This window comes from Oryctolagus cuniculus, chromosome 15 (assembly GCF_964237555.1).
Source record: "Oryctolagus cuniculus chromosome 15, mOryCun1.1, whole genome shotgun sequence".
Taxonomy (NCBI): domain Eukaryota; kingdom Metazoa; phylum Chordata; class Mammalia; order Lagomorpha; family Leporidae; genus Oryctolagus; species Oryctolagus cuniculus.
Window position 1 is genome coordinate 794,341 of NC_091446.1, and position 278,083 is coordinate 1,072,423.

Sequence of the window (278,083 nt, forward strand, 5' to 3'; positions counted from 1 at the left end):
CGTCTCCTCGTGGCGCGGACCTGCCCGTGTCGGCCCCGCGCGTCTCCTCGTGGCGCGGACCTGCCCGTGTCGGCCTCGCGGGGTCCTTTGCCTTGGAGCGCCTCCGTGTGCCTTCCTGGCTGGGGGACTCTCCCTCCACACAGGGTCGGTTTCTCTCTGCGTGGGTTGAAGGCTGGGGCGTGGTTCATGTGTAGTTTGTGTGTGGTTCGTGTGTGGTTCCCATGTGGTTCATGCATGGTTCCCATGTGGTCCACGTGTGGTTTGCATGTGGTTCATTTGTGGTTCCCACATGGTTAGTGTGTGGTTCCCATGTGGTTAGTGTGTGGTCCACGTGTGGTTCCTGTGTGGTTCCTGTGTGGTTTGCATGTGGTTTGTGTGTGGTCCATGCATGGTTCCAGTGGAGTTCATGTGTGGTTCCCATGTGGTTCATACATGGTTCCCATGTGGTTCCTGTGTGGTTAGCATGTGGTTCATGTGTGGTTTGTGTGTGGTTCATGTGTGGTTTGTGTGTGGTTCATGCATGGTTCCCATGTGGTCCATGTGTGGTTTGCATGTGGTTAGTGTGTGGTTCCCGTGTGGTTAGTGTGTGGTTCCCATGTGGTGTGTGGTTCATGTGTGGTCCATGTGTGGTTCCCATGTGGTTCATGTGTGGTTTGCATGTGGTTTGTGTGTGGTCCATGCGTGGTTCCAGTGGGGTTCATGTGTGGTTCCCGTGTGGTTCCTACATGGTTCCCATGTGGTTCCCGTGTGGTTAGCGTGTGGTTCATGCATGGTTCCCGTGGGGTTAGCCTGTGGTCCCCCTGCCTTCAGCTCTCTTCTGATGAGAGCTGGTGCCGTTTTGCCGCTTCTCACGCCTGTTTTATTCCAGCTTTCCCTGTGTGTCCTTGATGACTTCCATCGCCTGAGTCTTCACCGATTCGCCCTCGTCCGGTGCTTCATGGGGGCCGTGTGTTCTTCCTGATGCCGTATTCTCCGTGCTGGCCTCTCCGTGCGGCTGGTTTTCAGTCTCTTTCTGCCCTGCGGTCGGCTCTCTCCACACGCTGCGACCCTCTTTTCCTGTGACTTTGGACACGTGCGGCACAGTTGAGGTCCTCCTCGCCCACCCACGTGGGCCGTCTGTGAGCCTGCTTCTATGGACGTTCCCCCTCCTTTAAAACAAGTATTTGTTCATTTGTTTAAAGGCAGAGAGGGAGAAACGGGGAGAGAAACAGGGACAGAGACCCTCCACTGGGCTCAATCTCCCAACACCCACTGCAGCCAGGGCTGGGCCAGGCCGGGGCTGGGAGCCCAGAACTCCCTCCAGTCTCCTGTGTGGGTGGCACTCGGGCCGTTTGCTGCTGTCTTCCCGGGTGCATCAGCAGGGAGCCGGGTGGGAAGCATCGTAGCCAGCTAGGACTGGCGCTGCGGCAGGGGTCGCAGGCTCGCATGTGGTGGCTTAAGCTGCCGTGTCTCAAGTCGGCCCCCGAGTGGTTGAAGAAGCTGAGCCACAGGGCTGGCACCGCTGTGGGGAAGGCCGGCCGCCCCGACGATTCTCCCCGGAGAAATCCTGTGCAGTGTGGTGGTGGACGTAAGGCTGGGTCAGTCGCCCACGTCAGGAGCCGTGTGCAGGTGCCGCAGCTCCTCCCGCTGGGCCGTGTTGGGAACTCGCCGGAAGCCGTTCGAGAAGCTGCAGCGGGACACGTGCACCTGCCGCAGGACTGGGTGGGAGCTGCTCCCTGGAGGACCTCGCCTGAGTCAGGAGTAAGTCTGGTCAGGGACGGCCAGTCCCGAGTCAGCAAAGCGAGAGAGAGGGAAGGGAGGCAGAGACAAGGCGATTCGCTGCCGTGCCGTGCTGGCCCAGGCTCCCAGCCACAGGGACTGGCCCGGCCGCGTAGGACGTCTCCAGGCGGGCATCTCCTTGCAGCTCCCTAGGGACGGAGGAGGCCAGGCGCTTCACCCACTGGCCAAGCTCATCGCACGGGTACTTAGGAGCCCCACCCAGGCGGCCGGAGCCTGTCCCCTGCAGCCGGTGGGCCCCGGTGACTTAGCCCACCCCCACCCCCACCCCCACCCCCACCCCCTCCTCTGCAAGTTCCTGCCTCGCTCTGTCCATTCGTCCAGTCTGGCCTTTCCTGCCTCCGGTTCTGTGAGAGCGTCACTCACCTCCACTCTCAGGCCGCATCCAGCTTGGAGCTGCAGGCCTGCCTCCCTGGCCGCCTCCGCCTGGCCGTCCCACCGTGCCCCACCCCGACGCCCACTGTGCCGGCCACCATTTGTTGGGTGTCGTCTTCCTCCCACCTCCCACAGCACAGTGCCCGCACACAGCAGGTGCTGTGTGGGCTCTGCCGTGTGGCCCGCGTGGCTGCTGCCCGACGCCCGGAGGCTCAGCAGCCAGTGTCCCCACTGCTAAGGTCAGGGAATGGCCTGAGGGTCAGCGCCCGGCCACCTGGCAGAGCTGGGCTGGGCTCCAGCAGGTGGCAGGAAGCGTCCACAGGCAGCACTGGTCCGGCTGCACCGTGGCACAGGTGGCTCTGTCACTGTGGGGCTCACGTTCAGGCCGCGCTGGAGCCAGCGCCACGATCCTCTCTCTGCTCCTCAGCCCCTGCTCCGGCCCGAGTCCTTGCCTTCGGCTCAGGCGTGCGTTGCCGTCGCTTCCTGGGGGAGGTGCTGCTCTGGCTGTAGTCTCGGGAGGGCCTTGCACACCTGTTGCCTTGACCTTCAGCTGCCCCGGTGGGGTCACTTTGCTCTTGCTCTGTGGAGGGCCAGGGGCCACGGTCTCATGTGTGGTGGAGGGCATCAGCAGCCAGAAACCCACGTGCCCAGATTGGGCCATTCAGGGCGTTTTATAAAATCAGGCAGAGGGCGGTATCCTGGGGGCAGCTCACAGGGGTGGGTGGGCAGGGGTGTGGGAGACCCTCCTTGCAGGGCCTTGCTGAGACCAGGGAACACCACAGGGCAGTGTGTGGTTCATGAGACCCACCTTGCGACCGCCTTGAGCCGTCACTCAACCTGCCAAAGCCCTGGCTGCCAGCGCTCCCGTGGCGGCGTGCTGGGTCTCTGGGAAAGACTGTCAGGATCTGACAGTCCCCGGTCCGGTCAGCGGGCGGATGGGGAGATCCATGGTGCACACCTGGGCTGCACGGCCAGGCTCTCATCACAAGGCAGCAGCAAGCTATGAACCAGCTCCAACCTCGGAACAGGGGAGGAGGCTGCCGGTCCTCGTGCCACAGGTAGCACTCTACAAGCACACCCATTGCCAAGCCCCTCTCTGGGCACCTGGGTTGCCACGGGTCCCCGTGGGGCAGCTCTGTCCTGAGCCTCTGGCGCTGGCCTTGTCACTGTCCGATGGCAACTGCACCTGAGCCCCCCCTGGGGGTCACTGTTCCCCTGAGGTCAGGGAGCCCAGGCCCCCTACAGACCCGCGGTCCTCTCCAGTCTGCAGGGGACAGAGGCCGTCCAGATGCTGGGGGAGCAGGGGTGGAGAGGGCGTCCATCCCCCACTTCTGTCTCCCTGAGCCTGTAGCCCCCTCCCCCTCTGGGGGTGCCTCTCAGCCACTGCTGAGTCCAGCCTTGCCGCTGCGCACCTGGCCGATGACCAGCCCCCGGCAGGTGCACCAAGCCCTGGTGTGGCCTGTGGGATCCCCTCCCGGGCCTGCTCCTTGCTTTGGAGAGGTGGGGTCTGCTACCTCTTTTTGCAGAGGCTCGCTCCCCCCATCTCCCGAGCTGCTTTTGTGCTCTGTGGCCAGCTGGTCATGGGACTCATCTGGGCCTGGAGGTGATGAGGGTGTCAGAGGTGGCCCTGGCTCGAGTCGCACCTGCCCAGGATGCCATCACGGAAGGCTTTTCTGCAAGGGCAGGCCCATCCCTGCGGGAGACCTGGGGTCCACCCGGACACCTCCCTCTGCGTCCCCCCGCACTGCTTCCTCACACGGTGGAGGTTGCAAGTGCCCAGGAGCTGTTGAATCAAACAGGAGTCTAGGTACAGATGTGCGGGCGTTTTGTGGATGTGGCTAAAGCTAGTCAGGTGCCCTGAAGTAGAGATGACCCTCGTGCAAACGGCCAGAAGGCCTGGAGGACAGGGGCTGTAGCAGCATGGGCCTGGACGGGCTTCTGGGGAGGGCTCAGGCGGAACTGAGTGCTGTTAGGACCGGGAGGGAAGGTCGCCACCCAGTGATGAGGAGCAGGAGACGCCTGGAGCCCTGCCGCGGTGAACAGCCGGCTGGAGCGCTGGCCGAGCCCCAGCTACAGGTGCATCTGTCCACCTGCCGGTGTGCTGCTCACGGCGGGAGGGCCGAGCCCCAGCTACAGGTGCATCTGTCCACCTGCCGGTGTGCTGCTCACGGCGGGAGGGCCGAGCCCCAGCTGCAGGTGCATCTGTCCACCTGCCGGTGTGCTGCTCACGGCGGGAGGGCCGAGCCCCAGCTGCAGGTGCATCTGTCCACCTGCCGGTGTGCTGCTCACGGCGGGAGGGCTGGCCGAGCCCCAGCTGCAGGTGCATCTGTCCACCTGCCGCTGTGCTGCTCACGGCGGGAGGGCCGAGCCCCAGCGGCAGGTGCATCTGTCCACCTGCCGCTGTGCTGCTCACGGCGGGAGCCAGAAGACTGCTACGCGAAGCGCCCATCCCTGCTGCAAAGGACACCCTGGCTCAGAAACCGCCGGAAAGCCGTTTCCAGAGGGGGTGCGGAGAGCCCAGGCGGGTGACTCACGTGGCCCCCTGGCCACGGCAGCAGCTGGCGGAAAAGGTCTCTGGCCACACGGACCCCTCTGCACACTGAGCAGCCCCAGGGCTCTGTGGGAACCCCTCAGCGGCCGCATTGCCGGCGTCGGCTGAGGGACAGAGATTCAGGATGGGGGGTGCTGGCAGACTTCCCAGATTCCACAGCAGCAAGGAACCCGGACGGGAGCACCGAGCTGCAAACCTGTGCTGCCCCGAGACAGGGTCAGCAGCCGGCAGCCTCCGTGGGCCCAGAGGGTGGGCACGGCGCCGGTGGGAATCCTGCTCAGACCCCGAACGCTAGCACACTTTTCCTGCTCGGCTGACTTCCGTCTGCCCCCCCCCCCCCCCCGCGTTCTCCCTTTGGGGATGGGAGCTTGCTGCAGTCTGGAAGCCAAGAACGTGTTTTGCAGTTTCACAGGTCCGGAGGCCAAGTCCCCCCGCCCAGGGACGCCCGGAACCAAGGGCAGTACAATCCCTGGGAGCAGTGCTGTGTTCATACACACGTGTGCACCCAGACACCTACGCCTGCACACACACACGCACAGCGAGCGCCTTCTCGTTGGCCAAGCACTTAGCAGGTGCCGGGGCTGTTGCAATCTGAGGTGTGACAGCAAAACCAGCGTGAGTTCCGTTTCCTTTCTCCAGTTTCTGATCGGTGCTCGCTGCAGGGCTCAGGACCCATGTTTTCCTCTCAGCACTAGGTCGGCGCTGCCTCCGCTTCCCACGGCAGCCCCCCTGGCCTCGCCCGGTGGCCAGCGTCCCTGCCCTCACCCACTGGGGCTGTTACCAAGTCGCAGGAGGGCACAGGGACACAGGGTCTGGGAGGCTGCGCAGCCGACCTGATAACCAAGACAGCAGGGCGTGGACACGGCGGGGACGTGCCAGATGAAGGGCCGGCTCGTGTCCCAGGTGGGATGGAGCCCATCTGTGAGCTTTCACCCTGCTTCTCGGACGGAACAATTCAGAATTCACACATGGGGGCGGGGGGGACACCCACGTCCCATAGTAGGGTGCCTGGGCTCCAGTCCCAGTTCTGTTTCCGATTCCAGCTTCCTGCTACTGTGGGCCCTGGGAGGCAGCAGGTGGCGGCTCCCATCCAAGTGGAAAATGAGTTGAGCTCCAGGCACCTGGCTTTGGCCTGGCCCAGCCCCAGCTGTTGCAGGCATTTGGGAAGGGAACTCGGGGATTGGAGACTTTGTCGCTGTCTCTCTGCTTTTCAAGTAAATAACATCTTAAACGTACGAATTGTTTCTGGAATTGTCCATTTATTTCTTTCAGACCTTGGCTGACGTAGGCCACTGAGACCCAGGGAAGGCACAGTGGGGCTACAGCAGGGTTCTGCACCTGACTCAGGTGAGACGGCACTTTGGGGATGCTGGGGTGTGGTGAGCAGGGGTTTCGGGGGGCCAGGACCCCGTCCACCAAGCTAGCAGACCTGGACCTGAGTGACCGTGTTTAGGAAAGGGGCTTTGCAGATGTGTGGCTCTTGCTTACTGTGGTCCCGCTCATGACAGGGGTGGGAAGCAGAGAGCGCACTGATGTGTGGCAGGTCAGGGACTGGGTGGACGCCCAGGGCCTGGGGACAGCCAGGACCGGAGAAGGCTGGGGCCGGATTCTCAGGAGCCAGCCCTGCCGCCAAAGCCCTGTGAGGCCAAACGCCTGCTGTTAGAAGCCACCACACTCGTGATTTGCCACAGCCGCTCTGGGAACCGGCGTGCAGCTCGGGCTCCCACCCCAGTCGTCAAACCCTGGGGCTCAGCCACCAGGCTCCCTGGAGCCTTGGCCGGCACACGCACACGCCTGCGTCCTCTGGGCGGCTCCGACGGCCCCACAGGCAGGGATGCCAGCTCCCCTTCCTGCAGGAGGCCAGGTGTGGGCAAGGTCAGCCTCACCTGTGTCTCGGCCTCTTCCTGAGACCCCTGGCCTCGTGTTTTGACCCCTTTCCTGCCACCTGTGGAGGCCGCCTGCTTGGGAGGACTCCCAGGCTCCAGCCGGCTGAGTCAGTGCCCTGGCTGCTCCTCCAAGGCGTTCGGCACATCAGGGGCTCTTACCTACTTCTGGGTAATGGCCGCCGGCAGGCGCTCGGTGCAGACGGCTGTGGGTGTTCATGGAGGGCTGCGAGCCCAGTGGGGGCGGGGAACCCACCACCATGTGGGTGCAATTCAGCCTGAGACACGAAAACAGGCCAGGCGGCGGGAGGCATGCACAGGTGGGCCTGGAGGGAGGGTTCCCGTGAGCCGCGGTCCCAGAAGCTCAACGCCGGGGCAAATTCCTCGCGTTCCCCCGGCCAAGCAGCTGGGCAGGGGCTTCCAGTCATTGCATCCCCCAGTGATGGGGAAGTTGGCCCCTAAGATGCCAACAGCCAGACTCGGGCTGCCAGGATGAGTTTCGAAGCTGTTGGGAAGGGCGGCGGGGGAGGGGAGGGCCTCCGGGCCAGCCAGGGACCAGCAAGGCAGGTGTGGGAACCCGCCTTGGCGGGGGAGGGGCGGCGGAAGACCCGCTCAGGGAACAAAGGGCCTGGCCGCGTGACAGCAGGGCCTGGGGAGGCCAAAACTGATTCCTCGGTGACAGCAGCGGATGCGGGAAGCTGCAGCTGCCAGGCGATCAGGGCGCAGGGGCAGGGGGTCAGGCCGCACCCCGCAGCTCCCAGTGCAAAGCCTTCTGTCGGATACTGGGAGGCCAGAGGACCCGGCCGACTTGCGCTCCCCACCTCAGCCGGGCCGCGGCCGCGGCCCTGCGCGGGAGCCTCCCTCGGGAACCGCGCTCGGCGCCGCCCGGGTCCGTGAGCGCGCGCCTGCGTGTGCGCGCGTTCGCGGCCTCGCCCCGCGCGGGCCGCAGCCGCAGGGCGGAACCGCGTCCTGAGCCAACCCCACGCCGCTGCCTTGGCGACCCCGGGCTGGCCTCGAGGAACGCAAGGCCCCGGACTCCCAATTCTGGGGGCAGAAGCCGCAGGCGGCTCTTCTCGGGGGCTAGGAAGACACAAAAGGACCCCCGAAGCCCCGCTGGCCACGTCGGCGAGGGGTCCCCAACGGTGCCGACCAGCGTCGCTCCCGCCTCCAAGACCCCTGTCTTTCGGGGCCCTCGAGATAGCCGAGAGGACTCTCACCTGTCTTCCTCGCTCCTGGGCGGCCGCGCGGTCCGAGCGCCCCAGGCCCCCAGCCCGCATCCGGGCGGCAAGCACCGGGCACCGGGCACCGGGCACCGGGCACCGAGCACCGAGCACCGAGCAACGCGCTGAGCTCCGCGCAAGGCTCCGCGCAGGCCCCGCCCCGACCCCGCCCCGGGCGCCCCCGCTTGCTCGCAGCTGCGGGGCGGGCTCGGCCGCCTGCGAGCCACGAGAACCCGGGCTGGGCGCACGGCGGCGCTGCCGGCCCCTCGGCTCCCGCGCCTGCCGGCCCCGGGGCCGGCCATGCTCCCGCCTGCGGCCGCGGCGCACACCCCGGGCCGGCCATGAGGAGCGGCGCCGAGCGCAGAGGCAGCAGCGCCGCGGCGCCCCCGGGCTCGCCGCCCCCTGGCCGCGCGCGAGCCCTGGGCCCCGACGCGCCCCAAGCCCAGCCGCTGCCCGCCGGCGGTCAGCCCCGGGCCCGGGACGCCGGCGATGCCCGCGCGCAGCCGCGCCCCCTGTTCTCGTGGAGCAAGTGGAGGAAGAGGATGGGGTCGTCCGTGTCGGCGGCCGCGGCGCGCAGGCCGGTGTTTGACGACAAGGAGGACGGTGAGCGCGGCGCGGGGGTCGGCTGGGGGTCCGCGGTTCGGGTTCCCCCGGGGGCCGCGCGCGGGAAGCGAGACGCCCGCCCACAGGTGGCGCGGGGCCGGCGGAGCTGGAGGGGCCTCGTCTGGGTGCGAGGCCCGCGGTTCTGGGAGCCGGTGTGGCTTGAGGTCCCGCATGGGTCTTGGAGGGTCCGGCTGGGACCCGCGCACGGCGGCCGGACAGTGCCCGCCGTGGCTGTGGTCACGGAGCCGCGGCCAGCGCGGAGCTCTTTCTCCGGAGCCACAGGGAGAATTGTCGATGGCACTGCGGTGACACACAGGATGGTCCTGGCGTTTCCTTCTAGTGGCTGAAATGTGCGGTTTGGCTTGCGGCGGGAGCGCTTTCGGGACTTCAGAGCGCGGCTCCTTGCCTCTGATCCGTCACTCAGCACCAAGGGGTTACGTCCTGGAACCTCGCCCGCACTCCTCGTGGGCGTGCGGGGGCGGGCCGGGTCGGGCCCGGCGCGGGGAGCGCTGCGTGAGTGCGGGCTTCCCGCGCAGAGGGACCGGGCTAACCCAGGACCGTCTGGGCTGTGCCAGCCGCAGGCTGAGATGCGATTCTGGCGCTGGCTGGTGCCCGCCCGGAGCTGGCAGCTGCCCCGTGTCCTGGTTTGGTCTCCAAGGCAGCGCCCTGTGCCTCCAGCTGGTGAAGATGGATTTTCCTGCATGCCACTGAGGTCCCAACATCCCAGCACCTTTTAAAGAGGCAGAGTCTGCCGGTGGTGGCCCTGTCCCTCGCGCCTGGGGTAGTCCTGGCTGGCTTTGGCTCAGAGGTGCTGGTGGAGGGAGGCGTGTCACCATGACAGGCACCGCCCCTGCTGGATGCACCCCAGGGACCCCCTGGGTGGCTTGAGGCTGGAGGCCAGCCGCATGGCCACCCTGCCCCAGGGCCCAGGGGCTGAGGCTGATGTTGGGGTGGGCAGTGGTGGCCAGGCCAGGGCTCGAGTCCCAGCGAGTGTGGAGGGTCTGCTGAGGGGTACCTGGGTGAAGACCCTAAGGTTCCCGGGAAGGGGGAGTCTTTGGGGAAGGGGCGTGGCCGCCCCCCACAGCACTAGTGCGAAGAGGTGGCTATGGCGCTGCTGACTCGCATTTACCGGCACTGCACAGTTGCTACGGCAACGGGAGACCTTCTGATGAATTTTTTAGATTAAAGCACCTAATTAATATTTCAAATTTGGTTTTCAGAGAAAGGATGAAAAGAAAATAAGAGGGCAGTTTAACAAAGTGCTCGGTAGATTTCAGCTCTGAGTACCGGCCTGCCTTGCGAGCCTGGGTGCCCCGGGACCCTCTCCTTGCTCAGCAGTGGTCTGGGGCACACACACCCCCCCCCCGCTGTCCCTGCAGGGGTCTGGGGCACACCCCCCTCCCGCTGCCCCTGCAGGGGTCTGGGGCACACCCCCTTTCTACTGTCCCTGCAGGGGTCTGGGGCACACCCCCCCATGGTCCCTGCAGGAGTCTGGGGCACCCCCCCCATGGTCCCTGCAGGGGTCTGGGGCACACCCCCCTCCCCACAACCCCTGCAGGAGTCTGGGGCACACCCCCCCCACAGTCCCTGCAGGAGTCTGGGGCACCCCCCCCATGGTCCCTGCAGGGGTCCGGGGCACACCCCCCACGGTCCCTGCAGGGGTCTGGGGCACACCCCCCTCCCCACAGCCCCTGCAGGGGTCTGGGGCACACGCCCCTCCCCACAGCCCCTGCAGGGGTCTGGGGCACACCCCCCTCCCCACAGCCCCTGCAGGGGTCTGGGGCACACCCCCTCTCTCCGCTGTCCCTGCAGGGGTCCGGGGCACACCCCCCCCCATGGTCCCTGCAGGGGTCTGGGGCACACCCCCCCCACAGCCCCTGCAGGGGTCTGGGGCACACCCCCCTCCCCACAGCCCCTGCAGGGGTCCGGGGCACACACCCCCCCCCCATGGCAGAGCCAAGGCTCGTTCTGTGAGAGATTCACCGTGAAGGTGGAACTTGGGAGGGGCTGCAGCGCTGCCTTGGTCCCTGGGGGATCGAGAGGCGTCCCCAGCACCTCGCACTGAGAACCAGCCTACCCCTCTCACCCCGTGTGGGGCTGGCATGCCAGGAAGGAACCCCCGTTGCTGAGAAGGTTTGGTTTTGGCGGGGGGGCCTTGCAGGAGTCACGGGTGGACTGGCACCAAGGCAGGGAGGGGCTCCCGGAGTCTCTAGTTACTGCTTTGAAATCTCAATGACCTGAGCTCCAGTTTCAACAGCATCGAGGTATAAATTCCAGAAAATGTCACACCTCAGTGGGAGGCCCCGGCAAGCATCCGCGCACCGTGTGCGTGTGCCCAGCCTTGCAGGAGCGGTCACCCGTGCAGCTGGGAGGCACCTTTGGTTGGCTCGGTGGCTGTGCTGGGTCCTCACCGCGGCGTGTGTAAGCTCCATGGACACGGCTGAGACAGAGCTGCCTGGGCTCGCGGGGAGGGGTGGGTTGTGTGGGGGATGGGCTCGGGCTCCTGTGTTTTAAGCCCCTGCTTGGCAGCCGTGCTCTGGGAGGGTGGACATTACTTCACTTCCCCTGCTGGACATCATGTTAAAGTTTTTCCATTTGTAAAAATCATTGAACATTCAGCTATGGACCGCATCGCGTACTCCGCTCTGCGCTGGGTGTTACCTCCTTAGGCCGAGTCTCAGGGCATGGTGTTGCCGACCCCAGGGTCTCCGTGCGAGATAAGCCACGCACTTAGTGGCTCACGGAGATAGGAGTGGGTCCCTCTGAGCCAGCGGCCAGCCTGCCGCCCTGGTTTTCCCAGACATGAGGGCATGGTGGCTGGCGCCAAGTGGGGAGCTCTGTGTCACACGGAGCGGCTGGGAAGGGAAGGTTCATCTCCCGGAGTCCTCACCAACTCCCCGAGCCACCTGCTTCTGCCAGTCTCACAGGTAAAACAATGGCCTAACACTGTTCCCGCCCTCCCCCCTCCCCCTCTCCCTCCCTCTCCCTCCCTCTCTCTCCCCCCTCCCCCTCTCCCCTCCCCCTCTCCCCTCCTTTCCTCTCTCTCCCTCTCCCCCCCTCCCCCTCTCCCCCTCTCCCCCTCTCCCTCTCTCTCTCTCTTTCCTCCCTCTCCATCCCTCTCCCTCCTCTCCCTTTCCCTCCCTCTCTGCCTTCTGTCCAGTTTCTTCCAATTCTTTATATATAAAGCGTAACCTTTCACAGCCTCCCACCCGTGTCATTTGTCCTGTAATGCCACCGTTATTTTTGGTGCGGATGTGGTTAATATCCGTGTGGTCAGCTTCACGCCGTCTGCCTCGGCGCCATCAGCCCCGGCTCGGCCGTGAGCGTGCGCCTGTGCTTTCTGTTCAGGTCTCTGTGGTTTCGCGTTCACCTCGAACCCTTCAAGCCGGCTCAGAAAGTTTCCCTCTGTGGGTCCTGCACTTCCTGAGCCGAACCCTGGGGGATATTTCTGAGTTTGAAGTCCTGGCGCTGGCTGCCCCCGACCGCGAGCTGGACTGCGTTTTCACAATGGCACACGCTGGCATGAGGGACATGACTAGGACTCTCGCTGGCTCACAGCTCCCGGTCACTTTTGGGGCTTTCTGGGTCTGTGGCATCACCTGTGTGCGATGAGTGGCCCCAGGTCTCCAGCCATGTACAAGGATGCATGGCCCCGGGTCTCCAGCCATGCATGATGCATGACGCCGGGTCCCCGGCCGTGTGCAGGGACGCGTGGCCCCAGGTCCCCGGCCGTGTGCAGGGACGCGTGGCCCCAGGTCCCCGGCCGTGTGCAGGGACGCGTGGCCCCAGGTCCCCGGCCGTGTGCAGGGACGCGTGGCCCCAGGTCCCCGGCCGTGTGCAGGGACGCGTGGCCCCAGGTCCCCGGCCGTGTGCAGGGGCGCGTGGCCCCAGGTCCCCGGCCGTGTGCAGGGGCGCGTGGCCCCAGGTCCCCGGCTGAGCTTCTGCTCTGCTCATTCCCTGTGTTACTACCTAGAGCACGGGGAGCAGAGTGGCAGCTCCTCCTTTCAGAGCCACGTGGGGGGTGGACTTGAGTTTCAGTCGATGCCTTTGTCCTTGTCTCCTGACCTGGAAGGGATGGGGCCAGTGGCTCACAGCCCTCCCTCACCACACAGGGACTTTGGTGGCCAAAAGGTGCTGGTTACAGATGACCAAGGCTCTGCCAGTGGGTGGAGGTGACACCCTCCCTCCTGTGTGGGCGTGGGAGTCTGGGGTCCACTTGGGCAGGGGGCGTGTGGCCCTAGCCCACCGCACAGCTTTCTTTGTGTGTTCCTTCAAGGCCGCCTGGATTCCAGGCCAGCACTGTGGGTGCCGGGCAGGCCTCTGCGCAGCCATGGCGCTGGACACATCGTCACCCCACCCCCACCCCCAGCCGCCAAGGCTGCTGCAGGACGGACTTGGGACCAACTGTGGGACTTTTTTATGTAACAAATGTCAGCTCCGCGTGTCTATCCATCTGGTTGTACATTTTACAGTGCTAAAAATAAGCTGGGTTTTCTTTTAAAAATTTAACCACCCAGCTTTCTGGTTGAGAAGTAAATGGGAAAAGGCATCGGAGGCAATTTTTATCCTCTGTGCGGATGAAGCCTGCAGGGACTCCGAGGCGGTCGGAGGGGCTGAGCTGCAGGAAGCCGGCGCTCGTGTCCTGGGCCAGTCCTGGCAGCCCCTCACTGCTGGCTCCCCGATCCCAGGGAGCCTGGAATATGCAGACGTGAAGGGGGAGGCCTGGGACTCTGCCTTTCCAGCTACAACGTCGGGGCCGCTGGTCCTCAGATGCATTAAGTGGACAGTGGTGCCCGTGGCTAAGTAAGGCCGAGAACCCCCCAGAGCCAGCGGCCCCGGGGCCGGGCCTGGTGCTGGGCACTGCCGGGAGGGGCAGCCATTCCTGGCTGTCGGAGGGACCTGGGGCTTGTTACAAAGTAGTAGCCGGGCGTGGCTCATCGAGCCGGGTGCTGCACCTGTGTACCTTTGCTCTGTTTTCTGGGTCGGGTGTGGCCAGCTTAGTGTCCTGCTGTCCCAGGCGCCGAGGCCTGAACCTGTCCTTAAAGCTGGCATCCTCTGACTCCCATCCAGGGCTCGGGCAGGGGCGTGGCTCACCTTCTGGGAGCTGCGTCCCTTGTCCCAGAGCCGCTGCTGGAGGGGCGAGGCTTCCCTGGCCCTGTTTGCTTCCTCCTTGGGAGGCACAGAGCTGAATGCAGGGTCACCTGGTGTCACTCGCCTGAGCGCGGTGGAGCTGAGTCACCACTGTTGCTCTGGTGACTGACACTGGCAAGTGGCGGGCCCTGGCGCTCCCAGCCCCTCCCCCTAGGGGGCTCACAGCCTGCCCTGCGCCTGCCTGCCTGGCGCCTGCCCCTGGAGCCCCCCATGGGTGCCCCCTTCCTGCCCTGGATGGGTGTGCCCCCAGCCACCCCTCCTCCCAAAACAGACGGAGCCCAGCGCACTGAGTGATTATGATGGTCAAAATCTGAGACAAATCGGGAGAATTATTGTAATTAATGAAATGACGGTTATTTTTGAAAAGCTGAGATGCCTGCTTCATCAGAAAACAACTTTCCCACGGACTTGGGGTCTGTTGTTCGCAGAGCAGAGCAGCTGCGGGGCGTGAGGCCTGCCGGGGCCACTCAGTCCCCTGAGCGCCGCCCCCCCACCCCGCCCATCTCCCATTTCCCCGGAGCCGAGACGGCCTCCTTCCCAGCTCTGCCGCGCTCCTGAAAACCCAGCTTGGTGTCGTTTAAGAAGCCAAGGAGATGGTGTAGGTGGGCGCTGGTGTCGCCCCCAGTTCATTAAAAATAGGAGCCGAGCACATTGCGTTTCTCACAGACCTGCCCCTTGGCTTGCGCTCGCCAGCGGGGAACCATGGCAACAGCTAGGTGTGCCCCTGGCCTGGGGGACCTTGTTCTGAGTTTGCTGGGGGCATGGGGATCTCTCAGCACCCTTGGAGGGTGACATGGGCTCCGTCCCACGCCGGGGACACTCTGGCAGCTGCGCCTCTCCTTGGTGCCTCCCCTGCTTGGGTGCCTGCGTGGTTTTGGGACCGGGCACCACCTTTCTGCCCAGGCCCTCTGTGTGCCCAGGGGTCCTGCAGTCCTGTCCCCTGTTGCTGGTGATACACCACGCCTAAGCTTAGCGACGGTCTGGTCTCCCACCGCATGGTCCCACCGTCGTGGGTCTCTGGGCACGTGGGGCCTCTGTGGCACCTGGTGGCTTTCTCGCCCACGCGCGGGGCTCAGAGGCTGGAGGCCAGGGCCTGGGTATCCAGCATCACGTGATGAGACGCTTGGAAGTTTGCAGCTCGCGGCCGTAACCGCAGTCTCGGCGTGTGCACCCTGACTCAGGCACGGCTGAGGGGGCTGCTCGCAGGGCTCCCGCTGCCAAGGGCTTCCTGGGGCCGAGAGCCCTGCGTGGTCAGCGCACCGGGCGGCTTCTCGCTGTAGGCCTCAGCCCCGCCGGTCCGGAGCCCCTGTCCAGCGGCTCAAGTGATGAGAAACCACAAGGTCAACTCCCACCAGGGCAGGGACGAGGCCCCCGCCTGGAGGGAGTGCCTCAGGCTCCGCGGCTGCCCGTGGCCTCTGTGGCCTCCGGGGTGGCCAGGACTCCCTGCAGGTGCCCGGACCTTGAGGAATGCAGATGTGGGAGGCGCCAGGCCCTCTCCCTGGCACACGGTCACCTCGTCACTCTCAGCCAAGAGCAAATTCAGATGGGCTGGGGGTGGGGCAGAGCTGATACCTGGGGATGAGAGGGCCTGTGCTGCCTGACCAGAAGCGCTGGACGAGCTGAGGTCTGACGCTGCCCCGAGGGCCTGCCCCATCCACTTACCCTTTGCTTACATTCCCCTGGGCCAGCTCGGACCCCGGGCCAGGCAGGACCCCAGTGTGGCTGAGTTGGCCCTGCTCCAGCCAGCACACTGGGCAGTCGGCTCCCGGCCCAGGAGCCCCAGGGAGATGGAGAGCAGTGGGTGGTGGGAAGGCGGCAGCCCGGGGGATGGGGGAGCAGGCGGCGTGAGGCGCTGCCACCGATGCCATGGTCAGGCCCTGGCCCCGCTGACCAGGGCTCGTCTGGGAAACTCTGCAGCTTCCTGGGCTGGGCCTTCCTGGGTTGTGGGTTTTGCCCCCAACTTTTTCCTTCTTTTTCTTCTGGAAGCCAAGGTCACCCACGAGTCTGAATTCTGGTTTTCTCTCTGTAGGCAGAAAAGTTACTTTGTAAATACATGGGGGGGGGGGTGGCGGGGGAAGCTAAGAAGATGCGGAGAGAAGCAGGTGGCAGGACCTGTGAGCTGAGTCGCTGGGCCCCGGAGCCTGTGCTGTGACCCTGCCTGGCTGGCTTGGCCCCCGGGGCCCAAGCAAGCCCGTCCAGCAGCAGTGGGCACTGGGCACACAGGGACAGTCCAGGGAAGGGGGTGCCAGGCGTGCCTCTCAGACGGTGCAGGCCTGCGCAGTGAGGACAGGCAGGAGGGGACGGGCTGGCTGGGTGGAGTCATCATGGAGGCAGCGTGGGGCACCCTGGGAGTTGCTTGTGAGGGGCATTAAGTGGCAGAGGGGGCGGCTGTGGGTGGAAGCCATGCCCAGGACTTGGTCTCACCTCTGCCTTCTGCCTCCAGCCGCCCCTCTGCCAGCCCCTGGCCCGCAGTCCTCTCCAGGGTCAGGGGTGCAGGTGGGAGCCCGCCAGTCCCCATCCTCGGTGGCCACCCAGGGCGCCGCTGACCTGGCATGGCTATTAATAGTGTCCCCTTTCGCTCACGCTGGTGTCCTGGTTGGATGATGGATTACTGGGGCCCCTCCAACGCCGGGCGCTGCTTCCAGAATGATCTTTCTCCCTTTTAGCGTTCTGTTATATAACGGAAGTGGCAAGGAGCGATGCTAAGACACCAGCTCATCCGTGTGTAGTTCCTCGGGCCACCTCCCGTTCTCTCTCGAACGCATCCAGGGTGTACACTTGGCTTCCAGTTTTTCGGGGGAAGCGGCTGAGGTCTGAGTGCCGGAGCAGTGAGGGTGGCGCCGAGCCCCTCAAGTGCATCCATCAGAACCGGGACCAGTGGCGGCGCCCCGTTGGGGTTTTCTGTCCCAGGCCCCACCCAGGCCGGCACCGAGCCTCAGGTCCCTGTGGGACCCTGGGCTTGGCTGTGTTCCCTTTTCTTTGGTTTTGCTGACCTGAGGACACAGCTCAGCCAGCTTCCTCTGACTGCCCAGAGACTCTGGGCTGACGCGTGGGGTGGCGTGTGCGTGTGCGTGTGCGTGTGCCGTGAGAAAGCCAGCCTGCTCCGCTGTTCCGGGGCACTGTGCCTCTGTGCCCGCAGCACCTCGGAACTTTGGGGCAGGTGTTGCCTGCACGTTGTGTCCCCCCCAAAAGCTGGGTGAGGGGAGAGGGTGGGGACCGGGCACTGGGGGCTCTTGGACAGCTCCAGATGCTGGGTGTGCTCAGTCTGATGTCCCTCCTGCCTCTCACGAGAAGGCTCCAGGACACAGCAGCCGACCTCAGCGGGGGACCACCAGGTCCTGCCCCCCAGGGGAGCGTGGGGTTCAGCTGAGTCAGACTCCAACCGGCGGCTCCCCCCTTCCTCCAGGGCTGCTTTCAACAGCTGGGAGGGGCCGGGGTCTTGAGCTGGACACAGGGCGGTCCCCTCCCTGGGCAGCAGGAGCCTGGGGCCCCTTGAGTGCTGCTGCCTGGGCCTGCAGACCCAGCCTCGCCTCCTCTGAGGGCCGTGTCTTCCGTTCCATGCTGTCGGGGCTGCACCGAGAGGAATCTACAGGCCGTGGCAGGGGGGCAGCTGGAGGGGTGGTGGTGCCGTGGGCTGGACGAGATGGGGGCGTCGCGGCAGCTGCAGACACTGCTGCCCAGGAGCCCTCTGCACAGGTGGCAGCTGCGTGTGGTCTGCTTAGGAAACCGACAGCAGACCCGACCTGAACGTCTGGCTCGGTGCACGGCGCCAGCGGCCTCTCTCTAGTGGTTCTGGCAGCTCCTGGGCTGTGCCTGGGGTGGCTCTGACTGCAGGGTCCCCGACTTCCACTGGCTGAGTCGGGGTAGAGCCTGGACAGAGGGGCCACCCCGGCTGCCTGGGCCCCATGCCGTCTCCGCCTGGGCCAGAGCTGGAGGCCCGAGTGGGGCCTCTCAGCTGTAGAGGAGCCTGCAGAGCCTGGCCAGGACAGCGACCAGGGCTCCTGGGGCCCAGGCTTCACGGCCGCGTGCTGCAGGCTGCCCTCGCCAGGCCGTGCCTTTGGGACACCTGGGCCGTCCCTGGGGATCTGCGGGCCCCCCTGTGTGTGCGGGAATGACCTGCAGGCATGCGTGCACGGATGTGTTTACATGCACCTGTGTTCTCGAGTGTCTGCTTGCGTCTGAGTGTGCATGGTGGGGACTGTGAGTGGGGGGACAGATGCAGACCCGGCCTCTGCGGCCCTGAGCCTCTGCCAGGGACTGTGTGTGGCTGATGGGCGTCTCTTTGGTGAGCACCCCACGCGGTGATGTCCGGATGTCTCCTCCCATGGCGGTGCCCGTGTGGCGCGGGGTGTCCAGGGCGGCAGCTGCTCTGTGTGTTACTAAGAAGTGGCTGCAGAGTTGGGGCCTGCAGCCCGGGGTGGAGGCCAGGCCTGCAAGGTGCCGCATCCGTGTGGGGCCTGTGGCCCCGGGGAGCCTTCTGGACTGGAGAGCCTGCTGCCGTGGAGGGGAGCAGGCTGGCACTCGGGGCACACGGGGCTCATGCTGCCCTCGGCCTTCCCTGTGTGTCTGAGATGGAGTGGGGGCCTCGCCAGGGCGGGTTAGCCGGCCGTTCACACACTGGTGCGCAGGTGGGGTCAGAGCCGGGGCCGAGGTGGGGAGCCCCCAGGAGCTCCTGCCGCAGTGGTGTGTTCGCCCTGCTGTTGGGAATGAGTCAGCCGGTCCCTGAGGCTGGATGTGCACCTGTCGCTCTGCCGGCCTGGGGCTGCCCGCACGAGGGACACCTGACCGGGTGGGAGTTGTGCTGCTCTGAGCAAAGCTCGTCCCTGGCGTCCACGTGGGAGGCAGGAGGTGCTCGGTGCAGTCGGATTCAGGCTAGCGGGGGCCTCAGGAGGCCCCAGGACTCCCCAGCAGCTGCTGGCTGGAGTCTCGGGGGCACAGCCCCCTCCTGCCCTGGTCACCCATCCTCAGGCACCTGCTGAGCCGTGGGCTTGGTTCAGTGCCACCTCCCAATGGTGACAAGAACGGCATCCTGTCTCATGGGCTCCTGGCCCCGCCCTCTCGCCAACACATGCCTTGAGGCCCCCCGGGCCAGAGCGTTGTGGCTGAGAGACCACAGGGACAATGGCCCCCAGAGCCAGGCAGGGCCGTCCTGGCTCGGGACCCACGTCCGTGTTCCCAGTGGGCCTCAGTGCAGAGGAATTTCATGAAACCTTTTCCCAAAATGAACTTGAGATGTTTTTAATTAAAAAAAAAATGTGCTGCCCCAGAGGACGTGAGCCGGCTCAGAGTGGAGTAATTGGAGCTTCTGCTAATTACACCTGCCATCCAGTGCACCTGCCGTCCAGTGGCGGCTTCTCTCGGCCGCCTCTCCTTGCAGTGTGGTGAGCGGCCTGGCCGAGGGAGTCTGTGTCAGACGGAGGAGACAGGAGCAGGCGTGCGGTGAGAGCAGGGGACGCGCAGCCTTTGTAGACCGCTCCTGCCCTGCTGTGCTGCTCCACTGGGGTCGCCCTGTGAAAGGTGGCAGAGCCGTGGACCCACGGGGCGGCAGTGTGCAGTATCGCAGGACACAGCTGCTGGACGTGCGTGTAGCCTTCGGCACCCTCCTGATGACTCCTGGGGTCTTTTGGTTCCTTGGTAGGCTCTGGGAAGCCATGGTCACAAATATCAAAACGGGCGGTCCAACCTTGAGATTCTGCCTTCTGTTTGGAGTTAATACTCTCACGTGCACACTCAAGTCATGTCCGTACTCACAGCCACGTACACACTCGTGTGTACATGCACACACACAGAGCCAAGTGCACACTCACATGTGTGCTTGCACAGAGCCATCTGCACACTCACAGCCATGTCCATACTCACAGCCACAGGCACACTCACATGTGTGTGCACGCACATATCCACATGCACACACAGAGCCAAGTGCACACTCACGTGTGTGCTTGCACAGAGCCACATGCATGCACAGCCACGTGTGTCCTCACAGTCACACAGCCATGTGCACACTTGCGTGTGCACACTCACAGCCACGTGCACACTCGTGTGCAATGCACACAGCCATCTGTGCCCTCACAGCCATGTGTACACTCATATGTGCATACACACAGCCAAGTGTACGCTCACAGTCACGCAGCCACGTGCACACTCGCATGTGCGCCCACTCAGCCTCGGGCACACCGTGGGCACACATCCACAGCAAGGACGACCTGGAGCAGGCACGGGTATGAAGCCCCGGGTGGGGGCAGGTCAGGCTCGCTTTGCTCCGGATCCCACACAGCCTTGCCCTGTGGGTTCGGGAGCTGCCTGTTGGGTCTCAGTGAGTGGGCAGATCCAGCGTGGACAGGGCCCACGAGGGCGGCCTGGGTCTCTCTTGTCTTTCCTCATATCAGTGACCCCACTTGACTCTTGGTTCTTGTAGCTTTGTAGTGAGACTTGAAGTCTTCATTTTCCAAAATTGTGTTGGCACTTGTAGGTCCTGTGTATTTCCCTCCAATTTTGAATCAGCTTGTCAATTTCTATTAAAAAAAAGCCTGGGTTTTTGGGGGTGGTTGTGTTCAGTCATTTTTGGGGGTCCTGGGTATTACACGGCCAGGGAGCCATCCCGTCAGAGCCCATGCATGGCTGTCCATTCACTGGGGTCAGCTGTCGGTCTCAGGCCTCAGGGTGCAGGCATTAAACATCGCGTTAAATCTGTCGCTGAGCGCTCTGCTTGTCCGATGCTGTAGTTAGGGCATAATGTTATAATTCTACTTAGAAGTTTTTGTTGCTGGTATGTAGAAACATCGGCTGTTCCAAAGATCAATGTAATACGGTTCACCCCGTTCGGGATGAGGCTCTGGGGTTGACAAACGCACTTCATCGGTAACCACCCCTGCCTCGGGCTCCCCTGGGAGCTGCTTGTGCCGGCACCGGTTCCGCCTGTGTGTGGCGCTCTCCACGGTCCTTCAGGGGAGAAGTTTGCCATCTCGGTGGCATTCAGGAGTTTCTGTCAGTTTATTCCCTCTGCTGCACTCTCTGAGACGTCTCTGCCCGACTTGGCGTCAGGAAGACCCCGCTGGGCTTTGCGCCAGTTCTGCAGCCATGAGATGCCACACAGGCTGCGTGGGCGCCCAGGGTGGGGTTCCTGTGAGTCCCTCCTTACTCCCTCGTCTCCTCCTCCTCCTCTTTGCAGGGTGGATGTTTGTTGAAATGTCAGATTACCAGATTCCCTTGGCACTGGAGTTGTGGCCTTGTCCCTGGACGTCATCCTGACCCCTGCTCTGTGTCTGTCCCCGCGCCGACCATGGCCTGTGGTTGTGGCCTTGTCCTTAGACATCATCCTGACCTCTACTCTGTATCTGTCCCCGCACCAACTGTAGCCCATGGTTGTGGCCTTGTCTCTGGACGTTGTCCTGACCCCTGCTCTGTGTCTGTCCCCGCGCTGACCGTGGCCTGTGGTTGTGGCCTTGTCTCTGGTCATCACCCTGATCCCTCTTGGGTCCTGTCCCCGCGCTGACCGTGGCAGCTCTACAAGTACCTACGGATGCTGTGGCCCTCCAGCCCTGCTCTCTGGGGATGGCTGGGCCGCGCCGCGTGCTCTCTGTTCGTGCTGGCTGCCGGTGTTGTGGGCAGTGGCCATCATGCACGGTGATCTAGGGGAGATGTTTGGGATTTTTGCGCCAGTCGTCTCTGGTTTTCCTCAGTGCTGTGTGCGTGTTGTCACATCTTCCCTACGTATTTTTGTCTAGAAAATCCCTCACTGTAGACCAACCCGGTGACCCACAGCCTCATGGACTCACTTCCCAGGGTGTCACTCACAGAGGTGCCATGGTCACCGCGCCGTGAGCCACGCCCTCCTTGGCTCTTCCTCAGTGACACCGGCTGCATCCCAGCGGCGGGCGCGTGGCGAGTGCGACGCCAGGTCGGCCCTCCCAGTGGCCGTGCGCTGCCCGCCTGGCACGGCTCCTGTCTCCTGAGCTGGCTGAGGCTTCTGTTTGCCACCGTCCGTGGATTTCCTGTGTCCGTGGAGGTGGCCGTAGCTTTTCCTCTGCTACTCTGGCCCTGCGGGGACTGCACTGATTGGTTTCGGGTGCGGCACCAGCCTGGCGTCTCTGGGTTGGTTTTGGGCGCTGCTGGGATCAGGCTGGATATGCCCCACTCGCAGTGTTTACCTCTGTGTTCACCGTGGCTCTGCACAGCGGGGCTTGTGTCACTTCGAGTTCATGTTAGAAATCTGTAGTTCAGGCGAGATGAAGAGGTCGGGCCTTTCACAGGGCACGCAGTCACGAGGGCCGGCCTTCCCAAAAATATTGATTCATTTATTTGAAAGGCAGAGTGACAGAGAGGGTGGGGTGGGGGTGGGGGCAGAGACAGACAGAGGTCTTCCATCTGCAGGCTCCGTTCCCAAATACCTGCAGCAGCCGCTCTGGGCCAGGCTGGAGCCAGGAGCCAGGAGCCAGGAGCTTCCTCTGTGTCTCCCACGTGGATGCAGGGACCCAAGCACGTGGGCCGTCCTCTGCTGCTTTCCCAGGCTGTGAGCAGGGAGCTGGATCGGAAGTGGAGCAGCCAGGACTTGACCTTGCACTCTGGCTTGGGGTGCCGGTGTCACGGGTGCGGTGAACCGCTTGCACCCCAGCGCCCCAGGGCCTGGCCTTTGCGCACGAGGCTGCACGCTCCGGTAGGCTCCTTGCTGCCCTCGCCAAACCTGCCTCTGCTGGTGCCGTGGCCTCAGGCCGCCTGCCTCAGTGGCTGTGGGAAGTTAACCTCTGGTCCTAACAGGTGACCCAGCTTCAGGCACTGGACTGGCACAAGCCGGAGACACAGGGTGCTGGTTTGCTTTTGCCACCTGCTGTGTTTTGGTGTCAGCTTGCCATGGTCCCTGGGGAGCTGGGGGTCCCCTGCTCTCTGGGAGGTTGGGGTCCTGTGCCTGCTGGGATTCGCCAGGAAGCCGTCCGGGCGGTTTTCTCTGTGGGAGGATGTCCCTGCACGTTCAGTTTAACAGACACGGATTATCCAGCTTTCCCGTTTCTGCCGTGTCAGCTTTGCTGATCCTCACCTTTCCAGGCATGGGGTTTGCCCGTTTCACCTGCGTTGCTGTTTGTTGGTGCAAAGTTGTTATTTGTGGCAGTGGTGCTGGGTTTCACTCCCCATAGCCGCGTGCGGCATCGTGTGGCACCCGTGCCTGCGGCTGTGGCTGCTTCTCGCCCTTTCTGCCCATCCCGGGAGCGTGTGCGTCTGGGATGGGAACTTCTCTGAGGCAGGGGAACCTCCCGTCAGGCGACTTCCGGGGCCCCGAGCCCACATGGTGCTTTCTCGCCTCGACCTGGGCAGCGCGGTTAGAATCGCCACCTGGCCGAGCCTTGTGCAGTGGGAAGGGGGCTCCCCCCTCGGCCGTGGTCACTGCTGCTCTTTCCTGTCCTCACTGGAACCCGAGGTCTCCTGTCAGCATGGGGCACTCTTGGGCAGTGATTCCTCCCTGGGCGCCACGCACCCCGGGGCGCCCGGCTCCCTGGGCGGCTTCCTCTCGCCAGACCTGGGTCTGCCTCCCCTCACCTTTCTGGGCTGTGCCAGGCCCCTGCGGGCCTTCCTGGTGTCAGCCTCGGAGCTGCGTGGCTCTGGGACTGTGACCGGGATACTTTGCCCGGAGCCTGGGCCCCGGGCTAGGGCTGCAGTGTGCAGCTGCGACCCTCAGTTAAACACGTCAGCCGTGAGTGGCTGAAGGCACGGCCACAGTGGGCGAGCTGGCTCCCAGGGCCACCCCTGCATCAGCCCCCCAGGGACAGCATGAGAGTGACACCAAGGAGCCGTACAGAGAGGCTGTGGGGCAGGTGCTGCGGTGCAGCGGGTGAGGCTGCCACTGGGCACCCACGACTCAGCACCAGGGTGCATGGCTGCTTCCGTCCCGGCTCCCTGCTGATGCACCTGCGAGGCAGCAATGATGGCCACGGGCTTGGGCCCCTGCTGCCCACGTGGGAGACCTGCGTGGAGGCTTGGGCCGGGGCCAGCCCCGGATGTTCTGGGGAGTGAACCAGCAGGTGGGAGATACTCGTTCTCCCCTCCCCCTCCCCTCCTCTCCCCCTTCCCCTCCCCCTCTGTATCCCCCTCCCCCTCTCCCTCCCCCCTCCCCCTCTCTCTCCCCTCTCCTTCTCCCCCTCCTTCCTTTCTCCCTTTCCCACCCCCTCCTCCTCCCTCTCCCCCTCCCCTCTCCCTCCCCCTCTCCCCCTCCCTCCCTTCTCCCTCTCCCTCCCTTCTCCCTCTCCCACCCCCCTCTCCCCTCTACCTCCCCTCTCCCTCCCCCTCCCCCTCCTCCTCTCCCTCTCTTCTCCCTCTCCTACTCCCTACCCCTTTCCCTCCCTTTCCTCCTCCCCCTCCCTCTCCCCCTCCCTCTCCCCCTCCCTCTTTCCCTCTCCCTCCTCCTCTCCTTTTCTCTCCCTTCCCCCTCCCCCTTTCCCTCTCTGTCCCTTTCAAACAAAAAGCATTTATTTTAAAGAGGACTTGGCTGGGCCTTGAGCTGGCCACTGCTGAGCCCTGGGAAGGGTGGTGGCCAGCACTGCCCTGCGACGACGCGGGCCACGGTGGGCTGGGCAGCGGCAGGTCCCCTCTGGCGGGCAGTGGGCAGTGAGCTCTGTGAAGTCCCAGCAGCACCAGCTCTCTGAGTCACGCAAGTCAGCTCTGCTCCCCCACTGGGCAGGCAGGCTGAACCTGAGTCCCCCAGGCTGGCTGCTCTGCAGTGTGACGGACGGGTGCTCCCTGACCCAGACGTCCTCATGTGGACTCTTGGAGGGACACTCTCAGCTGCCCCCACCCCACCCGCCTGCGCGAGGCTCAGGAAGCAGCCTGCACACCCACGAGAGCCTGCTGCACCGCAGCCTCGCCCCTGCCAGGGTGGGTCAGGGCCAAGCCATTTCCCTGCAGGCTGTTGTGCGGGGTCCCGGGTGGGCAGGTCATCCAGGCTCAGGGCTCAGTGACAGCCGTGGGGGTGTGGGGGTTGGGCCAGGCTGGCTCCCGAGGTCTCTCCACGAAGGACTGGGCCTGCTCAGATTGGCGGCACCAGTGCTGAGATGCAGGTCCAGGCCCTGGGGGGGGTCCAGGCCCAGGGGTGGGGGTCCAGGCACTGGGGTGGGGGTCCTGGCCCAGGGGTGGGGGTCCAGGCACTGGGGTGGGGGTCCTGGCCCAGGGGTGGGGGGTCCAGGCCCAGGGGTGGGGGTCCAGGCACTGGGGTGGGGGTCCAGGCCCAGGGGTGGGGGTCCAGGCCCAGGGGTGGGGGTCCAGGCACTGGGGTGGGGGGTCCAGGCACTGGGGTGGGGGTCCAGGCCCAGGGGTGGGGGTCCAGGCCCAGGGGTGGGGGTCCAGGCGCTGGGGTGGGGGTCCAGGCACCAGGCTGGGGGTCTGGGTCCTGGGGTGGGGGTCCGGGCACCAGGCTGGGGGTCTGGGCCCTGGGGTGGGGGTCTGGGCACCAGGGCGGGGGTCTGGGCCCTGGGGTGGGGGTCTGGGCACCAGGGCGGGGGTTCTGGGCCCTGGGGGTGGGGGGTCTGGGCACCAGGGCGGGGGTCTGGGCCCTGGGGTGGGCGTCTGGGCACCAGGGTGGGCGTCTGGGCACCAGGGCGGGGGTCTGGGCCCTGGGGCGGGGTCTGGGCACCAGGGCGGGATCGTCCAGCGGACAGGCTCATCCTGGGAACAGGAACTTGAGCTCGCACGGGAACACAGGCCCCCCCAGCTGTGCGGATCTTCTGCTTTGTGTCTGGAAACATAAAAGAGACGCCTGCCGCTCAGTCTGGAAAACTGTCCATTCAGATGCACAAAAATAGGTGCCTGCCGATTCCTGGGTGGCTGCTCCCTGCAGACCGGCCGGGCCTGGGTGGGGTGGCCCCTGGCTGCTCCCTGCAGACCAGGCGAGCCTGGGTGGGGTGGCCCCAGGCTGCTCCCTGCAGACCGGGCCGGGCCTGGGTGGGGGTGGCCCCTGGCTGCTCCCTGCAGTCAGGCGGGCCTGGGTGGGGGTGGCCCCAGGCTGCTCCCTGCAGACCGGGCCGGGCCTGGGTGGGCCAGGCCAGGCCTCATGTGTCGGGCGCCTGTGCTGGCTCTGCAGTGGGGTCCCCGAGGCTGGGCCTGCTCCCCCGGAAGGCTCCTGCTCTGCGTGTGCTCAGCGGAGACGGAGGCTCTGGGCAGATTCCTGGGTGTTCTTCCCGTGTTCCTACAGACGTGCAGGGCCCTGTTTGTTTAGTTTAAAAACTCATTTATTTATCTCATTTATCTGAAAGGAAGCGAGAGATCTTCTGAGCACTGCTTCATTTTCCAAATGCCCCTAAGAGCCAGGGCTGGGCCAGGATCAACCCAGGAGCCCAGAACTCCCTCTGGGTCTCCCGCATGAGTGGCAGGGACCTGCTGCCTCCCAGGGCTTGTATTGGGAGTGCAGCCTGGGCTGGAGCCCGGCGCTGAGATACAGGTGTGGGCGGCCCACGCAGCGTCGCCCCCTGTGCCAAGTCACGCATCGCAAGGCCTCGCGCCCAGCCCAGGGGTCCCGGCTTTGCAGGCTGGTGGAGCCTGCGGTGCCGGCTCCGCACACGGGCTGGTCCTGGCTGCGGCTCGCGGTCCCTCTGAGCCCCGGGGTTGCCCTGCTCCATGTCTGCGCCGTCTTCCAGCTGGGCCAGAGCTCCTGCTCCCCGCAGACTGGAAACTGGTCACCAAAAGGAGTGTTTGCAGGAGCTGTGTCCAGGCTCAGCCGGGGTGCGGGGGGAGGGCTCAGCTCAGCCTGGGGGCTCCTGGGGGCCTGGGCTCAGCTCAGCCTGGGGGCGCCTGGGGGCCTGGGCTCAGCTCAGCCTGGGGGCGCCTGGGGGCGGGGCTCAGCTCAGCCTGGGGGCGCCTGGGGGCTGGGCTCAGCTCAGCCTGGGGGTTCCTGGGGGGCTGGATTCAGCACCCACTGTCCTGACTTCAGCGTTACAAGCAGGCCACGGCGTCTCCACTCCCCACCCTAGAGCACAGGACCCGGCAGGCCAGGGTCTCCACTCGCTGGCTCCCTGCAGAGCTGGAGTGCTGCTGCTTCCCACAGCGGCGTTTGGTTGGGGCTGCTGATGCTCTGAGGCTGGGGGAGACGGCACCGAGCCCGAGGAGGCGGCGCGGACGCCTGGCAGCAGGGCGTCGTGTGATCTGCAGCCGCGTGCGGTGGGGGAAGAGCTAAAGTGGGCTCTCGTGTCAGGAGACACACACGGAAGTAGGGGCGGTGTTCCGTGCAGGTCCCAGGGTGCACGGCCTGCCTGGGTGCCACCTGTGTCCCGAGGCCAAGAAATGGTGGGGAGACAGCACTCGGGGTCCTCGGGCCAGGGCCTTCCCCAGACAGCTTTCCCGTGGGGAGTTTGCCTTGGTGACCTCAGAGCAGCAGGCATAGGTGTGAGAAGTCGCAGTGCACAGATGGAGGGGTCCCTGTGGGTATCTGCACCTCCACGCAGGGTGTAGGGGCAGCGGGGCCAGCCCAAGAGCCTGTGTCCAGCTGTCCGTGGGAGGGGCCACTGGGAGGTGGCTGTTGCCAGCAGGTGCCTGAGGGACCAGGGGTGGGGGCAGACGGGCCCTGCCCCCACCTAACAACAGCCTGCTCCTATCCAGAGTGGACGGCGGGGACAAAGGCTGGGGTCAGTAGGAGGAAGTCTGGGAGAGTGAGTGAGGAAGGTGGGGCTGCGTTGTGGTGTCTGCCGTGGGGGTGCCTCGCGCCAGAGCACTGGGGGAGCCCCGGCTGCTCCACTTCCCATCCAGCTCCCTGCCGATGCCCCCAGGAAAGCAGAAAAAGGGGCCCAAGTGCTCGGGCACTGCAGCCATGTGGGAGACCCACATGGATCTACTGGCTTCAGCCTGTCCCGGCCCTGGCTGTTGGGGGCATTTGAGGATAGAAAATTTCTCCCTCCCTCCCTCTCTCCTCTCCCTCCCTCCCTCTCTCCTCTCCCTCCCTCCCTCCCTCCCTCCCTCTCTCCTCTCCCTCCCTCTCTCCCTCTCCCCCTCTCCCCTCTTCCTCTCTCCCCCTCTCCTTCTCTCCCTCTCCCTGTCTCCCTCTCTCCCTCCCTCTCCCCCTCTCCCCCTCTCTCCCCCTCTCCCTCTCTCCTCTCCCCCTCTCCCTCCCTCCCTCTCTCTCCCTCCCTCTCTCCCTCTCTCCCCTCTTCCTCTCTCCCCCTCTCCTTCTCTCCTTCTCTCCCTCTCCCTGTCTCCCTGTCTCCCTCCCTCCCTCCCTCCCTCTCCTTCTCTCCTTCTCTCCCTCTCCCTGTCTCCCTCTCCCCCTCTCCCCCTCTCTCCCCCTCCCCCTCTCCCCCTCTCTCCCCCTTTCTCCCCCTCTCTCCCTCTCTCTCCTGTTCCCTCTTTCTTTCACTCTCTGGAAACAAGAAAGAAAAAAATTGACTTCACTGATTTGGAGTAAAATCACGGGACACCGTGGGCTTTCCCGTTGCTCAGATTCCAAGAAAGGGGCCTGATGTCCACAGCTCTGACTCTGGGCAGACAGAGCGAGTTCACCAGCCCCTCCCTGCCCCACGGGCCCTTCTGCATCCTTGGCTCCTGGCCCAGCCTTGTTGCTGCTTCACCCCCTGCTCCTGGGGCAGTCTCGGCCCTGCCACCCTGTGGGATTGTGTGGTGGGTGTGGGTGTGGGTGGAGGCCGACGTCATCCAGACACCACGCAGCCTGTGGACTTGGACCAGCCACCATCACGGCCAGAGCCGTCAGCACCAGGGACAGCTCCCAAGCTCCTGGCTCACTCCAGGCTTCTGGGGGGAGTGTCCGTGTCCTTCGCTCCTCTCAGCAGATCCACTCCTGGGGTGGGGCTGGGGGGCGCCTGCTGCACACACCGAGGCCCTGTTGGTCGTGGCTCTGGGTCCTCGGGGGTGGGGCCCTGTCTTGGCTCCCACCCTCCACGTTGTCTCCTCTGGCACGGGAATGTCCCCAAGGGAGCCTCTCACTCCTGGGGATGACTCCGTCCCAGCCAGTGTCCCTGGGGAGGAAGTGGCCACCTGTGCTGAACCCATGCTGCAGATGACCAGGCTTCCAGGGCCCTGCTGCACTCTGCAGGTACCCCAGGCCCGTCCAGCCTGCGGCCCGGGAACCTTGGTTTGCACTGGCCAGGCTCACTCTGCAGTCAGACCTGCACGTGTGGGGTTGAGGCAGGTGGAGGGCTCGGCCTTGGCTCCTGCCCAAAGGCGCTGTCCACACACATTTCCCACAAAAAAACAGCTGCATAGTTTGCTAATCTTCAAATATCGGCGTTTCATCAAAAGTCTATGCAAATTTCTTTGCAAAGAAACAGTCAGAAATAAAACCATGCACTTACTGGAATTTAAAATAGCAGCTCTGCCTTAACCGTGCTGGCTTGCTTCTATTTATCCCCTTTTGGCGTGGGTGTAGTGCTGGGCTGAGGCGCCACGTGGCTCTCGCCTGAGCCCTGTCTCGGCACTGGGCTGTCAGCCACTCCCCAGGCAGGCAGACGCCCCCTGCCAGGCGGGCTGGCCCTTGCCTGGGGTCCTGGGAGGACCAAACCTCCCTCTCCGTGAGTCCCTGTGTGGCTGAACCCAGGAACCGGCTGGCAGCTGCTCTGAGATGTGGGAGTCCCTGTCCGCCACACCTCTGCCCGTGGGTCCTGAAGCCACGCAGGAGGGGACTGTCCTTGTCCTGTGTGGTGACCCCTGGGTGTCTGCAGGCCAGTCGCTGACTACGGCCCCGGTTTCCAGCCTGAACACTCTGACGTCTTCAGCATGTGTGGTGCTGCGTGATGTCAGCATCACACAGGAGTGTGTCGCTGTGTGATGTCAGCATACTGTGGAGCTTAATAAATCCATGAGCAAGACTTTGCGTCCTGGACGTGGGGATTGGGCCAGGAGTAAGGGGCCTAGGTGGCAGCACAGGCCTGGTCAGCTGGGGCTGGGTCAACACTTGCCACTCACTCGCCATCTGCTGGGCAGGGCCTGTGTCGGGAGAGCAGGCGTCTTGCTGAGCCTCCTGGACTGCACCTTCAGTCCCCCAGCCTGGCCCTGGCGGGATTTGGAGCCAACATTGCCCCCCGGGTGGGTCTTTAATGAACACAGCCGCCTGCAAAGGCGGCACCCACCGCAGGGCCATCAGTGGCCATCTTGGAGACGGTGGGGACTGTGGGATGCCCGAGCAGAGGCCTGGCCTGCGGCTGCCATCACACACTGCCACTCTCTCCACATCAGCCTCCGGGGTCTCGGGGTGGGTGGTGTCAGCGGGACCTGCTGCCTCCACATGGTTGGGAGAGGACCCGTTCCTTGCCGCCCAGCGTTCCCCCTGGCCCTGGATCCCCCACCCTCAGAGTCCCCTCACAGCCCCCTCGGCTTCGGCTTCTGTCTCCACGGCGCAGTCCTGGGCGGTGCCTTCCAGCAGGACCACAGTCACTGCATGTAGGGCCCACCTGGGTAACCAGGGACACTCCCCTCCCCACGATCCTCCACTCAGTCACACCTGTGAGACCTCTTGCCTGTGCACACCCTTGGGTGTTGTCCTCCTGACCCTGGGCTGAGGGAGGCCCTTCCTGGTGGCACGGTTGCCTCAGTTCCCTGCTGGGTCACTGAGGTCAGTTTAAACCTACTTGGCTGCCTGGTGACTGTGGGAACAAACAGGCAGGCGTTGGTGGCCTGGCTCAGAGGACAGCTGGTCCCAGGAGGAAGAGGCAGCCCTCGGGCATCAGCTGGCTTGGACTTGACCGGCTAGACTCTCACTCGACCTCCCCTTCCCAGCACCCACCCCCAGAGGCTTGGGAAAGCCTCCTGCCTGCAGCTGGAGCCATGCTCCAACGGGTGCCAGGGCCACCCCACCTCTGCAAGGGGGGGCGGCATTCCAAATGCCCCCAGGGGTGTGTGAGTGAAACAGCTGGGGTCTGACTGCAGGAGCAGCCTGGGGCTGTGGGGATAGGTGAGCTCGCTGAGGCCCAGGGAGGCGGTGGCAGCTCTTAGCAGTGCCGTGCTGGTGATAATCGGCTGCAGAGCCCGTTCCTGCCTGAACTGGCTTTTCCCAAGCACCCCCCAAGGCAACTCATAGCATAGGAGGAGCCCCGAGTGCTCCAGGGAAGGGTGGCTCAGCCGACAGGGTCTCCCCCACCTCAGCGGAGTGCCGGGCCCAGCAGGATGTGTGAGATGGGGCCAGGTGTGCGGTGGACACGCCCTGAGAGACCCTGTGCAGGACCTGTGTGCCTCTGTACCACGTAAGCACACACACATGCAGGCACACGCGTGCACACAGTGACTGAGCTACACCTGCACACACCCACATGCGCACACTCAGGTACATGTGTGCATACACAGACACCTGCACAGGCACGGAGCTGCACACACTTGCACACACACTTGCCTGTGCACTGAGCTGTGCCCACAGGTCCCCACATGCACACACGTGTGCGTGCACAAACACCTGCACAGGCACAGAGCTGCACACGTACTTGCATGTGCACTGAGCTGTGCCCACAGGTCCCCACATGCACACACGTGTGTGCACAGACACCTGCACAGGCACAGAGCTGCACACACATGCACACACACTTGCCTGTGCACTGAGCTGTGCCCACAGGTCCCCACATGCACACACGTGTGTGCACAGACACCTGCACAGGCACAGAGCTGCACACACATGCACACACACTTGCCTGTGCACTGAGCTGTGCCCACAGGTCCCCACATGCACACACGTGTGCGTGCACAGACACCTGCACAGGCACAGAGCTGCACACACATGCACACACACTTGCGTGTGCACTGAGCTGTGCCCACAGGTCCCCACATGCACACACGTGTGTGTGCACAGACACCTGCACAGGCACAGAGCTGCACACACATGCACACGTACTTGCATGTGCACTGAGCTGTGCCCACAGGTCCCCACATGCACACACGTGTGCGTGCACAGACACCTGCAGAGGCACAGAGCTGCACACACATGCACACACACTTGCATGTGCACTGAGCTGTGCCCACAGGTACCCACATGCACACACGTGTGCATGCACAGATACCTGCAGAGGCACAGAGCTGTCCCTGGGCAGACGCACAGGTGTGATCTGAGGTGCACCAGAGGCTTCCAAATGAAAGTGCCTGCTTGTCCCCCAGGGAGGTCGGTGCCCCGTGCTGAGCACCCTCTCACCAGGGTCCCTGTGCAGCCGGGTCACTCTGCACAGACTGACCAGGGCTGAGACGCCGGGGCAGAGCAGACACGTGGGTGGGGGCTGGGGGAGCCTGGGATGGGCTCTCAGGGCAAGTGTCCCCTGCAGCTCCACAAAGTGCCCACCATGTGTGCTGAGTGTGCTGTCAGGGCACCAGACGGAGGGGTTTGACAAGCACGCACCATTCCGAAGGTTCCGTCCTACTGCGTTCCAGGCACCCCCTCTGCACCCCAAAAGGGAGAACAGGTGCTGACTCTGTCGCCGATTCTCGAGCTTACGCAGGTGGAATCGCACGGCGTCTACCCTGTGAACTCTGCTGCTTCGGGGGGCCTGACGCCCTTGAGGTTCCTCCTCGGGGCCACGCGTCAGTCACGTCCTCCATGTCCATTGTGGGTTTGTGTGTTGAAGTCTTGTTGAGTCTGAGTCTGACCCATGTCCTGTGTCTGGCTGTGGTGAGCAGGGTTGCAGAGGGCACGCCTGATCAGTCTGTCCGGCGTCCCCGGGGTATCTGGGACGGGCTGCAGGTTGCACGGGAGTCCATGTCCTACTGTCTGGGCACTGCCCGGGAGTGTCCCGAGGTGACCAGGCCCTGTTCTGGCTTCGCGCTCCTGGGTCCCACAAGGGGGCGTCTGTTGGGTTTTCGCTGCATTTCCTTGCTGACCGCGAAGGCTAAGCATCTTCCTGTGGCCTTTACAGCCTCTGGTGGGCCCCTGTGAAGTGTCTGGTCAGGCTGTTGCCTGCTGTCATGCTGGCGTAGATTCCAGCTGACTGTGACCAAGGCCTCACTCAGATGACCCTCAATGGGGTCAGTGGGAGTGGGAGTGTGGAACGGGTCAGCCCGGGGGCTGCGATGGCCATGAGAGTGGGGGTGCGGAACGGGTCAGCCCGGGGGCTGCGATGGCCATGAGAGTGGGGGTGCGGAACAGGTCAGCCCGGGGGCTGCGATGGCCATGAGAGTGGGGGTGTGGAACGGTCACCCCGGAGCTGGTGGACGCTGAGCTGTCTCAGCACTACCTCCCTCTGCCGGCTTCAGGCTCCGGCCTCTCCCGGGTGCAGTGATGACGCCTTGGCCTCCTGCAGGACCGTGGCTGGCCCTCATGGGGCACTTGTGGCTGTGGTTTGGTCGTGGTTTGTTCTGTCTGAAGCCGGGGCTGGTGTAGATCCGGCTGAGTTGTGAAGAGGTGTGGCCTTTGGGGGAATTAGGATTTGCCGAGGTCACCAGGCAGAGCCCCGATGCGGTGTGGTGGTTCGGTGAGAACAGGGAGCGAGACCAGAGGCGGGGATGCGCACGTGCCATGCACACCCTGAGCTGCCCCGGGACTCTGCCGGCCAGAATGCTGTGACCCCCGGCCCCAGACCTCAGGGCCCTGAGCCAGCAATAGCCGTCTCTTCGTGACTCACTCGCTCACTCTGCGGTGTCGGCTGTGAGCAACAGGAAACAGACGAGACCGCGTGACACCCAAGGGCTGGGTCCCTGGAGAGGAGGGAAGGAGTGCAAGAGGCCCAGGACATGCGTGCTGGACCGGTCACTGCAGGGCTGTGGGCCTGGGCACATGGGGGTCGCTCCCTCGACAGAGCCTGGCCTCTCCCTGCCGCCCCTCCCCGAAGGCCCTGACGGTCATGTCGGCTCCAGACACCGTCTCTGCCTCTGTCTGCGAGGGCCAGGGGATGCGGCGCTGCCCTGGACCGGCGTTAGACCGAGGCTGAGCGTGAGCGCAGGCCTGGCCGCTGGCTGTGCGTCCTCCGTGAACCGTGAGCCCAGCACAGAGGTGGCCGACCTCCTCAGCGCGAGGACTGACAGTGCCTTCCTCGCCTCCCTTCTCGTGCGTGCCTTGGGGCTGGTTATGTGGCCGCGCACTGTGTGGGGTGCCCTGGGCGCCGGGTGGAGCCGTGGCCTCTGGGTTTCTGGTGGCGCCTGCCGTGTGGACGGCTGCGTTTCTGGTGGCGCCTGCCGTGTGGACGGCTGCGAGCTGATCCTGCGCTCCAGGCGAGGGCTGAGGGCCGGGTGGCCAGGTGGTCGGGCCTGGGCCGCGGTGGGTGGGAGCCGTGGCCTCCTGAGAGGGCCCCGTGTGTCTGTGGGAGGGGGTGGGGGTGCTTGGTCCCCTGCACACCAGAGGTGACAGCAGACGTGGCCCTGGCTTGGCTGTGGGCATGGACGGTGCCGCCTGACCCTCCTCACGGGCACCCTCAGTGATGCCACGTCCTGTCCTGTCTCCCGAGCCGGCCTGCAAGGAGTCACCGCCGTCCTGCGCTGCGGCTGGGTTCTGTGGGTGGGACCTGGGTGCGTCCCCTGGGTGGGCGGTGGCCGAGCTGCCCAGCGGGAGGGAGGGCGTGGCCTCCACCGAGGACACTTCTGGAGTGGCTTTGATGAAAGTCCCGAACCCGTGACCCTGTCCACAGCAGCACGCGGTGGCTGGACGCTGTTAGCCTGTGTGTGTGCGACATGTGTGTGACATGTGCTTGTGTGTGTGATGTGTACCGTATGTGACAGCTGTGTATGATGTGTGCAGGGTGGCATGTGCTGTGTGACCTGTGCTATGTGTGACATGTGTGTCATGTGTGCTGTGTGTGATGTGTTCTATGTGATATGTGTTGTGTATGTGATGTGTGCTATGTGTGACACATGCTGTGACATGTCTGTGTGACGTGTGCTGTGTGTGACATGTGCTGTTATGTGTGTGCTATGTGTGACATATACTGTGTGGCATGTGCTGTGTGTGATGTGTGGCGTGTGCTGTGTGTGTCACATGCTGTGACATGTCTTGTGTGTGCTGTGTGTGACGTGTGCTTGCATGACTATTCTGTGTATGACACGTGCTGGGTGGCATGGGCTGTGTGACCTGTACTATGTGTGCTGTGTGTGTGATGTGTGCTGTGTGTGTGATATGTGCTATGTGTGACACATGTGACGTGTCTGCTGTGTGTGACATGTGCTATGCGTGTGATGTGTGTGATGTGTGACATGTACTGTGTGCTGTGTGCTGTGTGTGATGTGTGCTTACATGACTGTTCTGTGTCTGATGTGTGCTGTGTGTGATGTGTGCTGTGTGTGACACATGTGACGTGTCTCTGTGCTGTGTGACATGTGCTGTGTGTGTGGCATGTGCTGTGTGTGTGACATGTGCTGTGTGTGGCATGTGCTGTGTGTGTGGCATGTGCTGTGTGTGCTGTGTGCTTACATGACTGTTCTGTGTATGATTGTGCTGTGTGCTGTGTATGTGTGTTCGTGTGGGTGTCGTGCAGGAGGTCTGAGCGTGGGGTGAGTGTGTGGACACTGCTACACCACTCTGGGTGTGTACAGACACCATTGCCTGGGGCTGTGGGGGCCCTACCAGGTCACTGCTGTGAGACCCTGGGAGGAGCCATGGAGTGGGGGGGCTGGCATCCAAGATTCGGGACCGCACAGGGCCCCATATGTCAGGGTCTCTGGGCAGGCGCTGACCTCGATGAGCTGGGGTCAGTGAGTGGAGGAGTGGCCTTGGTCAGGTGGGCCTGGCAGCCCTTCTGGGCCTGTGCCTCCCAGCATCTGGGGATCCTGCTGGGGGTCTCTTTTCCTCTGAGCTGTTTCCTCTCTGTCCAAGGCTGCCCCCAGCACCCCTCCCCCAAAAAGGCAGCGCACAATTCTCTTAGGACTTTGGTCAGCTGAGGCCCAGGGCTCATCCCGGCCAGCAGCAGTGTCCAGGCCGTCCCTGGGGCTCATCCCGGCCAGCAGCAGTGTTCAGGTGGTCCCTGGGGCTCATCCCGGCCAGCAGCAGTGTCCAGGCAGCCCCCATGGGCCTGGCCGAGCACAGCAGCTGCTCAGAGCCCAGGCGAGCTGGGCTGGGCCGGCTGGGTCCTGAGCCGGGCTCCTGCCCACTGACTGGCTAGTCTGCCCAGGCTGTGGGTGGACACTCCTGTCCTGTCTTCAGGGTGGACAGTCCAGCGGGGCTGTGGGGGTCAGCCCTGGGGAGGAAGCCTACAGGATGCCCGCGGGGGAGGGGTGGGGGTAGCTTTGCTGAGGCCGTAACCTGCCCTCTCCCAGGAGCCCCACGGGGCAGAGGCCGACAGCTGCCTGGGAGACCCTGCCCCAGCGATGGGTCTGGCCCTGGGTCTCTGTATTCAGGCCAAGCCAGCTCGGGGGCATGAAGGTGGGGCAGGTGCCCCGCGCCCCAGGGGGCTTCCCGCGGGCTCCTGCTGCTGTGGCGTGGAGTAGAGGCTTGGAGCTCACACTTGCACTGTTCACTGTGGCCTGTGGCAGGCAGGCATGGGCTGCCACGTCCTGGTGCTGTGGGGCCTGGGACGAGGCTGTGGGGTCCTTGCTGGCCCCTGCGTCCCTCCTGAGTGGGAAGGGCAGAGAGAGACTGGGGCCCCCAGGCCCCTTTCCGGGGACAGCTCGGACGCCAGAGCATAGGCTGCGTGGACCGCGGCCAGCACAGGGGCCTGAGGAGGGACGGGGGCTGTGCCTGTCCCCTGGCCTGTGGCAGCGAAGGAGGCTGCGGTCTGCATGGGGCCACGGGCTGGGCCTGCTGTGTGGCCAACATGGCCTTCCCAGGTGGCTGCATGAGGTGCACGGTGGGAGCCTGGGAGGCCTGGGAGCCCAGCCTGCAGGGGCAGAGGAGACCCCCGCCCAGTCCTGCGATGTGGCCTCGAGGGCATCCCAGGGGGCCTGAGGGCTCCGGGGAGTGGGGCTTGGCTGTGGCCCCCCGTGGGGAACGGAGGGGCCCGGCTGGGGGCACGGGGCTCAGGCCTGCTGCTCGTGGCTCTCAGTGTTGTGAAGGTACAGAGGGGTGAAGTTGGTCTGTGCCAGGACCCCACACTCCTGTCCTGGCTGCCTCATCGGTTCCCAGGGGGCCTGGGGTGGGGTGTTTCCCAGTAGGCACGCTGGCCCGAGGGGGTAGTGGCTACCTGTACTCCCCCTGCCCAGTGGCCTGGCTCCTGTGGGTCCTGTCCGGCTGCAGACCCAGGCCCCACTTCCTGCCAGTTCTGCTGCTGAGGCAGCTGCTTCCTGGGAGGGAGACCCTCTGCCTTGCTCTGCAGGACACAGTTCCAGGGCCTTGGTGGGCCCAGCCATGGGCCTGGACGCACTGACCCCTGGGCTTCTCAGGGAGTGTCCTCCCACCCCGGCCACCAGGCCCTGCATGCTGTGGGTGCTGGGCGGTGCAGGTGCAGCTGGCCTGTCCTCGCCCCAGCCTGCCCTTCTCACTGGCAGCCTGCCGTGGTGCTGAGGACGGCCTTGGTGTGGTCCACAGTGCAGGGGCCTCCCCAGCACCTGCAGGGTAGGGGCATCGCTGGTGGGGGGGTCTGGGAGGCCTTGGCCGGTGAGCAGAGGGAGGGTCCTTCCTCTTCTCGGGATGGCCCTGGACTCTGCCAGGCAGCTGGGCACTCCCACCGCTTTGGCTGGTGCCCAGCCTGGAAATGCCCACTTGAAATCCGTCCTTCTGGCTTGGGGGTCTCAGTGCTAGACAGCCTGGGACAGCACCTCAGACGGCTGGTGAGGCCTGGGGGGCGTGGGGACTTGGCCAAGGACAGTGGGGGACCGGCAGGCATGGGCAGCTGGAGGCCTACATCCAGGGGGGACCAGTGCTAGCACAGGCCAGGCCAGGCACCGTGGGGACCCTCTGTCCTGGGACGTGGCACCAGGGTCTCTCTCCTGGGGGAGGGGCTGTGTCACAAGAGGCAGGCGCCCCAGACCCCACCTTTCGTCCATTAGTGCTGCCACCCCTCCCCCAGCCCCTGCCCCGTGTCCTGGGTCTGCACAGCTGGGCTGGGAGCCCTCAGGGGAGGTGGGGGCCGAGCGACCTTTGGGTCCCCAATCTGTCCCTGGTGGCACATGGCGCGGCTGCTCGGTCCGTGGGGGAGGCACTGCCCCCACAGCTCCGGGAAGAGCCGGAGCCCTGGCCGCTGCCCGCCCCCCACCGGCCCAAGGAGCAGGTGGCGGCGGCAGAGGCTGCATTGATCTGGCTTCTGCCTCATCAGTGATCCGTGGAAGCTTCCGGTGCTGCCTGAGGATGGCCTTAGGAAGCGCCAGCACCCAGTGCCAGATGGTTCCGGGCGAGGCAGGAGAGGGTCACAGTGGCCACTCAGCAAAGCTGGGGGAGGGGACAGAGGACGCTGCCGGGACCCCTGGCTCTGGGTGTGAGGAGCCAGGACCATTCTGGAGATCAGGGGCCCTGGCGGCCCTGGCTCTGGCCCGAGCCACAGCCTGGTTTTGGGAAGAGCCCACTGTCGCTGGGAGGGGCTGCCCACAGGGCTGCGGGGAGCCGGGCAGGGCGCTGAGTGCTCCCGAGGTGGCCGTAGCGTCATGTGGGGCTGTCCTGCGTAGGAAGCAGCTGTGGGGCCGGTTCCCGAGCCCCCAGCACTCTCATGGGTTCCACGCTCGCCGAGTGGCAGGCACACCGGGGCAGGGTGGGGACATTCCTCATGCCAAGTGCTGTCTGGGTCGTGGGTCGTGTGAAGAGCTGAACCCATCTTTGTAAGAATTCCAGCGCCTGGTGGTGCTGGGTTCATCTGAAAGCTTCCCGGGAACTCCCACGCCGGTGTGGACGAGGGCAGGCCTGTCCCGCGTCAGCTGTGGGCAGCTGTCTCTGCAGGCTGCTCCCTGGGCAGAGCGGGCAGAGCTGCTCGGCGGAGGGCGGTGGTGGGCATTGTCTCCGTAACAATGGATGTGACTCACAGCTGGGTCACGGCTCTATTTCTACCCTCCCAGGGCAGATCCGCTTGCCCTGCGGGGTGTGCGTGCACATGTGTGCACGTATGTATGTATACTTGCGTGCACATGCGTGCACATGTGTGCACGCATGTGCACATACTCGAGTGTATGCATGTACACATGTGTGCAGTATGTGTGTATTCTTGCGTGCACACGTGTACACATGTGTGCATGCATGTGCACATACTTGAGTGTATGCGCGTGCACATGTGTGCACGTATGTGTGTATACTTGCGTGCACACACGCACACATGTGTGTGCATATGCGTGTGCACACGTGTGCATGCATGTGCACATACTTGAGTGTGTGTACACATGTGTGTGCTCATGTGCACATACTCGAGTGTATGTGTGCACACGGGTGTGCCCATGTGCACATGTGTGCATTCATGCACATGTTCACACACGTGTGTGCACGTATGTGTGTTGCTCATGTGTTATGCACGTGTGTGCATTCATGGACGTGTGTGCGCATGTGTGCGTGTGCATGTGTTTGCATGGGTGCCAGGTGGCCACAGAAGGAAGATCTTTGTTCTCAGGGCAGGAAGTGTTCAGCGCCCGTCGTCACCTGACGTTTCTGCTTGGGTTTTGTGGTAGCCGCGTTGCCGTCTCACTCCATGCTGTTAACCAAGGCACGGTCTTTGGAGGGACCCCTGCCCTACACTGCCCCTCCCTTTCTCCTGTAGCGGGTGCAGCCGTTTGCCAGCCAAGTGTGCTGAGGGCTCCGACTTCACAACACACCTGTTCTTGGCACAAGTAACCAGAAGTGTAACCGGGGAGCAGGGCTGGCGCTGTGGCGTAGCAGGTAAAGCCACCGCTGCAGCACTGGCATCCCATGTCGGCGCTGGTTCCATCCAGATCCCTGCTGTGGCCTGGGAAAGCGGTGGGTGCTTGGGCCCTGCACCCACATGGGAGACCAGAAGAAGCTCCTGGCTCCAGCCTGGCCCAGTCCTGGCCTTTGTGGCCATTTGGAGGGTGAACCAGCAAGTGGAGGCCCTCTCTGTCTCTCTTTTCTCTCTGTTTCCCTGCCTTAAATATAAATAAATAAATATTTTTAAGAAAAGGAGGAGGAGGGGTCACCAGGCAGCAGAATGGTGGGCGTGAGGCAGGGGAGGCGTGGCCACTCCCTGGAGTCCTGTCCCTCCTCCTCTGCTCCGCCTGTGCCACTGGGGAGACGGGATTGGGTGTGACGCTCACTGAGAACAGGGTCAGATGCCACACTGGGCAGGACGGGTGTCCAGGCCCTCATCACCAGGGCCTCCGACATGCACGCCGGGTCTCAGGGAAGTCGGGGGCGGGGGGGGAGATGTGCAGAGGGCGGGACTGAGGCCTGGGATGGGGAGGCCTTGGTGGGGGAGGCAGCCAGGAGGGGGTACTGGGCAGAGGGGCGCTGGGGCCCTGAGCCCCTCCCGGGAGGGGGGGGGGCAGGGCTCCCTGGAGCCGCTGGGTTTGTGTGCGTGACAGGGTGGGCTGGGCCTGGCTGCCCCATTACTGGGGCGGGGCGAGGTCAGAGGCCATTTTGTTTTCCACACAAGGAGGCCTCTGTGTGGTCACTGGGCAGATGCTGTCCTGGCAGGGTCTCCTGGAGTGGAGCACACCGACCGCAGCCCTGGGGGTGCCCGCCAAGTCGGGGTGCTCCTCTGTCACGTGCTGCCCGCCCCGGGCTGCCCTGCACCTGCTGCCTCCAGTGCTGAGCCCCTGCCCCTGCGGCCACCTCACCGCACGGCTCCCTCCTGCAGACGGGGAAACTGAGGCGTGTGGCGCTGGCCTGTGGGTGGCAGTCCCAGGGTCCCACACTCAAGGGTTTGTTTCCCACGCTCTGGGAGGGGCCTCCCTCCAGCTCAGAGCCCTCCCTCCTCGGGACCTGCCCGTGAGGGCCTAGGACTGTGGCCCCCAGGCACCCCCATCCTCGCCTCCACACCCACTGCCCCCAGTCCTGTCTGCCGCCCCTCCTGAGCACAGCCCGGCCCCTTGGGGACGTCAGACCACCGGCCAGGCGGGGCCCTGCTGCAGGCCAGCTGCGTGGTGCAGCCTGGCCGGCCACCCCCACTCCACACAAACTCTGCCCTCCCCGAGCTGTTTCTACCCCGGCCAAGCCTGCTCCCGTGTGCGTGGCTAGTCTTCTGCCTGGAGCCCCTGGCAGGCCCAGGTGGATGCCGCTTCGTCCAGGAAGCCCCGACTGCCCTCCCGGTCAGCCGCCCCAAGGGAGAACCACCCTTGCCTTTGTGCTCGCCGCCTGGCCCCGCCCCCGCTGGGTCGGTGCGTGCTTCTGAGGGGGGAGGTGGCCTCAGCCGTGGACGTGGTGCTCTGACTTGTGTGCCCGGGGCCCTCCTCTGTGCAGAGGCCCTGGCGCTCCTGAGGCCCCGTGTTTGGGGCCGCCCCGGGCCAGGGTGGACTGCACAGGCACGGCCGCCTGGCTCTGGTCCCGGGTGTCACGTGCATTGAGGCCCCTGGGACCAGTCCCTGCTGGTGCACTCTTCCCTCACTGCTCGGCTGCCGAAAATGGGGCCTCTGGCAGGGAGGGTGGCTGTAGGAGGCCCCGGCGCCCAGGGTGTGGCCTGGAGGCCCTCATGGAGCGGGGCAGGGCAGGGCTGGGTCTGCAGCTCTGCCCGCCCTGGCCTGGGCCTAGTCAGAGGCCTGCAGGTGGCATCAGGACGAGTGTTCTGGGGTCAGACGGGAGCCTTGGCATCAGGCTGGGGCCACGACTCCTTGCACCGGGGTTGTTCGGGACACAGCTGTCACCCTGCAGCCGCTCTCTGGTGGCTTCTAGGGCCCCAGTGCCCCGTGAGGTCGGCCAGACCCAGGCCACCGAGAGGATTGGACTGTGCAGGTCTCCCCGTGCCTGGCACTCCCAACTGTGTCCCCAAGCAGCTTCCCCGTGGCCGTGCCAGGGGCCACTGTCGGCTGCCCAACCACGAGGCTGCCTGCCCTGCTTAGTGAAGGAAGCTGGGTGGCAGTGCTCAAAGCCACAGGGACCACTCGCGAAGCCAAGGCCAGCGCGAGCCGCAGCCGGGGGTCCCGGCCAGCCGCACTCCCGGCCTTGCTGCCCCTGGCTCGGCGCCCCAGCAGACGGTGGAGGGGCCCTTTCACCCCGAGGACCGGGTGAAGGCACCTGCTTTACGCCGTGGGGAGGGAGTTGGTGGGGGGCCCCCACGTTTCTGACCTGGCTTTTACCGTCTCTTACTTCCTGCCTCTGCCTCTTGGCAGCTCTTGGCCCTGGGGGCCCCACCTGGAGTGACATCCAAGTCCCGCCCTCAGGGTGGAGGCTCCCCAGGGTCATGGGGTGCACTGCACGGGGAGGGTGGGGTGGCTCTCCAGGAGGGGCTCAGGAGAAAGCAGGGATGGGGTCTTCAGTTTCCCACAGGCCCGTGGGCTGCTCCGAGGCCGCACGTGGTCACTGCATGGCTGCCATGGTCCCGGGCCTCATACCCTTGTGAACCTCGGGGCCGACTGCAGGGCCCCCAGGCTTGTCCAGCACGTGCCCGGCTTCCCCCTAGGCTCTGGCCACCTGTGGAGGCTCTTCGGGGCTGTGGTGGCTCTCAGTGGGGGCTCGTTGGACACCAGGGCTGAGGCCGTGTGTCCGGCGCTCTGGGTGCCCTGTTTGCTGCTGCACCCTTTGTCCCTCGGTGGGCCTGGTGCAGTGACCCGACTGGAGATGCCGTGGCCCCAGCTGTCTGCCAGGGCTCAGCCCGGCCTGCTGTACCACGTGTCAGCCCTGCGCCACCCCCTACGGGCCCACTCCCAGGGAGAAGGGGGGCCCACAGGGAGAGGTCTGCTCATGGCGGCCAAGCCCGGCCCTGGGCCTCCCCGCCACCTCACCTGGCGTCTCTTTCTTTCCGCAGTGAACTTCGACCACTTCCAGATCCTGCGTGCCATCGGGAAGGGCAGCTTTGGCAAGGTAAGGCCGGGCCCAGGGAAGGCGGGAGGGCGCTGGAGTGGCCCTCAGCCACCTGCTGCCTTTGCCTCCGCGGATGCCGGCACACCCGGCGGCAGGCTCAGTCTGGGTGGAGGTGCGGGCAGGCTGGCCGCACGGGGACCCTGAGCTTTCGGCGGAGCCCCGACCGCCTTTCGGCTGGGGTCTCGAAGGGTCTCGCAGCTCAGTGGGGAGCTGAGGCTGATGATGGTGCAGCTGCTGTATCACACGGGGGCCGCGGGGCGTGACCCCTGCCCTCTTAGCTCCGAGGCCGAGTGTGGCCGGAGCCTGGGGATGGCCTTAGAGCAAAGCCCAGTGTCCGGGACCTGCTCGTTGCGACGGCAGCGGCGACTGCCCGGGAGCACCGAGGCCAGGCTGTGCCCGCACCTCTTCCTCCACGGGCAGCGTCTGTCCCCGCCCTGGCCTGGTCCAGCGCAGCAGAGCCCCGGGGTGCCCCAGGCTTCGTTCTCTGCTTCCCTGTCGTCCCCTCTTGGCCACACCTGACGTCCTGCTGTGTGGCCCCTCAGGTCTGGTGATCGTGAGGCCTCGAGTGCACTCTGGGAGGTTGGAATTGGCCCGGCTGGGCGGTGCTGGTGGCGAGTGGGCGGCTCCTGAATGGCGGCTCTCTCCAGCCACCTGGCACGGCGTTGGGGCTCCACGAGCCCCTCTGAAGGGGCTGCTCTGCCACTCGTCCTGTCACACGGGGCCTCCCTCCGAGCTCGGGGCATTTAGGAACACGCGAGCCCCTCTGCAGGGATTTGCTGGGACGCTCTGGGGACCCTGGGGGACCCTGCTTAGAAATCTCCGGGCGTCAGGAGGAGCTGCAGGACCTCTGCTGTCTGTTGACCCTGGGGGAGGCCGGCTGGGACAGCCTCCGCCTGCTGCTCCTGGGGTCACCCCCACGGGCAGCAGAGGACAGCCATGTGGACGGGACGCAGAGATCCCAGGATCACCAGGAATTCACAAATCAGGCTGGCGCGTGCCAAGCTGGGGAGCTCTGAGGGGCGCAGGTGCTGTCTCTGGGGCCTGCCCCACCCTGTACCCAGCCCCACTGCCTTCCCTGCCTCCACGGCTCTTGCCCCCCTCCTGGCTCTGCAGAGCCTTGGAGCGCCGGCCCCTCTGCCTGGCTCTGCAGACCTGGCTGGCGGGGTGGTGGGCTGTGCTGGCAGGTGCTGAGGAGCCGGGGGTGGGGGGGTTGTTTTCACACACGTTAGCGGTGCAGCTGAGGGATCCTTCCTGCTGCCCCCTTAGCCCCCGGGGTCTCCCGGCTCCCAGCTGCTTCTGCTGCCCAGTAGCAGTGCCCACACCACGGGAGGCAGGATGGGGGAAGGCAGCTCCAACACTGGCCAAGCCGGGCCACCTCTGCTTGCTTGTGGCCATAGCCCAGGGTCCCAGCGCTGACCCCGCCCCCTGCAGAGTGCACGGCCTGGCTGCCTGGGCACCTCCAGAACCCCCGGGACGCTGCTCTCCACCCACGCAGCCACTGGTGTCTGAGGGGTCTGTGGGACCCGTGGCTGCTCCGGCTTTTGGGGCGGACACGGATCTGCGCTCAGGCATCTTCCCGTGAGTGGTGGCGGCGTCAGCTCTGTGCACGGTGCCGTGCAGCCGTCCCCAGGGGCTCTTCATGTGTCAGAACTGAAACTCGGCCCCCTTAACGCGCCCCCTCGCCCCTGCCCGCAGCCTGGTGACCACCGTTCTGCTTCCTGTCTGTGCGTTTCTCGTCCTCGTGAGCCCAGCTGCTGTGACAGGCACACTGCAGACCGCGGGGCTCGGACAGGAAACGGCTTCTCCCAGTTCCCGGGAGCCCGAGGCCAGATGGCGTCGGGGCCTGGAGGGGCCTGGTCCTCGAGTGGCAGGGACAGGGCGGGAGGGCGCTGAGGACATTAGTGGGTCCTAACCCCCACCTGACCCCAGGACTGGGACGCATCCCCCAGAGGGAAGGGTCAGTGCCCTCCCTTCATACGGGGCTCATCCTGTGAGCCTGGCTCATTCACGCGGGGCTCGTCCTGTGTGCCTGGCTCAGTTCACGCGGGGCTCGTCCTGTGTGCCTGGCTCAGTTCACGCGGGGCTCGTCCTATGAGCCTGGCTCAGTTCACGCGGGGCTCGTCCTGTGTGCCTGGCTCAGTTCACGCGGGGCTCGTCCTATGAGCCTGGCTCAGTTCACGCGGGGCTCGTCCTGTGTGCCTGGCTCAGTTCACGCGGGGCTCGTCCTGTGTGCCTGGCGTGGCTCACAGAGCCCAGCGTCCCCAGAGTTTGTTCTCCAGCGTGTTGAGCTGTCTCCCTCCCTCCCCTTCCTTGGAGAGAGACAGAGGGAGAACAGGTTGGTTCCCCAGGGGCCCTCAGTGGCCTCAGCCAGAAGCCGTGCGCTCAGCCCAGGGCTCCCGAGTGAGCCGTCACCTGCTGCTCCAGGCAGGCTCGGCAGGAAGCTGGAATCGGAAGCCAGGACAGGTGCTGAGCCCAGAGCTCTGGTGTGGGATGCGGGTGTCCTGGCTGGCGGCTCAGCTGCCCGGCCAGACGCCCTCCTTCTTGAGGTGGAACGAGGTTTTGACGTTAGTAGACAACGCTTTGCTTAGACGTTGTCCTCCCGTGGACACCTGGGCTGCCCCCACCCTCTGGCTGCCATGAACAAGGTGTGCACCTGTCTCTCGGAGGCCCCATTTCAGTCCCCCCCCCCGGGCTGTGGGGTTGCTGCTCCTGACGGTGACGCCAGCTTGGCTCCCAGGCAGCCCCTGCCGTCGTCCTCAATGGCTGCGCTGTTCACACCAGAGCGGCACTCGGGGCTTCTGCTTCCTCCCGTTCTCGCCGGTGCTCGTGCTGGGTTTTCCCTGGACGGCAGCCCCAGAGCAGGGAGGTGGCATCTCATGTGGCCTGTGTCTCCCTGCTGGTTATGAAGTTGGTCTCGGCCCCCTAGGTGGGCTCCGCATAGCTAGAGAGGAGCCACGTGGGTGCAGGGCTCGTGCCCAGCAAGGGGCAGGGTCCGGGGGGCTCCTCGGGGCTGACTGAGAAGCTGGGTTCGCCGAGAACAGAAGCAGAGGGCCGAGTCCTCAGTGAGGAAGAGCGTTCAGGCCGCGGCGCGGGAGCTCAGACCCGGTCGGAGATGCAGAATCGGGACGGTGAGCAGGAGGCGACCAGCGGGAGGGTGAGGGTGGAAGCCAGAAACTCCTGCGGGGCAAAGCCCCAGCCCAGGTCCAGCTCGGACGCCCTCAGCGCTGACCGGCGCCGGAGGCTCCCTCAGAGCCTGGCTTTTCCAGCTGGTCTCGGCGAGCAGGGGCTGGGACGTGGCGCCTGGCCGTCCTCGCCAACCACGGCTCCGGCCGCAGCCCCACGGGAAGCTGTCATCTGCTGGCGGAGGCGATGGGTGGCCGTGCAGAACGCGGAGAGGACGGCTCCCGGGCAGGGGAGCTGCTGGTGGGCCGTGTTTGGAGTCGTGAGAATACAGTCTCCCCACCCGGCTGGGACAGAGCAGGACTTTGCCCCGGGTCTTCTGGGATGGCGTGGTTCTCTGTCCGTGCTGGGAGGCGGCCAGGAGAGCGTGGTGCTGCCACATCCCACCCTGTCTGCAGCCTGGGCCTGGTGCCAGCCCTGCCCTGAGCCTGGGCAGTGTGAGCCCTCACGGGCCTCCCTCAAACTGGAGGCCGCCGTCAGGATCAGCCGCGGGCCTGGGAACCGTGCGCACCTGCTTCCAGATTGGGGGGCGGGGGGGTCCTCCCAGGCAGGACACAGGGCTTTGTTCTCTGTCCTGTCCGGCTGACATCGGAGGAGTGACGCGGCCAGTCAGTCAGTTCTAGGTGGGAGTGACGAAGCTTGGAGAAGATCCATCCGCTTCTCTCCGTGTGATGTCGTCCATCCTGGATCTCTCCCCTCGCCCTCCGCCCTCCCTGGTTGAACTTGGAGCCCTCCCGCTGCAGCCAAGCGGTGACTGTCATGGGGCTGTGGGCGGGAGGGGCCAGCCCCTCCCTGCTCCAGGAGAGACATAGCAGGAGTGAGGTGTGCAGATCTGTGAGTGTTTAGTGCTGCCTGCGCAGGAGGGGGAGGGGCGACAGGAGAGATGAGTGTGCCCTCAGGGGGCGTGAGTGGAGACGCCACAAATGCCCTGGGTGGAGGGTCTGGCTTAGGCAGGTGAGGGGCAGCTCCTCCAGGTGGCATCAGGACTGTGAAGCTGTAGGCGCCTCTCACACCGCACCCCACCCCGCCCCGCCCATTCCCTCCACCTGCTGTCCCCCCTCCTGGGGTCCAGTCCCCAGCGGCTCCTGCACAGGCTGCCCCCAGCACTCAGCTCCAAGGCTCCCCTGGGAGGCAGTGACAAGGTCACAGCTGGACATGCCTAAGCCCACCACGTGCAGCCTGTGTCCCGTGAGCATCACGTGTATGCAGTTGCCCCAGACAGCAGCCCACTCCCCTCCTCCCTTCCCCTCCCCTCCCCTCCCCTCTGCTCCCTTCCCCTTCTCTCCCCTCCGCTCCCCTCCCCTCCCCCCGCCTGTCTGCTGTTCTCATTTGTGTCTCCAATTGAGCTCTTGAGTAAATCTGGTCGAGACCACAAATCAACCCTCAGAAGCTGGGCGGGTTCGCCCTCGCAGGCAGCTGGCGTGCTCACGGGGAGCTGGCACCGGCGCCGAGTGTATTATGTGTTGTCCCTGCAGCTACTGTGTGGTGTTATGGGAAACCCCTGCCGCCGTGCACACGGGCGCTCTGCCCTTCCAGTTTTAGAACCGAATGGCTTTGTGCGTGAACCAGGCTGCCCCTCCCCTGCCTCCCATCCCTGGAGCCCCCCATGGCCGTGTCTGGGGCCCTGGGAGTACCCCCACCCCTGCTGTGGCCCCTCCGTGCGACTGGCTGCGGCCAGATGATCCTGGCTGGGAGCGGCAAGACCCGCTCTGGGCTTCAGCAGGGCCACCGTGCGGCCCGGCAGGTGGCACACTGACCCCGTTCAGTCTCCCACTGGTGCCCGGGGGTCCTGCAGATGCCCTGGACACAGAGCCCCCGCCGACAGCCATGGGAGCACAAGACACACACGTGGGGGCTGGGCCCAGCCTGTGGAGGCAGAGCGTGGCCTCCGCATGGCCCTGGCCCTGCTGCGTCAGATGTGGTTTGGAGCCCGAGCAGCGGTGCCCAGCCAGCCCGCTCCGCGCTGCAGACCTGGCTCCTTCCCCTACTGCTCTCTAGCGCCCTCCCCTGGCCGGCCTCCTGCTGCTCCAGTGTCCCCGGAACCTGCTCCACAGGGAGCCCAGCCCCACGGGCCCTGAGGGCACCCTCAGCAGCCGGTTTGGGGTGCGGTGTGCATGGCCACTTCCTGCCTTCCCCAGCCCGGCTGTCAGCAGCTGGGGGGCTTCTCCAGCTAGGCCGGCCCCTTGGTGTGGGGATCCCGCAGGAGAGTCCGCTGGCCGGTGTGGGGGCGGGGGACAGCAGGGCAAGTCCTCGGGTCTGCAGGCTCTGCAGTGGGCGGGGGAGGAACTGAGATCACAGATGCTGTGGACACTGCGTCCTCCGCTGGACCCGGGTGCGACAAAAGCGTCCACAGTGACCAGGCCCAGTCCCGGGCTCTCTTGCTGGGTGCTGCCCCCAGGAACGCCCCACACCCCCTCCCCCGCACTGCCCTCGGGCAGCAGACAGCACTTGTGGTTGCCATGGCAACGCTCCGTGTGGCTGTGCTGCGTGGGCTGGGCCTGGGCCTCCTCGTGAGCCGCAGTGGGAGAGCAGCTGTGGCCCCCAGGAGCTCGGGGCTCTGGGTGCTGGTGTGGCCTAGCCTGGGGCCGTGGGCTGCCGGACACAGCTCTGCCTGTTGCCTTTGCTACCGGTCAGGGTGCCCTGTGGGTCCCGGTGCCCCCACAGGTGCCGGGGTCAGCAGCTCCGTTGGAAGGCAGCCTGGGCAGTTCAGGTGGGCAGCTGGGTCAGTTTGTCCTCACTTGCGGCCCGCAGGGCGCAGGCTGCATGTGCCAGCAGCTGTCTGGGTGACACCCGTGGCCAGTGCTGTGGCTGCCCTGTCATCTCATCCAGCCACTTCTCCGGAGGCACCCAGCCCTGGATCCTGGGTGGTGCCTATGTGCTGAGTGTGGGGACTGTGGCTCGAGGTCCTGTCACACCTGGCCACCTCGGACAGAGTGGGCGCCTTGCTGAGGTGTGGCTGAGAGCAAACCACGAGGCCACCAGGGCTCGGGCTGTGCAGCGGCATCTGTAGAGGCTCCGTGGACCACCCCTGGTGCCCGCCTGCCCGGGGCCTGGGCTGCTGCTGGCCATGCGGGCGCCTCACCCGGTTCTGCCCAGGATGTGGTCCCCTGGCTCTGCACATCACATGCTCCGGCCTCAGCTCCGACCCTGTCCTACTCATGGCCACCCAGCTGCCCGCCTCAGCCGCCCAGGCCAGGGCGAGTCCTCGGGTGCGGCTGCCATGTGGCGGGAATGGCCCTGGTGCCTCTGGGCAGTGGTGCCCTTGACCCCCTTAGCTGGGGCCGGGGTGGTTGGGTGGGGACTGCTGTCTGGGTTTTGCTGATCTTGTGTGTGCATGTGTACATGTGTGTGTGTGCATGTGTTTGGATATGCAAGCACAGGTGTACACCTGAGTGGAGTGTGTGGGTATTACGTGATCTGTGTGCGTGTGTCGGTGTGCACATGCATGTGTATTGTGATTATGTGTGTGCACTGTGGGTGTTTGCATGTGTGTGGGTGGAGGGGTGTGTGTGTGCGTGTGTGTGGATATGTGTATGGGTGTGTGTGCATGTGTGTGCATGGATGTGTGGGTGCCTTCTTGTGTACTCGTGTGTGTTGGCATCTCTGCATGTGTGCATGTGTGTGCATGTGGATGACTGCATGTGTCTGGACATGTGTGGATATGTGCATGGATGTGTGGGTGTGCGTGTGGATATATGCATTGTGTGTGCATGTGTGTGTGTGGATATGTGCATGTGTGTGCACATGTTGATGTGTGTGGATATGTGCATGTGCGTTTGCATGTGGATGTGTGTGAGGATATGTGCACATGTATGTGGATGTGTGGATATGTGCACACGTGTACATGTGGATATATGCGTGTGTTTGCATGCAGATATGTGTGCGCATGTGTGTAGATATATGCATGTGTGTGTGTGGATGTGTGCACCTGTGTGTGCGTGTATGTATGTGTGTGTGTGTGTGTGGAGATGTACACACACAGGTGTGCCCCTCCTGCAGGACCAGGTGCTGGCACTGGGCTGAGCTGAGCCCTGCCCCATGGGGGCTGCAGGAGCTCATTGCTGATCCGGGACCCCAGGGAGAGGCATGGGTCCCCTGTAGGCTGGGGCTGGGGTCTCAGGATGCCCAGGGAGAGACCCAGCCCCAGGGGCTCCATGGCTCCTTCCTGACCCAGAGCTCCGCCCCTAGACCCAGTCTGATGCTATTAAAACTCCGAGAGGAAATCCGGGTCTTTCCTGGCTGGGACTGTGATGGGCAGAGTTTGGTCTCTGGGTGCTCGGCCACCCCTGCTACCCCAGGAGTCTGCGTCCACCCGGGGCTGCTGGCCACTCCAGTCCCTGTCCACTCAGCCCCTGCACAGGGGCCCCCTCCATGGCCTTTGCTCCAGGGACGTTTGGGAAGCAGGGAAGTGCTGGGCCTCCCAGAGGAATCTCAGGGGCAGAGGGTGGGGTGAAGGCGGCCACCGAGAGCCCGGAAGCCCAGCAGTGGGCAGGCGCAGCAGGAGGACTCCTGAGGGGGCAGCGGGTCAGACCCCGGCAGGAAGGGCCTGGCCCTGGGCGGCAGGACCCTCTCCCAGCTGCCCCCGCTCAGCCCGCCTGCCCACTCTGCTCTGCAGTCGTCTGCTGCCACTGTAGGAGCAGAGAGCTGGGCCAGTGGCCTCGCCAGGGCCGCGCTGTCCAAGCCGCCTCCAGGCGCTCCTGAACGGCTGAGGCTCCGCGGGAGCACGCAGCCCGCTCTCTGGGTCACCGGGGCTGCCCATCCGGCCTGACGATAGCCGCTTCCCTCGTGACTGCCCTTGCACGGGAGCCTCGAGGGGGCCGAGGCCAGGGCCAGTGTCCACAGGGGGCCCACCTGGCCTCCACTCGGGGCTTCTGCTGCCCCTTGCAGGAGCCGTGTATCCCCTTACGAAGGCCATGGGCAGTCAGCCCTCAGCTCCCCCAGAAGGTGAGGTCCGGGCCTCCCTGTGGGGTCCAGAGCCCCGGTGCCAGTGCTGGCCAGCACCCCTCGGCTGACCCCCACCCGCTGACCAGCCACTCCCTCTCTGCCATGGGGGCAGCAGACAGAGGTCGTCCTGTGCCCCCGACCAAGGCCCAGACCTCAGGCTTTGGGGCCTCAGAGGTTCCCTTTTATAATTTTAAAAACGTGCGGCCTGTGCGTTGGCAGAGGGAGGCGTGCGCGGGACTGAACTCACTCACGGAGACCCCTCCCCCCCACTGAACTCCAGGCAGTGGCCAGCCCACGGGTCAGCGCTTCAGTCTGGACAGTTCTGCCTCTCACAGAGGTCCTTCTCAACAACCCGCACGCCTGCAGGGCCCCGGGCACAGGTGAGGCCCGGCAGCGGCTGCTGCCGTCCTGAGTGAGGCGCGGGGCCCAGCCGCTCGCTCTGTGCTTTTCCCTGTCACTGTGGGGTCCAGGCTGAGCCCTGCGCAGACGCCTTCCTGGAGGCGGGCACCTGGGCCGCAGGCCGGGCAGTGGACGATGCTGGATGTGGCAGTCCCCCCGCTGCCCGCCTGTGGCGCCGATGCCGGGGTTCCACCACCCGGCCCGCGCGTGTCTTAGGGAAGCGAGGCGGGCGTCCCTGTCGCTGGCCGGTTTCTCTCGGGCTCTTGGTCCCTTTGGTTGCCAGAGGCTCAGTCTGTCTGAACGCCGATGTCACCCTTTGGTCTCTGCCTTTTGTGTCTGTGTTTCCTGGGGAGGGCGCTCTCACTGCCGTGTGTCCAGGCCCCTCCCTCTCCCCCTCGGGAGCCTGTCCATCTAATCCACCACCTTACAGCCCAAGGCCCGGGGCTCGTCCAGCTATGGTGTTGCCGAGGGATCGGGTGTAACCTGGAGTTTGGATCCTCAACCGTGCCAGCACCGCTCACAGCAGGCCGCCCCCACCTCCACGGTGCCTGCGTGCGCTCGGCCAGCCGCACCCGTGCCGTGGGCTGGCCTGTGCCCGCTGTGTGCTGAGCGGTGCCACTTCCTGTGTCCCACGTGCCACGGCTGCCAGGACTCGGAGCTCCTTCTCATCGCTTCCAGGTTTTGTTTTGCTGGCTATTTTTGTTTGATTTTTAAAGATTTCCTTATTTTACTTGAAAGGCAGAATTAGAGGGTGATCTTCCATCTGCTGGTTCACTCCCCATATGGCCGCAATGACTGGGGCTGGGCCAGGCGAAAGCCAGGAGCCAGGGGCTGTGCCCAGGTCTCTGACACGGGTTCCGGAGCCCAAGCTCTTGGGCCGTCCTCCACTGCTTCCCCAGGCCATAGCAGGGAGCTGGACTGGAAGTGGACAGGCTGCACCTGCTACGCCACGGCACACGCCCTCACTTTGTGTCTGTTAAAGGTTTTCGCTCGGGCTGGCCTGGGCCAGGGTGGGGGTGCCGGGCCTCCTGCAGCAGCCTGTCAGGAGACCGGGGCTCAGAGGACGTGGGCTGCTTGGGGGTATTTGGCAAGTGGCCAGGTCGGCAGGTGCATGGCGAAGGCCCAGCAGGTGGCCTCAGGAAGCCGAAGGGGGGTTCAGTGTCTTCAATACCGGAGTTGTTCTCTCGCAGGCTGGGGCCAGAGCCCGGGTCCCAGCAGCGCTCCGCCTCCCAGCCGTCTCCGCGTCTGGTGGCTGTGGACGACCCTTAGCTTAGCTTCTTGGCAGTCCATTCCCCAGACAGGGAAGCAGAGGCCACAGCACAAGGCCCTCCCTGAGGGAGGCCCCTGTGTGGCTGCTCAGTGGCCGGGGGGGTGGGGTGGGGTGGGGTATCTGCAGTCAGAGGTCCCAGGGCTGAGCGCGTCCTTGCCGGTGTACACGGCTCCAGGCTGCCTGGGGTTCTGGCCCCTGCTTGAGAGAGCTGTGGCCCAGGGGAGAGTGACAGCAGGTGACAGTGCGTCTGCCAGTGCCTTGCCTGGCACAAATGTGCTGTCGTCCCCTGCCCCAAGGGCTGGCGGCTGGGGCGGGGTGGGCAAGCCCGGAGTGCCTCCCCCTGCACCTAGGGGGAGGGGCGGCGTCTGTTCCCCAGAGACCCCCGGTAACAGTGGGCCAGAGGGAGTGGGTCAGGTAGGTGGCACAGCAGGGACAGAAATAGCCCAGGCCCAGGGCAGGGCCTCAGACCCTGCAGGCGGCTACAGCACAGCCCGCCGGGGCCTGCCGCCCTGCCTGCCAGCACGGGGAGCTCCTCGTGCCCTCTCCCCGGGACCTGGCCAGCAAGAATGCACCTTCCGGAACCTTCTGTGCCAGCTGCCGTGCCCAGGGTGGGCTATGCCTCCTGTGACCAGGGTGGGGGTCACCTCTGCAGCTGAGGTCGGATTTCTGCCTCCAAGTGCTCGGGTGTTTGTGGCGACAGGCGCCGGGCCCCCAGCTTTGCTGCCGATGGACAGGCCGGGCGAGGCGTGGTGACCAGGGACGGCCTGAGCTGAGCCACGCGTGCCGGGGCCCCGCTTGTTTCCCCGCTGCCGTCTTCCAGGTCGCACCTCAAAAACGCTGCGGGAGAAGCAGGCGGCTCAGGACGTGTCGGGGTGGCCAAGGGCCCCGTGGACTTGGGCCGGGGGCCGTGGCCTTCTCCACGCTGGCTCCCTCTCCGTGGCTCCCGGTGTCTCTGTGGCCTGCGGGCTGGGTCTGGCTGTCCCCCTCCCGGCAGGGCGCCAGCTCTGTGGAGAGGCCACACTGGGAGCCCGTGGTCCAGACCACCCACCTTGTCCTCTGCCGGGGACGCAGGCTGTCCCTTAAGCCCGTCAAACACTTCCTGTCAGGCCAGCCCCTGGGTTAGGTGCTCGTCCCGCCTCCGTGTCCCCTGCGGGCGTCGGCCCCTGGACCAAGCAGGTGCTCCTGGGCCCCAGGCTCAGCCGCGGCTGCCGAGGGCTGCTTGGGGCGAGGCTCTCTCACAGCAGAGAGGCCCCGGCTGCCAACCAGCCAGTCAGGGTGTGGCGAGAGCCTGGGTCCTTGCCGACTGAGCGGGGGCCAGGGCGGGTGGAGGTAAAGACCCCAGAAGGGGCCTTGGAATGCGGGTGTCTCTGGGGGTGGGAGGGGCCGGGAAGGGACCTCACAGCCTCCAGCAGGAACCAGGCTCGGTTTTGCCTGCGCCCGCATCGGCCTCTGCACGTGGACCCGTCTGCTCTCTCTCACTTTAATTCAGGACCCTGAGGGGAGCTTCGGGGGGGGCGCTGATTTCAGCTCACGGTGCAGAGGTTACAGGTCAAGGTCGGGCAGCCCTGTGGTCTGGCATCTGTCAGGGCGGGGCAGTCATAGTGGGGAGCCACATCGGCCTCGGGGGGTCGGGGAGCCGAGCCCTGCTCCGCCCCAGAGCGTGGCCGTCCACAGCGTGTGCCACACAGCCTGGAGCCCGGGCTTGCCCGGAGCCGTGTCTGTGCCGCGGGGCCGGGCCGGGGCCCTGCTGAGGCGCCGCCGCCGGCAGGTGTGCATCGTGCAGAAGCGGGACTCGGAGAAGATGTACGCCATGAAGTACATGAGCAAGCAGCAGTGCATCGAACGCGACGAGGTCCGCAACGTCTTCCGGGAGCTGCAGATCCTGCAGGGGCTGGAGCACGTCTTCCTGGTCAACCTCTGGTGAGGCCTCGGCCGCCGCGGGGAGGGCGGGCGGCGCGCCAGACCCCGCGTGGCCCCTGCAGGCGGCGGGAGGCTGGCCTCTTCCTCTCCAGGGTCCTCCGGCCTCTGGCGGTGGGCTCTGCTCTGGGTGCACGCACGGCGGGTGTTCCCGAGGGGCCCCGGCCAGCGGCTCCTGGGCCCTGCCAGCCACCTGGGCACACCCGGCAGGAAGGGGCTTCCCGGTGCACGGTGGCCACATCCGGAAGCCGCACACGGCTCTTGAACGCTGCCAGTGGCTCCCTCCGTGGCGACAGGGCCCTCACCCTTCCTGGGCTCCATGTGGACATGGGGGTGCTGGAGCACACGGAGCAGGCAGCAGCCCTGCCCCCCCGCGCGACCTCATCCTGTCCCTCCCTCGCGGCCCCCTAGTCCCCAGGGGACAGCATGCATCTCAGTGGGCAGTGGTTCCACAGGTAGGGGTGCTCCCTTCAACCTGTCCCACCGCTGGGCGGCCAGGAGGGCAGGGCTGGCCCACAGCCTCCCTGCAGTCGCCGGGCTGGGGTGGCGCGGGCACGGCGCCCTCCGTGACGGACGCTCGCTTCCTGCACGGAAGGAGGACCAGACTTCCTCTCCGGGGCCTCAGAGCAGCCCCGGCCCTGCCGGCCTCACTAGGAGGCAAGGCGACCTTGCAGGCAGACGCAAGGGCTTCTGGGTGGACCTGTCCTCGCTGTCCCCAGGCCTCTGCTCTGAGGGTGGACCTGTCCTCACTGTCCCCAGGCCCCTGCTCCGAGGGTGGACCTGTCCTCGCTGTCCCCAGGCCCCTGCTCCGAGGGTGGATCCTAGAACCACTTGCGTCAGGGTGTGTCTGTGGTCTGTGGGCCAAGCACCCGCACAGGCAGACGTGGGCTGTTGTGGCTCACCGCTGTCCCTCTCTGCTGTAGCCGGCACCCCACCCCCACCCCCACGCCAGCCTGCTGGGGATGTCGGCTGCCATCCCAGGTCCACGCAGGACAGGGCCACCCCAGCCCACCTGCAGTGTGGGGGCCACCGCCCTGTCCACTGCTCACGCGGAGCCCAGCACCCTGGCTCCCTTTGCTCCACGGCTCTGATCTCCACCTTCCCCCCCTCCACTGAGGACGAGGACGGTGGCTCCTGTAGGCAGGCCAGGGGATGTCCTTTGTAGCTTTACTCTCAGAAGGACCAGCTGATTGACAATTAGAGTTTCTCCACGAGCTAAAAGAGCACTTGCAGGGTAGATGACTTTAAGATGTTTGCTGTCACCACCACCATCATCTTCAGTGACATTATCATGACCCTCACCATCGTCACCATCATCATGGTCACCATCAGTAACACTAGAATCTTCACCACCACCATCACCATTGTCACCATCACCATTGTCACCATCACCACCACCATTGTCACCATCACCACCACCATTGTCACCACCACCATCACCACCACCATTGTCACCACCACCATTGTCACCACCACCATTGTCACCACCACCATTGTCACCATCACCATTGTCACCATCACCATTGTCACCACCACCATCACCATTGTCACCATCACCATTGTCACCACCACCATCACCATTGTCACCATCACCATTGTCACCACCACCATCACCAGCATCAATGATCTTCATTGCCGTCACCAACACCACTGCCATGGCACAGCACCATGGCTGCTTGCTCTGGGCAGCCCCCGCCCGGCACCGTGGCTGCTGCTTGCTCCGGGCAGCCCCCGCCCGCGCTGTGCCAGGCGTCTGCCGTGCCGTCTCCTCGCTGACAGCCCTCCGAGGCGGCGGCTCCTGTGCCTGTTCTACTGAAGCCAGGGCAGCCGGGAGCAAGCGGAGGCAGGCGCTGCGTCTGCTCTCCGGGTGTCCCTTGCGAGCGGCTCCGGCCCCTGCCGGGCCACCTCCAGGACAGACTGCTCCATCGTCTCCCAGGTCGTGGCCCAGAGCAGCTCTGAGCGGGGGTAGAATCCGTGCTGGGGACAGGACCTGCTCCTGGGACTCCCCGTGGGGGCGGGGCTCCGCCGGTGGGGGTGTGGCAGGTGCACACCAGGTGCTGCCTTGGCGCCCACAGGTACTCCTTCCAGGACGAGGAGGACATGTTCATGGTGGTGGACCTGCTTCTGGGCGGGGACCTGCGCTACCACCTGCAGCAGAACGTGCAGTTCTCCGAGGACACCGTGAGGCTGTACATCTGCGAGATGGCGCTGGCCCTCGACTACCTGCGGAGCCAGCACATCATCCACAGGTGTGCGCCCGCCCGCCCGCCCGCCCGCCTGCCCGCCCACCTGCCGGTGCGCCCGCCCACCCGCCTGCCGGGGCGCCTGCCCGCCCGCCCGCCCGCCTGCCCAACCTGCCCGCCTGCCCGCCCGCCTGCCTGCTCGCCTGCCCGCCCGCCTGCCCAGCCCGGGCCGGCCCTCCCTGCAGCCCTGCACAGGTCGATGCTGGGCGCCACAGTTGCATCCCTGGTGTCCGCCTAGGGGCAGGCCCTGTCCAGAGGCTGAGGCTGGGCCCTGGCTGCTGGCTGGCATGGGCAGACCACAGACCCGGCTGCTCCGGGGGTCAGAAGGTGGGGGTGCTGGTGATGACCCACCTGGGCAGAGAGGCTCGGACCCCACACGAGGGTGTTAGGTCCCAGCATCCGCACAGGCTGAGCCGCGGGGGCGGGGGGGGGGGGGCCGCGTCCTGGGGAAAGTCCAGCACGGCTCCAGGAGCTGCCTTGCCCTCCACGCAGGGACGTCAAACCCGACAACATTCTGCTGGACGAGCAAGGTGAGCCGGGTGGGGGTGCCGGGCAGGGGCGCCGGGCGGAGGCGGGCCGGCGGGGAGGGGCTGTCCCTGTGCCTGGGTCCCCGCCTCACAGGACACGCCCACCTGACCGACTTCAACATCGCCACCATCGTGAAGGACGGGGAGAGGGCGACGGCGCTGGCTGGCACCAAGCCCTACATGGGTAAGCCCACGGCTGCTCAGCCGGCGCCGCCCCCGTCCCGGCCCCCCGCCCTCGGCTGTCTGGGTCCCCCACGCGGAGCCTGGCCCCGAATGATAGGAGCTCTGGGGCTGTGCTGGACGCGTGCAGAGGGGTCGGGGCGTCCCGGAAGCCGGGCCGAGGGCCTGGCCACGGAGCCGGCAGTCTGGTTCTCGCCCAGGCCCCTGCCGTGGGTGCTGCAGGAGGGAGGGTCCCCGGGTGGGGCCGGAGCCCGGTTTGTAGGGCCCGGGTCGGGGTGCCGGCACCCAAGAGCCCCGCCGTCCTCTCTGCAAAGCCCCAGAGATCTTCACCTCCTTCGCCAGCGGGGGGACCGGCTACTCGTTCGAGGTGGACTGGTGGTCGGTGGGGGTGATGGCCTACGAGCTGCTGCGAGGATGGGTAAGGCGCCTGGGGGCCGTGGCGTGGTCCCCCCGGCTGGCTGCTTCCCAGGGTGCGGCGGGGACCCGAGCCGGGGAGGCAGGTGCTGCCCTCAGCCCGAGGGCTGCCCCTTTAAGGGTGTGTGGGCCGACGGCCGAGTGAGCAGGGAGGGGGACGGCTCCCGGGGGTGCCCAGCAGAGGGAGGCCCGGGCACTGGTGTCACCGCCCCCACCTCCCGCCCTGGGGGCTCCTTGCCGGGGTGGGGTGTCTCCCCGGCACCATCCTGGGCGCCGTGGGGTCGGAGTGCCCGGCACAGCGCCCGCCTGCCCGCAGAGGCCCTACGACATCCACTCGAGCAACGCCGTGGAGTCCCTGGTGCAGCTGTTCGGCACCGTGAGCGTGCAGTACGCGCCCTCCTGGTCCAAGGAGATGGTGGCCCTGCTGCGAAAGGTGAGCCCCGCCCCCGGCTTCCTCCTGAGCTCCTGCCACTCGGGGAGGGCGGGGCGGCTCTAGCTCTGCCCGTGAGCAGCCTGCCTGACCCCGAACCCAGTCCCTGGCTCTGTCATCTGATGTCCCCCGGCGACGGGCGCCAGTCACCGGCCCACCTCACACGTCCTGATGCCCCTCAGGGTGGGGTGCTGGCCAGGTGCAGGCGCAGGCGGTGCCCTGGGCTCCTCTGGCCTTGTTCCGTCCCTTGGAGGAAGGCAGCCCTGCCCACTGCCAGTGCCTGGGGCACCCGGCTCAGGGGACAGGCAGAAAAGAGGCTGGACCCGAGCGCCTCCAGGGGCCCATGGACGCCGCCTGCAGGGACCCCGTGTGGCCCTCAGCAGCTGAGGTCAGGTCTGGGCTGGGGATGGCTCCCTGATGGCCGGCACACTTCACCACATGGGTGGCTGCATCCCAAAGTGGGGGGTGGGGGGAGGTCCTAGAGCCCGGGGTCTCCTGTGCACGGGAGGCCGGGTCAGGCTCCGTGAGGGCCTCCTGACTCCACGAGGGGGTCCCCAGTGGGAGTTTGGCTCCAGAGGCCCTGAGTGGACAGAGGGGACAACCCAGACAAGCCCCACGCTCGGCACCTCACGCAGGGCCTGCGGCGTTCTGGCCGCCATGAGCCTGGCAGGCGGCGCTGGCGGCTGGGACGCTGCTGCCCACGGTCCTGGGGTTCCGCCCTGTGCTGGAAGTGGCTTCACCTTCGTGACCCCCTGCTGCCCCCAGTGTCCAGGGAAGGAGCCATCAGACAGGCCTCCACTGCCACCTGCTGGTGGGCCCGGCAGAGCCCCCGGCCGACCCTGGCTGTGGGGCCTGTCCCTCACCGCGTGGCTGAGCTGACCGCATTGCTCTGCCTGAAGTCGGTGCCTCCTCCCTTTCTGTGCCCCGAGAGAGCCTGCACTTCCTCCCCTGGCCTCGCGGTGGCCGGCCCTGCCCAGCGGCCTGTCTCCGCAGCTCCTCACCGTGAACCCTGAGCACCGGTGCTCCAGCCTCCAGGACGTGCAGGCGGCACCCGCCCTGGCCGACGTGCCGTGGGCTGCCCTGAGCGAGAAGAAGGTGGAGCCAGGCTTCGTGCCCAACGTAAGCTGTGGCGGTGCCCGGGCGGGGCCCTGGGCCAGGCGGGCGGCCCCTGCAGCCGGCTCAGCACCCGGCGCCTCCACAGAAAGGCCGCCTGCACTGCGACCCCACCTTCGAGCTGGAGGAGATGATCCTGGAGTCGAGGCCCCTGCACAAGAAGAAGAAGCGGCTGGCCAAGAACAAGTCGCGGGACAACAGCAGGGACGGCTCCCAGTCGGTGAGTGCGGGCTCCTGCCCCCTCCTGTGCGGGGCGGCTCCTGGGGCGTGCGGGCTCCTGTCCCTCCTGGGACGGCTCCTGGGGCGTGCGGGCTCCTGTCCCTCCTGGGACGGCTCCTGGGGCGTGCGGGCTCCTGCCCCCTCCTGGGACGGCTCCTGGGGCGTGCGGGCTCCTGTCCCCCGCTCAGGGTGTGCTGAGGTCTCCTGCGGTGTCCTACGTGGCCGCGGCGAGCAGCCGCTTTCCCTGAAGTCCTGAGAAAGCCCACACCCCTGCCCTCACACAGCCTCTCCGAGCCCCTTGCCCACTGGGAGCGCAGGCTGTGAGCGCGCACAGGAATCGCGTATGGGAAGACCTCAGCATCCAGGTGTGCTAACGGCTACGAGCGTTAGTGCCTGGGTGTGCCCCTCCAGGTGCACTAGGTGTGCTAGGTGTGACTTCCCAGGTGCACGTGCGTCCTGGGGCTGCTCTAAGAAGTCGCCGAGGGTGGCTGCGGCAGCAGACGTGCGCTCTGGAGAGTCCAGCTTGAGGTACTGGCACAGCCGAGCCCCTCCGAGGGCTTCCGGCTTCTGACGGTGGCTGGCCGAGGCGTCGCTCCATCCCATCTCTGCCGCTGGGGCCCAGAGGCCACTGGCCACTGCTGTCATGGGAATGACTGGCGCTAGACTCGAGCTCCCTCGACGGTTCCTTGCAGGGCAGATGTCCCAGGAGTGAAGCCCCTCCATGTTTGTGTTCCGGGAGCGTGTCCCCTCCGCGCTGGCGGGAGCTCTGGACGTGGGCCCCGGCTGGTGGCCTTCCCCCGCCTGCGCTGTCCTGGCACCACCCCTGGTGTTCTGCAAGAGGGCCTTTCTCCCTCCTGAGATTTCCTGTCCCGGGCTCTCGGCCACCTGATGGGCTGTGGCTGGGCGTGGCCTCTGAGCCTCCCGGGTCTGTGGACTGGAAACTCGCGCCCTCTCCTCGCCCTCCCGCTGGTGTGTGTCCCCACTGTGCGGCGTGTGACTGGGGAGACAGGTGGGAGGTAGACAGATCTTCCATCCGCTGGCCCACTCACCAATGCCTGCGACAGCCAGCACGGGCCAGGCCAGGCCAGGCGCCCATCCAGGGCCCCCACCTGGGTGGCGGGGACCCCAGCTCTTGAGCCGTCACCGCGGCCTCGCAGGTGCAGTGCAAGGAAGTGTCCCGGGGGCAGGGCGGCTCCACCCGGGGCACCGGCGAGCGGTGCAGGCGCCCCACGCCTCGGCTCGGCTCTCAGCACGACACCCACCCCCAGCGCTTCTCTGCGCCCGCTCTGGGGGCTTCTGAGGCCGTCTCCGTGCTGCCCCCCCCCCCCCAGCCATCAAGGGCAGCCGCAGCGCCACTGCTCGCTCCCTCCTGTTCTGTCTCGGGGTCCCCGTCGCTCCGCCCCGTGGTGCTGCCTTGTGGCCGCGGCCCCCTCCGGCTCGGGGCGCAGGTGACCCCGCCCCCAGGTGACAGCTGCTCGCTCTGTGCCGCACGCGGGTCTCACGGCGCCACGTGCTCTCCGTCCGCCCACCGTTCCTCCTCCCTCTTGCTGGGCCCCCTGACTTCTGTTGTGAGCTGCGTGGGCGGCCTGGGCCTCTGTGCTGCGTCCACTGTCGCTGAGGGCGTGGAGGCTCTGCGTCCCTCCGGGCCCTCGTTTCTGCCCCCTCAGCCGCGTCCCCACCTTTACGCTGGGGTGGGGGTGGGTGCAATAGACTGTGAGGCCCTCCCAGCCTCCCCCAGGGCCCTGGCTCAGTGGCCAAAGGAGGGCTGGAGGGGGGCAGAGCCAGACAAGCACCTTCCCCCCATGGGGGGGTGGTCCCCTGGAGAGCAGATTCTCCACTGGGTAGGGAGCGGGTGGGGGTGGGGGCTGCCCCTGGTGGCTCAGCACCCCCTTCCAGAGTCACGGGGTGCCCGCAGACGCCGGCCTGGGCAGGGAGCTGGCCGTGGGGGGCAGTGTTCCTCCAGGGCCACAGGCACAGACCCCAGGACCACTGGCTGGGCGCGCCTCCTCCGCAGCCCCCAGCGGCTGACCCCAGTGCCCGGGAGCAGGGCCTGGCTGCCCGCTGTGGGCTCAGCGGTGCCACTCTGCCCGCAGGAGAACGACTACCTGCAGGACTGCCTGGACGCGATCCAGCAAGACTTCGTGATCTTCAACAGGGAAAGGTGAGTGGGGGGCCCGGGCGGCCCTGGGCAGGGGGCCTTGCTCAGGTCAGGACTGACAGCCTCCTGGGACCCCCACCCCTCAGCTGCTCACTCAGTACCCGTCCTGTGTCAGAAGGGGCCAAGGTGGGCCACACGCAGTGCACACCTGCTGCCCTGGGGGTCTGGGAGGGCTTCCTGGAGGAGGAAGGATGTGCAGGGCGGGGTAGGGACCCCATCCCTTGTTGCTGACACAGAGCCTGCAGGAGTCCAGGGCTCCTCCCTGCCGGACGTGGGCTGTGCCCTGCCCCCTCCACCCCAGCCTCCCCACGGTGCCTGGGTCCGCGTGGGCCCCAAGGAGGCGAGCACAGGCCCCACCCCATTTCTCTCTCCCAGGCTGAAGAGGAGCCAGGACCTCATGAACGAGCCGCCCCCCATCCCCGAGCCCGGGGCCGCGGTGGAGCCTGGGGCCGATGGCGAGGTGGAGCCCTCCGCCCTGCCCATGTGTGGCTCTCTCTGCCCCTCGGCCGGGAGCAGCTAGGCCAGAGGCGGCGCCATGGGGGCAGCTGACTCGGACACTATGGAGGCTCGGACCAGCCGTGGGAGGCGCAGCCCCAGATGCCTGCAAGGAGCCCAGGCCACGTCTCGCACCCACAGTGCAGGGCGACACTGGCTCTGGGGGGGGCGTGGGTGCCTGCGCAGTGCCACCTGGGCCCCAGCCCCTCGCGGTGTGCAGGGAGCCACCTTGCCCCAGCTGCCCTCCGCCCGCGGCCTGGCGGGCCGGGAGCCCTGGGCCCTGAGACTCAGCGGGACGCTGCCCCGCCACCCGCACGTTCACTGGCCGGGGCCGGGGCCGAGGGAGGGAAGGGAAGGACGTTTTCTACTGAAGCCGAGTGCCGGGCGTCTGTAGTTCCCGCCGCAGACATTACAGCGTGAGAACCATCAGGTCGGCGCCGCGTGTTCTGTGTCAGGACTGGGCAGCCCCGCCACGCTCCAGGCCGTGGGCGCCCGGCCCCGCAGGTGACAGCTGCCAAGGCGAGGGGAGAAGTCAGGGCTCCGCACGCACAGCGGCCTCGGAACAGATGCCTTTAATGCCCCCCTGGCCCCAAACAGAGCTGCCCCAGGCTTCCTCCCCCCAGGGGCCAGCGGGTTCCCTGCAGACTGGGGCTGGGAGGGCGTGGTCCCGGGAAACGCTAAGTTCCTGGTGGATCCCTGACGTCACGCAGCGCCCAGGGCAGGCAGGAGGGCTGGGCCGTTCCTCCCGCGGGGGCAGCGCCTCGGCTGGGACAGGCGGGAGCAGCAGGGCTCCCGCGGGCAGTGATGAATGCAGGGAGGCCTCCGGGCTGAGGCCCCCTCCTCACCTGCCTCCCTGCAGGTCGAAAAGCACCTGGTGGGCCGGGGCCCGGGGCCGCCTCGCCTTGGCAGTGAAATCCGGCCCCCAGACCCCAGGACCAGACCAGGGTCCCCCAGGGCAGCGCCTGTGGGGGCAGGGTGGGCGGTGGAGCACCCTTCAAGGTAATTCTCAGAGGGAAGAGCTAGCTGGCGGGCGGCACCCACCCAGGGCCCCTCTGAGTCCTGAGGTCTACGAGAGGGAGGTGATGTTGGAGCGGCCACCAGGGGGCGCCATGATCTTCTGTGCTGTGCGCCTGGCAATGTGGTCGTCGGCCTGGGACCCTGGAGAGAGAGCAGGGTGGGTGTGGGAAGGGGTGGGCGGCAGGGGCTGCTTCTGTGCGCCCAGGAGGGCAGCACCTCCGCCACGCCACACGCCACACGCCACGCCACGCCACGCCACACGCCACGCGCGGGTTCGCTCCCCGAGGCTGTGCTGCACAGCCCAGCACCCGTGAGGCCCTAAGATCTGTGGGGACTGCAGGGTGACCCAGCAGGAAGCCTCCCCTGGAGGGAGGGCCAGGTCCTTCCTGTGGGCCGCGTTCCGGGCCCACGTGCCGGGGGCCGGCAGAGACCACCCTCACCTCCGAGGCAGGACAGCGGGCGAGGTCAGCTGGGGTTTGCTGGGGGCCCAGTCCTGCCAGCGTCCCCGAGTTCGTCTGTGTGCAGCCCAGGTCCCACCCCCGGATGCTCCACGGAGCCCAGGGCCCCTCCCCTGCTCGACTCACCAGAGAGGCTGAATCCCGACTGGTGCAGGTTGCGCACGGGCGGCACAGAGATCTTGCCAGGGCAGGATGCCCGGGCCTGGGCGCCGCCCCCCGGCTTGGCGGGCACCGTCGCCTCGTGCACTGGCCCATCATAGAGGCCTCGGGGCACGCCGTGGATCTCGGCCAGCTGCAGCCAAGGGGGCTGGTGTGAGGGCTGGGCCGGCCCGCCCCCTCGAGCCCCCCACCCCGTGTGCACACACCGGCCATACGTGTGCGTGAAGCCTTCCTCCAGGCTCCCCGCGCCCCGTCTGCACAGGGGCTCCTTTGGGAGATGGGACCCAGCGCCCATGGCCAGCTCGCCCCACCTGACCCTGGCAGGGCCCGACACGCAGTCCTGGGCCCTCACGGCCCCAGAAACGGCCGCAAGGGCTGCGGCACTTCCCAGGAACCCCTGCAGCCTCCACAGCGGACAACCGTGGACCCCCGCCGGGTGTGCAGGTGCCACCAGCCGGCCCCTCCCCCGGGACTCCCGGTCACGGTCACTGGCGGGGGGGAATGAGTCAGGAACACCAGGCCCCAAGGACTCTGCTGGCTCCGCCACCTCCGACTCTGCTCATGTGGACCCGGGCTGCGCCTCACTGAGCTGCAGGCTCCCATCTTGAGTGCCACATCCTCGCCCCCACCCCACCCTCCACATCCCTGGGGAGGAGGGGTGGTGCTCCAGGGTGAGAGCCCCGCTCAGCTCCAAACACCCACCCTCCCTGCTCAGCACATGCATGTGCAGTGTGGGCGTGTGCACGCGTGCTCATGTGTGTGTGCACTGAGCCGTGAGTGCATGTGCTCACTTGTTTCTGTGCCTGTGCTGTGGTGCACGTGTGGTAACTGTGTGGGAGAGTCCACATTTGTGCTCCTGTGTGCATGTCCCATGTGCAGTAACCATGCAGGTGAGTGAGCTTACATGTGTTTGGAGTGTGTTCTTGTGTGCATGTGGCCCTGTGTTGTATGTACCAACGAGTGTGCATACATACTGTGCCTGCATGTGGCTGTGGGCGCGGGAGCACCTGTCGGGTATGGCTGGTGACCCCAGGAGCCAGGGAAGGCTGTGGACAGTGCCCACAACCCCCAAGCTCACTGTGAAGACACCCGCGTCCAAGCTGTGCTCAGCGTGTCTCTTGGGAGAAACCCCTGGGGTCTACACTGGGGCTCAGGGGCTTCCTCCCAGAGGTGCCCACAGTGAGCTATTTCCATCCCGATTTCCCGGAACAGCCCTGGTTACTCGGTGACCAAAACAACAAAAAGACCCCCGGGCAGCACTCACCACGCAGGGGGCGCGATCCCGCACGCACGCATGCGCGCATGCGCACACCCCCGGGCCTCACCCTGTTGCGGGCTTTTATCCGCTTGTAGACGAAGTCGGGGAAGCTCTTCCGGGGGATGAAGCGGCCGGTGCCGGGGCTGACGGTCACGCTCCCGCCCTCCAGCACCACGCGGCCCTGGCTCACGACCACCACGGGGGCGCCTCGGCACTCCAGCCCCTCAAACACGTTGTACTCCACATTCTGGGGGGACAGGCATGCGCCCGGCACCCTCAACCCCTGCTTCCAGACAACCTGGGCCGGCCAGCGGGATGGGGTCTCGGACGTGCCTGGTGCCCGCGCGACTGCAGGGTCTTTGAAGGGCAAAGGGACCACCAGGGAGCGGGCACTAAGCTTGCTCTTCCCCGGCCGCGGCAGACACACAGCACAGCTCTGCCTCAGTCTCCCCGCCTGTGCGAGGGGGGTACCCGCCCCCCAGGGTCAGCAGCAGAGGAGGTGGGCGGGCCCGGGACCCTCCCGGGAAAGCTGCCTGGGGCTCCCCGTACCAGACGGTGGCTCTTGGCAGAGATGACCTGGGTGGCCTTGGGGTTCCAGACAACCAGGTCGGCGTCGGAGCCCACGGCCACGCGCCCTTTCCGGGGGTAGAGGTTGAAGATTTTGGCAGCGTTTGTACTGGTCACGGCCACGAACTCGTTCTCATCCATTTTCCCTGTGGCCTGCAAGGCAGGGGCCAGAGCTGAGGCGTGGTCCCCGGCACCCGGGGCAGTCCCTGGGGCCCAGGCAGCCCGGCCCCGGGGGAAGGGGCGCTGCTGTCTCAGACCCACCCCAGGATGAAGGAGCCTGATTTCCGGGCGCAGCTGGGGGTCAAGGGTGTGGCTTCCTCCACGTCATGTCCCCTGAGGACCCGAGGAGGCTGGAGGTGGCGAGGGGACAGGCGGCTGGGGTCGGGTCTCACTCACAGGGGCCCTGCACGGCAGGGCTGTGGGGGTGGGGGCCCAGCCCGGGGACAGCCACCAGCTGCTCCCTTTCCAAGGGACTGAGACCCCCGCCGGGCGGCACTCACCACGCAGGTCTCCCAGACAACGGCCAGGCGCTCCTCCACGCCGTTGGTGCCCTCGGGGATCAGGGTGAAGTTGTCTTTGCCCACAGCCTTCTGGGCGGTGGTGAAGGTGCAGTGGGCGCTGCCCGTCACCTGGAGGTCCCCACTGTGGACGGGGCAGGGTCAGGAGAGCCGAGGGCCCAGCCCCCCGAAAGGCCAGGGCCGGAGTGACCTCCGGATGAGGGGTCCTCGGAGCAGGGATGGGCGTGAGGGGCCTCCCAGGGCTCCAGCTCCGCCCCGTGCCTGCGTGCAGGGGTGCAGCCAAGGCCCGGCAGGTGCTCACCTGGACAGCAAGGAGGCCAGGTGGCCTGCGGTGGTGGGGTCCGGGCTGATGGGGGGTGAGGTGACGAAGGCCGCAGCCTTTGCCCAGTTCTTGCTCCAGTAGTGAGAGCCATCGGTGCCCAGGCTGGCCGTGATGGGCTCCCCGAACACAACCACTCCTGCAGTGGGCGGGGCCGGGCACACGGGCCTGGCACTGCCGCCCCGACACCCCCACCGGTGCCTCCTTTTCCTGGCCTCAGTAGCCGGCCCCCATCTGGGCAGACACTTCAGTCCTGAGTGGACATGGGTGGCCCCGGGGGTCCCTTGGGGGGGCCTGCAGCAGCTGACAGAGGGTCTTCTCCATGCCCAAGCCCCCCAGTGGCTGCGGTACACAACCCTGCAGGTCCCCGATGGTCCTCACCGTGGGCCCCGCCAGAGGGCAGCACGGCAGGGGAGGGGCCCCAGCAGGGCCCCACGGATGCCCCCCCAGGCCACCAGGCAGGTCCCGTCTGACCCTCGGTGCACCCCTCCCGCCAAGGCTGAGTGAGGGCGATGCCCCTGGATGCACAGGCTCAGCACAGCTCTGCCCGGGTACCCGGGCTTGGGGTGACAGGGGCTCTGGGGCCCCTAGGGGGCAGCAGCTGCTCCAAGGCTATAGGGACCTGGGTCCAGCCCCTCCCTGCCGGTACTCAGGCACCTGCGTCTCCACTGGGCCGCACTCCCGGGCACAGCCTGCGCAGCAGCGCCCCCACACAGAGGCCAGGCAGGGCCAAGGCCGCCTTCCCCCTCAGCACTGCGGCCGGCAAGGGCCGGGCACTGACCTCTGCGCTTGGCCTGGGCGATCACGTCGGCCGCACCCTTGCTCATGACCTTGGTGACGTACAGGGGGCAGTTGGCCTGCTTGGCGATGGTGATGGCCCGGAACACAGCCTCGGTCTCCACCTGGGGACGGAGGAGGAGTCAGGCCCTGGAGAGCGTGGCGGGGGCCCAGGGCCTGTGGGGACCCTCCTGCTGGGGTGAGGCCTCAGCCTGGGGCTGTACCCAGGGCCCGAGGCAAAGGCGGCAGAGCGCCCAGGGGCCCGGGGGCCTGCGCCCGGCAGGGGAAAGGCTGCCAGTTCACCAAGCTTCGCCCGGGGAGGGGGCGGCTGGGGGACGCTGGGCAGGAGGGTGCTCACCTCCTCTGGGTGGCTGAGCACGTGGCCCTCGGGGCCGGTGATGCCGAGATCCAGTAGCCGCTTCTGCTCCTGCACAAACCAGAGCCGCCCAGAACTGTCCACCACGGGACCAGGGACAAGGCCCACGGCTCCCCAGGTCACCCCAGGGACAGCTGGCTCAGGGCTCCTGACTGATGGGCGACTCAGCCACCAGCCCCACCAGTGAAGGTGCGTCCCCACGGGGTAAACAGGGCCAGAGCCCAGGGTGACCACGGCTCCACCAGCCGGGCTCCTGCTCCCACACTGTATGCGGCGCTGGGGTGAGCAGCGCCAGGGAGACCCCCACAGCCAGGCTCGGGCACCGGGGCCTCCAGCCGAGCTGCACCCCCTGCCCGGGTGCTGTGCTCAGCTTGACCTTGATGTCCTTGTGAGCACTGCAGGGTGGGCGCAGCACCCTGCTGGCCCGCAGCTGACCGGCAGACAAGGACCCCACGGAGCTCGGGCATGGGGGCCTGGCCTGCCCGGGACTTGTCTTTGGGTCTGGGGTGTGGGGAGGTGACCCCCACCCCCACTGCAGTCCTAGGGGCCGCCCTGCCCGGAGTCTGAGGGCATGGGTGGTGCTGGCCCCTTCCGGGTGCCATCTGATGTGCTGGGCGGGTGCAGTCGGGTGAGACGCCCCAGGGGGGCTGTGACCCTCGGGGCTGAGGCTGGCTTCCAGTCAATCCCAGCCCTTCGGGGACATTTTAAGGCTGGGGGTATTCTTGATACCGGGGCGGGGTGATCCCAGGAAAAGCTGTATCACGACGTCGCAGGCCCCCAAGCTCCCTAACTCGCCCTAACCCTGTTTGACCTCTGACCCAGGGCAAGCTACCTAAGGAGCACACTTAGCGTTCCCTCCCCCTCAGCCTCCGTGGGACCAGGCGCTCGCTCTGGGCGTCACCGAGGTCACCCTCTGCCCCCAGCCCTCGGCACCTCCTCCACGATGTCCCCGTTCTCGGCGTGCACTTGGGCCAAGGCGCCCAGGTCCCTGACGATGCTGAAGATCTCGTACATCTGGGGGGCGGGGGGCAATCAGTGTCCACCCAGCGGCGCCCCAGGACTTCCTCCCACCCCTCTCCCTGCACCTGCCCTCACCTGGCCGTCCGTGCACTGGCACCTGTCCTTGTACGCCATGAAGACCAGAAAGGAGTTCACGCCTGCAGGGGGGCGTCAGACAGGTCGGACACCCAGGGAGGCCCCTGCTCCTCACGTCCGGAGGGCCCCAGGCCGGGAGGCCTCGCACGGTGCCGGCTGGCCTGGCGGGTCCTGAGGCCTAACCGCCCGCCACACACAGCAACAGCAGGAGCCGAGCGGCCTGCTCCTCCTGGGTCCAGGGCGAGGGTCGCCGAGAGCCCCCCACTGACAGAGCCCCTGCACCTGGGCCTGCATCCTCCATCCCACCTGCTCTCTGCAGAAGCAGGGTTGGGGCCCGGCACGCGGGGGCCTCCCTTTGCCACAGGGTAGGGCCTGCAGGGCACAGAGGCGCCCACGGAGCGGACACGAGCTCTCTCAAGTCTTTCAAGAGCTCGGGCGAGCGAGACCCCCCGAGGGCGGCGCCGGCGTGAGGGCTGTGTCGGGGACCACAGCAAGTGGCCGTCACGAACCCCCGGCAGGGCCGCGGCCCCTCCGCGGGTGCCAGAGCCCTGCGGCCTCCCTGGCCCGGCCGGCGCAGCACTGGCCTGACCTCGCCACAGCCCCATGCCAGGCCGCGGCTGCAGATGACCCCGGAGCCCAGCGGCGAGAACCCAACGCTGCCCAGGCTGCCCGGGCAGTGGCAGAGAACCAGAGCTCTCGGCTCCTAAGGGGTCCGGGACCCCGGGAGGCAGGGCTGCCTTTCCTGGGAGAGCGATGGGGCGGGTGTCTCGTAGATGGGGCGGGGGCCTGTCCAGATCTCTCAGCAGCAGAGGAAACCATCTTCGAGTGACTCCTACACGACTCTGCTCCCCCCTCGGCCACCTGCCCTTGGGTCAGGAGCGCCCAGCAGGAGCGGGTCTGCGAGGCCCCTCCCCCTCCGCCCCAGGGTCGCGGCGGCCGCTCACCCTTGTCCCTGACCAGGGCCTCCAGCTCCTCCTTGATGCTCTCGTGCCAGCGAGGGACGTCCACGTGCAGGGAGTAGTCGCAGCAGGCCGAGCTGTCCGCCCGCTCCCGCCACTGCTCGTAGGCCGCCAGCAGGCTCACCCCCACATCGGGGAACACGTGGTCCACTGTGGGGGCAGCCGTTCAGCCAGGGCCCCCCACTGCCTGCCAGGGCCCCCCACTCCCAGGGCCCCCCACTGCCTCCCAGGGCCCCCTACTGCCTCCCAGGGCACAGGAACGCGTGTTGGAGGGAGAGAGGCCAGCGGGAGCCTTCTCCTTCCACTGTACACGCCAGCTCCCCCAAAGCCCGAGTTCAAGCCACCCCACTCCCAAGGGACCCGCCGCCCCAGGAGAGTGGCAGCAGGGGCCACGCCCGCTGCAGCCTGGTGAGGAGCTGGGTGCTGTCCGTGGTGCTGGCGCCCCAGAACAGCCCAGGTCGCCGCGCGCAGAGGACCCTCCCTCCCCACCCCGCCACACCCACACCCTGTCCAGTGGGCACCTGCTCCGCCTCACAGGGACCCCTGGGCTCCGGCCGGAGGCAGGTGACAGGCAGTGCGGGAGCCTGGACAGCGGGGACCGGAGACGGCCGCCCGCTCCACGGAGCGACAAGGAGCTCCCCGCCCAGCACGGGCTCTTCTTCAGGCCCCAGCTGAGCCGGGCTGACCAGGCAGTGACCAGGCGGTGCCTGCCACCCCAGAGCCGCCCCACTCACGGATCATGGTGGTGCCTCCCGCGAGGGCCGCCTTGGTGCCCTGACAGAAGTCGTCGGCCGGGGCCATGCCCAGGGCGGGCGCCTGCAGCCTCGTGTGGACGTCGACGCCACCCGGCAGCACCAGGAGGCCGCGGGCGTCCACGGTCCTCACGCCCTCTGGGACGGTGAGGTTCTCTCCAATCTGCCTGAGGGCGGCAAGGAGCGAGGTCACCGGGACGGACAGCTCGGGCTGTGCGGGGGAGGGGCTGCCGGGGGGGGGGCAGCCAGTCGGCAAGGCCCCACCGCCCCCCTCAGGGCCCCGGGGGCGGTGAGAGCAGAGTCTCCCACGGCCCAGGACACGGAACACGGAGCTGTGCTGACGTCTGTCACCCTCAGCTCCCCGGGGGCTCCCACGCGCTGCTGGTTGAGTGACAGCAGCAGAGGGGCGGCGACTTTGTGCCACCGCTGGGAGTGACAGCCGCTGCTCTGTCTTCCAAGGCCTCAGGACGGCTCACTGGACGCAGCTGCTCCCCTGAGGACCCGGCCCCCCAGCAGCCCCGCCCACCACTTCCGGGGAGCAGCGTTCTGGAAGGGCTGCCCACACGCACCCAGATTTCGCCCAGAAGCCACGGGCTGCAGAGCGCGAGCCCGGCGCTCCGGGCGGGGACTCACTTTATCAAGCCGTCCTCGGCGTACACGTCGGCGTAGAAGGACTGGTCATCGTTCACGACCCTGCCGCCTCGGATCAGCAGGCCGTCACTCTGGCAGAGGCAAAGCGCCGGCCATTTTCCAAACCGAGTTTCTCAAGAACGCCGCCTGCGCCCCCTGCCTCTGGGAGGTGCCCGGGACCCGGGCCCAGCACAGGAGACCACAACTCCCACTACAGCCCACACGGGCAGATGTCGGCCAGAGGTGACCCGAGCGGCCCCCAGGCCAGGCAGCCTGGGCTCAGGGACGACCCGGGGCGCCGGCAGTGGTGGAAGTGCAGCCGCATGGCAGACCACAACCACATCTCCAAACTGACCATCCATCCGGCCCGTCGCGCCTGAGCCCTGTGGGCCTGTGGCAGCGCCGGAGGCTGGGGGACAGAGCAGCGCCCCAGCAGGCACGGTCCCCACCCCAGGAGGCAGATCACGCTGTGACGGCTGCTGTGACAGGGAGGGGCCAGGCCACCTCAGAGGGGACGGGCAGCAGCCCATGCAAAGGCCCAGAGGCAGGAAGACCTGGAGAGGCGGCTGGGGGCTGGAAGCCTGGGGGGGGGGGCGGGGGCAGGGGGGCGCTCTGGGCCCAGGTTGTCTAGACAGGGGTTTGGAGGGGTCTGATTGATGGGCATCAGCTGGCTTTGATTACGGTTTGACTGACATTTGACAGAGATCGCCTGGGCTGCTGGGTGGGGTGGGAGTGGGGTAGCTCATCCAGGTGAGATGAATGGTTGGGGGCCACAGGTGTAGGGCGATGAGGGGCTGGGCAGACAGTGGCCACTGCCGTGGGGTGAGCAGAGGCTGGGGGGCCAGGCCAGTGCCTCCTGGGTGCGTGGCATCAGGCAGGGGCAACGCCAGGGCTTGACAGACGCAAGACCAAGTCCAACAACCCCACCAGTGCGGGAGGCAGGAAGTGGGTGTCCCCAGGGCCCCTCTGCAGGCCCCGAGACCAGCGGAGAGAAACACAGAGGGCAGAGCAGCAGGGCCGCCCCACCCTCCTGGGACCTGGCCGGGCTAGCCCAGGCCTCCGGGCTCTTCCCACACAGCCAGCCTCATGACACCTGTCACTGGGGCTGACGCGCAGCTGTGGGGCCTGCACCTTGCGAATCTGCGACGGCACCCGCCTGCACTCTGCAGAAAGGGGCAGAGCACCCACAGCCCCGGCCCCCCCACAGCCCCTGCCCCCAAAGGCCCCACCCCCCCACAGGCCCCGCGGCCGCCCCCAGAGCCAAGAGTATTTCCAGGCCAGTGAAAAGCGTCCGAATTTCACACTCTGGGACTCACAGATAAACAGCCTCGGCCAAGCAGCCCAGGCCCGTGTGCCCAGCAGGGCCGAGCAGCGCGGTGAGGGAAACCTGCTGACCCCAGGACCACCTCGCCCCACGGCGCCCCACCTGCCCACTGCCACTCCCAGCTCGGCACCGGCCGGCACCGGCCCACGCTCGGCCTGGCTTCTGCAGCCAGGGTGGAGGCCAAGGCCACCAGACCCAGCCCCTCCCCTGGAGCAGCTCCTTCCCAAACCCAGCCCGGGAGGGGCTGGGGGCCCCAGGTGGAGCCCCGCTCACCTCTGGGGGTGGGGGTGGGGAGGATTCCAGCACCCAAGTTCTGGGGACTTTCTGGGGTTCAGAGCTAGAGGGCCATGCACTGTGCTGTGTGGGCTCAACCCGCCGCTGTTCTCCCAGGTCCACCTGGAGCCCGGCGCTGGCCCAGCCAGCTGGGCAGGAGGCCCTTGCGTGGGCAGGGGAGGGCTCAGGAAGCAGCCCCCAGGCTCCACTGCCGGGGCCAGGTCAAGCTCCCTCCACCTCCCCCTCCTTTCTGCTCCTGGCCGCCTCTGTGGAGAGAGGGGCTTGTTTCCATGCAGGCCCAGGTCAGCCTGACCACTCGGTGCCTCCGACCGGGCCTTCCTTCCCTGGAGCTGCCAGGTGGGCGACCAGCAGGTGCTCGCCTCTCCTCTCTCAGGGTCTCGGAACCCCAGCTTCGCGGTGGGGTCGGGGTCCCGTGGGTCTGGGCCCAGCGGCCATGGCTAAATGGCTTTGTCTTGGACAAAGAGCTCCAGCGGAGGCCGCGGCTGCGCGTCCAGGGGGCGGGCGGCCCCCCAGGCTGCTCCAGGAACCGCACCTCCGGGCGCCGGGCACAGGCTGGGCTGCCCAATCAGGGCCGCGTCCGGTCACGCCGCGGGCAGGGACCCGAAACCCGTCCGCCGCGAGGAAGGCGCCCTGCACCACGGAGCCGGCGCTCGCGGTCCAGGCCCCCGAGCGCAGAGGCCCCCACAGCCGGCCGGCACGGGGCCGCGCTTCCCGCTCCGCGACCCAGCCGGCGCTCGCGGGGACGCGGGGATTCCCGGCACAAGGCACACTGAGGCGCCAGCACCCTACGAGACCTAAAGGCAGCGGCCAGAAGGGTCCACCCGGGGCCCCGGCCCCGCTCTGGGGTGGGGGCAGGGAGGCCACACCAAGCGGGGCTGGGACCGGGCCCGCGCTCACCGTGGTCCGGGGGACGCTCTTCCTGCCCTGGAAGGACATCCTGCTCCGGGACCCGCTCCGAGCGGCGTCGGCGGCGGACTCAGGCGGGCGACGCGCGGAGCCGAGCGCGCGCGTGGGTCGCGGGGCGTGCGAGTGCGAGCGCGCGAGGCGCAAGGCTCCGGGGCCCCGCCCGCCCCGCCGGGCCCCGCCCCGCCCCCGGCGAGGCCCCGCCCCGGCCCTGTCCACGCCCCCAGACTCCGCAGCCCAGCGCCCCCGGCGGCCCCAGGCTGCGGTCGCTGCTCGCGAAGGGTGGCGGGTGCTGGGGGAGGGGGCTGCGCCGGTCTCGCGCTCGGCGCCCCGCCGAGCCCGGGGAAAGGGGTGGGCGGGCACAGTCCGGCCAGCCCCGCCTGCCTGGTCTCGGGCCTAAACAGGCCGCGCCCTCCCGGCGGTGCGGACGCCTCTCCGCGAAGCTAAGGCAGGAGACAGAGACCGCGCGGGGGCGGTGATGGAGCGTGGGGCTGGGGGTTGGGTGGGTGGCAAAGCCCAGGCCAGTGGGCAGGGAGGCCTGACCGGAGTCCTGAGCCAGCGGCCTGGGTCTTGCGACCACAATCCGCTCAGGCCATACGACGTTCCAGGCCGGGCGCGCCCAGCGGCAGCGTCTTGTTCCCCGCCGAGCCTGGGCCGAGACGGGGGTCTCGCGGGCTCCCAGCCTCCTGCAGGAGGGTCGGAGGAGGGAGGGCTGCGGACGGGGGGCCTCGCTCTGTCCCTGTTCCCAGCCGGGTCGCGGAGGGAACTGTCCACGCGGCGGGTGCTGAACATGGCCGTCTCCCTCGCGCACGCATGGGCTCCACAAGCGCAGGGCGCACTGGAGACACCGCAGGGACGGGACCCACACACGCCGGCCGCTCCCGGAGAGTCGAGCCAAGGCAGGGGCTTGTGCGCCCACGGGCGACGCTGCCATGGTGGCGCAGCCGCGTCTCCGAGCCCAGGCTCCTACTGGCCGGCACAGGCCACGCACCCACCCGCCCCGCCCCGCCCGGATCTGTGTGGGCAGCCCGGCGCCCCCGCGCCCCCACACCGAGGCCCTGCTGACGCGGCTGCTCCTCCCCGCCTGACTCGCTGGCATTCCTTCCAGGGTCACGGCTGAGGAACAGCCACGGGGGCCGCCCGGCCCGCTGCCCTCCGCGTGGCTGAGCCCCTCCCCCGCGGGCAGAAGCTCCAGGCTCCCTGCTGGCGTCCGCGGGTTCAGGCCAGGCTAGAACCCTGGGGTGAAGGTTGATCTCGGATTGAAAACGATTTTTATTAAAACTGTACAGTAATTTACAAACGTGTAAAAATTCTCTGGTATATATCATAGGAATCAGAATACAAAAATAGGTGTAAAATCTGTGGTTGGTCACCATACAAACCTATCCCAGGCCGGGGCGCCGGAGTCTGGAGCGTGGGTGTTCAAGGGGCTGCCCCAGGAACGCAGACGCTGCCGGCACCTCACTGAGCAACGAGCCCTGGCCGTGTTCGCATAAATTTACAATAAAGCTTTTTAAAAACATACAGGTACCAAATATAGAAGTGATACACATATTCACAAGGAGGTTTTCCTGAGCCTAACCTGAAGTCCCTGGCTGGGTGGCAACACACAGCCCTCCCTGGCTTCCACGCCCACACCCCCTCTCCGCGCACCCCTCCCCGCCGGCGCTGGTGCTCGGGAGCCGTGTAAGGCACTCGGGGATCCTGAGGCGCAGGTTCCGGGCACAGAGGCGTCCCGCACTCCGGACAGTGGAGACGGGCGCACAGCACGCCGTGTTGGCTGGAGTCTTCGTGGATTCTCGGTTCAGACAAACGGAAACACTTACGCTGCTGCTGTCGCGCCCAGGTTACGTCCCGGCTGCACGCAGACGCTTCCGGCAACAGCTCCGGTCATTCCTCTTGCTTCGGGGGGTGACGGCCTCCCCTGTGTGAAGAGCAGCAGAAGCAAGGGGCCCAGACACACAGAAGAAATCCAGTCCAGCGCACCAGCTCGGGAAACAGAAAGGCATGGTCTGGGATTGAGGAAATGCACCTTGTTTTAACCTTGAACCCCTCAGGTGCTCTGGGCCGGCAGGAACCAGGCACTGTGCTCGCCCTGGCCTCTCCCTAAGCGCGGTTCTGAAAGGCTGGATCTGCACCAGCAGAGGAGGTGCCTGGGACACACGGATGACGGCGACGGCATCGGATGGGGAAGCTGGGTGCCAGCTCTGTGTGCTTCCAGGAGTAGGCGGGTGTGACGTGGACACTCACGGGGCCACGGGGTCCTCCCTGCTAACACTGTATGAACAGCAGCCCCACAGGCACTGGGCCCTGGTCACATGTCCCTTCCTGCAGCTCGCCTTTTCAAAGATCATTGTTCAGAACCGTGTCTGAGAGGCTGCAATGGGGAGCAGGTACTTCGTCAGGTGCCCCAGACACGGACACGACATGCAAGCCCCCCACAGGCCAAACCACCACGGCGCTGTGGATCCGGGCGTGTTCCTAACGCCTGTCTCCAGATCCCTGGTGGCTGCTATTCCCACGCAAGGTACAGGCTGGGGCCACCCCGAGATCGCCGGGTGACCAGGCAGCTGCGTGAGCCACGTCCCTGGCTGCCTGCATAACACAGCCCAGGGCAGCTCACGTGCCAAGAGGATGCTGTCATTAAAACGAGACGAATGCGCACAGGAGAGCAGAGACCCGGATCCCAGACGTGAGAGAGACCCTGGCATTGGGCCTAGCAGCCGGGGCCTTAGGGAAGCGCATCTTGGCAGAAATCCTGCACCCCCCAGGCAGACCGACAGACAAGCCTGCCTGTCCGGGCCCGTGGTGTCCGCCGGGGGACTGTGCCTGGTCCCTGCCCCAGCGCTTCCAGCTTGGCCACCTTCCCTCCCTCAGCTGCTGGCTTGTCTTTCAAACAAGGATCCGGCCTGCACCCCTCACCACCCACTGTGCCCACTTCTCGGTGCCTCAAGAGCTGAGGTTCATGCGCTGTCTCTGGCTGAGCAAGCACACACATGAACACATGTGTTCACAGCACCATGAGTGACTTTACACCACCAAGGGCGTGACGTCAGCGGAAGGGCCATCTCCAACCACTGGGCCAGACTGTCACCACACTGGGACCTTCCCAGGTCATGGCTTGGACCACTCGGCAGCAGTGAAATCCCTGGAAGCTGTCATTGTCCATGCACTGTGCTCTCTCTGGAAAAGAAGGAGACGACACCCGTTAGCCTATGGGAGACACTTGGGGGATGCGTGCTCTGCGGGGCGACACCGTGGGCGGGGAATGAGCAGCACACAGGCCAGGGCTCTGGCCAGCGCCCACTCACAGGACAGCTGCCTTCCTGGGCCCAGCCCCAGCCACCGAGCCATGCCTCGAGCTGCACAGGTCTTCCGGGGACAGCACCCTCCCCCTGGGGATGGCACTCAGCCCCAGGGGAGGTGTTCATCCCCCGGGGACAGCACCCTCCCCCTGGGGATGGCACTCAGCCCAGAGGTGGTGTTTATCCCCCAGGGACAGCACCCTCACCCCCCCAGGATGGTGCTCACCCTCAGAGACAGCACTTGCCCCCTGGGGACAGCACCCTCCCCCTGGGGATGGCACTCAGCCCAGAGGTGGTGTTCATCCCTCGGGGACAGCACCCTCACCCCCCCAGGATGGTGCTCACCCTGAGACAGCACTCGCCCCCTGGGGACAGCACCCTCCCCCTGGGGATGGCACTCAGCCCCAGGGGTGGTGTTCATCCCCCGGGGACAGCACCCTCCCCCTGGGGATGGCACTCAGCCCAGAGGTGGTGTTCATCCCTCGGGGACAGCACCCTCACCCCCCCAGGATGGTGCTCACCCTGAGACAGCACTCTCCCCCTGGGAACAGCACCCTCACCCCCTGGGACAGTGCTCAGCCCTGCGAGCGGTGCGCACCAGGCCGTGTGCTGCCTGCAGCAGTTCCCAGGGCCCTTTGTGACCCGGTTCTCACTCCTCACTGCTTCCACAGTGGCCTCGGCTCGGGTTCCTTCCTTTATTCTTTTTGTTTCTGAACAAGTTCTAAAGGACCTGCTAGGTTCCCTCTTAACAAAGGGGGCGGGCCTTGCATCAGCCCGAGGCTGCAGCAGCCTCCTGGGGCCACGCATGGCAGGACCCCCCCTTATTATTCTGAGGGAGGCGGGGGAGTTTTTAGTCTTTTTTTTTAAACCTAACTTCTAAGTAGGGCATTCTTACTCTCAGAATAACAAATCAACATTGTCACAGGTAAGCTTGTTTTTATCAAGTTACCATCTCAGCCATTCAAGTTCTTTATCTGTCTTCACTTCATGTGACAGAGACAGAGCCCTCCTCCATGGCTCACTCCCTGAATGCCCCCGACAGCAGGGCTGGGCCAGGCCAAGCCCAGGAGCTCCTGCAGATCCCACGTGTGGGCTCCCAGGCCCTTGGGCCACTGCCTGCTGCCTCCCAGAGCGCACATCCGCAGGAAGCTGGAATCAGCAGTCGGAACTTGAACCCAGGCCCTGCAGTACGTGAAGCCAGGGTCCCTAGCAGCACCCTAACTGACACTGGCCCCACAGGCTGGCTTCTTCCACGCGAGCGCCACGTACTGCAGAGAGCTCGGCAGCACTTAGAACGCCACAGCTCCTGGTGCCTGGAATCCGATGCGTCTCTAATAGGCTGCTGTCACACCACCCGATGACAGAACATTAACATGAGGGGGCCCCCGCCCATCCCTCTCATGTTGCACATGGAAAAGCTGAAGCCCCAAGAGAAAAAGGGCTTTCCAAGGGGACAGGCTGACCAGACCCCGGAGGTCCTGACCACCTGCCCCGAGCCCTCCCTCCCACCACTGCCTCTCTAAGCTCTGTGGTCATGGCCAGGCATGAACTACACCCAGCAAACGCAGAGCAGGAATCTCATCCAGGACAACTTGCAGAATTCTAAGTCACTGCCCAAACTAACCAGACAAGACAAGGGCACCTGGTGACCTGGGGCCGCCTTTTCCTGCCCTCGGCCACGACGGCAACACACACAGACATGCAGGCACTGCACGTGCACACCCACACAGAACATGCATGCACGTGTACACCCCTGCAACACATACACAGCCACATGTGCAAACCACACTGCACACTCACTTCACATGCACTGTGCACACACCCACATTGCATGTGTGTGCCCACCACACCCTGCACACACATATACACACTACACATGCACACACACATATGCATGCATTGCACATACCTACACACGTGTGCCCACGCAACACACACTGTACATGCACTTATATACACGGCGCATGCACACTGCTCACACACTGTACATACACATGTATACTGTGCACACATGAATACATGCACTGCACACGTGTGCCCACTGAAACATACACATGGCACACACATATACACTGCAGACTGCACATGCACACTGCATGTACATGCACCACACCCACCGCCACACACATACTGCACACACCTGTACACACCTGTACACATGTGCACACTGTAACACACACACTGCACATGCATGTCCCACAGTTGCTGTGCACTGTGTGGTAGGAAATGCAGGCTGTGTAAAGTGCCGGTGGCACAGTGAGGCTGGAAGTAAGGACGTGTCCTGGCACACGTGTGATGTCTCGGCCAGTGCGAGCACCAGCCACAGCCTTTGTTCCAGACAGGGAGAGTCTGGCTGAGTGCCGACTGTGTGCCAGTGAGCTGGGGTTCAGTCGGAGTCCTCTGCTGAGTCTCAGCCTGGTGTTCTCCACAACACCAAGATGAACGGAGCAGGCACAGAGGACAACGGGGGTCCCTGACCAGCTGACGGGACAGAGACGCTGCACCCTGCCTGGAAGCTGCCGACACAGCACTCCCAAAGACCCCGGGGGCTGGACACACAGACCAGGAACCACATCCCTGCCTTCCATGTCCTGCTAGAAATTTCCACGGGGAAATGTAAAGCTGAGACAAGCCCCTTCCTGGGCACCCAAGGGCCCCACCCGGATCAGAACCAACCGCAGACAGGAGTCCAATCAGCAAGCTGCAGGCCTACCACGTTTCCAGAGGGTGCACAAGGCAAGCAAACCCAGGCTCCCCGTGGGGCGCGGCTGCTGGCAGGGGGAGACCCTGTGCCCAGTCCCCCCAAAAGTAACCCACACAAATCTAGATTGCCAGCTCACAGAGCCCAAAACAGGCTTTTCCCCATAAGCTCTGTTTATCCAGGTAACTTGAGCCAAACATTCCCAAACCCAGTGGAAACCATCGTGGCCACAAAACCTGTTTGGAGCCACAGCCTTTTATCATCACAGCTGGTCTGGGGGGAATACCAAGAAGTGGATGGCTTTGCCCAGCCCAGGCTCAGCTCCCCCACCCCCATCACCACCTTGCCCTCTGCCAGTCTCCCTGTCAACCCCCAGTCACACACCAGGGCCAGCTCTGCATTGTCTGGCCACGGTCCCTGCAGGCCAGGTGCCGCTCAGCACACGGACTGCAGACGGCACGAGGGGCAAACGAAGCAGAGATAACTTTCAGGGAGCACACGGCCTGGCGCTCCTCGGGGACAGTGGGACTGGGCCACAAGCACCTAGACACTTGGCCAACATTATTCAGGTGTGTCTGGACGAGTGGCTGCCATTGGGAGATGGGCCACCTGGAAGTCCCCTCTGGGCCACTGACCAGAACAAGGGCCGGGTGAGGGGCGCTGCCCCATGCTGGGACACTGGTGTCCTCCAGAACTCAGAGCTGCACCATCGGCTCCCCGCCCGCGGATTCTGGGCCGTGTCTGCGAGCTCCTTACGGTAAATCAGTCAGTCCTCTCTCTACAACACACACACACACACACACACACACACACACACACACACAGAATGAGGCAGCCTTCTAAAAGTTCTGGAAACTATGTGTTATGAAACAGGTGCACAGGTTTCATTTCTGCACCAAAATAGATTTTTAGGGTTCTATTTTCCATGAACTCTTGGGACCTCCTATGTGTGTGTGTATGTATGTGTGTGCGTATGTGTGTGCCCACATCTGATTGGTTCTCAGCCCTGACAATGATGGAGGCGGTTCCTCCTTTGAGCAGAGACTACACAGGTGGCACCAGGCCACAGGGCTGGGAGGGAGGATACAGGACCTGGCCCCAGTCTGCGGGGCTCTCAGCACCTCCGGCTCTCCACACACAGCGCCGCCGCCGCCACCACCACGGGGAGAACACATCGCAGAAGCAGCTGCTGCCTGGGGCGTTAAACCTACGACAGCTGTGGCTGCAGAGCCTGCAGACTTCTCTCCGGTCACAGCGGCTGACGCGGTGCTGACGTTGCACCGGGCACCACAGGCTGCCTAGGAATGATGACAGTACACGGAGGCTGCCAGCACCAGGCCACCGCGCGCGAGGGACTGAGCACCGGGGATGTTGGTATCCGAGGGGTCCTGGGACGAATCCCCGTGGGTGCCGGGGGCAGCCGAGCTCTCAGGCCACAAGCTTCCCCAACAGCCACAGACACACAAGGCCACACACGGAGCTCTGCCGGGACTACAACACGGCTGCAGAGTGGCTTTGAGGGGGTTAAAGTCCCACACTGAATCGAATACGACTTACAGAGTTCCAACAGAGAAATAAACCCCGTGTTTTAGCCAGCATCAAAAGGGGTCTCCTCTCAAACCCCAAGCCCAGGAGAGAAGTCCCTCCCACTAGGGGCCCTCAGCTCTCCGAGTGGGGTCCCAGGGGGACCGTTCCACAGAGGCAGCCCCCAGGTGAGACTGGCGTCTGGGAGCTCAGCAGCTCACACCACAGGGAGGTCCCCAGGGGCAGGCCGGAGGGAGGCGGGTGGGCAGGGTCCTGGGAGGATGTTTTGGAGCCCACCTGGGGTGCCTGGGACTTGGGGAGCAGACTCCCCGGGAGGGGCTGTCTGTAGCCCCCCAGCGAGCGGGGCCCTGAGGCCTGAGACGCCAGGAGCCCTGCCCTCCTTTTCTCCTAGAGAGGGCTGGTGAGTGTGGCTGGGTCTCTCCCAGCTCAGATGCAGGGCTCAGGGGTCAGAGGCCACTCCCTCGCAGTGCGGCCATGAGCAGGGATGCTCCGTGGGAGAGCGCGTCTTCACTCTGATGACCAGGCTCCTGGGCTGGGCTGCTGTCCCTGTGCCCCCCCCCCCTGCCACTTCTCCTGTCCTGCTCCTCTGCCTCAGCGCCCCTCGGTGGCTCCTCCTTTACAATGCCCTAACCGCCTCTGTGGGAGGAGGGGCTCGGGCCCCTCCCCGCTGCCAGGGCTGAGCGCAATCTGCTCAGGCCCCAGCCCTGCTCGGCTGGTCAGCTGCAGGGGGCAGGGTGGGCTCTCCTCTGGTCCCGACCTGGGTGGAGGCGGGGGCCTGGGAGGCGGGTCAGGGAGTCTGTTTGCAGGGTGGACTTGCTGGGCGGGGGTTCCCAGAGAAAAGCTCCAAATCCCTCCATCTGTGCTGTGGCGTCCACCCAACCACAGCCCCACCCCAACATGAGAAAGGAACGACGGGCAGTCAAGCTTGCTGCAGAGCCCCAAGGAAGCTCTGCTGGGCTGCCACAGGGCCAGGGAGGAGGCCAGGACACCTGTGGGCCAAGGCCCCACATGCAACAGAGGTGACACATGGGTGCACTCACCCACATGTACGTGTGACCATGTGTGGGTGCCCTCTCACACATGTACATGTGACCACACAGGCACACATGTATACTGCATGTGACCACATGGGTACACGTATGTACACATGTGATCATGGCTGTACACACCATGTATGCTGCAAGTCACTACAAGGTACACATGGGCACACACATGCGCACATGTGAGCACACAGGTGCACCCACACATGTGTATGTTGCATGTGGTCACATGTGTGAGCACACAGGTGCACCCACACGTGTGTATGTTGCATGTGGTCACATGTGTGAGCACACAGGTGCACCCACACGTGTGTATGTTGCATGTGGTCACGTGTGTTCACACATGTGCACTGAAACACGGCTACATGGGTGTGCTCGTGTGTAATGTGGCCACACAGCTAGTCACACACATGCACACTGCACATGTGCACATGTACAGTGCACATGACCAAATGCAGATACGCACACACAACATACATGTGGTCCAAGGCCCAGTGCACAGGTGTAGACACACACATGTACACCTGCGCCCACACCCCAGCACTGTAGAGGCCCTGGTGCACACACCGTGTGCCTGCCTCCCATCTGGGTCACAGCAGCTGCTCAGCCTGGGCGGGGGTGCCGGGCTGTCTTCTGCCGCTGACTTCTTTGAAAATGACATCTTATTAATGGCTTCACAGACAGGCTAGTAAAAGAACCCATTCTTGCTTCACCGAGATGGTTCCCGAGACAGCTGGCCCCCAGGCCGTTAAGCCGGGATGAAAAGAATACATTAGAGAGGGGCAGTAAATGGGGAGGGGAGGCCCTGGAGCCCAGCTAGCGACTCAGTCCCTGGGTGATCAAGCGGCTGTGCCACGGCAAACAGGAAGCCCTCAACAGGACAAGCCAACAGCTCTGCAGCCAGAGTGGCCGTGCCTCTAACGCGGACGCTGGCGCTGGGGCACCAGGAGCAGCTCCTGCCCCGCCAGTGCCTTGGGAGACCTAGGATGCTCAGGAAGCACCACTCATGAAAGCCAGCCCCTGGTGGACCCGGCGTCCCCCAGCGAGTCCCAGGTCGCAGCGGTGGACAAGTGGACGAGCGTCCAGTGCACCTCAGCACGGTGACGGCAAGCACAGAAAGCTCGTCCCATAGCTTGTTTTTAACACACACTGCCAGCCAGCAGAAGCCACTCCTCTCGGAACACCCGTGTCTCCCCAGACACCTTCCCCCTGTGGGAGCTGCGTCCGTGGACGTCACAGGGCAAAGGGACGAAATGACAGAGGGGGACGTCTGCAGGCCACGGGCCAGCGGGAGGCAGCCCCTCCCCAGGATAAAGGTAACTGTGCTTCCATAAAGCCATACGGGACCTGGGCGGGGGGAGCACCAGCATGGGCCCCCAGGCCAGCGACGACAGCTGCACACGACAGACAGGTGCAGCTCCTCTTCCCCATCAGACGAACGTGTGCTGTCTGTGGGCTCGGCCCCTCCCTGAGCCCAGACTGACGCCGTGGCCCCGGCTGGACTGGCAGTCCAGGGACAGCTCCGTGGGGAGCGCCTAGGAGACCCTAGGAGACCCCCACCATCTCAGCAAGCTCCTTGACCAGACATCCAGATGACAGGTGGCCCATGTGTGCCCCCCAGGAGGCCCCGGGGGGAGACTTCATGAGCTCAGACACAGCCCCAAGTGGGGGGCACGGTTTCCAAACGGCTCCCATTTCGATGCCTTCCAAACACACACAGATACAGTACAGAGAACTGTGCTTCGGTTCCGATGCAGAGGTCCCTGCTGGTTCTGCCCTGTGCTCGCCAAGTGGGGTGCACGCTGAGCGAGGGCAGCACAGCCCTGGCCCCAAAACCACCGCGCAGCCGCGCTGTCTGGGCTGCCGCACAGTGGATGTCGTCTGTGACCAAGCCCGGGGCAGTGCAGCTCATTGGCATTCAGACGCCCGCTCTGCGATGGGCCGTAAATCCAAGTGTGCTGACAGCTAATTTAACACTTCTCACGCGTCCAGAACCCAGCTGGAAGAGGCAACGTCCCTGGAGACCTAGCCTGCCCCTCCCCCAGGCTCAGATGGGGACCGGCAGTGCCTGGCTCACTGCTGGAGGCGGCCGGCAGCAGGGGCAGGGGGCAGGGGCCCAGCCATGTCAGCCAGAGCGAGCTGGCCTCCAAGCTGGCGCTGGGTTCACCAGCAGAAGGGGTTCTGATCAGCAGGGGCAGGGGATGGGGACAGGCGCCCACAAGCACCGCAACCCACGCTGTGCCCACGGCAGAAACGACCTCGAGATGCGGCATCAGCGCTTTAGGTGAAAGACAAAAGCCAAAAACTTCTAGGGAGACGGGGAGGAGCGTCTGTGACGCGAGTCGTGTCGTATTTCCTTTGTTCTAATACCGACAAGCACAGCCATTAAAAAATCAAAACAGGCTTCACTGGACTGAAGAATTCCTGCTCCCAGGAGACGTTCTTAAAATAGCAGAAAGATGAATGAGGCTGGAGAAAGCCCCTTTGTGCCATGCACCTGACGAACGCGTGTCTGCACTGAGGAGGAAGCCTCAGAACACAAGGACAAAGGCCCCAGTCAGAGGGGCGGGGGCTCCGATCAGCCTCCACCAGAGAAGGACTCGCAGCCCCATGTCACCGGGGCCGTCAGAAAGGCACAAGGTCAAAGCCACAGCAGACACCACCGCACCCCTGCAGGCAGGGGTCAAACCCTACAAACCAGCACCAAGACCGGCAGCACAGGAACTCCAGGCTGCCGACGGGAATGCAACACACAGTGGCTGGATCCACTTACCCTGGATCCAGCAGCCCTTGTTCTACCCACGAGGTGAAAATTCACACTCATGGGACATTCGCAGCACTCCTGCTCCCAACTGCCAGTCCCAGGAAACCACGCCAGTGTCCTCCCACCCGGGGACGCGGCTGCTTGACTGGTGCTGCGGCTGTGGAAGGGAACCAAGCTCCCAGCACAGGCCAGGGAACAGCACAAACAGAGACAGCTGCACACACACTGCCCTCACGGCACACACTCCGCACATACATGCACACAAACTACACACGCTGCACCACACGGCACACACTGCACACAACCACACACACACGCACACAGCTGCAGACTACACACAGCTGTATCACACACTGCACCACAGCACACACACTGTATGCACACTACATACACACAGCACACCCACTGCACAACACCCACAGCAGAGAAACCTGGGGCCAACAGCTCTAACAAAGGAACTTAACTGATGACAAACAAATGACATAAACACCCTGAGGAGGGGAAGAGACAGTAACTAAGCTCAGTTATTCTGGAAAACAGCATGTGCTCATCTAGATGCTGTAAGTACAGGCCAACACTGCACTCTGGGGAGGGTGCTTGTTCCCTGCAGGCGTGGGTTAGCAGTGCCGCAACAACAGTGCGTGTCCTAACAAGGTGGGCAAATATGCACATAGACTGTGACAGCCACGTGATCCCCTGCCAGAGAGAAAAGTGGAGGCGGGACGGAGCCCGGCATCCTTAACGACTGGGGCAACAGGAACTCATGGTCTGTGATGGGGTGGGGAGAGGAGAGGGAGAGAGGGCAGGTGACGGGCGGATGGTTAGACGGACAGATGACGGCAGACAGGCGGGTGGACGGATGGAAGCAGTGTTGCAGAGGCTTTGCACGCGCGTGCACTTGGGAGCGTCCTCTCGGGGTCAGACGCAAACACGCCAGCACTGCTGAACACACGGAGATGCAGACACCAGCCTCCAAGAGCAACGGCTGGCTCCAGAGCCGGAGCGGGACAACACACAGGAGCCTGGGACACCTTGTGGTGACACAGTAAAAGCAGGGGGAGTTCAACCGCCACCTGCAGCAGCCAACTTGGGCCCCTTGTCCGGCTGCTCCACCTCCGATCCAGCTCCCTGCTGTGGCCTGGGACGGCAGCAGAGGACGGCCAAGTGCTTGCGCCCCTGCACCCACCTGGAGACCTGAAGAAGTTCCTGGCTCCGGCCTGGCCCAGCCCTGGCCATTCTGGCCATCTGGGGACTGAATCAGTGGATGGAAGATCTCTCCTTCTGAGTAACTCTGCCTTTCAAATAAATAAATAAATCTCTTTAAAAAAAAACAAGTAGATACACTGAATGAACACAGAGGCCAGCCCACTCAACGGCTTCAGCTGGAGCCACTGAGCGAGAAAATAACGGCTGACGCTTCTGGATTAGGAGCTAACAGCTACGAGCCCATGTGGACAGGACGAACTGGATAAAGGGACGGAGGAGAGACCGTCTTTACAGACAGTATCTCACTAAGGGCGCAGGAAGAGCAGGAGCGGCACGGCAGCAGCTGCAGGGAGGCCTGGGGAGGGAGGTGGCGCAGGCGGCAGCAGTGAGCAGAAACAGGACACCTGAGCAGCCCAGGTACTGCCCCTCGTCCACAGGCATTAGAGGCTACCTCCTAGTGGGAGCAGACAGGCACCACCCCCAAATGGCCAAGACTGAGATCACAGCAGTAAAACAGGGTGCCTGGGGACCCGGCTGTGACACATACAAGGTCCCACAGGCATTTCCCACAGCCTCAGTGGGACCCCAGAGCCGGGCGGGCAGCTCAACCTGGGAGGCAAAAGCCTCGGCCAGTTCTGGCCACGCGCCCAAGTCAAGAATTGAAGAGGGGCCGGTGCTGTGGCGTAGCGGGTAAAGCCGCCACTGCAGTGTTGGCATCCCATACGGGCGCTGGTTCGAGTCCTGGCTGCTCCTCTTCCAATCCAGCTCTCTGCTATGGCCTGGGAAAGCAATGGAAGATGGCCCAAGTGCTTGGGCCCCTGCACCCACAAGGGAGACCCAGAAGAAGCTCCTGGCTTTGGATTGGCCCAGCTTCTGCCATTGTGGCCAACTGGGGAGTGAACCAGTGGAAGGAAAACCTCTCTCTCTCTCCCTGCCTCTCTTTCTCTCTCTGTGTAACACTGACTTTCAAGTAAATAAATAAATCTTTAAAAAAAAAAAAGAAAGGATGAAGAAGGACAAAGGCCCCAGCACCAGCACCAGCAGGGACTCAGACGTGAGACGGAACAGGCCCTGGGGCCTGGGCGCAGGGAGGGGCCTGTGCCAGGAGGGGGAGGGGAGCGCCAGATGCAGCAGGGAGCTGGGGGAGGGGCGCACGAGAAGGCCTGTACTATCTTTGCAACTAAATGGATTCAGAAATAAAGATCTTAAGAAGCTAATTTGGGAGGAAGGAGATGCTTGCTGAGACATGGCAGCGGGCTGCCAGCCCCTCCCAGAGGGGCCACTCACAATGGGGGTGGGGATTCCGGCACAAGATCCCCCGTGCTCCGTGCTGACCTCCTTCGCACCCACGCTGGGGGAGAGCACAGAATGTCGGGGAGACCCCCCAGGTCAGATCACAGCTGCTGTCCTTGTGGCCACAGCCCGGGCGCCCAGCAGGTGTCACATCCTCCTCTCTCTCAACTGAGCACACACCAAGGGGTACCACCACCACACAGCCGGAGCCTGGGCTCACCACCACCACACAGCCAGAGCCTGGGCTCACCACCACCACACAGCCAGAGCCTGGGCTCCTGGGGCTGCCAGGGACAGGCCTCCACCCGCGGCCCTTCCACCGCCCCGCTGGAGGTCAGCACTGGCCACAGTAACGACCCCCTCTGGCCGTCCACCTGGTGGAGGAGGTCGGCCTTGCACAGTTCTTCCTGCTGCTCTGGTGTCTGGAGTTCTCCCTCGATCCTGAGGCGCTGGGGCTGCTCAGGGGACAACGAGCTTGTCCCGTGACTGAGCGCGTCCGACCCGGCCCTGGGCTGCCCTGTGTTGTGCCCACCCCATCCCCTGCGGCTGTGGGCACGAAGCACAGCTGGGCCCCTCTGGGACCCTTGCTCTGATGTCAGTGTGGCCACCCAGGGGAGCACTGAGGGGGAGGGCACCGTGCAAGCCACCACTGGGTCCAGGACTCACGGAATCTCCACCCAGGAGGTCGTCCATCACGCCCAGGTCCTCATGGCTGCCACGGTCCAGGCCCTTCCCTGTGTCCCCAGTCCTCTGACCTGGCCCTGGCTCCCTTCCACGTGTGGGACTTGCCCAGGGCCCAGGTATGGAGTGGCCTTCCACACCCTGGGCAGTCTCCCCACCTGCACTCGGGGAGGGAGCCCCTGGCCACTAGGGGCTGAGGGACGCAGTGGATGAGGCAGGGCCACCCTGCTGTCCTAGCACCCAGCCCCCCAGAAGCAGGGGTCACCGCGCTGCACAGGGCTAACCCGCAGCTCAAGCATCCGGGCTGTGACTGCCCCCCCCTCCGCGCCAGGCAATCAGAGAGCTCCCGCAGCCCCTGCACACGGAGCACAGCTCAGTCACGGAGCTCAAGGACCAGTGCCTCGGCAAGGCAGCCCTGAAGGCCGGGGTGACAGGACGCCACATCCGGAAGGGCCTGCTGGGTGGCTGCACCCTCTTGTGGCCGTCTCTGTGCACGTCCAGGACGGTGCCCTTACACTGGGGTTCGCACCCCCTGTAGCGACAGCATCATTATGCAAGACAGAGCCCTGAGAAGGGGCACCCAGACCACGACAAGGTGGTGGAGGACGCGGCCCGTGGCCCCTTCTGAGCAGGCAGGAGCGGCGGGCTCCCTCCTTTCCCATTGCTACAGAGGCCATCCTGGAGCCCCAGAGCCTTGTGGGGGGAGGAGCTCACTGAGCACCCCTGGGGTGCCCACCCCTGCCCCCCTACAGGGTAGGCCCACCCTCCATGGGGCAAACCACATGTCTCCAGACCCCTCACTCAGGACATCCCACTTGTAAAGCGAATTCAGCAACAGAACACTTGCTCCTGTCCTCAGCCTCATTCCCTGCTGAGGGTCCCACCAGAGCAAGACATGGAGCAGACGATACACGGAACAGACACAGAACACGCACACACACAGGGCAGACAGACACAGAACACTCACACACACGGGGCAGACACACACAGAACACTCACACACACGGGGTAGACAGACACAGAACACTCACACACACGGGGTAGACAGACACAGAACACTCACACATACAGGGCAGACAGACACAGAACACACACACATATGGGGAAGACAGACACAGAACACACACACACACGGGGCAGACAGACACGGAACACTCACACACACGGGGCAGACACACACAGAACACTCACACACACGGGGCAGACACACACAGAACACTCACACACACGGGGCAGACACACAGAACACTCACACATATGGGGAAGACAGACACAGAACACTCACACATATGGGGAAGACAGACACAGAACACGCACACACATGGGGCAGACAGACACAGAACACTCACATATGGGGAAGACAGACACAGAACACACACACATACAAGACAGACACAGAACACGCACACACATGGGGCAGACAGACACAGAACACGCACACACATGGGGTAGACAGACACAGAACACACACACGGGGCAGACAGACACAGAACACTCACACACATACAGGACAGACAGACACAGAACACTCACACACACAGGACAGACTGACACAGAACACACATACAGGACAGACACAGAACACGCACACACATGGGGCAGAGAGACACAGAACACTCACACACGGAGCAGACAGACACAGAACACACACACACACGGGGCAGACAGACACAGAACACTCACACATACAGGACAGACACAGAACACACACACATACAGGACAGACAGACACAGAACACTCACATACAGGACAGACAGACACAGAACACTCACACATACAGGACAGACACAGAACACACACACATACAGGACAGACACAGAACACACACACACATGGGGCAGACACACACAGAACGCACACACATACAGGACACAGAACACGCACACACACGGGGCAGACACAGAACACGCACACACATGGGGCAGAGAGACAAAACACACACGTAGCATACACAGGACATGCACACACACGGAGCAGACACACACAGAACACACAGGGCAGACAACACACAGGAACAGCGGACACACAGATCAGATACACTCAAGAGCAGACACAGAACACGCACACACCCGTGGGGCAGGCAGACACAGTGCAGCTGGACATGGGCAGTGGGCACCACAGGCACCAGGCCAGCCGCGTGCCAAGAGCCTTCGCAGGAACAAGGCCTGACCAGTCTTACTGGCTCAGAAGGGGTCTCTCCTTTTCCGCAGGTGGGGGACACTCATCTGTGACACTGAGGGGGCTGTTCCGTGTCCCCGCAGTGCTGGTGCACCCAGCTCCTACCCCCACATGCTGTGCACCCCCACCCCCCAGCAGGGGTTCCTCCCACACCCACAGGACGCCCCCAGGCTGTGGCCGTGCAGAGGCAGGAGAGGGCCTCACAGGGCAGCCTGCTGCCCCGCCATGGAGGTCCCTCTTCCACTCTGGGGCTCCTGGGACCTCTATGCTGACCCTTCTGCACCTGTACCCCTGAAGAGGGCAGCTCAGACGACCTCCCCCCCTAGGTGGGGTGAGTGGGCCTGGAGAGCTGACCCGGCAGTGTTCTGCAGAGGGGCACATGTCAACCAGATGCTCCACCCCTCAGACAGAACTGACAGAGGCCTCAGGGGGTCTTCAAGAAGTCTCTCGTCTCCTCCTCTCCCCATGAGGCCCCTGGCCCGGGCCAGGTCTCTCTCCTGAGCCCAGGACCCCTGAGCCACCCCGTTACGAGCACCTGCCCTGACTTCACACGCCAGCTGTGCTGCGGGGGAAACGGCTGGTTTTGTGCTAACTGTAGCTGAGGGCCCCTGACCCTGGGGAAGCCCCTACTACCTGGGGGGCTCAGAACCACAGGACACCACGGGAGGTTCTGGGCGGAGAGGGAAGGGGCCAGAACCATGCACATGGAAGCTGCTGGAAGTGGCCGGTCCTGGAGGAGAGACAAGCTCAGGACAGTTCCCCGAAGGACACTCACAGGTGCTCAGGGTCTGAGCTGAGGCTCAGTGCGGGTCGGCAGGCGGAGCCGCAGGTGTGCAGCCCCTCCAGCTGCTCTGAGCAGGCACCCAGGGCTCCCCGGCCCGCATCAGGGCAGCACCGGACTGCAGGATCAGCAGGCCTGGAGGAGGTGTCCCAGCCCCGGGGCCACCCAACAAGGAGGAAGGTGAACGGACGCCACCCTCCCTTACCCACAGCTGCGTGGACCCGGCTCCTTCTCACGGCCGCACAAGTGCAGGGGCATCTGTGCCTCTCAGCTGGGTGCTGCTCCTCGCGTGCAGAGGCTCGGGACGGGCAGCGGGGGCACTCTGCTGTCCCCGCCCGAGCGCTTCCGGGGCCTCCGTGGCTTCTGGGGCTGCCCTGTTGTGCCCAGGCTCTGGGGGGCCTCTCCCCCCGGCGCTGGCCTGCCTCACCCCGTCATGCTTGTGCCGCTTCATCCTGCAGGCCCACAAGCTCCTGGCCAGTGTCCGGGGCAGGGTTTCTGCCCTCCTGTCTCGGGTGGGGTTGGGTGGGGTGAGGAAACGGAAGCGGCTGTGGCGCTCCCTGCCCCAGTGGTGGCAACAATATAGCAGAACAAGGGCGGGCGCGGCTCTGCCCGCCGGTCGGTGCCCAGGACTCCAGCGTGCGAGTCACGGCATCACCCGGTGATCCACGGTGCCACAGGGAACCCTCCTCGCCCCGAGCGGGGTCCTCTCTGGGGCACAGCCCTCGTCTCGTCCCCGAGGAGGAGCCGGTGTAGCTCCCGCACCTCCCTGCAGACACGTGGCAGTTGCTGTGGGGACCAAGAGGGCCAGCCCGGCCCTGGGCTTAGGCTCCTGCTGAGGCGGCGCTTACCCCTGCTCGGCAGGGAGCGCTGCACCGGGAAGGGGGCTGCTGGCGGGGAGGAGGCCCCCAGGGTCGAGCAGCCAGGGCCAGGCCTCTCCCACAGAGGCTCCTGGTGGCAGAACTAGTCCTGATTCCGGCTCGTCCCAGGGGGCAGCAGCCCTGACTCAGGGGCACTCGGACCACTCAGGGCCACCCCAGATGCCTCTTCCCCCTCGTCCTCCATAGCACAGGTGCGCAGGGACCAAGTCCTCGTGAGTCTTCGAGGGTGAGAGGCGACATCGCACCCGGTTCTGGTCCCGCTGGGGCAAAGGGGCCTGGCTCCCCGGAAAGCTGCAAGTACAGACCCAGAGAACAGAAGTCAGGGGGCCGCGCCGGCTCGGCCGCGGGACGAGGTGCTGCAGGGACGGTGACCGGTGCCTACAGGAAGCGCTCCCTTGGGCATCTGCAGGCTCCATCCTGGGCCCGCTCGTCCCGCGTGCCCTGGTCTGCAGGTAGGGCTGCGGCCCTCCAGGCCAGCGCAGTCACTGTTGGCAGCGCCAGGCCCTCCCGACCATAGGAAAGCCATGATACAAACTTGCCCAGCACTGCTGGCCACGGAGCCACCGAGGCGGAGAGAGAAGCCCTCGACTCTGGCTCACGGCATGTTTCTCGTGCCCAGTGCTACCTGGGGGCCCCTTCTGCTTCTTCCCCGTGGGGCAGCTGCACCTGTGGCCCTCAGGGGGAGACTGATCTGACTCCAGGGCGGGACTTGTGGCTTTGGAAGGGCACCCCTGGGGTGGCCCCCGCTTCTCCAGCAGAGAGCAGACCCTCCCCGGAAGGCTCTGCCAGTGACATACTCACCGCCTCGGGGTGCCGAGATGAACTATGACCAGAGAATGAACGCTAGGGAGAAAAATAAGAACAAAAATAGAAACTGAAAGGGAGGGGAGGGTGGAGGAACGGAAGGAGAGAGAGAGAGAGAGAAGCGTTTGTCTTGTTTCTGACAAGAAACCCCGAGTGACGACAGACAGGACAGGCAGGGCTGGAGGCTTCGGGCAGCAGGTGTGGCTCAGGAGTCCGAGCGAATTCCCGAGAGACACATGGGAGCTGCGCTGTAAGCACTAGTCGGGGGCCCAGCCCCGTGAGGCGAGGCCTCAGGGCTCAGTTCCCCCCTGGGGCAGAACCACCCCCTCCTCCACCTGGCTTGGGATGGATGGCGAGAGACACTCCAGTACCCAGCGGCCACAAGCACTCAGAGACAGTACTTTGGTCTTGGTCTCATTATAAGGGATGAAGTACAACCAGGGCCCTGGACAAACAAGACGTGGGGCGTGGGGCGTGGGGCGTGGGGCGTGGGCTGGGCCAGCAGACATGCAGGAGAGAATCCAGCAGTGGTGCCACTGCTAGAGAACGATTCAAGGCACAATGGAAGGGTGGCTGTGAAAACACAATAAATGCCTCACTGAAGTTGTTCTCTTCGGAACAAAGGCCCTCATGTGAAGACGTAAAACGAGACCCTCGAGTCGGGGGAGATGTCGTGGAGGCTGAAGCCCAAGAAGCTGTGGCCCCTCCCCACTTGTCCAGTGCCCACAGGCAGACGGATCCGGCTGGGAATCCAACCGTGCCCAGCTCCTGGGCTCGTTCCTTGAGGCGATCTGAATAGATTTTCCCAGCAGAGGGCGCTAAAGAGGCTAGCGGGGGGGGGGGGTTAGGTCATGGCCACGGAGGATTGGGGCAGGGCCCGTGTGGGCATGGGGAGGGAGAGTGACCAGTTGTATGAGAATTGTCCAAGAGCCGTGGCTGGCTCCTCCCTAGGCCAAGGTCAAGGACACGTGCACCACAGAAGTGTCCTGCGCAAGCATCAGCTTCCTGTTCTCTCCACGAGAGACAAGACAGGGAGGGGGGTGGGGCCCGCCAGCCAGCTCACTCAGAGCTCCACGGGGGCCGGCCACGGTGCCGACACCTGTCACAGGACACTCACGAGAGCCAAGCAAGCAGTGACCCCAGAATCACTGAAGCAGGTGCAAAGCCTGAGAAGGGGTGGCCCTAAGGGAAGCCAGACCCCACAGGAGATCAGGATGCTGTCCGGTGACCCCTGCACCTGGACTGGGCAGCGCCACGTCTGTCAACGTGCTCAGAGGCAGCCAGACGGCCCTCCCCCGCCTTGGGCCTGTGGCCCCCACCCAGGGGTTCTGAACCTGCAGGTGACTGCCTTACGGAGCAGAACGGAGGGCAGCCCCCAGCGAGAAGGCCCGGTCTGGCTCTCGGGGACTGGACCAGCAGGGGTGGTGCACGCGGAGGTGTCAGGCACAGCAACACAGCTCAGGCGTCGGCACCGAGTGGGACTCCAGGCCCCAACGCCGCGGCCTGACGCCTGCTTCTGCTCGCTGCCCCGGTCGGCAGGTGCCGGCTGCCGTCCTGAGTGGAGATCAAACCTGACGTACTTTACCTTCTCCTCCAGTTCCTTTATCTGCCTCTTCTGAGTCTCTATTCTCTCTTCCAACTCTTTAATTCTCTGCAGTGTTAAAAGGAGGACACATTCAGTACTTTCAGAATATGTGAGGAACCAGTGGGAAAAAGTCTTCCCAATTCGCCCCCGTTGATGGGTGGCAGTCAGGGGGTGGGGAGGGGTCCGTCCCACCCTTCCGCTTCCTGAAGCTTCGCATCAGGAAATCCCGATGTGCAGGACAGTGAGGGCCTCCCCAAGTCACCAGGGCAAAGCGCGGCCAGAGGCTCCCGACGGCCACGCCTGCGCCTGGGCCTGGAAGCAGCTGAAAGGTGCTCATGGTTCATCTGAAGGGAGCACGGGGGCTGCCAGGAGCCGTCCCTACGGGGCAGCACTGGAGCACGCCCTCTGCCAGACACCAGCAGATGGGCCTGCTGCCTCCCAGTCCGCCTGAACCTTGTGCGTGAGGCGTGCTCTTGGAACACGTCCATAACCCATTTGCAAGCCAGCCAGGCACACGCACAGCAGGGCTGTCCTCGCCTCCCACTAGGATGCAACTGACCCAATGCTGAGGTCCCAGGGAAGACCAGGGGCTGCCACCTGCTGGCCAGCTGTGGGCCCCAGGCAATGCCCTTGGGCATGGCCCCTGGAAGCAAGGCCATCGGATGGCTCTGCCACAGGAAGCCAGCCTGGTTGGTCTTTCTGCCTCATTCTCGCTGCCCCCGAAGCCGCCAGCCCACGCACCTGCTGTGCCAGCTGCAGCAGCTCCATGCGCTCCCGCAGGATCTGCGCATCCCGCTCACGCAGCTCGCTCATGACCTGGCGCTTCCACTGCTCCACAGCCACCTTGAGCTTCTCGCGCTCCTCCTCCGTCAGCAGCGTGGCCACTTTGGCCCCCGCCTCCTGCTGCAGGGCGTCGTACAGCATGGCTTCCAGCTCCAGGATGTGCTGAGGGCCGAGCAGAGGCACGCTGGTCCTCCCTCCTCCCAGGATGCACCTGCCTCACCCAGGGCTGCTCAGCACGGCCACAGAGGAGAGCAACCGGAGGCCGGGACAGCCGCCACGGGAGAGGGCAAGGTGGAGTGTGCCACAGCTGGGAGCCACAGTGCTCCTGTGGATTTCTGGGGAAGGCCCTGGAACCCAGACGCTCCCATCTGCGAGAAGACCCTCACATAGAAGCCCCCCAGATCAGGGCCGATGCTGGATACAGAGGCTGGGAAAGACCAGCGCCTGTGCAGCCAGTGCGGGAGCCCGGGGGTGGGGCGACCAGGAAGGGTGGAGCAGGGGCGGCCCCTCCGCTGCACAACAAGCCCTGTGCGGGTGAGAAGGCACCACGCGGGTGAGGGCGATGCCCTTGCTAGGAGGCACACGGCAGTTACAAACCCCCGGAGGCTGCCCGTCCATCTGCAGAACCACAAACGCCATCTCTGGGGAACTGCAATCTTGGAGAGAGACAAATCCTGTTACAGAATTCCTTTCCCCCCATCAAAACTGTGGCATCTTCAGACGTGAACGCTTCCTTTTCCATGGGCAAAGTGACTCTGAAAATCCTGTTGCCAGCAGACATTCCACAAAATAAAAGCCCTTTTGGCCACACTTACATCTTATCATTCTTGACAGGCACACCACACACTGTCCCCAGCTGTCACAACCCTCCCACGCTCCCACGTCAGCTGTCACTTCCAGGAGCTGAAGAACTGGGTGCACCTAAGAGAGACCACGCTCTAACAATCACCAGCAGAGTCTGGACCAGGAATTAGCATCCCCAAAGAAGGCCACCTGGAGGAGGCCACTCTACGGTCTCGCCCGGCCTCTGCCCTGGCCGCCCGAGGAAGCAGCCTTTCTCCTTCAGCACCTCGGGTGCTCAGCTCAGAGCAGCCCGTGTAGGAAAACCCTGGGTGCCCCCAGACCACAGCGCACCTGTGGGCGCCGTGCACTAGGTCGTGTGGCCCTCAAAGCGGACAGAAGCTATAGTGCAGAAACAAACATGCAATGAGTTATGTAAGACTCAGGATAAAACACACAATGGTGGCACGGCAAATAGGGCAAGTTCTGTGTGGGAAGAACTACAGGAAGACCCCGGCCCACAGCACCCCACACGGAGAGCACAGCCAAGTCCCACACAGGGAGACCCCTCCACCCACACAGGCCGCACAGCAACACAGCAAAGACCCACAGCACTGCACAGGAAGACCCCACAGGATCACATAGGAAGACCCCTCAGAGTACCACCCAGAACCCGCCCCTCCACAGCAACACGCAAAACACTCCTGATAGCGCCACACAGGAAGGCACCCCCACCACACAGGAAGTGACCCCAGAGCACCACAGAGGTCAACACCCTCCAAGCATCACAGAGGAAGACCCAAGTGTCACACAGGAAGATCCCTCACAGCACCAAACAGGAAGTCCCCCCTAAGAACCACTTAGGAAATGCCTCTCACAGGGCCACCCAGGAAGTGTCCTCACAGCCCACACAGGAAGTGACCTCACTGCACTACACTGGAAGTGTCCCCACAGCCCACACAGGAAGTGACCTCACAGCCCACACAGGAAGTGTCCTCACAGCCCACACAGGAAGTGACCACACAGCCCACACAGGAAGTGACCTCACAGCCCACACAGGAAGTGTCCTCACAGCACACACAGGAAGTGACAACACAGTACACATAGGAAGTGACCTCACTGCCCCACACAGGAAGTGTCCTCACAGCCCACACAGGAAGTGTCCTCACAGCCCACACAGGAAGTGACCACACAGCCCACACGGGAAGTGACCTCACAGCACACACGGGAAGTGTCCTCACAACTCCACACAGGAAGTGTCCTCACAGCCCACACAGGAAGTGTCCTCACAACCCCATACAGGAAGTGACCTCACAGCCCACACAGGAAGTGTCCTCACAGCCCACACAGGAAGTGTCCTCACAGCCCACACAGGAAGTGACCACACAGCCCACACAGGAAGTGACCTCACAGCCCACACAGGAAGTGTCCTCACAGCACACACAGGAAGTGACAACACAGTACACATAGGAAGTGACCTCACTGCCCCACACAGGAAGTGTCCTCACAGCCCACACAGGAAGTGTCCTCACAGCCCACACAGGAAGTGACCACACAGCCCACACGGGAAGTGACCTCACAGCACACACGGGAAGTGTCCTCACAACTCCACACAGGAAGTGTCCTCACAGCCCACACAGGAAGTGTCCTCACAACCCCATACAGGAAGTGACCTCACAGCCCACACAGGAAGTGTCCTCACAGCCCACACAGGAAGTGTCCTCACAGCCCACACAGGAAGTGTCCTCATAGCACATGAAGACCTCACAGCCCACACAGGAAGTGTCCTCACAGCCCACACAGGAAGTGACCACACAGCCCACACAGGAAGTGACCTCACAGCCCACACAGGAAGTGTCCTCACAGCACACACAGGAAGTGTCCTCATAGCACATGAAGACCTCACAGCCCACACAGGAAGTGTCCTCACAGCCCACACAGGAAGTGACCACACAGCCCACACAGGAAGTGACCTCACAGCCCACACAGGAAGTGTCCTCACAGCACACACAGGAAGTGACAACACAGCACACATAGGAAGTGACCTCACTGCCCCACACAGGAAGTGTCCTCACAGCCCACACAGGAAGTGTCCTCACAGCCCACACAGGAAGTGACCACACAGCCCACACGGGAAGTGACCTCACAGCACACACGGGAAGTGTCCTCACAACTCCACACAGGAAGTGTCCTCACAGCCCACACAGGAAGTGTCCTCACAACCCCATACAGGAAGTGACCTCACAGCCCACACAGGAAGTGTCCTCACAGTCCACATAGAAGTGACCTCACAGCACACACGGGAAGTGACCTCACAGCCCACACAGGAAGTGACCTCACAGCCCCACACAGGAAGTATCCTCACAGCCCACACAGGAAGTGACCACACAGCCCACACAGGAAGTGACCTCACAGCCCACACAGGAAGTGACCTCACAGCACATGAAGACCTCATAGCCCACACAGGAAGTGTCCTCACAGCACACACAGGAAGTGGCCACACAGCCCACACAGGAAGTAACCTCACAGCCCACACAGGAAGTGTCCTCACAGCACATGAAGACCTCACAGCCCACACAGGAAGTGTCCTCACAGCACACACAGGAAGTGTCCTCATACACAGGAAGTGTCCTCATACACAGGAAGTGTCCTCACAGCCCACACAGGAAGTGACCTCACAGCACACACAGGAAGTGTCCTCACAGCCCACACAGGAAGTGACCTCACAGCACACACAGGAAGTGTCCTCACAGCCCACACAGGAAGTGACCTCACAGCCCACACAGGAAGTGTCCTCACAGCACATGAAGACCTCACAGCCCACACAGGAAGAGGCTTTTCTGAAAGCATCACACAGCATTTTGCATCCTATGGGCTACCTTGCTGCTCCACAGTGGCCTTTTTGGCAGGGCTGGGCCAACTGAGACACTGACCCTCTGCTGTGCTTGACAGCATAGGTGCGGCCTCCATGGTGGTGACACAGTTGTGCTCTGGGAATGCTGAGGTGGCTCTGATTGGACCTTCTGGAAGTTCTATGGATGCTGAATTTCCAGCCACGTGAGGTCCATGATCATTAGAACCCACGGGCAGTGGGCCAGCGTGTGCAGTTAGGGCCTACTCACCAATTCAGCTTGTGTTCCGTCATGCCACTCACAGGATAACCCTCCTACCTCCAGAGGGATTCTGCCTGTGACGCTGCCTGAGATGGAGTCTCTCTCCCAAGTGAGGGCTCTTAAGTGACATCAGAGCAGAAAGGGAGGGGGCTGAAGACATGCAGTCAGAGGCCGGCCATCATCTGGGAGCTGCGTGAAGCTCAAGTTCCTCTTACTATCTCATCCCACCTTCACCCCAGTAATGCAGACAGAAAGCATTGGAAATTTTTTGGTATAACCTTGGGAAGGAAATTTCCAAAACCATAAATCATGAAATCTAGAGGCCACCAATCTTGTAAATATTACGAAAATTCTGCTCAGCCCCCAAAACAGCAGTCAAACTCAAACTCTGGGAGAAATACCTGCAGTGGACAACAGGCTGTTTGCCTCAATGTACCAAGAGCTCTGACAGGCCTGTGAGAAGGCCGACTACACAACACGAAGCGGGCAAAGGGTGTGAGCTGAACGAAGGGTGAGAACAGACACGGCGCAGTCCAACCCAACGTACTCCACTCGACCTTCCTGGGAGACAACCCTCGGAGTCAGCTTTCAAAAACCCCCCACATCAGCCTTTGCTTACACTCAGCTTGCGGTACAACTGTGCCGAGTACACAGGGACCAAAGTGAGGCTTCCTACCGACGGCTTCCTGCTGACCTTTTGGCCAAGCCAAAGAACCTTTCCCACAGAGAGATGCTCGCACCTGCACACAAGACTGGGCACAAAGTATTGCGGCACTGTGGACGGCGAACACCGGGACACAACCCAACACCCACAGCCTGGGACGAAGGACCACGTGAGCTGTGCTCACATCAAGTTCCTGTTCTCACAGCTGGGGACTGCCCTCCCGTCGACGGTGGTGGGAAAAGCCACCGGGCATCTGTGGGTGCAGTCGCTGCTGCTCAGGTGTTAAGGACGCCTGTGGGAAAACACACGTCACGGGGACCCCAGCATCTCCTGGAAGACACCACGGGCTGCTGCGAGGTGTGCCCTGTCACTGGGGTCCCAGGGGAGTGGAGCAGGGGTGCAGGGAGGCATCCTCTTGCACGCCCCGAGCACTCGGTGGTGACTATTCTAAGGACTTCTAGAGAGCAGGCTGAGAGTAAGTGTAAGACGACCAGTCTTGGCAAGTGGTGAAAGCACACAGGTGCCTATTCTGAGGAGCCCTGAGAGAAGCGGAGAGAGCAGAATTCCAGTCTTCCTCTGGATGCTGGGCACGTAATGAACTTCTCCTCGTCCCTCTTACTTACTGGTTTGGTGTACTGTAGAGCAGTTCCATGTTTACGACCCCTTCCACTCAGAGAACCAACATGAAAGAACTGATGCCCTTCCTTCTCCTCCCTCTCCTGGCTTTCACAGTCCTCACCTTCCACACCTCAGTCTGCGCCTTTTCTCCTTCACCCACTCAGCACCGCTGTGCACCTGCTGCTCGCCAGGCATCATGCAGGCCTAGAAGACCAGCTGGTGGCAGTGGGCACGGCCCCTGCCTGCCTAGTCAGGGAGAGGCCATCCCATCTGCGTTTTGCTCAGGGCGTCCAGCTGAGGCTAGAGAAGGCTTCCTAGCAGCAGTGATGGGCTAAAACTGGAAGTCAGCAGGGATAGGCACGAAAAGGCGTTCCCGGGGGAAAGAGCAGGGACAGCGGCCGGGGCCCTGTCCCTTAGCCTCGCGTGGTGCCAGCCCTACAGCAGAAATGCCACTTGGATAAGGATCCCAGGTCCCAGCCCTCGAGACTCATGCAGGAATGTGGGCCTTGATGGCGGCAGAGCGCTGTTCTGGAGGGTTCTTTGCCATCCAGCAGAGGAGCCTGTCTGTGCCGGGGAGTCACACAGACAGAAGGTTATCACCACCACTATTAGCAAAAGCACCATTATCACCACCACCACCACCACCACCACCACCACGACCATGGTCACCATTCTGAGAGCTCCCAGCCTGAGCTGGGACCTGGGAATGAGCATTTTCAGTTCAGCCAGCCTCGCTGTGTCTAAGCAGCTCAAGCAGATCTTCTCGCAGGCGTAAGGGCCAGGGCCCTGACTACTGGGCTGGGTGCCCTGGTGAATGTCTTGGTGGTGACCCTTGTCCACCCATCATCACAAGCCTGAGCAGTCCCGGAGATACCTTCCTGCACGTGGGACACAGACATTGCTGTGTCACCAGAGCGCTGGGATGGTGACTATGGTGGGGGGTCAGGGGCACCTGCCAGCTCCCACCCAGAGAACCCTGTTCTCAAATCTGGTTTTCAAGCTGGAAACGCGCCCTGCTCATCCCTGGAGCTGCTGTTGTACCTGCCACACACGAAGCTGCTGCAGCCTGTGGATGGTCACTGCCACATCTTGTGTCACGTGGGCAAGGGAGGCACCAGTGACCACGGCTCCCCATTCCTGCCCTCGTCTCACTCGTCCCCGGGAGGTGCCCCCACCCCAGGCAGCAGAGCCTCTCTGGCCTCATGAGCCACAGCGGCACAGCAAGAACAGCAAGCTGCCAGCCTCCAAGCTGGGCAGCCACGGCCACCGCTGACTAAGCCACTGCGACCCACCATCCACACGACAATTATCCTCCTCACAACCCCAGAAGGTGGGAATCAGTATCTCCGTTAGGTCTCGTGGCCGGCGGCCAGCCAAGACCAGAGCATCGGGCAGCAGCCCACCTGCTCCCCACGGCTCCTCAGGCCAGCCTGAGCTGCTGGCAACATGGCCTGGCATCTGCCTTGAAGGCTCCAGCCTGCAGGCTGACGTTAACAAACGGCTGTGGCCGATGGCCAGAGAGGAAGCCCTTGGGGGCCTCCCAGCTGTCCGCGAGCTTCAGAGCTGGGATGCGAAGGCTCAAAGAGCACAAAGCTTCTTTTCGCGTTCACAAAGGGATCTCAGCGGGAGCTAAGGCGGCTGGCAGGAGCCAGTGCTGCTGCATCCTGCAGTGGTTCAGGTCCTGGAGTGGGCCCAGTGTGGTGGCGTGGAGGTGGAGCCCACGGGAGGCGCCTTGGTCACCAGAAGGGATGAACGCAGTTCTCACTGGACCACAGTTGGGCCTGAAGCGGGAGCCTGCGTCCCCTGGCTCCCTGTCTGGCAGGGAAAGCTGCTATCACAGAGGGAGCCTGCGTCCCCCGGCTCCCTGTCTGGCAGGGAAAGCTGCTATCACAGAGGGAGCCTGCGTCCCCCGGCTCCCGTCCAGCCACAGCCTGGTTGTGCGTCCTTGCTTCTTCACACCTCTTGCAGCTAGCACTGCGCATTCTGTCCCGGCCACAGGAAACAGACTAACACAAGCGTCCAGCGAGAATCCCAGAGACATTGGAGGAAGCACAAAGGCATGCGGTGGGAGCAATGGCCTCCCGAGGGGCAGGCAAGCGCGTGGCCCAGGTGAGACTTGCAGGGCTCCGCCTGCTATCACTTGGGAACTCCCGCCGTGCTCAGTCAGCTCACAGGAGCACAGTCTCCTACCCCTCAGCGTGCACACTCACGGGAGTTCTGCCTGGGCGCACACTCCTGAAGTTCAGCATTTACTGATGGGGCAGGAACGTGTCCCCCAGAATCCACCATGCAGGAGTGAGGGGTCTTCATGGAGAGAAGGCAGAGAGTGCCCCACACCGAGCCCGCGGCCTCCCAGCAGGACTCAGCCTCGGTGCACCCCGGCACACCCCGGCACCTGGACACTCCACTGGGCACTGAACAATTCACCTGTTTGTCCCACACCTGCCCGCTCTGGGGTTCCACAGCCTTCTCTCCCCTACCTTGTGGGCTTGGTCCAATGACTGCTTCCTGTAGTCCAGCTCCTCGTCCAGGTAGCCCTTCTGTTTGCTGAACAGCTCCTGAACACAAGAGGACCCGTGTCAGCCTCCGGCGCCTGACCGGACAGCATGCGCACACTCCAGGGCCACGGGGGAAGCCCACCCACCTTCTCCTGCTCCAGGTCCGCCATCTTCCGCTGCAGCGCCACCTCTGTCTCCTCGATCTGCTGCAGCCACTGGGCAAATAGAAGGCAGGTGCCACCAGGGGCCACACGCCCTCTGGCCCCCACGTGGGTTCTGATTCCACCCCCTCCCGGTTCCCTGGGCACAGCCTGGGGCAGGGGGAGGTCCTTGCTGAGGGTCAGGGCTGGCTGGCACCGTGAATGCAGCCTGAGCACTCACCCGTGTTTCCCTGGGCGAGGAGGGACCCTGGCGTAGGGAGCAGGGTTCTGCCAGGAAGGGCAGAGGTGTGGCCTGGTCCCCTAATTGCCAGGGCACTCCCCCTGGTGGCCGGGCAGGATCCCCAGGAGGGTCTTGTGGGTCAAGCAGAAAATGCTAATGGCTTCAGGCCCTTTCCCCCTCTGGGAGGAAATGGAGGCAGAGTTGGTGTCTTGACAAGATCTGGCCGAATCCTGGCAAGGATGCTCAGTACGCACCATTCGACCTGTCTGTGCCAGATCCCCTGAGGCAGCCAGGACTCAGTGTGTCCCCTCTGCCCTACAGCCCCCTCCTCCCAGAAAGGCGTCTTCTGAGCTGAGCCAGGGGACCCAAGGCACTCAGCCCTCTCCTGGGCGTCTGTGCAGCTGCTGTTACCTTCTCGGCCAAGGTCAGGACTGTCCTGGCTTGAATGACAACCACCTGCTCCTCGTTGGTCAGGTTCTACAGGGAGAAGCAGAGCAGGGGTGAGGTCAGAGGCTGCCCCAGGGCAGGGTGGGTGCTGAATGACAGATGCAGGTGAGTATGATGGGGAGGGGCTACAGCGCAAGATGCTTGGACTGAAACACCCTTCCCACACTCTCACGTGCTCTCTCTGGGGCTCCGTTCATTTCCTCTTCTTCAGGATGGTCCTTCACCAGCTGGGCCACCTAACATGTGGGGGCCACACCCAGTAACAAGTGCTTCCTGTCTCCCCCGCCCCAGCTCTGTTTGAAGCCAGGCCTCTGCAGACACAGCGCGGGGAGGAGAGGCAGCGCTCCTGCTGTGAAACGGCGCTGGTCCCTGGCAGTTTCTTTCTCTGCATGTTCATCCATGCTTCATCTCAAGGGCCCACGGGTGTCCTGCTTGGCAGGGTGTTCCTCTGGGACCCCACTGAGCACCCCTGGGCGATGCAGGCCCCTCCTATGCTGAGCCCTGGCTGCTACCTGCCCGGCACCAACTCACGGGACAGCCCGGAGCAGGAGAGGGCACGAGGAACAGAGGCTGGAGCAGGGAGGGGCCTGCCTGGAGCACTGCTGCACAGGAAGTCCCCACTGCCCCTAGAGCCTACCTGGGTCAGAACCGGGTCACTCAGAAAACCCTGCATGTCCGATTCTCTCCCCAGACAGCGGCTCCCTGAGAGTGGCCATGAGCCCTCAAAGTCAGCATGTGGTCTCCCACTCAGAGCTGATGACCAACGACTACACACACAGAGGCAGACTCTACCCACAGGGCAAGTGCACCCCCAAAGTGGATGGCATTGCATTTGAGCCCCATCCTGCTGGGGACGGCAACCACTGGGCTGGGAGGAGCCCTAAAGGAGGACTGAGCGGAGCTGGCCTCGCCCTGACTCTGCCACTGCGTTGGCTCTGTGGCCCAGGCAGGTGCCTTCTGGAATGTGTCTCTCAAGCTGTGAATCTGGGGGTTGCCCAATATGGTTCTCAAGAGCCTGTGATGGGACTATATCTAGGGCTGGCTGCTGCTTACGTCACCAACAGCATCCTTGCGGTGGGGGGGGCTTCTGCCACCTGTTGCCAGGAAGAAGCCACTAGGTGAGCGAGGGGCAGACAGAAGAGCCCCCTGCTGGAAGCCTTGCCCTGCTCTGCTCCTACAGACCCCCAGGTGATGAGCAGGCACGTGAAGAAGTGACTCCTGTCAACACAAGACCCTGTCTGAGGGCACAGAAGAGGTCGAGTGTGGGCAACTGGGTGGATGATGGACAGGTGGCTGCATGAAAGATGGATATACGGATGGATAACACATGAGTGGATGACAGATGAGGGTGGGTGGAGGACAGAGGAGGCATGATGGATGGATGCACAGATAGAGAGGTAGATGGATGGACACATAGATGGAGAGATGGATGGATGGATGCACAAATGGAGAGGTGGATGGATGGATGGATGGACGCATAGATAGATGGATGGATGGATGGATGGATGGATGGATGGATGGAAGGATGGATGGATGGATGGATGGATGGAGAGGTGGATGGATGGATGGATGGATGGATGGATGGATGGATGGAGAGGTGGATGGATGGATGGATGGATGGATGGAGAGGTGGATGGATGGATGGATGGATGGAGAGGTGGGTGGATGGATGGATGGATGGATGGATGGATGGAGAGGTGGATGGATGGATGGATGGATGGAGAGGTGGATGGATGGATGGATGGATGGATGGATGGAGAGGTGGATGGATGGATGGATGGATGGATGGATGGAGAGGTGGATGGATGGATGGATGGATGGAGAGGTGGATGGATGGATGGATGGAGAGGTGGATGGATGGATGGATGGATGGATGGAGAGGTAGATGGATGGGTGGAGAGGTGGATGGAGAGGTGGATGGATGGATGGATGGATGGAGAGGTGGATGGATGGATGGATGGAGAGGTGGATGGATGGATGGATGGATGGATGGAGAGGTGGATGGATGGATGGATGGGTGGAGAGGTGGGTGGATGGATGGAGAGGTGGATGGATGGATGGATGGATGGATGGATGGAGAGGTGGATGGATGGATGGATGGATGGATGGATGGAGAGGTGGATGGATGGATGGATGGATGGAGAGGTGGATGGATGGATGGATGGAGAGGTGGATGGATGGATGGATGGATGGATGGAGAGGTAGATGGATGGGTGGAGAGGTGGATGGAGAGGTGGATGGATGGATGGATGGATGGAGAGGTGGATGGATGGATGGAGAGGTGGATGGATGGATGGATGGATGGATGGAGAGGTGGATGGATGGATGGATGGGTGGAGAGGTGGGTGGATGGATGGATGGATGGATGGAGAGGTGGATGGATGGGTGGAGAGGTGGATGGATGGATGGATGGATGGAGAGGTGGATGGATGGATGGATGGAGAGGTGGATGGATGGATGGAGAGGTGGATGGATGGATGGATGGATGGATGGAGAGGTGGATGGATGGATGGATGGATGGAGAGGTGGATGGATGGATGGATGGATGGAGAGGTGGATGGATGGATGGATGGATGGAGAGGTGGATAGATGGATGGATGGATGGAGAGGTGGATGGATGGATGGATGGGTGGAGAGATGGGTGGATGGATGGATGGATGGATGGAGAGGTAGGTAGATAGATGGATGGATGGATGGATGGATGGATGGAGAGTTGGGTAAGTGGATGATGAATGCTAGAGGATGGGTGGAAGGATGGAGGGATGGGCAGAGGAAGGGAGGGTGGATGGATGGAAGATGACAATGACAGTTGCAGATGGAAAGACGGATGGACAGAGGACACATGGTGGATGCACGGCTGGATGGAGAACACATGGACAGGCTGGTGGATAGATGAGTGGAGGAATGGACAGAGGACACAGATGCACGATGGATGGAGAATGAGCAGCTGGGGGGATGGATATTTGGATGGGGGATGGATGGATGGGGGATAGCTGGATGGCAGAGACAGAGACAGAGAATGGAAGGATTTGGGAATGAAGGGATGTTATTTCACCCACTTGGCAATTAATTTTCTTTTGAGGCATTTTTCACAGAAATCGGAACTCTGATTCAGTGGTTGTCTGGGGACTCTGCTTCTTCCCCAAAACCAAGGGAGTGGGAGCCCTCAGGGAGCCATAAACAGCAGCCCCCTCCCCTCTGAGGTGCGGAGGAGCTGACAGACGGACAGGGATTCGGACAGGGAGCACGTGTCCAGGGAGTCGGAGGCTGGAGGGCCAGGTGGGCACTTGAGCAGCGAGACAGCAGCAGGTCCCTCCCAAACGTGGGGCCCACTCCAAGCAGACTGGGCCACGGGAGGGTCCTGTGGCGGCACTGCAGAGGGGCTCCCGGGGCGCCGGGCCCAGGGCTGGGGCAGGGGCGGCATGAGAGGCATGCACAAGTCAGGAGAGCAACATACACTTACGGCGTTATCCCCCAGGATGTCCAGCTTCTTCATCAGCTCCGGGACCACGATGTCCTAGGAGGCAGAGGCAACAGGCAGCAGTGAGCCACAGCGGGCAGGCGGGGCAGGGTGGGGGGCGGGGTGGGGCGGGGCTTTACCGTCACGCCTTCGGCCTCACAGTACACCTGCAGGGGGCTCTTCCCATCCACGAAGGGTGTATGGTGGAAGGTGATGGCCGGCGACTTCCTCTCCCTCTCCTAAGACAGAGCAAAGGCTGGGCACTGGACATTCCCTTCCCATCCCCCACCTCCGCAGAGCCATGCCAGGACCCAGGGCCACCAAGAGAGGGGTCAACAGGTGTAGTGGCAGAAACCTCACTGTCCCTAAAGACTGCCCCAGTGTGCTCACTGGCCCGGCTGGGCCATGTGACGTCCGGCTCCACAATGTCCCAGCCAAGTGGCACTGAGCAGGCCCAGCCCCACCGGGACCGGCAAACCCATCTGTGAACCCACGAGGCTTCGGAAGAGTCAGGGCAAGTGGTGCCCACGGCCCCCTGGTGACACCGGCTGCTGGTCCTGCCTGGCCCTCGCAGGAGCCCAGGAAGCCCGGTGGGAGTGGCTGCTCCCCTACCAGGAGGCCGACAGGAGGGCTCTGAGAGGTAGATCCATCTAGATCCGGAGTGTGCTTCACCCCGCTGCACGGAGGCAGAGGTGCTGGTGGGGAGGGGAGGGGTGGTGCTGACCAGCGGGGTGACACCTGCGTAGCCACTTCCTCTTGGCCTTGTGCTGCGCACGCTGCCCTAACACCATAGCACAGTGACACAGTGACACTCTACACAGTGACATAGCTGTGCACACCTGGCCTGTCCGTCACAGCAGCATGCTTATCCCCTGCCCTCCCTCTACAGGCTGTGGCCAGGGATGGAGAGCAGAGGCAGAATCGGTGTCTGCTGGGCCAACTCTGGGGGCACCGTCCTTGCCACTCACCGCCACTGCCACAGCTGCCACCCCTGCCCTCACCATTCCTGCCCCGGTCTGCGCTCAGCCTGTCCTCCAAAACCCACGCCAAGATCTTGCTGTGTAACAGCGTCTGGCACTGAGACACTGCCGCATCTGTCTGTCGGAGTGCCGGGGTGGTCTCGGCTCTGGCTCCTGACTCCACCTTCCTGTAATGTGGCCCCTGGGAAACAGCGGGTAATGGCTCAGGTGCTCGAGCCCCTGCCATTCCACAAGCAGGACCCGGACTGAGTTCCCAGGTCCTGGCTTTGACTTAGCCCAGCCCCATAAGCAGTCAAGCAGGTGGGGGCTTCCTCTGTCTGTTTCTTTCAAATAGAGATGAATGGAGGAATGAACGAGGCCTCTGATGGGGCCAGATGGCTCTGCCCTCGTGGTGGGCCTGGGGTTCTTCCTGCTTCCTGCCCCCTTGCCTCTGCCGTGGGGTGACGCAGCCTGGCGTGGTGCCGCACCTTGGTCCTGGCTCCCCAGCCTCGAGATGCGCTCTCTGTACACGACCCAGCCTGGGCGGCGCTAAGCCGCGGCCCCGCAGCGTTCCTTTCCCTCTCACGACACCAGGTCCCAGGGTACCCGGCCCGCCCGGGAGACGGCCGTTCTGCTCGGCTGGCCAGTCCTCGGTGGGCCTCTGGCACCTCATCCCTGTCCTTTGCAGCCTGGACTTTGGGCTATCTGTTCGAAGGCTCAGGCGACTCAGGAGGACCCAGGGCTCAGCCCTGAGGCAGTCCCTGAGCCTGGGGGTGACCACAGGGTGGGGCTGGGACCCACAGCCCCCACCTCAAGCTCCAGGACCCTGAACTCCAGCAGCTCGTTCTGGTCCTTGGCGTCCTGCACCTCGTGTTTCAGCCGAGCCTCTTCCGCCTCCATGTGCTTAATCTGTGAGAGAAGACGATGAGGTGAGACAGCCACGCTCTCTTGCTAGGTCAGTCCTGGCCGGCTGCCGGCTGCCGGCTGCCGGCTGCCCAGGCCTAGAGCGCTCAGCCGGCCAGCCGCGCTCCCTCAGCAGTCAGCCGCGGGGAGGCCGGGCAGGCCTCTGCTGTGGGCAGCCAGGGCCATGTGGTGGGCAGGGGCTCGAGCCCAGCCCGACCTTCGGAGCAGGGGTGGGGAAGGGGGCTGCCCAGGGCAAGGCAGCGCCTGCGGCTCCCTGGCACTACTGGAGACAGGCTGGCCCAGAACCGGAGGGTCACTGCTGCCCGATGACCACTGTCCCGGCCTGGCTAATTAAGGAGTGGCAAAACCCACCAGCAACAAGCGAGCTCGCGGCACGTGTCCCCAGCAGCAGGAGGAAGGGTGTCCACCAGGGGCAGAGTGGCATGCAGGCCCCAAAGCCGACTTCGGGAGCCCAGGGGACGGAACCCGGAGCACCAGCATCCTTTGACTGAGCTGGCTCAGGCAAGCACCGGGCCTTCCACAGGGCCTGCGGCCCTACCAGGGCCTGCAGGGCCAAGAACCTGACCCTGGGTCGCCACAGCCAGACGGCAGCCAGGCTTTGAGTGTGTGTGCCTTCAAGTGTGCATGGGCCATGACAGGGCCAGAGTGGGCTTTGAGCCTCCCACTCTGCACCCGCTCTCACAGGTCTGAGCCCTGTCCCCCATCTGGGATGGTCCCGAACTGCTCCGATCTCAGAGCCGTCTGCAGTCTAAGCCGAGTGCTGTGAACCCTGCGCTGAACACAGGCTGCAAGGTGGGGCTGACTCAAGGGGAGGGCATGACTCACGGGCAGGTGCGCTGCTCTGGCCCCTCCTGTCACCAGGCCCTGGGGAAGGCCCTGGGCACCAGCCAGAAGCCAAGGCCACTAAGGAGAGTACCGGCTGTAGACCACGTCTTCTGGTCCATTCTACACAAGGCAGCACCACTGGGGGGGGGGGTGGCGCAGAGGCCACAGCACTTCTGGAGCTTCTTGTCCAGAGGCCAACAGGACCCACACCCACGGCCACTGCCGGGCGAGGCCACATTGAGTCAGACACAACTACGACCGTCTGGGGTGGAATGCAGGCCTGGCCTGAGGACCACCAGCCTTTACGACAAACAGGGAGGTGCATCTCCTGGCTTCAAAAGGGCAATGCGTTCACAAAGCTTCCTGCACCGGCCCCTTCCAGGGAACCCAGCAGCACAGCAGGGCGCACGTGGACACACAGCTCAGACACAGGCTCTGCTGGCCCCAGGGGAACAGGGCCCAGCGCCCCCCACCTCCCCCAGGCAAACTCATCTCCAGGACCAGGGAGATGGCAGCAACCTGCCCAGGGCTCTGGCAGAGCCACAGTTCTTGGGATGGGGCCGACAGGGACCTACCCACCAGCCCTGGGGGCCTGCACCCCCCATGTGAGCACGTGGCAAGTTGCACCAGCTTGCGGGAGGGAGGGGAATGGTCGGGGAGGGGCTTGGGCCATACCTTTTCTACCAGTTCTTGATTTCTCCTATACAGTGCTTGCTTCTCTTCAATCCACTTCATATCCTTGAAAAGGAAATGGTAAAGCCAAAGAAAATCGTGAGCAGAGACTGCCCCCTCAGGGCGCGGCTCCCGGCTGTGGAGGTGAGTGTTCAGGTCCCACTGATTCAGAGACCATTTCCTTGGAGGATCCTGGATGAGGGAGATGGAGCAGCCCAGCCTCAGGAGTACCGCTTGGGGATGCTGCCCCTTGTGGACAGCACCCCAGGCTCAGTGAACAGGCCAGGTACTAAGGAGCACCTGGCTTGGTGTGGTGCCCCAGGTGCAGGGGACCCTGACCCAGGGCTCACTGGCAGAGGTCCCTCGGGGTGCAGTTCCTCTCACTCCATACTCAGGACCCAGGCTCTGTGCTGCTTCCAGCACAGGACGTGTAGAAGCCTCACTGAGCTCAGCTCAAGGCCCGGGCTGGGAGGACGCCTGCTGTCAGCACACTCACACCGGCCTTGGGGGCTGGAGCCCTGCTGGGGGAAGCCGGAGGGCACAGGCCCTGGACTTCACCTCAGGTTCCTTCTCTGCAAGGTGTGCACAGAGCCCTTGTCGAGTCCGAAGGGCTCACTTCTGCAAACAGAGGAAGTGGGCTTCTCCTCCTCCTTCCCCTCCCCTCCCCCTCCCGCCAAGGGTCACTTCCAACGGCACAGCCTGTGAAACACACTTGAGGGGCCTTGGGTGCCTCACTGTGACACGGGGCTGTCAGTCCACAGGTGCTGCCACACCCACAGGCCTGAGTGCACGCGGCCCTGGGCGTGGGCAGCACAGTTTGGTGTGTACAGGTGAACAGTCACAGGTGGTGCAGCACTGAATTCTGGGAGGCTGACAGTGCAGCACAGTGGAGCTCACATTGTCCCCTTGCCTGACCACACGGTCAAGGACCACGAGGGCCAGGCTAGGCGGCTGGGGCCAGGAAGCGTGTCCTTGCTCCCAGAGCAGCCACACACTTGCCCCCCCCCCCCCATCACAGACGTTCACCAGCCTCAGCCAGGCTCCAGCAGGGCAGAAGGAGCAGTGGGATGTGGCCGTGTGGTATCTGAAGAGCACAGAGGTGCTGGTACTTTAGGGATGGAGGGAAGTGACCGTCACGCTCCTGGACAAGCACCCACTGCCTCTGGTGCAAACTTTACCACCTGGAGGATGGGTTTCCAGGAGAAAATCAGACAGAGGTGGCCGCAGTACTTTCTTCTGGGGCTGGACAGGGGCCACAGGGTCTGAAGGCCTGGCCCTGACTCAGACAACTGAAAGGATCTTCCCAGGCCAAGCCAGGGGCCTGCCAAGGTCAAGGCCAGGAGAGGCCTGTCCTGCAGGCAGGCTTACTCCTGCCCGTCCAGGCAAGAGCTCCTCCCAGATTTGAGGACCCTGATGCTGTGTGATGTGTACAAGCCTGGCCCCTCCAGGCCACCTGCCCCTGGGGACGCTCACCTGCCCTTGCTCGGCCAGCGCCTTCTCCAGGTCCTCCACCTGCGCCTGGGCTCTCTGCACATCGGCCTGCAGCTGTTCCCGGGTCTGAAGAATGGGAGGAGTCCAGACATCAACTCTCACAGTTGGGGTGGACTGACCCACAGGTGGCGCTTACTGACCGACCCCCGGCCTCGGATTGATTGGACTAAGAAGCCACCGCCCCCTCCTCCAGAAAGGACACAAAAGGGAGGCTCTGAGGCTGCTTTGGAGTGAGGGGTCTCACATTACAAGGAGCATCTGTGGTTGACTGCAGGGATTTTTGGTGGAATCCCTGTTGACAACAAAAAGCAGCCATTGAGGCGGTAGCGTGCTGGCCAGAGGGCGGGCCTGAGCCTCCTTTGCTGACAACAGCCCCCACAGGGGCTTGGAAGCAGTCAGCCCCAAAGCCCAAGGACGCCCTCTGCTGTCCTGGCTCTGCACTGGGGCCACCTCCTCCCCGAGAGCTGCCCCTGGTTTGGAGGTGAACCCGTGCTTCAGGAGTCAGCCCCTGGCTTGCGAGGCCACAGCCCTCTCCCCAGGGCCACCTGCGCCTCCACCAGGCCCAGCCACTCTCCCAGGCGTGGACCACCCTGCTGTCTCCAGGGACAGTGGACAGGACCTTTGCGGACAGCCAGGCTCAGGGCCCGAGGCCCATCACCTGGGTGTGGGGTTGGGGGGCCTGCTCACCGAGCTCTGGGTCCCTTTCTGGTCACTTGAGCAGGTTCTGGCTCTCCTTCCCCGACTCTGACCCCTCCCCCACCCCACCCCCAACTTCTCTTCCTTAGAGGTCCCTGAGGGCAGACGGAATTCTGGCAAGTCCTGTGTCTCTAGAGGGAGGGACTCTATCGCAGGCCGCTGGCCACCCACACGCGTGCAGCCAGACAAGGGCAGCCCCTGTCCGCGTCTTCACAGGGGGCTCCCTCCATGGCCCTGCAGGGGGGAGGGCGGCACAGCCCAGGCCCACAGCGTGAGACCTTGTGGGGCCCAGGGCCGTCTGCCTCCTTCATCAAGCTTGTCTGTTGCCAGTTCTCTGCCTCACGTTTTCCTCCGAGTCCAAATGTCAGTCACCAGTCTCCAGACATGGGCTGGGCATTAGCACGAGGAGCCACAGCTCCTGAGCTTTGTGACCGCGGGGCGCACGGGCCCTGGGCATGGGGCAGGGAAGGGAAGCGCTCTCCAGCTCCCAGCACGCAGTGGGCCCAGCCGGCAGGTGTATGTCCAGTGCAGCCACCCTGCCCAGCCAGTCACGCCCCGGCTACCTTGGCCCTGGGTGTCAGGATCTGACCAGACTCGTGCACAGGTCAGTTCGAAAGGTCAAAGAGGGCAGGTTTCCCCTGTTGTGCAGATGAACTTTCCCCTTTCACCTCTGCTGCTCCGGCCAGAGAGAGGGAATCAGCCTCTGAGGGTGGACGGGTGGGACTCAGCCACCCTGCCCAGAGCGACTGTTGGGCACAGCGAGACAAGGCCTGTGCCAATGGATTTTTCACCCCGGGCAGTCAGGGTGATGAGGGGGAGGCCTGAGGCTCCCAGGGCAGCAGGGGGGAGCGCGGGGGAGGGTGCTCTGCTGTCCCCGTCCCCTCGTCTCCAGAGGCCGTCCTCGGCCCAGCCCCTGACCTGCAGTGCCTCTCGGGCTGTGGGGTGGTTGAGGCAGTGGGACCCAGAGAAGCCCCGGGCCCCACAGCTGCTTGCTCCCGACCTGCACAGGGAGGGAGGGTCGCCATCCAGTGCTCCAGCCATAGCTGCCACGTCAGCTGCCCCTGGGAAGTGGGGGTTCAGGCTGGGCCAGCAACCTCCCTGAAGCCTGGAGCCTGTGCCGTCTCCAGTGGCCAGCAGAGGAGGCCTGGCAGCCCCACGATGGGCAGGAGGCCGGCACGCTTGCCCAGCAGGGCAGGACACAGCAGGCAGCGTCCGCTCAGCCCTGGCAGGATGGGGGCAGCCTCAGCACCTTTGCAGAGCAGCTCCGTGCTGCCCCTCCCTGATCCGGGACTCAAGAGCCCCACGGCAGCAGCTTCAGCGGGAAGGTGGCCTCACCTTAGGGTCCCACAGGCCCCACGGCCACGCCACGGCCCCAGTGGGGAGAAACACATGCCCATCTGGGACACACCCAGCTGTGGCGAGTGTCACCCAGGACCAAGGGCAACTGCAGGAGGGCAGGGCCCAGCCCTGACGGTTTGCTGATGTGGACATCCCAGCCAGGGCCACAGGCAAGCAGGAAGGGACAGAATAGAAGCCTCTTAGACCTTAACTTCTCGCTCTGCGTCCAGCGTCCCTCCGACCTGCTCCTGTAGCAACGCATACGCTCGCTGCAGCGCCTGGTACTCCATGGTCAGCTGCCGGAACCGCAGCTCCGTCTCCTCCTTGGCCACGCCCTGGAGGGGCGCACCACATGCAGAAAGACCCAACGTCAGCACAGCCTACTGCCGGCCAGGGCCCCGGTTCTCCCCAGTGAAGACCCTTGGAGGGGTCCTGCTTGCAGCCCAAGGGAGCAGTGACCGCCTGGGGACCCCATGCTGTTTGGAAAGGTCGCCTAGAAGGCAAACCCTGAGCCCCTGTGGTAGACGGCTGGACCAGGGTGTGCCCTGTGGGCAGGTGGCTGGGCCGGGGCTCAGCTGGGGCTCCCACATGCTGGCCAGGCTCCCTGGACACAGTGGCCCCTCGGTTACTGATGGGGCTCACGCGTGGCCCCACTCTGAGCAATGTCCCAGAGGAGAGCTGGGCTCTGTGGAAGGGGCAAAGCCTCCAGGGACTCCTCCCCACAGGACCACCCTGGGCTCGGTCTTGTGGTCACCTGGATGTGACCTCTCTGCAGTGGCACCTGTGGCCTAGGGACAAGGCACAGGCAGCTGGGTCTGCTGCTGCCTTAGAGGGCCCCGTGGACCCCTAGGGCAGTGGGTGCCGTGTTTAGGAAACTCCAAGCCCAGCAACTGTGACCCGGCCCCACCCTCAGTGTCCCCCACTCACCTCCTCCAGGTCGTCATCTGGGGTGCACGGGGTCTGGTCTGTCCTGTCAGTTTGGTAAGAGATGGAGGAGCCGTCGGATTCCAGGGATGCTTCCTCATCGTATCCAAAGAAGGTCTCCACAACGACCGGCTTCGGGGCGAAGGCACTGTGTTAGCACACCCTGGCTGTGGGGACCAGGGCCGTGGGCCACCCTCGCTGCGTGGCCCCACCCCACACCCCCGTGTGTCACCACTCCCCCCGGGAGGGCACTCCTGACTGGGGACTGGGGAGCCAGCGGGGAGCGGGGAGCAGGGAGGGGCCGTGTGCAGGACGATGTCACACAGGACAGCGGGCACCGGCCCTGGGGTGTGGCCACTTTGCAGTCACACGTCTCTGGTATGTTTTAAAGTACTGATGCCTTCAGGAGGGAACAGAAGCAGGAGAGGGTCCTCGCTGGTGTGAGACCCTGCCTCCAGGGACCCCCAGCTCGCCTCACGCCTGTCCCCAGAGACCTTAGGGCTCCCTCCTCTGGGTTTTAGAAACAATGCAAGATCTAAGAGCTGACCCCTCCTCTCCGTCCCTCTCAGACCCCTTCTTCCCCCCACTGAGAACCGCCACTGGCCATGTGGCCCTCGGGGCAGTCTTCCTGGGAGCCTCCTCCCTGGACCACACAGCTGCCCCAGGCCCTGCTGCCGGCCACACTCCTGCAGGCCCCTCCTGGTCACCCCCAGTCTCCAGGCTCCTACTGCTCAGCTGAGCTCAGCTCCTCAGGGAAAAGCTCTCTCCCTAACCTCCCCACAGAAGCGTCCAGAAAACAGCCACTAGACGGCACCAGCATAAGGTTCTTCATTGAACAGCCAGCCCCTCTGGTCGCTGGTTGTCCAGAACCTCCCATACAGTGGCCCAACTCCCTGCAGTCACATGGGTCACCCAGGTCCAGTCTGTCCTAGGTACACCTAAGATGTGTCGTGCGCCTCCTGGAGCTGCCTCCAGACTGTGATTCACTCCTCCTGAAACATCGGCCCTGCAGCTCTGACCTGCTAACCCGGGGGTAAAATAGCAGTGGCCCCACAAACAGCCTCCTAACTGCCTTGCCAAACTAGGGTAAGAGTAGGGAAGGACAAAGGACGGGCTCAGCGCCTGCATGGGCAAATAAACTGTGACTTCCTCTGGAAGGCGCCGGGCCCTTTGGTTTCTGTCTTTGCCCCTAACACCCTGAACCCCACCTGTCACCCATCTCCACTCCTGTCCTTACCCCCACCTGTCACCTAGGGCCACTCCTGTCCTGACCCCCACCTGTCACCCAGGGCCACTGCTGTCCTGACCCCCACCTGTCACCCAAGGCCACTGCTGTCCTGACCCTCACCTGTCACCCATCTCCACTCCTGTCCTCACCCCACCTGTCCCCCATACCCACTCCTGTCCTGACCCCCACCTGTCACCCATCTCCACTCCTGTCCTCACCCCACCTGTCCCCCATATCCACTCCTGTCCTCTCCCCCACTTGTCTCCCATACCCATTCCTGTCCTGACCCCCACCTGTCCCCCAGGTTCACTCTTGTCCTGACCCCCAACTGTCCCCCAAGGCCACTCCCTGTCCTCCCCCCAACTTGTCTCCCATACTCACTCCTGACCTCACCCCCACCTGTCACCCATACCTACTCCTGTCCTCTCCCCCACTTGTCTCCCAGGTCCTCTCCTGTCCTCACCCCACCTGTCTCCCAGGTCATCTCCTGTCCTGACCCCCACCTGCCACCCATATCCACTCCTGTCCTGACCCCTACATGTCACCCATCTGTCCTTACCCGCGCCTGTCCCTCAGGTCCACTCTTGCCCTGACCCCTGCTCACTGGCCCTTCATGTTCTGGTCCGTGGGCCTTGCTGACCCCCAGGCTAGATTCCCCTGTGGCCCGGTGCTCTCCCTCTCTGTACCAGGGCCTTGAGTGAATCTGGCTCATGTGACTCCGCGGTCTCTGTCCCACTCGCTCGGCTTCCCCCACTCCCTCCTCAGCCCAGGGGAGCACTGGACACCTGGGGACTACGGGAAACCAGCGGCCTCCAGGTAAGTTCTGAACTGCAAAGATCCCGAGGAGAGAGAGGCCCTCGGTCAGCTCCTGCCCAAGGCCCTGAGGCTGAGGAACAGCCAGCGGCTGGTGGAGGCCCCACAGACGTGGGTTTCACATGAGGCAGGAGAGTCGGGTCTGGGGGTTTCTCCACAGCTCCCACCGTGGACATCACAGGTCCAGCTCAGGACTTCAAGTTCCCAGGGACACAGCTTGGCCGTGTAGGGCTGCAGCAGCGGCAAACACGGCTGGGACAAGGGTGCATGGCCCCCACCCAGTGAGGGTCAGGAATGCAGACAGCGACACCCAGGCTGCCGGCCAGTGTCCCACACAGGGAAGCAGGTGCCCCTTGCTGCCGTCACCGTGACTTCCTGGATCCCCTTGAGGATGCCAAAGGAGCAAGGCTGGTTTCTGAATTTAACGCTGTGACCTGTTTGGGTCATTTGGTAGGAACACGTGAGTGATGACGAAAGCACTGCTTTTCACATGCAGGGGGCGTGTCCCCCATACCTTGGGGAGTTTTGCCATCTTCTTCCTTTGCTTCCGCAACCTTAAGAGCTTATCGCGTTCCTGCAAAGCCCAGCGGAGAGACTTCCTAAGCAGCTGACCCTCTTCACACATGCAGCTCAGGATTTCTGTCCCCGCACACAAGTCGGCGTCCACTGTGCCGTGCACACCACCTGGCCCTGGCATCGCTCCCGTGCTCTCCAGGCCTGGCCAAGGGCCCACGGCGGGTGGGGGGTGGGGGCCTCTGAGCTCAGGCACCACCAGCTGTCCTTCAGGGACAGTGTAGGGGCAGGTGTCTCTGCAGAAACAGCGTCCACCCCTGTGTGGACACCGCCTCCCCAACCAGGAAACAACGCTGTACTTTCAGGGCCCCAGAGGGGACCAGCCAGGCCGAGACTGCCCATCGGTGCTGGCCAGGGAGAAACCCATGCAGCAGTGGGCTCCGGGCATCAGAGAGCAAGAAGGACAATTGTTGGAGCAGGTGCTGTCTCCCTGGGGCAGCAGTGCCCCCACCTCCCCCCAGCACTGACCCCCTCCCGTCCCAGGACAGAGCCTTCTTCCTGGCTCCTGTCTGACCTAAGCCCTGGTTCTTGGGAACCATGGCAAGGGCTGGGCAGTGGCTCAGCGAGTCCACCCCAAAGGCTGCAACGGCCACCTAGGAGCCTCAGCACAGAAGAGGCCCTGGGACACCTGGGCTGGGAAGGGGGTGTGGGGGACGGGGACTGGTACTCACTAACACGCTCTTCACGTAGCCAGCAGTCTCGAGGGTCTAGGAAAGAAAAGGCAGGGCATGGGCCCGCTGAGGACCCTGCTCCCAGTCCCTGCCCTCCTCTGCAAACCCAGAGCCCTCGAGACCACGCAGCCTCGGCCCTGAGCAGGCGGCTTCACCCCAAGTCCCCAGGGGCCCCAAGGGCCTCTGCCTTGCTGGTCAGCAGGGGAACCTGGAATGAGGAACACTGGTAACTGACCAGGATCTCATCCTTTTCTCTTGCAAATGTCCACAGTGGGTGTGAAATCAGATGGGGGAGGGACGGCTCCAGGTGGGCGGGGTTTCCCACCCCGAGGCGGCCCCATTCACTGACAAAGAGGCCACCACTTGCTGGCCACACTGCTCAGTGACGGAGGGGACACCGATGCCCTTCAGAGGTCACAGAATGAGGAAGTCTTCCAAAATGACCTCCCATGGAGGCTGCTGAACCCCAACAAGAAGCAGGAGGGGCCCAGGTCAGGGAAACTGGGAAAACTATGCTGGGGGAGGGCATAGAACAGGACAGTCACTGGCCTCACAGTGGCCCCCAAACTGACCAACTAACCCCTGAGGCCGTGAACATGATGGATTTGGAAATGGGTCTTTAGGAGGCCGAGACAAGATGGCTCTGGGTGAGGGTGGGGTCCTATACCCCATGTCAGGGCCCTGTAAGGAAAGAGGAGGGTCAGATGGAAGAGGGGGTAGTCAGGGGGAGACAGAGGTGCAGGTTGGGGTGAGGTGGTAGCAACCAAGGAGCCAAGAGGGGTTTCCTGGGGGAAGAAGAATGGCTAGAACTTCCCCAGAACATTTGGAGGGAGCGTGGTCCCACGGTCTCCTTCACTTTGGAGCTGTGGCATCCGAACTGGGAGAGACAGACGTGGCTGGGGCGTCGTGAGCCCAGAGTGGGGGACAGCAGACGTGGCTGGGGCATCATGAGCCCCGTGGGGGACAGCAGACGTGGCTGGGGCATCGTGAGCCCAGAGTGGGAGAGAACAGGTATGGTTAGGGCGTCGTGAGCCCAGAGTGGGGGACAGCAGACGTGGCTGGGGCGTCATGAGCCCAGAGTGGGAGAGAACAGGTATGGTTAGGGCGTCATGAGCCCCGGGGGGGACAGCAGACGTGGCTGGGGCGTCGTGAGCCCAGAGTGGGAGAGAACAGGTATGGTTAGGGCGTCGTGAGCCCCGGCGGGGACAGCAGACGTGGCTGGGGCGTCATGAGCCCAGAGTGGGAGAGAACAGGTATGGTTAGGGCGTCGTGAGCCCCGGGGGGGACAGCAGACGTGGCTGGGGCGTCATGAGCCCAGAGTGGGAGAGAACAGGTATGGTTAGGGCATCGTGAGCCCCGGGGGGGACAGCAGACGTGGCTGGGGCGTCGTGAGCCCAGAGTGGGAGAGAACAGGTATGGTTAGGGCGTCGTGAGCCCCGGGGGGGACAGCAGACGTGGCTGGGGCGTCGTGAGCCCAGAGTGGGAGAGAACAGGTATGGTTAGGGCGTCGTGAGCCCCGGAGGGGACAGCAGACGTGGCTGGGGCGTCGTGAGCCTCAAGTGCAGTAGTGTGTGGCAGGCCCCACAGGAACTGGCAGGCCACATGAGGAGATGCAGGGAGCAGAGGTGGGGTAGCCAGGACCACTTGGTCACAGGTGCTGCCCACCCTCTCCTGCCCCTCCCGCCGGGCACGCATGGGCAAAGCTCCCGGTGCTGAGCAAACCGTGGCTGCCTCACCTTGGAGAGCTCGTCGATGAGGCTCTGCTGCTCGGCAATCTGCACTTTCAAGAAGTCGACTTCTCTCTCGTCCTGGCTTTGGTCAAGGTCGTTTAAAGAGCTGGGTCTTCGTATGATGCCGGCTCGCTGTCTCTGAAAGCAGCAGATGGCACACGTGAGTGGGGAGGCAGCCCCCTGGCAGAGAGAGCTGGGGGACCCCTCACTCAGCCTGCAGGGGTCTGGGCAGCTCACAGCACCCCTAGAAAGCCTGGCCGTGACGGGGACCACGCCAGCCCCTGGGGGTGGGGGCTGCGGGGGCTCCTGCCCTACCCGGGGCTTGTGGTGGAGAGGGTGCCCCCACATCGCTGCACACTTGCTTCACGGCCTCTGGGGCCTCGGGGCCAGAAGCAGCACACAGGGCACTGGCCCCCACCCTGTGGTCTGGCTCAGGGGCCACGACAGGAGTAGAGCTTCCACCCCTGCCACGGTAGAGCTGTGGACGGACTGGGGCCGCCCCAGCCCCCGCAGGCCCTTACCATCTCAAGGTTCTCCTGGGTGATGAACTTCAACTTGTTCTCCATTCGCCGCAGAGCATGAGACAAGTCTTCATTTTTTCGGGTCAGGCGTTTGTTTTTGTCCAGCAGTGGCTTGTACTGACTCTCAGCTTCTCGTAAACGCTTTAGCTGAAAGACAAGGCTCATTACGCACGGCCTCTTTTTTAAGAAACAGAGACTCGGCAAGTGGACGGCTCAGCTCCTGACACAGGAAGGCAGAAAGCGCAGCTCACGCCCAGGTGGGCCCCAGCCGGCCGCTGCCCTCTACGCACGGGGGGGAACTGGCCCGAGTGCCATCCCATGCGCAGACAAGGAGCAAGTCAAAGGCCAGCAGCCTGGGCTCCACGCTCCATTTACCAAGAGGAACTGTGGGCAGAGAAATCGCCCAGCCCACCGACACTCAGCTGCCCACTGGCCCCTGCCTCGAATCCGGCTCCCTGGAAAGGCAAGGTCCCCACGCCTCCCGCATCAGGGCAGCTCTGAAGGTGCCTCCCCGAGACACGGAGCAGGGATCAGCCAAGCAGCGCCAGGGGGCCCGACCTACCCATCGCCAGTCTGTCACTAAAGTTCTACTGGTACACAACCCAAGGCCCCAGGCGCACGGCCGCTCCTGCACTGCACAGGAAGCCCGCTCGGCCGCGCTCACCAGCTCGTTCCTCTCCTCCGACAGCAAGGCGTTGCGGTCCTCCAGCTTGCGGATGATGGCGCTCAGCTCTGCGATTTTAAGCTGGAAGCGCCGGGCATCCTTTTCATCCAACTGCTGTTCCTAAAACAAAGACCAACTGCAAAGAACTGCTCCCGCGCACCACACGCCGACGCTCTGCCAATCCCAGCGTCACCAACACCGAGACACGCCCGCTCCGGCCCTGGCTTCCCCGTGGCTGCTGGGTGGTGAGGGTCCCTGGGGAGTGCCCTGCCTGGAGCGGCGTGCGTGGCACCCACACTCCAGGACGGGGTCAGCAGGAGCAGAATGTGCGGGGTATGCAGATGTGGAGGGCCGGGGTGTGCGAGTGTGGGGGCCGTCCGCCAGACACCTGGACCGGCTCTGCGCCCTCCTCTGCCACCGCTGGGCTGCACCTTCCAGGAAGGGTCTGGGTGTACGCGGAGCACAGGGAAGGACACTTGTCACAGACCACATGAGCTCAAGGGGCGTGCTCCCTCAGGAGTCTCTGAAGGTCACCGGGACTCCACCCGAGAAGCAGGGAACACAATTTCCATGCAGCTACATCTCGCTGTAGAGCGGGAGGGGCTGGGTTAGTCCAGCTAGGATGGTTACAGAATGTCATTCTCTGTTCTCCAAATGTCACTGGCCTAGGGCTGGCTCAGCTCAAACGCAGGTTTGTCCTCAAAGCAAACCAGCAGGTGTCTAGGAAGGCACTGGACACGGCTCGAGTTCCTCATTCAACAGGTGCAGGAGAGGCTAGCGACCCAAGACCCAGAGGGACCTGCACCGAGGGGATGATGAGCGTAGGTCCCCCGGATAGTCTAGAACCGCAGAGGAATGTGAATGAGGAGTGGTGATGAGGAGACAGGCAGCCGCCCCAGCCCGTGCCACTGCCGGCAAACCCCATGCTGTCATGCGCAGCCCGAGGAGGAGCAGAAGGGACGCGGTCTCACGCAAAGCAGGTGGGAGGTGACTGTGACACGGGTGCAGAGGGGAGCCAGCAGGCAGAGGCTGGTGCGTGTGGAGGTGGAGTCATGGGCGCTCATGCATGGGAGCAGGTGCATCACCCAGCAGCCCGGGGCCAAGGGCACTTAGCCTTCAGGGAGGCCACAGCAGAGGTGGTGCCGGTGAGGGAACAGGACCTGGGGTTCTTTAGCTATCTGGCCAGAGTGAGCCACACTGAGGGCCCCAGGGTCTGGCCGGAGGGTGACCCTGGGACGGGGGCTTGGGCTGCGCTTGGCTCTAGGGAGTCTCACAGCCTGGGACGGCCGGCCGAGGCCTGGGGGTGCTTACAGGGCTTCCCGGGTGGTCTGAGGCGTCTCCTGCACCGCTTGCATAAGGAAGTTCCCGTCTGGGGCTGCCCAGGTGCCGATCAGCCTCTCTGACCTGGGAGAGCCGCTCATCTAAAGCCTCCTTCTGCAGCTGCAGTCTCTGAGCGTGCCCGGCTTGCGCCCCTAACTCTCTCTCCAGCACGAAGACTGCTCTGTCCTTAAATCTTATCTCCTCCATCTACAAGGAGAACAGAACACAGTCACACACGCAAGCGAGGATGGACCTGCAGTTACCACAGAAATGGGAGAGGGCATGAGGCGGGGACGCCAGGAGGGAGCCCGGTCTGCACCTTGGGCATGGAGCTCCTCCCTGGTGGGCCGCAGGCTCTGGGTGTCCCTGCACAGCCAGCCTGTGCTGTCCAGTAGGATCCCACCCGCTTCCCCCGGCCCCCCGTCAGGACCCCCAGCGTCCATGGGGGCTGGTGGTGTCTGGATGGCTGAGAGGAGCATTGAACAGAGCAGCGGGACCCCGAGTGCCCACACCTGACACCTGTGGGCAGAACTGGTGGGTGGGCTGAGCATGGTGAAGGGGACCCCCACCCTGGGCCCTGCACCTGCCCCTGAGGTGACAGCTAGGCAGGTCAGGGCAGTGCAGGGGCCACCACACCCTCCTTCTGCCGCTCCCTGCTCCGAGGCCACAAAGCCAAATGCCCCACAGCTGTCTTCAAGTGAGGCTGCATTTCTCCATCACTCTCACTGGGAGCCAAGGTTTAGGGGTGGGGTCCCCTGGACCAGCAGGCCACAGAGGCAGAGATGGTGCCCTGTGCATCCACTCTGACCTGACCTCTCCACCCTCCCTGGAACGCACTGCCTTGTGCTGAGCCTGTGAACCGCAGGGAGGAGCTGCCATGCCCAGCTGCCACGCCCACACCACCCCAGACCCCCACGTGGCCGGGGGAGGCACTGTACATGGAAGGGAGGCAGAGAGGACCCAGCAAAAGGTGCCACACCTACAAGACCATGTCTTGAGGACAGTTTTAGGCAGATTTTTAATAAACAGGCCAGAGTGGGGTACTGTGCTGCTTCACTTGCTCATTAAAGTGAAAATAAGCTCAGGATGCCTAATCAGCCCAGATCGCAGAACCACGACCAAACTCAGACCTTTCACTGCTGAGTTCCCACTGGCCGGAGGACTCAGTAGTGCTGGAGGCAGCAGCCTGTTTTCAGAGAAAACAGACAGTGACAACCGAATCACAGGCAGCTGTGGCCAACAGCCTGGCGTCTCCAGCTCACATGCAGACACTCCAGCACACCCTGTTCCTTTTGCCAGGAAACCAGCAGGCAAGGCCTCACACACAGACCCCTCCCCGGGCTTGTCCAGCGGGTGGGGAGGCAGCGGACCTGCCCTGTGGGTGCTACCGCATAGGCCAAGGGAGCTCCCTTGGGAGTGGGGACCAGGATGTCTGTAGACCCCCGTCCCACCTGTCAGCCAGAGGCCCGTGGGGGAAGGAAGACTGAAACTCAGGACCCCGGGCACACCCAGGTCCAGAGGCGCCCTGTCCGGGGTGTGGCCTGTGCACCCCCACCCCTCTGGGGTCACTGGCAGCTGTGGCCACCCTGCCTGGGCTGACGAGGCCCCTGTCAGCTCACAGCAAGGGCCCTGACCCAGGCCTCCCAAGGAAGACGACACACAGAGGGACCTTCACCACCACTCTCGGGTGCACAGAACAGGAATCGGCGGGTTGGGCTTGTTAAAATTAAGACTGCGTTCATCAAAAGGCATCCTTGGGAGATGCCTGTGTGATGCAGAGGCGTGGAGAAGACAGGTGCAAAATGTGCATCTGACAAAAGCCTGCGTCAGGAATACAAAGAATTCAGAAAAGTCACTAAGGGAAGGACAAGGAACCCACTGTACAATTGGACAAGAGATGTGAACAGACACCATAGAAGACACGCAGACGGCCACCAGGAGGGCGAGGCTGCAAACAGGTGGCCGGCCTGTGACGTGAGGGGGACGAGGCTGCTGGGGCCGGGGTGGGTGGAATCATTCACTCAAGGACGCTGGCAGACAGGCTCAGCACCTGGCCTCCTGCCGGCCATTCTCGCAGACACGGGAACACCCAGGGAGAAATGGTGCACACAGCCACATGGAGACGTGACAGCAACGCTCACAGTGGGGGACAAACCCACCACGGCGGATGTGTGCACCGTGCCGCCTAACCACGCCCCCAGGGAGCATCGCCCAGGGAAGGGGTCAGCATCCGGACCACGGCAGTGAGCACGGGCTCTCCCTCAGACGTTACCACTTGGCTTTCCCAAAACTGTCAGAAACCCGGACGTGACGCATGCCTGAGCTTCAGTCTCCCGAACCCCAGCTTCGGGGCCTCAGTGCACGGGGTGTCTCAAAGCTCCCAGTTTTCCCAAGCAATACGGTCAGTGGTTGTCCAGCCCGGGAACTGGTGTAAGTTACTCCTGGAGGGCCAGGCCTCCAGCCATGAACAGTGCAGGGGGCACTTCCTCCTCCAACTCTACCCCTCCCCCACCTCACCAGTGCAGGGGGCACCTCCTGCCTCACCCCGCCCCCTCCCCCACCTCACCCATGCAGAGCCATCAGCTAAAGCAGCCAATGATTCGGCCTGGTCAGATGTGGGTGCCGTGAACTCATGTCACCCCTGGTGCCTGGGAACACTGCAGCACCCCTCTGGATCGGGCCAGGGCCCCTTGACAAAGTTTCTGCTGCCCAAGGGTGAAACGGAAGCCTGGCAGGGCTCTGCAGGTCCCCCGTGACAAACAGCCCTGCCTGTGGCCAGCCTCTCACCGGAGGCAAATCTGCCCTTAAAGCTGAAACGCTCAGAACATAAGGTCAGGCGCCACATGTGATTACTCTGTGTCTTGCATTCTGTTCTACTTCAGCCGCTGCCTACACACCTGGGGACGTGGGATCGCATCACACAGCACAGTAAGAGAGACGGGATACTGGCTTCTGTCTGCAATTCTCTGGCTTCACAGAATGTTTTAAATGGTCTTACATTTATATATTTGAAAGGCAGAGATAGAGAGACAGAGAATCTTCCGCCTGCTGGTTTGCTCCCCAAATGGCCACAACAGCTGGGGTTGGGCCAGGCCGAAGCCAGGCTCCTGGGACTCCGTTTGGGACTTCCTGGCGCCTTCTCTGCTGCCTTCCCAGGAGCCTTGGCAGGAGCTGGACTGGAAGTGGGGCACCAGGACGTGAGCCGGCGCCCACACAGGACGCCAGTGTCGCAGGCAGCAGATTCACCTGCAGTTTCTAGTGACAGCATGAGCTCTGAGCGTGTAGGGCTGCATCTCCATAGACCTCTCCTGGGTTGGTAGCAGGAAGCATCAGTGCGCCCACAGCTGCTCCTAGAGGCCAGGCACGGCCCTGATGTCACCATGGGTGCCCCTGGGCAGGCTGGTCAGGGGTAGGAGACGGGTCTCTGCATGAGCTCACAGAGGGTCATGTTGGGGGCAGCCCTTAGCAGTCTGCCGCATGGCTTCAAAGGGAGGGGAGACAGACCTGTCTGGACACAGCTCCCTGTCCTGCCACGTGATGTCCTGTGCCAGCATGAAGGCCATCGCCAGATGCGGCCCCAGGCCTTGCACCTCCAGGAACCACCTTCTTTCTTTATGAAGTTAGCCTGCCTCACGTAATTCAAATGTCAACGAAAAGCTGACACAGCAGTATGCAGAAACAGGACTGACAGCTATGTACTGATCTTGAATCCTGAGCTGACACAATCACATACAGAAATACAGCCACTGGCTAGGTATTGACCTTGCATCCTGGAGCTTTGCTGAGCTGACTGAACGTTCTGCTCCCTTTAAAGCTGATACCTTAGGAGGCTTTGCGTCCAGAGCCAGGCCGTCAGCGATAGCAGACAGAAGTTCCCACTCCTTTTCCTTCCAGAGCCTTCCATTTTTTCCTTCTGCCTTTTTCTACCAACTCCAATTCCTCTTTGGGGAAAGGTTAAAATAGAGAAAAAGGAGAAAAAGTCCCCAACCAGATGGCAGAGTTTCTGCCTATCTCCCCGCGCGTGGCGAGGCCTCTGCCCTCACAGAGCCCCTGGTTAGCGACCCCAGCTGGGGACATGCATGAGGAAAACCCTCCAACCCGACAAGAGAGCGGCCAGAGGGAGCTGGAGTGAGGGCGAGGAGGGAACAGGAACACCTTGCAGAAGCAGCACAGAGCGATGGCCACCTTCACGGGGGGAGCTGAGAGCGCGGGCACCAGAGGACTTGATTCAGACTCAGAACACACACTGCGGAGAGTCAGACATGAGCTGGCACAAAGAGAAACGTCCAACACAGAGGTTAAAAGAGGAAGCTGAAGATGCTGTCTATAAACAAGGACAACAGGGGCCGGTGCTGTGGCGTGGCGGGTAAAGCCTCTGCCTGCAACACCAGCGTCCCAAAGGGGCGCCAGCTCGAGACCCAGCTGCTCCACCTCCGGCCCAGCTCCTTGCTGATGGCCCGAGGAAGCAGTGAAGATGGCCCAAGTGCGTGGAGACCCGGAAGAAGCTCCTGACTCCTGGCTTCAGCATGGCACAGCCCTGGTCATTGTGGCCATTTGGGGGAGTGAACTAGTGGGATGGAGGATCTCTCTCTCCCTCCCTAACCCTGCCTTCAAGTAAATAATAAATAAAGGGAAGGAAGGACGGAAGGAAGGAGGACAAGAAGCTGAGGCTGGTGGGAAAACCGGCACCTTGGGGTCTGAGGTCCGAGGAACAGGCATACTGGGAGGAGAGGGGGAAGAAGTGCTGGTTGAGGGACAGGCCTTCGGGATGAACGGGCTCCCGGCCGCCACGCGAACAGAACAGGGGAACGAGGCTGCAGGCCCTGGGCTCCCGTGACCCTGGGCGTGGGGGGCGAGACCAGGAACGGGAAGGTCATGAAGCTAACGGCAGCTCTGAAGTCAGGAGACGGTGCAGCGACAGCTCCAGTGGCAGCCACGCAGCACCACACCCCAGGAGGTGTGCGTCTGGGAAAAACACCACACACACAGGCTCTCCCGGAGCTGCTCCCCAAAATGAGAGGCCACGCAACCAGACACAGAGGTGTGGAATGGAGGCCTCTGGGGCCCTGGGGGGCTGGTTTTGGGCTGCACAGTCAGGACAAGACAGGGTTCCCTGGGGCCAAACAGTTCCAAAACAGGAACTGTGACGGGCCTGTGGAGATTCGGGTGAACGCGACAGACGCTTAGGAACTAAAGTGCATGAGAAAGCTCCAGAGGAACCAGCAGGGTAGGAGGGCAGTAACGTCGCCACGGCCCGATGTGAGCCTCTGATGGCCACCCCCAGTCAAGCTCCGAGGGCTGCCTCAGTTTCTCTTTTTGGCCTCTCGACCTGCTCTCCGCCCTCCTCCCCAGGCACTGTGGCCCCAGGATCACACCCACACCTGCCACCCTCTGCCGCCACCTGCCGCCCAGCCTCTGCTGGGTTTGGCCGAGGGGAGGCAGATACTGGCCCACTCAGCTCCCAGGCTGCGCTGGAGTCGGTGGCAGCCGGGCTGCGCTGGAGTTGGTGGCGGCTGAGGCTGGCTCCTGGCAGCCGCGCTCCTGGCCCCATGGTTGCCCTTCTCCAGTCTCCCCCCAGGCCTCCTGCTGAGACAGGGGCCCCCCCCACACACAGCCCAGGGAAGGTGGGGAGGCCGACCTAGGGAGGGAGGGGCTGCCTGCCATGGCACAAACACTTGGTTGAGGCAGGGAAATCCACAAACAGAAGTTGAAGATTCAGGGGCCGGCGCTGTGGCATAGCAGGTAAAGTCACCGCCTGCAGTGCTGGCATCCCATATGGGTGCCAGTTTGAGACCGGCTTCTCCACTTCCACCCAGCTCTCTGCTGTGGCCTGGGAAAGCAGAAGATGGCCCAAGTGCTTGGGCCCCTGCACCCGTGAAGGAGACCAGGAAGAAGCTCCTGGCTCTGGCTTCAGCACAGCTCCAGCTGTTGCGGCCGACTGGGGAGTGAACCAGACAATGGAAGACCTCTCTCTCTGCCTCTCCTTCTCTGTGTAACTCTTTCAAATAAATACATAAATCTTAAAAAAAAAAAAAAAAAAAGTTGAAGATTTAAAAATCGGGAGTAAGTTCCGGAAGAACCAGCTAGTGGAGCAGCAGGTAAGTCGCCTCTGAGGCCCAGATAGGCGGTGAGAAGGGACAGCAGGGCCCATAGGGACGACGGGAGCGGCTCTGTCGCACGCGCTAGTGAAGAGACAAGGCCTCCGTCTAGAGGAAGGCCAAGTCCAACCATGGAGAGTGAAAGGCCACAGCGAGTGCTGCTGCCCTCTCCAGGGTGGTCTCACAGCAGGGGCAGTGGCCCACATCCTCAAGTCACGTCACACCTAAGACCAGGGGCAGATCTGGGGTTGCTGAAGGTGGCCCTGCACACGAGCTCTGGATAGACGGGGTGGGGAGGACGGGGCCGTCAGGGCGGGAAGATCTGGGGTCCCCGCGTGCAAAGGTGTTCGCCAAGGACTTCCCTGGTGGTGGCAGGGACAGACACTTGCTCTGGCAGAGCGGCTGGGCGGCAGACTTTGGACCCCAAGTGCAGGCATGCTGGCTGGAAAGATTGCTGCCCACCTGCACAGGGCGCCTCGGTGCCCAGGGGGCTCCAGGTGCTGGAGTGGGGCCGGCCTCGGAGGCAGAGCTGCGTCCCCACAGCAGGGGGAGAATCAGCTGTGGCCAACCCCCAGGACCCCCGCAGGTCCTCCGCTCCTAACACCGAGGCTCTGGGACAGTCAGGTTCGCCCAGCAAAGCTGCCATGGTCTGACCACACTGGCCCTGAAACTACCTCCTGGGGGCCCTGTCTAGGAGCAGCGCCCTCGCGGGTGGCAGCACTCGCGGCACTGTGGGTGCTGGACTGTGTGACCGTGCGGTCTCATGTTCCAGCGTGTGAGCGGGCGTGCCGAGCAGGGATGACCAGAGCCCGCCCGCGCCCCACGTACCAGCCTGCGGATCTCGCGCTCACACTCCTTCTTGATGCGGCTGATCTCCTCCTGGTGCAGGTGGTACACGCTCCGGATCTCCGCGGCCTTGATCTTGTCGGCCTGGATGACCAGCGTCAGCGCCTCCTCCACCTGCTTCTTGGCCCCCTTCAGCTCCGAGATCTCCTGCTGCATCCTGACCTTCTCCACCTCGAAGCCCTTCTTGGCCTCCTCCTTGGCTTCGCACAGCAGCACGGTCTTGACCTTGTCGGGCGCGCCGTCCCGCAGGGCGTGCAGCAGCGCCTGCAGCCGCTGGTTCTCGTTGTCCTTGATCTTGATGACCCTGAGCAGCTCGGCCTCGTGCTGCCGCAGCAGCGTCTCCCGCACGGCCTGCAGCTCCTTCATCTTGTCCTCGTGCAGCTTGGCCTTGAGCTCCGTGAGCAGGACCGCACTCTTGTGCTGCTCGTGCTCACGCGCCTGCCGCAGCTCCTGGTTCTTCTCCCGCTCCACCTTGCTCACCTGCAACAGACACCAGCACTCCCGAGACCCGCAGGCACGCTGGGCGGGGACTCGGCCGCTCGTCTCTGCAAACAACGAGTGTCACCCTTGGAAGTGTGCATGAAAATCCAACGTCAAACCTAATCGTGCACAAGCAGGGGTGCTCCGCGGGGAGCTCAGCTGGGGCCCGGGAAGCGAGGGGCGGACACATGCGTCCACCTGAGAACAGGACAGGCATGGAAGGCAAACCCAAGGCCCTGGACGACTGCCCTGGGAACAGGGGCAGCTTTCCCCTTGGACACAGCCCCAGGGCAGGGTGCACCCTGGCCGGGGACTCTCAGGCCAGCTTCGTCCCCTGCCTTCCGCCCCATCGTCCCCCAGCCTAATCTCAGCGGTGCTGTGCTCACAGCCACGAGGCTGGACGGAGGGTGGCTACTCTACAGGTGTCAGGGACACCAAGGTTTCACTTGACATTGTTTCCCTCAGCTGCTCAAGCCATTGGCTACATGATCACCCCATGATCCGCAGAATTACAGAGCAGCTGAAATCTAGATTCACCCTAGGAAATCAGGACAGTGCCCTGTGGTCACACGGAGGTCACCCTGGCTGCCTCTGCCACGTCAGGGCCCTGGCTCCAACTCCGAGTAGCTGGGCTCCCATGGCACCGTGGTCTTAGACGCATGGGGATCTCCTGCCCTCGGCAGCACAACAGACAGTGCTGACACCCTCCCCCACGCCCCCATGAGATGTCAGCCTCCTGTCCTGGACAGCTCCTCCCCCACTCACCTCTCTCTCAGGTGATGAGCGACGAGCACTGTCCAGGTGCTGACAGGACCCTGAGAAGGACGGCCACCCAGGGCCCTCTCTCATTCAGCCACAACTCCATGGCCTCCCACAGCTCCACGGCTGCACATCCCTGCTCCCTCTCCCAGGGCTATGAGATCTCTCACCTCACCTCCTGTTCACTGCCACCTCCCCTGCAGCCTACTCTACACAGGAGACCTCACCCCTCCCCATCCTCCTACCAAGTGCACTTTGTACAGGGGAGACCTCTCACCTCCCCTCACTCCCCCTGCAGACCACTCTGCACAAGAGAGACCTCTCACCTCCTCTCACTCCCCCTGCAGACCATTCTGCACAGGAAACCTCTACCTCCCCTCACTCCCCCTGCAATCCACTCTGCACAGGAGAGACCTCTCACCTCTCTTCACTGGTCCCCCCGCCATGGTCCACTCTGCACAGGAGACCTTTAGAAGCACAATGCCCATGGCTTGGGTCCCAGGCACCCCCCCACCCTGAGTGGCTCTGGCGCCTCTTACAACACAGCAGGGGCTCCCAGGGCACAGGGAAGTGGGTCTCAGCCCCTCCGGCTCCTGGTCCCGGCCCAGCAGTTCTGCTCCTGGCATCATGTTCTTCCCCTCAGCTGTCTAAGCTCTAATCCCACACAGCCTGGGCGCCCCCAGCCTCTGCAGACTCCCAGGGCCCCCTCAGTGGTCAGCCCGACCGGCTCTCCTGGGGCTGCACACCCTGGAGCGTGCTCACGGACTGCCTGGCTCGTTCCTCCACTGGGGCTGTTCTGTCCCCTCCCATGCTGGACACGTTCTCTCAGCAGCCTCACTTGCTGTGACTTCCCCATGACGACACTGGCCATCCTCTTCTCCTGGGGGTGAGCCCTCAGGCTGCCCCTCAGGAGTCTCCCAGCCATTTACTGCAGAGAAATTCCAGTCCCGGCGCCCCACAGTGCAGGAAACAGGGCCTCACTCACTGCTGGGGTGAGTGGACTCCGGCAGAGCGGGGCAGCTGCCCTCGCACTAAGGGCAGCCTTGTCCTCCAGGTAAAGCCGAGCTCCAAGAGGAAGACCCAGCCTCGTCCGTGTGTGTTTCTTGGCCATGGGGTGGCTCACAGAGTCCAGGGGAGGAGGAAGGGTCTGGGGGCAGCCGTCACACAGCTGGGCATGGCAGAGCCCATGAGACTGGCCTTACCAGGAGCCCCTGAGTCGGAGCCACCAGCGAGGGTGGGAGAACTGGGCAGGGTCAAGGGCCAGATCCCTGCCCCCTGGCCAGCGCTCAGGTCACAGCACACAGCATGGAGGGCCGGGCTGGGAACCAGCACCCCAGGGGCCTCCTTCCCTTCCGGCCGCCGGCCACCAGCAGCTGGGGGATACTCAGTGCAAGCCTTGCCTGCACTTCCTTGGGAGGTGCTGCTGCCAGTGTGGGCCAAGGAAGTGCCAGGACAGGGCTCTAGGAACCGCGATGCTCCGCCCATCAGTCATGGCTGAAGGATGGAGGCTCCGCCCACTGACTGTGGGGACTCAACGAGGGAGGGGGCCTCCACCCACTGGCCACAGGGACCGAGGGATGCAGGGAGGTAACCCGAATGAGGAAGAGGACGTGTCAGCAGAGAAAAGGCCGTGGAAGCCGTGGGTTCCTGTGTTCACGAGACAGAGCGCCCAATCGCTCGGACTGGGGGAGAGCGAGGCTACATGGTCGAATGGAGAGAACACACCGGGCAGGCCAGGCTGGCGGCTCGGCAGACAGCAAAGAGCTGAGTGCGCAGTCTTTCCTTGGACTCCCTGTTGTTTTTTTAAGATTTAGTTATTTGAAAGTCAGAGTTACAGAGAGAGAGGAGAGGCAGAGAGAAAGAGAGAGAGAGAGAGGTCTTCTACCCGCTGGTTCACTCCCCAGCTGGCCACAATGGCTGGAGCTGTGCCGAAGCCAGGAGCCAGGAGCCTCCAGGTCTCCCACGTGGGTGCAGGGCCCAAGCACTTGGGCCATCTTCCACTGCTTTCCCAGGCCACAGCAGAGAGCTGGAATGGAAGAGGAGCAGCCGGGTCTCAAACCGGCACCCACATGGGATGCTGGCACTGCAGGCGGCAACTTTACCCACTACACCACAGCGCTGGCCCCAGAATCCCTAGGTTTTTAAGGGAGTCTCTTTATCCCCTCCCCCTCTCCTCTAGGACAAAGGATGGGGAGTCCTAGGGAAGTTTGCTGGGTGAAAATAAGCATATCCCCCCGCCCAGATTTCCCTTAGGGCCTCTGTGGAGGTTGTATTGCCCCATGCTATCAGGTCAGGTAGTCCACTTGGTCCTGAGGAGAGAATTCTCCTGGGAGATTTCCACAGGGGAAGGGCTGGGACCACCTGGGAGGTTATCAGGGTCTGGGCAGGCTCTTCTCACACACACACAGGTTAATCCTGACTTCCTACCTAACAGACGTGGCCCCAGGGCCCCACTGCCAGCGCTGCTGTCAGAGCTTCCGGCACTGGACACCTGGGCGACGCCGGCAGCTGCCTGTCTGGGGCCTGCAGGCGCACGTGCGGATCTTGTCCATTCTCAGCCCTGAGGTGAAGCGCAGGCACCTGTCACCTCAGAAGAGCGACATGGTCTCGCCAGGGACACATGGGTTTATGGATGCCACTCACCCGACCGCACTCTGCTGCCTCTGCTCTCCGGGCTCCAGGACACGGCCAGGGTGGGCACAGGACCTTCTGCCCTCCTGCCTCTCCTTGTGTTGTTTGTCCTCGCGGCTATGGAGACAGGCTGGGAACCCCGAGGAGTGCCTGCCAGTGCCCCAAAAGTCCCCTTTAGGAGACACCTGATGTGGTGCATTGCAGGTTAAGCACTGCCTGGGGCCTGCATCCTAGGTTCGAGTGCCTGCTTAGAGGGCCAGCAACTCGTGTGTCAGATCCAGCTTCCAGCTACTGTGCCCGCCAGGATGGGGCCTGGCCCCTGCCACCACACGGGAGACCCTGATGAAGTTCCTGCCTCCTGGCTTCAGTCTGGCTCAAACCAGGCTATTGTGAGCACTTGAGGTGTGAACCAGTCAACGGGCGGAAGAACTCTCCCTCCCTTCTCACTCTTTCAAATAAATAAATCTTAAAAAAAAGATGCCCAAGACAGAGTCCCTCACACCCTAGGGTGAGCTCTCACCACACGCCTGGCACCGTCTGACCTCTCAAGCATCTAACATGGGGTGTGCATCAGGCTCGGCTGCCCAGCACTGCAGTCTCAGGTCCAGACAATGCACGAGGTGCCCCTGCCCCTTCTTTCACGGGGAGTCAGGGCAGGGGAGCCCCCAGCCCCCTGGGAGTCTGCTGAGGTCAGCAAGTGTCAGGAGGCCCCAGCACACCAGGACCAGGCTGGTCCCGGCCCAGCTGCCTCCCCTGTGACCGTGTGGCTCCTGAATCATCACCACCGCCACGGATGCCACCACACGCCGTGGCCGTCCTCCTCCTGCACCTGCCGGCCCCTCCCTGCACCGCAAAGTCCCCACTTGGGTCCTTTTCCACTGCAGCCTTGCGTCCCCCACAGCGCAGCTTCCTGGCGCTCCACTAGGCGCACCTGCTGCCCGCTGTGGACTCCGCTGTCAGACACTCTGTTTCCAATCTTTTCACTATGTTTCTTCTCCTTACAGATTTAAAAACTTTCTAAGTTTTTTTTTTTTTTTTTTTTTTGACAGGCAGAGTGGACAGTGAGAGAGAGAGACAGAGAGAAAGGTCTTCCTTTTGCCGTTGGTTCACCCTCCAATGGCCGCCGCGGCCGGCGCGCTGCGGCCGGCGCAGCGCGCTGATCCGATGGCAGGAGCCAGGAGCCAGGTGCTTTTCCTGGTCTCCCATGGGGTGCAGGGCCCAAGCACCTGGGCCATCCTCCACTGCACTCCCTGGCCACAGCAGAGGGCTGGCCTGGAAGAGGGGCAACCGGGACAGAATCCGGCGCCCCGACCGGGACTAGAACCCGGTGTGCCGGCGCCGCTAGGTGGAGGATTAGCCTAGTGAGCCGCGGCGCGGGCCCTAAAAACTTTCTAAGTAATCAAACCCCACCTCGTGGCTTTTACCAGGGGACTCCAGGGTCTGCGGGAATGGGATTAGCACGGCGTTTTCCTCGCACGTCTCTGAGCCTTCTGGAGACCCCTCACTAAGTTTTTGATCTACATGGAAACCACACTGGAGTCAGTCCTGAACAAATAAGCTTTGAATCAGAGATCCGCCAGGCGTCCCAGTTCCATTCACAGCACAACCCACCCTTCCTCTACTTCTCTGAAAACTACTTTTACTCACCAAGGTTCAGACAGAAAAACGTCACGACAGGGATTCCACACAGCCCATTTAAAATGCGGGACTAAAACCAAAGGCAGGACAGAGGCAGGGGCTGGGGCGCTGGACGCCACAGCCCACAATCAGCTGCTGACCCAGCTTTCTGCTGATGCACCTGGGAGCCCCTGCCCCCCATGGAAGACCAGGATGGAGCGCCTGGCTTTGCCGGACCCAGCCCCAGGTGTTGCCTCTGTTTGGAGAGTGGACCGGCAGATGGAAGACCGCTTCTCTGTCACTGTGTCTTCCCAGTAAAACTAGCTACCGAATACACCAATCTCCTAGAAAGGCAGAACCGAAGGAGCTGGCTGGGGAGGGGAGGGTCTTTCAAAGCCTGGTAGTGTAAGTGACCTCTGACCTGGAAATCTGAGCTGTTATGGGGAAGGCTGAGGAGATGGAGGGAGGGGATGCAGGCAGGGCCAGGGAGGCACTGCAGACACAGGGCAGACCCAGGCCCCAGGCCTTGCCCAAGCTCCTGCTGGGAAATGTTCTCCCTGCACAGCCCTCCAGCGGAAGGCAGGACTTCCCTCTTTAAAATTCCAGACCCGGGCTTGGCACTAAGGGCTGAAAAAGAACACAAGTGAGCACAATGAAGAGCCAGGGAAAAGGAACCTGCCCGAACGCCCACAACCTGGAAGACAGGCCGGTGGAGCCTTCCGGAAGCTGCTGCACTGTGGCTGCCCTGCTGGCCCTCCCTGGCCTTCTGGATAAATACCTAAATGCCCCACACGACACCTTGCACTCTCCCCTAGGTCACGTCCCCCGGTACTACCCCAGGACCCACATCCGAGGCGCAGTGCTCCCCGAGACACAGCAGACCCCTGCTCAGCCGCCCACTGGCGACCTCTGTTCAACCGCCCATGGTGGGTCTCTGGGGTGAGACCCTCACAGCACAGCCCCCTCATGAGGCTCCCCGCCCAGACCCCACTCAGTAAAGGCAGCCCCATCCGTCCACGTCAGGCCTCGGGTCCTCCCAGCACGACCCAGCATCTTGCCTGTGTCTGTCCGTGGCTGCCACCATTAGCCAGGCATGGGGACCTGAGAGATGCCCCAGCCACTCACTTTGCTTTCCCCTACCCTCCCCCTGCAGCCAAATGGTATATTTAACATCAGCATAGTTGAAATGACAATCAATAAATCTTTAAAAGGTGGGGGGACAGCACTATGGTATAGTGGGTAAAGCCGCTGTCTGCAATACCAGCATCCCATATGGGTGCCTGTTAAGTCCCGGCTGCTTCACTTCCAATCCAGCTCTCTGCTGTGGCCTGGGAGTGCAGTGGAAGATGGCCCAAGTGCTTGGGCCCCTCACCCACGTGGGAGACCCGGAAGAAGCTCCTGGCTCCTGGCTTCGGATCGGCGCAGCTGCAGCCGTTGAGGCCGACTGGAGAGTGAACCAGCGGGTGGAGGACCTCTGTCTGCCTCTCCTTCTCTCTCTGTAGCTCTTTCAAATAAATAAATATTTAAAAAAAAAAAAGACAAGCAGATTTTAAAGTACATGCTTATACCCTGGATCACATGTGGATACAAAGTGTGCGTTTATGCCCATCACAGAGAGAGACCCCACAGCTACACAGTGTAATTCACCTTACCTGTTAGAGCTGCAAGGTGTGCGTTTATGCCCATTCAGACAGCTAAGAACTGGACCTGGCCAGCGCCTGAGCCCCCCAGCCCTGGAGCAGGCCCAGCTGCCCCCTGCACCTCCAGGGCTGTGATGTCGAGCTCTGCTGTGCTGGGTCCCCCAGGGCCACCAGCACCCTCCCCACCCAGCAAGGATGCCGAGCTTCCTCTGGGGGCAGCAGCACCTGCTGAAAGACCCAGCAATTCTACCTGCGAGAACCTGTCCTGCACACATGTTCACACGGTGTGCACGCATGCGGGCCCAGACACACAAGGCTGCTGCATTCACTGAGAACAGGAAGCAGCCCGAATGCCATCAGCAGGCCAAGTCCCCCACAGCTTGGGAGAGAAGCGAGGCACCCTCCTGCCTCTCCATAGCTCACAAGAACCACGTCCATTACCCTCGTGCTGGTGAGGCCCAAGGCAGCTGTAGAGCCTGGCGAGGGGCCGCAGGTCACGTGTGCACATGCGTGTGCACACACACACAGAGCCCCGCCGTGAGGGGTCTGGGGACGCAGAGGTCAGAGGGGCTGTTCCTCAGCGGTCCTTCTGTCCCCTGAGAAGCTTGTGCCAACAATGCAGGCAGGTCACCACCTCCACGGACACCCATGGTGTCGCCGCCCAGAGGAGCAGCCACAGCCCCAGTAGCCGCGAGCCCTGGCCAGGCCCTGCCACAGACCTGGGCTCGGTGAGGAGTGCACCCTGGGGACACAGGGGACAGATGGGCATTGACAAAGCTGCTGCTGCAGTTGGACGCACACGGCAACTGCTCTACTTCCACCCAAACTGACGCTGGGTTTCATGGCCTCGTATGTCAACAAGCCGTCTCCTGTGGGGTGCGCACGCCGTGTGACCCCTCTGATCCCCTGACACAGCCCAGGCCTGGCCGCTAACCGTGCGCCCCATGGCCGCTAACCGTGTGCCCCAGCCAGGCAGCACATCGGGGCCTTTCGGTGCTGTCGTCTGCTGTTCTGTGGACGTGCAGCTCAGCTGGGATCTGGGCAAGCACCTGCTGACACAGGTCCTTCCAGCAGGCAGCCCCCACCGCCGGGCAGCACGCGTGCGTGTGTCGTCTCCACCCAGTCACTTTCCAGGAAGAGAGCAGAGGCTGTGCTGGCTGCAGCCATGGCCTGGAGCCTCGGAAGCACAGCCCCACGGCAAAGGCACGAGGTGGGTGCTGTCCTTGTCCGTTGTCAGGGAGAAGGGATCCCGGGCACGAGGTGGGGGCCCAGGGCAGGCCTCAAGCTTTCCTGCAGAGGGCTCCACAGACCGTGAAATGGGTGGGTGGGCGTCCCACAGAGCCTGATTTACAGAAAGATCCTCACGTGTCCCAAACTGGGTTCTTCTTCCCACGTAAGCAGGAGGGTGAGCAGCATGGGGCTGGGGGGCTTGGAAGTGAAGCAACCTGACCCCCTGCTCCTCCGGGCCACATGGCCTCCACCGGACACAGAGGCAGGGAGAGAATCGCAGCCAGAGCTGGGAAGACCCCCGCCTGACACCCCAGCTCCCTCCAAAGCCCCGACGGACACTGACCTCCAGACACCTCCTTCTCTGCCTCCCCTTCCCGGGGAACCATGCCCACCGCCCACTGGCTCCCCGGGTGGGACAAGAGGAGAGGGCAAAGGTCGTGCCCCAGATGGCAGGAGATCTGGTCAGCCTCTTCCCTGCTCCCCCAGAGGCCCACCCTCAGGCCCCAGCACAGCCCCACAGCCAGTGCATCTGGCTGGGGCCCCGGGCTCTTTGGGCGTGTCCCGGCATTGGGGATTTGGTCACAGTGCCGTCCCTCCACATCAGGAAGCTCCAAAAGTCTGACTTCCTGGGCTCACTGGTCCACTGGTCAGTTCCCGGGAGACCCTCAGTGGCAAAGCCCCCCAGGGTCCACACACACATCAGGAGTTCCTTTCTGCACACTCACTGTGGGGTGGGGGCCGCCATCATGGCTGCCACCCTGGGGCCCTCACGTCTCCCCTGCCGCCCACTGCCCCCTCCCCAGAGCCATCGTCCAGAGCTCCCAGGACTTGGGGGGGGGGGGGGGCTGTGCGACCTGGCCACGCCCTCCCATGCGCCCTGGGGGCAGGGGCTGGGCCCACCTTGCTCTTCTCCTGCTGTAGCTCGATCTGGATGTCCGTGAGCTTGGCTCGCAGCTCCTCATTGGCGGCCTGCAGCGCGGTAAGAGCTTCCCCCTTGTCCCCCTTGGCCCGGCTGCCCGCGCCCTTCTTGGACATGTTGAGGCTGATGGCCAGAGGGATGTCCCAGGCACGGTGCTGCGTCTGGGCCGGGTGTCCAGGCCAAGCTCTCGGCAGGTGTGGCTGTGGCTGCTACTCGGCTACATCTTCTCGCTCACCTGGAGGAAAGCACACCTGGTGAGCAGACTGTACCGGGCAACCAGCCCCCCATGCAAGGCAGGGGCTCCCGTGCCTGTGGCAGGCCCCTCACCCACGCCCACCCCAGCATGGAGGACACAGCCCACTGTGTGGAACTGCTTCAGGCCACAGTGTCATCTGCCTCCGCCGTGCAGCGCCCCCTAGTGGGGCGCAGGCCCAGCGCATCCATTCTCTTCCCTTCTCTGGCCCCGAATGGCCGCACAGGCACCCAACTTCCAGCCCAGAATCACACTCAGGCGTGAGGCAGCACAGCGGAACGGTGGCCGTGAGCCACGGACATCGGCGGGGAGCAGAAGGCCACGACCCCAGCTCCTCCCAGGACCCAGCAAACTCTACGCAACTGAGAGAGGCTCACCCTCAGCCCAGCTGGGGTCTCCGTGGGCTCTTCCCTCCCACCAAGGCCGTGCAGGCCCGAGGAGCCTCTGCTGGGAAAGCGTGTCCAGAGGAGGAGGACCTCCATGCTTCGCTCCCCTCCTATTCGCGTGTAAAGAGACACCGTGGGGACGCCTGCGCCCTGGCTGGGTCCCGGCTCTCAGATGCCGAGAGTGGCCTGCAGTGAGGACACCCTGGCCCCTCCCCGCCACCATTGTCACTCTGACCAACAGCTTCCCGGGATCCCAAGCTCCGCCCCAGCCCCCACCCCGGTCAAGGCAGCTCTGGGCATGAACGGTTCCAGGGTATATGGGATGGTCAGGCCATGCCCCACTTCCTGTAGCCTGTCCATCACCAGGAGACGGAGCCAGGCTGGAGGAGACGCACAGGCCATGGAGGGCGAGACCCAGCTGCTGCGTCGCCCAGAAACCCCTCCTCAGTTTGCTGGGCCCTCAGCCACGTGGGGACTTGGCCAGCCCACGCCAAGTGGCCAACCTCGTACTCGGTCCTGGGCTGAGGGCACACCTTGTCCTGCAGTTGCCCACGAGGAGGAAACAGCCCTGGGGCCAGCTGGGGGCTGTCCAGCTGCACAGAGAAGGACAAGGTTAGAGGTCACGGCGGGGGGCACCATTCCCACAGGGACCACAGTCCATACTGCTGGATCCTCACACACAGGCTCAGTCCCGAGGGGTGAGATGGAGTCACACACAGCAGGCAGCACCATGGACAGCGAGTGGGGGCTGAGGGGTGGCAGCCGGGGACGGCACCGATAGCGACTGTTTCAGTGCCCACACGTTGCACTGCTCACGCAGTCAGCATTGAGAATTTGCGGAGTTGAATCTACCACAGGAGAAGAGTCCAGAACCTTCTGGGAAGGCCCAGCTGTGTCCAGCTTGGGAGGGGTCTCCAGGCCTTTCCCAGTACTCACAGGGTGTGTCCTCCTAGGGGTGGCCCAAGCGGCAGCTTTTTTGTTTCTTTCTAAAAGATGTGTTCATTTATTTGTAAGTCAGAGTTACAGAGAGGGAGAGACACACAGAGAGATCTTGCATCTGCTGGTTCACTCCCTAGATGGCCACCTGGCCAGGACTGGGTCAGGCTGAAGCTAGGAGCCAGGAGCTTCCTCCAGGTCTCCCTCATGGGTGCAGGGGTCCAGGCACTTGGGCCATCTTCCACTGCTTTCCACAGGCCAATAGCAGGGAGCTGGATTGGAAGAGGAGCAGCCAGGACTGGAATCAGCACCCATGTGAGACGCTGGCATCACAGGCGGTGGCGTTACGTGCTATGCCACAGCGCTGACCCTGAGGGGCAGCTTCTGCCGCCAACGTGAGGACAGGCCTGCTTCTGGGTCCTGGCGCTGCAGGAGCCGCTGAGGTAACAGCACACACCTGGCAGGCGGCCCCCGAGGAGGCGTAAACCACACTGCACTTCCCCATCCTCTCCTGAAGCCCTCGGTGGAGGCGCTGGGGCTGGTCCCGTTGTGAAGGGTCGGTGTGCACGGGCCTCGGGGTGCCCATGTGTCCCCCTGGGTTGAGCACCCTGGCAAGAGGCCGCGGGTGCTCCTGACCACGGGGCCAGTGTGATGAGGGCAGTTGGCCTCCAGTGCGTGCCCAGCATCTGGATCTGATGCTGCCATCGCTGGAGGACACTGAGAGGCCAGAGGGACCCCTCGGCACCACGTGTACTTCCGAGTGACCCGCGGGGAGATCCAGTCCACCCGGATTGTGGACACGGCCTTCGGGCCTTCCTTGCCATCTATCTGCAGAGAAGGTGACGGCTTGGGATTCGTCTCCACAGGAATCCGAGGCACAGGTGGAGGGGTCTGGGGAGGGCCACAGACCCCTGTGCAGCCCCACAGGGAGTGGAGGGCATGGCCCATGCTCAGGGCTGTGCTCCCCCAACGGGTCACAATCTGACAAAGGCCCGGCAGTGTGGCTCTGCCAGGCAGAAAGGACAGAGACGCGCAGCGTGGGGTCAGGCGGTGCTGTGCTGTGTCAGTGAGAAACAGCCGTCGAGGGTGTCACTGCACACGACTGAGGGGGGCCGCTCCGTATCTGCCCTGCACACCCGACTGCACCGTGGGCCTGCTTCCGTCAGGGTCACATGGTCCCCGAGACGCCTCAGAAAGCTGCGGTCGGCTCAGCACCACGAGCCCCGGCGGGGCTGCCCGGTCCCTACCGCTTGCCCTGGGCCGTGTATGAAGTACAGAGGGTCGAGAAGAACAAAGGCCCTGGCGGCAGAGGACTGACGCTCCCCACGCCAGGACCTCCGCAGGGGAGGTCAGCATGATGGGGGCACGGGGACAAGCACAGCCCACCGTCCGAGGAATGCGCCAGAGCTCGAGAAGAGCCCAGCAGCTGTGCAGCCGCTGACCTGCGACTGAGCGAAGACGGCCTCTTCACCTGACGGCGCAGTCCAGGGCCCGGCCCCAGGAAGACATCCAGCCCCTACTACAGGCAGCAAAGCATTTCCAAGGGACTGCGTGACCGGTGCAGTGATAACCCTCAGACAGCCCTCAGCCGAGGCAAAGCTTCCCTGAGCAGCACACAGACGGCGCCAACTGTGCACCCCGGGCTGCAGCAGGAGAGCCCCACGGCCGCCAGGGCCACTCCCGGGTGTCCCCTCCCTGGGGCTCACAGCTCTGCACCGCTGACGCTGAATGCTGAGGGCAGTGGCTTCTCTGTGTTGTGTCAGCTCTCACACTACTTCGCAAGCTCAGCAGGTGCTCTGTGCAACCAGACACACATTCAGCACTGCAAACCTCTTTTTCATTCTGCAGTTCAAGTTTAATGATGAGAATTCTGTTGGAGACAGTGAGAAAAGATGTGTGTGTCCTTTTGAGAACTATGTTAGCTTAAAACACACGGGGTTGGTGCTGGCGCCATGGCGCAGTAGGTCAATCCTCCACCTGTGGCGCTGGCATCCCATGTGGGTGCCGGTTCCAGTCCTGGCTGCCCCTCTTCCAGGCCAGCTCTCTGCTGTGGCCCGGGAGGGCAGTGGAGGATGCCCAGGTGCTTGGGCCCTGCACCCGCGTGGGAGACCAGGAGGAGCATCTGCTCCTGGCTTCGGATGAGCACAGCTCTGGCTGTTGCGGCCAGTTGGGGAGTAAACCAGTGAGGGAAGACCTCTCTGTCTCTCCCTCGCACTGTCTGTAACTCTACTCTCAAATAAATAAAAACCTAAAAAAAAAAAAAAAAAAGAAGAAGAAGAAACACACACACACACACACACACACACACACACACAGGGTGGGCGAGCAGGGTGTTGGTGGAAAGTTGAAATGGAACAGGACGAGCAACCACAGCACAGGGGGTCAGGGTCTGAGGCCCAGGGGCTCCATGGGACACAGGGGCTGCCACTCTGTGGATGACGGCCTGGCGCAGGCAGACCGGGGCCGACGCCACCCAGGTCTAGGGCTTTACTCCTGGAGCAACTCTCTAGGGAAAAGGGATCTTTCCCAGGATGGCACTGCAAACAGATCTGGACAGAACGTCCCGGGAGCCAGTGTTCCACTTATAGGTGCTACGGCACACATCCTGCCCCACCCAGAAAGGCCGGCCGTGCCAGAGGCGGGGCCAGTAGCTCCCAAGCGCAATGACACAATGACATGGCTGCTGACCTCTTCAAATTCTACTCTTTAGTTCAAGCTGGATTCTGTCTCAGGCTAGCACATCCTGTGTAGCTGTCATACAAAAGGTGCTTAGAGCTCTAAAGCGCTTGTACAGAAAGCGCTTTTACAAAAAACGTTGCTGCTGAGTGTGGGCACCGAGTCCTGGGGTGAAGACACCTGTCCGGCCCCCACATCCCAGATGCCTGGGTTTGAGTCCCGGCTGAGCTCCGACTCCGGCTTCCTGCTGACACACACCCTGGAAAGCAGCAGCCACGGCTCAAGTCCTTGGGTTCCTGCCCATCTACTCCTACAGAGACACGGATTGAGCTTCTGGCTCCTGGCTTTGGCCCTAGTCCACCCTTGACTGTTGTGGGCATTTGGTGAATGAACCAGCAGATGGAAGCTCTCTGTCTGCCTTTCTCTCTCTCAAACAATAAATTATTTTTTAAAATCACAAACATTGTTATTGTAAATCTAAAATATTCAGTATCATACCATTTGATCCATGAAAACCTAGAGTATTTCAAAATCACAAGGTCTCTCAAGAACACAAGTGTGCTGATCCAGCAGCAGAGGCCGGTCACCTTAGGGAGAGGGTGCTCGTGCTCTGAGCACCCAGGGACGGCCGGGAAATGCTCTGGGAGAGTGGACGGAGGCTTCCCAGCATGCCGGTGGTGACCCTGGGACCAGGCCACGGACACCACAAAGGGACCCTGTGAGAGGGAGGAGCAGAGGGACCTGTGGCTGGGGGAGGGGCGGGGCTATCCTGGACGGTCAGGTGCCCAGTCCAACAGCAGGAGTCCTACAGAGAAGAGGACGTCTCCCTGCTGGGCCAGAGACACGCACCCGGAGGACCTGCTGCCCTGAGGATGGAAGGACGCGGTCCTGGACCAGAGTCTGACACCGGTGGATGCTGGGCACGGCCCCCGGCCAGCCAAGCGAGAAAACAGGGATTTCTTCAAAACTTGTCTCAAAGCTACAGCCAAACAGTCGGTGGACAGAAATCCCAGGAATAAACACACACTCATGGGCCCATGGGAGCAGTTGGGCTCGGGCACGGGTAAAAACCTGCCACCAGGGACCGGCACTGTGGCGTATTGGTTTGGGCCGCTGCCTGTAATGCCGGCATCCCATAAGGGAGCCTGTTTGAGACCTGCGTGCTCCACTTCTGATCCAGCTCTCTGCTGTGGCCTGGGAAGGCAGTGGAGGATGCCCAAGTCCTTGGGCCCCTGCACCCCCGTGGGAGACTTCAAGGAGACTCCAGGCTCCGGGCTTCCAATCAGTCAGCTCTGCCACTGTGGCCGTTGGGGAAGTGAACCAGCAGATGGACGATCCCCACCCCCCACCTCTGTAACTGCCTTCCAAATAAATAAATAAATCTTAAAAAAAAGAAAAGAAAAGAAAAAAGAAAAACACCCTGCCCCCACCACTCGGAGGGCAGCGCCGTCTGCTCAACCGCCCACACGCAGGGGAGCAGAGCTGCACCCTCACTCTCACCACTGACAAAAGGTAACTCGAAATGGGCGGGGTCCCAAGCCCACCGTAAAACTCTCAGAAGAAAATAAAGGCAAATACCCACGGCATCCTGTGGCTTGCTGACGACTCCATGGCTGTGTCACCAAGGCACCAGAAGCCACAGGAAGAGAAAAACTGACAGCAAAATGGACAGCGAAAGTCGCCAGAGCATCAAGTCAAACATCTGGCAAGGGTGATGCCCAGAACACGCAGGAGTCCCTATGACTCAAGTAACTCAAGTTAAAAATGGGCCAAGGGTTTGAGAGACGTCTCCAAGGAAGCCGTGCATGACCGGCGTCACCGATCATCAGGAAAACCCACACCGACAGAAGAAGCCGGGCACCACAAATGGTCGGGTGAGGAACGTCTATGCCATGTGTGTTACACAACTGAAATAAAATCCAAAGAGTGGCTGCACATGCATACTACACGCCACAGCCCACGGTACACACCACAACCCAAGCCACATGCCACAGTCCATGTACACGCCACAGCCTACACTACATGCCACAACGCATGCCACACACCACAGCCTGCGTACTGCCACAACCCATGCTACACCCTGCAACCTATGCCACATGCCACAGCCTGCACACACACCATTGTCTGTGTATACGCCACGTCCGTGTACATGCCACAGCCTGCATATATGCCTCAGCCCATGTGCACACCACAGCCCCTTCATCTTTTGTGGCTCAGTTTCCACTCTGGTCACAGTGCAGCCAATGGTGGTCCTGTGTGTTTGGATTAAAAACTGAAACTAAACATGAACTTCAGTCCTAGGACAGGGAGGAGGTGAATTCTAACTTCCCACACCTGCGAGAAACAGGAATGCAGCCGGCCAGCGCCGTGATGTCAGCCCCACCTCAGAACCCCAAGGCAGCGCACGGTCATGGCCAGCATTCTCTCCAGCTGGTCAGCATGACCGTGCGTGTGGGTAGCACAGGGAAGGGACACGGGCCTTAGTGCCAGAGGCGCAACTCCGAGTGCGAGGTGGGGCTGCGTGACTGCACGGGCACAGGGCCTGCAGGTGGCACTGGGTCTCCCTAAGGAGCACAGGTCTGGGCAGGAGGGAGGAGGCAGTGGAGCAGGGGCCAGGGCACAAGGCCTCTTCCTCTTCCACTGCCTTGTGCCTGTAGCGCTGCTCCCGCCCTGGGCGTGTCCAGCTTTATGGCCCAGCCCCAGTGGACGGCACAGACACATGGTGGCCACGGTTACTGTGGCCGATCCTTCAGTGTCCACTGAGCCCCTGCAGGGAGGCCTGCGCTGGGTGGGGGAGGGGAGAGGCTGTGAGGCCTGCGCTGGGTGGGGGAGGGGAGAGGCTGTGACAACGCAGCCTTGCTGAAGGAGCTCAAGAAGGCCGCCTGGCCGGAGACCACGTGGCCCAGAGCAGGCCCAGCCTGGCGTCTGAGAAGCGGGGGATGGGGAAGAACGTCACTCACCAGGACCGGGCCGGCTGGCTGCTAACTGCAAGAAAAATGAGCCCACGGAACATGGATTAAAGAGACTCGAGGTGGAAAAAATCAAAGCTTTAGAAGCCCTGGGAACAGTGAAGTGAGCTTTTAACACCTCTCTGCGGAGAATGGCTCCAGGCCTCAGAGACAGAGAACCCACGAGAGGACCGATCAGCCGGTCCCCCTCGGAGGCCCCGCATCCACGCAGATGTGTGCTGCCACAGGGCGCTGGCAGCCACCTGAAGTCCCGTTCCCGTCGGGGACACGACAGATACTGCGACCACACAAACGGAGACTGTAAAGGGGACGGTGAGAGCAGGTAAGCTGGCAGCTATCGGGTCATTTATGAAAAAGGAGAACAAAGGGGTTTTAAAGAACACGAGAAAATCCTCTCTGGCTCCAATGCAGACCACGAGGAAGGTGAGCCCCACCTGCCAGCGAGAGCGCCTGTGGGCAGGACCTGCCCTCTCCTGAGCCCTGGAGGGAGCCGAAGGCATCCGGGGCGGCAAACCCTGTGCAGGCCATGGAGGGCCCGGGTCTGCGTGGCTCGCAGTGGGGCAGCCCGAGCTCCTCCCCAGGAAGCCTGTGCTTGGGCCCCCAGCAAAGAGCTAGGGGACTTGACGGCCCCGCAGCACAGGAGCCAGAATGGCCGCGGCCCTGGGGTATCAGGCGCCCCTCACTTCCCAGAGTCCTTTTTTCAGACAAAGCAAAGTCTGAGTCCCAGGGAAGGGGGACAAATCCTCTCCTCCTAAGGATCCCGGGGAGAGGGAGAGAGCCTAGGAGCTGAGGATCGGGTCTTCTGGGGCAGGAGCAGAAACCAATGCACCTGCCCCAGGGGAGGGGCACCTGCGGGGCTCAGGACAGGCGAGGCCAGGCAGGGGCAGGAGACACTCCTGTGTGCCAGTGGGGATGGAAGCTGGTGCAGCTGCTCAGAAGACAGCCTGGGACCCCTCACAGACACAGGGAGTCACAAACCCATCCAGCCACACAGCTCGACATGGAAGTGTCACACCCATCCAATCTGAAATGGGTACAAGAATGTCCGCCACAGCTGAAACACGGGACAACCCAATGTCCACCAGGAGACACAGCCGTGTCCCTCAGCCCTGAAAAAAAACGGGAACCTGTGACAAAGCCCATGAGCCACAGAGGCTCATGTCCAGAACAGGCGGCCTGTGGGGGAGGGACACAGAGGCGTGGCCACCGGGGACCAGGGCGGGATCAGTGGGCAGTGACCGACACACAGTCTCTCTTGGGGTCTTGGAAATGTTCCATTTGTGGTGACAGCTGCAGCGCTCTGAGTGGGCCATGATCCCACTCCTTGTCACGTGAACTGGTGAGCTCTGGGGCAGGCACTTGGCACTGGGGTTGAGCTGCTGCTCCTAACGCCCACGTCCCACGGCAGGACACCTGGGTGCAGGTCCCAGCTCCACTTGTGATTCTTATGCTGTGTTCTACTCTGGTTCTTCTAGATATGCTGCAAACTCCACAACGACTGTTCCTAGTTTTGCCTTCAACGACCTGGTCTCTTTCAAAAGGATTAAAAAGAAGAAGGCTGGCGTGCAGCACAGCGGTGGAGACACTGCTTGGGACGCCCGCACCCCGTCATCAGAGTCCCTGGGTTGTCCCTGAACTGCTAATGCACCTGGAGCGGCGGCAGTGACGACTGCAGCACTTGGGCCCCTGCAGCCTGGGGGAGCCCCAAGGGAGCTCCTGGCTTCAGATCAGCCCGCCCCAGCAGCTGCAGCCCCTGGGGAGTGAACCAGCGATGGAAGATCGATCGCTCGCTCTCTGTAACTCTGCCTCTCAAATAAAATAAATAAATACCACTCTATAGTCAGGAGAAAGCTGAAGCAATTGTATTAATGGTGGCCAATGAGGATCTCAGAGCAAGGAACACTGCCAGGGATAAGAAGAGACACTGCTCAATGATAGGGAGTGAGGACATCAGGAGACACAGCAATGCCAATACACACGTCAACTGACAGAGCTCCAAAAACACAACAAAACCAACAGACACAGGAGGAGGAGTGGGAATATTCACAATTACAACCGGAGGCACAGGAAATTACAAAGAATATAAAATATCACAACAACATCATTGACTAACTTGACCTGACATCTGTAGCATGCACCACCCATGTTTTCAAATGCGCATAAAACATTCAAGACAGACTATATGCAGGAAATATTAAAAATCTCAACAATCTTTTAAAATTTTAAATTCTCCAGTCTAAAAGAAATTGAAGCAAAAATACAAAATAGAGACATCAAGAAAAAAATTGAATATCTGTAAATTTTAAAACATAATTAAATAACCCATCAATGAAAAAAGAAATTAGAAAAATATTTTGAGCTGAATTAAGATAGAAGCACAATATATCAAAATTTATGGGACACAGCTAAAGTGGTACAACAAGTGTAAATTATGGAAATAAATGTTTATACTGGAATATAATGATGTTTTCTAATTATAACTATTCCTAGGCTACAATTCCATTTTAAAATCACAGAAAAAAAGACAGTAAATGCAAGCTAAACAAAACAGAGATAAAGATATTAGCAAAAGTCAATACATTTTAAACAGAAAAATGGTGATCTAAAAATTAATAGAACCAGAAGATGCATCTTAAAGATGTCCGTGACACTGACAGAGGTCTGGAAAGGAGGCACAAGCGACAGGGACGGGAACACAAAGGAGCCACCCCCACAGGTCCTACAGACACTCCGGAGACAACAGAGATGCAGGGAAACACTCACCCCCGCACAGACCCACTCCCTGCTGAGCTCCACATTCAAGGATGGAATTAACTCCTCCAGAAAAACAGGAGATGCAAATACTTCCCAAACCATTTTATGAGACCAACACAGTAGGGATCAAAACTAGGCCAAGATGCTACAGGACGGGCGGATGCCGTGGCACCGTGGGCCGAGCCATTGCCTGGCACCCCCACATCCTACACTGGAGCGCCAGGTCAGAGCCCAGCTTCCTGCTCGTGGTCTGCGAAGCAGCAGATCATGGCTCAAGCACCACCCGTGCGGGAAGCCTGTCTGGAGCCCTGGGTCCTGGCTACAGCCTGGCCCAGCCCTGACCACCATGGCCATTTGGGGAGTGAACAATCAGATGTGTACGTCCCTCTGCCTTTCAAATACATCTTTAATGAAACAGTGCTAACCACCGCATGACAGTGAGAAACCTATGCTACCATTGCCAGTGAAAAATCTTCCAACATAGGAACATCTATTCTCACCACTTCTGCTCAACATTGTATTTAAAAAAAAAAAAACACTCAAAACTGAAAGGTACACCAAACATAAATGTGAAGTAAATAATTTTTATTCAAAAATTAAGATCTCAAAGAATCTACCCCATAACAAACAAGTGGATTTAGCAAATTAAAAGGATTATAAGTCAAAAAACTTCTAATATCAATTATTTTTCTGCATACTAGGAACAATTTCATTCCTTTTTTTTTTTTCCAAAGATTTATTTACTTATTTGAAAGGCAGAGTTAGAGAGGCAGAGAGAGACAGAGAAAGGTCTTCCATCCACTGGTTCACTCCCAAGACGGCCACAACGGCCGGAGCTGGGCTGATCCAAAGCCAGGAGCCAGGAGCTTCTTCCAGATCTCCCATGCAGGTGCAGGGGGCCAAGCACTTGGGCCATCTTCTACTGCTTTCCCAGGCCACAGCAGAGAGCTGGATCAGAAGAGGAGCAGCCAGGACTTGAACCAGCACCCATATGGGATGCCAGCACTGCAGGCGGTTTTATCAGCTACGCCACAGCGTCGGCCCCAACAATTTTCTTTCAGAAGGATACCATTTATAATATCACTAAGCTAATATGAAACAAATAAATCTGATAAAATGTTTGCAATATTTGCACACTTTTATGCCACACACATTCACAAGAGAAAATCACAAATGACTAAAATAAACAGGGAGGGGGGCCGGCGCTGTGGCACAACCAGTAAAGCCTCCATCTGCAGCACCGGCATCCCATATGGGCGCTGGTTCAAGTCCCAGCTGCTCCACTTCTAATCCAGCTCTCTGCTATGGCCTGGGAAAGCAGCGAAGGATAGGTGAAATCCTTTGGCCCCTGCACCCACATGGGAGACCCGGAAGAAGCTCCTGGCTCCTGGTTTCAGATTGGCCTAGGTCTGGCTGTTGTGGCCATTCGGGGAGTGAACCAGCAGACAGAAGAACTCTCTGTCTCTCTCTGCAACTCTACCTCTCGAATAAATAAATCTAAAAAAAAAAAAAAACTCCTGACACGTCCAATCACATGGACAAGTCTCAAAATAATTATGAGTGAAAGAAACCAGCCCTTAAAAATGCCTACGGTTGGCCAACGCCGTGGCCCACTTGGCTAATCCTCCACCTGCAGCGCCGGCACCCCGGGTTCTAGTCCCGGTTGGGGCACCGAGTACTAGTCCTGGTTGCTCCTCTTCCAGTCCAGCTCTCTGCTGTGGCCCGGGAAGGGCTGCGGAGGATGGCCCAAGTGCTTGGGCCCTGCACCCGCATGGGAGACCAGGAGGAAGTACCCAGCTCCTGGCTTCAGATCGGCGCAGCACCGGCCGTAGTGGCCATTAGGGGAGTGAACCAACAGAAGGAAGACCTTTCTCTCTGTCTCTCTCTCTCACTGTCTAACTCTGCCTGGCAAAAAATAAAAATAAAAAATGCCTACGGTACGATTCCATTTATAGCGATTCTAGAAAAGAGAACTCCATGGGGGCAGAAGCAGATGCATGTGCGCCTGGCGTGTTGCCAGGGAGGGCAGGAAGCAAGAGTCACAGAGGACTGGAAACACTTCGACCAAACCTGCAGTGTCATGGAAAGCCTGCAAACAACCTAAACAATTAAGTTTCTGCACAGTGAAGCATCGTGCAAAGTGATATCTAAGGCACATTTACTCTAAAAATCAAGGCTGGTGACACAAGGGGAAAAGGCAGAAAACAAAACTAACTGATAGAATGATCTTAACCATGCCAAAAACAAAGAAAAATAAAGAGGGAAATATTCCCAAATTTTAATAATTTATGGGTGCTGGAAGAATGTAATTCTTTTTCATCTCCTTTCCTCAATTTCTAAAATCTTCCATGAGAAAGTATGAGGGACTTCAAAAAGTACAGAGACACTGGAATTAAAAAATAAGTCCATTTTGGTGCAGAAAGTATCTGAATCCCTGCACAGCTTTTCACAACATGCATCTCCCAGGGAGTTTCTGAGGGTCCCTGACAGCCACGTGACAGGAAGGGGCGGGTGTTGTGGTGCAGCTCGCAGCCACTCGTGACCCCAGGACCCACGCTGGGGTGCCGGCTGCAGTCCGGCACACTCAGCCTCCAGGCCCCTCCTGCCGATATTCCCGGGAAGGTGGTGAATGGCCGAGTGCTTAGGTCTCTGCCTCCCATGTGGGAGACCCAGACAGAATCCCACATCCTGGTTTCGGCCTGGTCCAGCCCCAGCCATTGCAGCCGTCTGGGGAGTGAGCGAGCAGATGGGGCTACCTTTCCCTCTCAGATAAACAAATCGCTCTGTGGAAACAGAAAACACACCAGGGACCGCTGTCCCACCAGTACCTGCTGGGGAGTCTCAGAGAAGCAGGGGATCGAGTGTCTGTCTCCAAGCCCATCACCTGTGCACAGACACCGGCTCTTCTTTCTGGATTTGTCCAGAATCATTCCAACTGCCCCAGCACTGCAGCAGGGGTCCCTCGGGACAAGACGGTCAGCAGGCGCCTCAGGGGCTCTTTAAGAGCCAGGAGATCGGACTGCTCTTTAGTTAAATACGACAACACGGGAAGGCAGGTGCCAGGCTGCTCCAGAAACGCCCCCCCAGCCTGTGGACTCACAGGAACAAATACGCACACACACATACACACATGCAGGCACACACGTGTGTACAGACACATGTGTTTATACATGTGTGTGGACATGTGTGCATACTCACAGACATGTTCATGATGCGATGCATACTTGGTGCACACATACATGTGTGCATGCACACATGCAGAAAGAGAACATGGAAAGACCTAGAAACAATCTGGATCTGCTCCACATGGACGCCGCGTGGTAAGTCATAATTTGAAGACTTCAGAAGCGGCAGATTAAGAAGTGCTCTGAGGGGGATGACGGATGGACTGTCCAGAGGTGGACCTGAGTGGGTGCCTGGAGTGGGTGCTGAGACCCCACAGGGCACCAGCGTGGCGGACACTCGCCCCTGCGCTGTGCCCCCACGGCCCACTCGGGTGCAGGACACCCCAGGCAGGTTTGGCCGAGACTCAGGTACGTTCTTGGGCAGCCGATGCACTGACCGCCACTCCGGAGCTCAGCGAGCACTTGCTGACCACACCCGGCAGCCATGGGCTTGGAAAAGCACCCGGGCCACCAACCCCTCGGCCCAGCGCCACCACAGCCTCACTTTCTGGTCAGGGTGCATCTTCCTCTGCTCCGAGAGTGCACCCGGTGCAGGCCACGCAGGCTGCACAGGGGCAGACTGTGCTTTTTAACAAAGTTGAAATGGGTGCGCCAGCTGGCTGCAGCAGGGGGCCAGCCACGGACACCTGTGGACATGGGGATGAGGGCAGATTCACCCAGGGCGGTGCCCCGCATCCCGTGAGCTTCAGGGACAGTCTGAGTTCTAACTCCTCCCGATGAGAGCCCCCTAGATGGCCGGCAGGGGACCACACGCAGAGGGGAAGGCTCAAGGTCCTTCCTGCTTTTTTTAAGATTTATTTTATTTATTTGAAAGATAGTTACAAAGAGAGGTAGAGCCAGAGAGAGAGAGAGAAAAGTCTTCTATCCGCTGGTTCACTCCCCAAACGCAAAGGCCAGGGCTGAGCTGATACAACGCCAGGAGCCAGGAGCTTCTTCCAGGTCTCCCAAGTGGGTTCAGGGGCCCAAGCACTACTTTCCCAGGCCATAGCAGAGAGCTGGATCGGAAGAGGAGCAGCCAGCACTCGAACTGGCTCCTATATGGATGTGGGCACTGCAGGTCAGGGCTTTAACTCGCTGCGCCACAGCGCCAGCCCTTCCTTCCTGCTTTGACACCTCCCCACCATCAAGATCTTGCTGCATCTCAGCACCACCACCACCACCACCACCACCACCACCATCTCCACCACCACTATCACCACCACCACCATCACATCATCACATCACCACCATCTCCACCACCATCACCACCATCTCCACCACCACCACCAACACCACCACTACCACCACCACTATCACCACCAATATCTCCACCATCACCACCACCATCTCCACCACCACCTCCACCACCACCTGCACCACCAACATCACACCACCACCACATCACCACCATCTCCACCACCATCACCACCACCATCTCCACCACCACCACCACCACCACCACCACTACCACCACCACTACCACCATCTCCACCACCATCACCACCACCACCACCATCACCACCACCACCATCTCCACCATCACCACCACCACCATCTCCACCACCCTCACCACCACCACCACCACCATCACCACCATCACCACCACCACCACCATCTCCACCACCCTCACCACCACCATCTCCACCACCATCACCACCACCATCACCACCATCTCCACCACCATCACCACCACCACTACCACCATCTCCACCACCATCACCATCATCTCCACCACCATCTCCACCACACCATCACCACCATCTCCACCACCACCACCACTACCACCACCACCATCTCCACCACCACCACCACCACCACCATCTCCACCACCACCATCTCCACCACCACCACCACCACTACCACCACCATCTCCACCGTCTCCACCACCACCACCACCACTACCACCACCACTACCACCACCACCACCACCACCACCACCATCTCTCTACCACCACCCCAGCGTGGGCCTGGGAGACCTGGGTGTAGCAGGGACAAAAGGTTCCAGCCTCTAGACCTCTGACTCCACCTCCCAGGCAGCTTCCCCATGGCTGCCCACCCCCACCAGGACCCACACAGGGTTCTGCAGGCAGGAAGGCCCTGGGTCCTCAGTCAGAAGGGGACAGCTGCCCGCCAGGCGAGGCCGACCCAGGACGAGCAGCAGGGAGCCCCAGGCAGACAGCACGGCTGGGGTGGGGTTCCTGGCCCCGGGGAACTCCATGTCCCGCCCATCAGCTGGAGGCTCCAAGCTCCCCATCTTCCATACTCTCGGCATGGGGCTAACCAACCTGCAGAGGCCCTGGTCTTGGACTGTCACAACCCTCCAGAGTCAAATCCTAGACAGAACCATGGGACTCCTTTCACTGGGTTCAGAGCCTGAACAGGATTTGCCGGGGATCCATGCCTTGTGACACCACTGCCAGCTGAGCCCATCTGGGTGCCAGCCCCAGAAGTTTCTGAGGCACAGGTAAGCACTGGTTCCTTCCAGCACCTTCCAGCAGGATGCCACGGGGACACACACCTGGCCCCACCCTCTACAAGGCACCTGGTGCCGCGAGGTGGACAGGAGCAGGTGGTCTGCGCCCCAAGGGACACCTCACGCCACCCAGGGTGTGGGTGTTGGGTGGCGGACAACAGGGCCACGTCCGGGATAAGAACACGCCCAAGAGGTCATGCGGGAGGACCAGGAGCTGCCGTCTCTGTAGCTCCCTGGACTTCCCACCTGTGCTAACCAGGCCACCCCGGGAAAACACCATCGCCTGGAGCTCATCGCCTGGCATGTCCGGAAACCAGAGGGAAGGAAATGCCACCTGTCCAGAGGAGTCCCCCGTCCACACTGCCCATGGCCAAGATGACCTTCAAAGAACCGCCACGTGCCTGCTGTTCTTGCAGCCGCCAGCCCAGCCTGCCGTGAGCTCCCTGCTGTGGGGACGCCCAGCAGCTCAGAGGCTGTGGGGACTCCTGGGGGACCCAGCACGGCAACAGGAACTCAGGGCGCGCTGCCATGCCGCACCCCTCAGACAGATCAGAGACTACCACAAAAGGCACTCTCGCTGCAAACACGCACCCATGGGACAAACACGCACCCTCGCTACAAACACGCACCCGTGGGACAAACACGCACCTTCGCTTCAAACACGCACCCATGGGGCAAACACGCACCCTCGCTTCGAACACGCACCCTCGCTTCAAACACGCACCCATGGGGCAAACACGCACCCTCGCTACAAACACGCACCCTCAGTACAAACACGCACCCGTGGGGCAAACACGCACTCTCGCTACAAACACGCACCCTCGCTACAAACACGCACCCTCAGTACAAACACGCACCCGTGGGGCAAACACGCACCCTCGCTACAAACACGCACCCATGGGGCAAACACGCACCCTCGCTACAAACACACACCCATGGGGCAAACACGCACTCTCGCTACAAACACGCACCCGTGGGACAAACACGCACCCTCACTACAAACATGCACCCTCACTACAAACACGCATCCTCGCTACAAACACGCACCCATGGGGCAAACACGCACCCATGGGGCAAACACGCACCCTCACTACAAACACGCATCCTCGCTACAAACACGCACCCGTGGGGCCCTCAACCAGACCCTCCTCTACCTTCTGCCATCCCCACAGAGCACATCCAAGCGTGAACCTTTTCCTTGTCACACTGAGGTCCCTGCACAGCCTGGCCACTCCTCCACTGTGCTGTCCTCGGGAACCGGGGGTTGGTCCACTCCCAACGGCTCCAGGCCGGAGAGCTGAAGAAGGTGCTCTCTCCGTCCTGCTCTGGTCCAGGCTGGGAACCCGGAAAAGCTGCTTCTCCCAGGCTGTGATCCAGAACAAAACGCACGGCCACGGCCGGCACTCACAGCCTCGGCTTGCAGTTTCATAACCAACCTCAGCCACGCCTTGTTAAGGTCATCTCCTAACTACCTGAAACACTGCCCAGCACAGCCCCCAGCCCCAACTGGCAGGGGAGTCTCTGAACAAGAGGGGAAACCGAGGCACAGTCCCTGCACAGTAACTGCTGTCAGAGAGCAAGCTGGTTCGTGATGGGGTTCTGATGAGATGTCGCCATCCAATCAGAAGACAGGCAGGCGCCAAGCAGCCGGCCATACACGTGACCCACGTTCAAGAGGAAAACACACCCAAGCCACACCCCTCCCCAGGGCATCCGAGGCCTCCCAGGCTGGGCGCTGGCTCCATGATTCTCACCAGAGCCAGCCGGAGCAAAGTCACATCCTAGGGTCCCTCCAACACAAGGCTCCAGGAAATAAACACCCATGCTGTAAAAAACAGAACAGAACAAAACAAAACAAAACAAAACCCCTGCCTGCTGTGGCCTCTGCCAGGAGCTGCAGGGCACGGATGGGGCGAGGGCCACCGGGCGCCAGCCCCGCTGCTCTCTGCACACGAACGTGGCGTCTTCTCCACACTGTTACCTGCCTGGTGACACAGTCTGCTCACCAGACAGCCACGGGTGCAGCGACCTGGGCACACACAAGACAGAGCAGCCCCGCAGCGGGGAAGCCCGGCACTGCTCCCCAGCCCAGCTCCGCTCCTCACCGGCTCTCATCCTGACCGTGGGAATCTTCCCGGCTTGGATTCCGAGCGGCTTGCGCGTGTCCGCTCCCGGCTCTATGACTCAGCACACAGCGGCTGCTCTCTTCAGAGGGAGTTTACCAGGCTACGGCTGCACGCTGCACTGGGGGAGGAACCATCTCCCGAGCTGGGCGCTCCTTGGCAGGGCCTTCCTTCCGCCAGGATGGCCGTGTGCTCGGCCCAGCGCCTCTCCTGGGCTCGGACGCCCGTCACCACTGCTGCTGCTGGATTCCGACAGCTAATCCCGCCTCTGCCTGGGTCACCACGTCCACAGCAGGACGCAGCTCCTGGGGCTGCCTCCAGTCAGAGAAATGCACTCAGGGGTTCACAGGGCACTTCCAAAGCAGGCACCAGGCCCGCACCAGAGCAAACGCGTCTTCTGGCTCCACTCCCCGTGAGCTCTGCGTGCACGCGAGACGCAGCTGAGGCCAGGGACAGGCGCCCTTCCCCTCTCAGAGGCAGTTTTCACTCTAAGTGGTGTGGAGTTTCTACCCTTTAAATGCTGGGATGTGGCCGTGGAGATGACGGGGGAGGGGGGGTGTGCGGCCCACAGACTAGCACCCTTCTGCACAGGTGCTGAGAGCGGCTCATCTCCCCCCCACTGCCCCACCCCCGCAGGAAGCCCCCGCTGAGCTCGCTTAGCTGCCCAGTAGGACATGCAGGCCTTGAAGCTTCCAAGCAGGGCACTCAGAGTCCATCTCTGAGGCTGTTAAAGGACAACACCTGTGAGGCTGCATCTGCGCCCGGAGCCCAGGGTGGCTGTGGGTAGGTGGCCAGCAAGGATCCGACGACCCCACCCCACCCGGCCAGCTCTGCCCCTTCCAGTGGGATCCAAATGCCCTTTCACCCCAAATCTGAGACCCATGAAACCAAGAGGAGCCCACAGAGGAAACACCAATGACAGGATGTGAAATGACCACAGTGACGCAGGGAAATCAGCCGTCACTCACGTTACTGCTTCTTCAACAAACCAGAACAAATCACCAGGTCGTTCGCCCTTGCTGCACCTCTGACAAGATATCCTGGTGACAGTGACAACACTGGAATGACAAACACTGCTCTATCGTCCAAGCTCTACACCAACCTGTGTGACAGCCACTGGGCAGCCGCTGTCACTGCTGACCTGAGTTACGGCCACTGGACACCTGCTGTCACTGCTGACCTGTGTGGTGGCCACTGGGCAGCTGCTATCACTGCTGCCTCTGTTTCACAGGGGAGAAAACCCACTGTGCTATAATCGGGGCCACCCGCCCAGGGTCACACAACTGATAGGTGCCGGGGCCAAATTCAAATCCAGGGCCAGGTCTCCAGCCCCCTCTGAGACGCACCAGACAAGTTCCTGAAGCCTGGATGTCCACTGGGGTCAGCTGGGGCCCCCAGGCTCCACCTCGAGAGTGGGGGCTCTGTCAGTGGAAGCACCCACAGCCCCTGCTTCCAGAGCCCAAGAAATGACTCAGTAACAGCACGGGCGCCGATCCTCCTTCTGTGCCGAGTGCTGGAACCTACCCTGTGCCGGGTACGGATCTAAGAGCTTCAAACACAACTCATTTAAGGGTGGCACGGTAATGCTGAGAGCGAGAAGCATCTTAAACGCCCAGCAACAGAGCAGGGCTCCCACACGAGGACGTGGGCGGCTCACCGTCAGGTTCTGACGAGGTGGCTAAGACAGGTCCGTGGGGCGTGAGCACACAACACCTTGAAAACAAGCGTCTGTGTCGTGGTCACTGAAAAGCACAAAGTCTGCACGTGCAAACCCCAAACCCAAAGCAGCCACAGGGGCTCTGCGCACTACATGAGCACACACGCACGGCTCTGCACACTACACGAGCACACACACACGGCTCTGCACACTACACGGGCACACACGCACGGCCTCTGCACACTACACGGGCACACACGCACGGCTCTGCACACTACACGAGCACACACGGCCTCTGCACGCTACACGGGCACACACGCACGGCTCTGCACACTACACGGGCACACACGCACGGCTCTGCACACTACACGGGCACACACGCATGGCCTCTGCACACTACACGGGCACACACGCACGGCCTCTGCACGCTACACGGGCACACATGCATGGCTCTGCACCACACAGGCACGTGTGCACAGCTCTGTCTGCACGGCACGGGCACAGATGCACAGCTCTGTGTCTGCACCACACGGGCACGGATGCATGATCAAGCTGGTGCTCCCTGATTTTGAAAAGTAACAACCGGAGCCCTACTTCAGCATCCTTTTACAACTGTCACTCCACACGCACCCTGGTGGCTGCCCTGTTTCTGCATCGTGAACCTCCGGCCCCTCACTGCCCCTCACTGCCCCTCACTGCTCTGCATCCTGGCGCCAAGCCTCTGGCTGGTCCCGCTCAGCACTCACCTTGACCCTGGCCCTCAGGAGCTTTAGGGTCACTCACTACCCCACCTCTCCCCCGCGTCTGTCTCTTGTCCAGAACTCAGGTGTGCACAGACACTGATGGAGATTCTTCCTCAAGGCTTCACGGCTCTGCTCCCCCTCCTGGGTTCTTCTCATTGGAAAACCAAGCGTGCATTCTGCTCACAGGCCTGGGCCAGCCCTCTCCTGCATGGGGGACCCTGCAGTCCATCCCACCGTCTGCATCAGTCACAGTCCCCTCCTGCAACTGTGGAGCAGACCCCAGGGTCCAAGGCCACTGCCACCTCCTGCTCTTCCGACCTGGCTGCTCACCGTCAGCCGTCGAGTTCAGAGGCAGTGGAACCAAGCTGAGGTTCTCCTAACCGGAAGAGGAAGCCATCTGACACGGGGTCTCCCGCTCGGTTCTCCACTCACACAGGGCTCTGCTGTGCCTCCCAATGGAAAAGCCAGGCTTTCGTCTGTGAGGGTACAGCCCCCGGAGGGGCCGAGGTGGCCAAGTTTGAGTTCCCTGCAGCCAAGTTTCATTGCCTCTTCCAGGCCCGCAGTGGGCATGAAAACTCAGGCCTCTGAGGGGGGCCAGCACATAGCCCCGCCCACAGCAGCCGAGGCTGCGGCTCCTGGGTTCAGAGCCCCCTCCCTCGTTCCGCTGAGCTGCAGAAAACCACAGTCACGCTCCCGCCCACATCATGGGGAGCTGGTGCAGGACGGCGCTCAACTGGCCGCCTCCCCAGCAAACCAGCAGCTCCACCTGGACACACAAACACTTCAAGTCACCCCCCGACACCCCAGCGCTGCTCCATGGTGACATCAGCTCTGTTCCTGGAAATGTGAACCTGTGAACCCCCGGCCGTGGCTCCACGTCCTCCAAGCAGCAGCTCTGATACCACACCTGCCTGTCCTGCAGGTGGGAGGTGCCCGCGCCACAGCGGCCCCCAAGCCCTGCGGCTGCCATGTTCCTCCCAAGCAGCTCTGACACCTCTCTGGAGACCACATGGCCCCTGCGCAGCCTCGAGGCTGGGCTTGCAGGGGACTTGTCCCCAGCACCATCTGACACCGTGGAGGCGGAGGCCGGAGGGCCGGTGGCAGGGACAGGGCAGCAGGGCCCAGTCGGCTTTTCCTCCCACACAGGGCAAGCGGGCATCCCTGCTGTGGCCCTGGTTACCGTGTGAAATGCCGGTTACTTAGAACTAGATGAACACTGGCATTTCTGATCCCAACTCAGGCAAGCCCATCTCTTGCACCTTTGTCCTCCATTCACAGCAAACACCAATCACGTCAGAGAGGAGCACGCACACATGGCCAGGGCACAGGTGTATCCTGGTGGGCACAGAGTTGATGTCGCTAAGACATGTCACCATGATGCGCAGTGCCGGCCGTTCCTCCAAAAGCTGACCCTGCCTGGTGGGTGCCGACAGCCAACGGGAGCCCCCAAAGGAAGCTCCCCTGGGGAGACTAACTCCCCTTGCAGCCCACAGGCAAGATCATCTTACGCCAACAAAATCTCTGCAGCCCAAGGCCCTCGAGGGGGACCCTGCGTCCCCAGGCAGAGGCGAGGTGCTCCTGAGGAGCCTGGGCGGAGAGCAAGCACAGTGCCCAGGGACGCCTGCCCTAAGGGGTCCTCAGTGCTGGGAGTACATGACGCCCAGGCCCCTCACCCCACACCTGCAGCAGGCCTGCTCACCCGAGCTCCACGCCAAAGGCCACGAAGTGGCAGCATACGAGGCCATCTGCCCCATTTGCTTAAGAGTGCTGTCCATCAAGGGGACACTAGTGTGTCCATGAACCCAGCTGCCCCACTGCTCCATGTAAGCAACCCCACATGCGTGTGCACATGCACACCTGCACAAAGCCAGGGTCACTGCCAGACCCACCTGCTGTTTACCTGACCTCGCTGGGAGCCACCCCCACCCCGAGGGAGCCTGGGACCAGAAGCAGGCAGGCTGGCTCCACCCTGTAGTTCCCTGCCAGCCCCAGCGCACACACACCAAGCAAATCACAACGAATCTCATTAGAGCAAACATTTGCCCACGGACAGCAAGGGTTAGGTTTCGACAGAAACAAACTGAAAAAGGCTCCAGAAAGATTGGCCCTGCCTTCACAGATGTGTGACCACTGCACTTGCTCTGTGTTACGAAGACGTACAAACGCCCCAGACTGCGAGACCTCAGCGGCTTGGTCTCTCTACTGGCCCCTCCACTAGTCCGGAGTTTCTCTTTTTCTTACTTAAATAAAACTTTGCTGCTTCTCTCACTCTGGTGTCTGGGCTCGCCAGAACACGAGCCCGGACTCATCTCACCACTTTCCTGCAACTTCTCCTCCACTCCCTCCTGATGCTGCTCCCCTGCACACCTGTGCCTGACGCACCTGTGCCTGACGCACCTGTGCCTGATGCACCTGCAGCCTGGACGCACCTGTGCCTGACGCACCTGTGCCTGACGCACCTGCAGCCTGGACGCACCTGTGCCTGACGCACCTGTGCCTGACGCACCTGCAGCCTGGACGCACCTGTGCCTGACGCACCTGTGCCTGACGCACCTGTGCCTGACACACCTGTGCCTGACACACCTGCAGCCTGGATGCACCTGCAGCCTGACGCACCTGTGCCTGACGCACCTGTGCCTGACGCACCTGCAGCCTGGACGCACCTGTGCCTGACGCACCTGCAGCCTGGACGCACCTGTGCCTGACGCACCTGTGCCTGACGCACCTGTGCCTGACGCACCTGTGCCTGACACACCTGCAGCCTGGACGCACCTGTGCCTGACACACCTGTGCCTGCACTCTGGGGTTGGCACGGCCAGCAGCAGCTGCTGCTTCTAGGATCCCTGTTAACCACAGCTTCAGAAATCAACGGCTTCACCTGTTTTGTATTTCCATACACGGATGCTAAAAAAGCACTTTGCCAGGTGAAGGCCACCTTGTGCCAAAGGCATTGCCAACTCTGTGACAATAAACTAAGCCCCACGACCCTAATCTCTGACCCACACCACTGGCCTGGCTCCCACAGGGCCTAAGGGACACAGCCACCCATGCACGGAGGTTGCTGACCACCACTGCTGGGCAGCCCCAAGACAACTCTGGCTGGCCCTGCGTCAGCCAACAGAAGGACACGGGCCCTGGACAGGGCCCCAGCTGTGGGCACTCTTGTCTGACTCCCCCTCCACCCTCTCCCTGGCCTGTAGGCACCAGGCTGTGCTGGGCACGCAGCTCCATTATGTGCCTTGCTAATGAGCAAGCTGAATCCAAAGCCACGGCAAAGAATACACTGCATTCACGCCAGGCGGCGAGGGAGGCAGCCGCCCCGGTCTCAGCCCCTTTCATGGGCGGCACAGGCACAGCTGCCTTCTTGCCAGCCCACAAGTGCCCAGCCTTCCTGCCACACTCAGGGAAAAGTGGAGGACTGCACCTGAGAGGACACAAAGCCCAGGGTGAGGACAGTTACAGTGGCACCTGCCAGGTGACTGAAGAGTCCCTGCCCGGGCTCACTGCTCTGTCCCACCAGACCCAAAACAGCCCACAGGGCAGGCATGTCCTGCCAGGCGTCCCTGTGTCCCACATGTCCCTGTCTTGTCACACGTCCCCCTGTCCTGTCACAAGTCCCTCTGTTCTGCTGCATATCCCCATGTCCCGCCACGTGTCTGTCGGCCCAGTGCAGCCACAGCCAGCTCTCGAGGGGCCTGGCCTAGGCACCTGGCTGCACCTCCCACCTGCTCAGCACTCTCTCACTCACAGCCTGGACCTGCACAGGAGCCAATGCCCCGGGGATGCCTGGCAAGCAGGGAATGGGCCAGGACATACTGTCCCCTCCTCCCTTCTGAGGCCACCACCCAGTGACCCAAGACACACAGCCTCCTCCCCTCACTCCGCACTCAGCCTTCCAGTCCTCATTCCTGCTCCCTGGAGTCCCTTCCTGAAACATGCTCCCTGCACACAAGGCCTCATCTCGGTTTGCTGGGGGCAGGGTGAGCTCTGCTGGGACCTGGGCTGAGAGCAGCCCCCAGGTGGGATCCCAGAACCCCGGATGCTGTCGTGGATCAGCTGCCCTTGACAGGGCTGCTTGTGTGCGGCAGCGATGCCCTGGCCTTCCTGGCATCCCGGCAGTGGGTGGGGATGTGGAGCAGGCAGAGCTGGGAGCCGGGAGATCCACCTGACGCCCAGGGCCCATGTGGTTGTGGGGTCCACTTCAGTGGCTTGGCATAAAGAGAATGACAGGTTAGTTTGCCCAGCATCCAGCTCGGGCCACACTTCTAGAGTTCACAGCAGCAGATTAACACCCCGTGTCCCTCAGCCACTAGCCCCAGGTCCCAGAACCAACTGTGAAGGCAGAAGAGCCACAGGGGGGACACAGTTGATCTCTGGGGACAAAACACATAAACTGGAGACTCGGGTGGGGGCAGCCAGGTGGACGTCCTGGGCCAGGGGAGCATCTCCTGTTGCATGCCAGGGGCAGGCAGCCCTCATCTGAGATGCTGAACACAACGTGGTAGAGGCCATCCTGAGACATCAGCCCGCCCTTCTCAAAACTCACCCCTCATCCCCACCCCAGGCTGGGGACCACCGTGATCGCGGCAAACACGGGGACCACGGCAAGCACGGGGACCACGGCAAACACGGGGACCACGGCAAACATGGGGACCACGGCAAATACGGGGACCATGGCAAACACGGGGACCACGGCAATTACGGGGACCATGGCAAACACGGGGACCACGGCAAACATGGGGACCACGGCAAACACGGGACCACAGCAAACACGGGGACCACACAGCAAGCACGGGGACCACAGCAAACACGGGGACCACGGCAAACACGGGACCACGGCAAACACGGGGACCATAGCAAGCACGGGGACCACGGCAAACATGGGGACCATGGCAAACACAGGGACCACAGCAACAAAGTCCCTGCTATGGGAGGAGCCCACAGAGGCCAGGGGGCCCCACGATGAGGCAGGGGGGAGGAAAATGCAGGGGATACCTCAGGTTTCGACTGAGAGCAGAGAACTGGGCTACAGAGTAGACGCTTTACTGATGTGAAAGTGCCCCCCCCACCGGATATGAGGCTTAATTAAGGCCCTGGCAAGAAAGACCAGCTGGGGTCGCACCCACCCTGCCGCAGGGACAGCCTTGGGGAGCCCAGGTGTGCAGTGCAGAGCATGGGCCTGGAACAGCCCTGCTGCTGCTGCAGACCAGGTCCCGGGACGGGCACCCAGCACCTCCACATGACCACGCTCCCTGCAGGCCCTGGAGGACAGCCCCCCTGCAGGGAACCAGCTCCCAGCACCCAGGACAATGACAAGACTCCAGGGTGGCAGGGCTGGGCGCCCAGACTACAACTGACAACAGCCAACGACAAGAGTGGGGCCTGATGAGTGTGACCTGAGGACAGTGGATCAGATGCCTGGGGCCACCATGGGAGCCTCAGCGCCCCCACCCCATGACCACACCAAAGCCAAATCTCAGACCAGAGCCCTCAGGACAGGGGTGGTTGACCCCCTGAGGACCTACAGAACCACAGTACTGGTCACAAATGTTCCCCCAGTTCCTCCCAGGGCTACAGCCACATAGGTACCTCAGGAAGGAGATAAGCCCAGGTTTTTTGAGGTGGCGGGTCGTAGGGCCTGTGGCAGCCCCGACACCAAGGGGCCCAGTGAGCATGGAGGCAGAGGCAGCCCTGGCTCCCACTGGCAGAGCTGTGACCCTCTTAGCCGGCAGCACCCCTGCTCCCAGTCACAACAAGGAGCATTCAAACGGAGCCCCAGAAGCCACACCCGACACCCCACAGCCCAGCCAAGCTAGCAAATTAGAGGAAACACTTTCTACGCCCAGAAGAATCAGAAATCAGCACTCAACTGGGTTCACCTGAGTGGCCCCAGGAACGAACCAACCAATGAGAGCCGTGGATCAGGAGCGCCACACACAGCCGAGCACTGCCCCCACTGGCAGGTGCAGCGCTGAGTGCAGTGTCTCCACCGCCAACTTGCAAAGCTGGGTGCTCGGCCATGCCCTAGCAGCCTGGCCACTTCACGCAGACCCCATCACAAGGACGGCCATGCAGTCCACTCCATGTGGGAGCACAGCCATCACCCCACCTGGCCCTATGGCTCAGCACAGCGTGGACCACAGGGACCCCGGCCACCCTGGCAACCTGCAGACCAACTCGCTGGCCCAGCACTGGGAGGAGGACTCCAGTGGCGCTGTGGCTCTGTGAGCACACAGTGGGGCAGAAGGCTAGGTTCTCAGGCACCAGCACACAGCGCCTGAGGCCTGTTGGCAGCAATGGCTGCAGCTTCTCGCAATGACACACACCAGGCAGACCACAAACACAACAGAAGCCACAGCAGAAGAGGGGCACCCACATTTGTTACCTGACATCAAGACGCCCAGGAGACAGAAGGAGAACCCATGAAGAGCCCTCCGCGGGCAGCTGAGGGACGGCAGAGAAAACAGCCAGCACCCAGCAAGCCAACCCAGCTCCGCGCTCTGACCAATGACCCCATCACACGGCCTCAGGGCAGGGCTGCGGCTGTTGGACACAGGAGCTCATCGTGCAGAGGAACACGGTGCCGCCGAGCAGTCACTGCAACCCGGACACTGTGGAACCTGCATCCCCACTGGAGGGCTGCTCCAATTCCAGCTCCGGTTCTGATTCCAGCTTCCTGGAAGCATTTGGTTCCCTGACACCCACGTGGGAGAGCCAGATTGAGTTCCTGGCTCCTGGCTTCGACCTAGCCCAGCTCTGAACATTGCCGGCATGAGGACGTCAATCAGAAGAAAGCTCCCTGTTGGTCTCTCCCTGTGTCTGCCTTTTAAGCAAAGAAAGAAAAACAAAAACCTCATCTGTTGCCAAGCCTCCTATCGGAGAAAATCTCTGCCTCAGACTGCACTGAGGACACTGGATCGCCTTCACGCAAGGCTGGGGGGAAAGCGGGAGGTGGGGTGGGACAGACGGCTTTGCCCTGACCTGTCTGTGGACATCCCCGCCGCCACCCCCAGCGCTGTCCTTCTCGCTTGAGCCCTTGAGGGTCTCAAGCCCTCATCCACTTGCGTGCCCCTGGACTTCCTGAGGATGAAGCTTGGGTCGGACCCGCTTCTCAAACCGCCACCGGCCCGGCTAAGCACCAGATATGCTGCACAGCGTGGGCACCAGAGACCTGCAAACCCAGGACCTGCCAGGCCACCATGAAGTCCAGGGACTTGGTGGCTCCAGGGCAGCAGGCACCAGTGTCCACTCCAAGTTGCCTCCTAAAGCCCCCAACGTGCGGCCTCCGACAGTCCCTCACTGCCAGCAGGAAGCACACGAGCCCAGACACCACTCGCAGCCAAGAGCCGGCACCCTGCGGTGCTTTCCAGGCTTTCTGGAGGCTCACTCCACGGCCACACGGCGGCTTCCATGCAGCAACAGACAATGGAGGACAGGACAAGGGGGTGCTGGGAACAATGGCCCCAGGCCAGCGGCAGCCACGCTGGGAAGCCTCTCCTGAGAACAGAGTCCCAGTCAGACGGCGAGGCCTCCACTTTGGGTTCCAAAGGGTTTTCCTGGGAAAACAGAAGAGGAAGCATCGCAGCTATGGCTGGACGATGGCAATGGCAGGTGGGAGAGGAGAGAGGAGTGAGGAGTGAGGAGTGAGGAGTGAGGAGTGAGGAGTGAGGAGTGAGGAGTGAGCTGCTCGGCCCCGCATGCGCCAGCTGCTCCCTGACAGCCTCCCAGCTGCCCCGGCAGAAGTGGGGCCTCAGGGGTGAAAGGGGGTGCCCACAGCCTGTGCACTCAGCGGGAGCAAAGCCAGGCTGCACCAACAGCCTCTTCTAAGACCAGCTGGTGAGAACAGGCAGTGAGGGCGGAGCCTGGCCAGGAGAGCGGGAGTTGGCTGCACTTAGGAGAAAACTTCCAGGGGTGACACGTGTGCAGAGGTCAGGACACAGGTGGACATTCCTCCCCAGAACACTGGGACAAGATGTGAGCGGAGACGGGGACAGAGGCCCAGGGCCCCCACAGGGAGAAGGCTGCAGATGGATCCCCAGGCATCTGACAGCACAGGGACACAGGTCCTGCTGGGGAAGAGGAAGGAGGGTGTGGCCGAAACCAGGCACCCTAGGGCAGCTCATCAGGGTCCTGCTGACCAAGTTCCCAGGTTCAGGTAGAAAAATAGAGAAGAGATAGTGAGGCAAGAGCAGGCGTGGATGAAAGCCGAGGTGCTGGCTCAGCTCACCCCCAGGAGTGGCCGTGAGCTTGCAGAGGCCCCCTGCTGCCGGCTTCCCATCCACTCCCTTCCCCAGTGTGACCGCATCATGGGCTCCAGGCCTGCCCTGTGTCCATTTCCTTCCAAACATTCATGGAAAAGACCTGTGTCCTAATTCACGCATACCACTTGCTCTCGCCTGCTGTCCTCAGCACAGCTGCCCCTGTGTGCACCACAGGCCACCGTGCAACGTCTGTGTACCCTGCAGGCACTGTAGGGGACGCCTTCGTCACTGACACCCAGACCATCCATGGGACACCTGCCTCAGCTTTCCGGAAGAAAAGGGTCCGGGGTGCCTGAGGCCAGGATTTCCATCCCTGCCTGCCAGGGATGAGCCACACCCACTGAAAACAAGAATTCACTGTCGACCTTCTGCGAAGAGTCCAACCTTTGGAATTCCTGCTTTGGCTCCTGGAAAAACAACAGATCCCAGAAATCTGCCTACCCTGAGCCCAAGAAGCAGCGAACGCCTTCCTTATGCCAGAGGTTCCTCCAGCACACGTGGGCACACAGGACCCCCTTCTTCCCAAGCTCCCCGAGGCTGGGAGAGAGGAACTAGGACCAGGACTGGCCCAGGAGGGCTGCAGCTGCCCTGTCCCAGTCTCTGGGTGCTGTCCACGGTGCTGCCACTCGCAACTCCCCCCCCCCCCCCCCCCCGCCCTAGCACTGGCTTTCTCACTCTCATCTCCTCAGTCTCATGCGTCACCTGGCCTGTGGTGACCCCATCCTAATCAATGCCACCAGCTAATCCTGCTCTAGCCTTTGGCATCGCCCTTGCAGGGACTGAGCCACTGGTGGGCTGCCCATGGAGGCATTGGTCTGGGCTTGTACATGTGCTACAACTCCCCTGCCTGTCTCTGCCAGCCTAGCCCTGGCCTTGTCCAGGGTCTCCCAGTGCCCCTGCAGGTGGGAGGAGCAGAGGCATCAACCAGAAGCCAGTCCCTGAGCTTGTCCACACAGGGAGCTACTTGGCGGTTTTCACCCACATGCTTGCAACCATGCACCCACACAGGTGCACACACGTGCACATACACTTTCAATTCCTGGTAAACAGGAGTAACCAGGGGAGAAAAGGAAGCTCAGACCCTTCCAGTCTTGTCCCTCCCATCATTGGACACTTCCCCTAGATATAGTCCACGCAGGCCCTGGGACCCGAGGTCTCCCCACAGTCCACGCGGGCCTTGGGACCCAAGGTCTCCCCACACTCCACGTGGGCCCTGGGATCTGAAATCTCCCCACAGTTCATGTGGGCCCTGGGGTCTCTCCCCACAGTCCACGTGGGCCCTGGGATCCGAGGTCTCCCCATAGTTCACGTGGGCCCTGGGATCTGGGGTCTCCCCACAGTCCATGTGGGCCCTGGGATCTGGGGTCTCTCTCCACAGTTCACGTGGGTCCTGGGATCCAAGGTCTCCCCACAGTCCACGTGAGCCCTGGGTTCCAAGGTCTCCCCATAGTCCACATAGGCCCTGGGATCTGGGGTCTCCCCCCACAGTTCACGTGGGCCCTGGGATCTGAGGTCTCCCCATAGTTCATATGAGCCCTGGGATCTGGGGTCTCCCCCCACAGTTCACATGGGCCCTGGGATCTGAGGTCTCCCCATAGTTCATATGGGCACTGGGATCTGGGGTCTCTCCCCAGAGTTCACATGGACCCTGGGATCCGAGGTCTCCCCACAGTCCATGCAGGCCCTGGGATTCACGGTGATTGTGCCATGGACCTCATACTCCACCCTTGTCCAAGTCACAGAGGAAAGCTCCCCGGTCCACCTTGGGTCATTGCAGAAATGAATCTGAAATCGCGTGGCCTCCACCTTGAAGGCCTACATAAGTGTCTTTTTGCTCCCACCACTCCACCCTGGACAGAAACAAACATTTCTGAGTCCTCTTCTGTGGTGGAATGAGGTGAAAAGGTCATATCAAGATGGCCACTGAGGTGAAAAGGTCATGCCAAGATGGCCGTTGAGGTGAAAAGGTCATGCCAACATGGCCACTGACAACAGAAACTGCCTGGCAACAGGTCATGATTGGATGGCTTCGGAAACCACATGACAACAGAGGAAACTACATGACAACAGAGGAAATCACATGACAACAGAGCCTGACTGACGGCAGGCAGTGATTGGATGGTTTCAGAAACTGCCTGGCAACAAGAGCCTGACTGGCAACAGGCTGTGATTGGATGGCTTTGGAAACTGCCTAGCAACAGGCTGTGATTGGTTGGGGCATAGATCTCCCCTTGACCGGATTGGCTGGTCTTGGCTATATAAGCTGCTGTACCAACTGAAAAAAAAACGAGTCTGCGGGCTGCTCGCCTCAAGCTCGTTCTCACCCGACTCCCGGGGTCTGTGTGGTGACTCCGCACTCCTTGCCCCCACCACGCTCCTCCTCTCAGAAACGATTCCACTGCAACACTGTTGAGAAATCAACTGCAACACTCTTCATGACTCCATAGAAACAACAAGCAATGAAGAGCTGTCAGGTTCCGGTGAGCCCCAAGCTAAGCCACCTTCCATCCACGGCGCCGATGATGCCAGCACAGCCACGAGCACCACTGGAGAACCTAAGCGGCGTCTGCCTGAGAAGGCCGGGCGGTGCCCTGTGTGTGCTGGCTCAGGCAGGGGCCCACGTGATACCTGGCGCCCTGTGTGTGCTGGCTCAGGCAGGGTCCCACGTGATACCTGGCACCCTGTGTGTGCTGGCTCAGGCAGGGGCCCACGTGATACCTGGCACCCTGTGTGTGCTGGCTCAGGCAGGGGCCCACGTGATACCTGGTGCCCTGTGTGTGCTGCCTCAGGGGCCCACGTGATACCTGGTGCCCTGTGTGTGCTGGCTCAGGCAGGGGCCCACGTGATACCTGGTGCCCTGTGTGTGCTGGCTCAGGGGCCCACGTGATACCTGGCGCCCTGTGTGTGCTGCCTCAGGGTCCCACGTGATACCTGGCGCCCTGTGTGTGCTGCCTCAGGGGCCCACGTGATACCTGGTGCCCTGTGTGTGCTGGCTCAGGGGCCCACGTGATACCTGGCGCCCTGTGTGTGCTGGCTCAGGGGCCCACGTGATACCTGGCGCCCTGTGTGTGCTGCCTCAGGGTCCCACGTGATACCTGGCGCCCTGTGTGTGCTGCCTCAGGGGCCCACGTGATACCTGGCGCCCTGTGTGTGCTGCCTCAGGGGCCCACGTGATACCTGGTGCCCTGTGTGTGCTGGCTCAGGGGCCCACGTGATACCTGGCGCCCTGTGTGTGCTGGCTCAGGGTCCCACGTGATACCTGGCGCCCTGTGTGTGCTGGCTCAGGGTCCCACGTGATACCTGGCGCCCTGTGTGTGCTGGCTCAGGGTCCCACGTGATACCTGGCGCCCTCCATGTGGATCAGCGCCCCCTGTGTGTGGGGCTGGTGTCCCACACATGCTGGGTCAGCACTCCGTGCACGCACAGGCCTTTGCTCCACGGCCTCCTGAGGTGCAGGAGGCAGCAGCCCATGCTTGCAGTCGCTCCCACGTGGAGCTCCACAGGGTGCTCTCCCGGGGACCCAGAGCTACGTCACTCACACTAGGGCCCCCAGATCCTCAATGGGCAGCAGAACAAAGAGGAAAGAGAGGCAGGGAGCCCCCAGCTCCGAGGCACGGGCAGAACAGCCCGGCTTGCGGGTGACCTGAGCACACCCGGGACTCAGAGGGACAGCTGGGCTGGAAGTGGTTCCCAACTGAGTGCCTCCAGCTGCCCGCTGGGGGCAGACGTGACTCCCCATGGAGAAGGACACATTCGTCCTTGGTCTGAGAAAGCCCCAAGCAACGTTCAAGGGCAATGACTGCATGCAGCTGTGGCATCCTGGGAACCAGGCCAGACGGGCAGAGAAAGACCCACATGGGGCCAGCGCTGTGGCATAGCAGGTGAGACCATCACCTACTGTGCTAGCATCCCATATGGGTGCCAGTTCAAGTCCTGGCTGCTCCACTTCCAATCTACCTCTCTGCCGTGGCCTGCGAAAGCAGCAGAGGATGGCCCAAGTCCTTGAGCCTCTGCACCCACTGGGAGACCTGGAAGAAGCTCCTGGCTCCTGGCTTTGAATCTGCACAGCTCCGGCCATTGCAGCCATCTGGGGAGTGAAGCAGAGGATGGAAGACCTCTCTCTCTCTCTGCGTCTGCCTCTCTGTAGCTCTGCCTTTCAAATAAATAAACAAATCTTACAAAAAGAAAGAAAAAGGACCCACAGAAGTTTCTGACATTAGTCTCAACAAAGCTCAGTCACAAAACAACAATCTCTCCACTTGGAAATCCAGGTTTGTTTTTACAGCAGTTTTAGGTTCACAGCACAGCACAGCATGACCCAGAATTCCCATGTGCCTCCTGCCCCACAACCTCCACTAAAAAGAATTTTTTTTCCAAGTACAAGCATGAAAACATCCTCACAGAGCAGAAGCACAGGAAGCGACACAGAAAACTTGGATAAAAAGACAGCAAGACTGGAATTAAAAGCACAGTGGACACTTTTGCAGCAGATGGACAAGGAAAGAGAGAAGTGGTGTGGAGCAGAAGAGAATTCAGAAGAGAATTCAGAAGAACCACTCACAAAGAGACAAAGCAGTGGCCGACCACGCCTAAGGGAGTGACCCACAGGGAGGACAGCACGAGAAGAGGGAGGGGAGGGGACACTGGCAGAAGCAAAATCTGAAGCTCTAGTAACTGAAAATTCCTTAGAACTGATTTGGAGGCTGCAAACCTGAGACCCAACGTATATCAAATCCAGGCCTGCCGTAACGAGGCTTGGGGAGGTGGGGCAGGCAGGGGAAACCACGGAGACTAAACCAAACTACAAAGCCTGCCAGAGGGATCAGTGCTGTGGTGTAGCAGGTAAGGCCACCATCTGCGGTGCCGGCATCCCATATGGGCGCTGGTTCGAGTCCCAGCTGCTTCACTTCCAATCCAGCTCTCTGCTGTGGCCTGGGAAAGCAGCAGAAGATGGCTCAAGTCCTTGGGCCCCTGCACTCACATGGGAGACCCGGAAGAAGCTCCTGGCTTCGGATCAGCCCGGCTTTGGCCACTGCAGCCATTTGGGAAGTGAACCAGTGGTTGGAGGACCCATCTCTCTCTCTCTCTCTCTCTGCCTCGGCCTCTCTGTAACCCTGCCTTTCAAATAAATAAATCTGCCAGAGGAAAGCAGCCACGTTCAGAGGACAGTGAGGCCAACATCTGACTGCTGACAGGTGCCGGGAGGTCCGGAACACACATAATCACTGACAAGCAAGAATTCAATCCCCAGTAAGCCCGCATTCCACCTTCATTCTGGAAGGCACAATACACAAAACGAAAGAAAGCTGGCGGACTGTGACGCTGGTGCTTATTCAAGTTCCGTCCTGGGCAGGAGGCAGGCGACTCCCATGGAACATCTGACAGGCAGCAGGGAATCAGAGCGGCTGCGCTGCTGGACATCCGTGCAGCCTCTCAAGACCGGTGCCTGTGGAAGTGCCCAGAACCTGGAGCGGTTTATAGAAAACAAGACAGCAATGAAACGCCAAGTCAGCAGGCAGGTGAACTGCGGTGAGTGCTCCAGGCTTCCTGGATTATCTGGGAGAAGGATTCTGGTTAACTTTAGCCGGTCACAAGTGATTCTGCCTGCTGTTTTATGACACATGATAGAGAGGAATGTACAATGCTCAAGTAGGAAAGGGGGGGAGGCTCAGTTAATGCAAGAGAAAGCAGAAAAGGGGGAAAGCAGGTGCAACCAACAGAAAGCACAAAATAAAGGAGACTTAAAGCCAAACACATCAGTTGCACCATTAGACGGAAGTTACGAAACAGAGTTGCGCGTGCGGCAAAACAGCAATGGTTTCTAGTTTTTCTCTTCCCAAGTTTCCTCGACACACAGAACCACCCGCAGAGCCAAACAAGCAGACAGAACCTCCCCAGGCCCGCATGCCAGGGCACGGCCGCCGGCTGCCCCTCCACTCTCGTGCTGACCACCACCCTGACAGCAGCCGCTTCGTCCCACACCGGCCGGGCTGGCCAGGAGCTGGGGGCAGCTGGCGGGGGTGGGGGCGGGGAGCCCCGCTCTCAGTGCAGGCGCAGCAGAGGGAGCCGCCCTCTCGCATCCACACAGGGCCGGTCCCGCCACCATCGCCCTGTGGTGTAGGGAACAGCCAGAGGCGCCAGCCAGGGGAAAGGTGCGCCTCCGTGAGGGCTGCGGTGCAGAAGGCACCAGGCCCCGCGTCCAAGGGGCGAGGCGGGGGCGGGATGCGGGGACGCCGGCTCGGCCGGGAGCACAGCGCCCACTCCCGGTGGCCAGCGCGCGCGGGGTGCGGGCAGGGCCGGCGTCCCACACCGGGGACGAGACAGCACAGCCACAGGACAGGACCGCTGGGGCGAGAGGCCAAGCCCCTGGAGAGAAGCCCGCTACACCTGCCCGGATGCCCCAGCCCGGCACTCGTCCCAAAGCTTGACCGCGCCGTGGGGACCACGCCCCCGTCCACTGACAGGACACTGACAGGCGCACCGGCTGTGGGGGTGGACTCCGGCCACACGCGGCTCGGCCCTGCGGGGCCGCGGGCAGACCCCAGAGCGAGGCCCCGTGCTGACCGACTCGGGACTGAAATGTCCGCTCGCCGGAAGTGAGGCCGCGAGAGGGCTGACCGCTCAGAACTAAGATGGCCACTCACCGGAAGTGAGGCTGCGAGGAAGCTGACCGACTCGGGACTAAAATGTCCGCTCGCCGGAATTGAGGCCGTGAGGGGGCTGGCCGCTCAGAACCGCAGATGTCCACTCACCGGAAGTGAGGCTGCGAGGGGGCTGACCGACTCGGGACTAAAATGTCTGCTCGCCGGAAGTGAGGCCGCGAGGGGGCTGGCCGCTCAGAACCACGGATGTCCACTCACCGGAAGCGAGGCCGCCGGAAGCGAGGCCGCGAGGCCACACCCGGAACCCACCACAGACGGCGCCCCGCGCGAGGTGAGGGCCGCGGAGGAGCGGACTGAGGGCCGGCGAGCAGGGGCGCCGGAGCTTTCCTGGCGCGGCCATTGTAGGCGACCGCCGCGCTTTCGGATAAAACGCGCCTGCCTGAGGCCCCGCCGCCTCCGCCGGAACCACGGAAACGACCACCGGTCCCCTCGGGCCTCGGAGCTGCCCAGATGTCCCCTGGCGTCGCAGGGCCGCGAGGCCACAGCTGCAGTGGCCGGGGTAAAAAGGGCGGAGCAGAGGCCGGCCGGGAGCCGGGAGCCGGGGCGCCCTGGGCAGCGCGCAGGCCCGGCCGGCCCTGGCCGCATTGGAGCTGCGGGGCCTGGGGTCAGCCGCAGCGGGCAAGGGGCCGGGGGCCACCTGCATTCTGGTTTTTGTGGTTTGTTTTGTTTTTAAAAAAGATTTAAGCCGGCGCCGCGGCTCACTAGGCTAATCCTCCGCCTTGCGGCGCCGGCACCCCGGGTTCTAGTCCCGGTCGGGGCGCCGGATTCTGTCCCGGTTGCCCCTCTTCCAGGCCAGCTCTCTGCTGTGGCCAGGGAGTGCAGTGGAGGATGGCCCAAGTGCTTGGGCCCTGCACCCCATGGGAGACCAGGAAAAGCACCTGGCTCCTGGCTCCTGCCATCGGATCAGCGCGGTGCGCCGGCCGCGGCGGCCATTGGAGGGTGAACCAACGGCAAAGGAAGACCTTTCTCTCTGTCTCTCTCTCTCTCACTGTCCACTCTGCCTGTCAAAAAAAAAAAAAAAAAAAGATTTATTTATCTGAAAGGCAGTTACAGGGGGGTGGTCTTCTTCCACTGGTTCACTCCCCAAATGGCCGCAACGGCCGGAACTGGGCCGATCCGAAGCCAGGGGCCAGCTGCTTCCTCCGAGTCTCCCACGTGGGTGCAGGGGTCCGGGCACTGGGCCATCTCCTGCTGCCTTCCCAGGCCTCAGCACAGAGCTGGATCGCAAGTGGAGCCGCCGGGATTCAACCCGGCTCCGATACGGGATGCCGGCACTGCAGACTGGGGCGTTAACCCGGTGCACCACAGCACTGGCCCCTTGTTTGTTTGTTTGTTTGTTTAAAATTTTATTTATTTATTTATTTGAAAGGCAGAGCAGGGGAGAGAGGTCTTCCATCTACTGGTTCACTCCCCAGATGGCCTCAACAGCAGGGCTGGGCCAGGCGCCTGGAGCTCCTTCTGGATCTCTCACTGGGGTGCAGGGACCCACCCACTGGGCCACCTCCCGCTGCCTTGCCAGGCGCGTTCGCGGGAGGGGGCAGGACTCATCCCACGCTCTGCCGTGGATCCTTGCCCCACAGCGCCACAACGCCAGCCTTCGCCAGCCGAGTATTTAGAGACACAAACTCCACGTAAAGAGGCAGGAGTGGCAGAAAAGGACAGACGTCCTTTGAGAGGGCGGTCTTCAAACACAGAGCTTCACGGGGACCAGAGGTGGAAGGGGGAGCGGGAGAGGGAGGAGGAGGCAGGCAGGGCCCTGCGGGAGCACGCGCAAGCACCAGCGTCACGGCAACGTGCCCGCCCCCCGAGCAGCCTTGTGGACATCCCAGCATCACGAATCAGAACAGGGAGAAGCCCCCAGAAGGCTGCGGGGACGACGCGGGGACAGAGTTCACAGAGAACTGCTGGGATGTCTTCCCTTCTAAAAGCAGTCATGAAACAGAAGCCGGGCCCCCGGAGCCAGGCAGCTCCAGGCCTTGGAGGGGCGAAGCCCCAGAATCAGAGGTGCTGAGGAGGGTGGCGAGATGGGGGGGGCGGCGGTGCAGCAGCTCAGATGCCACTGGGACTTGGACATTCTCGTCCTGTGTCGGGTGCTGAGATCTGATCCCAGCTCTGCTTCTGCCTCCAGCTTCCTGCTAACGCAGGCCCTGGGAGGCAGCAGTGACGACTCAGTGCTTGGGTCCCTGACACACATGTGGGAGACCTGGAGGGAGCTCCTGGCTTCAGGGGCCTGGTCCCAGCTGATGTAAGCATTTGGGAGTGAACCAGCAGAAGGGAGATGCCTCTGTGTCTCTGTCTTTCAAACAGATGGAAAATGAACAAATAAAAATTTTAAATAATTGGCAAGGAGAAATCACAAAGAAAATAACATTACATAAAGGAATATTTTCCATAAGTTGAAAAAATCCTGAATCTACAAATTTCAAGGGTTCACCAGGTACCTAGAAAAAAATATTCAGGGGCTGGAGTGGGTAAAGCCATTGCCTGCAGCACCGCCATCACATATGGGCGCCAGCTCGAGTCCAGGCTGCTCCACGTCTGATCCAGCTCCCTGCTAGTGCACCTGGGAAAGCAGCAGAAGATGACCCAGGTGCTTGGGCCCTGCACCCGCAGGGGAGACCTGGAAGATCCTGGCTCCTGGTTTCGGATCAGCCCAGCTCCAGCCATCGCGGCCATCTGGGGAGTGAACCAGCAGATGGAAGACCTCTCTGTCTCTCTCTGCCTCTGCCTCTCTCTAACTCTGCCTTTCAAATAAATAAATCTTTAAAAAATAAAATTCAGTCTGATTAACTTTGAAACATATGTAAAACTACCAGGTTTCAAAGCTAAAGACAAAAGCCAGAAGACCTCCAGGTAAAAAGATCAATTAATGTGTAGAGTCAAAAGAATCAGACTAGCACCAGACTTTTAAAACAAACACAGAAACAAGAAAACAGTGGAGCGACACTTTCTTTAAAACTGTTGAGGGGCTGACGCGGTGGCATAGCGAGTAAGGCCGCCGCCTACAGCACTGGCATCCCAACTGGGCACCAGTTTGAGTCCTGGCTGCTCCACTTCCGATCCAGCTCTCTGCTGTGGCCTGGGAAAGCAGTAGAAGATGCCCAAGTGCTTGGGCCCCTGCACCCGTGTGGGAGACCTGGAAGAAGCTCCTGGTTCCTGGCTTCGGATTGGTACAGCTCTGGCCGTTGCAGCCAACTGGGGAGTGAACCAGCAAATGGAAAGCCTCTCTTAACTCTTTCAAATAAACAAATAAATCTTTAAAAAATAAATAAAACTTAGTGGAAGAAAGCATGACCAAGGGGTTTAGAGACAGAGGAGCTTTGAGCCCTTGGCGCTGCAGGAGAGAGCGTTCTGCCACAGTGAGGAACGCCTAAGCCCAGAGTCCAACGCAGTCATAATCGCTGCCTTCCAACCCACGAGCGAAATAGTGACCCATGTGTCGCTACTGATACAGACCAATAGCAGCATGATCCACACATCCCTGCCGATGTGAATCAACAGTCAGCCACCCACATGTCCCTGTTGATACAGATCAATAACCAGTTTTCCATATGTCCTTACTATATGAGTCAGTAATCAGTTATCCACATGTCCCTACAGATATGGATCAGTAATCAGTTATCCACATGTTCCTGACGCAAATCAGTAATCAGTTATCCATGCATGCTCAATGATAGGGATCAGCAGTCCGCATGTCCCTGCTGGTAGACATCAATGTCAGTGCGTCCCTACTGACACAGTTCAATATCACACGCGTGTTTACTGATGCAATCAGCCGTCCACATGTCCCTACTGATACAGCGTGGCCATCAATATCCATGTGTCCCTACTGACCCAGATCAATCAGTTATTCACATGTCCCTGTTGACAGGAGTCAATCCTCAATTATCCATGCATCCTGACTGATGCACACCAGCAGTCCCGGTGCCCCTGCTGCCACAGCCGTAACCACGTGAGCAAGCGGGGTGGAGCCGCAGCGCTGCCCGCCACCCGAGCGGCTCCCGTCACTGACAGGAAAGGCCTCCCTGGTGCACGGCATCGGAGGCGCAGGCTTGCCCCGCTCAGGGCTCCTGGCAGGGGCAGAGCAGGGCAGAGAAGGAGAGCCCTGGCCCCTGGCAGGTCCTCTCCACGGGGTCACCTCCCTGAGGCAGGTCCCCAGGGACCGAAGGACCCCACCTCCGAAACACCACAGGTGGACTGTGTCCCCGTGTTGCTGCTGCTGGCTGCTGGCTCTGGGGTCTCAGTCCTGCGTGAACCTGGGAGCCACAACCAGTCCCACCCAGAATTCCCCACTTCAGATGAACAGGACGGGGAATGGAAGCAGTAGCACCATGGGAATGACCGTCAACACCACGACACCAGTGCTAGTGGGGACAGGTGTGCGCCACCAGCATCTCCTAGATGGCTCCAAGTGGACAGGTGTGAACAGGTGTGCACCACTGGTGTCTGTCTCATAGCTGCAAGTGGACAGGTGTGAACAGGTGTGCACCACTGGTGTCCGTCTCATAGCTGCAAGTGGACAGGTGTGAACAGGTGTGCACCACTGGTGTCTGTCTCATAGCTGCAAGTGGACAGGTGTGAACAGGTGTGCACCACTGGTGTCCGTCTCATAGCTGCAAGTGGACAGGTGTGAACAGGTGTGCACCACCAGCATCTCCCAGATGGCTCCAAGTGGACAGAGGTGAACAGGTGTGCACCACTGGTGTCTCCCAGATCGCTCCAAGTGGACAGGTGTGAACAGGTGTGCACCACTGGTGTCTTCCAGATCGCTCCAAGTGGACAGGTGTGAACAGGTGTGCACCACTGGTGTCTCATAGCAGCAAGTGGACAGGTGTGAACAGGTGTGCACCACCAGCGTCTCCCAGATGGCTCCAAGAGGACAGAGGTGAACAGGTGCCTCACAGAGGAAGGCACTTCAAGGTGCAGGAGCCCAGCAGGCATGACCTTGACCACGTGGCCAGTACAGCACACTGCTGAGATATGTCGGCACCCAAGTTGCCACACACACGGACACCCCAGGGCGCCCACACAGGGACGCCTGAGCTGCCATACACAGCACCCAGGGCCACCGTCACTTTCTACCAGAAGTGCATAACCCATTGCAGCTGTGAGAAAATATCCGGCCGGCGCCGCGGCTCACTAGGCTAATCCTCTGCCTAGTGGCGCCGGCACACCGGGTTCTAGTCCCGGTTGGGGCGCCGGATTCTGTCCCGGTTGGCCCTCTTCCAGGCCAGCTCTCTGCTGTGGCCAGGGAGTGCAGTGGAGGATGGCCCAGGTGCTTGGGCCCTGCACCCCATGGGAGACCAGGAAAAGCACCTGGCTCCTGGCTCCTGCCATCGGATCAGCGCGGTGCGCCGGCTGCAGCGCGCTGGCCGCGGCGGCCATTGGAGGGTGAACCAACGGCAAAGGAAGACCTTTCTCTCTGTCTCTCTCTCTCACTGTCCACTCTGCCTCTCAAAAAAAAATAAATAAATAAATAAATAAATAAATAAAAAAGAAAATATCCTGGAAACTCAAACTGAGGAACATTTTACAAAATAACCAGCCAGCAGCATCCACAGGTGTGGAAGCCACACAAGGGGGGAGGGCGGCTGGGGGAGAGCTGAGCAGGGGGTGGGCGTGATGGGGACCGGGACGTGTGCACACGCTGACCCGCGTCTGAGAGCATTGCGGGCGTACGGGCCCTGCGGAGTTCTGGTGAAACATCAGCTTATTTGTTGCAAAAAAAAAAAAAAAGTTTAAATCCATGCAGCTTTTGCAAAATATGCTTTTCCTACTTTTTGAAGGCCCCTCACCCAGGACACAAACCTCAGAAGAACCTGGAGCAGGGGTACGTAGACTTCTACACTATTTCTGCAACTTTTCTCTAAGTGTAAAAATCAGTTCAAAGCATTTTGTACAAAAAGAAAATGCTCCTAACAGCTTAACAGCTTCACTTACGCGGCCTGGAACTAAGAACAGGGCGGGGCCTGGCCCGGCAGCGAGGGTGCCCACGGCCCTGCCGCAGATCCGGCTCCGTTCCCAGCCCTGGCTCCTGGCTCGTTTCCTGCCACAGCAGACCCTGGGGGCAGCTGTGACGGCTGAAGTCGCTGAGCCCTGCCACCACGTGGGGGACCTGCCTGGCTTCTGTCGCAGTAGGGGGTCGGGGCAGCAGCTGCTGCAAGCAACTGAGCAGAGAGCCAGCAGGTGGGGGCCCTCTCAGAAGCAGCCCCGATGTCCTCACAGGAGGCCCTGTGCTGGTCCACACGTGGAACGTGCTGGGTGGGGAGGGGTGAGAGGTGGCGTGAGCACGTGAGGGTCAGGACACCCCACTGAGTGGCAGCAGGGGATGCCAAGAGGCCCTCGCGCATGGGACTGGCTGGCCCATCCACCTGGACAGGGAGAGCAGTGCTGACCCCAGCACAGGGGGGGGCCAGGGAGAGCCTGAGGAAGGGACCCCAGGCAGGGCCACCCCAGGCACAGCTCTGTCCGGGTCGCCAGGCAGGCACTGACCACAGCACACATGTAACCTGCACTGCCTGGGAGCCCAGAGCACCCCAGGGAACTCTGCCCCCCCACCATGGACAGCAGGGCGGGCTGTCAATCTCGAGTTTACTTCCTGGCTCCGTTCCAGGGCTGTCCCCCTGAGTTTCATTCAGATGTTACACAAGACAACAGGAGATATTAACCCGGATCTGCTGGGCTCTGCTCCCGGGGCCAGAGCTGGAAGGACCCTCGTGCCGGCCCCCACTGCCCTCGCCCCGCTCCCTGGTAGGGGAGTCCAGGACGTTCCACCTGGAGCTCCTCACGTCTCAGAGACCACGCCCTGAGGACTCTCCGAGCCGAGCTTCGGGGACAGCCCCCAGCTGCGTGCGCACTGGACTGTCCCTGCGGTTTTGACCGAGGACCCGACCCAGGAGAGCCTGGATGAGAAGGTTCGGGTCAGCAGCGTCCCCTGAGGATTCTGGGTAAGACACGGCAAACGCACAGGAAAACCGCCAGAGCCTGCAGGAGCCATCCGCAGAGGGGAGCGGCCGTGGCCCCGAGGAGAATCCAGTGGTCCCACGGCTGCCCTGGGAGCAAAGACGGCACCCACCGAGCACCGCGGCAGAGGAAACACGGGAGCAGGGGCAGGGAGAGGCTGCCGCTCAGGGACCCTGGCTCAGGTTCCCCCACCCCTGCCACACCGGCCCTCTGTGGGCACTCCAGGCAGAATGGGGAGGGGCACAGCCTGGCCTCCCCACAGTGGACAGTGACAAGGGGGAGAGGGAGAGGGCTCAGCCTGGGCAGGGCCAGACCCAGCGCCCACAGAAGCTCATGGCACAGGCCCAACCCGGGTAAGCAGGGGCTGGCCAAGGGGGAGGAGGACTGGCCAGGGAGGGCTACACCCCAGCTGCTTCCACAGTCAGTCAACAGCCGGAGGAGCACCTGGCCAGTCTCCGGCACAGCTGGTCAGCGTCCACGTCCAGCCTCAGGTGCCCGACCGCCTGTCCTTGAGCTGGGACACCAGCTCCTGGAGCCCAGTCCTCCGCGTCTCCTCCCCCTGCCACACCTGGGTCCCACTGAGGCTTCCGGCACGGGGCAGGCCCTTGTCCCTGTCTCCACACAGCTCATCCTGCCCTCGTCCCCGCGCCGAGAGCCACAGACACTCCCTCCACAGCCATCCTGACCCCTGCCCATTCTGTGGCTCCCAGGCCGCTGAGCCACAGGGAAGCCCCTAAAGTTAAACGGGAACAGAAAGCCCATCGGGATGAAGAGACATGGTGCACTCTGTGGAGTACTATTCAGCCCTGAAAAGGAGGCAACTCTGCGCGTGGGCACGTGCAGCAGACCAGGCCCTGGTGTTGGGCATGATGGGTAACTCAGTGCGTGGCCCAACCACGGCCGCTCTGCTGGGGAAGGGGGTAGGAGCAGAGCCACAGGCCTGCAGTGGGGGCCTGGCCGAGGGGAGGGGACTGTCAGACTGCAGGGTCCTGCGCTAATTTTGGATGAGTGGAGGTGACACCTGCCTTTCCCCCTTGGGGGTGTGGCCTTGGAGGGGAGGGGAGGAGTCAGGTGAGGCCAGGCTGGGATGACAGACAGCCCTTGCAGGAGGAGCCGCCTGCCAGCAAGCAGGGCCCTCACCAGAACCCGGCCGGGCTGGTGCTGCCTGCAGGCTCACATCTTCTCCCTGGACGTCCGGAGCGACTTTGCCCCCTCCCCATAGTGATCAAGCCCTGAGGAGCCTCCTCCCTCAGCCCCTGCAGGTGGCACGGAGGGCCCTGGTGCCCTCCTTCCCTCCCCTACGGGCGCACCGTGCACCTCGGCAGGCACTGGGCTGAGCAGCCAGCTGCCGCCATGAAGGGAGACCCTGTGCTGGCCCTGGGGACTCACGGACCACACGGCCAGTCCTCACCGATTCCCCTCCAAGTCCGGCGGGAACGCTCGGGATCGTGTCCGTGTCACACTAATACAAGCAACGTCCTGAGGGCCCAGTTTGCACACTCACCCATCAGCTTCCCTGGAAGTCCTACCAGCCCAGTCGGGCCCCATTGGGGTCATCATTGCAGACAGGTGCTGATGGCAAGGACCCCACGCAGCAGGCGTCAGCGGTGTGCAGGACGGCTCTCCACGGCGAGAGCACCCGCCCCCCGCCAGGCAGCCCCGGGGAGTGGCCGCCCTGGGTCCGGGGCAGTAACGCCACCGAGGGAGCCACACCCACCAAGTCTTCCTCCTGAAAGCCCACAGGGTGCTGGGTGGCGTTGTGGACGCCTCCTGGGGCATCCTAAGCGGAGCTGCTCCTCCTCGCACCCGAGCCCACTAGGAGGAAAGCACACTCCTCGCCGGGCAGCTGTCAGGGCTGTGCCACCTCGGGGCCACAAGCCAGCTCCCGGAAGGGCAGCGCAGGGGCCGGGAGGTAGGGCGGTCTGTTAATCTCAGGCCTGCTCTTGTCCATCCCCAGGTGTGTGGGGAGGGGCCAGAAAGCCTCCGCCACATAGTTGAGTCACTACCACCCCCACCAGCCCCCCTGTCCGGCAGGTGCGCGCCCGCAGCCGGGTCACCACCCGTTTTCCCGTACGCAGCAATACGCAGCAAAGCGTCACAGCACGAAGCAAACACTGCGGCGAAACCAAGCACGCAGAGACCGCACCTGCTCCAGCCCCCCGGGCCAAGGTCGAACGCCGCGCAGGTGTTTCCAGGAGAACCGCGGCGGCGCCTGCTCAATGACGCCTGCCTCCGCGTCAAACCCTTCATCCCCTGGCTTCCCCCAGGGTCACACCCGACAGCTCGGCGACCGTCCCCGGAAACCGGAGCGCGTGAAATTCACACACTGCACGCCCTCAAAAATTAAATAAAATAAGCTGCGCGGGCCGCACCTTCCCGCAAGAGGCCCGGGCACCGGCACCTGCGCCTGCACCTGCGCGGCCGCGCCCGCGCGTCTCCGCCCGCCCCGGTCTGTACGCGGCGCCGCGCGGCCCGGGGATGGGGGATCGTGCGCTGGGGACGCGCCTGCGGGAGGTCGCCGGAGAGGCCCGGGGGCCCCGCCCAATGACCCCAATGTCCTCACGCACGCGAGCGCAGGGCCCCGGCCCCTGATGACCCGGCCCCGCGAGCCGAGAGCTAGGCCCGGCCCTGCTCACCGAGGCTCCGGCGGCTCCTGCGGCTGCCGGCGGCGCGTCCGACGGCCCCGCTGCGCCATGGCGGGGGGCGCGCGTCCCCGCACGCCCCTCCCGTGTTATCCCGGATGCTCGGCCTCTTCTTTTGGGAGGCCGCGCCCGCGCCCGCAGGCGGTGAGGACCACTCACCTTGCGCGCTGCGTGGGGGCGCCGGAGCCGCGGCGCGGCCGCACGTGGGCGCGCTCCCGTGCGCTGGGCGCCCGCCTCCCCGCGCCGCTTCCCACGCCACGCCCGGGGCGGGGCGGCGCCAGGAGCCGGGAGGGAGCCCAGCGGTGCCTGCTCGCACGTGCGGGCGCTGCCTGTCGGGCCCTCACCTGCAGGCGGGCGAGCTCCGTGGGTGAAGACCCCTGGGCGGGCGCTGTTTCACCCGAGCCGCGGATGTGCCCCTCCCCCACACCCCGCGATCGTGACTCAGCAGAGCCCGGAGTTCTGGGCCTGGATGGCAAATGTTTGCTCTAAAGATTTATTTATTTATTTAAAAGGCAGAGAGAGAGCGCGCGAGCGCCAGCCTCTGGCTCACTCCCCAATGGCTGCAGTGGTCAGGACTGGGCCAGGCCGATGCCAGGAGCCAGGAGCTCCATCAGGGTCTCCCAGTGGGTGGCAGGGGCTGAACACCTGCCTCCTCACTAGCTGCCGCCTGGGGGGGCATGAGCAGGGAGCTGGGCACTGCCGTGGGGCCAGGACTCCCCCTGGGCGCTCCAGCTGGGAAGTGGGCGTCCCCAGCACTCACCCAACCCCGGCTCCAGCGCGTCTCGTTTTAATGGTGAAAATTACATGTTGCGATGTGCTGCCCCCTCGCCTGGAGGACACTCTGGCTGCTCCCGGCCGCCAACCCCCAGAAACTACACCAGGTCTGCCGGCTGCTCAGGGTCCATGGCTGTTGTCCCCCACCCGCGGCATCCAGGATTGCTACAGCTTCCTGCTTGTCCGGGCCTAGGCGTTGGCATGGAAGGGCCCCTCTGGACGAAGCCGTGGCAGCCGGAGCTGCTGAGGGCGTGGGGTGGCTGCGACAGAGGAAGCGCACCAAGGAGCAGGAGCCTGGGGCAGACCCGGGTCCCAGAGGAGAGGCGGCCCAAGGTGGATCCAGGCCCCCACTCGGGGGCCTCGCCTTGTCCTGGTGAGGAAGCCCCCAGCCCCTGCTGTGGCTCCACGCCCAGGGCTTCCCACGCTGGTGTCAGAGCACAGAGCATGACCGACCAAGTACACTTTATCAAATCTGAAAGCTCCGAGGGTGGGGAGGAGGGGCCCGAGGCTGGCGGGGAGGTTCCCGAGTCTCATCACAGAGCCGGCCAGCAGGGGGTGGCTCCTCGGACAAAGTGGAGGAGCCGGGGCATCAAACAGCGCTGTCCCCACGGCCACACCCCCGCTGTTCCTGCGGAGCCCACGGCCGTGAGAGGTGACTCCCACCCGGGCCCAGAGCTCGCATCGTGCCCCACGGTGATTAGCGGGACGGAATGGCGGCTCCCTGGCCACAAGGGAGCCAGAGGAAATGGAAACACAGCCGGGAGCCCAGGGCGCGCCCAGCTCGCTGGAGAGGCCACACCCGGGAGAGGGCGCCTGTCTGCCCAGGAGACTCGGGGTGGGCTCTGGCCAGTCAGTGGAATTTTGTGAGACGGAGAAGGCAGAGTGATCTTGGACGGGGGACAACCTGAGCAAGGTCACTTATTACAAGGATTTCATTTGTGATTCCTTCAAAATACAAAGTTTTGAAGTTGTAAATATGCTCTGTTTTGTGACCTGACATTACATTACTTCAGTGTTTTTCGTGGCAAATAACAAAATAACAAAACAAAAACCTTCACATAAATGCAAACACACAAGCGAATGCCTAACAAGAAACCAGGGGCGGCACAGGCCGGGTGGGGATGAAGACTGCCAGCGCACGAAGGCCCCTCTCCACCCTGGCCTCATCCTGAGTCCGGGCAGCCACGCAGCACAACAAGGCTGCAGCAGCTCCACACAGTGCACCCAGCGGTGGCCGTGCCCAGAGGGAGGACCAGCAGCTTCCTCCTCAGCTCTCTCCCAGGATGCCAGGAGCAGACGTCCCCGCGGGTAGCCAGCCCCCTTCTGAGTCATCAACGAGAGAAGCAGAACCGGCCCAGTGGACTCAGTGGAACCGTGCAGGTAGACCGACCATTGGAAAGTCAGACATAGGAAACTGCACGGGCTGAGTTTAAAATGCAGAGCACAGGGCCCCGTGCTGTGGCGTAGCGGGTTCAGACCCCGGCTGCTCCACGTCCAGTCCAGCTCCCTGCTAATGCGCTGGGAAAGCAGCGAAGGTGGCGCACGTGCTTGGGCCCTGCACCCGCGTGGGGGACCTGGCTGGGGCTCCTGGCCTCGGCCTGGCCCAGCTCCAGCCATCACAGCCATTTGGTAGGGTGCACCAGTGGGTGGAGACCTCTCAGCTCTGGCTTTCGTGGGGCAGTCGCTGAGCTACAGTAGTTGGTGGGGCCGTTCTAGAAGCTTCTCACCACTGTCAGGTGTGGCTAAAGACGGCCACCTCTCCCGCCCGCGTGTGGCCGTGGACACGCATGTGGGTGGGGCAGCGGTGCTGAGCGAGCCCACGCGTGAGCCACGGCACTGCGGTCCTGGGCCCAGGAGGCTCAGAGCTTCCGTCCCTTTTTGCCTCTGGACTCGCGTGGCTCGTGTCACTCGGCCGGCTCTGCCGAGAGGTGGACACCAGGTCGCTGGTTCTGGCCTCAGTGCTGCTGTGGGCAGCCTCGCCCCTCCTCCGTCTCCCGCCCCAGACGGTGGGTCTGTGCGGGCTGAGGAGTTCCTAGCTGGCTCCGTTCCCAGGGGCGCCGCCGGCCGCCCCACGCCCTTCTCTCCGCCTCGCTTCTCCTCGCCGCTCGTGTGGGGGTCTCAGGGTGGAACCCAGTGGGAAGTGTGGCTCAAGGGGGGGGGGGCCGCGGTTCACTCTCTGCCTGAGGATGCCCCCACCCCAGCAGAGACCCCCAGCGGCTGCCACATTAAGCGCAGCACCCTCAGAGGAACCTGGTCTGCTTTTGGTGATGATCTGAGCCAGCCCCAAATGCCCTCATCAAGGTCATCAAAGGAGCCACACACCGCAGGACGAGGGGGCCCAGTGGGGAGGCCGCCGTGGGTGCGGGGCGTTTACCTGTCCTGGCTCACCTGGGCGAGGCTTCCGGCGGCCCAGGCTGGTGAGCTGTGCGAAAGGAAGCCCTCTCCCCTCCAAACGGGGGACCCCCCGGCCTGCCCTCAGGGGAAGGGGAGTCACATGGGTGCCAGCCCCACACTGGGGGGGTCAGGAGAGTCCCCCGGGGCGGGGGGACCCTTCCCCGGGTTGAAACAGCACCCACTGCGGTACGAGAAACCTTTCAGGGCGCTGCTGACTTCAGGGGGTCCCAGGGCACTGCCCGCCCAGGGGGCCGGGGGAGGCCACCGTTAGGGCTCATAACCGGCCCGTCACTGCAGGACAGCGACGCTCCCAGCAGGAGTTCCCAGGGTCACGCGGCAGAAGCTTGGTCCCCCGGGGTGGGGTGCGAGGTCTGGGGCCTGGTGGGAGTCGTCCTGCCGAGAGGACCGGGCTGTCAGGGGACCCCCGGGTTGGTGCTCACAAGAGGGCGGTCATAGAACACGCCTGACCGCCCCCCAGCCTCCGCTTCCGGCCTGCTGAGGACCCCCTCTCCCACAGGCTCCTGCTGCTGTGGCGCCGTCGCCACGAGGCCCTCACCTGAGCGGGTGCCATGGCCCTGAGCCCCAGAACTGTGCCCCGGTGAAGCTCTGAGAGTACCCAGCGCCGGGTCTCTCATCATAGTTGCAAAGCAGGCCGGGGCCGGTGTGGCTCAGCAAACGAGGGAGAGAAGGAAGGGCGTAGGGCGAAGGCCGCAGGACAGGTGTGCAAGGCCTCAGTGCTCCGCGCTCACACAGGTGTGGGAAGCACCACCGGGCCGGCGCTGTGGTGCAGCGGGTAAAGCCACCACCTGCAGTGCCGCCAGCACATACTGGCGCAGGTTCACAACCCAGCTGCCCCTCTTCTGATCCAGCTCTCTGCTAATGCAGACCCTGGGGGCAGCAGCAAGGGCCCAGGTGCTTGGCCCCTGCACCCACATGGGAGCGTGGGAGACCCAGAAGAAGCTCCTGGCCCCTGGCTTCGGATTGGCTCAGTGCCGGCCTTGGCAGCCATTTGGGGAGTGAACCAGCAGATGGAAGACCTCTCTCTCTCCCTCTCTCTCTCTCTCTCTCTCTCTGCCTCTGCCTCTCTGTAAGTCTGCCTTTCAAATAAAATATAAATCTTAAAAAAAAAAAAAAAAGAAGCACCGCGAGTGTCCTCTGAAGTTCAAGTTCTCACTCGCGGACGTTAGAGCGACCGTGCGACCCTCAGGCGGCCAAGGTCTCAGGAGCACAGAGAAGCACTGTGTGCGCCACCATGGGAACGAAAGTGAGGCGCACACGTCCCAGGTACAGACTTTACAGGACGTGTGAATGGGCTTGCATGGTCTGGAAGCGACCTGATGGAATTTCTGGAGATGGGAAAGATGAAATATTTAAATTAGAGTCCAGGGCTGGCTTTGTGGTACGTGGGTTAAGCCACGGCCTGTGAGGCCATCGTCTCAAATCAGAGCTCTGGATCAGTCCCGGCTGCCCCGCTCTGATCCAGCTCCCTGCCGACACTCCTGGGAAGGCAGCAGAAGACGCCCAAGTGCTTGGGTCCCTGCTCCCACTCGGGAGACACGGATAAGGTCCCAGCTCCCAGCTTCAGCCTGGCCCAGCCCTGGCTGTTTCAGCCATTTGAGGAGTGAACCAGCAGATGGGAGATTCTCTCTCTCTCTCTCTCTCTCTCTCTCTCTCTGTCTCTTCCTGTAACTCTGCCTTTCAAATAAATAATTGAATCTTTAAAGAAAAAAAGAATTTTAGGCCCAGCAAACATAGTTTTATAGAATAAAGTAAAAAATACATATGTTTATGGCTGGCGCCGCAGCTCACTAGGCTAATCCTCCGCCTGCAGCGCCGGCACACCGGGTTCTAGTCCCGGTCGGGGCGCCGGATTCTGTCCCGGTTGCCCCTCTTCCAGGCCAGCTCTCTGCTGTGGCCAGGGAGTGCAGTGGAGGATGGCCCAGGTGCTTGGGCCCTGCACCCCATGGGAGACCAGGAGAAGCACCTGGCTCCTGGCTTTGGATCAGTGTGGTGCACCGGCTGTGGCGGCCATTGGAGGGTGAACCAACAGCAAAGGAAGACCTTTCTCTCTGTCTGTCTCTCTCTCACTGTCCACTCTGCCTGTCAAAAAAATACATATGTTTATATGTTTAGACCACCAAAACTAGAGATTTCACCGCCACAGGCCCAAAGGAAATTCTTTCAGGGGACAATACAGTTATCGCAGAGAGAAGGTCTGAGAAATAAGGAAACACACAGGAAGGAGTGTACAGCTTGGTGAAGATAAACACAAAATGATTCTATCAGACAGCTACATGGCACCTTGTGAGGTCAACGCACGATGAAGACACACGGGGCCTTGTGTGCAGGCTGGGCGACTTCCTGGGTGCCCACGCCCGGCGCAGAGTGCCTGGGACGGGACAGCGAGCCCATGCCAGCAACTCCGCTTCCGATCCAGCTTCCTGTTAATGCATGAGGGGGGGGCAGTGAGGGCTCAAGTGCTTGGGCCCCTGCACCCACGTGGGAGACCCGGATGGAGCTCCTGGCTCCCACTTCAGCCTGGCCAAACCCAGCTACTGTGGTCATTTAAGGAATGAGCCAGCAATTAGGAGCCCCTGCCCCCCTCCCCGCCACCATCTCCTCCTCAAATAAATAACTAAATTCTTAAAGAAAGAATCCAACAAAATAGGGACATAAAGCACAATTTAAGATAGCAGACTTCTTGGGCTGGCACTGCGGCGTAGTAGGCTAAGCCTCTGATGCAGTGTCTGCATCCCGTATGGGCATTGGTTCAAGCCCTGGCTGCCCCTCTTGCAGTCCAGCTCTCTGCTATGGCCTGGGAAAGCAGTGGAAGATGGCCCAAGTCCTTGGGCCCCTGCACCCGCGTCGGAGACCTGGAAGAAGCTCCTGGCTTCAGATAGGCCCAGATCTGCCCACTGCAGCCATCTGGGGAGTGAACCAGCTGGAAGACCTTTCTCTCTCTAACTCTGCCTCTCGAATAAGTAAATAAAACCTTGCAAAGGGAAGAAGATGGCGGACTTCCTGCAGAGGAAGACGGTGACGGCAGCACCTCGCCTCCAGAGGAACAGGCCGGCAGCAGCCTGGGAGACGGAGGACAGGACGGCGGCTCAGCTCCAGGCCTTGCCACCCCCTGGGAGACCCCGACTGAGCTCCCAGCCCCCGCTGCAGCCTGCTCAGTCCTGGCTTTCAGGCATTTGGGAGTGAGCCGGTGATGGGGGACCTTCCACCTCGGTCCTCTGTCTCTCTGCCTTTCAAATAAAGTGAAAATAAATAAGCAAAATATTAGGGAAAACCTGTGCTCCAAATCCACTCGGAAGCGTCAGGTCCTGGCCGCCCACGTGGGAGGCCCGGCTTGAGGTCCAGATTCCTGGATTTGGCCCGGCCCAGCCCAGCTGCTGTGGGCCCATCCGGAGGGAGCCACTCAATGGAAGAACTATCTCCCTGTCTCCCCACCTTTCAAATAAAGCTTGCAGAAACCACAAAGGGCCGGGGGGGGCAGCTCCTGGGTGCCCGGGAACGAGCTGTCGGAACTCCGCCCTGAGAAAGTTCACTTTGAGAAGAAGGGAACACAACCCCCGAGGAGAAGCAGAGCTGACGGGGCCTTGACCGCGCTCTGATGAGAGCCGCCGCCAGGAAGCAGCCGGGCAGGCTCGCCCGGCCCCCGGCGTCACCGCGTCCCCCGTGTCGGCATCTGGCGGTCACCCCGGGGGCAGAACACGCGAGTAACTCAGAGGTCGCCATGCACGGGGCTCAGGTCACCCAGAGTCTTGGCGTGTGTGCCCATGATAACACACGCAAAATGCACGAAGCAGAACAGATGCGTGGGGAAAAATCTGAATCCCCCCACTCCTCGTGGGGGAACGACCGCCGCCTCAAGCGTGACGACGCCGACAGGCGGCTGGGCTGCAGGCATCGGAGGTGATGACCGGGGGCTCCGTCCGGCGCCCAGCAGAGAAGCCGCCGCTGCCACTCCCGGGCGTTCCGAGTGCACGCAGAGCCCTTACAAAGGCCACCGTATTGCAGGAGAGTCTCCAACAGCCCAAAGAATTAAAATCACAGAGCGCACGTGCCCCAGCCACAACGCGGTTGGGTTAGAACCAGCCACAGACAGGTTACCAGAGGTGGCCACGTGCGGGGAAAGTAACAAGCGCAGTTTTCAGCAGACGGACAAAGCAGGGCCACGGGAAGTGCTCTGCGTGAAGCCGAGACGAGGGCCGCGAACCCGACGCAGCGAAGCTCTCGCCTCCCGGTTCAGCCGGGCCGGGGCCCACGGACGGGCTGCGAATGCAGAGACGCTCGGCAGAGAAGCCGAGCCAGCAGGGCTTCCTCGAAGACAGCGTGCAATCCAATAAACGCTAAAACGGGTCAGACATTGAAAATGGAAGATTCTATGGACCTTGTGCCAAAAGTTGGCAAATTTAAGCTGACATGGATAAATTCCCAGAAACGTAGTGTAACAAAATGAAGTCAGGGAAAAAATGGGTTTTCAAAGACACTGAATCAGCAGTGAAAAATCTTCCCCCAAATCCTCTAAGCACAGACGGCAGCAAGGGCGGCTGCTGCCAAACGTTCAGGAGCAAGACCCTCAGCTCACGCACGCACTCAGCACACGTGGGCACACACGGTGCACACACACCACGTGCACACACACCATGCATACACACCACACACATATACACACACCATGTGCACACACCGCACACACAGCACACGTGTGCACAGGCACACACCACGTGCACACACACCATGCATACACACCACACACATATGCACACACCATGTGCACACACCGCACACACAGCACCACGTGCGCACACACCATGTGCACACACACCATGCATACACACCACACACCCATATACACACACCATGTGCACACACCACACACACAGCACACGTGTGCACAGGCACACACCACGTGCACACACACCATGCATACACACCACACACCCATATACACACACCATGTGCACACACCACACACACAGCACACGTGTGCACAGGCACACACCATGTGCACACACACCATGCATACACACCACACACATATACACACACCATGTGCACACACCGCACACACAGCACACGTGTGCACAGGCACACACCACGTGCACAAACACCATGCATACACACCACACACCCATATACACACACCATGTGCACACACAGCACACGTGTGCACAGGCACACACCACGTGCACACACACCATGCATACACACCACACACATATATACACACCATGTGCACACACAGCACACACAGCACCACGTGCGCACACACCACGTGCACACACACCATGCATACACACCACACACCCATATACACACACCATGTGCACACACCACACACACAGCACACGTGTGCACAGGCACACACCACGTGCACACACACCATGCATACACACCACACACCCATATACACACACCATGTGCACACACTGCACACACAGCACACGTGTGCACAGGCACACACCACGTGCACACACACCATGCATACACACCACACACCCATATACACACACCATGTGCACACACCGCACACACAGCACACGTGTGCACAGGCACACACCACGTGCACAAACACCATGCATACACACCACACACCCATATACACACACCATGTGCACACACAGCACACGTGTGCACACACACACACCATGTGCACATACCTCAGGCACACATACCACACAAACACACACCACACACACACATGCCACACGAACACACACCATACACACACACACATCCGGCTGACAGAGAGGGGATGCCACTCCCCGTGGCCGGCGTGAAGACAACCACCCAGACCCTCGGTTCGTGTGCACACACACACTCGTCCAGATGAGTGACCCCAGCCCCGGGGGAGGACAGTGGGAGAACGCAGGCTCCGACAGTCTTCCTCTTGCTCAGTGGGCAGGAAAGAAAACACGGGACAAATACTAGTTAAATTAAACGTTGAGATGTTGTGGTACGGCGGGTTAAGCCACTGCTCAGGAGGCCAGCAGCCCACATGGGGGCGCGGATTCCAGCCCTGGCTGCTCCCGTTCTGATCCAGCTCCCTGCTGCACCTGGGGAGGCAGTGGAGACGACCCAAGTACCCAGGCCCCCGCACCCAGTGGGAGACCAGGTGGAGCTCCTGGCTCCCGGATTCAGCCGGGCCCAGGCCTGGCGGCTGCGGCCCTGGGGGTGAACCTGAACCGGCAGGAGGGGAGCTCTTGCTCGGGGTTTCTCTCCCTCTCCCTCCAGCGCTCTGCCTCTCCCTCTCCCTCTCCCTCTCCCTCTCCCTCTCCCTCTCCCTCTGCCTCTCCCTCTCCCTCTCCCTCTCCCTCTCCCTCTCCCTCTCCCTCTCCCTCTCCCTCTCCCTCCAGCGCTCTGCCTCTCCCTCTCCCTCTCCCTCTCCCTCCAGCGCTCTGCCTCTCCCTCTCCCTCTCCCTCCAGCGCTCTGCCTCTCAAAGAAGCCAACAAAACTTGGAGAGAAGATTCAGCACTGGGGGGCGGGCATTCGGCCTGCTGGTTGAGAGGCCCACATCCCAGCTCCCAGAGCCTGTGCGAGTCCTCGGGCTCCTGGCTGGAGCTTCCCCCAGCGCGTACCCGGCGGGGGGGGGGGGGGGGGGAGCAGGGGGGGCTCGAGTGCTCGGGTCCCTGCTGCTCATGTGGGAGACCTGGTGGAGCTCCTGGCTCCTGGCTTCCGCCTGGCCCAGCCCTGGTGGCTGTGGGCATCTGGGGAGTGAGCCAGAGATGAGCGCTCCCGTCTGTCTCTCTCTCTGCCTCTCTGGATCTCTGTCACTTGGCCTCTCCAACAAATTAGTAAAAAAAATTTAAAGGCTTTTTTGTCTAAGTTTTGTGCTTATAAATCAGCTAACCTAGATTTCATACATTTTTTTAAAGAATTCAACATTGATTCATGATTTTAAAAACATTTGTTTTTTTTTTTTAAAGATTTATTTATTTATTTATTTGAAAGGTGGAGTTACAGAGAGGGAGAGAGAGAGGGACAGACAGAGAGAGATCTTCCATTCACTGGTTCACAGCCCAAACGGCTGGAGCTGAGCTGATCCGAAGCCAGGAGCCAGGAGCTTCTTCCAGGTCTCCCACAGGGGTGCAGGGGCCCAAGGACTGGGCCATCTCCCGCTGCTTTCCCAGGCCACAGCTGAGAGCTGGATCAGAGCTGGAGCAGCTGGGTCTGGAACTGGCACCATGTGGGATGCCAGTACTGCAGGCGGCAGCTTAACCTGCTACACCACAGCGCCGGCCCCTTTAAAAACATTCTAAGCAAACTTGGAGCAGAAAACCTCGCAATGGACGCCCCTGTGGGGCCGGATGGGAGCCGCCTTGGCTGGGCTTCTGCTCTGCGCGTGCTAAGGTTGCCGCAGAAAGGAAAAGCTGTGATTAAAGACAGATTAACTGTTCAGGAAGAACGTGGAACAGCCTTTACAGGTAAGCTGTGAGAGCTGAGGGGGCTTTAGAAATACCGCTGGATTAAAATCTGTCCACAGAAGTCATTTGGACGGGCGGGCATTTGGCCTGGAGGTTAAGACGCTGCCTGGGTGGCCCACACCCCACGGCCCGCATCGGAAGGCCTGGGTTTGAGTCCCTGCTCCACTGTCCACTCCGGCCCCCAGTCATACACACCCTGGGGGCAGCAGTGATGGCTCAGGGAGTTGGTTCCCTGGTACCCACGTGGGAGTCCCGGGTGTTGGCAAGTCGGCTGAGTGAGGGCAAGGGTGCGGAGAACGCTGGCTGTCTGGCAGCTCTGTGTGCACGCCAGGCACGTCTCAGCCACACGGTGTGAATTCCGCATGTGTCACCCCACTGTGGCCCTTCCACGGTGTCTCCTCGCCCTCGGTTTAGTCCATGATGCTTCCCACAGCCCGCGAGGCCCCCCACAGGCTGCCCCGCCCTGTCTCTGTGCCACCTGTTCTTGTCCACAAGGACCCATGGGCTGCCCCGCCCCGTCTCTGTGCCACCTGTTCTTGTCCCGTGGCCCACAGGCCCCACAGGCTGCCCATCCCAACTCTGCCACCTGTTCTGTTCACGCACTTGGCTCCACAAGTACCAGGTTCCTGGCCCGCGCCGCAGCTCACTAGGCTAATCCTCCACCTAGCGGCGCCGGCACACCGGGTTCTAGTCCTGGTCAGGGCGCCGGATTCTGTCACAGTTGCCCCTCTTCCAGGCCAGCTCTCTGCTGTGGCCAGGGAGTGCAGAAGAGGATGGCCCAGGTGCTTGGGCCCTGCACCCCATGGTATACCAGGATAGGTACCTGGCTCCTGCCATCGGATCAGCGCGGTGTGCTGGCCGCAGCGCGCCGGCCGCGCCGGCCATTGGGGGGTGAGCCAACAGCAAAGGAGGACCTTTCTCTCTGTCTCTCTCTCTCACTGTCCACTCTGCCTGTCAAAAAAAAAAAAAAAAAAAAAAAAAAAAAAAAAAAAAACAAGTACCAGGTTCCGTTTCCTTACATCCTTCGCCTCAGGCCTCAGGGCCTGTGCACACGTGGCTCAGGTGACAGGAACACTTCCCTGCTGCGTCTCCGACTCAGTGTCACCGCCCAGGCACCTGTGGATGGCCGGGGGTGGGGGCGGGAGAGAGATGGACGGGCAGCTGAACGAGAGAATGAAGCAGCACGCAGCCGTCCGGCTCCCTGGAAGACGCAGGCGCTGCCTGGACGAGGAGCACCACACACATATATACACACCATGTGCACACACTGGCAGACGCGCGGGGGAAGCCGGGCAGCCAGAAATGTCCTCACGGCCACGCCCACCTGAGTAGCGAGGGCCCACGAGCCTCACACCCCCTGTGGGTGCACTCAGCGGTCACTCCGGCGCAGAGCAGTGGGTGAGGGCGCTGGCCCGGGGGCCACCTTCCCAGGCACAAATCCCGCTTCCATTTCCAGATCCGGGACCCTCACCTGCAAAGCGGGGATTCTGAGGCCCTAGCGACTACTCAGGGAGGACCCGCGATGGAGACGGACGCTGGGGGCGCCTGCTTTCCCCGCAGGAGGCTTAGCAGGTCCTCCATGTCTCGGCAGCACCAAGCCTTCCTGGCGGAAGAGCGAGGCCTTTGAGAACCGAACCCCCTCTAGGCTCTCTTCCGCGTGCTGCCTCCTGCTCAAGTCCTTCTGCACACACCTGTGAGCTCTGGGCCGAGCCCACCTGGTGCCCCAAGCCCGACCACCCCACCCCCGGCTCAGAGGACACCCACTCAGCCACACCTGCACCCAAGCAACCTGCTGGCTGCTGTGGCACTGTGTACATGGGTGTGCACATGGTGTGTGCCCCGTGAACAGATCACACACAGGCACACACAGACCTGCACACCTGCCCATGGCACTGCCCTGTGAACAAGATCCCCCCCAGTGAGTCTCCCCTCCGTTGTACTGTGGTGTGAACACACCTCCCCCCGGGGACTCCCCCTGTGGTGTGGACATACCTTCCCTAGGGACTCCCCCTGTGTGTGAACACACCTCCCCCCAGGGACTCCTCCTGTGGTGTGAACATACCTCCCTCAGGGGCTCCCCCTGTGGTGTGAACACACCTCCCCCCAGGGACACCCCCTGTGGTGTGAACATACCTCCCCCCAGGGGCTCCCCCTGTGGTGTGAACACACCTCCCCCCAGGGACACCCCCTGTGGTGTGAACACACCTCCCCCCGGGGACTCCCCCTGTGGTGTGAACACACCTCTCCCCAGGGGCTCCCCCTGTGGTGTGAACATACCTCCCCCCAGGGACTCCTCCTGTGGTGTGAACACACCTCCCCCCAGGGGCTCCCCCTGTGGTGTGGACACAGCTACCCCAGGGGCTCCCCCTGTGGTGTGAACACACCTCCCCCCGGGGACTCCTCCGGTGGTGTGAGCACACCTCCCCCAGGGGCTCCCCCTGTGGTGTGGACACAGCTCCCCTGCCAGTGCACAGCTTCCCGGTGCCGTGTTTGAGACGTGCTTGTCCTCCCAGGCCCCAAGGCCAGGCCTCAGCTACATTAGGAGCCTAGAAGAAAGCGGGACCCTCCAAGAGTGTTGGGAGCCCATGGCTGAACCGCGGAGCCAGGAACGAACCAAAGAACCAAGCAGCCGGTGTCTCCAGACAAAAGCCAGTGGCACCTGGAAGGGTTCCCAGCGTCGGCAGTGCCCCAGAGCTCGGCGGATGCCAGACTCCCGACACCCACTGGCAGTCCTGGTGCCCTCACCTTTGTCCCAGCATGCTCGGCTCGTTCCACACACGCGGCCCCATCTGTGACATCACTGTAACCTCTGACACGGGTGACACAGGCTTGAAGCTTGTTCCACACACACCTCTGACACGGGTGACACACACACCTCTGACACGGGTGACACAGGACTGGAAGCTTGTTCCACACACACCTCTGACACGGGTGACACACACACCTCTGACACGGGTGACACACACCTCCGACATGGGTGACACAGGACTTGAAGCTTGTTCCACACACACTTCTGACACGGGTGACACACACACCTCTGACACGGGTGACACAGGACTGGAAGCTTGTTCCACACACACCTCTGACACGGGTGACACACACACCTCTGACACGGGTGACACACACCTCCGACATGGGTGACACAGGACTTGAAGCTTGTTCCACACACACTTCTGACACGGGTGACACAGGACTTGAAGCTTGTTCCACACACACCTCTGACACGGGTGACACACACACCTCTGACACGGGTGACACACACCTCTGACACGGGTGACACAGGACTGGAAGCTTGTTCCACACACACCTCTGACACGGGTGACACACACCTCTGACACGGGTGACACACACCTCCGACATGGGTGACACAGGCTTGAAGCTTGTTCCACACACACCTCTGACACGGGTGACACACACACCTCTGACACGGGTGACACAGGACTGGAAGCTTGTTCCACACACACCTCTGACACGGGTGACACACACACCTCTGACACGGGTGACACACACCTCCGACATGGGTGACACAGGACTTGAAGCTTGTTCCACACACACTTCTGACACGGGTGACACACACACCTCTGACACGGGTGACACAGGACTGGAAGCTTGTTCCACACACACCTCTGACACGGGTGACACACACACCTCTGACACGGGTGACACACACCTCCGACATGGGTGACACAGGACTTGAAGCTTGTTCCACACACACTTCTGACACGGGTGACACAGGACTTGAAGCTTGTTCCACACACACCTCTGACACGGGTGACACACACACCTCTGACACGGGTGACACACACCTCTGACACGGGTGACACAGGACTGGAAGCTTGTTCCACACACACCTCTGACACGGGTGACACACACCTCTGACACGGGTGACACACACCTCCGACATGGGTGACACAGGCTTGAAGCTTGTTCCACACACACCTCTGACACGGGTGACACACACACCTCCGACATGGGTGACACAGGACTTGAAGCTTGTTCCACACACACCTCTGACACGGGTGACACACACCTCCGACACGGGTGACACACACCTCCGACACGGGTGACACACACCTCTGACACGGGTGATACACACCTCCGACACGGGTGACACACACCTCCGACACGGGTGACACACACACCTCCGACACGGGTGACACACACCTCTGACACGGGTGACACACACACCTCCGACACGGGTGACACACACCTCCGACACGGGTGACATACACACCTCTGACACGGGTGACACACACCTCTGACACGGGTGACACACACCTCCGACACGGGTGACACACACCTCTGACACGGGTGACACACACCTCCGACACGGGTGACACACACCTCTGACACGGGTGACACACACACCTCCGACACGGGTGACACACACCTCCGACACGGGTGACACAGGACTGGACGCGTTCTGCAGCTGTCTTTGCTCTTTCCCTGACGTGATGCCATGAAAATTTCCCAACACCCGGGACGATGAAGACCTGCTCGTGGCCTGCGTGTGCCCGGCCTCTCACCGCCGAGACGCACCTGCTGCAGCCCTCACGTGACCGCGCTCCCCGCCACTGCCCGCCCCGGCCCAGCTGTCTTCCTGCTGCTTTTCTGAGTGAGTGGCAGACCTGAGCACCCGCCCCACCCCACCCAGAACACGACAACTTGCCGCGCGCTGGCTGGATTCGGTGTCTGCAGCTTCTCTCCGGAGGGAGCAGTGACATCATCCAGCAGGTGTCACGTGTCCCATCGGTGGGTCCCCAGCCCTGCGATCAGGACGAGGACGGAACAGCTCCCAGAGAGCTCCTGGAGGCAGCCAGGTTCAGATGGTTCTCCCCGCCCCAGCTTGGCCGGGAGCCTCGCGTGCACAGGGCGCGAGCGTGGCTGACACTCCTCTCCTGGCGAGCTCGCCGCGGTCTGTTCACCCATCCTCCCGATGGAGGGCCGGGCCAGCTGTGCAGTGAGGGTTTACGGGGAATACAATGGCTGGGAGGCAGATCTGCCTGTCCCGGGCAGCAGGGGGCGCGGGCGAGCCAGCGAGGGGACCTGGGTGAGGGCTTTTCTCAGGCAGGGGCTGGTGATCTTCTACCACACTCCACTGCCCCCTCTGCAGGAGCCCGCACACAGGCCCCAAGAGATTTAGTCAAATAGGACGGCAATTAGTCTACAGCGAGCTGCTCGGCCAGGGGGTCTTTCCCGGTGGCCAGGACTGAGGGCTTCCTGCCTGGCCAGGGAGGGCACACAGGCCAGGCCGTGACCCCGACACGGGGAGGTGGCGTGGGTGAGGCCCAGGCTGCACAGGCGCTGGCCCTAAGCCTCGGTGGTGCTCACAGATGGAACGTGACGAGGCTGTCACCTGCCTGGTCACACGGAGGATTCTTCCCAGTGTGCTGTGCGCCTGAAGTCCCTGGAGATTCGCTGCTGGGCCCTTCCACATCCCCACAGCCTCCACGTGTCCCTCACGGGCTCCACTGGAGCTCTGTGCCCCTGCCACTCGTGTGTGTGGTCCGCGGGAAGCTCCTGGGAGAAAGCTTCGTCTTCCGGAAAGAGCAGAGTGGGCTGGAGGGGAGGCGACCGTTCAGGCAGGTCTGATGGCCAGGGAGGAGCGGGTTCCTCACGTGTGCTTCCAGAATCATGGGAAACACTGGTCAGGACGCAGACTCCACGCGTCCCCCACCGTCAGCACCTCTGGGCCCCTGGAACGTGCTCCCCAGGCCCGGGGCTGTGCAGCCAGCGTTGGGAGGCCGCTGGTCTGGGCACCAGGAGGAGGCATCGGCCAGGACGCTGAGGTCTGGAGAGACCTACGGGCTGTGCCGGGCCACCAGGAACAGGCACTGCGCCGTGGGGGAGCCTTGAGCCCCGATCCCAGGGAGGCTGGTCAGGAGCGTCCTGGCCGGCTTTCCCCGAGGCTACCGACAGGACTGAGGCCGAGCGTCCCCCCAGAGCCAGGATCAGGGCTGCCTTTTGTCTTGGTCCCCCCTCCCATGTCCCGCCTACCTCCTGAAGACCAGCAGGGCTGTGCCGACACGGGAGCAGCCTGGTGACACCTGCCCTCGGCACTGCCTGCCCCCCTCCCCCAGCTCCATACCACCAGCAGCCCCGGCAGCTGCCACCCACAGTGCTGCCACGAGAGACGGCGTCCCATCATGCGGCGCTTTTGCGTCTTCAGTGCCGGCAGCAGCTCCCGAAAACACCAACGGCGCCTGCGGTCTTCATGCACGGCCCTGGAGACGGATTACCTGGGCGGTGGCTGCCCCGCAGTGACACGAGCCCTCGAGGGGCCGCAGCCCAGGGAGGTGGGAGACAAGAAGGGGAGAGGCCAGGGGCGCGAGCCTGGGCCGAGGGCCAGGACTGAGGCCAGAGGGGATGCAAGTGGGCAGGAGGGGCCCGTGTTGGGAGCGAGGCTGGAGGAAGAGGCTGGACTGGGAAAGCAGGCGAGGGCTGCATGATGGGCATTGACCCGAACGAAGGAGCTGAACGCTGGAGTCCACGCAAGAACCTGCACCCCGGGGCCAGCATCGTGCTGCGCGGTTACGCCATTGCCGGGGGCACCTGCACCCACACGGATGCTGGCCCAAGTCCCAGCTGCTCTGCTTCCGATGCCGCTCCCTGCTGGGGCACCTGGGGAGCAGTGAATGTGGCCCAAGTGCCGGAGCTCCTGCCGCCAACATGGGAGACCTGGATGGGGTTCTTGGCTCCGGGCTTCAGCCTGGCTCTGTCCAGGCTGCTGAGGCCACGTGAGGAGTGGACCACAAATGGAAGATCTTTGCGTCTTTCTTCACGTCACTCTGCATTTCAAATAAATAACTTAAGACATCGTTGGGGACCTGCATCCGATGCTTATAGCAGCTTGGGCGCACGCAAGGTGCCCTCAGCCGCCCACGCCCCCCATGGCGCTCCAGGCAGCCCCCAGGACGGCAGGCAGAGCTGGCCACCTGCTACCTCAGCTTCTTCCCAAGGTCACCTGTCACTGGCCAGCCCGATCCCACCCTGAGAACTGGAGAAGGCCCAGGATTTTGTTAAGGGGTCGTGGCAGGAAGCGTTGGGAGCGGAACCGGTCACTCCCCCAGGCTTTCGCCCCTTCCTTTTCTGGTGGCCACACCGGGGGAGGGGGAAGCTCAAGGCAGAAGAGGAGTGTGCGGCCGAGCCGGCCCTTCTCAGGCAGGTGGGCTTGGGGCGAGAGGGCCTGGAATCCTCATGCACTGCTCGGCAAAGGCTGTGGTCAGGGAGGGGAGCAGTGGTCTGGGGGCGATGACCCCAGAAAGCCCCGGACCCTCGCTGCCTTACCCCACTCAGGCCGGGGACCGCAGCCCCGGGAGGGCCGTGGCAGGAGGGAGGGGACAGGAGACCTGCCGCCCGTTCTCCTTTCAAGGCAGGGCAGGGAGTGGCTGAGAGCAGCTGTGTGGGGCTGGGGACACAAGTTCCTGCCGCCCCTCCCGGCTGCCCCCCACCGCCCGGGGGAGGGGTGCTAGCAGCCTGCAGAGGAAGGCCCACTCCCGACCGGGCTCCGCACAGCAGCGTCCCGAGTGCCCTGGATGGGACCCAGGTTGTCTGGCAGCTGGCCCTGTGGCCCCACGGTCAACCCCTCCCCAAGCAGGGCCACAGCTTGGGGCACCCCCAGGAAGGAAGCCCCAGCAAGACCGAGTCACCTTTTCTCCAGCTGATTGCCCAGTGACAGGGACAAAGGTCAAGTTCTTTGTGCAGGGCGCTTCCTGCAGCAGGAGCCCGGGATCTGGGATCCAAGATGGAGAAGCCTGGACAGACGGGAGGGGGGGAGAGTGTGGGCTGCAGGAGAGGGGGGCACAGAGAGGGCATGGAAACAAGGGGGCACCCTTTCCACACAGGGTGCGAGTCCTCCTGCGGCCTTTCAGGGATGGTGTGCGTGGACGGCCGTGACGGCAGACAGGGAGAGCAGGCACCTGCCCACCCTGGCGGGGAGGCTGTGGGGGCAGGGCGCTGGGTTGCACGTGGCTTCCTGCTGGACAGCAGACGGTGCGGCAGGAGGCAGGGGTGACAGCCTCAGCGTCCGGCTGGGTGCTGGCCGCTGACTCCTGGGGGCGGGGGAGCCAGCAGGGGACGCCCCGCAGCTCCGCCAGCGTGCCCAGCAGTTGCGCTGGCCCTGCCCCGCCCTGTCCCAGTGACCTGAGTCTGTCCAGCCTGACGCCCTCAGGCTCCAGGCCTCTGCTCTGTCCTCGGGCTGCAGCCCCTGCAGGCACGGATGCAGCCTCCACAGCCCAGCCGAGGCCCCCAGCCATCGCCTGGGCCCCTCCCTAACTGGCCACTGACCTGTTTTTGGTGAATTTCCCCTCTCAGGAACAGGGGTGCCCAGGCCTCCCTCCACGGCTGTTTCAGGGGCTGCAGGTGACCGCATAGAAATGTCACCACAGGCCACCCACGTGACCTGCCCTAGTTAACCCACAGCCCTGGACGGGCTGCTGCGGTCAGATGCACCCACGGGAGTGAAGTGGCCTTCGCAATCCGCACAGCTGGTGGGCGGCAGCCCCGGCCTCTCTCTGCGGCAGGGGGCCGTCCCCTCTCATGGCCACCAGGTGCCCACACATGTGGACTGTGCTCTGAGGGGGGCAGGGGCCATGTGCAATGGCCGCTGGGCTCGTGGGCCCCCTGCCAGCTGTGACTCTGCTCAGCCCCTGCTGCTGCTTCTGGGCTCGGGGCTGACAAGTGACCGCAGCTCCCAGCTCTGGCCTCTGTTGGGGTGGGGGCGCTGCTAGTCTCAGGGCCACTTCCTGTTCTGGGCATTTCTGCCCCACACGGTTCGAGCTTTCCTCCCCAAAGGACCCTGCTCTTCAGCCAACCGGGACACGGGTGGTTCGCTGTTTACAACCCTGAACACCTCATCTCGCCAGCTCCTAAAAATAGCCGGGCACAGTACAGGCCTCACTGGGAATTCGTAGAAAAGCCAGCACGTTCCTGGAGGACAGGGTGACCGCGTGGCAGAGCCTGTCCCCGGGACCCTTGCACAAGCACAGCCAAGCTCCCCGGGTGGGGGCCGCCTGCCCTTCATGCTCGGTGTCACGCTGTGTGTGACCCCCCGTGTGACCCCCCCATCTGACCCCCCGCGTGACCTCCTGCGTGTGACCCATCCACGTGACCCCCCTGCGTGTGACCCGCCCACGTGTGACCCCTGCATGTGACCCGCCCATGTGTGACCCCTGCGTGTGGCCCCATGTGTGACCCCCCCGCGTGTGACCCGCCCATGTGTGACCCCTGCGTGTGGCCCCATGTGTGACCCCCCCGCGTGTGACCCGCCCATGTGTGACCCCTGCGTGTGACCCCCACCCCGCGTGTGACCCGCCGGCATCGTGGGTGAATCCCCCCCCACCTGCACAGCTCTGCAGTTCTGAGGGAAGCAAATCTCTGCCTTCACCTGTCCCCAGGTGACAAGCACGCTGTCGGTGACTCTGCCGCTGGCAGGTCCCGGGAGACATCCTCCCTCACCGCCTGGGTCTCAGGGAGCGAGCGCCACGTCCTTGGCCAACATGTGCTGGATGGAAACCTCTGCCCTCCTCCAGCCTCTGCTCCTCACCTGCGCCACAGCTCTGGCCTCTGTGGCCTGGGGGCCTGGGAGGGTCTCTGCTGCCCGTGCAGTGCCCGGACTGGGCGTGATCTAAGCTGGCTCCTTGGGCTCTTGGGGGGCCCCTCTGCCTTCCGATGGAGACCCCCAGCTTCCAGGTCGCCCCTGTGGGCGGTGTCTGGACAGCCCAGGCCATCGGCTACCACACACAGTTCTGGACCACAGATTCAGGCATCTCGCCCGCTGGTGGTGCTGGTGCCGGTGGCTGGCGGCCAGCCCTGTCTCGGTAGCGCAAGGCAGGTGGCATGGCGGCGGTGGCCTTGGCTGCAGACGGGGCGGGGCCCCTGGGGTGTTCCCAGGCTTGAAGGCCGTGGGCAGGACTGAGACTTTTCTCTTTCCGGCTGGGGTTTGCCAGGTGGGCACCACGCAGGGACAGGGGACAGGGAGCTGTAGGGGCGTGCAGGGGACGGACGGCTGTGGATTAAGGAAGCAGTGAGGGCCGGGGGCTGCAGGGGGTGAGCAGAGTCCTGGGGCCAGGGAGGTGGAGCACCCCGCTGTGCCTGTGGGTCTGCGGTGAGGTGCCAGCTCCTTGTCCACCTGGGGAGAGGCCGGCCGGGCTCCTGCTGTCACTGGATTCCTGTGCGGGTGCTGCACGCCGCCCTGCTGCCTTGGCGGAGGTCACAGAGGGAACGCTCGGACAGGAGCAGACCCCGCCTGATGGGTGTGTGAGGGTTGAATGGGACCACTCAGCCCCCAGTGCTCAGAGCTGTGGGCCCAGGGAGGGGCGCCCAGGCGTGCGCCGTCCTTGGGGCTGCCCTGCTCCCAGTCTGCGCCTGGACAGCAGCTGTGTCCTCATGCTCATCAAAAGTGGCTTTTGGGGCCCACGTTGTGGCGAAACAGATTCAGGAGCTGCCTGCAATGCTGGCATCCATGTGGGCACGGGTTCGAGTCCCAGCTGCTCCACTTCCGATCCGGCTCCCTGCTAACGCACCTGGGAAAGCAGCGGAAGGTGCCCACGTGCTCCAGCCCTGCCACCCACATGGGAGACCCGGATGGAGCTCCTGGCTCCTGGCTTCGACCTGGCTTCGACCTGGCCATTGCAGTCATTTGGGGAGTGAGCCAGCGGATGGGAGACCTCTACCTCTCTCTTTCCCTCTCTCTTGAGTAACATTACCTTCCAAATAAGTAAAATAGATCTTTTTTTGAATGGTGGTTTTGTGTCTTCCTGTAAACCCTCGCCGTGTCCCGACATTCCCCACCGCCCCCGAGAGCTGCTGCTCGTTTTCACACTGGCCGTTGCGCGTGTACAGACAGCTGTGGGTTTCATCTAAAGATCCTGCTATTTATTTAAAAGGCAGAGCAGCAGTGGGAGATGCAGAGAGATGGAGAGAGAGAGAGAGAGAGAGAGAGAGAGAGAGAGAGAGAGAGAGATGGGGGGAGATCTTTCATTCGCTCACTCTTCAAATTCCTACAGCAGGTAGGGCTGGGCCAGGCCCAGTAAAATGGCTCCCCCACACGGCGGCAGGGACCCAGGGACCTGGGCCATCATCTGCTGCTGCCCAGGGACGTTAGCGGGAAGCCGGACTTGAACGGGCGTGGTAAGTGGTGGCTTCACCTGCTGCCGCCGCCGTCCGCGTGCTTGCCTCTGTCAGAGGACGAACTTCGATTTAGTTTAACCATCTTCGTTTTATTTCCCACTGCCAAACAGGGCAACGCCTCATCCCCGCCGATGGGCGCGCCCGTGGCCTGTGCGGGGTGGTGGGGTCTGTGGACGGGGAACGTGTACACAGATGGACCCTTCAGAGCCACTCTCCTTGGGAGGAGGGAGACAACAACAGGGGAGTGGCTGAGTACTAACACCAGGCCCCTCAGTCACGGCTCTTGGGTAAAGGTTAAAGTGGACGGCGCTCCGCCAGGCCGTCCCCCTCGTCTCCATTTCCCAGGTCAGGAGTCCAGCACCGCCTGGCTCCAGCTCGGTGACGCGGAGCCGCCGCGGGAGTGACTCCGCGTTTATTTTTAGCCTGGCCGGCTGGGCCCGCGGCCTCCTGTTCAACGCCTCGCAGAGCACACTCCACGGGCCCCTGTGGCAGCGTGGCAGCAGGCCGCCTGGCTTCCTAGCGAGCCATCCCATCCGACTGCCCTTCCTGGCGGCTGCACTCGCCGACCAGGCCCCCACCAGCGCCTGGTCCTCGGGGAACTCGGGGGGCGGGGGCGGGGCGGGGGCACGGCTTGTCCTTTCTTCCTGGGATAGAAGTGCACTTCTGCTTCCAGCCTCGGGCACGGCAAGACCTCCAGGAAGCAGCGCCGGGACAGGGACTTGGCTGCCGTCAGCGGACGGACGCGGCGGACGCCGCCCTGCCGCCCTGCGGGGGGCTTCCGGGGGAGCTCTGGCGACTGCCCTTGTTGGGAAGGCTTCTTAGCTGCCAGTGACAGGGCCGAGGTCCGGCTGACTGCTGAGGGGCGGCATCGCCGTGCAGTGGCTCGCGCGGCCGCCGGCTTCGCCAGCATTCCTCAGAGCAGGCTTTCAAGTCCCGGCAGCTCCACTTCCAATCCTGCTCCCGGACAACCCCACACGGGCCGGCATTGTGGCAGGCCTGCAGGGCCGCTATCCCAGATGGGCGCCGGTTCGTGTCCTGGCTGCTCCACTTCCCATCCAGCTCTCTGCTGTGGCCTGGGTCAGCAGTGGAAGATGCCCAAGTCCTTGGGCCCCTGCACCCGCGTGGGAGACCTGGAAGAAGCTCCTGGCTTTAGAGTGGCCCTGCTCCAGTCATTGCAGCCATTTGGGGAATGAACCAGTGGATGAAGACCTCTCTCTCTGCCTCTGCTTCTCTGTAACTCTGCCTTTCAAATAAATAAATAAATAAATAAATCTTAAGGAAAAAAAAAAAAGATGACCCAAGCGCTTGGGCCCTGCACCCGCGTGGGAGACCTGGATGGAGCTCCCAGCTCCTGCTCTGTCCCGGCTCCACCCCGTCCTTGTGACCGTGTGGGAGCGAGCCAGTGAGTGCAAGATCGCCATCTTTCTCTCTGTAACTCTTCCAAATAAATAAATATTGAAAAAAAAAAAAGACATTTGCAGAAAGAATGTGGGAGGGCTCGGAGAATGCTGGAAAGGAGGTGGAGCAAAGACGGCCACACAGCCAGGCAGCCGCCACCCCCACACAGGGTCACCCCGACACAGGGCCACCCCCACACAGGGTCACCCCGACACAGGGCCACCCCCACACAGGGTCACCCCGACACAGGGCCACCCCCACACAGGGCCACCCCGACACAGGGTCACCCCCACACAGGGTCACCCCGACACAGGGCCACCGTGACACAGGGCCACCCCCACACAGGGCCACCCCCACACAGGGCCACCTGGGACACAGGGTCACCCCGACACAGGGTCACCCCGACACAGGACCACCCCGACACAGGGCCACCCCCACACAGGGTCACCCCGACACAGGGCCACCCGGGACACAGGGTCACCCCGACACATGGCCACCTGGGACACAGGGTCCCCCTGACACAGGGTCACCCTGACACAGGGCCACCCGGGACACAGGGTCATCGGGACATAGGGTCACCAGGGACACAGGGTCACCCCGGACACAGGGTCACCCGGGACACAGGGTCACCCCAACACAGGGCCACCTGGGACACAGGGCCACCCTGACACAGGGCCACCCCGACACAGGGTCCCCCTGACACAGGGCCACCCGGGACACAGGGTCACCCCGACACAGGGCCACCCCGACACAGGGCCACCTGGGACACAGGGTCACCCCCACACAGGGCCACCCCCACACAGGGTCACCCCGACACAGGGCCACCCCCACACAGGGCCACCCCGGGCACAGGGTCACCCCCACACAGGCCACCCTGGGCACAGGGTCTGCCGCCGCCCTGTGGAGTCTGCCTGCGGTCCCCGGTGCTCCTGGTGGGAAGGGAAGCCGGCTGAGCTCCAGCCTGGCGGGTTGCTGCGCACGGAAGCAGAGGCCGCAGGGCCTGCGCAGGGTGTCAGGCACAGCACGGCCGCCCACAAGCGCCCTCCACACCCTGGTAACGAGCCTTTCCCCTCTCTCACTCACTAGGTGTGTTTTGGGGCTGTGTGTCTGCTCTACATTAAGAATGGTATTGCATTACTTTGGCTTCAAAAACGATGGTTAATCTTTGGTCTGTTGAGTATTTTTTTTTTCAATTTTTATTTGTGCATTTGAGAGGCTGAGACACAGAGACACAGGGACATTCAGAGGTTTCCCACCTGCTGGTTCACTCCTCAAACGTCCGCAACAGTGGAGCCTGCGGCCAGGAGCCAGCACGGCCCGTTCCCAGTTCAGTCTCCCTGTGGGAGCCAAGGGCTTGAGCCATTACCTGCTGCCTCCCGGGTGTCCAGTAGCAGGAAGCTGGAATCAGGAGCCGGAGCTGGGGTCCACCCTGGGCTCTTGGACGAGGGACACGGGCATCCTCGGTGCTGGGCCCAGCGTCTGCCTCTCTGGGCTTTTCCTAAGATGATGAACACATTTTTCTCCCCTCACCGTGTATGGAGTGGATATTACGCCATCCTTACCTCCCCAGGAGAAACTCTGCCTGCCTGTAATGTGTTCATCTTCTTTGGAATTTAATTTATTGGAATTTTGTTTCGTATTTTTACATGAACATTCCTAAGTGAACGTGGCTTAATATGCTATTCCTAAATACAGTGTCACCATCTGACTTTAGCTTCAGGGTTCGATCCACTGCGGAGAATGAAGCTGTAAAATCTCCCTGTTTGTGCCTGGAAATAGCAGAGAACTTGTCCCTCCTCTTGGACAGCTGGATTTCACAGCCTGGCTTTTCTAACTTTCCAATTTTTTCTTCCTCTTTGGAATTTTTACCCCCTCATGAGTTTTGGTAAAACATCTTGAGGGGCCGGAGCTGTGGCGCACTAGGTTGGTCCTCCGCCTGCGGTGCCGGCATCCCATATGGGCGCCGGGTTCTAGTCCCAGTTGGGGCGCCGGATTCTGTCCCGGCTGCTCCTCTTCCAGGCCAGCTCTCTGCTGTGGCCCAGGAGTGCAGGGGAGGATGGCCCAAGTCCTTGGGCCCTGCACCCCATGGGAGACCAGGAGAAGCACCTGGCTCCTGGCTTTGGGTCGGCGCAGCGCTGGCTGTTGCGGCCATTTGTGGAGTGAACCAATGGAGGGAGACCTTTCTCTTTGTCTCTCTCTCTCTCACTGTCTGTAACTCTACCTGTGAAATAAATAAATAAAAAATCTAAAAAAAGAAATGCATCTTGCTTACTTCTTATTAAAATAAAGGTACAGATGATGCTTGCATGATTTTAATATTTCTTTTGGATTTTTAATTATGCATTTCACCATTTAAAATGTCACTTACTGGGGCCGAAGTCGTGGTGCAGCCGGCAAAACCACCGCCTGAGATGCTGGCATCTCATATGGGTACCGGTTCAGGTTCCGGCTGCTCCACTTCCAATCCCTGTTAATGTGCTTGGGAAGGCAGTAGAAGATGGTCCAAGTGTTTGAGCCCTGAGCCCAAGTGGGAGACCTTGAAGAAGCTCTGGCCAGGCTCGGCTCTGGCCATTGAGGCCATCTGGAGAGTGAACCAGCGATAGAAGACCTCTCTCTCTCTGTCCCTCCCTCTCTCTAACTCAGCCTTACAAACAAATAAATCTTTAAAAAAGTCATTTATCAACAAAATAAAATTTGAATTCAATGAGGATAATTAATTTCTAATTTGTTTACTTTTCCTTGTTTTTAATAAAAATGTTAGTTTATTAATTTCTCTTTTAAAAATTTATTTATTTGAAGGGCAGAGTTACAGAGAGGGAGAGAGAATTTCCCTTCCACTGGTTCACTCCCCACAGGGCCACAGGGTTGGGCCAGGCAGAAGCCAGGGGCAGGAGCTCCACGCAGGCCTCCCACGTGGGTGCAGGGCCCAAGCACTGGGCATCTGCTGCTTTCCCAGGCCACAGCGGGGAGCTGGATCGGAAGTGGAGCAGCCGGGATGCACCCGTTGCAGGGGCAGCTGTACCTGCTACACGGCAATGCTAAACTTTAAAATCTAAACTTTAAAAACGTATTATGGAGCTGGGATTTGCTGGGACGCCTGCATCCCTACCTGAGCGCCCGAACCTACGTCCTGACTCAGCTTCCATCGCAGCTCCCTGGCAGTGTGGACCCGGGAGGCAGCAGGTGCCGGCTCAGATACCGGGCCCTGCCACCTGGTGGGGGCCTGCGTGGAGCTCCTGGGCCTGTGCCACTGTGGTGGGGGCCTGTGTCACCGCGGTGGGGGCCTGCGTGGAGCTCCTGGCTCCTCTGCCACCCCGGTGGGGGCCTGCGTGGAGCTCCTGGGCCTGTGCCACTGTGGTGGGGGCCTGTGTCACCGCGGTGGGGGCCTGCGTGGAGCTCCTGGGCCTGTGCCACTGTGGTGGGGGCCTGTGTCACCGCGGTGGGGGCCTGCGTGGAGCTCCTGGCTCCTCTGCCACCCCGGTGGGGGCCTGCGTGGAGCTCCTGGGCCTGTGCCACTGTGGTGGGGGCCTGTGCCACCGTGGTGGGGGCCTCTGCCACCGCGGTGGGGGCCTGCGTGGAGCTCCTGGGCCTGTGCCACTGTGGTGGGGGCCTGTGTCACCGCGGTGGGGGCCTGCGTGGAGCTCCTGGCTCCTCTGCCACCCCGGTGGGGGCCTGCGTGGAGCTCCTGGGCCTGTGCCACTGTGGTGGGGGCCTGTGCCACCGTGGTGGGGGCCTCTGCCACCGCGGTGGGGGCCTGCGTGGAGCTCCTGGGCCTGTGCCACTGTGGTGGGGGCCTGTGTCACCGCGGTGGGGGCCTGCGTGGAGCTCCTGGCTCCCGGCTTCGGCCCGGGGCCAGCTCTGGCTGCGCGGCATTTGGTGAGTGACCCAGCACAGATCTTTCTCCAGCTCTGTGCCTTGCAGATGAGTCGGAAATGGACAACCACATCACAAGAGCGAGTGTGGAGGTAGTGCGTCGAGCTACGTCCCTGCCCAGGCAGAGGCGGCCGCGGGCCTGCCCATCGCCCACGTCCTACAGGGAACTTCATGGGGCCCGGGTGAGGCTGCACCTCCTGGCCGCCGGTTCGAGTCCCGGCTGCTCCATTTCACGGAAGGATCCGCGGCACTCCTCACTTACTAGAGATTCGAGGGTCTCCCGACGGCAGGCAGGCCGCCCTGGGGCTCCCGACCGCGTCCACCCGGAGGCCGCCCTGCTCACGGCGGTCGCCCGGCCAAACCCAGGCCCTTAGGGCACGAACACGGGGCGCCACACGACCTTCCACGCCAGCCGGAGGGCTGCGTCCTGCCCGCCCGGGGCCCCGGCAGAGCCTACGCTCGGAGAGGGCGCGCGGACGCGGACCGGGGCCACCCCGCGCTGACGCAGCCCGCTGACCCGCGCGGGCCGCTCGGACAGCCCCGGGGGCGGAGCCCCGGCCCCGCCCCCGCCCGCGCCGCAGCCCCGCCCAGCGCCGTCCTGGGCCCGCCCCGCGCACGCGCCGCACGTGCCGCACGCGCCACGGGCCCCCGCGCACGCGCAGCGCAGGCCCCGCCCCGCGGCCCGGGGGCGCCGCCGCAGGGCCCGCCCAGTGCGTCTTGGCCGGCGGGGCGCCCGGGCCGCCTCACTCGCGCAGCCGCGGCTCGGCGCGCTGGCCTGGCCGTGCGGGCCCTCGGCGCTCCGGCCTCGACCGTCGGAACGCACCCACAGCCCGGCCGCGCTGCCGGCCCCGGCGCCATGGCTCAGAGCGGGGCCCCTGGGCTGCAGGAGGAGAACCTTCAGGGTGAGGCCTGGGGAGGCGGCGGGGGCGGCGCGGGGAGGCCCTCGCGGCGGGGCCGGGCGGGTCGGACGGGACGGAGAAGCCTGCGTTCCGCGGCGCGGGACCGCCTGGAGTCGCGCCCTGGACCCCCGGCCCCGGCTCGGCGGAGTGGGGTTTCGGGGTCTCTAACGTCCGTGCCCGGGAGGCTTTCCTGGGGGAGGGGCGCGGGTCCGCGGCGGCTCGCTTGGTGCCCACGGTGCAGGTCGTCCGTGCGCTACAGAGACCCCACGGTGCAGGTCGTCCGTGCGCTACAGAGACGCCCACGCGGGGAGGGCGGCGGCCTGCGCGTGGGTCCGCGGGGCGCGGGCCCGACCTCTGCGGCCTGCGAGGGGCGGCCGCCGCGCAGGGGGAGCGCGGGAGGAGCGCACGGAGGCGGATGCCGTCTGCTCGCCGCTCCGCCGCTGGAGAGCCGGGCGGCCGGGGTTGAGAGCGCTGGGGACGGGGCGATGGGCCCCGCAGCGCCCGGGTCTCCTGGTTCTCGAGCCCTGCTTTGGAACGGCCCCGTTTTGAGCGCCGTAACGCAGCGATTTCGAAAACTGCAGTGACTGACAGTGCCGCCGTGACGTAGCCCGGGGTTTCGGTGCAAAGCGAGACCCCAGGGGTGCGCCGTGGCCGCCCCGCCCTGGCCTCTGGCTCTCCCGTGCCCTGCGCACACCGGCCTGCTCGGTCCCGGCCAGCGTCCGATGGCGCTTTCTCAGTGTCCGAGAGAGGACGGCTGCACCGGGGCAAACTCACTGCGGATCCTGCGGGCCTGGGCGTACGTGCGGCCGGGCACTCGCTCGCTGCCCAGCCCAGCGCCGTCACGTGGGGCCTCGCAGCTGCCCAGGATATGTAATCCCTGCCTGCCTGCGAGGTTTGATCGCCTCTTGTTTACCTCTGGCCCGCGGGCAGGCCCAGCGCCGGCCCAGGCGGCCCTCCCTGGGCCCGGGCAGCAGGCTCGGGAGCCCTGGTCCCTGCTGCCCGCGCTCCGGGCGCCCGCCCTGCCTTTCCTGTGCTCTCGGTGTTCTGCGGGGCGGGGGGGGGGAGGAGGAAGTCGCATTTGTCCTGGGGGGGGGACGCGTCGGGTCCATTGCCCGGGGGTCTCAGGCAGCCGGGTTCTGGTCTCTACATCGCAGGAAGGTTCAGAGGTGAAGTGGGAAACAAGGCTGCACGGTGGGTGGGGGGACTCGGGAGCGCCGGCGGGGAGCTTGAGCCACGTGACCGGGGCGCTCGTAGAAGCCCGCAGCCTGAGTTCTTACGTCCAGTCGTGCCAATCCGGTCTCTTTCCTCTCCCCGCTAATGGGCTTTTGAATGGAAGAACAGGACTTCTGCAGCCCACCCTCGGGGAGAAGCACTGTGGGGCCTGGGGCTCCGGTCCCTTCCAGGCTCACCAGGCTCAGCAGCTCCCTTGCGTCAGGCTTCCCGGGGAAGTGCACACACACCCCCCCCCCCCATCCCTCTGCAGCCCCGTCTCCCGTCTCGGAGCCCCCGGCTGTGCACCGTCTCCGTGGGGCTTCTGGGTGTGCAGTGGGTGGCACAGGGATTCTGAACTCGGGGACAGGCCCTGGGGCGACTGTCCCATCCCAGACGCCACGTGAGGTTCGGGGGCTGGCTGTGGCCACGGAACCAGCACCGGGGGACGGGGGCCTACAGGGTTACCCCGGCTCTGACAGGGCAGTGGGGTGGAGGTCCGACGAAGCTTGCTATTTTAACAAAATGGAAGAATAAGTGGAACCTAAGAAGTGGCTTCAGAACTCTGAAGAGCTGGGTCGTATTGAGTCTGTGGTTGAGGGGGTTTACATCCGCCTGCTGTGTATCTTGTTAGCAAAGTCAACCAAAAACTAAAAAACAAACCTTGATTTATTTGAAAGGCGGACGACAGACGATCGCTTGCCAAACAGCAGCCTGGGGTGGCTGGCCGGAGCCAGGAGCTCCGTCGGTCTCACGCAGACACAGGGCTCGGGCCGGGCCGTCGGTTGCCGCCTGCCGGGGCAGGAAGCTTGGTTGGGAGCAGGGAGCCAGTACCAGACGTGGGTGCTGAAACCTGCGCCGGGGGGGGGGGGTGCTGCCAGCCCCAACCACGCAAGCCTGGCTAGAGACTTCTAGAATGAGGTCCCTGGGTCCTGCCTTTGCGGTGCTGGGAATACATTGTGGTTACAGTTACCAGGAGACACTGAACTGGATGGCACCAGTGCCCAGCTCCGGAAGCGAGGGGTTAGCGGCGGCCTCTCACTTGCAGGAAGCACCTTCTCAGGGAGTTGCTACAGGTTAATGATAAAACTCCTGTCCCTTAGTAAATCATTTCCTGAAATACAACTTTTGAACCCAAAGTTTTTGTTTTCTGAGTTTGTTTATTTTGAGATTTGGAGACGGAGCTTCCGCCTGCTGCTTCACTGCCCAAATGCTCACCACAGCCGTGGCTGGACCAGGACAAAGCAGGAGAGCGGACTCGTCCAGGTCTCCCTGCCGGGCGGAGGCACTCCCCTGCCTGCTGGGCTGTGGCCGCGGCCGGAAGCAGCCAAGACTCCACTCTGATGGATGGGGCGTCCAAGCAGCGCCGCAGCCGCGTGCTGCACGCCCGCGCGGGGTGACGGGAGAGTGCAGGGCCTCGGGTTGAACGTCCCCTCCAAAGTTCAGGTGTGTGCTTTGATAGTTGGAGTTGATCGAGGGGGCTGGCGCTGTGGCGTGGTGGGTAAAGCCGCCGCCTGTGGCCCCGGCATCCCCTGTGCATGTCCTGGCTGCTCTGGCTTCCTGCTGATCCACCTGGAGAAACAGCAGAGGTGGCCCCAGTGTTTGGACCTCTGCCACCCATGGGGGAGACCTGGATGAAGCTCCCGGCTTCAGCCTGGCCCAGCCTTGGCTGTTGTGGCCCTTTGGAGAGGGAGCCAGCCGAGGGAAGATTCTACCTCTGATTCTCTCTGCAACTCTGCATTTCAAATAAATCTTTTGAAGTCAGCGAGGCCTTGAGGGTTCCTCCTTACCTGTGGGTCCGGGTGCCCTGCTGGAGGGGCTTGGTGGAGGGCACTGGCTTGGACTGCTGACCCCAGAATGTGAGCAGCATCTCGTCTCTGGTTTCTGTGAAAGCAGCACCGTCAGGGACGTGCATTGGCCTCCCCATGTGAGGAACTCCCGCTGCCTCTGTCTGCAGTTCCTGGCCCGGAGCTCCAGTGGTGGTGAGACGTGAGCGGTGAGCAGGCTGCCCGAGACACGCATCTCATGGCAGTGCCTGGGTCACGCCCAGCTCCGCTTCCCGCCACCGCACCCTGGAGGCACCACGTGGGAGACTGGAACTGAGTACCGGCTCCTGACTTTGGCCTGGTCTACACCTGGCTGTTGCTGGCACTTGGGGACTGAAGCGTCACGTGGAAGGTCTCTTCTCCCTGCTTTTCAGAAGTGGAAATGAAGGAACAACACTTAAAAGGAACACCTGGGGACTGACTGGTGCTCCTGGAGCCAGCACATGAAGCCTTGGGAAGAGAGGAGGAGTGGAGGGAGGACACTGGCAAGGCCCCAGGGAGGGGCCTTGGAGGCCCACGGAGCTTCAGAGTTTGTGGGCACATCCCTGTGGTGGCAGGGTGGTGTGCCCTGCAGTGGGGGCGCTGGCCCCTCCCTCACTCCCGAACTGTGTCCTTCCTGATAGAGTACTGGGCCTGAGGGTCGTGGGGACCCCTGGGTGTGTAGGTGGCAAGGCAGGAGTGTGGTAGCCTGGCACCCCGTTTGCAGCTGGTGTCTGTAGGGGGCATTTGCCGCTCGCTCTAAGCGGTAGCAGGACTGAGTTGTTGGGACAGTGGCGGGTGTCAGAACCTTGCTTGTTGGTGTGGGGGAAGGAACCCCACGTTTGGTGCCAGGGTGGAGCTGGAGAAAGGACCACTCCCCTAGAACTGCGTACCTGTCAGTGTCCAACCTGGGCAGTGTTCGCTCAGGTAAATGGAGAATCTGCGTAACACAGCGGACCCAGGGAAACAGGAGCCAGAGGCCGCGGCCCGGGGAGTGGCTCCGCGTTCAAGGGGCCACCGTCCCCAGGCCGGGGAGACTGGAGTGCTGCAGAGCCCGGGCCCGTGTGAATTAATGATGCCCCACGTGGGCCGGGCCAGCGCGGGGCAGTGCAGGCAGCTGCACAGAGAAGGCGTGGGGCTGGGGCTGGTGACCGTGTCTGCTGCAAACCCACCCTGCATTCCCAGGCCTGCCTTTGGTGCTTTTTCGGATGGTTAGGTGCGCTCTGTGCACAGGGCCAGGCCTGCCTCCCCCAGAAGAGGTGCTGTGGCATCGGGAACTTGCCCTGCTTCCCTGTGCTGCGTGGTGCTGCGTGGTGCTGCGTGGTGCTGCGTGGGTGTAGCACAGGCACAGCTGGGTGATGGTTGCTGTACTTAATGGTAGTGCCTGCAGAATTAACTTACTCATTTTCTAGTATGACTTTTCTCCCGATCTTCTGTAGTCTGCCTCCGTCTTCTCCCTACTGCAGCCCGTACCTCTGTGTGCCGCCTGCATTACCTGTGAGCAGATCTTTGCTATACAGTCAAGCAGACGTGTGACACGGCCGCCGTCTGTCTGTGTGCTGGATTGACGAGGGGGCACCGCAGTGCAGGGGAGCGAGGCTGTCCCGTCTCAGGTCGGGTGGGGGTGGCACGCAGCTGTCCCGTCTCAGGTCGGGTGGGGGCGGCGCGCAGCTGTCCTGTCTCAGGTCGGGTGGGGGTGGCACGCAGCTGTCCCGTCTCAGGTCGCGTGGGGGTGGCACGCAGCTTCCCGTCTCAGGTCGGGTGGGGGTGGCACGCAGCTGTCCCGTCTCAGGTCGCGTGGGGGTGGCACGCAGCTGTCCCGTCTCAGGTCGGGTGGGGGCGGCACGCAGCTGTCCCGTCTCAGGTCGGGTGGCACGCAGCTGTCCCGTCTCAGGTCGGGTGGGGGTGGCACGCAGCTGTCCCGTCTCAGGTTGGGTTGGGGTGGCACGCAGCTGTCCCGTCTCAGGTCGGGTGGGGGCGGCACGCAGCTGTCCCGTCTCAGGTCGCGTGGGGGTGGCACGCAGGTGGGTGCATGGGGGGAGCAGCCACAGGGGAGCATCACGTGCGAAAGGCTCTGTGCAGGGAGCACACAGCCGTGGTGCAGGCCGAGGTCCAGGTGACCCACAGTCATGAGAAGCGAAACCCTCATTAGGAGTGAGACGCCAGTGGGCACGGCGTGTGGCGCAGAGGGCAAAGCCGCCGCTGCAGTGCCGGCCTCCCATAGGGCACCAGTTTGTGCCCTGGCTGCTGCACGTCCAGTCCAGCTCTCTGCTGTGGCCTGGGAAAGCAGCAGAAGATGGTCCAAGTGCTTGGGCCCTGCACCCACGTGGGAGACCTGGAAGAAGCTCCTGGCTTCAGATTGCTGAAGCTCTGGCCGCTGAGGCCAGTTGGGAGCTCTCTGTTTCTCTCTCTCTCTCTCTCTCTGCCTCTCTTCTCTCTCTGTGTAACTCTTTCAAATAAATCAATAAATCTTTAAAAAAAAAAAAAGTGAAACGGCAGGTAAAGCGCAGGGGCTCGGCGTGAGGCGCCGCGGCCCCGTCGGCTGTGTGGGAAAGTGGGACCATTTGCTCATAACCCGAGCACACGTTACTTTTCAGCCCAGTAATCCTCCTGCTCAGTAGGTGCCCAGCCGAAGCCCGTGCAGGCGTGCACCCTGGACAGGTACCGAACCTCTGTCTGGTAACGGGCTGCCTGTGCACGGGGAGTGAGGGCGAGGCCAGCCCAGGCTGCGTGGGGGCGTGTGTGCTACGGACATGGGTCACTGTGTGTCGCCGGGGAACCTCTTGGGAATGGAAGGCCTGCAGGGGTACACGTTCCAGTCCCAGGCTGGCTGCATTCCAGCCACGCCCCCTTTCCCTCCTCGTCCCGCAGGCTCCTGGGTAGAACTGCACTTCAGCAACAATGGCAACGGGAACGGCGTCCCAGCCTCCGTTTCTATTTATAATGGTGACCTGGAGAAAATCCTGCTGGACGCCCAGCATGAGTCCGGACGGAGTAGCTCCAAGAGCTCTCACTGTGACAGGTAGGCGTGGACAGGCCGCGCGTGGCAGGACTGCTGCCCTGGGGAGATGGTCCATGGATCAACGGGATGCCTGGATTCCAGGATAGGGGGCTGCACTCGGGAACAGCTCTGATGTTGGGACTGCGCCCCCTGGTGGGGAAGCTGACCTGGGGCTGTCTGTGGGGGGACCAAATAAAGCAAAGGAGCCCCCCGGAAACAGCGGAGCCCCGCCCTTCTCGCAGCTGCAGTATGGTCGGTCTCTAGGAACACACGCCTCTGCGGGTCCTGGTCAGGGCGGGGCCGAGTCACTGGTCTAAAGCTGGGTGCTCCCCAGAGCCGGGAGGCGGACCACGGAGCTGGCGGCGGCAGTCAGCCCCCCGCCTCTTCTGGGGGACACCCGGTGGCTGACTTGCTCCGCTGTCAAGACGGAGGAGTTCGGTCCTTGCGAACGGGCCCTGCCTCTCTGGTAGCATGTTGACGTGGCCGTCTGTTCTTCCATTCTGTTCACACCTTCCCAAGCCCGCCGCGCTCGCAGACACCGCAGGACACTACCAGAGCTTCTGAGACGGACACGCACAGCACCGGGGAGAAAACCAGCTCCCAGGTAGGCTCGGGAAGGGGCCGCAGCCTCGGAGGCGCTGAGCGGGACAGGCCTGGCTCTGAGGGGCTCTGGGTGGGGATGTCCCCAGTAGAGGGACATCACTGAGCTGACCACAGAAGGCGTGGAGGGAGGAACGTGGAGCGTGGGTGCCCTGCCACCATCCAGGGACTCCCGGCAAGCGAGACAGCGTTCCCTTGTGCCTGCGGCCCGGGGGAGGTCGAAGGGTGGCAGGGAGCCCCCTGCTGGGCGCGTTCCCTCCGCTGTTGGTTGGCCGATTGGGCCTCACTGGCTGTCAGTTACCTCCTGCTGTGGCTCTGGGCGTCCTTCTCACTCCAGACACCGGGTCCTTCCTGGCACCCAGCGCGGGGCTTAGCACTGGCAACTAAGCGGCCGGAGCCCAGGGTGAGACCGCTTCACCAGCCTGAACTCAGCCTGGTGCACCAGGCGCTCGGTGCTGTTGTGGGCGGGGCTGCAGACCCTCTGAAGGCTGAGTGTGAGCCCCAGGTCTTTCTGGGGTTTCGGGCCACGAGCGCAGGGCTGTTCAGTGTACCCAGGAGCGCAGTGCTGTGTTCAGTGTACCCAGGAGTGCTGTGTTCAGTGTACCCAGGAGCGCAGGGCTGTGTTCAGTGTACCCAGGAGTGCTGTGTTCAGTGTACCGAGGAGCGCAGTGCTGTGTTCAGTGTACCGAGGAGCGCAGTGCTGTGTTCAGTGTACCCAGGAGTGCTGTGTTCAGTGTACCCAGGAGCGCAGTGCTGTGTTCAGTGTACCCAGGAGTGCAGTGCTGTGTTCAGTGTACCCAGGAGTGCTGTGTTCAGTGTACCCAGGAGCGCAGTGCTGTGTTCAGTGTACCCAGGAGTGCAGTGCTGCGCTTGTCAGATGCAGTGTGTGTGTTCTGAAATGGCTTGTCTGTAGTGACCCCCAGAGCTGGGGGGGAGGCGGGGCTAGCAGGCAGTTGGTACCCTCGGCACTGGCCGGGGCGGCGCCCCTGGCACGGGCAGAGACTGAGTGGCAGGAGCCGGTTGTGAGGCCCGAGTGCGGCTCGGTGGACCCACGCTGTGGGTGTTCGCATTGTTTATTTCCCCTGCTTTTAAAAAGGAATTCATGATTAGATGGGGAATTTTGAAAATGCAAAAAGGAAAACACCTACATTCCTGCATTTAAAATCCCTTTTAATTAGTATTTTGTACAGATACCTGATTTTTTTAAATGCAGCTTAAACCGCGGTGGTCTGTAGACCTCTTTGCTTTCCGCGTCCCACGGGAGGACCTTCCCCTGCCTGTGCCTCCACGCGCGTCTCTGGCGGGCTCGCGTCACGGGCCTCCCTGGAAGCGCGGCTGCCGCTCCTGGCGCCACCGCCATCCCGCTGAGTCCAGGCTGGGCGCTCTGGGCAGGACCTCGCGGCGGGTTCTGTCCGCTCGTCCCCCGGGCCGCCAGCGCCTGGCTCCCTCCGAGCTTGCCGGCCTGCCGCTGGGTGCAGTGGACGCTGTCGCTTGTGGATGTGGCGATTGATCTGCTTTTCCCGTTTTCTCAGTCCGAGGAGGATTTCATTGAGAGAAGGAAAGAAGTGGAAAGCATCTTAAAGAAAAACTCAGACTGGATATGGGACTGGTCAAGCCGGCCGGAGAACGTCCCCCCGAAGTGAGTCTGGGCTCGGCTGGCGGGCGCCGGGTGCGCAGGCGCGGGCTGACCTCCCTGTCCCTGCAGGCAGCTCCTCTTCAGGCACCCGAGGCGCGCGGCCGCGCTGAGCATGCGCAACACGAGCGTCATGAGGAAGGGGGGCGTCTTCTCGGCGGACGTGCTCAAGGTCTTCCTGCCGTCGCTGCTGCTCTCTCACCTGCTGGCCATCGGGCTGGGGTAGGTGCGGCCCGCGGCCCGCGCGGCCTCAGGCCTCGGGGCCAGCTCCCGGCTGTGCCGGCGGCGTGTCCACACAGCCTGTGTCCCCACCCCGCACACCTGGCCGTGCCTCCTGTCCCGCGAGGACGTGGCGTCCAAGCAGGGGGTCCCGTCTGCCTTGCGTGCATCACGCGTGTGGTGCAGCCAGCCTCCCTCGCGCACAGCACGTGGCGCCTGCCTGCGCTCAGCTGGCTCCCCCTGCTGGACGGCTCGGCCACTTCATCCTGGCTGTAGCCTGTGACCCCGACAGGCCGGCGCGGCTCCAGTCCCTGCTGGTCTCCCTGGGAGGGGCAGGCGATGGCCCAAGTCCTTGGACCCCTGCCGCCCACACGGGAGGCTGGACTGAGCTCCACACTCCAGATTGGGCTGTTGCAGGCATCCGGGCAGCGAACCAGTGGGTGCAAGATGTGTGTGTGTCTGTCTGTCAAAGAAAAGATGGATATAATTCTGACTTCAGCTCGAGCAGCGCGGCAGAGCGGGGGGTTGACGGGACCCCCAGCTGCGCTCTCCCTCGGGCTCGCCCAGTCTGGTGTGCGCACGTGTTCCGTCTGGGCTGGCCCGAGCGCGCGTGCCTGGGGCAGGGTGCAGAGCCCCTCCCTTCCCCCACCCCGTCCCCGTGGCCAGCGAGGCCGTCTGTTTCCCGTCCTGCGGGACCTTGTGGGGCTGTCCTTCCCCGCCCGTGGAGATGACTTCTGGCCAGGGCCATGCACCCCTCCTCCTGGCTCCCCTGGCAGGCACCCCTCTGCTTCCTGGGCCGCAGCTGCTGTCCGCTGGGTCGGGGTCGCCCGCCCGCCCCTCCCCACGCTGCTCCACGGCTCTGGCAGAGCTTTCCGGAGTCACCAGGCTGCGCCCGTGTCACCAGGGAGTCCGAGTGTCATTTCCGAGCTTTCCATACAGCTGGGGGACGGTCCCCGGAGGCAGGTTCCATTACTGGACAGGCCGTATCGGGACGCAGCTCTGTCCACGGAGCCCGGCGGTGCCAGCAGCTTCCTGTTGACGCGGGGACAGAGCCCGCGCGCGCTCCTGCAGGCCCGGGCGGCCGGGCTTCTGTGCTTGCCCTTCCCTGAAGAGCCCTCCTCGTGCCTCCCCGGGTGGGCACCCACCCGCTCCCCCACGCCCTGGGCGCCTCTCCCCAGGACTGAGGGCAGAAGCTGGTAGGTGGCTCAGAGTGAGGCCGGCCCGCCCTGCTGGGCGACTTGGCCTGTACCCGGCCGCGGCAGGCACTAAGCAGGGCGCCCGCCTGGCGCAGGGTAACCGCGCTGCCCTGTGCCCAGCTGGCGCTCGGTGGGGGTTCACAGGAGAGGCGGCCTCACGTCCTGTGTAACAGATCTAGGCGGTGCCGCCACGGGCGGGGGACTAACCGCCTTCTTTCCCGCTCAGCATCTACATCGGCCGGCGTCTGACCACCTCCACCAGCACCTTCTGAGGACGTGGACGCGCACGTGCACGTGGACGTGGCCCTCGCTCACCCGGGGGTCGCTGCGGCTGCGCGGTTCCCTGAGTGCAAGAACGGACGCGGGCCGTGCGGGAACCGATCAGTGCGCATGTCAGGCTGATGAGTACCGCCTGCACCGGTCTGGTTGCCAGTTTTCTTAGGATATTAGGTAGAAATATCTGGTAGGTAGTTCTAATACTCAGCCATGATGTCCTATAGCATGAGAAGTGGAGCTGACACGTGAATCCAGTCAACACGACGTGCAGACGAGGGAGTGATGTGGATGGGAAATCAGCACAGCAAGGGGTCTGTCTAGAACAGAATCGTGGCCTTACATTCACACCGTTGTAGGAAATGTGCTGCATTTAATGGATAAGGTCGTCTACTGAAGACACTTGATTAAGCTCATTGTTGCTAAGTCATGCTTAGACACGGGGTGGGGGCAGGTGCAGCCCCACCCCGTGCTCCGTCGGCCAGGCGCTGCTCCCTGGGCGCTGGGGTCGGCCGGGTGCCCTCGCTTCTCCTCCTGCACTGCTTTGTGCTTGACCCCGGTGTCCTTGTAAAGCAAATCTGTCTACTTTTAAGAGACTGGAAATAGAAAAAAATAAATGTTTGCCAAACCTTCAGAGGGTACTGTGTTCATGTGCAGTTTCACATCGACATCAGGAAGCCAGGCCCGTCCTCCCTTCTCCGTCCTGCATTAGTGGGGCTCAGGGGGCAGGGGGCCGGGGGCCGGGGCTAGAGCAGCCGGATGGGCGGGCTCTCTGGAAATACAGACGAGTGACACGACCCACCTGTAGGAATCTGCTCTGAGTATCAGACTCTAAGAATTTCAAAGTGACAGGTTTGGGGAGGAGTATTTTGGTGCTGGGGCTGGGCCAGCGCTGTGGTGTAGCGGGTGGGCTGCTGCCTGCAATGCCGAAATCCCATACAGGCACCGGTTCGAGTCCTGGCTGCTCTGCTTCCGATCCAGCTCTCTGCTGTGACCTGGGAAAGCAGTGGAAGATGCCCAAGTCTCCTGGCTTTAGACCGGCCCAGCTCCGGCCATTGTGGCCAATGGGGAGTGAACCAGCGGATGGAAGATTCTCTCTGGCTCTTTGTAACTGCCTTTCAAGTAAATTTTTTTTTTTTTTTTTGACAGAGTGGACAGTGAGAGAGAAAGGTCTTCCTTTGCTGTTGGTTCACCCTCTGATGGCCGCCGCGGTTGGCATGCTGCGGCCGGCACACCGCGCTGATCCGAAGCCAGGAGCCAGGTGCTTCTCCTGGTCTCCCATGGGTGCAGGGCCCAAGCACCTGGGCCATCCTCCACTGCACTCCCTGGCCACAGCAGAGAGCTGGCCTGGAAGAGGGGCAACCGGGATAGAATCTGGCATCCCGACTGGGACTAGAACCCGGTGTGCCGGCGCCGCAGGCGGAAGATTAGCCTAGTGAGCCGCGGCGCCGGCCTCAAGTAAATCTGGTGCCAAAACTGAAATCCATGTGTGCAAGTTTTCAAAAGGTTAGAAGTGAACTCCGCCTGCGTGGGTTAAAGCAGTTCCTTGCCCTGGTTTTGTGCTGAGGCAGCGCCCTCACGGATGGACCCGTGAGCTGCAGCTCATCGCAGGGCTCCCAGCGTCTGCAGGAGCAGGAACCTGGGCCGAGCCGGACGCAGGCACAGGTGATCCAGCGAGGAGCGCGGGCGTCTCCGCTGCCCCCACCTCCGTCGTCCACACTGCGTACGGCACCGGGGACAGTGCAGAGCATCTGAGTGTGGACCACAGGCTTCCCAGGAAGCCGAGTGGCTTCTGGGGTGCGCTGTCAGTACGGTGGGGTGCAGAGGAAGTGGGCCTGGGGACGGACACGGGGTCCGTTCCCTCCCACAGACGCTGTCCTGCTCGGCTGCACAAGTGAGAAGCTGGCAGTGCCACTTTAGTCTGCTGGCCACACAGCGCCCAGCCCTGCCCAGCTCAGACCTGGGGGGGCTGGCATTTGGCACAGGGGTTTTGGCGCAGCCTGGGACACCTGCCGCCACACCAGAGCGGCCAGGTCAGGTCCCTGCTCCACTTCGGACTCCAGCTTCCTGCTGCTAACGTGCCCCCTGGGAGGCGGCGGCCATGGCTGCAGCGCCGGGCTCCCTGCCCCCTCGGAGAGGACGGGGTTCTGGCTTCCTGGCTGTGCCTGGCTGTGCGGGACCTCTGGGTGAGCCAGTGGATGGAACGCTGCCTGCTTTTCAAACAAGCAGAGGTTAAACCACCAACCTCCAGACAGCTACGGGGACCCCGCAGCAGAACCCAAGGCAGAGTGGGCGCGCGAGGGTCGCGCGTGGCTGAGGCGTGCGTGCCCGCACTCTGCATCGCTGGCGCTGGGTCCCACTAATGCTTCAGACCCTCACTGAGTGAAATCCACCGGGAACCCTCAGTGGGAAGGGGGCTGGCTGAGCTGCGGGGGGGTGGGGAGGACGCACGGCCCCCGTGAGCGCCAGCGTCTCCTGCTGTCCGTCCGTCCGTCCGTCCGTCCGTGCGTGCGTCCGGGGGTCAGCAGTTCTGCAGCCAGCTGACGGCAGGCGCGGGAGGCAGGGGCAGAGCGCGTGCACTGCGGGTCGAGTTGCAGGTCCGGCAGGGACTCCTGCTGTGCGCATGCATGTCCTGTGTGTGAGTACACACGTGTCCTGGCTCTGCGTGCATGTGTGTCCTGTGAGTATGTGTGTGCCCTGTGTGAGTACATGTGTGCCCTGGCTCTGTGTGTGTGCATGTGTGACTACATGTGTGCCCTGTGTGCATGTGTGTCCTGTGTGAGTACATGTGTGACCTGGCTCTGTGTGCATGTGTGTCCTGTGTGAGTACATGTGTGCCCTGGCTCTGTGTGAGTACATGTGTGCCCTGGCTCTGTGTGTGTGCATGTGTGCCCTGGCTCTGTGTGCGTGCATGTGTGTCCTGTGTGAGTACATGCGTGCCCTGGCTCTGTGTGCATGCGTGTCCTGTGTGAGTACATGCGTTCCCTGGCTCTGTGTGCATGCGTGCCCTGTGTGAGTACATGCGTGCCCTGCCTCTGTGTGCATGTGTGCCCTGTGTGAGTACATGCGTGCCCTGGCTCTGTATGCGTGCATGTGTGCCCTGTGTGAGTACATGCGTGCCCTGGCTCTCTGTGCGTGCCCTGTGTGAGTACATGCGTGCCCTGGCTCTGTGTGCGTGAGTACATGCGTGTCCTGGCTCTGTGTGCGTGAGTACATGCGTGTCCTGGCTGTGCTGAGTGCACCCCGACAGCAGTGAGCCCGGCCAACAGGAAGATCCTGGTTTCCGACAAGCACGAAGCCCACACGGGACCCAGGCGCCAGTGGCCAGAACCGGGACACCGAGTGACCCCGACTGTGGTGTTGCAGGTGTCCACAGTGGAACCCAGTCACACAGCAGGAGTGACAGCCATGCACCCCCGACCCATCGGTGGGCTCCCGAGTGGGCCGTGCGGCGTGAGACACGGGTGTTCTCGGGGTCACCTACCACGTGGGCTGCGAGGCCACCCCATCGCCTCTACCCCGTGAGGCAGCAGCAGGGAACGGGGACGCAGGGCGAGGCCCAGGCAGAGCGGCCCAGGGCTGGGGAGCCCCAGTGGGGGGGGTGGCCGGGGACGCCGTTTTTGCCACCGAGCACCCACGTAAACTCTTCAAAGGAACACGTGAAGAAAATAAGCAGACCTACCTCTTCCCTGCAAGTGTGGTCCCGGGCTAGCGGCATCGCAGGGGCTCCTGGGAAATGGGGTCCTTTCTCCTGGGACGTGGGGTCACGGATCCCCGGCAGCCCAGCCGGCAGGCGACTGTGACCGGCCTGGGGAGGACGGTGGTGAGGGTCCCGGCGCGAGCGAGGTCTGCGCGTCCTCAGGTCACAGCTTGGGCAGGAGGGCTGCTCCCGAGCCAGGGCCGCGCCCGCAGCTCCAAGAGGCGCAAGCACAAGTGTCCCCCCCACCCCGACGGCGCGCACGCGGCCCCGAGGTCCCCTCACCCCGACGGCACGCGGCCCCGAGGTCCCCTCACCCTGACAGCACGCACAGCCCCGAGGTCCCCTCACCCTGATGGCACGCGGCCCCGAGGTCCCCTCACCCCGATGGCACGCGGCCCCGAGGTCCCCTCACCCCGACGGCACGCGGCCCCGAGGTCCCCTCACCCCACTCACCCCACAGCACACATGCACCCCCGAGGGTCCCCTCACCCCGACGGCACGCACAGCCCCGAGGGTCCCCTCACCCCGACAGCACGCACAGCCCCGAGGGTCCCCTCACCCCGACGGCACGCACAGCCCCGAGGGTCCCCTCACCCCACTCACCCCACAGCACACATGCACCCCCGAGGGTCCCCTCACCCCGACGGCACGCACAGCCCCGAGGGTCCCCTCACCCCGACAGCACGCACAGCCCCGAGGGTCCCCTCACCCCGACGGCACGCACAGCCCCGAGGGTCCCCTCACCCCGACGGCACGCACAGCCCCGAGGGTCCCCTCACCCCGACAGCACGCACAGCCCCGAGGGTCCCCTCACCCCGACGGCACGCACAGCCCCGAGGGTCCCCTCACCCCGACGGCACGCACAGCCCCGAGGGTCCCCTCACCCCACGGCACACACAGCACCGAGGGTCCCCCCACCCCGACAGCACGCACAGCCCCGAGGCTCCCCTCACCCCGATGGCGTGCACGCGGCCCCGAGGGTCCCCTCACCCCGACGGCATGCACAGCCCCGAGGGTCCCCTCACCCCACTTACCCCACAGCACACACGCACCCCTGAGGGCCCCCCACCCCGACGGCGTGCACGCGGCCCCGAGGGTCCCCTCACCCCACTCACCCTACAGCACACACGCACCCCTGAGGGTCCCCCCACCCCGATGGCACGCACAGCCGAGGGTCCCCCCACCCCGACGGCACGCACAGCCCCGAGGGTCCCCTCACCCTGACGGCACGCACAGCCCCGAGGGTCCCCTCACCCCACAGCACACACGCACCCCCGAGGGTCCCCTCACCCCGACAGCACGCACAGCCCTGAGGGTCCCCTCACCCCACGGCACGCGGCCCCGAGGGTCCCTCTCATCCCACGGCACACACAGCCCCGAGGGTCCCCTCACCCCAGGGCACACACGCAGCCCCGAGGCGCCCCAGCTTCTCCCAGCACTCTCGGAGCACACAGGGAACCGGCCCCTCCAGGCCGCCTCTCGGCCGCAGCCCAGGCCCAGCAGGAGCCGGCGTTCTGCGTCCACACACCTGGGCTCCGGTCTCCAGGGGCTGCCGAGGAGGGAGGCGGCTCTACCATGACCACGCGGGCCTGCCGTCACCTGCAGGCAGCGTGGGTGGAAAGCCTAAAGCTTCCTTGGGGGAAGCCTTACGGAGCTGACGCCTCCTCTGGACTGGCTTCCAGGCTGGAAAGCGGCAAACACTCAACGCCTCGCAGGAGAGGAGTCCCAGCACCCCAGGCCCCCGGAGCCTCGCTGGAGAGGACCCCCGGCACCCCAGCCCCCCGAGGCCTCCCTGGAGAGGACCCCCGGCACCCCAGGCCCCCGAGGCCTCCCTGGAGAGGACCCCCGGCACCCCAGGCCCCCGGAGCCTCGCTGGAGAGGACCCCCGGCACCCCAGGCCCCCGGAGCCTCGCTGGAGAGGACCCCCGGCACCCCAGGCCCCCGGAGCCTCGCTGGAGAGGACCCCCGGCACCCCAGGCCCCCGGAGCCTCGCTGGAGAGGACCCCCGGCACCCCAGGCCCCCGGAGCCTCGCTGGAGAGGACCCCCGGCACCCCAGCCCCCCAAGGCCTCGCTGGAGAGGACCCCCGGCACCCCAGGCCCCCGGAGCCTCGCTGGAGAGGACCCCCGGCACCCCAGGCCCCCGGAGCCTCGCTGGAGAGGACCCCCGGCACCCCAGGCCCCCGGAGCCTCGCTGGAGAGGACCCCCGGCACCCCAGGCCCCCGGAGCCTCGCTGGAGAGGACCCCCAGCACCCCCAGCCCCCCGGGGCCACGTGCTGCTGCTGTCCTAGAGTGGAGTGGAGATGAGGGCTCAGGGACGCGGCCCCCACCCCGCCGCGGGAGACCCAGCCCTTGACGCAGACGTGGGGAGTGGGCCGGCGGACGGTCTCCGGCTCTGCTCTCCAAATGAATTAAAGGCCAGTTTTTTAGAGCTGCTGCCTCGGGGGCTGGTGCTGTAGTGTAGGGCACTGGTGCCAGCATCCCATACGGGTGTGGGTTCGAGTCCCGGCTGCTCCACTTCCGACCCAGCTCCCTGCTGTGGCCTGGGAAAGCAGCGGAGGATGACCAAGTCCTTGGGCCCCTGCACCCACGTGGGAGACCTGAAGAAGCTCCCGGCTCCGGATCAGCTCAGCTCCGTGGTGGCCATTTGGGGAGTGAACCAGCGGATTAAGACTTCTCTGTCACTCTTTCAAATACACAAAATAAATCTTCAGAAAAAAAATCCCTGCTGCCCCCTGCCGGTCCCGAGGGGAGCAGCCCTGTTAAAGGAGGCAGGGAAGGTGGGCGAGCGGCCGGCGAGGCCCACAGGGACCTCAGGCGCAGGCTGCTGTCCTGGGACCCCAGAGGACGGCTGCGGCTGCCCCGCCCACTCCCACGCTCAGTGGCCAGGCCCCTCCCTCCCTGCCCCAGGGGCGCAGGTCCCACGTGTGGAGCCCCAGCCAACGCAGCCTCCCGGCACCAGCACAGGAGCCCTGGTGAGCACGCGTGCCTGTGAGCGCGCCTGTGCTGGGCTGTGAGCACGTGCCGTGGGCAAGCGTGTACCCGTGTGTGCCCGTGAGCGCACGCCCACCTGCAACGGCGGCCAGCCTGGCTACAGGGGAGCAGGGAGGCCTCAGCCCAGTGCCTGTGGGCGCCAGCGCCCCGAGCGGGGGTCCTCACGCCCAGGGCAGCCTCACTGCGGCCTGGCCGCGGCACTGCCCCTCTGAGGTGGGCACAGCCCCTGGGAGAGGGCAGTGGGCCCAGCCGGGCCCTCCAAGCCTGCTGTCAGGCTTCTGCCCAGCCCCCTGCTGGCCCAGGCCCCACCCCTCTTGGCACCTGAGCCGCGACCCCGCCTCATGCCGGGGCTCTGAGCACTGCCGGTCTCGCAGGCCGGACGTGGCGCGCTCGGGCTGGCCTGGTCCCCACGCCAGTGCCAACACCCATGTCCTCAGCTCTGTGACAGACGCAGGGCCCCGGGCCGCGCCGGGCCAGGCGCAGAAGTTCCCATTGCGTGTGCTGAGGTTTCTCAATGACGTGGGCTTTCCAACACGAGGACTTTCTGTCCTGAATGGCGAGACCCGTGTGCAGCTCCATTTTCCTCTCGAAGAACGCGCCCAGGGCAGGGAGCGCGGAATGCCCACCCCGTGGGTGCCTGGCTCCTCCGGTCCCCCGAGGAGGCGCAGGTGGCAGCTGCAGCCCTGGGTCCCCGCCAGGAGCTCCCGGCCCTGGCTGCCCGGGGAGTGAACAGGGGACGATGGGAACAAAGCCCAGGGGAGGGAGGCGAGCACTCAGCAGCCCAGCGGCCGTAGCCCACAGCCCGCAGCCCACGAATCCCGAGCGCTGGACACGTCCCAGGGTGAGCTCTCCGGAGCGCTACCAGCGGGGAAGGGGAGACCACGGTCCACGAAAAGGAAAACACGCAAAACACACCAAGTCTGACAACCGCAGAGCCTTACCTCATGGGGGTGGGGCTCCCAGCCTGTGGGACGCGCTTGCTCGGGGACAGTCTGATGGCGGAGGCTCCCAGCCTGCGGACACGCTCGGGGACAGTCTGATGGTGGAGACTCCCAGCCTGCGGACACGCTCGGGGACAGTCTGATGGCGGAGACTCCCAGCCTGCGGGATGTGCTCAGGGACAGTCTGATGGAGACTCCCAGCCTGTGAGAAGCGCTCCGTGAGAGTCTGTGACAGACTGATGGCGGAGCCTGTGGGAAGCGCTTGGCTCTCGGAAGCGCATCTCTGGCTCCGCCCCCCCCCCCCCCCCCCGCCCCGCGCAGGTGCGCTCACCTGTCCTCACCTGTCCGTCCCTTCAGGGCTCAGCAGGCGTTTCTGTCCACAGTGCCTGCCGTCGAACCACGCGGCTCACTGCACTTTCTGTCAGAACAGTTGAACAAAGACAGGCGGCCCCGTCTTCCTGACAGGCAGGCCGTGCCGGGTGGCTCGGCCCACACGGAGTCACGGACGGCACGCGACCTAAGACCCGGCTCTGAGCGAGGCACTTTCCACGGGACCCAAACGCCCTCCGTGGGCGTGGACTCAGGGCCCCGCTCCCGCGTCTACTGTGTGCTGCAGCGGGAGGCGTGAGGGCAGCTGGGGGCGGGCGGGCGCCCCGTCCGAAGGGCCGTGGGAGCCAGCCCAGCCCACGAGGACCTGGCGGCACCCGCTCCCTGGGTGTTCGGGCTTATCGACTGGAAAAGAAGGCTCGGACGTACGGAAGCCGTGTATCTGAGGAATGGCCTTTATTGAGCAACGTCCGCCAGCTCCGCCTGGAGCAGCAGCCCCCGCTCGCCCCGCACGCGGGAAGGGAGGAGGAGCCTGGCGCTTGTGCCGGGGAGGCCGCTGCCCGCCTGGGGCAGGGGGGCCGGCGTGGCGATGGCGGCGGCGAAGAGCCGGCGCCCCTAGTTGGCCTTGTCCTGGAATATATACAAGTTATTGGTGGCGGCCACGGCGATGGTGTTCTCCACCGGGTGCCAGGCCGTGTGCAGGATCTTCTTGTTGAAGTCCAGACTGTCCACACTGATCTCGTCCTTCTTCCTCTTCCCGCCCGCGCACACCTTCCGGGGCTTGAGGCTGGCGCGAGGCTTGCTGTTCTCGCGAGAGGCCTCCAGCGTGACGTCCCTCCGCGAGCTCCTGTCAAACATCCTGAAGAAGTTGTTGTAGGAGCCAGTCATGATGGCGCTGTGCAAAGCCAGAGAGTGACAGCGTGAGCACAGCCAGGTCCCGGGCAGACGGCAGGACGGGGACGGGGGGGGGGGGGGGAGGAGGAGGAGGAGGAGGAGGAGGAGGAGGGAGGGGGAGGGGGAGGAGGAGGAGGAGGGAGGGGGAGGAGGAGCAGCAGCTGATTTCCCGTTCCTGGGCTCAGACGCTGTCTCTGCAGGGACGGGGCAATGGGCCTGGGGGACGGCTGGGGGCTGGGGCCGTGGGCTGGACCGCCTGCCTGCGCAGCCCCGGCCTCTGCCCTGCCCTGCAGGTCCCCACCTCTCAGCGCTGTCACTCAGGCGCTGGCCACACGGTGCGTTTCAGCTTCCCAGTTCTCACTCAAAGGCACAAGCAGCGCCTTGCGCAGCGAGGCCCCCGCCCTTGCAACAAAGGAAGAGAGAGGCGGCAGGCGGCGCTGCCACCTGATCCTGGGCCTGAGGACGCGTCTGGTTCTGGCCCAGGAGGTTCTTTTCTCCCCCGGTCCCACCATGTCCTCTGGCACCACGCGGCTGGTGCAGCGTCTCCGGCCTCCCCATGACGCCTGCGGTTCCTACAAGGGGACCAGGCCCGAGCCAGCTGCCTGCAAACCCTGCAGCGTCTGTCCAACCCCACAGAGCACGTGCACCAGGAAACAAGAGCCAGAGCACACGCTGCCACTGACGCCGGCGGGAGAACGCAGACCATGACGGCGAGGCCTGGCGCGGCCCCCCCCCGAGTTCTCCAAACCGCCTTCCCCGCGGGGCTCTCCGGGACGCTCTGAGAGCAGCGGCGGCTGCCACTCAGAGCAGAACAGCACCGTGTGGCCGGCACCACTCGAGTGTCCGGCGCGTGCTAACGGCGCGACACAGCAAGCTCCCGGCAGCTCTATCGCGACTTCAAGTGCTTGGCAGGCAGCGCCCAGCAGAGGTGGCGAGCCCGCCTCAGCGCCTGAGCCGCTGGCTCTGTGCCCCACAGGGCAAAGGCCCACTCCCGGCCAGAGGCTCTGCCGGTCTCTGCTGGACAAGCGCGGGGGCGCAGGAGCAGGGTCCCAGGCAGAGCGAGGAGACGGCCTCCATGACCGTCCTCCCAGAGGACAGCGCCGGGTCTCGGGCACCTGCACCCTGCATGGCAGACGGCGGCGCCCACGGCGAGCTGTGTCCCTGAGCCTGCTCTGGGTGCCGCCCGCAGCTGTGCGCTGCCATGCCGGGTGGGTGGTCTCAGGGTGTCCCACAGCCAGCGTGGGCACGCCCCCCGGCCCCGCCCCTTTCCTGGATTTCCGGCTCAGGGAAGAAAAGGCGCCCTGGTGATGTCAGCTGGCCGAGTCCTACCCAGGATGAGAGTCTGCACCCGCTTCTGGGATTTCCCAGGGTCGGATGCCGCTCTTCTCCAGGGAGCTGCCTGCAACCCTGCCCTGCCCGAGTGCCCGGGCTCTGCTCGCCCCTCCCCCCGGTTCTGTGCATTCTGCTTCGGGTCTCACCGCAGCCTCGAGATGGTGAGGACCTGAGTGCGGCTGAGTTTCTCACTGCTTCCCTCAGGGTTTCGCTGAAGGAGGCCCACACGGTCCCCCTCAGGACCTCCAAACACCCGGCTCATTCACCGCGTGGTGAGGAAGGGCCGTCGGGAGCAGCACGGGCGTGCACGGCAAGGCTGCCCTGGCTTGCTCCGCCTCCAGGCCTCTCGGCTCGGCTGTCTCTGACCCCACCAATTCCAGGACGGCTCCCTGCTGCAGCACATCCCACACTGGTTCCTTTGGATCTCACTCTTGTGCGCTTCCTGGTTTCCGCCTGATAATGCCTTAATTTGTTCACTTTTACTTTGTTAGAATTTTTTATTTGGGGGTCAGCACTGTGATGCAGTGGGTAAAGCCACCACCTGCAACACCGGCATCCCATATGGGTGGCTGGTTGGAGTCCCGGCTGCTCCATCTCTGACCCAGCTCCCTGCTAATGGCTTAGGGAAGCAGTGGAAGACGGCCCGAGTGCCTGGGCCCCTGCAGCCACGAGGGAGACCAGGAGGAAGCGCCGTCTCTCGGTTTCAGACTGGCCCAGCTCCGGCCACTGTAGCTGTCTGGGGAATGAGCCAGTGGGAGGAAGACTCTCTGTTGCTGCCTTTCTTTTTTGTAACTCTGCCTTTCAAATAAGTAACTGTATCTTAAAGTATTTTACAAATTTGTTTGAAAGATACACACAGCGGGGGGAGGGGTGGATGACACAGCTTCCACCTGCCGGTTCACTCCTGCCAGAGCAGGGCTGGGCTGCGTCAAAGCCAAGGGCCCAGAACTCATCCCAAGTCTCCCACATGAGTGGCAGAACGCCTGAGCCGTCACCTACTGCCTTCTAGGGTGCGCACTAGCAACATCTGGAATTGGAAAGAGCTGGGACTTGAACCCAGGTACTCCAGCGTGTGGGTGGCCCCATCAGCGCCTTAACCCTGCGCCGAACGCTGGCCCCCACGGGCACCTTCCCGGGCCATCACTTGATTCGGCACAGGATTCTGGTGGCTTCCTGTGGCGCGCACAGGAGCTTACGGCAGTTGTCACGCCGCGTCGGGCTCAGCCGCGGTCTGCGCCCACCAGAACTCACGGAGGCCTCCTCCCCAGTGCAGCAGCGAGCTGAGCTGCTGGGGTTAGTTGCCATGACAATGGCTGCAAGAGGGGGCTTCCTCAGCTTGCTCTCCGCCATGCAGTCTCCCTCCGCCTCCCTCCCACCACAGGATGCCACGTGCCACGCTGGGACACAGCCAGAGGCCCGGCAGAGCCGCCCCATCCCGTCAAGTCCAAGGCTCTGCAGTAAATGCAGCTCTCCTGGTTAGGAGCCATTCAGACAGGAAACGCATCCATCCAGCCACTGCGGCCGCGCCCACAGCGTGTCACCAGCAGAAGGGACCACTGGGCTCCGGAATCTGGGTCTCCCTAAGCCAAGAGAACTCCCGGCCGCAATCACTTTGCCGATTGCTTCCTCTCGCCCCTGCACGTCCGGGCACTTCTCTGCCTGGCTACGGCCAGCCTGGCCCAGCCCTCTTCCTTCACCTCTCCCCTGACAGTCTGGGCTGAACCGTGGACAACTTCTACTCTCCTTGCAGTTCACATGCAGACATGCGTGGCAGTGTGTGCCCGTGCGCTGCTCGCGCGCCCATTTCGGAATCCTCAGTGCCCTGGGAGCGTGGGAGGGGCCGCCCCCGGCTGCGGCTGCTGCAGGCCGCCCTGGTGCTCCCGGCCAGTTGAGACGCCTGCAGCCCATGCTGAGCGCCTGGGGGCAGGTCCCACCTGTGCTTCCTGTGGGGGCCCAGCCTGGGAGGCTGCCGGCGACGGCCCAAACACCTGCGTCCCTGCCGCCCAGATGGGAGTGCCAGGCTCCTGGTTTCAACCTGACCCAACCCTAGCTGTTATGGGCATTTGGGGAGCGAACCAGTGGGTGGAAGATCTATGTCTGTGTCACTCTCTAAACAAACAGATAAAAAGTGCAGGCTTGCTTACTGCACAATCAAGGGTGCCCTCCCGAAGCCCAGGCTGCCCGCTGCGCCCTGTGCAGCCGTGGGCTCTGCCCTCTGACCCGGGAACCCCATGTCTTCAGCAGCATCACAGAACTCTGGGTCGGCCTGTCAGTCTGCAAACAGTGCAAAAGCCCAGCGCTGGAAACGCCCTGCCCCTCCAGGTGCGCAGCGCTGCCGTGTGGGACCCTGGGCTCCCGAGTGCGCGGGTTTCCAGGTTGCTGCGGTCCCAAGACCGGCGTCAGGGCCTCCGAGGCAGGCACGGTCACACGCAAGAGCTTTTCTCAGAATGCTTGGCCATGACCGCAGCACACTCGGCCGTCAGAGCGGAGGCAGCAGCACCCTCTGGGATCAGCCGGTGCCCCCACGGCAGCCTGGACACTGGGGCTCCTTCTCATTCTGGTTCGGCTCCCGCGTCACTTCTGGCCCTGGTGAGACCCCTGCGCCCATGTGTGAGCTCTCACGGGAGCTTCCAGGGGCCTCTGCCAGTGTCTGGGCAGGGGCTGTGCCGGTCGCGACGCCTCTTGGGAAGTCTGATCCCACATGGAGTGCCTGGTTAGTCCAGCTCTGCTGACCCCAGTCCCTGCAGACGCACGCGGGAGGCAGCAGGTGACAGCTCACGTGGCCGGGTTCCTGGCAGCCACGTGGAGCCCAGGACTGAATTTTCCCAACTCCTGCTTTAACCTGGCCCCGTCCTGGTTGTGGGTATTTGGGAGTGAACCTGTAGATGAGAGAGGTCTGTCTCTCTGTCCCTTCAAGTAAAATAAAATAAAATAAAGAATGCCTGGTCGATCACTTACTCACTGAACTCTGTAAACTTAAATTCTACATAAAATGCTGTCAGACCCTCTGTCCTCTGACATGGCATTTTCTGGTACAATATTGAAACCCCCAGAGATGGTGCCATCGCCAGCGTCCGCACAAAGTGCCCAGGCGCCCCGTCAGCCCTGTGAGCGTGGCCGGGGCCCTGGCCCTTCCTTCCAGAAGAGGGCAGCCAGACACACGGCCAATCCAGCGACATCCTGCCCACGCACCCGGGCACCAGCCGCCATCCGTGGGGCAGCGGTGCCGTGCGCGTCCCAGGAGGCGCCCGCTTTCCTCTCCCGCCGGGACCACGGCGCGCCCTTCCCCGACGCCCCCTCCCTGACCTGCGAGTCTGGCCTGGGCCCACGGCCGAGGGCGCCCAGGGGCCGCTCGTCAGGACCGGGCTCACCTGTCGGAGCCGTTCCAGCAGCACTCGAACTTGTCAAAGATGCAGTCGTTCTCGTACAGCGAGCAGAGCTTGCTCCGCAGGTACTCGTGCACCTGGTGCGTCTCCACGGGCCTGCTCTCCATGTTGAGGTCCCACACCTTCACCGACAGGTAGTCCCTGGTCATCATGTACCGCCCGCTGTGGCTGAACTTGACGTCGGAGATGGAGGAGATGATCTCTGAGAAGAAGGACCTGCTGCTGGGATCCTCTGGCTCCTCAAAGACTGAAAAGCAGAGGAAGCGGTCAGGGTCAGACGGCGCGGCTGCTCCGGCCCAGGCAGCCGGCCCGCGGGGGCTCCGCAGGGCGGGGCTGCACCTCCGCTCCTTCCGACTCCTCCCAGGTTTTCACATCGCCTTCAACGCCCCCGGCTCAGGGCTCCAAGTGAGACATCCCAGCACCAGGCACCAACACGGGCCGGGCCGCGGAGGTGCCGACACGGAATCTCCCCTGGATTCCGGGCAAGGCCCTGGGCTGGGATCTGCAGGAGCTCCTCGGGGCTTCCTGATGCGTGCACAGCCAGAGACCGCGTTAGGGGACGCCGGCCCCCTCCCAGGCCTGGGCCGAGCACAAGGTGTCCTGCCGTGTCTGGGGCGCACACGCTGAAGAGTCTGCCGCAGTGACCAGCCCTTCAACCTGCAGAGCTAGGGTCCCACCTGCCAAAGCCACTCGGCAAAGGGTTCATTTTCAACTGCGACAGCCACGTGCTGCCACGACGACACTCAGCTCCCGCCTTCACAGAGGCCCCGAACGCTCCTGGGCAGGGCTTGAGACCCCCCCCCCGCCCCGCCCAGCACGCGGCCACGCCTGCAGCACAGGACACAGCAGCCCTTGGTTTTCAGCTGCTTCTGCTTCTTCCTCTCTTCTTCTAACTCTCAAACTTATTCACCTGCAGGTCTTGCAACCAAAATTAACTTCCAGGCAGCAGGTTCTAACACCAAACAGTAACTGAGTTCAGTTCCTTTGCACTGGGGTGGGCCCTGGCGCAAGGGCTAGGACAGCGCTCGGCACGCCATGCGCCTTGTCGGAGTGCGTTCCAGTCCAACCCGACTTCCTGCAGGGCACACCCTGGGAGACAGCAGGTGGGCCCTGTCAGTCACACACGGACGCAGATGGGAGTTCTGGGCTCCCAGCTTCAGCCTGGCCCGGCCCCGGCTGTTGCAGCATCTGAGTGGATCAGCAGATGGCAGATCTCTAGCTGTCTTTCCAATCAAAAACAAAGCTTTACTTTCAGGAACAGGAAACTGCTCTAGGTGCCACCATGAAGACACGGGCAGGCATCAGAGGACACGGCCCCTCCCCAAGTGCCATGGGACAGGGTTTCTGCGCCGCAGGCCCCTGTAGCAGGCACAGGAGCACAGAACGCCCCCTTTTAAGTTTACTTTTATTTATTTGAAAGGCAGAGAGGAAGACAGAGACAGCTTCTGTTCGCAGGTTTGCTTCCCAAATGCCCAAGACTAGCTGGGGCTGGGCCAGGCTGAAGCCAGGACCAGTCTCCCTTGTGGGTGGGGGGCAGAGACCCCGCACTTGGGGCCTCACTGCTGCCTCCGGGCGTCTGCATTAGCAGGAAGCTGGACTGGAAGCAGAGCTGGGGCCTGGCTGCAGGCACTCCAATGTGGGATGCAGGCTTCCCAAGGGATGGCTTAAACCACCGTGCCACACACTCTCCCCAGGGGTGCCGAATCCTTAACACACTTAGTCTGAGGAAGAGAGCGAGGCAGAAAGCTGTCAACAGCTAGAGTCAATGGGTGAGGATGAGCAAGGGTGCCTGAGGCTGCAGCTGACAGAGGTCCCACAGGCGCTGCCTGGCGGCTCTGGGGCTGGTGAGTGCGCTCTGCTCCGCGGGCGCAGCTGCACCTGCTCCTGCCCGGCCTGGGGGAGGACCAGCAAGGTTTCCAGGACGCCTGTCTCCAAACACCATGGCAGACTGTGGTTTTCCACAGAGTCGGGCCAAGTAAGAACAAAGCCACCACCGTTCTTCTCATGACTGCACGCATTCGAACGCCAGACCTCAGGGACCTGGCTCCAGGTCCAGCAGAGCTCACTGGTGAGACGCGCTCTCGCAGCCCGGCCCAGGCGCTAGTGCTCCGAGGGAGACAGCACTGCCCGCCGGGAGCCTGCCGTGTGGGCCCCAGGGAGCCGCCTGTCTGGTGGCCGCGGGACACTCACATTTGGCGTGCCTGTCGCACAGGGCGGACGAGCGCATGTCGCACAGCCGCACGGTGCCCTTGCTGCTGCTGTAGACGAGCACGTTGCACTGGTGCGGGTGGAACTCGGCCGCCGTGATGACCTCCGTCAGCTCCTCCATGTTCGCGGGCTTGATGTCCACGATGTCTGCGGAGCAGCGTTAAGGCTCAGGGCTCAGCGCCAAGTTTGCCCTCAACAGGGAACACGTCACCACACAGGGAGGTGGAAGGCTCAGAGCAAAGCAGCCACCAGACAGAGGGCAGGCGTGAGCCCGCTAACAGACGACGGAGCACGGAGGGCCATGCAGGGACGGGACAGAGGGCAGGTGTGAGCCCGCTAACAGACGACGGAGCACGGAGGGTCATGCAGGGACGGGACAGAGGGCAGGCGTGAGCCCGCTAACAGACGACGGAGCACGGAGGGCCATGCAGGGACGGGACAGAGGGGGGCAGGCGTGAGCCCACTAACAGACGACGGAGCACGGAGGGCCATGCAGGGACGGGACAGAGGGGGGCAGGCGTGAGCCCGCTAACAGACGACGGAGCACGGAGGGTCATGGCAGGGACGGGACAGAGGGCAGGCGTGAGCCCGCTAACAGACGACGGAGCACGGAGGGCCATGCAGGGACGGGACAGAGGGGGGCAGGCGTGAGCCCGCTAACAGACGACGGAGCACGGAGGGCCATGCAGGGACGGGACAGAGGGGGGCAGGCGTGAGCCCGCTAACAGACGACGGAGCACGGAGGGCCATGCAGGGACCACCTCTCTGCTGTTCTCAGCGTGTGTTTAACCACCAAGAAAAAGTAACAGACGCACGCTACACACACCCAATACACACCCAATACTGCCACAGAGAATCTGATTATCTGACATGGAGAGCTTGCTCTGAATACTTGGAGCCACGTCCACGTAGAAACCAGTCAACTGAGACAAGAGGGAAGTCAGGATTCCACGATGGGTCAGCCTGGCCGCCCGCTGCAGCTGTGCCGGAGAGACTAGCCCGCGGCTGTCCAGGGGAAGTCACCGACACCGACAGCGGGCAGGGAGAGATGCACAGTGAGCCCTGTCTGCCCGGCCTGCTGGCTGGGGCACGTGCGGGCCACGGGGCGGGGGGAGCCCACGAGGGGCCCAGCGAGTCCGAGAGGAGGCAGCAGGTTCCGGGAAGGCTGCAGGGCTCAGCGTGAGGAGCTGCCCAGCCAGGCCCGTGACCTCAGTGCGGGGCAGCACGGGCAGGAGGCCGAGTCTCCAGAGCATGTGTGAGCAGGGCTGGGGCTCTGCCCAGAATCCACATGGCCCCGGGCGCAGCAGCCGGACAGGCGACGGAGGGCACGAGGCCACGGCTGACGACTGACTGCCCGGAGGCAGCGCAAGCCCCACGCCACACTGCTCCCAGGCAGGGAGTGAAATGCCACCCTCGTCACCCTCGTCTAAGCTTCCGCCATTTCATGATCTGTCAGCAATGTAGAAGAAAAAACACGCAACACAGCCTGGTCAACACTGCCACTGGCGGAGCCACGCGGGCCACGGCCTTCGGGTCATTCCCAGCACACTGAGAACCTCCCCCAAAGGCAGAACAACGCCGTGTTCTCAGGGAAAAGTGCTTTATCTCACGGGGAACTTACAGCACTGGCTCTAAGCAGTGTGCAGCGTGCGGTGAGACTGAGAAGCAGGGGCCAGCGCTGTGCCACAGCGGGTAGAGCCGCTGCCTGCAGTGTGGCATCCTGTATGGGCGCCAGCTCAAGTCCTGGCTGCTCCACTTCCGATCCAGCTCTCTGCTATAGCGGTCTGGGAAAGCAGTGGAAGATGGCCCTTGTTCTTGGGCCCCTGCACCCGTGTGGGAGACCTGGAGGGAGCTCCTGGCTCCTGCCTTCAGACTGGCGCAATCTGGGGAGTGAACCAGCGGGTGGAAGACCCCCGGCCCTGCCTCTCCTTCTCTCTTGGTGTAACTCTGACTTTCAAATAAATAAGTAAATCTTAAAAAAAGAAAGAAAGAAGCAGGCATGGGATGTGCGGGGAAGGATACTGAAACTTCTGTCCGTGATTTCCAGGTGCCACAGGTTAATTCGCAGGTCATCTGCAGAGAGATACGTCTCGTGGTCACTGTTCACTGAAATGGAATTGATGTGATACGTGTGAGCATTCGCAAAGATCCGCCGCGGGCTGGCTTCCACCATAAGGTCCATGGGCTTCAAGATGGGGACCTGTAAACGGAAGGCACAGGAATTGAAATGACGACCACATAGCAGGGACTGGGACAGACCTTCACGGCCGAGAGCTGGTGTCGTGCAGAGCACACGCCCAGTCCCCCACCAGCAGAGCTGTGCCAGCAGCTGCCCACGTGGCGTCCCCCTCCTGTGTGCTTGCGTTCGGCCCCCAGCGTGCCCCAGCTTCACTGTGCATGCCATGGGGGCCCAGCCACGGCCCGGACAGCAGAGTTCTTGGAGACTCAAGGGAGACCCTGCTGGGCCCCAGGAGGCTCCATGTCCCGAGGGGTCGGCTACAAGGGCGGTCAGTCCACGGCCCTCCAGGGCACTGTCACGTGTAGTGTACGTCACATTCAGCAAAGGCCATCAGAATGTCAGAGCCCACTCACCCCACCCCACCCCACGACGACTCGTGTGTGCTCAGGGAGGCTTCCCCAGGGCAGGCGGCTGAGCCGCGATGGACAGAGGGCACGAGTGTGGGGAAGGGTGGACGGGTGGGGGCGGCGCAGAGCACCCGTGCCCTGCATGTGCCAGGAAAGCAAGACAACCCGCTCCTGGCGGAGCTCCTTCCTGAAGGCTGGAAAGAAACCCTCACCTTAGTCTTCCCTGCCAAGTCCTACATAAAACACCACGCTCAGGCAACACACGACACACGCACAGACACATGTACAGGCACACGCAGACACAGGTACACACACACAGACACATACAGGCACACGCAGACACATGTACAGGCACACGCAGACACGTACAGACACACAGGCACATGTACAGACACATGTACAGGCACACACACATGTACAGGCACGCACAGGCACAGACACACACAGGCACATGTACAGACACACACAGACACGTACAGACACACACACGTACAGGCACGCACAGGCACATGTACAGACACACACAGACACGTACAGACACATGTACAGGCACATGCACATGTACAGGCACACACAGGCACAGACACACACAGGCACATGTACAGGCACACACAGACACATGTACACACACATGTACAGGCACACACAGGCACATGTGCAGACGCACAGGCACACGCAGACACACACAGGCACATGCAGACACAGGCACATATACAGGCACACACAGACACACGCAGGCACATGTACAGGTCTGTGTGCAGACACACGTAGGGACACCTGCCCTGTTTTCACCTGGCCAAGCACTAAGCTCACCCTTGCATTCTCAGGGCTAGAAGTACCTGAAGCAGGCACACAGCCAGCTCGGCCACTGGCACTACCTACTGAGCACACTCACGGCTGCAACGCACAGGAGGGAGAGAAGCCCTCAGTCACTAAACCTCTTTTCTGGCACTAACTTAAGAGAACGGAAACTAAAACACCAACATTTTTGAGTCAAACCCAGTTAGGTGCAGAGAAACAAGAACTCACCTGCGGCCCTGTCGGCACAGCTTTACGGGGCTGGGAGGCCACCCCACACCCTGAGGGAACACTAGTGCCACCTGTCTCACCCACCTCACCTTGGCCACCGAAAATGGATTGGTTTTATTAGGCTAAACGTGGCCTCACATAAAACCAAGACTGGGCAAAGAGTTTTTTTTTTTTTTTTTTTTTTTTTCAAAATAAACAAGGTGAACTCTGGGGTCATGAAGGGGGTCCTATCACCTGGTGAGGAACTGGGTGAGAGAGAGTTAAGTATCTTCCATCCACTGGGCCAGGGCCAGGGCCAAGAGGAGTCAGGGGCCTGGGACTCCATCTGGGTCTCCCCCATGAGAAGCAGGGGCTCTAGTACCTGGCCACCACCTGCTGCATGGGAAGTGGAGCAGCCAGGACTTGAACCTGTGCTCCAACGTGGGATACGGTGTGCCAAGCAGCAGCCAAACCCACGGTACTGTAGTATCCACCCAAAGTGTCGTCCATGAGTACGACTGACACGAGCAGTGTGCGAACGCCCGCGGTGGGGGGTGTCACGACACCTGGAGTAAAGCCTCTGGCGCTGACGGAGGTTCCTGTAAACCAGATTGGAGCAAACACCACGCGCTCCTCAGCCCAGCAGACGCCGGAACCATGCTGCTCACCTGGCTCAGGTGCGAGGCCCTCTCCTCCTCCTGCCTACCTGGGGGCAGGGCCCGCGTCCTGCCCACATCTGCTCAAGAAATGTGTCAACACAGACCAAGCCCACCCTGGGCCTGGGGACTTGCCGTCACCCATGGGGGTGTGCGTGGGAAGAGGTCGGCGTCCACGCGCTGCCCTCTGCCAGCACGCTTGCTCGATGGCTGGGTCTTCCCTTCATCAACGAAGGGCCACAGGGGCCTAAAAAATCAACCAGTCACCGACCTCCTCAACTCTGCCAGCCGCTCTCCCCAGGACAGGGCAGCCCTAGCCACAATCCCAGTGGGTCTCTCCTGCACCCCACCCCGCCCGATCTGAGAAACCAACGGCGTGCATGCCACAGGCAAGCAGAGGACACTTCGACTTAAGTTTGACCCAACCTCAGAGGTGAAGACGTGGAAAGAGTGAGGAATCAGAACTGATGGCATCTGGCCATTTCTCGTGGCACTAGGGCTACCAAGCAGGGGGCGAAGAATTCAACAATCAGAAGGCACGAGGCTCACAGACCGACAGGGGCCTGCCCTGGCCACCCAGGAGCTCCCCCGGGCCACAGCCTCTCCCTCACCGGCAGCTGTGCTGTTCCCCCCGGAAGAGCTCCGAGGACCGCCCGAACCTCGGCTGCCCAGCTACAGCAGAGGCTGCTGTCACACAGGTCTAAGTTTCCCTGGCGTCGTGTTTCCCGAGGGCACCGTGTGACTCTGCCGCGGGCGTGGCCGTCGCCCATCACAAGGCAGCGCCCTCTCCACAGCTGCTGTGAGCACGCCTGACCCGAGAAGCATCAGATGAAGGCAAACAGCGCGTACCCGCAGTGCCGTGACCCTGAACGGTCCCCGAAGGCGCCCGTCTTCGTCTTTCAAGTTGTAGCCCTCCGCTCTTTTATCCCGTTCGCTTATCTTCCATAATTTAATCGTTTTATCTGAAAAGCAAAAAACAAACAAAACCCCCCACTTCATTCTTGGTGTTAAAAGACAACCCGGTACCACGCGCACTGTTCCTCAAGACTGCACTAAGCGGCCGCACGGGGCTGCTCGCCCTCCTCGCCGGAGTCTCCTCGAGGGACACGTGAGCCCCGCGCTGTGCACAGCAAGACACGCAGCTCACGCACAGCCACCCGAGAGGCCGGGGCGGGGCGGGGCGGGGCTGCTTCGAGACTTCCAATTTTAACCTGTCGCCTGCTCCTGGATCATAGTTTATCCTCCTCATCAAGGTTCAAGGCAGAAACAACATCTAGAATCACTTTTTAAAAAAGGAATCCACACGCAGAGAAAATGTGAAGTAAAGGGATCAATAACCACTTCAAAACTCTTACCATTTGTAGACAGTAGAAAATGAGCAGCATTCTGTTGTGGTAACCACCTGATTTTATTGATTTTCTCCTCAATTTCTAGACTTTTCAAATAGTCAAACTCTGGCTCATGACTCTGAAAGGTGCTGTAAACATTATATTCTCCCCTAGAATGGGGACGGCTTTTACTCTGCAAGGAAACAAAACAGCTGTTTCAATGAACAAAGCACAGGGCAGAGGAATCTCCAAACACCAATCTGAATATCAAAATTCCCGAGGCGGAATTAACTTACTTAGAAAGCCAAGGGAAGAATGCCTCTAGCCCTCACACAGTGTGTGCGGTGGGCAGTCTCCAGCCGGACAGAGGAGCTGGCCCAGTCCAGGGGAAGCCTGGCGACGTGGCCGCAGCACCACAGGCGGTCACAAAGCCAAGCCACGCACACGCAACCAGAAAAGGTGAAACGGAAGTGGCCGCTGCGCAGTGGGCAGCGAGCATACGGCAGTCAGCACGCACGTCTCTGAGGTACTGCTCACGTACGTCTGTGCACTACTGTCAAAGTAGAAAACCATGCTGGGGAAGGTATACGGGGGACTTCAAAGGGTCATGGAAAATGGAATTAAAAGATAAAACATAAAATGTCAACCATCTCTCATCCTAAGCGACGACACCAGATGTTCAGTGCATCGCTGAAGAGCTGAGGGCTCTGCACACGGAGCCACGTGAACACGGTGTCTCCTGCGTTACTAACTGGAGAGAAACGAGTGCCCTTTAAGACTTTTGCAGTGAGGAGGAGCCAAACCTGGATGGGTGCCCAGTGATCTCCCATCCAGAAGTCCTGTGGGCCCGCTGCTCTGTGCATCAGTTCAGTCTCCGCTTGGGACGCCCCCTCCCAGCTCCCTGCTCATGCACGCCCTGGGAGGCAGCGGTGCCGCCACCCTCACGGGACCTGGACTGAGTGCTGGACTCTGGCTTCGGGGGGCCCGGCTCTGGCTGCTGGGAGGTGGGGAATGAGCCAGTAAATGAAGATCTCTCTCTCTCCATTTCTCTCTCTGCCTTTCAAGTAAAAGGAAAATAAAACTTATATGTATGTACAAATATATAAAAAACCCTTGCTAACTTGCGTGCTCGCCGAGAGCAGCGAGCGGGAGCGCTGTGGAGGGCGCTGGTGACGCTCCCAGGCGTTTCTCTGCGGACTCTCCCCGCTCTCCTCACAAGCACACGTGTCCTTTGGCTCCTCACGAAGGCCAGCAAGAAAAATGCCCTGAGCACCGCCACGTCTGCAGCCACGGCCTCTGCGCTCGCCGGCCTCTCCTGTGGCGACTGCTCCACTTGCATCTCCAGGCGGGCGCGATGCCTGAAGACACGCTTCAGTTCCAGCCACACCTGTGCCAGACGTCCACCGAAAGCTCTGGCCCTGTCCCAGCTGTGTCGGCGCAGGCGCTCCGGCAGCCAGAGCAGAAACTGGATCTCTCGGCCAGAATCGTGGGAGCTGAGCCAGCTGAGGTGCCTGTGGCATCAGCCACTGCTTCTGCTGTTGGTGACTGGTTCTCGTCAGGTAGGGCACCAACAAGGAGAACGTACCCCACGCAAACAGACGTGGGGGTGGCACCTTTGCACCTCGGCCCCCCTTTTTAAATTTTTATTTAGTTTTTTTTTTTTTTGGACAGGCAGAGTGGACAGTGAGAGTGAGAGAGAGAGAGAGAGAGAGAGAGAGAAAGGTCTTCCTTTTCTGTTTATTCACCCCTCAGTGGCCGCTGCGGCCGGCGCACCACGCCAATCCGATGGCAGGAGCCAGGTGCTTCTCCTGGTCTCCCATGGGGTGCAGGGCCCAAGCACTTGGGCCATCCTCCACTGCACTCCCGGGCCACAGCAGAGAGCTGGCCTGGAAGAGGGGCAACTGGGACAGAATCTGGCGCCCCGACTGGGACTAGAACCCGGGGTGCCGGCGCCACAGGCGGAGGATTAGCCTATTGAGCCACGGTGCCGGCCAATCTCAGCCCTTTTTAAAAATGAGTTACCCACTTGTAAACTGCTCAGTTCTTTGAGGCACAGTCCTATTAACTTTGTGAAGCATCAAAGATTTCCTCACTCTTCCTTCCAAGTCTCATAATCTGATGTTCCACAAATTTCTCGCTCCAGTTCAGCAGACTCCGCGCTGCCATGGCAGGGCTCTTCTTCAAACGGCTGCCACAGCCTTCCTGGGGCCTCGCACCAGGGCCGGTTCAGACAGCTCATAACAAGTCAGCACGAGCTTACTTCGAAATTCTTGCATAGCTCCTTTCATACTACGTATTTTCCATGAACGCCTTGAAGACCCCTTGTATACCACCTTCAGTAACGAGTCGCCAGGACAGGAGAGCGGGGGAGAGGCCCAGGGGACACCATCTGTCTCGTCTCCTTCCGTAAAGGAGCCGGGCTGGGTGCTGGAGTCACCTCGGAACAGTCTGAAGGGAAATGTTAACTATGTCATTGAAACACAGACATCAAAATTTAATTCTTGCTCTATAATCAGGATCTGACAAGCTTACATTGTAGCACTTAGGATGTGTGCCAAAGAAACTGAATTACACAAGTAAACCTCTACATCTAGAATGGTGTTTCCCCGAATGAGGGTAAACATCATTACGACGTCCACCTCTCCAAGGACTGACGGTGGACGGGCTGCACGTTCCTTGTCTCTAGGACGGGGCTGCTCCCCTCTCAGCCAAGTACAGCGCGCCACAGAGGAAAACGAAGCTATTCCAAACAAGTCTGTGCCATCAAGCCAGTCCTACGCCCAAGACAGCAGCCACCAGAGCCAGCAGAGGAAGTGCTGAGGTCAAAGTCGGCCTGGGCAGCCTGCACTGGCTGCCCAGCCCAGGCCCAGGCCCACCCGTCTCCCGCGACGCCCGCCTGCCACCTCCACCAGACGCCCACGCCCTGGCGCTCCCTTGGCCTCCAGCAGCAGCAGCAGGTGTCGCAGGGGAGAACGCTGGGACCGTGGCCGCACTGCAAGCTGCGAGCCTGAGGTGCGGGGAGAGGACGCCAAACACAAGGGGAGAAGGTGGACAGATCTTCCTGTCCCTGCACACGCGTCCTTGGCCACGCTGGCTTCTGCTCCAACCTCGTCCTGCAGCGTGGCGGGGACGCCCATCTCAGTGCCCCGACGCACAAGGAGATGGCAGGGCACCGCCAGCAGCAAGCCCCCGAGCCTCAGGCTGCGCGGCCCACGGTGCTCATTTCTCCTCTGGCCGACGCGCCTCAATCTGGGTTGGTGGCCATTGGAGGGCTGTGGTGCTGCGACCCCGCCAGCAGCCCCCTGGGAGTGTGGGAGCCACATGGCTGCACGTCAGCCATGCTGGGAAAACGCAGGTCCCCAGAAAACACCCAACACACAGACCACATGACACACAGCTGTGGTCACTAAAACAGGACGGCCACGGTGGAAATCAAGCTGCCCAGGGTTTATCAGGTTGTAGTCGATCAGGTTTATCAAAGTGAACTTCAGGGACCTGTCCTACACAAATGTCACCTCACACAATGACTTCCCACATCGTAATCCTTAAAACTCTGCAATACCCAGTCTGTCTCAGAACAAGATCACAGTCTTAGCAATGGAGTCATCTCCCCAAGGATGTCTCTGTGGGAAGTCTGACACGTGGACAGCTGTGACTCGGCAATCTCAGAGCAGTGCTGGGGGAGACCTCCAGGGCGGAAGAGCTCAAACCCACGCACCTGTCACATACGGGGTTTATAAAGATGAATGACAGCCATCACTCATGAGAGAAGGTCTCACCATCCCAAAAGAGGCCTTTGAAACCATCTCTCCTCACACAGACACGATCACAACCTAAGTTGCAACACATGTGTTCCAATGACACCTGTCAGCACATCAGCCCCGGGCCCGGGGTCCTATGTTACAGGGGCCACAAGGCCCCTCAGGGGCAGGGCCGGCACGTTCTGCGCACACAGGCGTCACGGCAAGGGGCAGGGCCCCTCCCCCAAGCAGTCTCACCACGAATCTGGACTAGAACTGAGAGGTGAGAGAGGCCGAGCGTCTGGACCTGCTCGGGAGAGGCAAGCGCCGCACTGCAGGGGCCCGGCGCAGCAGGTGCGGCCGTGGCTCCTCCTCCACCACCGAGAGCGCGGCTGGACGAGGCCCAGCAGAAACCAAGGGGGCGAGGAGGCCTGGTCCTGCTCTCCATTCTCTTCACGGGATGAAACTCCCCGGTGCTGTCAAGCTGTGTCTGGGGCCCCTCCCGAATTACAGTGGACCCTCCCAGGGGCGTGAAGGACTGGAGCTCTCGGCACTCTGAGCGCGAGACGGCCACGGCCCCACCCCCTCGTCCATCCGTGCTGGAACTGTCTCCCCCGGGGCTGGGCGGCACCAGCCACCCCTCTCTGCTCCCTGCCTAACGGTGTTTGGAACTCACAGCCGCAGGAGGGCAGCGGAAACAGCCTCGCTCGCGCACATCCCTGAGCCGGATGAGCCGACTCCCCAAGGAAGACCCGACACGGCTAACGTGGGGTAACTGGAGACGCGACTGACAGTGGGGAAGCAGAGCCGGGCCCTCCCTGTGAGCGCCACGAGCAAGGACCTGCGCCGTGGCCCTGTGGGTGGGAAGTTACTGACCTCTTGTTCCCGCTGAAAAATAACCACTCTGCCGCCCTTGTCTCCTGTTGCAAGAAGGTCTCCCGAGCAGTTAAACTCAACGGTTGAAATGATGTCAGCTGTCAACAGAATACAGAAGCAGTTCACCAGATTATGCTTGTGGGAGGAGTCACAATGAGCATCAAAAATCAACACCAACAACAAGAAGAAAGGTACACACACACATAAAACCTTCTCCCCAGATAAAGCGAAACGTTCAACGGCAAACTTGGGATCACCACGCGGCCACTCCGGGACCAGTGCAGAGCCCTGCACACAGCAGAGGTGAGGCGTCACTCTCCGCCCAGTGTGCGGTGCCCTGGTGCTGGGCTTATCTGGACCAGGGAGACGCCCAGGTGCGCCAGGAAGGTGGGCCCCAAAGTCCCCCTGCTGCCGGGCACGCAGCGCGGGAAGTCAGGAGCTGGTACACACAAACTACAACAGCTGGGTGACCGAGTGGCAGTGATCTCCTAGGAAGAAAAGGCCCAAAGACCCAACTGCTCCGGGAACACCCCCGAGAGTGGCCACGCCAGAACGCAGCTCCTAAAGGGCTGAGCCAACAAGAAATGAGTTTGTGAGGCAGTTGGCGTGCATCAGGTGAGCTGCCACTTGGGACGTTTGCATCCCCCCCACGAGAACCCGGTTTCAGACCCCGCTTCCTGCTGAACGCACGCCCTGAGAGGCCGCGGCGACGGCTCAGGTACTTGGGTCCCTGCCACCCATGCGGGAGACCTGGTGGAGCTCTGGGCTCCTGGCTCTGGCCTGACCCAGCTGTTGTGGGCATCTGGGGAGTGAACTGGGGATACAGAATCTCTCTCCATCTATCTCTTTCAAATAAAAGGAAAATCAATAAAAATTAAAAAAAAAAATCCTGCCAACGTTCGCAGGATGGCATCCACACTGCCGTTTCCATCCCTGGATTCCACTTTCTGGGGTTTCTTTGCTTTGCTTTCTTAAAAAACAACTTGTCTTATGTTCACGGCTTTTAAAAAAGGCTTTATTTGGCCGGCGCCGTGGCTCAATAGGCTAATCCTCCACCTTGCGGCGCCGGCACACCGGGTTCTAGTCCCGGTCAGGGCGCCGGATTCTGTCCCGGTTGCCCCTCTTCCAGGCCAGCTCTCTGCTATAGCCAGGGAGTGCAGTGGAGGATGGCCCAGGTGCTTGGGCCCTGCACCCCATGGGAGACCAGGAAAAGCACCTGGATCCTGGCTCCTGCCATCGGATCAGCGCGGTGCGCCGGCTGCAGCGGCGGCCATTGGAGGGTGAACCAACGGCAAAAGGAAGACCTTTCTCTCTGTCTCTCTCTCTCACTGTCCACTCTGCCTGTCAAAAACTAAAAAAAAAAAAAAAAAAAAAAAAGGCTTTATTTATTTATTTACTTATTTTTTTGTGTTAAATAAGGTCTATTGTTAATTTTATTGCATATAGTCTATAAGATGCAACTTTATTGTGCCTTTCCAAACAGGATACATTTCTTAAAAAAAAGTGATCAAAATTTTCCATACATATAGCTCTATATGATGGACTACAGTGCAACACTATTCTTGCTACATAATTATAGAAGTACCATTGAACCCAAGAACACAGGGTAAGCCAAAGAAATACAACCCTCAGCCATCTGAACAAGATGACTGGGTGAAACCCTTTAGTGTGAGTGTAAAAACCACGGAAGCAGCAAGCAACACATGCACACGGCTGTCAGGGGCAAAACACAGCCAACACCTGCTGTGCGCGAGACACAGGCGGGGGTCACGGTGAACTCTGACACACGCACGCCCTCGCGCTCCAGTTTCTTCTCCTGCTTCCCTCCCACCCCTTCCCAAGACCAGGCACTCTTAGTGAACCCCTTATTCACTTATTCATGTATCTGAAAGGCAGAGCTATCAAGAGGGAAAGTCAAGAGTAAGTTTCTACTTGCTGGTTCACTCCCCAAAAGGCTGCAATGGTCAGGGCTGAACCAGACTGAAGCCAAGAACCAGGAGCGGCATCCGGGTCTCCCTCACAGGTGGAGGGACTCACGCTCCTGGGCCACCTCCTGCTGCCCCCCAGGTGCGTCAGCAGGCGCTGCACTGCACGGGGAGCAGCCGGGACTTGAACCAGGGTACCAATACGGATGCTGGTGTTGCAAGCGGTGACTTACTCACTGTGCCACGATGCTGGCCCTTTCTTTAAAGAAATCCTCAGACTCGGGGAAAAGATCATGCTCCTTCTTATTAGAAGCATCACTCCTAAATTACTCAAAATAACATAATTTGCTTAAATGAAACTAAAATATGATATACTGGATTAAAAGCAGCTAAATCTATGTCACTATGCCCAGAGGACGTATGGTATTACATGATTAATGGTATTCCAGCTCTGTCCGTGATTTCCAAACTTAATTAAGATGGACTAAATCTGAAAAGAGAACGCCCCTGACTGCCAGTGCGGAGACGCAATTTCATGACGCTGTGTAACTCTGCAGGAACGTAAGATGGCGCAGCCTCAGCAGAGCTTGGCAAGCCCTAAAACCAAAACCAACAGGTGTGCTAACACCAGCGGCATCAAGTGATCAACATCTATTTCATTATATGCACACACACACACACACACACACAACACCAGACTTGTGCTGAATTCACAAGCATGGTCGTGACAGACACTCAGGAGGGTATTTCACAATCACTCTGCACTTCATGAAGATTCCACTCCTGCCTAGGAGTGTGGAGCTCCTACTCACAGCACAGCCTGGTGCCCTCGGGCTGTCTCACGGTGGCACCGGTCTCTTCTCAGTCAGAGACAAGCTCCACCATGACGGCTCTCTGGTGCTATGCTTGTCTGTCTGGTGGCTGCACAAAGTCCCTGCCAAGTGCTTACATGTCCATCAATCCCATGCCGCAAGCCCACACAGCCCACAGCAGACCCCAGTCGTCCCCCGCCGCTAAGGCAGAGGTCAGAGGAGGCCAGAAGCTGTGTGTGAAGCAGCTTCCACCCGTGGAGCTTGAGGGTGAGGATCAGGGACCCTCGTGGTCCACATGCACGTGGCTGCCCAGGTCTCCTCGGCCCCGGGCGACAGCGCTGGGCACTGGCACACAGGAGCAGGTCTGCTTGCTGAGCCATAGCTGGTGGGGTGGGAGCAAGCGGCTACTCCCCTTCTCGTCCCTCGAAGATGCCAGGCGCTCAGCACTCACCACCCCCAGGGTCCTCTCTGCACTGCCAGAGCCCGAGAGGAGAGGTTTCCATACTCAGACCTGTGCCCCGGCCCCCAAGGGCAGCCTAGTGAACTTCCCAGCTGCTCACAACTGACGGTGTGGCTTCCTCTGTAAGGCGGCCAGTCTAACCAACAGCTCCTGTGTCAGACGGAGACGGGGACAGCACACCCGGCACGCATCAGTGCCACAGCTCACGTCCTCAAGGAGCTTCTCCAGCAGGCCACAACCCAAGTCACGGGCAGCCCTCAGGACAGGCCCAGGAGCGGGGCGACTGTCACCTGACAGGGAGGGGCAGGACGCGCTCTGGCGGCCCCCCAGGCCTGTCTTGGCGCCTGCACCCAACAAAGCTTCTGGAAGGCAGGCAGCAGGCGGAGAGAAGGAGAAGGGAGGAGGTCCAACTGGAGGTTCAAAGGGCGCCAACCTCAAGACCCTTTCTGAGTAGAACAGAAAGAGACAGACAGGAAAAGACAGGCAGGGGTGGGTTTCGGCGGCCAATCACCAGTTCACAAGTCCCAGCGGGACACAGAGGGGGGGAAGGAGGCGGCAGCACAGCACTGGGGCCCAGGCTGGCAGCTCTGCGAGGACCAGCGCCCTCCATGGACAGAGCCAGGCCCGGGGAGTCTGCACTCCAGTGGTGGAAGGAGGCCGGGGTGTGTCTCAGCCGAGGAAGCGGTGAGCAGGCCACACTCGGGGTGCAGAAGCCTGGATGGCAGCCCAGCCGTCTCCAACGCTCCAAAGCACCGCAACCCGCACCCGGCACACCACACCGAGCAAACGCTCAGTTCAGTCTCAGGAATGAGTTGTTTTTTTTTTTTATTATTGGTTTTAAAGTCAGAGTTACACAGAGAGAAGGAGAGGCAGAGAGAGAGGTCTTCCATCTGCTGGTTCACTCCCTAGATGGCCGCAACAGCCGGAACTGCACTGATCCGAAGCCAGGAACCAGGAACTTCCTCTGGGTCTCCCATGGGGTGCAGGGCCCAAGCACTTGGGCCATCCTCCACTGCTTTCCCAGGCCACAGCAGAGAGCTGGACTGGAAGAGGAGCAACCGAGACTCGAACCCATGCCCATATGGGATGCCGACACTGCAGGCGGCAGCCCCACCCACTACGCCACAGCGCCAGCTCCTAGGAACGAGTAAATGTAGTTTCAGACAGACAAGGAGCCAAAGCAAACAAAATTTTCTCAGGAAACCACAGAAGATGCTGTTTGGCAAAACCAGAGGGAAAAAAACAAGAAAGGCAGATCAGGGATCTGAGCTCCGAAGGCGAGGGGAGTCCCAGGGCAGGAACCGCCGGGCTGGAGCAGCCCTGAAACCCGGACAGTCATGGGCTGCAGAGGCGCACACACTGGGGTTCAGTCAACTCGAGTGAGGTAATAACCACCTGTAACGGCATTCTCCCCCCCCTTTAAAAAAATCAGTGAGAGAGAGAGAGAGACCCTGAGAGTGGCTACTTCCCGACCCACTCTCCAAACACCCTCAACAGCAGGCCTGGGAGCTGATGGGAACTCAAGCCCGGTCCTCCATGGTACGGGGTCACCTGCACGCCCACAGCAGGCCCAGGATGTGCATCAGCAGGACGCTGGAGCTGGGAACCAGGGGCTGAAGGAGAGTGTCGCTCCCCCTCTTCGTGGAGGAACGACACCAAACCCTGCCTAGGCTTCATATCCGAGTCACGGCACCATTATGTCGCTCCCCCTCTTCGTGGAGGAACGACACAGGACCCTGCGCTGTTCTTTCGTCTGCTCGGCCCTCCCCGGGTTTGCTGCTGGTTCTTCCCGGGTTGGCTACTATCCCTTCCACCTCCGTGGAAGGGCAGTTCCCCCTGGCCACATTCCCCACTTCCGCAGGGGAGCGGCACACCGTCGGCCGGCTCTTCTCAGGGGCTGCACAGGTGTTCCCCTTAGATGTTCCTCTTAGATGTTCCTGGTGCATGCCGTCTCTCTCCTCCTTTATAGTCCTCCTCCGCCAATCCTAACTCGGCTGCCCACACGCCGAGTACGCTGCTCTCCTCCAATCAGGAGCAAGTCCTACAGTTTATTAGCTGAACTGGAGGCAGCTGTGTAGAAGCTGTTTTCTTCTCTCCCAGCGCCATATTGTGGGAGAGCAGATGCATAGAATAAGTCTTAATTCCAGTAACTCAGTCCAGTCCGGATTGCTCCCCACAGAGAGGACAGGAAAAAGCTAAGTTTTCTCAGGCACCTGACAGGAAGTCCTTATTTACAAACAGGGGCTTCTCAGGACGCTTCAGGGCTGGGGGTGTCAGGCAACTGGGGCAGAGGTGGCTTTACAGGGCATGACTGCGGCCGGCGCCGTGGTGCAGGTCAGTCCTCCGCCTGCAGTGCCAGCATCCCATATGGGTGCCGGTTGTAGTCCCAGCTGTTCCTCTTCCAATCCAGCTCTCTGCTGTGGCCTGGGAAAGCAGTGGAAGATGGCCAAGTCCTTGGGCCCCTGTATCCACATGGGAGACCGGGAAGAAGCTCCTGGCTCCTGGCTTCGGATCAGTGCAGCTCCGGCCGTTGTGGCCATTTGGGAGTGAACCAATGGATGGAGACCTTTCTCCCTGTCTCTAACTCTACCTCTCTAATAAATAAATAAAATCTTAAAAAAAATAAAGAAAGAAAGGGCAGGCCTGTCACGCCAGGAGAAGACAAGGAAGCGCAGAGCAGGGGAAGGAGGTCAAGGGGATCTTCAGAGGTGGTGGCATTCAGTCACGCAGCAACACGGCACCAGCACCAGGGCAGCCCCTCTGGGGGCCGGGTGCTCGTGGAGAAGGGGCCTTCTGTGTCCACGCGTGCAGCTACTTCTTCCTGGAAGCAGAGATCACCGTGGGGGCAGCACACAGGGTGACCCCTCTGGGGGAATGCAGACTGCCCGCCAGCATCAACGCCCACGGGACTGGGCAGCCGTCATCTTCATTCTACAAACAAGTGACTGCTGTGCCAGCCAGCGCTCTGGGGAAAGGAGGAGAAGACGAAGTCCCCGACTCTGGAGTGTAAAACGGGCCGCTTGCTCTGGCTGCTCGGGGGCTCGGGTGTGGGCTGGGAGGAGGAAGAGAGCGGTAGAGACCGCGAGTGCGAGCAGAGGCGAGTGCCTGTGTCCGACCGTGTCTGGACATCTCTGGCAGGACACCCGGGACCAGGCGACCATAAGGACCGAGGCTTACTTCTCAAGGCCGGGAAGTGCAAGACCAAGGTGTGGCCTCTGGGGTGTCCTTTGAGAGAGGGATGAGACCCCTCCCATGATCCCTCATGACCCACACGCCTGCCTGCACCCTTGCACTGGCAACTAAGTTCACAGCACGTGAGTTCTGGGACCCAGGTCAAGCCCACAGCACCACACAAGAGCTTTGGGGCAGTGCAGGCGGCACACAGAGAGGCAGACACCTCGGGGGTCTGAGACCAAACTTGGAGCCGCACAGCTGGCGAGGACAAGGCTGTCCGGGACAAAGTGGGATGGCCACTCACTCAGCAGATGAGGAAGCCACCAAGCGGGGGAGGCAGACACAGGCAGGTGTTTACTCCTGCACTCTTCCCGGCACTGGGTTTTCAGAACAACACAAGTGCGGTGCTGGACTTCTCTCCCCGCTCAGTGCTTGCTGCCAGCGCCCATCCGTCACAGCTGCGCCAGGCCCCGTCCTGCCCTGGTGCCCAACCTCCACAGGGCGGTGAAGACTGCCACACCCATGCCCGACCATAACCAACCTCGTCACCAGACACCAAGACACGGAACCTACACAACTCATCACCTACACCAGGGCTGGGAGCCTATTTTCTGCCAAGGGCCCCTTGGATGTTAACATCACTCGTGGCTCCACAGAATTATCAACTGTAGATTTACTGAATTTCCAGTCCTGCCTGTGGCTGCCTTGGCAGGCCCAGACCAGGTGATGTCAGGTCAGACATCCCACCCCGGCCTACAGTTACACAGTTGGCACGGGACCACGGCCCACACAAACGCTACTCTGCTGACCAAATGAGCCTTCAGGACTCAGGGGCTGGCGTTCTGCACATTCCTCACGAGACCCCTACCCCTTCCCAACAGCCTCCCCCTCACAACTGAGTTCATGGAGTGAGGAGGCTGTCCCAAGATGGAGCCACCTGCTCTGAGGGCAATGATCACCAGAAACAACGCCGCCTCCAGCTCTGAGGGCAAAGCAGGCAGAGCCCACACTGCGGAACACTCCCACCCTGACAGCAACCATCATCGCGGCGGGCACGTCACGGCTTAGGACGCCTGCGTCCCACACTGGACAGTCCCAGCCCAGTCCAACTTCAGCTAATGCACACCCTGGGGGTAGCAGGTATCAATCTACTAAAAATGGCAAAGCATCACTGAAATATTAAATATGACCTCAATAAATGAAAAAGCACCCACTATTCAAACCAGAGGACTTAACGTGAAGACGGCAACGTTCTCTAAGCCGATCCACAGCGTCAAGGTAGTACTCTCTCCATCAAAGTCCTAGCTGCCTTTTTTGGTGGTGGTGGGCGGGGCGGGGGGGGGAATTAGAGAGTTAATCAGAACAAGGCTGGAAGACTCATTTTTTTCCAAGATTTTATTTATTTGAAAGAGTTAGAGAGAGTGGAGAAGGGGAGGGGGGAGGGAGGGAGGGAGGGAGGCAGGTCTTCCATCTGATGGTTCACTCCCCAACTGGCTGGAACGGTCAGAGCTGAGCTGATCTGAAGCCAAGAGCCAGGAGCTTCTTCCAGGTCTCCCACATGGGTGCAGGATCCCAAGGACTTGGGCCACCCTCTGCTACTTTCCCAGGCACATTAGCAGGGAACTGGATCAGAAGTGGAGCAACCGGGACTCCAACCGGCACCCATATGGAGTGCCAGCACTTTAGGCCTGGACTTTAACTGGCTGCGCCACAGCACGGGCCCCATATTTCCTTTTTTTTTTTTTTAACTTATTTATGTATCTATTAAAAAGCAGAGAAATAGGGAGGGCAGTCTCCCATCTGCTGGTTCACTACCCACATGGTTGCAACAGCTAGGGCTGGGCCAGGTTGAAGCCAGGAGCCAGGAGCTCAATCTCATGTGGGTGACGGGCCCAAGCATCTGGGCATATTCTGCTGTGTTCCCAGGTGCGACAGCAGGGGCTGGGAACACCCAGGACTCAGACCACAACTCGGATGTGGGATGCCAGCACAGTAAGCAGTGGCTAACGCACTGCACCACAATGCCAACCCACCACTCTGACTTCCGATTTCCAAGCTTAGTGGACAGCTGCAGGACTCAAGAGGATGTGGTACTGGAGTAAGGGCAGTCAGATGGATGGACGGAAACCAGAATCCAGACATGCTGCACCTCTGGAAACCACCAAGACAATTCAAGGAGAAGAGATTTCAGCCAGTGGAGCCAGGCAGCTGAACACCCGCATGCAGACGGAGAGGGCTGCCCTCGCTCACACACGTGAGAATCACGGATAAACACGGCTTTCCCCAAGATAACTGAAGACGTGCTGGGTCAGCTTTTCATCACTGTAACGAAATGCCCGTGGAAACTATGTAAAAAAAGAAAAGGCTACTCAGCCCTCAGTTCTGGGAGTTCAAGTCTACCATGGGGTGGTCACACTGGCCTGGCCTCAGATGAAGGCGGCAAACGGCAAAGGCAGAGCAGGAGCAGGTGCCGAGGACCACACACAGAGCCAGGCAGCAGAGGGGCCTGGGGCCCAGACTCAGTCCTGTGCAATAAACCTCCTGGAGCACGCATCTCCAAGGGCCCAGGCTCCTTCCAGGAAGCCCCATCCCTCCAAGCCAAATCCATTCAGACTGCGGCCCCCTTGGTAAAACAGCACCCCCAGCAACACCAACCCACAAGCGCCAGGGATGTCCTGAGAGGAACGGGGCGTTCCCATGCCAGACAGGGCCACGGTACTGACCCAGAGAAACCAGGCCGCGTGGAAGATGGCCACACGCTGTAGGAAATGTCCAGGAGAGGCAGATCCACAGAGACCAGAGAGTGGGTCGTGGCTGCTAGGGGATGGAGGAAGGAGGGAGTGACTGCACGACAGCTGGTGCAGCTGAACCAACAGAAGGCGAGTCTTTGGCTAGTGTAACTCTGCCTCCACGAAGCTGCTAACCGAAGTCCACCATGAGGTCAACGCACCTTCACCTTTCATTCAAAGGGTCTCAACTTGCAATCTTTTAAAACTCTATTCAAAACCTGACAAAACTATTTTGTTTTTCCCAAGCAAAAACCTGCTGGGTAAAGCCGCCGCCTGCAGTGCCAGAGCCGGTTCCAGTCCCGGCTCTTCCACTTCCGATCCAGCTCTCTGCTATGGCCTGGGAAAGTAGCAGAAGATGGCCCAAGTCCTTGGGTCCCTGCACCCACGTGGGAGACCTGGAAGAAGCTCCTGGCTCTTGGCTTCAGATCAGTGCAGCTCCGGCCACTGCGGCCAGTTGGGGAGTGAACCAGCAGATGGAAGACCTCTTTCTGCCTCTATGTGTAACTCTTTCAAATAAATAAACATACATTAAAAAAAAAAAAAAATACCTGCTGTGGCCGGTGCTGTGGTGCAGTGGGTAAAGCTGCCGCCTGCGGTGCAGGCATCCTATGTGGGTGCTGGTTCGAGTCCCAGCTGCTCTACTTCCAATCCAGCTCTCTGCTATGCCCTGGGAAGGCGATACAAGATGGCCCAAGTCCTTGGGCCTCTGCACCCGCATGGGAGACCTGGAGGAGACTCCTGATAGGCCCAGAACCAGCCATTACAGCCAACTGGGGAGTGAACCAGAGGATGGAAGACCTCTCCATCTCTCTCTGTGTAACTCTGACTTTCAAATAAATAAAACAAATCTTTAAAAAATAAATAAAAATAAAAACATACCCTGCTATACTATATGTTTCCAAAAAATGTTATTTTAAACTTGTTTTTCTCTCTAAACCTAAAAGGCTGTACTACTCCAATCACGTGCACGAGGAGAGGAGGGTGGCCCAGGGAGTCAGTCCTGTGCTGGGGGCTGGCCAGTAACACCAGAGCCTATACCATTCCGTCTCAGAAGACTCCACAATGTGGGGAGCCACATTCAACCTCTGCCACGAAAGCTCATCAGAGATCTAATGATTTTTAAGGAAAATCTGATTTATACAAAACATCCATGCATTTCCTCCATGCCACAAAAATGAAAAAGTTTAAACAAAAGGTGACCCAGCTGAACACACGCCTGTGCTCCTGGCTGTGGTCTGGTGCAATCCCAGCCACTGCGACCTGGGGGAGGGCGTGCAGATGGAAGACATGGCCCCGTCCCCGCCTCCAACTCTCGACAATAAATAAAATACCCCCCCCCCCCAAGAAATCATTTCAGTAAATAAGACCGGTGAGCTTGGCAGTCTTATAAGCCAATCGGAGACTCTGCCAGCCTCCACACGAGTCAGCCTGACACAGCTGTCAGCACGCGTACTTACTGGGCACTCCAAAACTGACCACGCAACGCCTGGCCTGACACGGACTCCAGCCACACGGCACACTGCAGCAAGCCCGGTGTGTACTTTTTTTTTTTTTTTTTTAAGGTTTATTTGTTGGAAACATAGATTGAGGAGAGAGGGAGAATTTTCCACCTGATGATTTACTCCCCAAATGGTCCCAACAGTTCGGGCTGGGCCAGGCAGAAGCTCACGCCTGCTACCCTCCCAGGCACACTGGCAGGAAGCTGGACTGGAAGTGGAACAGCCACCGCTGGAACTGGCACACTGATATGGGATGCTGGTGTCCCAAGCAACAAGCTTAATCTGCTGTGCTAACACCAGTCTCTGATTTTTACTTTTTTTTTTTTTTAATTTATTTATTCATTTGAAAGGCAGAGTTACAGAGAGGCAGAGGCAGAGGGAGAGAGGTCTTCCATCTGCTGGTTCACTCCGCAGTTGGCCGCAATGGCTGGAGCTCCACTGATCTGAAGCCAGGAGCCAGGAGCTTCTTCCAGGTCTCCCACACAGGTGCAGGGGCCCAAGGACTTGGGCCATCTTCTGCTGCTTTCCCAGGCCACAGCAGAGAGCTGGATTGGAAAAGGAGCAGCCGGGACTCGAACTGGCACCCATATGGGATGCCAGCACTGTAGGCGGTGGCTTTACCCGTTACATGACGGTGCCCGCCCCAGATTTTTACTTTTTAAACGCATTCTGATCTTATTATTTCACATTCTCACTGTCCACAGTCAAGATCAGCATTTCACTTCACGCTCTGATTGGCGTCCTGGGTCCAGCACCCAGGCCTCACTCTGTCCTGAGCGGCTCCTGCTTCTCCCGTTCCAGCCCTGCCGCATTTGCTGCTCCTGTTCACGTCCACCCTTCCTCTGAGCTCGAGGGTCCTTGTCCAGAGATGTCCTCTGGCTCCTTCCAGAGCCCCCATCAAAATGGCAAATGACCAGTTCACCACTGTTTGGATCCCTTGCAGAGGAGGCTGGCGCAGAGTCCACCCAAGGCCCTGGTGGCTCCCTACTGGCCGTCAAAGCCCCGGCTTCCAGCTGCAGACAGATACACATAGCACAACGTCTCAGACTCAGTCAACCGGCAGGAACAGAGCGACAAGCGCTTCCTGCTCCACACAGAGCACACAAGAGAGGCCTCGGCACAAGGGGCTGTTAACGCTCTGCTCCCACCACGTTCCTGAACCTCCGGGTGGGCTGGCGGCGAGCCGGAGCGGTCCTGGGACTGCACGCGATCACACACACAGGCGAGAACAGACTTCTGGAAACACTGGACAAGACCAAGCGGGTGACCAAGGCACCAGGCAAATCACAAAGACAAGTAGATTCTTTTGAACTTTAAGCCAAGAGTAATTAACTATTAGGTAAGTACATTCAGGCATCACTAATCCAACTCCAAAATACACTGGAATGCATTTACTAATAGAGAAAAAATGTTTTTTAACTTAAAAATTACTTACTGTCATTTGATCAGAAAGGCAGAGAGACAGACGAGATTTTCCATCCACTAGATCACCCCCAACGCCCACCACAGCTGGGGGCTGGGCCAGGCCAAGGCCAGGAGCCCAGAACCCCATCCAGGACGCACCAGCAGGTAGCAGAGCCGTTTGAGTTTGGACAAAGGCACTTGGACATGGAACACAGGAGTCCCAAGAGGTGACTCAACCTCTGTGCTACACGCCCACCCTGAGAGTAAGATTCTAAAAAGTACACTCAATGATCACGAGCAAGCAACATAAACAACAAAAAAGTAGGTAAGAAACGTACTGACTCCTGCTTTAAAAAATCCTCCACCTGCGGCACCGGCATCCCATGTGGGCACCAGGTTCTAGTCCCAGTTGCTCCTCTTCCAGGCCAGCTCTCTGCTGTGGCCCGGGAGGGCAGTGGAAGATGGCCCAAGTGCTTGGGCCCTGCACCCCCGTGGGAGACCAGGAGGAAACACCTGGCTCCTGGTTTCAGATTGGTGTAGTTCCGGCCGTAGCGGCCATTTGGGGGGTGAACCAACGGAAGGAAGACCTTTCTCTCTGTCTCTCTCTCTCACTGTCTGTCAAATAAAAAATTCTCATCGAATTCTGCCATTCAATGAAATTAAACTCTTTCACACCTGCTACAACACGGCTGGACCCTGACAACAGCCTGCATCATTAAAGGGGCAGACACAGACCTCAGAAGACAGACAGACATGGCAGGCAGGGCTGGGGGCAGGGCATACACAGGGAGTTCCAGTGGGGGCCGCCATCTGCAAGGCCAGCATCCCATATGGGCACAGGTTCAAGGCCCAGCTGGTCCACTTCTGACCCAGCGATGGCCTGGGAAAGCAGTGGAAGAAGCCCCAAGTCCTTGGGGCCCTGCACCCGCGTGGGAGACCTGGGTGGCTCCTGGCTCTGGTCTGCCTCAGCCCTGGCCACTGCGGCCATCTGGGGAGTGATCCAGCAGACACAGGCGCGCTCTCTAACTCTGCCTTTTAAATAAATAAAAACTGCTTTAAAAACATTTAAAAGGAGGATTTATTGTTTAATGGGGACAAAGTTTTGTTGGGGAAAAAGGATGTGTTTTGGCCGCAGACAGCAGTGATGGTGGCAGACGCCATGTGGGATGCCACTGCACTGTCCTGCCCACACACCCCTGAATGACTAAAGTTAACTTTTTTTTTTAAGATTTTATTTATTAGCCGGCGCCGTGGCTCACTAGGCTAATAATCCTCTGCCTTGCGGTGCTGGCACACCGGGTTCTAGTCCTGGTTGGAGCACCGGATTCTGTCCCGGTTGCCCCTCTTCCAGGCCAGCTCTCTGCTGTGGCCAGGGAGTGCAGTGGAGGATGGCCCAAGTGCTTGGGCCCTGCACCCCATGGGAGACCAGGAAAAGCACCTGGCTCCTGGCATCGGATCAGCACGGTGCGCCGGCCGCAGCACACCGGCCGTGGCAGCCATTGGAGGGTGAACCAACGGCAAAGGAAGACCTTTCTCTCTGTCTCTCTCTCTCACTGTCCACTCTGCCTGTCAAAAAATAAACAAAATAAAAAAATTTTAAAAAAGATTTTACTTATTTATTTGACAGGTAGAGTTACAGTGAGAGGGAGAGACAGAGAGAAAGGTCTTCCATCCGCTGGTTCACTCTCCAAACAGCCACAATGGCCAGAGCTGTGCCGATCCAAAGCCAGGAGCCAAGAGCTTCTTCAGGGTCTCCCACGTGGGTGCAGGGGCCCAAGCACTTGGGTCATCTTTCACTGCTTTCCCAGGACATAGCAGAGAGCTGGATCAAAGAGGAGCAGCCAGGACTCAAATGGTTGCCCACATGGGATGCTGATGCTACAGAAGGATTAACCTATTGTGCCATAGCAATGACCCCTAAAATTATTTTTTTTTATTTGACAGATAGAGTTAAACAGTGAGAGAGAGAGACAGAGAGAAAGGTCTTCCCTCCGTTGGTTCACGCCCCAAATGGCTGCTACAGCCAGTGCTGCACCGATCTGAAGCCAGGATCCAGGTGCTTCCTCCCGGTCTCCCATGTGGGTGCAGGTGCCCAAGCACTTGGGCCACAGCAGAGAGCTGGACTGGAAGAGAAGCAACTGGGACTAGAACCCGGCGCCCATACGGGATGCCGGTGCCACAGGCGGAGGACTAACCTAGTGAGCCATGGCGCCGGCCCTAAAATTAGCGTTAAAGCCCACTGCTAGACTTCGAATCAGATCCAAACCTATGGCAGCCTGAGTGCAGCCCCTCAACCCCAGGCTGCTCTGGGGGAGGGCACAGACAGTCTCACCGCAGGGGCAGCTGGGCTCTCCCGTGTAGCCCCTGCCTGCCTGCCCAGACAAGAGTTCTGAGACCGAAGGGCTGCAGTTGGGGGCTCCATATGCTTTTGGTTTTTATGCCCCCAAAGGTAAACTTTCAACTGATCTTGAAGTGAGGACCTACACAGTGCCTTCTACGCAGGGACACGTTGTACCCTGAATGTTCCCTACGGGGCACAGGCAGGGAGGGGCATTGAGCCTAGCGATTAAGCCAAAATAATTTTAAAATCTTTCTCGCACAACTAGAAAGAAAATAAAAATGACGACAGGTTTGGTATTGAAATAGCTTAAATAGAAAGCCCGGATGTTGGCTGTGAGTGTGGGGAGGCTTCTGGGGAAGGTGTAAGTGGGCACCATCTTGGGGAGGGCGTTGGGCAACACTGACACTGTGCCCACTCTGCCTGCAGGCAGACGGGAGGGCCGGCACCGGGACAGTGGGTTACGTACCACTCGCCTCGCGACGCTAGCACCCCACACTGCAGTGCTATTCCTAGTCTAGGATACCCTACTTCCATCTAGCTAAGCCAGCGGATGCTGGCCCAAGCACCTGGGCTCCTGCCACCTATGTGGAAGACCAGGAGGGAGTTCCTGTCACCAGCCTGGCCCAGGACTGGCTGTGGCCATCTGGGGAGTGAACCAGCAGATGGGAAGATCTTTTTCTCTGTCGCTTTTCCTTTCAAAAACCAATCTTTAAAAAGTACACTATATAACCATGAAAAGCAAGCAACAGTAAGCTGAGGAGGCAGTTCAGTTAGAAGTATTTAAGTCTGGACTCTGCACTCAGAAAGCTCGGGTGGAAGTCCCGAGCCAGCAGCCGTGAGCTGACGCACCTTCCTGAGCAAGGCCCCGTGTTCTCGCCCATGGAGGGGCAGCATGGCAGCACGGCCACCGCAGAGGCTGTGCCAGATCCGGTGAGCTTGGCAGAAGGCAGGATCCCGGCCGGACCTCAGTCACAGAGCGACCTGAAGACAAGCTGCAGCACAGCGTCTGGGACAGGACTCCAGGTCACGCGGGACACAAGCCGATCCCACACAAAGTACACTTCAAAACACATAGGGATGAGTCCACGAAGACCATGTAAAAAGACCCACATGCTGGGCAGAGCAGACACCTGCGAGGAGGACCCCAGCACGGCCATGGATGCAGAAGGACTCTCGCCGCGTTCTCTCACACACCTGCACCGCCTCAACTCCCGTCTGCAGACTCCACTTCCGTACAGCAAACCCAGGGACGACCAGGAGCCGGTCAGCCCGAGACCCGCCAGCCCCGCCATGTTCCCTGCTGTCTTCACCATGCTGCCAGCGGCAGGGACCAGCGAACGCCATCGCGGGGCCAGACTGCTGGGGCCTGGGCACGTCCTGCCAGCAGGCGCCCACCCACGTGGAGGTGGCCTGAGTATAGGGAAAGAGAAAACCTCGCTTTGCTCAGGAGCGACCTCCACAAGCTGTGACACAGCAAGGAGGGACGCCTGCAGGAAAAGCACAGCCAAGCCATCAGCGTCACCTAGCGCCACCGAGCCGCCAGCGTCACCTAGCGCCACCCGAGCTGTCAGTATCCACCTAGCGCCACCGAGCCGTCGGCGTCCACCTAGCGCCACCCAAGCTATCAGCGTCCGCCTAGTGCCACCGAGCCGTCGGTGTCACCTCACGCCACTCCTTCGCCAGGACAATCCATCGTATTTGGGCATTCAGATTTTCCCATTTGACAGGAATTTTCCAGAAAATGAAGAAAGTGATCCTCACACTTCACAGGAAATAACCACGTGTGTTGCTGATGATAACATGCAAGCTCTCAGGAGAAAACTGGAATTCTGGGAGGCATGTACTTCTTGACCCTCGAATGACAGCTCCTGGCCGTGGCCTCCTCTGACGCCCTCAGGGGCAGCGACACAGAGTGCAGTTCCCTCGGGTCTTCCTCACCGAGGTGCGTCAGCACGGGGAGAGCAAGCAGCCCAGGGCACCCGTGTTTCCAGGTGACCAAGGGACACGGTCACCAAGCCACTCGCACAAGACCACGAAAGCTCAGGCAGGGCCTCCGATGCCCACACGCCTGGCGCCACAGTTCGCGGTCGAGGTTTCAGACTCGGAGCGGCAACGAGCCCGGACACAGCACCAGCCGCTGACGACGCTGAGGGAGAGGGCTGCGCCACTGCCCCTGGCTGCCCTACGGCGGCACCCGCGAGAGCACGCACGCCCGGTCTCCGGCGCTCGCTGCGGCACCACCCGGCTGCACTCACCTTCCCAACCTTCCTCTTGGGAAGAGCAGCCTTCGTTCCAAGTTTCAGGAAAACTCGCAGACCTTGTTTTAGAGGAATAAACATTCCAAGTCCTTCCAAGAGCAACAGGGCCTGCTCCGGGTTCTCAGCAGTCACAACGGCATTAAAGCCCCCCCGGGGGGGGGCTGGCACGGGGCGGCAGGTGCCACACCGAGTGCTCGGGCCTCATGCCCCCCCCCCCCCCCGCAGGCCCACCTGGGAGGCAGCAGGTGGCGGCTCAGGTAGTTGGTCCCTGTCTCACCTGGAGACGCAGGTGGAGATGCGGGCTCCTAGTCCCAGCCTGGCCCAGCCCAGCTGTTCTGGGCGTTTGGGGAGTGAACCAACAGACAGCAGTTCTGTCTCTGCCTTTCAAAATAAAAATTAATTACAGCATCAAGCCACAGCTACAGAGTCTGAGATGAAAAGGAACCAGCTGTGAGGAATCCACGTTACCCAACCCAGGTTCAGTGTGAGCTCCTCCCCATCTTCCTCTGAAGACCCGAGCTTCTCTCCAAGTGAGGGGGCCACGCGCTCTGCTCGCGACTCCTGGCAACGGCAGACAGGTGCTTCCGCTGCCCGGTGTCCGCTCACATCCGCCCTTCAGCTTCGAGAGTTACGGGCGAAACCGGGCAGTTCCAAAGGCACTGTCGTAAAATACAGACACAGACGCCGTGGCCTCCGTCTGCTGGTTACTCCACAAACGGCTGCAGCGGTCAGGGATGGGGCAGGTGGAGGCCAGGAGGCAGGCGCTCCATCCAGGTCAAGTCCTTGGGTGTCACCCGCGGCTCTGGGCCATCGGCAGGGAGAGATGGAAGCGTGAACAGCCGGGACCTGCACCAGCGCTCCTCCAGGTGACGCAGGCGTCGCGAGCAGCAGCCCGTGTCTCACGGTTCTCGGCGGGGTCTCTGATGCCGAGGCGGGGTGGCCACATCCCACAACGGCAGGCTCAGCACCAGCCGGAGGGCCCCTGAGGCAGCACAGCACACGCAGGCTCTGCAGCCAGGCGGCCCAGCACCCGCCAAGGTGCTCTTCCTCCTGTCTGGAACTAGGAAGAGGCGGCCCTCTCTCCACGGCCTGCGCGAAGATCGCATCAGCGCACAGGCCAAGGACCTGGGCATCTCTGGCACGCAACGGGCACTCAACGACCGGCAGCTTCATCCCCTCCGTGCTGGGTCCGCCACAAAGCGCAGCGGCCAGAGGTGACACCCGTGCTCCGCAGACAGAGAAGCTGAGGACGACGCTGCCACACGTGTGGTGGCTGCTGGACTGTGTTCCGAGGCAGGGAGCCGCGCACGAGCCGGACTGTGCACCGAGATGGGGAGCCGCGCACGAGCCGGACTGTGCACCGAGACGGGGAGCCGCGCACGAGCCGGACTGTGCACCGAGACGGGGAGCCGCGCACGAGCCGGACTGTGCACCGAGACGGGGAGCCGCGCACGAGCCGGACTGTGCACCGAGACGGGGAGCCGCGCACGAGCCGGACTGTGCACCGAGACGGGGAGCCGTGCACGAGCCGGACTGTGTTCCAAGACAGGGAGCCGCGCACGAGCCGGACTGTGCACCAAGACGGGGAGTCGCGCACGAGCCGGACTGTGCACTGAGACGGGGAGCCGCGCACAAGCCGGACTGTGCACCGAGACGGGGAGCCGCGCACGGCCGATCTGCACGGCAGCCCAACCTCCGCTGGAAGCCCCCAGGCGCTCCTGTGGGCGCCCCCTCCAGGGAGCAGCTCCCTCCACTTAAAGAATCACCCCAATCACCCCCCACAACACCCCACTCGCTGAGTGCCAGATGTCACCCAGTCGATGTCTGCATCAAGCACGCATTCCCAGGGCTGCTGGTTCTAAACACAAAGGTTTCGCCACTGTGCCCCCCATGACCTTCCATCCCCCCCACCCCCGCAGGACTGCAGGCCCCCACCCGGCCCCACCCGAGGTCAGGAGAGGACCCCAGCTGCCTTCTCCAGCGCAGGGCCGCCGCGGAGCTCTGCAGGGCTGGGCTGGACCAGAACGTGGAACTCACAGGCCGAGGGTCACCGTGCAACGCCCACCTCCCACGCGGGACCCAGTCCACACGCCTCCATCACAACCCGGGTGCTGGCGGCTCCGCTCAGCGCTCCAGGCATCCAAGCAAAGCAACGGCGTCCCCGCGGCCGCTGCGGGTCATCCCGCGGGCCGCAACAGCGCTGTGGACACTCAGGCATCGCCACTCAGACGCCGAGCGGCTCGCTTCAATGGGCGAGCGTGTCCGCCGGCGCCCAGAACCCGTCCGGTCAACGCAAACTTCAAGACAACGAGAAACGGGATCCCCGGGCGGGCGGGCGGGCAGCCGGTTCCGACCTCGCCCCGCGTCCGCTCCCCGGCTCCCCCGGCTCCCCCGGCCGCAGGGCGCGCGCCAGGGGCCAGGGCCCGCCCCGCAGCCCGCAGCGGGCCCCGGCCGAGGCCGGGCAGAACCCCGGGACCCCCAGCCCCACTCCCCGCGCCCGCTCGCCGCTCCGCCGTGACCTTGGGGGTCCGCAGACGCCCGGGGCCCCCGCGGCCACCGGGGCGGGACCCGGCCGCGGCCCACGCGGGGCACGGGCGCGGCCTCTGCCGCGGCGGGCGGGGACGCGGGCCTCACCTTCCGCCACGTCCTCGTCGATGGCCCCCTTGACCTGCGAGAAGCACCACTGGAAGTCGTTGCCGCCCGCGGGGCAGCCGCCGCCTCCGGCTCCTGCAAACACAGGGCGTCAGGTCGGCCCGGCCCCCGCCCGCCCCGCGCCCGCCCGGCCCCCGCCCGCGCGCGCGTGGGCTCACCCGCCATGGCAGCGGCGCGGGGACAGACCGCGGCGGACCAGGAGGCGCCTCCGCGCCGCCGCCCCGCGCTCAGCCCGGCCGCCGCCGCCGCCGCCGCCGCCGCCGCCGCCGCCGCCGCGCCGCCGGGGAGGGATTTTTTTTTCCCTTTTCAAAATGGCGCCCAATACCCGTCGCCCCGCTGAATGACGTCATCCCCCTCCGCCTCCTCGGCAGCCGCGGGCGGGGCGGGCCGCGGAGGCTGCCGGGGGCGCGCCGCCCGCCGACTGCGCTTGCGCGAGCTGCCCTGCCGCCAGGACCGACCCTACTGCGGGCCGGGAAGGGGGCGCCTCAAGGCGGCGGCATTAGGCCGAATCCGGGGGGTGCAGACAACGGTCTCGGCCCTCGGCCTGCCCGGCGGCTTCTGCGTGCCTGGCGTTGGCCGACGCGCTCCTGAGCATCAGCCGCTGCCATCCGTCCGCGTCTCTCCGGGTCCCGGGCGGGCCTCCCGGTCTGCCCCGCCCCCAGCCCACGCCCCGGCCAATGGGAGCGCGCGCCCTGCACGGCGCAACCAATCGAGCGTGCCCTCGGCGCGTTTGGGCGGGGCATGCAGGTGGCGCACCTGAGCGCACTGTCCGCGGGGCTTCCCTGGCGCGGCGCGGAGCCCCGGGAGGACCTCGCAAGCTGTTGATGGCTGCCCCTGCTCGCAGCTCCCTCGGAGCTCCCGGGGCCCCTGGGCCGCGTCGCTGTCCGTTTGTGGGAGCTGTTCTCGCGTGGGCTTCCGTGTCTGAGTTCGCAGCCGCTTTCCGGGGCGCCGCGCAGATGGCCAGCGCTGCTTGGTGCGGGGTCGTGGCGGAGTCGCCGTGAGAAGACCGAAGTCGGAGTTGTGCAGCGGGCGGCAGGGACCGCAGGATGGAGGGAGGCTGGGGGCGCGCGCGGCGTGGGGGAGGCCTAACGGGCTCGGGGGGTCACCGGGGCCACCACACTGGGATGGTGTGGGATGCATCAGGGGCACTGGGGGGTCGCCCCAGGGCACCGCGCTCCCCCAGCCCCCCTCCTGCCCGGCTCAGCCTCTCCCCAGGCCTACTAGAGCCGGGCACTGCTTCATCAAATGCGAGCTCAGCCCCGTGCTGTGCACCACTGGCTCTGTTGCCGCCAGAGGGGATTGGTTGTTTCAAAGGCCCCCGTCCCCATAAGGTGGGGAGGGGGAGACGGAGCACTGGGAAGTGGTTTTTGTTTGATTTTTGTTGTTGTTGTTTTTTGACAGGCAGAGTGGACAGTGAGAGAGAGACAGAGAAAGGTCTTCCTTTGCCGTTGCTTCACCCTCCAATGGCCGCCGCGGCCGGCGCACCGTGCTGATCTGATGGCAGGAGCCAGGTGCTTCTCCTGGTCTCCCATGGGGTGCAGGGCCCAAGCACTTGGGACATCCTCCACTGCCTTCCCGGGCCACAGCAGAGAGCTGGCCTGGAAGAGGGGCAACCGGGACAGAATCCGGCGCCCCGACTGGGACTAGAACCCCGTGTGCCGGCGCTGCAAGGTGGAGGATTAGCCTAGTGAGCCACGGCGCCGCCCCTGGGAAGTGGTCCTTGATGGCAGGTGAACGCCCAGTGGACGCCGGCTGCTGTCTGTGACCATCACAGGGCAGGAGCCCCACTGCCTGTCCCTGGGGCTTGGCTCCGTCTTAGATGATGACCTCCTACAGCCTTACCCGGCAACAGTGTCCCTAGACAGCGTCTCCTACACACCGCTTTCCTGGAGAACCCAGGAGTCCCGAAGCCGGCGAACCCGCTCCAGAAGGAGAGGTGGGGGCGAGCGGGGACCAGGGAGGACGCCTGGCCGGGTGCAGCAGGTTTGGAAGGCTGCGAGCGTGGCTTTAGCTCTGCACAGACGCGAGGTTCTCCTGGCGGTCCAGCTGTCCTTGCGTGAGTTCTGGTGGATGCGCCTCTCAGGGACCTGGCTGATTCTGCCTAAGAGAGCAGTGGCGTGGAGCTGTTTGCAGTATTTAATATCCCTTTAATGACTCTGCAATCATTGGTGATGCCTCTTTCTTGTGTAGAAATTTATGTCTTCCTACTTGTTTCCTTGGTTAGCCTGGCCACAAGTTTTATTGATCTTATTTAAAAAAAAAATTACAAAAACACAAGGCAGGCTTTGGTTTGTTGACGTCTTTCCCCACTGGTTTCCCATCTTCACTTTCATTTCTGCTCTAGCTTTTGCTGCTTTTAGCTTCACGTTGCTGGTCTCGCCGGTTTCCCGAGCTGGGAGTTCAGGTTCTCAGTTTTGGATCTATGCATGGACTCCCTCTAAGGACTGCTTTTCCAGCACCCCATGGCTGTTCTGTGGCTTCCCGTGGCGTTGGGCACCGTGAGTTGCCTGAAGATGGTTCACGGCGTGCGGGAGGACGCGTGGTTCTCCGTGGGGGCTCCTGCACACGGGACTTCCTGTGGACCCCGGCGGAGCCTGGCAGCTGGGCTGCGTGTCCAGCTGCAGCCCGCGTTTCATCTCCTGCATGTCAGGTCCAGGACGCTGTCCAGAGAAACAGGGCCTTGCAACCCACGCACTTGTGCCGCGTCCCCACGTGTCCCGCTGAGGTCACGCACTTCCCGGGCTGAGAGAAGGAGGCACGCGTGGCCTCCAGGTGGGGCCGGGACTCTCCTGGACACCAAAAAAGACCCTGGTGGGCGTGGTGGTGGGGGCAACCCAGGGCCTTCCCGCGTCCTGCTGGGTGCGCACGGATCACGCGGCCTTTGCAGTCTGCGGATTTTTAAGTTTTGTAGATTGGATTCCTACGATGTGGCACTGCAGTGCCACCAGCCGGGACGAAAGCATTGGAGGAGCGCGGCTCCGCGTGACCGTGGGCTCCCTGGAGGCGGCGGCCAGAGCCCCTGCCTTCTGCCCTCACCGCTTCACCGTCTCCCCTGCGCGGGCCTTTGGCGTTGAGCTGGCTCGCTCGCTCCTGTTCGCTCTTCCCCTCTCCTGAGCCTGCCCCCTCCCCGAGTGCTCGGCACAGGCGGCTGGGTGTCCCCCGGGTTGCAATGGGACTGAGCCGCCCGTCCAGTGCCTGAAAGGCATCATGGTGCTCGGGGCCGTGGCCAAGATCCTTCTGGAACTCGATGGGAGACTCGGGTGTCCCCAGCAAAATCCAGACAGTTCAGAGCCCGTGGGATTGAGCTGTGTGAGCTGATTCCTCGCTTCGCTCCCGCTCTTTGGAGGCTCCTGTCCCCTGTGCGGGCTTGGCCAGTCTCAACAGCCAGCCCCTGCTCCTGCCCGCTGTCCCTCTGCGTTCTGCCTCTTCCCCCAGGCGCCTCCTGCCACGGGTTCCCGTTCCTGTGTTCCCTCCACTTTAGTTTTCGTTTTTGAGATGAATTTTAAATTTTAAATGTTTCTCCTTCTCTCCCCTGGCGTCCAGCGCTCCAACATCTGACTCAGGCTGTTCCCGCACATCCTTTGTGGTGTCCTGAGGCCTCGCCGTCCCGCTGGCCCTGGGCGGGGGCGAGCCTTCTGTGGTGTCCCGAGGCCTCGCCGGCCCGCTGGCCCTGGGCGGGGGCGAGCCGTCTGTGGTGTCCCGAGGCCTCGCCGGCCCGCTGGCCCTGGGCGGGGGCGAGCCTTCTGTGGTGTCCCGAGGCCTCGCCGGCCCGCTGGCCCTGGGCGGGGGCGAGCCGTCTGTGGTGTCCCGAGGCCTCGCCGGCCCGCTGGCCCTGGGCGGGGGCGAGCCGTCTGTGGTGTCCCGAGGCCTCGCCGGCCCGCTGGCCCTGGGCGGGGGCGAGCCGTCTGTGGTGTCCTGAGGCCTCGCCGTCCTGCTGGCCCTGGGCGGGGGCGAGCCGTCTGTGGTGTCCCGAGGCTTCGCTGGCCCGCTGGGCCTGGGCGGGGACGAGCCCTCCATGGTGTCCCGAGGCTTCGCTGGCCCGCTGGCCCTGGGCGGGGGCGAGCCGTCCGTGGTGTCCTGAGGCCTCACCGGCCCGCTGGGCCTGGGCGGGGGCGAGCCCTCCGTGGGGGCGGCCATGCCCCTCAGTCCCTTTTTGCGGAACAGCTGGATGCAGTTTGCCGTTGCCGATGTCAGCGTGAGGTTAGTGGCTCCGACGTTGCTCCTGCCTCCGTGCCCTCCCTCCCCACCCCTCCCTCCGTTCCTCTCTCTGTCTCTGCGGTCCTCCACAAGCTTGGCTTGGTGCTGCCCCTGAGCGGGTGGCCCTGTCTTGGCCGGGCCCCTGTGGTCACTTCTGAGAGACCCTGGGCTGACGCGGACCAGCCCCTTCCATCTGTGCTGTGTTCCTTTGTGCGTCTTCCCTGTGGGAGTGGCCGAAACCTGCCCGCTCAGGGCCTCCTGTACGTGGCCCCAGCTTCTAGAAGCAGGAGGCCCTCCTGTGTAACAGCCGTCACCACCCGGACAGGAGCGTCCCTCTGCCGCCACCACCGGGAGCCGTGGGCAGAGCTTGCCCTGTGAGCTTCACGGCTGTCCCCGCTGGTGCCGGTGGTGCTACTAATGGTGGTGGTGATGGCGGTGATGGTGGTGATGGTGATGGCGGTGATGGGGGTGATGGGGGTGATGGGGGTGATGGGGTGATGGTGTGTGTGTGTGAGGAGATAGGCTGGCCATCTGTGTGCCCGGCTTCCCAGTGATTCTGACAGACAGCAGTGGTTGAGAGCCATGGACTTGGCACAACACTGTGTGTGGAAGCCAAGAGCTTGTGACCTCGCACCTGGACTGGAGCTGGTGGGAAGCCTGTGGGGAGGGGGCAGTCAGGCCCCTGACGAGGACCCTAAGTGCCTTCCCTCTGCCATTGGGGCCCATGGGGCTCACCGTGGCGCGGCCCTGCCACCTGTTCCCACGGCGCAGTCTGCTGCCCCCGCCCCTGCACGGTGTCCCTGTGCTCCCTCGCCTTGGTTCAGACCCCCACCCCAGTTCTCTGGGCTCCATCTCCATGGCAACCGTAGGGGTTCATGCAGGCTGGGTTAGCCATGGTGAGCAAAGCAGCGCTACGCACACAGCAGCAGCCAGGGAGGGTGCGGGGTCAGCGCGGGGCAGCGCTGAGGGAGGGAGACCGAGCTCCGGGTTGGTGGGGGAGGGGCCGAGCCCGTGGCAGGGTGGAGAGGAGGCTGGCTCTGGCCTGGAGGATGGAGCAGGGTAGCCTGACTGTCCCCGCCTCCCCACAGACCTCCCGCAGGCTCCAGCCACCCACCCGCTGTGTGTGTGTGTGTGTGTGTGTGTGTGGGGTCTCGCCCTTCCTGCCTGGGGCTGGGGGCAGGCATAGCTGTGGAGGGATTTGGCTCTGCTCTGACGCGCATTTGGGGGAGTGGCGTCTCTCAGGTGAGGTCTGCACACCCCCTGCCAGAACGCTCAGGCTGGGGTTACGCCCTGGGCTGCAGGTGAGAGGGGCAGCAGGGGGCCTGTGTGGCCATGGCCACCAGGGGCCGGAGGGCTCCGGTCAGCTGCGTGAGTGGCGGCTGTGACTCGCCCCGTGCCCCCTCCCCGGTCCTGCGGGTGCAAGCACCCCGACTTCTGGGGGTGTCTTCCAGTGTCGTTGACCCTGGGGGTGCTTCCAGGGTGGGCCCTCCCCCGAGCCCCCATCCCCTTGGCCTGCTAAGTTCCAGGGGCTTGAGCCTGGCGGGGACGAGCCAGCCCCCCCCCCCCAAGGGGGGCTGCTCTTACCACCCAGGGACCGAGCGGTTTCTACTCAGTTCTGAGGACCCTTGCCGACTCTCAGGGTCCAGGGCACCGCCGTGCCCTGTCCTGTGGGCCATTCAGGCCTCGCAGCAGGCACGGGGCCCCTGACCTCCCTGCCCGCCAGCATCCCGCCCAGTGGGGAGATGAGGCGCCCTCCTGCTGGTCCTCTCGGGGAGCCAGGCCCCCAGGAGGAGAGCTCCCGGGATCTCGCTGCCGGCCGGGAGCCCAGGGCCTGTGCGCTTCCCTCCAGCCCCTCAGTGCTGGTCCTTTCGCTACCTTTAAAAACATATTTTATTTATTTGAGAGAGAGATGGAGAGGAGAGATGGGGAGGTCTTCCACCTGCTGGTTCACTCTCCAGATGACTGCAACAGCTGGGGCTGGTCCAGGATGAAGCCAGGAGCCAGGTCCCCCGTGTGGCGCAGGGGCCCGGCACTTGGCTGTCCTGCTTTCCCAGGCCATAATCAGGGAGCTGGTGGGAAGCGGAGCAGCCAGGACTCCATGTGGCGCCCACATGGGACGCCGCCGTCAGAGGCCGTGGCTTTTCCTACTGTGCCACAGCACCAGCCCTGGTCCTCTCACTTCCGTGCCCGACTGCCGGCAGACCTTGGAGCCCCTGCAGCCATTCCACGCCACGCCAAGGCGAGGCAGAGCGAGGCCCATGCCCTGGGGCGCAGGGCTCCCAGGAGCACGGTGGGTGTGCTGGGCGCTGTGCGAGCTGGAGGGGCCGTCCCTGCCGTGAGAGTCCATATCCCCCAGGACCCTCTCCCCTCCAAAGTCAAGGTGTGTGAGGTGGAGGGGCTGTCCCCGCCGTGAGTGTCCACGCCCCCCGGGACCCTCTTCCCCCCAAAGTCAAGGTGTGCGAGGTGGAGGGGCTGTCCCCGCCGTGAGTGTCCACGCCCCCCCAAAGTCAAGGTGTGCGAGGTGGAGGGGCCGTCCCTGCCGTGAGTGTCCACGCCCCCCGGGACCCTCTCCCCTCCAAAGTCAAGGTGTGTGAGGTGGAGGGGCTGTCCCCGCCGTGAGTGTCCACACTCCCCGGGACCCTCTTCCCCCCAAAGTCAAGGTGTGCGAGGTGGAGGGGCTGTCCCTGCCTTGAGTGTCCACACCCCCCCGGGACTCTCTCCCCCCCAAAGTCAAGGTGTGCGAGCTGGAGGGGCCGTCCCTGCCGTGAGTGTCCACGCCCCCCGGGACCCTCTCCCCCCAAAGTCAAGGTGTGCGAGGTGGAGGGGCCGTCCCTGCCGTGAGTGACCACGCCCCCCGGGACCCTCTCCCCCCCAAAGTCAAGGTGTGCGAGGTGGAGGGGCCGTCCCTGCCGTGAGAGTCCACGCCCCCCGGGACCCTCTCCCCCCAAAGTCAAGGTGCACCTGCACCTGTGCGTTTCTCTGGAGCTCGTCAGCCACTTCACGTTTCTCTTTTTCAAATCTGATCTTTAGAAGAGAATAAAACATTCGCTCATTTTAAGTGTCTCTTTTTTTTTAAAGCAATTCACAGATGGGGATTGAGTCATTCAAGAATGAAAACGCCAGCTCCCTGTAGTGGGGTTTGGTTCTCTGTTACACAAATGGGGCCTCTCTAAGCCGGGCAGAGCCGAAAGGCCCCGGGTGCACACGGGCAGGAGGCGGTGCCTGGCGTCAGTCACCCATCGCCAGCTCCTCCCCTTCGTCTGGGTAGGGTCTGGGCTCTGTCCACTGGAGGCAGCCCTTTGTGCACCTGTGACCTCCGGGCCCCTGGGAGGTGTCAGCCTGACTGACCGCAGGACGCTGAGGCCGGTGCCCGGGGACCCTGAGCTTCCTGGTCCCAGAACACGGCCCCTCCTGTCCTCGTCCTCTACTCAGCTCCACCTGCTCCCGGGGCAGCAAAACGCCCCCCAGAGCGGAGGGGCTCAGCTCGGGGGCTGCTCCCGAGCCCGTGAATCTGGCAGAGGAAGGTGGCAGCCATCCAAGTGCCTGCCGCCAGCCCCCTGCACAGGTGCACCCCAGAGGCAGCGGCCTCTGCTCAAGTACAGGGCCCCGCCACCCACATGGACGCCGGGTTGCATTCAGCCCTTGTGTGTCTTCGTCTTCGGGGAGTGAGCCAGTGGATGGGCACTCTGTCTCTCAAGCCAATCAATCTGTGGATAAATCAACAGAGAAGAAGAAGTGCCGCAATGTGCTCTTCCTAACCGGAACCCCAGGCGCGGCAGGCTGCTGCCCCTCAGAGAAGTCGGTGTGACCCCACGAAGCAGCTCAGGGGACAGGGCACCGGGCAGGTGCGGCCGGGCGCCCCGTTCCGGACCTCACCTCTGTAAACAGGAAGTCACGCGGCCGAGAGGAGGTAAAAGAAAGTCCCTGGGCACGGCTCGAGAGTGCCGGGGGTCGGCGTGCGAACACCGCCTCACAGTCTGAGGAAAATGACCCCAAAAATCCAAGGCAGACGCCGGCGCTCCGGCCGCTGCTGTCGCGTTCAGAGCCGGCCTGGGTGGCGCGTTGCTGCCCTCTGCTGGCTGAGCGAGAAGGCGCGGCCCAGTGTCCACCCGGGGTGGAGGCCCCAAGGCTCTGCCCAGCAGGTGCTGCCTGGGCAGGAGTGGGCGGCTCCGGAGAACCCGCTGTCCCGGAGGTGTGGCGCCCCCTGGAGCCAGGACAGGGCCCCTGGCCTCGCCCTTGTCCCAGCTCTGCCCCCGAGGCCCGCTGGCATGCACTGGCCACTGACACAGGGGGTCCTTGTGTCCCTGTTTCAGGGGCGAGGCCCTTGGGCCATAGCCTGCCCTTGGCCAGCTGAGCAGGCCCAGTGTGCAGTTACCTGGCCCGGGGGGTGTCAGCGACGTCCCAGCAGCAAACGCAGCCCCCACGCTCCTGGCCTGGACTCGCAGGAGCAGGCAGGTGCGTCCCCTGCCCCGGGAAGCCTGGGGCTGGGCTAAGCAGGCCCAGCATCCACGCAGACAGGTGCCATGGCCTGCTCCGCCCCACGCTGCCCTGCTGGGGCCACGCGGGGGGCCTCTCCCCTGGGGCACAGCTGGGAGGACTGCTGCACCCCCAGAGCTCCTCCGCAGGAAGCCGGGACGCGGCCGCCCCTCCCCAGCTGGGACCCCAGCCCCATTCCTGGGGCCACCTGCCAGGAGCCCCCGAGAGAGCCCAGCCTCTGCCACAGCCCTTCGAGCCCCTGACTGCGTCCACGGCCAGGGCATTCGCACCCCAAGGAGGCGGAGCAGGACCTGGATCCAATCCTGCCCCGTCCCCTACACACACACCCTCACAGTGCACACGGCACACGGGTGTCCGCGCCACACATGGCCCCACGTGGACCACACACAGAGCACATGCTGTACACGGCACACATACACATGCACCTCAGTACAATGGAACGTGGGTGTCCATGCCACACATGCCCTCCGTGCCACACAGCACAGATAAATCCCACGTAATGAGCGTGCTCCAAAAGTTCATGGAAATGGAATTAAAAGTTTGTTTTGGTGTAAAAAGTTTTGAAATCCATGCAAATTACCAAATGCACTTTCCAGTGAACTTCTGACGCCTCCTTGTGTGCACACCACACACGCCACACACACCTCACACGCCACACACACCTCACACACGCCACACACGCACACACACACCACACACGCACACACACACCACACATGCTACATGCACCGCACACACGCCACGCACGCCTCACACACGCCACACACGCACACACACACCACACACGCCACACACACCTCACACGCCACACACACCTCACACGCCACACACACCACACACACACACACACACCACACATGCTACATGCACCGCACACACGCCACGCACGCCATGCACACACACACACCACACACCACACACGCCCTGGGCCCTGCATCTTCTAATCTCTGAGCTGCAAATGGGACCTCTGGCTGAGGGATCGGCAGTGCCATTGAGTCAAGGATCCTGGGAGCCCCAGACCCCAGGTTGTCCTGGGCGCCCCCTGCTGGCAGAGCGCCCTCACTGCAGAGACTGAGGGGAACAGACGGAGGACGAGGAGGAGCCCAGGCAGCCCTGGGCGTCCCTTCAGGGGGAGAGTGGAGAGAGGATCCTCTGCCGGGGGACCCCAGCCCTGCCCTCACCCGGATTCTGGCCCGGGAACCCCGGTTTGGAATTCTGGGCTCTGGAGCCACGGCAGCGAGAATGCGTCTTCCTTCAGGCCACGCAGTTGTGACGGTGGCCTCGGGAAACGTGTGCCCCACACGCCAGCCTCCCTGGGCTTTGCACATGCCTTCAGGGGCTGGTTCACTCCCCAGATCTCCCCAGGTACCTGTGACAGCTGGCACTGGGCCAGGCTGATGCCTGGAGCCAGGGCCCCCACCCAGGTCTCCCAGGGGCCCACGTGCTTGGTCCTTCACCCGCTGCCTCCCAGGTGGACGTGAGCAGGACGCTGAGGCGGGACCCGGTGGCAGGTGCTCTCACATGGGACGCTGTGCTGCACGGCCCTCCCCCCGGTGCCGTCCTTGGAATCAGCGGCTCCATGTACGCGGGTGACGGGCTGGGGTTTTGATGGGGACTGTGGTGAAGCTACGAGGGGGACACCTCGGCCATGCGGGGTCCTCCAGGCGGGACTGCGGGCAGCCTCCGCTCGCGCTTCCGGGCCACCCGTCAGAGTTCCGTAGTTCTCCTCGTGTGGGTCTGCCACACTTTGTTACGTTCATGCCTGAATCTTTCATTTTAATGTGTCTGTAATAGTTTTGTATTTTTAGCCCCAAACGCCAGCTGTCCCGCAGTGCGTACACAGAAACCCAGCTGGTTCCCGCGTGTGGGCCTCGCGTCCTGTGACCCTGCCAGCCTCAAGCTGAATGGCACCTGTCAGTCAAACGTCCGGGCAAGGGGCATGAGAGGGAGGCTGCCTGTGGATGGCCTGGCGCCTTCCCCGTGGGGTGCGTGTGCTGGGTTCCTGAGTCCGGTGACAGGTGGTCTCGGGCAGTCACAGGAGGAAGCCGGGTGGGACCTGGCAGAGCTGAGCATGTGCAGACTACATGGGGCGCCTCTCTGGGCCCGGGAGGGGTGGGAGCTGCTGAGGGTGGCCATCGTGGCTGGAGGCAGCAGGTGCTCCCGGGCTGCTGCTCCGCGGCTCTGGGGGTCTGCGCTTGCCCCTCGCTGGGTTACAGAAAATGGAGGCACTTCCTGTCCACTCAAGGACAAGTGCTGGGCGAGCGCCCGTTCTCACAACCTGGGCCCCGAATCTTTCTGCTGGGTTGGCCATGGACCGAGGACTGGGGTCGGGGGAGGGGCTGTGAGGACGTCCTGGTGCCCCGGGCCTCCACAAAGACTTTGTGACGACAGTGCCAGGATCTCCAGTCCACGCAGGTGTCCCATGGACGTCCCCGGCTTCCGCGGGTGCCTTTGCTGGGCGACATTTGTGGAGCTGGCCTGGGCACACGTGTCCCGCGGACACACAGGCCCGGGGGCTCTGCTTTCATGGGGTGGGCGTGGCTTGAGCCTCCAAGGTCTCCCTTCACGGCCTCCTGCTCCTCCCACTCGGTCTGTGGTTCTGCCCTCCCAGTCCTGGCTCCTGGTTGGTGGGGGCCCCCGCTGAGGGCCTCTGAGCCTGCAGCGGCCTCTGACTTCAAAGGGAGCGGGTGAGGAGCAGCCCCAGGTGAGGAGGTGACCAGGAGGTGGCCAGGCACTGGCTGGCTGCTGCTCCGGCCCCTCAGGGACCCAGGCCTGGCTGTCCCTGGACCCAGCAGGGGCACCGCCCGCCCTTTCCAACGCCAGTCCAGGCCGCTGTGCCCCCTGTGCCCGTCCTCTGCCCGTGTCTGCTCAGGAGAGAGCCTCCCAGTGGCTGGTCCCCGCCTCGCCCAGCCCAGCCCAGCCCAGCCCAGCCCTGCCTCGCCCAGCCCAGCCCCGCCTCGCCCAGCCCAGCCCAGCCCAGCCCCGCCTCACCCAGCCCAGCCCAGCCCAGCCCAGCCCAGCCCAGCCCAGCCCCGCCTCACCCAGCCCAGCCCAGCCCAGCCCAGCCCAGCCTCGCCCAGCCCAGCCCAGCCCCGCCTCACCCAGCCCAGCCCAGCCCAGCCCAGCCCAGCCCCGCCTCGCCCAGCCCAGCCCAGCCCAGCCCCTCCTCGCCCAGCCCAGCCCAGCCTCGCCTCGCCCAGCCCAGCCCAGTCCAGCCCAGCCCAGCCCAGCCTCGCCCAGCCCAGCCCAGCCCCGCCTCACCCAGCCCAGCCCAGCCCAGCCCAGCCCAGCCCAGCCCCGCCTCACCCAGCCCAGCCCAGCCCAGCCCAGCCCAGCCCCGCCTCGCCCAGCCCAGCCCAGCCCAGCCCCTCCTCG

The 278,083-nt window shown here is 62.5% G+C and overlaps 5 protein-coding genes and 1 long non-coding RNA gene across 35 annotated transcripts; 2 read left to right on the plus strand and 4 right to left on the minus strand.

The window, feature by feature from the left end:
• The first annotated feature begins 4,382 nt into the window (after positions 1 to 4,382).
• STK32C (serine/threonine kinase 32C) lies at positions 4,383 to 62,173 on the plus strand. Of its 4 annotated transcripts, XM_051830112.2 has the most exons (13): positions 4,383 to 5,317; positions 5,975 to 6,049; positions 42,200 to 42,255; positions 53,817 to 53,968; positions 56,041 to 56,214; positions 56,701 to 56,738; positions 56,830 to 56,919; positions 57,230 to 57,333; positions 57,646 to 57,762; positions 58,753 to 58,878; positions 58,961 to 59,092; positions 61,185 to 61,252; positions 61,625 to 62,173. In XM_051830112.2, exons 4-13 carry the CDS (start codon positions 53,850 to 53,852, stop codon positions 61,767 to 61,769), a joined length of 1,113 nt encoding a protein of 370 aa, XP_051686072.1. In that variant the 5' UTR covers positions 4,383 to 5,317; positions 5,975 to 6,049; positions 42,200 to 42,255; positions 53,817 to 53,849; the 3' UTR covers positions 61,770 to 62,173. The 4 variants fall into 4 exon arrangements, with proteins under 4 accessions (XP_051686072.1, XP_051686070.1, XP_051686074.1 ...); XM_051830110.2 differs by lacking the exons at positions 4,383 to 5,317; positions 5,975 to 6,049 and adding an exon at positions 7,983 to 8,408; XM_051830114.2 differs by lacking the exons at positions 4,383 to 5,317; positions 5,975 to 6,049 and adding an exon at positions 11,312 to 11,335.
• A 127-nt stretch (positions 62,174 to 62,300) lies between these two features.
• DPYSL4 (dihydropyrimidinase like 4) lies at positions 62,301 to 73,317 on the minus strand. Of its 2 annotated transcripts, XM_051830103.2 has the most exons (15): positions 73,145 to 73,317; positions 70,633 to 70,721; positions 69,982 to 70,166; positions 69,233 to 69,397; positions 68,289 to 68,350; positions 68,127 to 68,207; positions 67,176 to 67,244; positions 66,822 to 66,942; positions 66,023 to 66,179; positions 65,704 to 65,845; positions 65,186 to 65,356; positions 64,704 to 64,883; positions 63,346 to 63,511; positions 62,786 to 62,902; positions 62,301 to 62,597 (listed from the first exon to the last, which is right to left on the minus strand). In XM_051830103.2, exons 1-14 carry the CDS (start codon positions 73,181 to 73,183, stop codon positions 62,811 to 62,813), a joined length of 1,719 nt encoding a protein of 572 aa, XP_051686063.1. In that variant the 5' UTR covers positions 73,184 to 73,317; the 3' UTR covers positions 62,301 to 62,597; positions 62,786 to 62,810. The 2 variants fall into 2 exon arrangements, with proteins under 2 accessions (XP_051686063.1, XP_051686062.1); XM_051830102.2 differs by having other exon boundaries at positions 62,301 to 62,902; positions 73,145 to 73,316.
• Positions 73,318 to 74,406: 1,089 nt separating this feature from the next.
• LOC138845272 (uncharacterized) lies at positions 74,407 to 91,468 on the minus strand. The gene is made up of 2 exons (XR_011382190.1): positions 90,851 to 91,468; positions 74,407 to 76,333 (listed from the first exon to the last, which is right to left on the minus strand). It is a non-coding gene; the product is annotated as an uncharacterized lncRNA (long non-coding RNA).
• Positions 91,469 to 91,515: 47 nt separating this feature from the next.
• On the minus strand, positions 91,516 to 183,447 carry JAKMIP3 (Janus kinase and microtubule interacting protein 3). 25 transcript variants are annotated; one of them, XM_070057054.1, is made up of 23 exons: positions 182,882 to 183,040; positions 138,207 to 138,460; positions 128,932 to 129,429; positions 121,997 to 122,212; positions 120,686 to 120,805; positions 120,022 to 120,168; positions 119,507 to 119,638; positions 117,771 to 117,806; positions 117,041 to 117,100; positions 114,489 to 114,617; positions 113,768 to 113,896; positions 111,510 to 111,593; positions 110,040 to 110,102; positions 108,426 to 108,524; positions 106,797 to 106,895; positions 106,654 to 106,713; positions 103,161 to 103,226; positions 102,515 to 102,583; positions 102,351 to 102,428; positions 94,654 to 94,857; positions 93,913 to 93,978; positions 92,325 to 92,366; positions 91,516 to 91,814 (listed from the first exon to the last, which is right to left on the minus strand). In XM_070057054.1, the coding sequence occupies exons 2-23, from the start codon at positions 138,339 to 138,341 to the stop codon at positions 91,668 to 91,670; spliced, it is 2,679 nt and encodes an 892-aa protein (XP_069913155.1). In that variant the 5' UTR covers positions 138,342 to 138,460; positions 182,882 to 183,040; the 3' UTR covers positions 91,516 to 91,667. The 25 variants fall into 25 exon arrangements, 10 of the variants coding, with proteins under 10 accessions (XP_069913155.1, XP_069913156.1, XP_051686050.1 ...); XM_051830090.2 differs by having other exon boundaries at positions 91,676 to 91,814; positions 92,325 to 92,397; positions 120,686 to 120,799; XM_051830089.2 differs by having other exon boundaries at positions 91,676 to 91,814; positions 92,325 to 92,397; positions 106,660 to 106,713.
• A 27,132-nt stretch (positions 183,448 to 210,579) lies between these two features.
• On the plus strand, positions 210,580 to 221,359 carry BNIP3 (BCL2 interacting protein 3). The gene is made up of 6 exons (XM_051830100.2): positions 210,580 to 210,792; positions 216,675 to 216,825; positions 217,324 to 217,408; positions 218,937 to 219,043; positions 219,110 to 219,259; positions 220,679 to 221,359. The coding sequence occupies exons 1-6, from the start codon at positions 210,747 to 210,749 to the stop codon at positions 220,722 to 220,724; spliced, it is 585 nt and encodes a 194-aa protein (XP_051686060.1). The 5' UTR covers positions 210,580 to 210,746; the 3' UTR covers positions 220,725 to 221,359.
• A 7,766-nt stretch (positions 221,360 to 229,125) lies between these two features.
• PPP2R2D (protein phosphatase 2 regulatory subunit Bdelta) lies at positions 229,126 to 267,076 on the minus strand. 2 transcript variants are annotated; one of them, XM_051830098.2, is made up of 9 exons: positions 266,173 to 266,309; positions 265,997 to 266,089; positions 246,701 to 246,798; positions 242,112 to 242,277; positions 241,606 to 241,718; positions 238,529 to 238,706; positions 236,489 to 236,653; positions 234,284 to 234,545; positions 229,126 to 229,581 (listed from the first exon to the last, which is right to left on the minus strand). In XM_051830098.2, exons 1-9 carry the CDS (start codon positions 266,177 to 266,179, stop codon positions 229,302 to 229,304), a joined length of 1,362 nt encoding a protein of 453 aa, XP_051686058.1. In that variant the 5' UTR covers positions 266,180 to 266,309; the 3' UTR covers positions 229,126 to 229,301. The 2 variants fall into 2 exon arrangements, with proteins under 2 accessions (XP_051686058.1, XP_069913171.1); XM_070057070.1 differs by lacking the exons at positions 246,701 to 246,798; positions 266,173 to 266,309 and adding an exon at positions 266,771 to 267,076.
• Between the last annotated feature and the right edge of the window lie 11,007 nt (positions 267,077 to 278,083).

Coding starts and splice junctions, on each gene's coding strand:
- PPP2R2D (XM_051830098.2), bottom strand. Junction 234,546..236,488: donor GTGCGACAGGCACGCCAAAT/GTGAGTGTCCCG, acceptor TCTGCTTTTCAG/TCTTTGAGGAGCCAGAGGAT. Junction 229,582..234,283: donor TGCTGGAACGGCTCCGACAG/GTGAGCCCGGTC, acceptor GGCTTTGCACAG/CGCCATCATGACTGGCTCCT.
- STK32C (XM_051830110.2), top strand. CDS start 8,147: ATGAGGAGCGGCGCCGAGCGCAGAGGCAGCAGCGCCGCGGCGCCCCCG. Junction 58,879..58,960: donor AGCCAGGCTTCGTGCCCAAC/GTAAGCTGTGGC, acceptor GCGCCTCCACAG/AAAGGCCGCCTGCACTGCGA. Junction 61,253..61,624: donor GTGATCTTCAACAGGGAAAG/GTGAGTGGGGGG, acceptor TCTCTCTCCCAG/GCTGAAGAGGAGCCAGGACC.
- JAKMIP3 (XM_070057054.1), bottom strand. CDS start 138,341: ATGTCCAAGAAGGGCGCGGGCAGCCGGGCCAAGGGGGACAAGGGGGAA. Junction 129,430..138,206: donor TACAGCAGGAGAAGAGCAAG/GTGGGCCCAGCC, acceptor TGTCTGTTGCAG/GTGAGCAAGGTGGAGCGGGA. Junction 102,584..103,160: donor TCCTGACCTTGGCCGAGAAG/GTAACAGCAGCT, acceptor CTATTTGCCCAG/TGGCTGCAGCAGATCGAGGA.
- DPYSL4 (XM_051830103.2), bottom strand. CDS start 73,183: ATGTCCTTCCAGGGCAGGAAGAGCGTCCCCCGGACCACG. Junction 67,245..68,126: donor ACGGGGACATCGTGGAGGAG/GTGCCGAGGGCT, acceptor TGGTTTGTGCAG/GAGCAGAAGCGGCTACTGGA. Junction 62,903..63,345: donor GTCGGGATTCAGCCTCTCTG/GTGAGTCGAGCA, acceptor CTCTCTCTCCAG/GGTCCCAGGCCGACGACCAC.
- BNIP3 (XM_051830100.2), top strand. CDS start 210,747: ATGGCTCAGAGCGGGGCCCCTGGGCTGCAGGAGGAGAACCTTCAGG. Junction 216,826..217,323: donor AAGAGCTCTCACTGTGACAG/GTAGGCGTGGAC, acceptor CACCTTCCCAAG/CCCGCCGCGCTCGCAGACAC. Junction 217,409..218,936: donor GGGAGAAAACCAGCTCCCAG/GTAGGCTCGGGA, acceptor CCGTTTTCTCAG/TCCGAGGAGGATTTCATTGA.